We start from the raw sequence: 248,799 nt of genomic DNA on the forward strand, positions 1-248,799 counted from the left end.
CCTACCCTGTTGGCCGCTACTGATCGCACCTACCCATTACAGTCTGAAGATCGCCATCGGTGCATTGTAGCCTCATCTCCTCGGACAGCCTGGTCAACTCGGCCAGTGACGGAGACGCCACAGCCGGGGACTGGTACAGACTCTTTGCTGTGAAAAACATCATATTTTAGCTTCATTGTGTTTGCTGACAAATACTGAGATTGGCTTTTTGTACTGACTCGATTCGATTCCCCACACTGGTACACTGTGTGAAGCCTGTATCTTCCTCCGCTGTGAATAGTGCTTAAAGGCACAATATCAAACATTTTCGACAATATGTTGGCCTGTATTTTATATACTGGGGGCACAGGCGCTCACGTTATCCTTCTTTTGATGCATTAAAATACTTATTATCATTTGTCTGATAATTGAAACTTCGAGGCTAACGGCTTCCAAGCAGAGAGCGCCTACCATATATGAAACGTAAACAATTGCTCTGTATATTGAAACCTGTAGCACGTGGTGTTGTCACTGTTTGCCGAACTGATACAACCACATATTTTGTGGAGGCTATTCGTGAAGATCTTTCCAAAGGACATAACTGCTTGAAATAATGTTCAGACAACAGAGTGAGTGAGTGAGTTAATATTTAACGTCACATCGGCAATATCTCAGCCATATCCTGACGAGAACATTTAACATTTACACCATCCCTTCAGCTGCTGGCGATTGTAGGAAAAGTTAGCCAAAACTAAAACAAAAATAATTCTACGTTTAAAAAGTATGGAAAGTTCACATAGACCTGGACTTACGTACCCTCTCAGGAGGACAATAATTTTACAATACTTCAACCCCCTTTGAGGGTACAGCTACCAACAATTCAAGTTACTAATCCAAACTACCAATCATTAAAACACATATATTTATAGAACATATTATACAAAATTCAACCAAAAAATCAATTTCTTGTAAATAAAACAATAATTAAATGAGAATTAAGATCCTTAATTGTTATAACTGTAAAATACCTATCCCTTGTGATGGAGAATTCAACACAGTCAAGCAAAATATGCTTGACCGTGACTCTCTCATCACAAGGGATACAAAACGGAGGATCCTCACCTTTCAATAGGTATGCATGATTATATCGTGTATGGCCAATACGACATCGTCGTAAAATAACCTCTTCAAATCTGGACTGACAACCCAAGTAGGTGTAACCAATATACGGTTTTATTTCATGTAATTTTTTATACCTACCTGGGTGTCCCACTCCTTCTACATCAGATCACGGATGTAAGTTCTAATGCTAGCTTTGTAATCAAGGTATGGAATAAGAAGTCGTATCACAGATTTGTTGAGTGCTGCCTTGGCAGCAAGATCGGCCATTGTGTTACCAGAAATGCCTACGTGGCTGGATAATCAACAGAGGATGATGTCGCATTGGCCAGTAGCAAGATTATTATACAATTTAATGATTTCAATTAAAAGTTGATGTTTAAATGATAAATGTCCAATCGCCTGAAGACAAGAAAGAGAGTCCGAATAGATTATGTATTGTTTACGTTTAGGGAGCCGTTAGTATGGCGTTTGCTTCAGCTGTAAAAATAGAAATGATATCTGGCAATCTAGAAGATATTGTTCTGGATCCAATGGCAGTGACTCAAGCTACTGCGCCACCGTCCTTGGATCCATCTGTAAAGAAGGATTTATAATTGCTATATTTATGTTCTAATTGATTATATTCTTGTTTATATTGTAGCGCCATGCTTGCCATAAAAGGTGACTATGCTTGTCGTAAGAGGCGACTAACGGGATCGGGTGGTCAGACTAGCTGACTTGGTTGACACATGTCATCGGTTCCCCATTGCGCAGATCGATGCTCATGTTATTGATCACTGGATTGTCTGGTCCAGACTCGATTATTTACAGACCGTCGCCATATAGCTGGAATATTGCTAAGTGCGACGTAAAACTAAACTCACTCACTCACTTATATTGTAGCAAATTAGTTTCTAATATTTTTAAATGAAGTTAATGTTAGGTCGACTTGTGGCCTTACCAACTGCCAAGGAGGAGAAGAAAGAAGACGGGAGGGAGCTATGTTTTCCAGCTCAGTGTCGGCCGAAGAAAGAAAGGGTTTAATTCTGTGTCCTAGAGATGGAACAAGAGAAGACTACTTCTCGTGCAAATCCTCATAAAGTGGGTTGAACACACAGTTATATGCAGTGCTAGATTCATTACAGTATAATTTAGCAATTTATTGTAAGGATAATTTTATACGACTTTGTGTAAGAGATGGTTCATCGGCCTCAACGTAAAGACTGTCAATAGGTGAAGTTCGGAAAGACCCAAGACAAAGTCTTAAACCTTGGTGGTGGGCAGAATCCAGTAGTTTAAGGTTGCTTTCGCAGGCTCCACCATATACGATGGAGCCATAATCAAGTTTTGAACGGACCAGTGATCGATATAGGTATAAGAGGGTCGCTTGATCCCCTCCCCACTTTGAGTTAGAAACAACTTTCAACAATTCAACAAGTCAAGCGCCTTCAGGCATTTAGTTTTAAGGGACTTAATATGAGGCAGAAATGTTAAGTTGGAGTCAAAGATTAGGCCCAAGAACTTGGTCTGTTTTACAACTTTGATGGGAGTGCCATCTAGAGATAGTTCTGGGTCCTTATGTGGCTTATATTTTCTACAAAAATGTATACAATTAGTTTTAGGTTTAAAGCCGTTTTCGAGACACCATTTATTTGCAGTTGCCGTTCAATAGTATGCATATTTTTCCCACGACAAGAAATATTAAAATCATCCACAAATAACGATCCATCAATTGAATCGTTTAAAACTTTTGATAACCTATTTATCTTTATACTAAAAAGTGTGACAGACAAAATACTGCCTTGTGGAACACCCTGATCCTGATTGTAATGATCGGACAGGGTAGAACCCATGCGGACTTGAAATTGTCTGTTATTTAAAAAGTTGGCTTTGAATTCAGGCAAACAACTTCGCAAACCGAAATCATGTAAATCTCTCAAAATGCCATATTTCCAGGTTCTGTCATACACTTTTTCAAGATAAAAAAGACAGACACAGCGTGTTGTATATTAATCAGAGAGTTTTTTACAAATGATTCCAAACGCACTAAATGATCGACAGTACTTCCGTTTTTTACGGAAACCACATTGTATATCTGTTTCCAAGTACCAAACAAGTCGATTATTTATCATGCGTTCCATGGTTTTGCAAACACAGCTAGTTAGTGAAACAGGTCGATAATTGGACGGATCCGTATGATCACGTCCAGGTTTAGGTATTAGTACTCCCATGAGGGAGGCAAGTTACCCGATGTCCAAATATCATCAAAAATATTTAAAAGAGTTTAAAGACAGGATTCTGGTAAGTGCTTCAGGAGTTGATAATGCATGTTAGACCCTGTAGCAGTATCATGAGCTTGATCAAGAGCAGTATGGAGTTCATGAATAGAAAAGAGTTCATTATAATCTTTCCCATTATCTGAGTTAAAATTAATAGTTTTCTTTACTTGTTGTTTTTTATATAGTTGGAATGTAGACACGTAATTAGAAGAGGAAGAGTGTTTAGCCACAGTTTATTTGCAATATCTGATTCCTCGGTAAGTACTTGCTCTCCATGTTTGAGATGCTGGATGCTAGGTTTAGTACCTTCACCTTTAATTTTCTGGACCAAGTTCCATACCTTGGACATGGGTGTCCGGGAATTTATTTTAGATACATAATTGTTCCAAGGCTGGCGTTTATTCTGATTAAAAGTACGCCGTGCTTTAGTATTTAAAATTTTGAATTTATTTAAATTATGCACCACAGGATGGCGACGGAAATGATGTTCTGCATTTTTCCTTGTCTTCCCAGTCTGTTTGCATTCTTCAGTGAAGAATGGTTTTCTTATGTGTGGAACTGCATAAGACTGTGGGATACACTCGTCAGCAATGTCATTGAGTACATCTGAAAAACATTTAATAGCATCAGGAACAGTAATAAAACGTTCTGGATTAAGTTTGCCAATACAGAGATATTCATATAGAGTCCAGTTGGCTTTTTTAAAATTCCATCGTGATGATGGAGGTACAACAGATGGGTTCACAGGCTTTAGTATTGTAGGGAAATGGTCGCTCCCACACAGGTCATCGTGAACCAACCATTCAAATTCATTTAAAAAATTAGAGACAGTAACTGATAAATCAAGAGCGAATATGTTCCTATGCCAGGATGTAAATATCTATGTGACCTGTCATTGTTAATACAGAGATCATTATTTGAAAGAAAATCCTCACGTGGTTTACCTTTGGTGTTCGTAGTAGTACCACCCCAGAGTGAGTTGTGGCCATTTAAATCGCCCATGATTATACAGGGTTTAGGAAGTTCACTGTAAAGAGCTTGTAGATCAGTTAACTGGGCAGTGGATGAAGGTGGAATATACAATGAACAAAGCGTAAATGCAACTTGTAATGTAAGTCGCACAGCTACGGCTTGGAGATTTGTTTTAAGCGCTATTGAATTATGTATAACATTTTGCCGTACCAAGATTGACGATCCTCCACTTGCCCTATCACCTGGAGGTGAAAAATAATGATACGCATTGAAATGATGGATGTAAAAAATATCTGTGTGTTCTAAATATGTTTCCTGTAGACAGATTGCTGACGGTGTAAAATCCTGGATTAAAAGCTGCAATTCATTAACATTAGTCCTTAGTCCTCTGCAATTCCACTGAATAATATTATTCTGATAATCTATCTTTTGGGGGATTTATTGGGGACCCCGCACTTTTTTGGTGGGCGACAAGCCGTGTGCCCTAGAGCAGACTTTTTCAGACGCGTCCATGGTTTCGAGTGATCCATATTTGTTGAATATTTGGATTTCATTCTCTGTACCCTTTGGAGTTTTGCCGCTTAGCTTTTTCAAAGAAGCTGGCTTTTTAGTTTTTGTTTTACTGGGTTGAGACCTTGTTGATGACTGAGAAGATATGTCATGATCAGGGGATGTTGCTGACTGAATTTGAGATGTACCAGGAAGTGCTTCTGCAGTTTGAGTAGATGTGGCAGGTGACAGAGGTTGAGGGGAATCTGTGTTCACCCAAGTCAAGTTTGTCTTGCAGATAATTTCATTATTGTGGATGCTGCTTCTGGGTTTGGTCCGACAACGGAAGCATATCTTTCTGTTTGTACTGAGCTCTGGACCATTTTTTTTTGCATCTGCAAAACTGATGTTTTGTGTAAACTTTATTCTGTCAATAACCATTTGTTGTTTCCAGATAGGACGTTCTTTAGAGAAAGATGGGTGATCCCCTGCGCAGTTTGTGCACTTTTTAACATGGCTGTCACAATCTTCTGTTGTGTGTGTTTCTTCACTACAATGAGCACACACAGCAGACAATGTGCACGTATTTACACCATGACGGAATTTTTGACACTTGAAGCGCCTCCGCGGATTCGGAATGTATGTATCAAAATTGAGATTACAGCACCCTGCCTTAAGTGACTTTGGAGCAGTAGATGAAGAGAAGGAAAACAGATAAGTGTTGGTTTTTATGGTTGTGTTGTTTTTTACGGGTTGAGAAGCGTTTCTCATATAGCACACCCTGATCTCTCATCTCGGAAACGATATCTAGGTCAGACATGTCTGCCAGCAATCGATCGCGATCTCGCACCTTTCCCTTACTGGTGTTAAGTGTTTTGTGGGCCGTGACGGTAACCGGAGTCCCAACAAAAGTGTCAATATTGAAAAGGCTGGTTGACTGTTGCTTTCTGGCGTACTCAATCAACAGCAACAGCGCACCAGAACGTAATCTTCTAACGTTCTTTACTTCGCCAGCAATGCCTTTGATACCCTTAGACACAGTAAACGGGTTCAACTTCAAAGGTGTGTTATCTTTAGTCTCAATGACAAGTAAACGTGGCCAGTAATCAATTTGTTTGGACGGTCTAAGGTCGTCAACGGGATCATTTTCGAGAGGACGTTTGCTTTTCTTAGTGGGGGTTTCATAAGCCATGGTCAGTTATTTAGATTTCATTTTCCGAGCTCCCCACCCACCACGGAGTATCACAAGACAAATTGAATGCTAAAAACAAGTGGGTCTCCAACTTGCAGCAGCAAGGATACTCAGATGATATACTCCAGCAGAAGAATTATAACTAATTAGTCCACCAGACTGGCCCATGAGCAACCGCCTTCTGGGCATAAGACTCCAGGCAAAGCTCAGAACAACGTATTGCAAAATCAGAAAAGGTTTTGATGAACAGTAGAGTCAAGACCGAAATTAAAACAAGTGAAAATCAAATTTGTGCAATGAAATAGATACAATTCATGCACAGGGCTTGGCATGACCAGCCGATTGGTTGAACCGGGCCCATTCAACCACCCGTCTAGGTGAATTCAGGGCCAAAGTGGTGTATTGAGCAACAGGAATACGGTTGTAGGCCCCTATTGCCCTCAACCACCAGGATCCCTTCCTCCACCGACACAGGGCCGCAACCAACGGCAAACGGGTTGGTGGACCAAATATCCCCCTGGGTCCACAACGGGGATGTTAGCGAGTTTTTGGCGTTACCCAGCACCCACCACGAGGAGGTGGCTCGGCACGGGTGCCTGACAGCAGAGAATTCAAATTTAATGCAACGTTGCAGTAATTCAGTCGAACTTCTTAATTTAATACTCTAATCTAAATAACTAAAAATATTTCAATAAATTATATGGAAGCTTTCCTGAGGGCTGATAGTTCATATTATTTATAGATATGCATTATGTATTTCAGAGCAATGTTGTGTGACATTGTGCCTTTAAAATTAAAGTCACTGTCACTGGTACGTTTGATACTGCATACGTACATGACTAAATCCCTGTTTCAAGTCATACTAGTCAGCCACGTTCGTTATGCTCACGTTACATTGGTGAATGCGTAGCAAATATTGTTCAGCCTTGGATAGGAATGCAGATTCATGGCTCAAATCAAATGTAATTGGGGTTGGGAGACATATTAAACGGCAAATATTATTTAACGTTACTATGGAAATATCCCGGTAGAAGCTGCTTTGAAGTTAAGGGCACAAAAAGAATTCATAACTGGTTGTTGAGGGCTGGTAAACACCACTTTTAGTGGGTCAGTGTCTGGTAAAAGGTCAGTACTGTTATCTGACCTCATGACATTTGGTCAAACAGTCACGTTGTGTACCTAGAGATTCTACTCAATGCCCACTCACGAACTGCATATTTAGGAAGGTGAGACCAGTGGTCTGTGCTTTAAGTGTATGGAAATCATGGCTTGAAAGCTAATTGTCGGATAGGCATAGGCATAAAGGAGATGCGAAGTAATGGTCAGTCTTCCTAAGTGACGAGCGTTGGGGTAGCCTAGTGTTAATGCGTCCGCTCGTCACGCCGAAGAACAGGTTCGAATCCCCACATGGGTAGAACGTGTGCAGCCCATGTCGTGAATCCCCCGCCGATATATTGCTGGACAATTACTAAAAGCGGCGTAGAACTATACTCACTCAGTACAAATGTACACTAAGCAGCCTGTGTCTGTGCTCGTTGTTAAACATTGCATGTGTCTGGCTGTTTGAATACTGCTGACCAGCTGTAAATAATGGAGTCTAGACCGGACAATCTAGTGACTGACATCACTATCTGCCCAGCTGGAATCCATGCTACTGAACACGACGGTCCTGTCCCTCACACAAGTAGCACGAGTAGTCGAAGACAAATTGTAATCCAGAACATCTCAGTAAGCAGGCGGTATACCAGACGCTTCTGCTCTTTACGTGACATATATTACGAATATTTGATAAAATGCAATCAAAATACGACTGTTTGTTGAAGGCACGTTAGTTAATGAGTATGTAAGGAGACCATTGTATCGAGCACCTTATAAGACTTAGTAGTGGATGCCAGTTAATAAACATTTACCAGTAATATTATAATTTAGCCAACGGCATGGACATACTAGCTCTATGATTAACTTCTTAATGCATTCACTCGGAAAACGACAGAAACCATGTATATATCCTTTGTCAATCGTGAAGCCGATTATAAGCCAAATTATATGTGGGATAACTGAACACAATAAATATACATACGCTCAGAAAACCTGCATGGTGCGTTGAGAGTATGAGGTGCAACACTTGATATGAACTACATTGAACTGCATAAGGAACTTGTCTACAGTCTTTACATACGCTACATATCAAACTTTGACACAAACGTGTCTGTTATGGCTGCATGGTTGGTTTAATGTCGGTTAACAAAATTCACCAGCAGATTCTGAATTTCCAACCAACCGTAAGTAGCTGAGACACACAAATAAATGACTTCATTTCCCTGGAATATTTTTTATAAGTGGAATACATGAACACACATAACATCCTATCCTCAGGGGAACCGGGGGATGGCCCAGTGGTAGAAGCGTTCGTTCGTCACGCTGAAGGTCCGGGTTTTATTCAACACATGTGTGGAGATCACGTTGGTGACAGTGATATTGTTGCAATATTGCTAATATTGCTATAAAATTATCTCACTCTGACATATCCTCGGGTAACTGTTGTATTGTACGTACTCACACTTGACGGGGCATAGCCAAGCCACCTATCGTCAAAACATGGGTCATATCTCCTGTTAGCATAGCGAGGCTGTGAACAAACGGAGAGTGTTCCTGATCGCTTAAGACGAGCAAATAATTAGAAAGTCTGATCAGCCCGAGTGAAAGAAACTACTCAGAATGTTAGGGATATCTGATATGGTTCCATATGCAAAGAATTCCTTATCCATCCAACCGTTTATCAAGTTAGCCTTCTATGCAAACAATCCCTGATGAATTCAATAACATGTCAACAACACTATGTCCATATGACCCTGTATACATTCAACCCGCGCGATGCATACAGACCCTTACCGATATGGACAGAAAAGGTACAGATATCTTCCCTTTGAACTGTAAATGTTTTAATTTCATGTCTGAGCATAAATAGCGATTTGACTGACCGACATGACATTGTATGTTGTTAAGTTGCAAGAAGTAAAGTCACTGAGTGAGTAATACTGAACAAGATATTAAACATATCATGCATATGATGTAATTTTCACGTGCAATTTCTGGACTGTTAACTGATTTAAATAACATACTGTATATATACTGTATATTACACCAATACGTAAACTAAACAAAACTGTTGTTTTGCATATATTCAGATATGTTTAAACATATGTATAAAGTTTAGTTCAGAACAGTATATAGAGATGTTTTTTTAACAAAGAAAACTCTTCTTTCAAAAGATGAAATGAACTAGTCAAACGCAGCAGGAGAAAATAATAGTTTATAAGAATTGAACATTACATATAAAATGAAGTCATCCCACCTCCAGAAAGCAGGGAATTGCTTCTGAGAGCATCTAAGTTATACAAAGTCCCGGAAGTGTGTGTGTGTGTGTGTGTGGGGGGGGGGTGTAACATAAACAGTGTCTTGTAGTACCTACCTTCCGCCATAGTACTGACAGCGCGTTGAACGAAAGGACTGCGGTCCTGCTGAACGAAATACAATGCTTGATAGCATTTGTTTATTCAGGAGGGATAGGGCAAGTGTAGGTAAGTACTTGAGAGGTATAGTCGAGTACTTTGGAAGACGTTATTTCATGTCGCCGTGGTTGAGGAACCTCAAGTTACACTTTGATTTACTTTACTATTACGGTATAATGCCATTCCACGTAAATTATGTGTTTTGGTTTTCTAGAATTTATTGGTCTAAAGGAACATTGTGAGGCAGAAGCGCCACAACATAGAGAAAAATCGAGTTGGTAGCATGTTTTGATATCGATTGTACTCAGCGTTTCATTATGTATTTTATGTTTATTAGTTTTCGGGTTAGATTGCACTTCTTCCGTCCGCTTTTCAGGCAAATGGATTATAGTGGAGAGTGTTCACTCTGAATCTTCATACAAAAATCTATATAAGACACAGTTGAGGTTCTGTTTTGCGACATTCTGGGTAATCTTCAGGTTATCTTAGAGTTTCACTTCCTTTTCTCAGGATTCTTTTGGTCTAATGTGAGTGTGATTGGTTAAAAACAAACATTGTAGTGTAAATTAAAACATGTTGACTAACATGGGAAGATTCTAAGGCTGCATAAAAAATTAATGTTTCTCGGGCACATCATTTTCAATGGTGACGAGGGCGGTAGGCCTTTTTTAAATTTTTTTGATAGAGGGAGGGAGGAACTAATTTTTAGTTTTGTCTCTCAGAAGTTCAACACGTGTTAATGAGTTATAGATTCAGTCACACTCGTTCTTGCAGACGAGTGGACAAATGGACGATTCGGACGCGGCCAAGCCAAAATTAAATTTTAAATGGCAATAAAATATTGTTTCGCGCACAAATGAAATCGACGCGCCGATGCCCGAGAAACATTTCACTTTTTTATTTAGCCTAATTAAAATCTGAAACACTTGCAAAAACGGACCCCAGCTGTCCTGGGTAGGAAGATGTTTGGAGATGTATCAGTTCATACAAACAGATGGCATTGACAAGCTTGGAGATGAACTGCCTTCCTTTGTAACAAATCTTCTTGATGCACCAAACCATTTGTAACCAGCAACTCTGCATCTTCAGAGGCCTCAGGGAACTTCATTGGGAACCCCTCTCTCCAGTTTGTACATGCATCGATGGTTAGAAAGATATCCCTATAGTCATTCTTAGTATTTTGCATTGGCACTAAGACGTCAACATGGAGATGCGGAAAGGTTGCCCAGTTAGCACTGGTACTCCGACTGCTGTTCTTTCATTTTGAAGTGGATTGTACATTCGGCAAATATCACAGGTTTTGATGTACTAGTCTCTCTCTTGGTACATCTTTCTCTAGTAGTATTGTGTGTCTTGTGGGGGTCTCTTCCAAAATGACGAACTCTGACTTATTAGTCATAGTATGCACCTAGCAGGTCTTTTCAGCCCTTATGTGAAACTGATAACTCTGTTACCCACTTCCAGCCTGAAGATCCTTACGCCCAGTACTGACATGAACAAATCGACTTCGACGGGTCCAAAGGTGTAATAACGTTCGACTTCCGAATCTACTAAGTCGGCGACGTGTACAGTTTAGTGACAAACCCACTTCAGCGCCATGACGGACAAGAACGTCTCTCGTCCAAATCGGTGTGAACCTTTTATCCAGAATTGTGTCACAGAAATCTTTATACGGATTAAGGGCAATTGTATTGTTATTTGATACAGAAATCTTAAATATTCACATCATTGACTGCCAGAGGGTGTTGTTCCACCAAGTTAATGCCAGGTCCCACTCAGCTCATGCCGATATCGTATGTTCAGAATGAGACGTTACAGTGCTGTTACAGCTTTCCGAATTGCCCGACCTCAGACTCATCGAGTGTTTGTGTGATGACGTCTGTCGTTTATGAACGTCGACCGGTGCCTCAGACGTTAGATCAGTTGTCACAAGCACTGCAAAAGGAACAGACCAGAATTCCACAAGTTCAAAATGAAAGACTTAAGTCCATGCCGAGAGTGTTAAGAGCAGGTTTAGACAACAGATATTGACGACACCCATCATGCTAACTGCAAAAAGTGACTGCAACTAATCCAGAATTACATGGGTTATAGCACTTTAGCGCAGAATATATTCTTGAAAATACACCCTTGCTTTTCGCTTTTGGGAGAGTAACGTTGACCATCTTTTCTGAAAATATGCATTTACACGGTTTCCTTATGGGTTAATATATGCATCCTTGTCTTCTTGCCATAAAAGTAATCTAAACATTCACCTCCAAAGACTTTGGATGAATGGTGCACGACAGCACAATACACTGTTGAAACATTTATGGCAAGCATGGGTTGCTGAAGGCCTATTCTACCCCGGGAACTTGACGGGTCTGATCTATAAATGATACTGTGCATGCTTTTAAACAATTCATAACTATACACACGTATAAATATTACGCTCTTCACCAAGACCATTTGCTCACCGGCAAGACATCAGCATACGTTTATGAATCACTATCACATATTAAAAGATGGACTTATCCTGCCCAAACTTGGTTATGATCTGTAAAGAATGACACATCATCTCTGTTTCCACTGATCTGATTATATCAGAATACTCTGGTTATCAGATATGATCAGTTTACAAGCTATTGTGTTATTTGTTGTGAAGCATAACTTCCACCCCGAGACCTATGACCTCGGGACCTAGAACTGGGGTTGTCAGAAGTGGAACCAGTCACGTAGTGATTTAACCTCAGCAGCAAGTTGTTTCACAACACCAAGTTCAGCAGTGTCTGAAGTAACAGCTTTAGCAGTTTGCATTACTTTAGAACTATCGGTGCTAACTATCGTGAAAGAGCGTCCTTCGTCAATAGGTTGCATCTCAAATTGTAAAAAGATTTCACGGAATCATACTTATGACCAGAAGCATCTTTCAGAGGTTGCGATATACTTTCCAAAAATACCGAGCATAGTGATTCTTTGATTCTTGATTTTCATGCAGTGCATGAGTCACGAGGGCTCGAGCATACAGCTCTTCCCCATTCTCGGACAGACTCTCCCTCCCTCTGTTTTGCGCTATAAAATGCACCAAACAAAGAGGTTTGAGACTTTCCCCTGAGATGCCAGATAATCTGTCATCCAGTGTATAAAAACTTCAGGATTATCAGCCTTTGGCTTAATACCCATTTCCCTTATGGTTTTTACTAGAACTTTAACATCTTCCTCTTCCACTGATGCCATATTTCTAGACCACACACAAGACCCTAGACAAAATACTGTCACAGGGAAAACCAAAAATACTAACCCCCATAAAGTTACCTCCAAATCAAATCAGTACCTAACTCTAACTGTTACTATAAGTGATAACCTACATCTTGAATGTCTACATACTAGAGTTACTAGCAAGTGGTGGTATCCAGAGTAATATACAGTTCAAATCAAGCACACCCATGGGTGTCTGGAATATTGTCTGAACTGAATGACAAGTTTCAGATGTCAAAAAGTAAAATATAACAAAATCAACGGCACAGACATCAATACATACAGCCCCAAACTGCAATACATCATACTGTCAGCAAATCACATACAGCTTATCACACATACATGTATAAAGGTCAATACACGACTACATGCCTGAAACAGTCAGGAGCAATACATTGCTCAGAGGCATTACATCACGGTAGCCAAGGAACTCACTGTCTTTCTCCCAAACAATATATTCAGAAACAACTGAATTAAAGGGAGTATATATGACAAAGTGAAATGTTTTTCTCATGGTCAATCTCACAGTCTCTGGAGGGAGGTTCCATGGTGACGCGAGGTGGTGGTCCAAGGTGGTTGACAGTGCAAACAGCTCACTACAGTTCCTCACTGGGGGCTCTGAATTTGTAACGGAGATGGCTCGACAACACAAAACCAAGCTCCGTTGAGGCTGTAGTTCGGATTTACCGTAGGTTTGACTTTATGATACAAATCTGAAACAACGTATATGAATATATAAATCTCCATCAAAATTACCTAATGTATAACATACAATTCATTGCACATTGTTCAGATAAAAATTGCTGTACTACCACTGAACATATGAAAAGAACTGAAAATAAATGGACATCAGAAAATTAATGCTTCAGTTACATAATGAGAGTCTTAAAAGTGCAATTATGGAACAATTTTGGCATATACCAAACACAGTGAAATATCAGCTTGTCTTACCATCTATGGGACAACTTGCATCAAACTGACCACATGTTTTGAGGCATCAAAATTATACACCATCCAAGGACCTAAAGCATGTATGCCGTAATTAACATGGACATGTTAATTCTCACCAATAAAGAAAACGTACAATGTTGTACAATATTGACAACAATATGCCTCCAACAAATACATAATTTCAGCTACATTATAAATACTAAAGGAACCTTTCAACAATTGAACATATTTTTGTAGTTTATTCCTGTTATATAAAATCAAATACAACTAACCTGAAATCATCCAAAGTCAAAATCTTCCCATGACTTTCAAACCATCTTGCCCAGTTGGTAGAAAGACAGCAAGTGAACAAATGCTACTAAATTCAACATCCAATGAAGATGCTTCACATCACATCTTCAGCCAGTGGAAACCAAGGACACGGCAGCAGGCCTGTCCTCACTAAAACATGGCTAATTTGCATGGGAACTACTTTCAACCCATGACCTAGTGGTGACTTTGAACACATCATGCACTTATGAAAATGTAAACCTTTTCAGCGACAATTGTGTTATGTGTTATAAATTGATTCCAAACAGATAAATAAGACAAGACATGTTAAAATAGTTTATTTTTCCAGAACACTTTAAAAACTGTGTATTTTGTACTTGTTACACTTGTAGTTATAGTCTTTCATGTTAAATGCTCTCATGGACATTTGGATTCGTAAAAATGAAAGCGCATTTCATCTGAACATGTGAAACACTGGGCGTTAACACTGGTATTGAAATGAAATAATAATGATGATTAAAAAAACAAAAACAAAAAAACCCACATTGATATCGTCAGGTTTATGCTTGCACGTAAGGTGTTCAGACACGTAGATGGGCATCAATTGCCACCCCCCACTTGCTGCTCCGTTCGTTTAGGAAAAAAAATACACAGAGGGGTTAGCTCAACATGGTGGAAAATGTTTGATACGAACAAGGTTATGTTTATCACTTAGAGGAGAGATCAGTACAGATGATAGGTGAGATTCTGTATATACTGAACACTAAGTGAATTCTGATATCAATTATATCAACACGAATTGATAAAGCTACAAATATCCGTGGCTTGCCGAGGACACTTTTTAATTTATTTTCAAAGTGTGGTGATATTTTTGTTATCAGAAGACACGATCACAATTCTATTTATCATCCAAAATCACTCTTCATTAGTTTTCAATGAAAACCATTAGACTTTCAGTGCAGTGAAGCCATATCATTGTGGCGTCATCAAGTTTATGACACCATCGCATTATCAGGGCATTGTACAAAATCTACTCTTTTAGGAGATATCGTTTGATGTCAAAAAGCGATATTTCCTGTAGATCACCAACCTAGTCTCAGTATTATTCTTTACACTTGCCTACTGAGTCTGACAAACCGTAATTGGAGGTCGCGTCAGGGAACCTTTGAGATTTGAAACTTCCAAATCGGTAAAGTAGACATTCGCACATACCTTTTGAACTTTTACCTCGAATATGTTTGTACCCGAACGATTCCGAATGTCATTTTCTGTACGATCCCTTTGTCAGAAGCCCTAAGCGTATATTCGTTTGTTGAGTGATCAGTGTCAATGACTGGGGAATTTGTAAGTCCCGCCAAACCCTAAACCCGTTGAATGATTGGTTAAATCCGCTTGGTCGTCTTGCCTTTGATTGGACAGTCATAGTTTACCTGACGCAACGTCCTACTAAGGTTTGTTAGACACATTGGAGGACTGTAACGAATAATACTGAGACTAACTTTACTTAGACTGTGTAGATCACGGTTTGGGATTGGAAAGACGACTGCTCCACTCAAGGAATGTTGAACACAGGGTGTCATATTCAACACAGACGAGGCTGTTCAATGGGAGGGTATTTGTGTATAACGCAAAGGAATAGATCAACACAGAGAATAATATTCAGTACAGAGGTTTGTTTGGCACTAGGGGTTGTTCAGCACAGGGACTGGTCACCACTGAAGGGACACATCGTATTCATCATTTTCATTGCAAAAACTGAACCAGAAAGATTTATTGTCTTTTAATAATCATTTGCATATGTGTTAGGGTGTACGATCAACCATACATAAAATTGCATTACACAATCGTTTATTGTGTGGTCATAGGTGCAAATGAATTACACACAATAAAACTTCATCAAATAATCTCCGCTGGCAGGTCTCTCCTTTGAATGACTCAAAACGTTTTGTGAAAACAAATACAATTCAGGACAAAAGAATAGCATTTTCATGGGTACATATGTACGGAGTGGTCTTATTTATTCATATCCCTTATTTTCTCGTATGATCTCGCCACTTGGAGGACTGTTGTCTCGTCAAAATGGCGTCCAACTATCTGCATGCCAACCGGAAGTCCTTCACTGAAGCCGGCGTTGATTGAGAGAGCTGGGTGGCCGGTGCTATTGAATGAAGCTGTGTTTGGAACCATATAACTTCTCGTCTCTAAAAGGACACAGAAGAGGACACGGCACTTAGCGCACCTTCATGTATAGTCATCAGTTTGGAATATGACAGACAAAGAGTACTTGTCAGTACCTTGCCCATTGCTGTAGAATCATTGGGTAATAAGATCGATGACAAAATGAAAAATGATCATCAAACATCTTTATGGGTAGCTAATAGTCAGAATGCCCAATGTTCTTGTTATGTCAGTCAATATTCTTCACAAAGAATTAATGTATATTCGTGAGAATTATTGTATTTTGTGCACAGAAAGGTTTTCATGGAGATCCTACCTTCACCCGCCTTGGGCAGCTTGGGCGCCTTGTGGGGTAAAGTCGGCATGACAAGGACGTCGTATTGTTCCAGAACCTGGTCATATGCCTTGGTGAGGGCCATGGTCATGTTCTGTCCTATGGCATAGAACTTGTTCTGGTAGTGTCTATTCAGGTACTCGGCTTTGAGACAGAACCTCTTCACATGTCGGGCGATGTCGTGTGGCCGGGTATAGAGGCCCCGATTTGTAGCTTCTTGCATTGACAAGGGGTAGTAGCCCTTCCAGAACTGCCCGGTACCTGAAGATTTAATATACACAGGCATTTTCACATGTATAGTCCATCTGAATACGCTCAGATTTGTTAATGAAACTGCTGAATCTTACTCTCGACTCTCTTGTTAATATGCAAGGGGATTTTACTTGGGCTGCCGCGTAATTCCTTTGAAAAATACCTCATCATAGAATATTACTGATTAATGATATGTTACCAAGATTCAACGGACACGGGTATATCATCGTGTGAAAGTACTTTTATGGAGACTCAGTAATGTTTACGTGGTGTCAGTGTCACAGCCAAAGACAATCAAACGGATAGGATAAAGTTTACATGATACTGCAACCCATGTAATGATTTTCCCTTTGTTTGTTTAACCGCGGTTGACGCTGTCCATAGCAGAATTCATGCAACAGCGGAAAGTGGCTTCACCAAACTATATATGCTCTTCACTTGCAACCAAACGTTCAACATATTATGTTACGGGCTTCCTGTTACCAAATGATTGTTTAGAAATGAATATCAATACTGTAATCAAGAATGAAAACATTTATACTCTGAGGATTCGAACACACTTTCTTACCATTCCCCCGGATCAGGCAGTTGTGAACTCCCTGCATTAATACTGAATGCCAGATCACTGGGCCTGTCGGAAGAATCAATAACAAGAAGTAAGTACAAAGGATTTAACAGGCGGAAAACTGCATCACATATAGCCACTATGTTCAGGATGGGCCACGTGCCGTATCAGCCCCAAGGCACATGTTACATGGCCCGTGCATGATTCGGCAGTACTCATCTTAAATATGGCAAAGTAGATCAGTCAATATGCTCGTGGACGATCAGGCATGTACATAAAAATGCCAAAAATGCAGAATGACTCAAGGGAATATATTCAATATTTTCAGCAAACGAGCCAAGGTTTTTGGGCGTGACAATGTCAGAGGTGATTATGTTGACTGTTCTATACCGCACAATGGAACGGAGATGAGTTATATGCAGCTCAACGGTACGGTGATGAGTTCTATACCGTTTGACGGTTGTTATTAATGTTTTCAACGAATCCCTAACAGTGACAATTGTATTGTACCATCCAGATGTATGGGCAGCGATACTTCCTCCACCTCCGCTCCTGCCTCCTTCAGTCTATCCACTTCTCTTCTCACTATCTCCACCACGTCTGGCTCCGTACACACATCAAAGCCTTCCTTCAACACCCCGATCTTCTTACCCGAGATGCCAGCATCAATCTGAATAACACAAATGGATAAGAATGGTTAGCATACAGGTGTATAAGGCTGGAAAAAGGAAATGAATGGACTTGCTGGTGTAAGGGTCAGGGATACCCAAAATGGGTTTCAAACATTGTACCCATGAGGGGAATCAAAGCGACAAACGCCTTAACTACCAGGAACCCATCTCGAGATGACAGTGAAAACAATCCGTCAGCCACTGAAAACATTCGGTTACTCTATTCACCTTCACTCACCAGTTTGGAATATTCAGGCACCACAGTTTTGGCATACTGTCTGGGATCCCGACCCTGGTCATACCCGGCGAGTACCTGGAAAGGACAACCTTGCTTTACATTTGTGAACAAACGTGAGTGAGTGACTTAGTATTTAAATCGAATGTGTGTATATTATAAACAAATGAGTCAAAGGGGAGTTACACAAATATCCCAATTACAATGAACACTAATGTGGGAAGTTAAAACTAATAGCACTATTTGGACAATGCAGTATAAACACAGGCCACAGCTCGCCAACAACTGAAAGTAGATCACAATACCAGGGAACATGGGGGCTTGCAGTGCCTTTGCTACCTGCATGGACCCTAGCTGGATTAACACCATCCCTTCAGCCGCTGGTGATTGTAGTAGATTTAAGACTAAATTTGAAATTTAAATTAAAATTTAAACTACTACATATAAAGATTTGGTACGTCACAATTTCACTTGTCGTGAGCCTTCTGTACCCTCTTCGGGACTTGTGCACTTAACATATTGTGCTAAGAGTCTTCTTTCAACGAGATACAGATTAATGTATTTGCATGCATTTGAAAACCAGTCTAATCTGCTTGATTATAAGGAAACAGCTACAACAATATAGTATCTCAAGATCACCAGATGCTGAAGGTAAGAGTTACGCTAAGGCGCTTGAAACTAAGAACTTCAGGTTTAGCATTACATGCTTATAAAATGTACATTAAATATGTTAATCAAATGGATAATTAGAATTACACATTATTCGGAAATACGTTGACCAGGGTCATCTTGCTAGCATCTACCAGTTTGTATATGACCCCTATCCTTATCTACCTACCTCTAGCAACAGAGCGCAATCGGCTACAGTTTTCGTCATGGGACCAAGGTGATCCAGAGTTGTCTCCATTGACATAGCTCCGGTATAGGGGACCAGACCAAATGTGGGCTTCAATCCAACAATGCCACACCAGCCGGATGGGATCCGTATGGACCCTCCTTGGTCTCCGCCAAGCGCCATGTCGACCTCACCTGATGCAACCTGTAACATGCATATGTGCTTGTCTCGTTTAAGGGATATCTGTCTTACCATCTTACTGTATACTGTCTTCACTGCCTCTCGTCACAACTAGCTTGATACAGACAGTAATTGTTTGTTTGTCGTTGGCGACGGTCTATTAATACTCGAGTCTGTGCCAGACCATCCAGTGATTGACATCACGAGCTTCGACCCCCGCAATTGGAATACAACTGACGTGTCCAAAAAAGTCAGCAAGTCTGACTACACGATCCCGTTTGTCGTTTTCACGACAAGCATGATTTGATAAACACAAATTCTAACCCTGTATTCAAGCAATGCCACATTATTTTCCATTTGTGTGCACAAAAATACATTATACGATTGTCAGGAGTTACTATGAATCTCATGCATATCTATGAATTACTGTCAAAGAGAGATAATGGGAGGTGTGTGGCAGTATCCTAACCCAATGAATGCGCTATTTTTCAACACACACAAAAGCCGGTCAACTGAAGAGACAGTCATGCAAACATATCGTGCAAAATAGGGATTGTTATTATTTGTGTCGCTTCTTTATCAGTTTCGGAGATTTCTTCCACATGTCAAACAGTGAACATTTTTCAAACCCCCACACGACACGTACCAGTGCCCCGCTGCCTGAACTCGAACCCCCTGTAGTCCTAGTCTCGTCAAGTGGGTTCCTCACAGGTCCAGCGTCACAGGAGAAACTCAATCCACTCAAACAGAGGTGTTCACAGTTAGCTTTTCCTAAGATTCTGCCACCTGAAATATAATCCTATGACATAACAAATTGCTACTTTCAAACATTATATTACTGACTGGAAACAGTAGATCTGGTTTCGAATGGCTTTGAATTACCGAACTGTGTTTGTGGCTGGTGGATTAATGGACAACAAATGTATTTGATGCCTTGAACTTCAGAGGTTACCGATACTTTTAATAGCTCATAATTACCTGCATCTAGGATTCTAGTGACTACAGTTGCGTCGAACTCGGGAGTGTATCCTTCCAGGATTTTACTTCCGTTCATCATCGGAACCCCGGCTACGGCAATGTTGTCCTTGATGGCGAATGTTTTGCCTGCTAGTTTCCCCGTGTCGGCGCCTTTGATGTCACAACGCCAATACCTGAAAATCAAAAATGACACTTTTTGTTATCACACTTGTTTAGTTTAGACGGGTTTTAATGTTAGGTACACCGTTAGTATATGGTCAAAACAGCTCTCGCACAAGACAAGTAAACCCAGGATAAATATATATATATATATATTACCAAGCATTATATGGATTGTTCTCTTGCACGGGTCTGTATCCCGGGGTTCGAGGATAACTGACCGGAAGTGATGGTTGCGCAAGCTGTGAGAGTCGCAGGAGACCACTGGCAATGTCTTTCATCTCATCTAGAATTGAAATTTGATAGCGTAAGAACACATTTACTTTGACTACATGTTAATGTAATGCGAATGCCCAAATTATTTAATATACCCATGTGTTTCTGTGAAATATATGATTTTGAAGTTTGACAAACACATAGGAAATAATTAAGCGAACATAATTATTTCTTCAAATCTAGAACAGTGATAGCGTTACAGTCATGTGGGGTAAAGCGCAGTGTTTGAACTAAGGACGAATTCCAAGACTGTAAGCGGTCAAAAGATTCAGACAGAGCATAACATGTCTAAATCAGATGCTCCTTTGTTTAAACTTTCAGTTAAAATACATTCAAATATTGAACAGAAATACAATTCAGATAATTTATAATCCTTCATTATTTATGGTTTAAGATCAGTTTTGAGTTAAATTAGAGTTTATCAGAAGCGACCAGTCCATTACGCTATCATGGAGATGATATACATGGTTGAGCCCATATCATCGGGCCCCAGGGTGCGGGTTAGAAACACGTGTTAGAGCCCATCCTGCCCCAAGATGTGGTAACAGGGCTTTCAGTTGGTAATGTGGTGTTATGGATTTGGATTGTCATTCCCTGAATTTGATATACATCTCTGAAATGCATCATTATTGTATTCTTTCATATCATTGTATTGTGCGAAATAGCCACCGGCCCGTTTGCCCGTGGCTAGTAAAAACCAGTCGGGTCAGTAAATGGCCAGTGAATCGCTAGTGAATTTTCATGAGGTCATTTTGTAAATATACTTCCAATCACCAGTGTACGTACAGTCATTATTGTAAACTGTTCTAAACTAAAGTTTGCAAAATATTCCATAAAGTACTTTCCGTACTGTTTATACATAAACTGATGTACAGTAAAAGAAGTTCGTAACGTTGAAAAGATTTCAACACGAATTCAGTTAATGATAAAACTCAGCGAATACCTTCTTTACACCCAAAACGCAGTTGTTCACAAGCATAATATTTGCACATGCACCTCAGCAATGGATACCTGATCCTCGTGCAGTTCATCTGCATAAAGTTTGCAGTTGGTTCCCCCGAGAAATCAATCTTGGATGCAATAAAGATATGCATGTATGAATGTGTGTGTGTGTGTGTGTGTGTGTGTGTGTGTGTGTGTGTGTGTGTGTGTGTGCGCGCGCGTGTGTGTGTGTGTAGTGAGTGTATTAAGTGAGCCGTATCTTTTGATACGATGAATACTTCTCTCTCCGATTTGTTAAGTTATAATACACTTGTAAATTATGCAAGATTATGGCTTTATACAAATGTTCATCATATTAGTAGCTTAATGATGAAACTCGTGCCTCTATTTAAATTTCGGACCAGTGAATTATTGTATGGACTTGCAAAATTCCCGCATAGCTAACCCGACTGTCGAACAAAATCCGAAAACTATTTCACACATTGTATCATGGTAGTGATAACATCTAGCTGTATTCATGCCGTGTTGACCGTAACCGGCATTACGCTACTGATAACCCACGTGTATCATAATGTGTCGACCATACTGGCTTTTGCGGTACTGATAACCCATGAATTACAATGGGTAGACCATACTGGCTTTTACGGTACGGGTATTACACAATCCCACGCCATATATAAACTTTATTGTTATGACTAAATCCCCTCACCTATAATTCCAGGCCCGATGTTGGTTGACTTCGTTCACAAGGTAGAGGAAACACACCCTGCACCAATCATGTGTTGACCTCACCTTCATTATGAGAGTGACTACACTATAGGTATAATGTTGATCCTACCCATCCTATTGCTGATCGCACCTACCCTTTACAGTCTGAAGATCTTCATCGGTGCATTGTAGCCTCATCTCCTCGGACAGCCTGGTCAGCTCGGCCAGGGAGGGACATGCCACAACTGGGGAGTGGTACAGACTCTTTGCTGTGAACACATATTTTAGCTTCATTGTGTTTGCTGACCTACACTGATGAGTTAAATTTAAGGATTTTGATCCCACTAACTATCAGACCCATACAGATCCGGGTTAGAACCGATATTCAGCAGCCCATGCTTGTCGTATAAGGCGACTAATGAGGTCGGGTGGTTAGGCTGACAAATGTCATCGTATCCCAGTTGCGTAGATTGATGCTCACGCTGTTGATCACTGGATAGTCTGGTCCAGACTCGATTATTTACAGACCGCTGCTATAAAGCTGGAATATTTGATTGTGGCGTAAAACTAAACTAAAATAGCTACGCATGTGTTAATCGAGCATGTGGGTCAACGTGAGTTTTTTTGGGTTTTTTTTTTAATTTTTTTTTCTTCAAAAGAAGAAATTTATGAATCAATTTGTATGAAGTGTGTTGTACCCTCGTACATCTGGCTGTACCTTTGGGTTGAAATAGTGCAAAATAATACCTCATTCTAGGTATATTTATTATTTGATATTTTAGATTAGGCCAAATTTGCTGATAATCGCCAAAGCTAGAGTGATTATTTAAATCCTTCTGGTGTTCATTAGGGTGGCAAAGCTACAGTCCCCATGGTGTGGATGATCTACCGTCAGTTGGCGTTCTATAGTCTGTTTTCATATTCTGTATTGTCCGAATAGTCATATTATTTTAACGTTACAGGCTAGTGTTGATGCTAATGTAACATTCTGTTTATTATTTTGTCATTTGACGACAGGTTTTGTAACATACATGCATTTATTCCTTCCACAATATCGCTGAAATTTTGCAGACGTGTTAACTCACTCACTCACTCACTCACTCACTTACCAGGGTCCCTAGTAACGTGATCCACCTGTAGTTACTGGCGATCTGTAGCCCATGTTAGGCATGGAGGTATATTTGTAAGGTTACACGGAAGCTTTAAACGACACTTGTGACTATCCAGTTATTTCACAGTCCATAAGTGACAATATTCCTTGTTTATTAACTGCATGCATTCATTACGTATGCAAAACGTTTGTCGTCACGATATGCATGGCTGAAATACTGCCGATGTAACTCTAAACTCACGCACTCACTCATTATAACCCTTACGGTAAATAATTCATTTCAGTGATTTTATCAAAACAGACAAGACTATGTGTCACGCTCAACAACCTCGGCTCTCCTTCCGGTGTGTCTCATTATCTGCCCTACTTTTACTGATGTCGAATACTATTTTTTATGTATTTCTAACACTGTTTCTAAACGACACAAGTATCTGCGTTTTTCCATTCATTTCGTGAATTTGAGGCTAAAGGGATAATCTGATAGTCTACAGAATGAGTATATGAAAAGTAATGCAGCTTTTAGTTTCTTTGTTTGTTGTTCAACGTCGCACAGTACTTTTCCTCTTACATAATGGCGTCTGTAAATAATACAATTTGGACATGACGATCCAATGATTGACATCATGAACGTCAATCTACCTAACTGGGTTACGACGTCATGTATCAACTACGTCGGCGAGCCGGCACGACCACGCCGATCCCGTTAGTCCTCTCTCACGACTAACACTGGTTACTAAGCACCACTGTTTACGAAGATGATTGAGTTGCAGGTATATGATTGGTACTGGTCTCTCGGCTGATTCCCGCAGACTAATAGGATCGGGTGGTCCGCCTCACTGACTTGGTTGACACATGAAATCGTATACTAAAGGTGTAGATCATGGCTCATGATCATGATTGAATTTTCTCGTCCAGAATCGATTACTTAAATGTCGCCGCCATATGGTTGGAATATTGCTAAATGCGGCGTTAAACCAAACTCACTAACTGTGCTGATTTCAGATAAAACATAACGTACACTCGAATATACAACTGTTTGGTGATTATGCTTTACTTTATAAGCATATGGAAAGACTATTTTCACGAACACACAGTATCATCACATGACATTCAGTGACCCATATATTTATTGTTTGCATCTATTTCTTTTCTTACAGCTAAAATAATTGGTTTCTGAGGTCAGTTCAGACTGGGTATTCTGCACTGACGTTTTATATTTGATATAGGTAAAACAATAGGTCTCCTATACACATTCATCATTATTACTACGACATACTCGGCACTAGTAATATAGAAACCGGCTCCCTCGGTTTCATATATAATGCATGGACTGTAAATGAAATATATGGGATAATTGTGCATAAAAAGAAATAATCTCAGAAAAATGTATCTTGATGCCTTGAAAATAACTGATTGATCCACAATGAATGGTAAGAGTTAATTTGTGTACAGCTTCTGCTATCTTCACAAGACATACTGATGTGGACTGATAGACGCATTCACCAACATATTTTTAGTGAGTTTAGTCAAGGTTGGGGACACCAGATATGGGTTTCACACATTGTATTCATGTAAGGCATCAAACCCGGGTCTTCGGCGTGACGAATTAAGCCATAACCGTCTACCCACCCCAACATATATTTAATCCATAAATAATCTACAAATCGCTAATACATACTAAGAGATGAGTTCACGGTACAGGATTGTACATACATCATGACCTCAGATGACCTTAGGCCGGGGCCCATTTAACGAGGTAACATACCTATCGTTAACAATGGGACAGTTATGGCCTGATGGCATAGTAGGGCTGTGGACAATGTCAGTGCGTCACCTAAAGTGGGCAAATGTTGACAAAATATTGCCAAAGAGGACAGGGTAAGAAACCCAACATTCCCCCCATCCCCTACTAACCACCCCTACCCCCATCCCGAATGTTGTGGAAATCACTGATGCCATAGCATGAACATACCCTTAATTTCACATCAGTACTACCCCGTGCCCACAGAACCCCTTGACTAGACTTGCACTTGTCCCTGAGCTTAAAATTAATTATTTGAATGATAATTTCTCAAACAATAATAAACATGAGACCGGGGTACTGTCCGCTTAGTAGTCTTAGAATTACTATACACCCCTATGCTTGGCATTTGGTATAACCTCTGAGCGAGGCTACTCCTTGCCATGCACTACCGCTTTTCCAAACACCAGACACCACCACCTCCCTCCCCTAGCTTCCTACATACTACACACCGCTATGTGTAAACTATAATATTGAGCTCCCATTTCGCCCTACATAAAACTGTCATAACATATAGCCCTCAATTCTAAATGCTACATCACTCAGTTAATACACGAGTCCAAACATGTATGAAATGCATATAACATAAACAATGTTTTCATATTCATGCATAGTATACATGTACCTACCTTCCGCCATAGCGTAGATAAGCGCTTTGACCTGCAGGGTGAAGGCCAGGGGCCGGCTGCGCAGAATCCAGTAGGCGTGAAGTAAGTAGTATGGTTATCGGGATCTGCTGCGCTACGCTTTGACACAGACCCCGGTAAGGTCTGAACAATGGCAGCCATCACTACTGGACATTTAATTATAGAAACATCAGACAACGGGTAGCTAGAATTTTTTTGATAGCATTGTCATCGATACCATACGTCACCAGAACACTGACATGTGCGCTGACATTTCGTGTCAGCTAACTATTATCACGGAATTGTACACAGACAGCATGGATCTGAACGACCACATTGATTAAAATAGCTTTCATCTTTCTTTTAGCAATCACCGTTTATGGTTCAGTATTTGTACCCCTTGGTGAGGCAGAACACAGCTGCTTGATGTACACCCTGAGTTTCCTTAATAGCATTTAGTCCCCATTCAGTGCCCTGTGTTTAATTCAAACTTTGACACTGGGATAGACTGAGTGAGTCAACAATATTCCAGCTATATGGCGGCCCTCTGTAAATAATTGAGTTTGGACCAGACAATCCAGTGATCAAAAGCATGATCTGAGCAACTGGGAACCGATGACATGTGTCAACCACGTCAGACCACCCGATCCCGTTAGTCGTCTCATCCAACAAGCATAGTCGCCTTTTATGGCAAGCATGGGTTGCTGAAGGCCTATTCTACCCCGGACCTTCACGGGTCAATAAACTGTGGAAAACCCCTGTTTAATGATAATGGTATCAGTATAGTTTGGGAGGTTTAGTGATGAGATTCAGTATAATAATTTTGGTTTGGTTTTGTTGGGTTTTATTGAAAATCAGTTAATTTGTTTGCTGAGGCGGTATATCTGTTTGATATGTACATCGTTTAGATTCATTACTTAAATTAACAATAGGAATATATGCACCAAGTATTGCTAGGTTACCAGAGTAGCAATTAGGATGCATCTTGAGAAACGATGACAGCTTCTGCATATGCTAATGTGTTGATATCTACATGGACAATACTTTTTCTCGGTTCACAGATCCGTGTTTACAGTCTTCACCATGCCTGTGGCTTTGACCCCAAAGTCCACCGAGGCAACAACCCTGAACATGTCCAGGGCGTCACGGAAATTGGCGTCTTTAAACCTTTTTGACAGACAGACAGACAGACAGACAGACAGACCGACAGACAGACAGACAGATTTATTAAATAGAGAAGCCATGGGCCCATGATACGCACACTTCTGTTGATATAAGTATTCTACTATGTATACTTATATCATGATATATCTACCAAGCAGACAGAGGTATGAAAATAGATTAATAGTGGTGGGTCAGTGTCTCCATACTTAATATAAATACATGTACGGGAATTTACCATGCAGGCTAGAGGCATTACTGTGAACCAGTAGTAATGCAAAAGGTAAGTGGTTATGAATTTATAGTGATGGCTCTTAGTATGCGTGATTAATATCAACACTTACAAATTCTATGCAGCATAGAAATGTTCCAGTATCTCAGTAATAACTGGAAGACTAAGTGCTTATGGAGTAATGGTGCTGGCTCCCAATGACCATACTTTACATAAATACAGATGCATATTATGCCAGGTAGAGGCATGGCTGTGTACCAGTGGTAACTGTACTCGCTAAGTGCTTATGGAGTAATGGTGCTGGCTCCCAATGACCATACTTTACATAAATACAGATGCATATTATGCCAGGTAGAGGCATGGCTGTGTACCAGTGGTAACTGTACTCGCTAAGTGCTTATGGAGTAATGGTGCTGGCTCCCAATGACCATACTTTACATAAATACAGATGCATATTATGCCAGGTAGAGGCATGGCTGTGTACCAGTGGTAACTGTACTCGCTAAGTGCTTATGGAGTAATGGTGCTGGCTCCCAATGACCATACTTTACATAAATACAGATGCATATTATGCCAGGTAGAGGCATGGCTGTGTACCAGTGGTAACTGTACTCGCTAAGTGCTTATGGAGTAATGGTGCTGGCTCCCAATGACCATACTTTACATAAATACAGATGCATATTATGCCAGGTAGAGGCATGGCTGTGTACCAGTGGTAACTGTACTCGCTAAGTGCTTATGGAGTAATGGTGCTGGCTCCCAATGACCATACTTTACATAAATACAGATGCATATTATGCCAGGTAGAGGCATGGCTGTGTACCAGTGGTAACTGTACTCGCTAAGTGCTTATGGAGTAATGGTGCTGGCTCCCAATGACCATACTTTACATAAATACAGATGCATATTATGCCAGGTAGAGGCATGGCTGTGTTCCAGTGGTAACTGTACTCGCTAAGTGCTTATGGATTACTGTTGTTGGCTCTAAAATTCCATACTTTATAGAAATATAAACATACACTATGCAAGGTAGAAACGTTGCGTGATGTCAGTAAATTCACCCTATCTTGCGACACATAGTGAGACTTAACATAATGTATAAGCGGGCATATATGTTTCTTTCAAAGATTATCATAAATTTCACAGACAAACAGTACACGTAGCTCATCTTCATATTCGCTTACATTTACAAAATAAACAAACCCATACTTCAGTTCTTAGGTTCTTAAACTTCTTTGGAATAGGTCCATACATAACTCAACATTCACCCTGCTACCAAACCCGTAAGCTACTGAAATTTATTGTGTTACCGTATTTTCTGTCACTTTTGACAGCAACGTGATTGACAAGATTCATGAAAGCATGACAAATATGCCGACCACGCTCTTGAAATGTCTCGCTTCTCGTTGTGTTTACGACCGGTTTGTAGGATATTATAAGAGGTGACTAACAGAATCGGGTGGCCAGCTTCGCTGACTTGGTTGACACATGTCATGATGTTGATCACTGATTTGTCTGGTCCAGACTCGAGTATTTACAGGCCGCCGAGGAGATCTGGGATGGAATCCCCACAAGGGTAAAATGTGTAAATCGATTTCTAGTGTCTTTTTCTAATGACACTACTCCCCATCAACACTCCTGCACTATAAGATGGCTAAAAGCGGCGTAAATCCATACTTAGTCGCTAATAATCGTAATCCATGCCTAGAACAACACCAGGTATAGACAGCTTCGGTTGTACTTATTGTGAACGTTTTCAACCTTCATGATGCATTCTGATTACTGAACTAGTGACTGTGGCATAGACCAGTGGTTCAAGTGTCCACTCGTAACGCCGAAGACCCGAGTTCGACTCCCCACATGGTTACATTATGTGATGCCTATTTCTGGTGTTCCCCGCGGTGATGTTGCTGGAATATTGCTGAAAATCGCGTAAATCTAACTGACTCACTACTCAGCTAGGTTTGTTGTCATCGTGAGGAACACAACGCCCTAGTTTTTAATGCGTTTCACCTTCCTTTCTGCCTGACTAAGCTACTCCCAGGACATGACATGAATCAATCGAAAATAGATAGTCGCATGTCAGTGTGAACTTTACACAGGGTTTGCGGAAAGTAGAATTCCCCGAGAATTGACCTCGGCTGAGACATGACATCACATTACATAAACGGATAGCCATTGAATTATTCTATAATTAACTACTGCTCAATGATATAAATACGCATTTGCTCATCAGACATTCGAAAACACGAATTTAAAGACATATCCATATGTAGATATATCATGCACAACTTTAGCAAATACAGCGGGTTAGATTGTCCGGTATTGTACATACACTTTCTATTAGATTTGGACCGTAAGCACAGATCTAACACAACTGAATTGAATTTAAAACAAAGATTAGATGGATGTTTTCATGTTTCTGCACCATTCCTTGGTAAAATCGTTTCGTTTGGTAACATTTGCCCACTTGTTACGTTATATCATAAACTTCAGATTTACATTTGGTTACCACAGCCAGGGTAACTAAGGACTTTTTTTCTATATTTGTTTTGGATACGGTTTTCAACAACAGAGAAGCTCAGGGAGAACGGCAGCTTTTGAAGACATCCTACATTTGGTTGTGTTGCTGGACGGGTGAGTGAAACATGCCTTTTCTTCTTTATGCCAAATCATTTTCAGTTGGTGCAATCATTAAGTTTTACAAGTCGAAATTATCTTCAACCAAGCCCATTTTCCTTGACATGGAACGCATTGCTAACTCACTAAACTTAATTTCAATTTACTGCCATGAATGCGTTTGGACATTTCTTATTTTCTGCAAACCATTCATATGTTCATTAATCTAGTTTCGGCAGATAAAGGGGGATCCTGGTTATTCTAGACCGCCCATGTCCCCTTTTTGTACAGAACAAATCTAAAATAGAAAGTATCTTCCCCCTAAGAAAGTTTATCAGACACTTTTGGTGACAAGACTTTCAGGTAGTGATATCTAAACGTCAGTGATGGAGAAGTATTCTCAGTTACCTGCCGTATCTTCTCTTCAGCGATGTTAAAGTAAAACAAAGTAGGGAAAATATGAGCAGTTGAAAATAACAGATTACTCAAGGTGTTCATGAAACGTTGATGTGCTGTTTTTCCTGTTTGTGTGGTTGATATTTAATATCGCACCCACGTATATGACGGCGGTCTGTAAGAAACTGAGTTTGACCATTGTATGCCTTAGTCGGTTCTTGCGACGTGCATGGTTTAGGTAAGATCAATTCTGAATATGATAAAATTATGATATAGACAGAGATCCACGAAGAAGGAACAAACTGACCTAGATTTGAAAGAATGTGTAACGGTCAGAGTACCTTTTGAATCACATCTTTGCACACATATTCTTAAAGATTGTATATTTCATGTTTACGCTTTCTTATTAAAGTACAGGTTCTGGTACTTTTCTTGGGTTGTGTCTCATCCGGAATGAATTCGAGTCCTAATTGGCTGTACACAAAGTCAACCATCCAGCCCACTCAGCCTCCGCGGCGTCCTCAAAATATTGAAGTCGAAAAACTAGTAGTCCAGATCAAGGACTTGTCGTGCCCTGAAAAGTGAAAATAGGCACGATCTTGAAAACCAGATTTTATGTATTTACCAAACATGGCCCATAGACTGATCTAGTGATATACTGGGACCTTTCGTTATTTATGGATTTTTAAAAAACGATACTTGAGTTTCCACAGCAACAACCCTGAATTAAGTTCTTAATGGCAGTTGTTCAGTCAACTTTTTTCAAACTGTTTCTCACTCTGAGGGAGAAATCATTGTGAATACACACAAATGTACATATTCATGCATTGTGTTGTGTCGTTTCAGTGATCTTGAGGCTCCAACTGAACACAATGAGCGTATGCGGTTCCCAGCTTGCTAGAGGTAAGATATATTTGTGTTTGTGCAGTCATGCAGAAATCAGGTCGTATCCCAACTGCGTAGGTAGATGTCGATATTCAAATTTGTTCACACTGAAATATCATTTACGTGCCTTTCAACAGCACCTCAGTTATGTAATTCCATATTATGTCTTGTTTGTTGTTATAATGCCGTACTCAACAATGTTCAAGCTATATGGCGGTGGTCTGCAAACAATCGAGTCTGGACCAGACAATCCCTTGATAAGAAAAACCCCATCAACATCGATCTACACAGTTGGTGTACGATCACATGTGTCATCCGAGCCACCGCGCCTGACCATAAGATCCTGTTAATTTCTCATTTAATCATTGCCTTTTTCAAAGAAATTGAAATCACTGATAACTTTGTATTTAGTATTGTAATTAATAAATATATTTTAATTACCATTAATAAATATATATGTTAGTAGCAATACTTTCAAAGGAGTTGAAATGATCGTCCCTCTGAGCGGATATATAAGTCTAATTTCATTCAAAGTATTTTTCATTACGTATATGAATTGCTGAATATGTGTCCTTTTAATGATTGGCTTAATTGGACTAGAATTGTCAATGATTCTACGTAAATCCATCTACGGTACAAGTAGGTAGCAAAGGTATTGTAAGTCCCCATGATCGCTAGTATGGTGATCTACCATTCGTTGTTGGCGATCTATAGACTGTTTTTATATTGTATCGTCCCAAATAGTCAAATAATGTTTAATCTAAATGCAAATTTTAAGATTTCAGTCTGTAATATTCAAGTTTTTTAGCTCCCCTTTTTGTTGTGGGGAGCTGTAGGGGTCATCAATTTGTACACATGTACTAGGGTACAGCAATTTTGTACATGAATATCTTTTGAAATTATGCTTAGAAATTCGGTCATTCATATTGTACATGCTTATCCATAAAAGTCGTCATCATCACATCCCCTCCCCAAGCCATAAATGTTTTAAATCATGAATGGTCCCTTATTTTAGTGACATACTGTGTAATTTTTATCTTCCTTCTTCAGAGAGGAACGAGTTCCACAGCAAACAACTTCAAGATAAAGATGACTATATATCGGAACTGAAGGAAAAGACGAGAGCACTTGAAGATGAGAAACAGAAAATATACGAGGAGAAAGAAACCTTGGAACGGAACGAGATAAGAAAGGATGTGGAACTGGAGAAAAAGAATGAAGAACTCAAGCATCTTCGGAGCGAAAACGACACCCTAAAAGCTGAGATCAAGAAATCTCCGACCCTTTTAGAATCCGTTGGAAATATAGCCCAAAAGGCGGGAGAATATGCTGGGCATTATATGGGATTCAAACAATAGACTTGCAAGAGCTTCGCCAAATTCGCGCTGAGCTAGCTTTTCGACAAGATTTTGTAGGTATACATCTTCATGAGCTCAGAACCGTTGAGTAGACTGAAAGTTCTATCTTACTGTGATATTTCACTCCAAAGAATATAGTCCGTTAAGTGTAAACTCATTGTCATTAACACTTTCAGTCTTCACATCTCTGTAACATTATTTTGAAACTATCTGTAGGTGTACGAGACATCACAGTTACCAGTATCGTTTGCCTTCAGTATCTGATCATTTGAATTTACCGCATTATATATGACAGTTACGTTGCATCTTTGCTATTTTTGGACGTTTCATGTATTTTCATGCTCCCTGCGCCAATGGCAAGTTGTGAGCAATGTGTGCTAGCATATCGCGAAATCTATCATTACAATAACATCACCTTGAAATAAAAGATTATACTGATTATCAACGTTTGAAAGATGACCTATTATCAAGAAAACTGCAAGTGATATGTAACAATGTTGTTGACGATATCAACCGGAAATAGGAACGCTTCTGTGTGAACTACATTAAGGATGAGCAAAGTGATAAGAGCATCTGTGTTTTCATGGTCGTTCCTATAAGACGACCCCTTTTGTTTATCATAAAGTGAAACTGTATCACATTTGTCATTCTCGCTTCCTGGGATAAATTATACATTAACTGTGTTGTACATTTCAAAGCCTGCAAACAGATGAACTCTCGAACACTGTTTCACTGAAAGACATAGGAAGTGTATTGTGTGTGTATCATTTTGAAATATGATGCAGCCCCAGGTATGAGTTATGTTTGTTTTATCAGACGCTGTTTGACCAGGGTCACAGCATACCTGTCCTCTATACTAAAACAAGGACCAAGAAACACATATCATCATCGACAGAAGTCAGGATTGCACCTTTCATGTACCATCGTTTGATCACAGAGATACTCCACCCTACAGTAAACCTCCTTGTTGTTCCAGCATCATCATGCTGACCTTTGCCACTACTGGTTGCTAGTTATCTTTGTTAGTCTACATACACGCAAGTGTCAGCTGTAATATTTTTTTCCTAGTAATGGACAAGTGTTGCAAAACACCTGCTTTGCTTCTATACTTTATTTCTCCCATGACGAAATAAAAAAAGGGTTTACATACCATGTAACATCTCTATTCATTCACCCTCGCTATGTGTGGCCTATGGTAAAATATGGTGGAATCGGTTGGGGGTGAACACAACAGTTTGTTTTATACCGGGAGTATAGCAGAAAATTGACGGCCATTTTGTTTTTATGACGTCACATATCTGTCACCTTCGCGTGTGTGTAACATATGTGTGACCTAATCGATTTTGATTGTTGAATCCTTAAGTCCCATCCCATTTCCATCTGACGTTGGAGTTGACCTTTGGTCAGTGACAGTAATATCTGCTAGTTTGCTTAATCACACTGTTGTGTGATCAAATGTATGTTCATGTCTAGGTGTGACAGCAAAATATGTGACACAATATCAGAGGGCCATTCAGACATAATGTTTTCAATTTCTGTTCAGTTATATATTTATTATGAGTTTGCCAACTCGAGTGTTCACATAATCTTTTAGTGAATTGTGTAGACTTAATATGAGACTATGCATATGAGATGAGTTTCAGAAGGCGAGACAGTGTAAAAATACGCTCGTGATTTGGTACACAAGGAACAACACGGCACAAGTGGTCACCTTCAGTTAGTAGGGAGAGCATTGTCTAACCGGAAAGACAGGAAATAGTAACCAGTTGAGACAGATGGTCACTGAATGTCTCAAGTAGAGAGTCAAGTGATTGTACACGTACCTGGACCGTGGACTTTTGTCATATTACTGAAAATATACTTACACTTGCTCTTCTGTAAAACCTTCCAATTAAAATTTTTAATTGATGTGAAACTGAATAAAAACTATATTTCCATGAACACACCTTGTGACACTTATTTAACATCACGTGACACATAGGTTACTGACCCCTTTTTGGTGGCTATAATTTCGCGAAATAACGTTTGTACTCACTGTCTGACTAACTGTCCGAATTTTGTTTTATGCAGCTTTTAGCAATATTCCAGAAATATCACTGCTAGAAACACCCGAAATGGGCTTCACATACCGCACCCATGTGTGGAATCGAACCCGCGTACGTTTGAACTGAATAAAACCAAATGCAGATGTCTAGTATAATACATACAATACCGTACATCATTCAATTTGTTTGACATACTAAACTATAAATGATAATGACACGTTACATTCACATTATACGCAAAATCAACGACAACTTTTTGTAATTGTATATTCCCTTTCAATGAGCTGTCGAATGAAGTCGTTTCCTGGTTGTTTTAAGCCACCTTTAGCAACATTCCAGCAATATCATGGCGGTGAACACCAGTAATGGGCTTCACACATTGTACCCGTTATGAGAAACCGATCCCGGATCTTCGGCGACAAGTGAACACTGAAAACACCAGACTTCGCCTTATGTGAGTATTGGAGGTTTATACGTGGATCGGCTTCTCATCTCAGTTATGAAACAGTTCTCAGTCAAGTATGCACTCATAACGAGTGGTATGTTCTAAAATTAACAAAGTCATTACAAATTATTATGTGGCACTGTGGCTGTGTTCATAGCAATAGTGAGTGAGTTTAGTTTTACGCTGCACGTAAAACGTAATACAGCTCCGAAGAATATGCCACACATGGAAATTGAAAGGAATTGGCTTAAGCACAGTCCCTAGGGTACAGACTGACACAAAATGCTGCCTTTCTCGTGCCTTGAGGTGTAATGTAAGATGGGTAATCCCCCTCAGCCCAGTTATCAAGTTATACCATCAAAACACTGTCAGTGCGCAGGTGAAAAATAGAAGGATTATTCGTTATTCAAGCTCACATTCAGTTACATTCAAACGACCTAGAAACTAATGAATGTTACTCTGAAGGGTTCATCATCTGCAAATATAGATAGAAAAGCCATTTGTTGCATTAGAATGCACTATATTGCTAAATATGTGTTTTAACTCTGTCATTCGTAATGGTTGTAGGTAATAATGTAGTGTGAGGCATATGTGGGTTAACTTTATGTGAAATGTGTTACAAAACAAGATTCTATTTTCATTATCAGAGGGTGGTGAAGTAGCCTAGTGGGTAAAATGTCGGCTCGCCACGCTGACGACCCGGTTCGAGGAATCAGACGACCGGGACTCCTAACCAACAACACTGCATTCATGTATTGGCCCACATTCATACAATAATTAAGTCAACACCAAGTTCTACACTCACATCCTCCTCTTTATTATAAGGCGACTGTGACTGGGCAGGAAGGGGTAAGCTTTTGCAAATGTGAAATAGCAATGATCGCAATGCTAACCTTCTAACAACTATGAAACCCGCACCACTTTGCTTGTACTGATGGTGTCTTTTAAAACTAACTTGCTACGAGTTAGTTTCTGTAAATTGTATTGTTAATTAAGTAATAATTATTATTGGGTCACAACGTTTCGAGTTGTGAATGATAATTATTATGGGTCACATTTCGTATCGTAGATGTTCAATGCTATTACTATTTTATCGTCAGGCCTTTAAGGTATTTCTGTAGAGGTTCTTCCCTTTGATGTTTTGAAATAAAGACGATTTCAGGAACTGATGGCTGAATATATATACAAGGCCTGTTGTATTGTCGACACGGATACACAGATTACTGTAGTATATATATCTGCCTATCCGTCAACGCGTGATCTATATAACCGCTGCCTGACCGCTTGCTGTGTTACATTCTGCATAACTGTTTCTCACTTTCACATCAAGACTTCAGTGAGGTGACATTATATTGTGACCCATTACTTTTCATTTGACACATTTGTATTGTACACGAAACCTCAATCGTGAATCTCTGTATCTTGCTTTCTGTTAATGCAAAATTATTGAAAATTTAAAACTTCTCAGTGTTATGTATTTTGGCGGTTCTGTGGGGATTTCTTACACCTTTTGTCACGGCAATTTTTAAACATAACAAACGCAATATGTAAAAGCTTAGCACCAAAATATAACGCAATGTGTGAATAATTAACGCCAAATGTAACAACTGTCTTTAACGTAATATGTAAATACCTAATGCAAAATTAACACAATATGAAAAAGATTTATTCCTGTGTTGGTGGATTGTTCTCTATTCACATATATTTCTATTTACCTACATTCTTAAAACAACACTTCATGGTCTGTTGACCACAGATTACGCAATGATAATCCCCCATGATACTACAAATCATGTAAATTTATTGGACATGGAAACCAAACTAACATGTATCTCTTGGAAATGAAAATTTGAATAAAGTTGTATATCTGCTCCTTAAAAAAGTAGGGGATAATGAAATTTCTATTTGGATAGGAAGTGTAAACGTTGACAAACATTTCAAAGACATCTTATGAACGCACCACCATTTCCACCCCTAAACACAACACAAACACAACATGCACAACGCAGTAGCCCCATACACGTGCACGGGGTCCCATTCTTGATTCTAACGTTTGGTCAAGAAAGTCGAGAAATCAGTTAAAACTTTAATTTTGACACTCATCTTGCATCACACATTTGTTAGTTGTTTTTCCTCTACTCGTTTGTTTTAAAATGAAAATCGTATACATGTAAATTACATGCCGTACACCAATCACCTTTCAAAAGTGACTACATTCCAAATACCTATGGTTGTAAGGAAGTGCAGATGGTGATGCACTCACACAAAACATTCAATAATATCATATCAACATTGATTGACTCCGATAAATCTCCTAAATTTTCTTAATCGTAAATTAAAAAATCCCCTACTTTTTTTTAAGAGTATATTTTGACATGTTACGCCACTAATAAAAATTATCACTACTAAAAGAAGAGTGTTCATTCGCCCATGCTTTACATCTTAATAAATAACGGAATTCATATTGGATATACTTACCTTCTTACTCCCCTAAATACTGTCAGTGATTAGCATTATAGCCATGGACAGACGGTTTCATTATAAGAGTAGGGGTGTATTTCTTCATCCTAATTAGTCAGCTTTGTCTTTGTTGGCGAATGGAGACGTAGGCGAATAGAGATGCAGGCCATTAGAGACTAAACCATTGACTGAATCATTGTTTTAGAAACATTATTTTATTTTTTTAATACCCAAAGTATTGAAATATTTCTGTCAAAATTAACTTAATTTATATCTGATATTTTTGGTCATTTAACATCAGACTAGAGGCGATGAGTGTGGTATATGCATGTATGGAGATATTTCACATCAAACATTTTATACTTCATAGTATTTTTACATAAATGGCCATATCGGTTGTATTCATTATGTCCTATTCAAGGGTTTTTTTGGCCTTTTGTATCCCACGACGCGCATGTAACGCAGAGTTCGATATATAATAATAGAATTATCTTCCGTCTGTCAGTCTGTCCGTTCAAACAACTGGTTTGCGCGATATCTCAATGAGTGGTTTGTGAGTTTAGTTTCACGCCGAACTCAGCAATATTCCAGCTATATGGCGACAGTCTGTAAATAATCGAGTCTGGACCAGACAATCCAGTGATCAACAGGTTTGGGAACCGTTGATTTCCAAAGCAGATGCTCAAAAATTATTTTAAAATACTTCTCAACCTGAAAGTTTGTATAAACTTTCTGCGATACTCGTGAGGGAACTTAAATATGAATATTCGGTCTAAATATGAAAACATATGACCCCAAACCAAGAATGCCTGGTTAAAATATTCACCGACATGTGAAATATGAGTTTATATATCATGTTAAAGATTAAATTTGATAGGTTATATATAAATATAATTGTTCTGAAACTCGTAGGGATATATTAAAACTATTTATATGTTGCTTAAAATGTGGGAAAACGCACGTACTATCTCAAGAACAAGGTCACTAGGTCGTCAGAAATACACTCAGTTGGACACTTAAGAGCCGTCACTAAACAAAAGCACGTGCGTGTATTGGAATATGTCGATCAAAAACTTCACTTCACTTCACACGTTATTGTTAACAACATTCTTTGTTCTTTAATATGACGATACACATTTTTCGTTATGTTTTGAATAACCACATAATGCAATAAACGATTCAAGTACCGGGGATTATTTTTATCAGAGCACCACTATCATTACGCTCGTTGTGATTGGTTTGTCGTATTTTCGCACAAAACAAGCATTGAGCGGCGGAAGGGTCTTCTTGGAGGTTACGGAAAGAGACGAGTGGTGACGAATGTAGATGTGTATACTCTTTCCGTTTTCATCTAATCTCTCAGGACATTTTTGTATTATCAATAACCATGGCTACCATCTACATTTAGCTCTTCATTCCGATTTCGCATGGATACATTGTTAAACTGATTTCATGAATGCATAGTGCCAATTAGAAAGTGGTACGATGTAACAGATGTTATATTTAGCAATACACTTTTCAAAGCCTTACCCCCAGTCAAAGTCTTCCACCATAGGCAGCCGCGGTAGCTAAATCCGAGAGTGTGGGTTCGAATCCGGGATGGTACTCAACTCAAAAAAGGTACTAGAATATGCACATTACTCAAAGATACTCTCTCCCGCCGCCCCGTTCCCCAATTGATTTTAGTTTCGTTAGTTTCGAATTATCTGTAGAACTTATTGGTGACCTGTTTGCGGTTTCAGTGATACTTACACAGCTGGTGTATATATTCCTCTTGCATTTGATAGCGACAACTGTTAACAGCTGTCATATCTTCGATTATTGTCTTATTAAAATACGAATTGTAATCGCAACCTCCCAAAATTAAACCCAAATATAACCTTTTTAAAGGCGGTGTTGCATGCAGAGGCAACTGCTGCACGACACTGTTTGCTTGATGTTCCACACCGGGACATGAGTCACATTAACCTACTCAGACAATTACCTACTTTTCAGCAGATATGAATTTCCTCTTGTGAAAGTTAAAACAGACACCTTAAAGAACTCCGGTTACACTGAATTCCAAGTCCTTGTTTCATAAGAAAATGGTATTTACTAACGAATTTTAATTTTAAACTTTATTAACATCATGTTTCTATATTTTATGTCAAGGAGTAGGCAGCATACCTAACTAAGAAATCACAGACTGCTCCTGTTTGAAGAGGTCGTAAAATGATTCACAATGCACTGGTTACACCTGTTTTCGCGCTTATTCAGCTGAGTTCTGCAACGCACAATATGATTGATATAATTTCAGTACCGTACCAGAGCGCCAGTCCTTTCTAGCAGCAGAGCCTTGCGGTTTGAGATTTCCACGATTTCCAGTTTTCCATTTGCCAGAGCTCGCTGTACGACGCGTTTGCAAGGATTGGAAGGAGCGTAATGTTGCAAGATACACGCGCTTAAACGTATCAATTTTTGTGCATACAGTTAAAAATCTAACAATATTCCAACAATATCACAACGGGGGACACCAAAAATGGACTTCATACATTGTACCCACTTAGGCAATCGAACCCGAGTCTTAACCGTGACAGACAAACGCTTTAAGCAACAGGCTACCACATCGCCCCTCTTACATTTTAGTTGGATGGGCTCTTATTTTATCAATAAACATGCCTTCTTTCCCGCTGTGACGTCACTTGGGTGGGAGACATGGAAAGCAATGATCCCTTCCGTATTCTATTGTTTTGTTGTTGCTGTTGATGATGATGATGATGATGATGTATTCTTTCTTTAGTCTGACCTCTCTTATCCTAAAGTGTCAACCTTCTTTCGGCGTTAAGTAAATATGTTATACAGTGAGTGAGCGAGTGAGAAAGTATGGTTTTACTCCTCTTTTAGAAACATTCCATCACTGTCATGTCGGGGGGACACTGACACTGGGCTTCACACATTGTAACCATGTGGGACATCGAACCCGAGTTTTCAGCGAATCGAACTGATGCTTTAACCATTAGACTATAATATATAGAATCTCAAACAGAAAGCGTTGAAATGTTATGGGCCTGTAATTAAACAGGCACAGAGGTTTTGGTTTAATGTACCAACTTATTGAAATACACCTAGTGTTTTTTCCCTAACTACGATATTCTTCCCATGCATAATCCGAAACTAAACAACACGTTTATGCAGACGAAGGCAGGTGGATATCTCACAAGAGAAAATAATATATGCTGTAATCACTTTGTTTCTCTTTCAAACAAGTCTTTTCTCTTTCTCGTTTGTTTTAACACCTACTTTTCTGCTTGATTTCAATGCGACACATGGTATTGGTGACAAATGTGGCCTCGTTGAGAATGCAATGCACAAGAGGATGGTGAGAACTGGGTGACAAAAGCACTAGTACAGGTATCACCATGTTCAAGACCTTGGGGCTAGGTCTTCCGAAGGAACAACAGAAACAGCAGATAATTTCACCTTCAGTGCATGCGCCTTTTGATTTTGGAACTGTAGCACAGATCAATGCATTTGCCACACATTGTTAGCAAGATACCGCTTATGTGCTACCCACATCTACAGTTCGTGGATGATGGATGCAAAATAATTTCAATGAGTGATTCCAGAACAGTGGAGACGGAGGTGGAGTAGTTAGAAGCAGGTTGAAGTGACTTTCGTGTTCAAATGCCCCTAACCTGGCAAGACTAGACAAACCGATGTGCATGCTGCCCTGCCACTGCTCACCTGTCATCTCAAATGGTGGTAAAGTCGTGTGAACTGTTTTGCTATGTATCATACACACCGGAACGTGCAATCTAGATCACAAGTCACCATGATGAAACGTGTGGGACAAGCTTTTTCCAGCAGCAACAGACATGTATGGTACCCCTAACGTTCCTCGACCAGTCCACAGTAAGCTTCAGTGTCTTCAGAGAAACTTTGATAATGGTTCGACTCTTTTCCCCAAAGGAACTGACATTGCAGTGTGCAATGGTCGTGAAGAAATGACATATTCATGCAATAAATTGTGCATATGCACAAACTTATTCTCAAGGGACATGGTCAGATTGGAAGAACAAAAATGATTTTCAGGGTGAATGGACTACAGTGTGTGCTACTATGTTACTAGACACCAAGCTGGATTGCTGCAGCATCACTTCAGGGACAGCGGCAATACACCCAAGGAAGATACACAGTGGCAACATATCTTTCTAAACCTGTGGTGCTCTGGTAATGGATTATTTGTAAAATCAAACTCTAGTAACTATTCATAAATGATCGTCAACCGATGGTTGTAGTTTAAAAGGCATCAGAAATATCCGAGTAATTCAACGTTTAAACTTTTTCACCCCGAAGGAACTGGTATCCATAGGCCCAATGGCATACCTGTTTCTATGGCAGCAGCGGTATCCCTGTTCAAACAAAGAACGGATTCTGACAGGTATGTTCATCAGAACAATAACTAAAGTTGAAATGTTACGTTCAGATTATGAATTATGCAACTGAGAGAAGCAAATGGGTTTAGTTAGGATTTGGATTTGTGATTTCTTTGTAAACTGAGATATTGTTACATAATTATGTACTGCATCAGCTGTTCAGTATTTTGTTGGGGTTTTATTTGTGTGTTTGTTTGTTTTGAATTTGTCAGCTGCATGGCATTATTTAAAGCCAATGTTAATCAACAAATCTAGAAACATTAGAAATGTGTGTTTGCACACCAGCTCAGCATATGAAAGGATCCACATTGCCATTAATCAGTATGATTACAAGAATTGCTCTGATCTGAGTGCAGTTTGTGGTGCAGACAGAAGGTTCAGATTCTTGTTCCTGATTGGAACAGGCAGGGGTGGCAATTTTCCACTGATCCGCTGATTTTGGCTGATTTATTTCAAACCGATCAATTCTGTTGATAGTCTAAATCAATTGAGGGACGATGACAAAATATTTAGTTTTCAGCTGAAATGGATTTTGCTCGGCCATCTATGAGTTGGGCTCCAAACCACATTCTTGAAAGTAAACAATATTACAGGTTGGCCTAAGCTTTTATGAAGTATTGATCCTGTTTGTTCATCTTTTTGGCAGAGGGTTCTAGATGAATCCAAGTATCTGCTGGGGAGATGGCGGTCCAGATGCCGAAAAAGAACTCATCACGGTTGAGTAGGAAACATTCATAAAGGCTTTAAGACATGTACATGTACATGTTTGCGTTTACGGTGTATTTGCATAACTAATCAGAAGATACCGTTTCCTTAAAACACATCTAACTAGTGCTATATTATTGAATGATTTTGGATTAAAGAATATTGTAAAGAATTTGAAACAAACACTTTCAGAGAAATAACTGTTATCAATTTCCAGAAATATCATATATCAGTACTAAACCACAGTTATATGTATTTTTTTAAGGCAAAATCTTAGGATTGGTACTCGGATTTGATTCGAATAGTCATTATCGATAATTTCAGGAATCCTAGTTTCAATGAACCAGGACGGCAGTCCGATCATCCATAGAGGAAATGTGGTGGGCATATCAGCATCTGGTGCTTGTGGAAAGGAGGGTGAAAGTGTTAGATCTTATTACTGGTTAAACGAGGAGAAATTCCTCTCACGCAGTCAATTTGGACTGACCGACAAGGACATTCAATCATCAACTTAAAAGCTTAGGTTGTGGATATTTTCTGTTTGAATTAACATATATATCTGGATATTGGATATGAAATTTTAGTCATGGACACGTTAACTTTCCCTGGTGAAAATTCTTCACATGCCTGTTGAAGTTCACTTTGTAGCTGAAACTCGAGCTTCACACGTCGCAAAGAGACCTGTCCTGCTTATGGGCTGCTGATTGGTGATATCTTGTATTGGAAATTGGTATTGCACACACTGCAGATAAACTGGCTCTGGTAGTGTCTGACTTGAATATGTGCCGAGAGATCATTATTATGGAAATACTTCCGTTTACATTGGCCACACTTCTGTTGAATGACACTTACTAAGAGCATAAATCCTGGGCCCCGTTTCACAAAACTCTCGTAAGCCTAAGATCTCGTAACTTTTCTCGTAGCATTCGCATCTCTTATGCTACAGTATAGGAGGCACAATGGCTACAAGAAAACTTACGAGATCTTAGGCTTACGAGAGTTTTGTGAAACGGGGCCCTGTATACTAATCATAATCTATAACTTTTAGCGATGATCATTCAGAAAAATTGCTTAATCACATATTCCACAAGGGTAGCTGATTGTTTGTATTGAGCGATATGCTTTTATTGAGCGATATTAACATTCTGTTTTGTTAACATGTTGAGGCACTGTTTGTAATGTGTGCAGCTTAGGACAATAGATATGGTTCATGTAAAGCAGTTGTCTTTGAGTCTTCATAGAGATTGGATGATGTGTGCTGTCATCATTCAGACGTCATCTAGCCGTGAACCTTTCTCAGCATGTAACCTGAATACCAGACATGCAACCTGAAAAAGGTCCTTGATACCGATCCCTCTTCACACTGCCCACATGTGTATGGGGGAACACTATATATGGACCATGTAGAGCTGTGGTCGCGCAAACCAGAGATGGAATTGTAGCATTTGCCAAAGTTCTCACATACAAACTTGGACGAGCTACCTAGAGAAAGAAAGCCAGCCTACGACCAGGTACCATTAAGGTAAAAGCAAATAGAGACCCAGTGAGTTCAGTTAGTTTTATGCCGTACTCCAGTAGTATTCCAGTTATATTGCGGCTGTCTTTACATATTCGAGTCTGGACCAGACAATCCCCTAACCGGCATGAGCACCGATCTACGCACTTGGAATACGGTGACATGTGTCAACCAAGTTAGTCAGCCCTGCCGTTAGTTAAGTAGATACTTTGCTGAAGTGTCTTGGTGAGATCAACAAACACATACAGGTGAACCTTCTGTCAGATCACATTCCAACATTCCAGTGGGTTACTGATTCCAGTGACATGCCAAACACACGGACAACTTGTAACCTATGAATTTATCCAGGCTAATGGACCATTATGGACCATATTGTATCTGTCATTGGTTGACTTTTTATGTTCAAAGCAAATAGACTGTGCTTCGAGACACAAACACACACCTGTACGCGAGATAAATCTCATAAGTTCTAATAACGTCATTTGTCCGAATGACGTCACTGGCAGCAGAGATTGTCCTATTGCAAAGGACTTGAGCCATGGTGTACTTATTATGGAAACAGAACGTTTGGATCATTTGCAAAATATGAAACGATATAATGTAGACAGTAAAATAATAGTTGTAATACATGTACAGTCTTGGCTATGAAACTATAAGATAAATACTTTTTTTTCCATTTTGAACCATTGTAAGACAGAAATGAGTACTTGACTTGTCCTTTAGAGAGAATGGTAATTCAGAGACAGACAACATCTTGAGATTCCGAATGCACGATATGGAATGTCTGCTTTTTCTTGTAACAGTTTTAGGATAAAGTGGTCCATTAATCGAGCAAATTGCATGTCCTGACCCCAGAGATACAGTTCCTGTTAACAATACTGTTTCTTTCTATCTCCACGGTGTACATCAGTCCAGTGTATCGAGGTCTTTTCACAGGACCGTCTCTGCAATGATGACTGTATGCTTCACAATAGGTACCAACACCAAGCAAGCATGACGACTCGGCGTACGTGTGGATTAAGGGGTTCCACGCCATCAACGTAAAAGCCGGGATGCAAACCTTGGCACAAACACAATCAATATTCAAATCAATATATAACAATTAACATCATAAAATTACCATAAGCACATTATAGGAGGTTTTTTCCGCATGTGAGGAGATAGAAATCGGTGTTATACTTACCTTACGACAATCTATTGCACAGCTGATCAGCGTCTACCTTTGTCGGAATCCTTCAGTGGAATTTCAGAAGCTCGAAGAGGCAGTCGGAGGAGAAAGGTTTCAGCGTACAGTGATTTTAATAAATAAGATAACAAGTATCATTTCTTGTCACTGTGACCTATAGTCCTATTTTATATTGTACTGTTAAAGATAGAAATGTTGTTTCATAGTTATATGCTACTTGTAAGTATAAATCGGTGACTAGTTATTGTACTGTTCTTTACAGACAGGCGAGTATATAAGTTTGTAAGTATAAATCGGTGACTAGTTATTGTACTGTTCTTTACAGACAGGCGAGTATATAAGTTTGTAAGTATAAATCGGTGACTAGTTATTGTACTGTTCTTTACAGACAGGCGAGTATATAAGTTTGTAAGTATAAATCGGTGACTAGTTATTGTACTGTTCTTTACAGACAGGCGAGTATATAAGTTTGTAAGTATAAATCGGTGACTAGTTATTGTACTGTTCTTTACAGACAGGCGAGTATATAAGTTTGTAAGTATAAATCGGTGACTAGTTATTGTACTGTTCTTTACAGACAGGCGAGTATATAAGTTTGTAAGTATTTCAGTTACACATAAACAAATGTACAGCTTTTATAGTCACGGCATGGCTGAAATACTGCCGAGGTGACTTTAAATTTGAACTCGTTCACGCTTATCACTATAACATGACTATGTGTTTCTCTTGAAAAGAACAAAAAGTTAATACCTTGTAAGCGCTGATGTAACCATCAGTCTTTGTCTCGAAAGACTATACACAGGTATATACTCTAACAAGATTGTTCCTTCACATCTGTATGTCGGTGTGAAAACAATGAACGATCTGTTTGAAAATTTTGTTAATGCTCAGGTTTTTATTGTATTTCTAAAGATAATAGAATCATTCGAACAGTGATCAATATGTTTGAATGTTTCATGACTCTTCGTCAAAAGGAGTTAAAGTACCGTAAAAGTATCGTCAATATCGAAAACATTCAAAGTGTGTTTCATGTGACCACGTTTTTAATCGAAAAATATGTATTCATTTAATGCCTGGCTAAATTTGACATCTGACGACCCAGATTAAATTTCAGTTGTTGGCGATCTACATTTTCTTTGCTATATGCTGTATTGTTGCGCATAGAAATAACGTTTTATGTAAATCTGCGATAATATAAATATTTTAGGGGCTATTGTCGACAGATATTTAAATGGTCTAAGTCTGTTTTAGTAATACATGTATACAACTTTGATCGTCACGACATCGCAGATATGGCTTTAGGTTTTTACTCCCTCACTGATCTGAAGGAGTACCACACGACGTTTCCGCAGCTATTATCATGGTTACAATTAGTCTAAAAACGTAGAATTATATCTAAAAATATGGTGTCCATTTCCGGGACTAGTGTTCCTATTTCGACTTTTTCACACGGTAGCTTTTCAGGTGATGTTGAGAGACGCCATCGACTCACCCGCCACTGAACCATCGCCTGGTATCAGGAGCTTTTCAGACCCGTGAAGATCCGGGTTAGAATATTGACGTTCTGTGATGCATGCTTGTCGTAAGAGGCGACTAACGGGATGACACATGTCATCGTTTCCCAATTGCGCAGATCTGTTTTGATGCTGTTGATCTCTGGACTGTCTGGTTCAGACTCTAGTATTTACAGATCGCCGCAGTGTAGATTCAATATTGCTGGTTGCGGCGTAAAACGAAACTCACTCATGAGCATTTCATTGTATTTCACAAACATATGCTTACAATTATGATATTGTCGGCATACAATATTTTGAGAGTGATGATACTTATAGTTATAGCGATAATAGCACCCTGCCAAAGCATTATTCCAGTCAAACTATATATACTGATGAATGCATTCAGGCATAAATTGACGCACTGAATGGCAAATGCACACTTGGAACAGCTGTGAAGACCACAGGAAAGAACTAGCGACCAGTCAGTGACCGAACCATTCGGAGAAGTGTTCAAGTCAGGAACCTGTTTTATGGACGTCCAGCCATATTCACCCAACGTCACCGCCTGGAACGTTTCCTGTGGACACAACATCCGCAAAAGTGGCGTGGGATACAATGGAGAGGGGTTATATATTGATGTAAGTCGGTACTGCCGTATCTTTTAAAATATATTAGTTTCAGCTACCCCATTGATGCTTAAATGTCATTTGCAAAAATTCTACATTTCTTTTGCAGTTATACTGAAATATTTTATTAATAGGAATATTTATTTCAAACGTGTTACTGAAGACCTGCCCTTTTGTAAGCCTTCGGTCGTCTTGGAATCAAAACATCGGATCAACGATGTCATAGTGGTAAGCGCCAACACTGCTGAGTGAGTGAGTGAGGAAAGGATGTTCTACTTCAGCTTTAAACGGTAGCTTCATACCGGACGGACATCCAGGACGTTGGAGAACACGAATAATCAACCAGTTCACAGTTTGTACCGAACCAGTTGTTATCCATTGCTCCTTTAAAACATACGGTACTATGGGCCTACATACCCGGAAATGTCTGATAATACGTTTATCATATCTAGGGTAGATATTACTCGCACCTGAAGACACATACGTTTGAAAACAAAACAAACAAACAAAAAAACACACACAAAAAAAACAAACAAAAGGCCCCCCCCAAAAAAAACAAAACAAAAAAAACAACAACAAAAAAAACACACCAACAAACAAACAAAGTGCCTGATACATAAATGAATACATGTAATACCAATATTAATGTGACGTGTTAATGACCAGATACAAATATCCTGATTCTGACCGAACTAAAACCAAATATACTCCACTTTAAGATTTAGTTATTGTATCACTATTGTATAAAACGGCAATAGAGTTGGAAACTGTACAACCGACTCTTCTTTTTCTTCAGAACGCGAAAAGGGTTTTTCCGCTTTAATTAAAGGGTACATTTGTTACTATTGAAGCCCATTCACTCACTCACCGTCCAGTACTCAATGGTGAATGAAAGTCTGCGAACAGTGAGCGTTTCCCATCATATATCACTTAAGGCCTAACCGGTCCTTCGCTGAATCATCATGCTTTTATAGTCAGCATGTAAGTGAATGAGTGAATTTGGATTTGTGCCGCTTATAGCAATATTCTAGCAACATCATAGTGGGGGACATCAGAATATGGCTTTACACATTGTAACCCATGTGGAAAATCAAACCCGGGTTTTTAGCGTGACGAGCGAACGGTTTAACCACTAGGCTACCCAACCTCCCGACCAGTATTTAAGTTTAACCCACCACTCTAATTGGAGGTTGATTGGAGTGAGTTCTCCGTCCTTACGGGAAGGAAAGGGGATATGTCTGTATCGGTTTATCGGTTCAAAATACAAATCATATGGTATTACAAGGTGTAATCTGTCACGATCGGTCTACGCATTTGCGACACAATGACCAGGTGGGCGAGCCTACTGCGACAACACTGTTCACCTGTACCATGAACTCGATACCTCGTGAACTGGTTCAGTACCTGCAACACCTGTACAAAGTTTCATCTCGTTGACACCAGGACAGGTAGAAAGGCTGTGCTGTACGTTCAGGTACTCAGTCTGGGTAAACACAGAAGACAAATTGCTTTCTTTGCCGAAAGGGTCGCGGTTACACATGGAGACGAGGAAACTTTGATAACAGGTCAGGGTGACATTCCATCCGGGCAATAAGTGAGGAGATATGTGAAACATTCACAATGGATGACTGAACTATGTTTCACTGGGGGAAACATCTAAATAACTGAACCGGAATAGATTTCCCATTTCTCACAGGAAGAACTGAAATATATATTTGGATAATGCATGATGCTTTTGAAATTGGTAAAAATGCTGACAAAGTGACCACGTTCAATTAATGCAAAACTGCCAAGGGACAAACTGATAGCATCATTCGAAATACTGGCACCGTTTCAACTGGTCATGCATTATATAATATATCTTTAATGATTCGGCCAATTAAAGTTACATAATTTTGTTGATATAGTACCGCTGAAGTTCACAGGAACACCTTTATCGTCACTTTAATCTGTACAAGTGATTATCTGTGATGCTAGATTTAGAATAGGTATATTCAGCCATCTAACCCACACAGCCACAACGACTTCCACCAACCTGAGTGGGTGATATGACTGTCTTTGGGCACTGGCGATTAGGTGTCTGACTCTAAAAGTGCGGGTTCTGCAAGTCTCAATGGTATCACCCCACACAATTACTGATTAGCCCAAAACCATTGTCTCCTGAGGCGCAGCTATCATTATAAGAAAAAAAACCTGGCTTATACGGAGTGCTAAAAAGTGCTAATACTTTGCTAAAAAGGTTGGACATGCCCCCATCACTATCTAAATATAAAGCTTTGCGTCCTATCTGACTTGCACGAAAAGATGGCTTGCTACGCGCCTGCTGTTTAATGTTCACGGCATCATTTTCGTCTTCGCTATACTGTTCAAAGTGCAAAGTTACCCAAAGTCATCCTAAAATATAATGTTATCACAACTGGTTCTACACAACTGCTCGACAACAACGACGTCTTAAAGCCAGACAGGTTCAATCTGTGTTGGCGATTATAAACCGAAAGCCTACATGGTCTCTCTAATACCTGATGCACATCTCTAATATGAGAGGCCCTTTGACCAGGGTTTCGTATTAATAACCAAGTTGTTCTGACGACAAGGTCAAGGGGTCTCCGTAGGTCGACCGGATCGAGGTCTTCAAGATGTACAGCAACCCACTGACACGTTTCAATATTTTTTTCTAAATATTTCCCAGACATGCTAACGTTTACATGTCTCAGACCTGTGGTGATCCGGGCTAGAAGTGGGCACAGTTTTACGAAGCTCTCTTAGCACTAAGACAGTCGTAAGTGCCATACATCAACATTACTCTTGACTATCTTCGGTCTAAGAGAGCTTCCAAAATCTAGGCCCTGGTCTTCAGCACCACATGCTTGTCGTAAAAGGCGACAAACGGGCGTCACGTGTGCCTATTTGGTTGACACATATCATCGTACAGTGTAGATTATGTACAAACGACCGCGACTTAACTGGAATATTGCTGGATGCGACGATATACACCAAACAAACGGAACATCACAAAAAGCTTCCACGAAACCGGAGTGGTTGCAGCACAGTTATAGAAATGGAATAATTATCTTCTAAATCCATAATTATACAATCCTACAGCTTGGTTCTAAGTATTATCACCACCAAAATGGAACATCCTCTACCTATTTGTAATAGTATATACAAATAAGTACAAAATATGTCGCAAATGTAACAATAGATAATAAATGAGAAAAATGGCATAACACATTTCCTCGAACGCCTGGTGTAATTAGGAAATAGGAATTGATAAACATATGTTCATTATTAACTGAATTTAAATTATATAATCTCGTCAATTAACAACACATTGCCTTCAGTATAAACTCCGGAATAGTGAAGCATGTAGTCTAAACAAGAATATTATGACTGATGAGTGGGTGAGTGAGTTTGGTTTTACGCCGTTTTACAATATTATAGCAATATTCCAGCAATATCATGGCAGGGGACACCTGAAATGGGCCTCACGCATAGTAGCCCATGTGGGAAATCCAACACAGGCCTTTAACCAATAGGCTACCTCACCGCCCCTTATAACTGACAGGGATCTTTGATTATTTGATGGTCTGCAGAAAGCATGTAATAACAGCTTTGGTCACGGGTTACGGGCTGGTTCTCCATGATACTGAAGTCGTAATTTCCACTGGACCGTACAAACATATACTTACACCTCTGTGTCTGTGTGTGTTTGAAGGGGTAGGGATGGGGATGTGTTCGTCCACATGTTGTCATCCTCCCCTACTGCACTAACATCAAAATGCCTGTCAAAGAAGATAACCTCATACGTTATTAATACATGTTGGAGTGATGACACGCCACATTATTTCCCCATTTCAAGCACCTCCCTTTTGGGCATAGAAATAACTACACATACTAATAAGATAGGTGTTATATACGACTTGCTCGGCAGTATTGTTATTTTCTTCACAACAGTAAATTCCAACAATTATATACGACAGTAAGTTTGCCGGAATGTGTGCTGAGACACAAATCAGTCCTATAATGACAGGTAAAAACGTGTGAGATTTATGTTCGAGCTAGTGTTATTCATCTAGTTGTTAAAATATCTTTAGATGATATCGTAGAAGCGTACGGCTAGTCTTCAAAGTGGGTACATGCTTAAGCGAACGAGATTAAACTCAAATTGGGGCATTATTTCATTTATTGGTTTCCGTTTAGAAAGGTGCGGAGGCTTAGATACTGGTAGCTTAGATACTGGTGGAGGCCGTGGAGTGAGTGAGTGGGTACAATATGCGAACTATATGGCAGCTGTCTTTAAATAATCGAGTTTGGACCAGACAATCCAGTGATCAACAGCCTAAGCATCGATTTGCGCAAATGGGTGCCGATGACATGTGTCAACCAAGCCAAAAGGTCTGACCACCCGATCCCGTTATAATCGCCTCCCAAGACAAGCATATAGTCGCCTTTTGTGGCAATCATGGGTTGCTGAAGAGCTATTCTACCCCTGATCTTCACGGGTTGGAGGTCTTGGAACACCGTTTCTCTCTTTGGTAAAATTCACGAGAACTGATACGGTACAGGCAATGCAATTATCATAATTAATCAAGCAGACAGTTCATCATCGCGTGAGGGCCTTTAACGATTACAGTAGGCCATAATCAGAGTGAACACTACATTCGAAAATATTGTCGTGCATGCGCCTTCCACGCCTAAAGAACATAACCCTTAAATGATCAGTGTTCCCCATAAGAGATTAAAATGGGTAATCATTATTCAATTTCAATCACAGATCTTACGACAGTCAACACTGGAATAATACAAAAAGATATAATAGTTCAATGAATGAACGAAAGTGGTGTTTTACTTTACCTTTTGTAGCCCATTAAATTCTTGAATGAGCGTCTGGAGACGTAAATCTACTCTACCAACAGCCGATTGCTGTTAGGACCCAGTCGCGAAGAGTCCCATTTTTTGACTGTGTTTATTGTTAGTGGGAAAACCCATGTGGCCGCCTGACCTATTCCTGTATACCAGAAACGCTACCACGGGCGAAGACTCTTGAACTGTGTACACAACACATGAACTCCGCACCGCGATGACCTAGTTCAGCAGCTGGGACACACGGGCAGAGGGTTTGTTTCTATTATCACAGGATCTTATTCAGTGTACGATGTAGGTCGGGTCAGTCACTGGTTTTACACCTACCCGCTGATTCACGGTAATACTACAGTTTATAGTATTATTGTAGACTAATGCTTAGTCTCTGAATGTTGTGTAATTTTGAAACAAACAATTCCTTATCAATTGCAGCAGTGATATGGGAAAATCTGAGGAAATCTAGATTTGTTTCACGTGGGGCTTTAGCATTGCAGAAAATGCATGGCGGAAGGAAACTAATATATATAGTTCCGTGACTGCGAGAAAGACTAAAGGAATCGTCATGCCTTTTGTAATGACGGGTTCTAATGGTGTAAATGATGCTGGAACTTGGGGTATTATTTTAACAAGTTACACTTATGAGTTTGATATCGGTGAGTTTCCTGTCAAGTGTTTATCTGTTTATGTCTTGTTTAAATCGTACTCAGCAATATTCCAACGATATGGCGGTGGTCGATAAATAATTGAGCCTGGACCAGACAATCCAATGATCAGCAGCATGAGCATCGAGTAACGTTGTTGCGAGTCGATGAGAAAACCTTGTATAGTCGCTATTTGATAGTATTTCATAAACGCATGCTTATAATGAATATAGTCGATCACAGAGATTTCTTGTGGATGTCAAAAGGGCTTTGTGTCCCATCACATCTCATCTCATCACACAACACCACATCACATAACAACATGCTCTGCCCTTGGCAGCGATTTGTAGTCATCCTGGAAAAGGTTTTGCCTCTAATAATGACTAGACTAACGACCAGTGTCTTAAATTTTACAGAAAAAGTTCAATGAAAATGAGCCCAGAGATTTTCTTTATTTTCAGAAGCGGAGGAAATCTAGACTTGCCACATTTTCTAGACTTGCGTGGGTTTTCTTGGGTACAGTCGCTTCAGGATCTGTATGTCAGACTAGTCGATCAGGAAAAGGTTTTAACTTTAACAGATTCATAGAAACGATATGTAACATATGTAGATGTTTCTCTGAAAGATACATAATTCAACAGAGCAAACATTTAAATTCTTTTGGAACGTGATGGAATCAGCAATGGTGCGTACCCTCTGGGTCCGCCTATGTATTCTACGATTAAACACGTAGTAAGATGAATGTGAGAGTGAGTGAGTTTTAGTTGTACGCCGCACTCATGTGTCAACCAAGTCAGCGAGCCTGACCACCCGATCCGGTTAGTCGCCTCTTACGACAAGCAGAGTCGCCTTTTATGGCAGGCATGAGTTGCTGAAGGCCTATTCTACCCTGGACCTTCACGGACCTAGTAAGATGAAACATACTTTGAATGTGTTTGGGACTTAAATATCTTCACAGGTCGACAACGATGTTACAGTGATTTTACTCTGTTTGAGGATACAGTCACTCGGTTATCAACTTAATCTACCTTTTTTAAAATTCCAGTGATATATATTTATTTAGAAAACAGTATTCTATACCTTTTAATATGAACCAATAAAGTGAATACTCATGCTCACTCGCTATGTTTGTGTATCTACATGTCTATATATACACAACTCACAACTAGGCCCTGAAATGAACAGATTTTATAGAAAAAGTTCATTGTAAATAAATACCAAAGTGTGACCAAAAAGGAGCCATGAGATTTTTTTCATTTTCCGAGACCCTGAAGTTGTTGAAATTTGGACTTGCCACATTTTATATGATATTTTTGCTTCAGGGTCTACATGACAGACTGAAAATATCATATATGTTATATATACACACACTTATATATACAGACATCCACAGAACAATGAAAAAACATGGATTTCCGTGACTTTGTGGATGTCAAACATATGTACTCCTACACACAACTGAATTCCACCCCTTTGTAAAAGCTAGTCCCTTTGTTGGGTTGAGTCCTATCCAGGATTCGACCCACACGCTCAGTGTCAGGCACTTATTCGCCAGCACACTATGTCAGCCGTCTAACCCTCAAAGCCGCTTGGGCTTTGAATGGAGGATGGGACTCAACAAAAATAATATAATTTGTAATTAACTCAGAAAGTGTTACATTTGACCCTTTTCCAATGGCATGTGTCTCTTATTGCGAATTATATTGCAATGTTGATAAAAAATACCAATACAAGGAAGTAATGTACTTTAAGATACGTGTACGTTAAATGACAATTTAGACGTTGAAGTTGATTAGCAAATCCACTCAATCACATTGTTCTATTGTTATAATTGCTGATTCCGTCATAAAAGTCGTCCTCCTGGATATTTTAAATGAGATAAAGATTCGACCCGGAGGAGACGTCCCACAGCTCGAAGGCCAGATTATTTATCCGGTATTTAGACATTCAGAAAATACCTGTGATCCGTACTCAAATCTACGTTAAGGCATGTATCACAGAATCATTCTATGTGATTTCTGTGTGTTTATTTACTGTTCACAAACACCGGATCTCTTAAGGCAACGGATCAAACATAAGCGATGAGCAATACGTACCCTAGTAGTAGTAGTAGTAGTAGTAGTAGTAGTAGTAGTAGTAGTAGTAGTAGTAGTAGTAGTAGTAGTAGTAGTAGTAGTAGTGTGGATATTCGAAACCTTCTTAGACGAGCAGGTATAAGTTAGCTGATCACGTGCAAAGATAAGATAGCAAACATTATTTGCAGAGGTGTAACAAACAAAATAAGATCTGTACCTCATTCGGTTCATAGCCCTTCCAAAACTTATTCACCGGGGCGTGATCTGAACACCTTCGTTCTGGGATGTGTCTGATGCAAACGCTCCAGCGGTTGACCTGACGGGGAGGAACTATGTACACAACAGTCTGTCCCAGCTTAAGACTGACGGACCTGTTACTGGGACGTGGGAGAATAACTAGGACAAGTCAAACGGTGAATGGGACCCATGTGTAGACGGTACGTCACAGCATAGTTTATCAGCGGGTCAATAGCTGTTTAGTGGCTGTGCGTATATAAGGCTCGACAGAGCCTGGAGTGAGTTAGACAACTTCGGTTCGTTGACTTGGAAACATGGACGCGCTGCAACTTGTATCCCGTCTCAATCGTGAGACTGTTCTACAGGCTCTGGGAACATCCATAGCTCTATACGTGACGTATCGACTGGTCAAGCTCGTGGTCTGGTATCGGCGCTTCTTCAGCTTCTTCAACAACTGCCAGGGCGTCAAGGAGTTTAACTGGAGGTCTGGAAACCTGCATGTGGTGAGTCAGTTTACTGCTTGTGGTGTCACTTTAGTGCATGATTAATAACTTTACTGCAAATGGTGAGTCACTTTACTGCATGCGGTGTCACTTTACTGCATCATTAGTAATTTTACCGCATGCAGTGAGTCTTTATTACTGCATGGGTTAATCACTTCCTGCATGGGGCGAGTCACTTAAATGTACTGCATGTGGTGGGTCCCTTTACTGCGTGTGTTGAGTCGCTTTACTGCAAGTGGAAAGTCACTTTAATGCATGGGTTACTTTACTGCATGTGGTGAGTCACTTTACAGCGCTTGTCAGTGCTGTTCTGTGTCGACAGTGATGGTGTATAAGTACCGTTGTATTACTGGAGGCCCTATCCCGATGTTTTCCATTGCAATTGGTCCTACAACGTCGGTTGTATTTCAGTCACTAGTCACGATGCAAATATATAGGAAGGCTGGTTTGTGTGATGTTTAACTCGGCACTCAACAATATTCCAGCTACATGGTGGCGGTTTGTAGATAATCGATTCTGGACCAGACAATCCTGTGATCAACAGCATGAGAATCAATCTAGTAATCTGGGATATGTTTGAAATACAAGGACATAAACTAACCGTGACAAGCCCCTTCGTCATCCGTACTGAAGACATGTATACAAAAATGAGTACACAATTCATTTACATATGGATGAATCTGTAGACGATAGTGCTAGTTATATATGTAGTTCCACTGAAACTGATTGGTGAATGTAGTGGTGGTGAAAGTTCATACTGAACGCATGATTGCTAACTCTGAAATTGCATGCGTGAGACTGGAGTATATATATGTAGTTCCACTGAAACTGATTGGTGAATGTAGTGGTGGTGAAAGTTCATACTGAACGCATGATTGCTAACTCTGAAATTGCAGGCGTGAGACTGGAGTATATATATGTAGTTCCACTGAAACTGATTGGTGAATGTAGTGGTGGTGAAAGTTCATACTGAACGCATGATTGCTAACTCTGAAATTGCATGCGTGAGACTGGAGTACCTAATGGCAATTACACCCCAGCTTGCATTTAGTGATCTTACATTTAAGTGCCTAAGTGCCTAATGTCCTTTGAGCTTTTACAGGTTATCTATGGCGAGTTGGTTATTAATAGCAATTATTCTATCATGGCAACGTGAAATACTCGAATTTCTTTGGAGAATCAGTATAATTAGACATGAATGCGTGTAATTTCATGACCGCATCACGGCGCACGTATGCAACACTGCAGCACTACGCCAGCTTGACCTCCACAATGGTTAATATCTACACAACAGAAGTGATGGAAAAGCTAAAAATACATTTATTGAAACTCGGAATATACAATTGCATGGTTTTACCTCCACAGTTATTATGGATTCTCACTATCATATTTCCTTCTATTAAAATGTATTGAAACGCAAATTCAATGTACAGCCTGAAAGAAATGCATACCTGTTTATACAAATTTTACATCAAATCTCTAATAACATTTTCCTACCTGGTAAACGATATATTTGTTTCCGTTTAGTTTTGAATGGATTACACAACATGAGATATCCTATAAGGTTGAAACACCCCCTTCGACACTTTTGTGTGGAAATACGCAAAATAACACCCAGGCGAAACAACATTCATACTCCATCATGTCCCGTTGCATCGTTCAAAATAGATTCAAAACTGAACCACCAGAATTCTGCTTTCTGTCGGCTTCCCCGCAAGGCTGTCACTGTGCGTTTGGCTTCAAATGAAATTATCTCCTCTATAACAGACGGTCAAAAGTTGGAATATATTGTTTCTACCTAAAAAGTATTTAAGGCTCCGATTTGAAATGTTCGGTAGTCCAGTTATTTCTGCAGAAATTGAAACAGCTTGGATATCTTGCCACGTGTTTCTTATTTTTAATAGACTCAAAAATATTTTAGTTATATGGTCTGTTAATAATCGAGTCTGGACCAGACAATCCAGTGATCAACATCATGACCATCGATCTATGAAACTGGGATACGATGGCACACGTTAGTTATGTCAACAATCCTGACCACCCGATCCTGTTAGTCATCTATCTACTTAAGACAAGCATGGGTTATATATAACCCGTATCTTCAAGGGTTTTGGTGCGAAGATATTTGAATGAATTACAAGTTGAAAGTTTGAACTATATATGTTGTACATATACAACACTGGCGCTCGTGTCATTGCGAGGATTAAAGATTTTTTTTTAAATGTAAATTTTGAGATGACCCCCGACTTGAAACCCTTCACAGTACTGTGAAGCGTTTCAAGTAGGGGGTCATCTCACAATTTTCATATTTAAAAGAAAATCTTTAATCCTCGGATTGACACGAACGCCTGTGATATGTTGGTGAGCTACAGTACTGTGGTTTGCATAGTTTGAAATTTGGTGTGAACTATGATTTCATAGTGATTCATACACACATGCTCTGTCATCACACGTCATGGTGGCAATCACTGCATTGTCAGGACTCGATTTGTTTGCATCCCACATCGAACAGTAATAATACTGCTGAAACAGATATCACACTCATGATATAGTCACAAATGGACGATAGACAATACATTTAGCAGACATTTCTGATGGATGTACAAAAGGTTTTGTCCCGTCTATTTTCATAAAGGTCTTCTTGTTGTCATAGTTCATCTCCCTACTGACTTCTAGTTACATGTTCATCGGTTCCCAATTGCGTAGATTGATGCTCAAGTTGTTGATCACTGGACTGTCTGGTCCAGATTCGATTATTTACAGACCGCCCCCATATAACTGGATTATTGCTGAGTGCGGTGTAAAACTAATCTCACTCACTCACTCACTCACTCTTGTTACATGTTAGATTGGTATACTCGCGATATTACAGACATTTTACTGATACCCGAACAGATCTTATAATAAATTATCCGAAATATACCACTCTTATCAATGATTAAACAGTAGTACATTTCCTACATTTCTGACAACTCGCCATGGTGAACAACATGGTGAACAGGATGTGGTCCTTGAAACGAGTCTCCTAGATAATGCTTAGTCTTCGAATATATATCATTTTGATTGTAACAAATAAATTCATTTAAATTGAAAAGGAGCCCCAGGTAGACCAGTGATAGTGAACCTGGGGGAATCTAGACTTCATTTTGAACTTTAGCATTGCAGAGAGCTAGGCAGTAAGGAAGATAATGTGGTTCAGGGACTTATGAGACAGACTACGGGGCGTTGTGTGGAACCTTATGAATGTTGACAAAACGATATCTTCGCTTGACTAGACTAACAATTGGTCTCCGAACTGAATATATATTGCAGAAAATAAGTTCATATTAAAAAATATAATACAATGAAAAGGAGCCCTGAGACTTTCTTCATTATCAGCCTGAAGCTGTTATAATTTCTAGACTATTTCACATTTTCTAGACTTGCGTGGGCTTTCTTCGACATATTTGCTTCAGGGTCTGTATGACAGGGTAGGTCCTTGACAAGAGTCTCTTTAACCAGGTACATGGATGTGTTTCAGCTCCCCCAGGATTTTGAGAAACGTGCTGAAGTGGAGCGTGATTGGATGAAGAGATTCCCCAAGTACTACCGGCTGTGGGTAGGGCCTCTCAATGCAGTCATCAGGGTCTACCACCCAGACACCATCAGACCGATCATCAAATCCACAGGTGAGCAGTGTGTGTGGAGTTTAGTTTTATGGCGCCGGTCTGTAGACAATCGAGTCTAGACCAGACAATCCAATGAGCAACAGCATGAGCAAAGATCTACGAAAACTGGGATACGATGACAATCAAGTCAGCGAGCCCAACCACCCGATCCTGTTAGTCGCCTCTTACGACAAACATGGTTTACTGAAGATCAATTTTAACGCGGATCTTCACTGGCTTCACATTAGAAGTTTAGAATGTTTCAACATGTGCACACCGACTTCATTGTCAGTCAAGTAGGTTTGACTCTTTCTTTACAATTTTACAGAGCCAAAGCCAAGGGGATTTGGGGCCCAATATGAATCATTAGTGCCCTGGCTCGGAGAGGGCCTCCTGATCGCAGGTGGACAACGCTGGTACCGAGCTCGTCGACTACTGACCCCCGCCTTCCACTTCGACATCCTTAAACCCTACGTCGAAGTCTCCAACAACGCCATCGACACTATGATGGTAAGAATCTTACATGCAGACAACCCTGATACCAAGATACATGCAGGGTTGAAATTGTTTATCTAAGACAAACTCTATCTCAGATTTACTTATCATGTATTCGAATTCATGGTGGGTTCCTAAACTGTGGCATTACAGGTATATCCTCAATCTCGATGTCATAATAGGGGCGGTGGGGTAGCCTAGTGGTTAAAGCGTTCGCTCGTCACGCCGAAGACCCGAATTCGATTCCCCACGTGGGTACAATGTGTAAGGCCCATTTTCTGGTGTCCCCCGCCGTGATATAGCTGGAATATTGCTAAAAGCGGCGTAAAACCAAACTCCCTCCCCTCCTCCCTCGATGTCATAATGGACATACTTTTTCCGTAACATGTTGTGCTGGACTATGTTCCATGTTGTCTGATCAATTTTCAAGGCCTTATAAAGTCGGTAATTGTGACAGGTTGCTCGAAGCGTTGTGTAAAACGCCATTTGGATGAACAGACTGGTTTTGTAGATGTATACAACACCGAGAAACTTCATCAGTTCGACATACCCTCACACTTATGGGTCGTGAATTGTCATTAACGCTTACCGAGTGCCTATCGCCCTGTAAACCTTCACCTATCAACTTGTGTTCACAGGCTAAGATTGACAATCATATCAAGGAAGGCACCAGCTTTGAGTTGTTCAACATGGTCAGTCTGTGTACATTTGACATCCTGTTGCGATGTGCCATGTCGGTCAAGGAGAACATACAGCAACAGGGGTGAGTACGGGGAATTTGATATATGTCAACAGGGGTGAGTACGGGGAATTTGATCTATGACAACAGGGGTGAGTACGGGGAATTTGATATATGACAACAGGGGTGAGTACGGCGAATTTGATATATGACAAAAGGGGTGACTACAGGGAATTTGATATATGACAACAGGGATGGGAACGAGGAATTTGATACTTGACAACAACGATGAGGACGGGGAATTTGATATCTGACAACAACGATGAGGACGGGGAATTTGATATCTGACAACATGGATGAGTACGGGGACATTTATATATGCCAACGTGTGAGTACTGGGTATTTGATATATGACAACAGTATACATTTTAATTTGCCAATCACCAAGCATGAAAATGGGTAATTAGACCAGTAGGAACAGGGATGAGTACAGAAAAAGAGATCGACTACAGCACAGATGCGAGAGGGAGTAACAGGGCTATATACGGCGGGAAAGAGGGACGAGAACAATGGCGAACACGGGAAATTATACAGTTAGCCACACGGTTTCTGTTACACCAAGTTAACAGACAATGGTCACTTCTACGCATATCAACATGCATAGTCAATATTGTTAAAACGAATGACGTATCGATTGTTATGTATACTTTTTTTCTTTCAGGCAAACACACCCGTATGTGAACGCAGTGAATGACTTGCTCACCCTGGCTACAGTCCGAAACTTGTAAGTCCACGGGCATTCTGGGACTGCAGAGTTCGATCAGTGATGACTACCATTACATCAGTGTATTATCAATATGATGCGTGAGTGTGTTGGTGTTTTTCCCCCGCCTTTGCAATATATCAGCAATATGATGGGAGACGCCAGATATGGGTTTCACACGTTTCATCCATGTTGGGAACAGAAGCACGTGAGACGAGCAAACGCTTGAACCACTTGACCACCCAAACGCCTGTGTAATATGGGAAAGCGAGATGGTGCGTGCGTGCTTGTGTTTGTTTTGTTGTTGTTAATGTTGTATGTTGTTTGGGTTTTTTTATTATAGTTTTTTAGGGTTGTTTGGGGGGGGGGGGGGGGGTTGTTTTGTTTTTTTGTTTGTTTGTTTTTTGTTTTTTTTGGGTTTTGGGGGGTTTTTTTTGGGGGGGGGGTACTGAGCTGAGATATCAAGTGGAATTTTAACAAGGTTAATCCTTTGACTTTCGCAGGGGCGCTAAACACAGTGATGACAGAATATAATTAAATGCAATGGGTTTCTTGAATTAATTAAATATTAATTATTATAAGGTTTGATTAAAGACTTGTGTTTTTCAGCAACCCATTATACTTCTTTGACTTCATCTTTTACAACACGTCCAAAGGAAAGAAGTTTAAGGAGCGTTGTGACTTTGTACATCGCTGGGCTGAAGGCATCATCGACAAGAGGCGACAGGAACTGGTCAGTGTTTAAACTTAAACAAACTCTACAACCCAGTTCAAAGTAAGGCAGAGAATATGTCCCATGACTTTCCGTAAAGAGAGACTGAGTGAGTATGGTTTTACGCCGCTTTTAGCAATATTGCAGCAATATCACGGCGACCACGGATAACTGAACCCGGGTCTTCGGTATGACGATCGAACATTTAAACAACTAGCCAGCCAGCCACCAAAATATTTTTAAAAAGTGGGGATACGTGATTGTGTCTGTATTGTTTAGCTATTGAGACTTCACTCATACAATAATACTTCAACTCAAAATCAAATGTACGAAGAGCGAAAATCAAAGGAAAAGAATACACATGCAGTTGGCGAATTAGCCGTAGTACATTTTCAGAAAATACGTTATTTCAATAATGTACCCACAAAAAACCATGAGAAAATATCTCGAACATGAACATATCACATTCTTGAATACAAGTATGACATTTTGGTTTTAATACTTGGAACTCACTTTGCGAGTATCTTGCGATAGGTCAGATAGGTTGCATTTTAATACTGAGAACATATTTACAGTGATGTTTGTTTTGTTTTCTATACTTTGAGACATAGCACTAGTGTATGTAACGTGTTTTGCCCTGAGTTATGATCGTATTGTGTCTGTACAGGAGAAAGATGGTCCACCCAAGGCACGCTACTTGGATTTCCTAGACGTCCTGCTCAGTGCCAAAGATGCTGACGGCAAGGGTCTCACCCCGCTAGAGATCAGGAATGAAGTCGACACGTTTCTGTTTGAAGGTATACCGGCTAAACCTTTTGAGCTGTGGTACATGTAGTTGACAGTGAATTAGAATATTGGCCTTCGGTAGCGCATACTTGTGGCTAGCGGGATCGAGTGGTCAGGCTCTCTGACTTGGTTGACACATGTCATCGGTTCTGAATTGCATAGTTCGATGCTCATGTTGTTGATCACTGGATTGTCTGGTCCAGACTTGATTATTTACAACGCTGCCATTTAGCTGGAATATCGCTGAGCGCGACGTAAAGCTAAACTCACTCGCTCACACTATAGGAGAACTTATATTTCAAGTAGATGTTTTGCGTTACCTGTTTGTAAAGGTCATGACACAACGGCCAGTGGAATATCATGGACGCTGTTTACCTTGGCCTCCAAACCCGAGTTCCAGACCAGGGTTCAAGAGGAAGTGGACTCACTGCTGGAAGGAAGAAAGTCCAAGCACATCACCTGGTAGGGCGCATCTGTTCGGGTACACATTGTATGGCGCATCACCTGTTCAGGTGCATATTTAAGGCTTATCACCGAGTTGGTAGGGCCTGTTAATTGGTGGGTCTAATTACATGTAAGTGTACATCACATGGTCTGGTAGTGTACATCACATGGTAGAGCACATCACATGATAGAGCACATCACATGATAGAGCACATCACATGGTGGAGCACATCACATGGTCCGGTAGTGTTCATTACACGGTGGAGCACATCACATGGTGGAGCACATCACATGGTAGAGCACATCACATGGTCCGGTAGTGTACATCACACAAAGAGCACATCACATGACAGAGCACGTCACATGGTCCGGTAGTGTTCATTACACGTAGAACACATCACATGGTAGAGCACATCACATGGTAGAGCACATCACATGATAGAGCACATCACATGGTAGAGCACATCACATGATAGAGCACATCACGTGATAGAGCACATCATGATAGAGCACATCACATGGTGGAGCACATCACATGGTAGAACACATCACATGGTAGCGCACATCACATGATAGAGCACATCAGATGGTAGAGCACATCGCATGGTAGAGCACATCACATGGTGGAGCACATCGCATGGTAGAGCACATCACATGGTCCGGTAATGTTCACAACACGGTAGAGCCCATCACATGATAGAGCACATCACATGGTCCGGTTGTGTTCATCACACGATAGAGCACATCACATGGTCCGGTTGTGTTCATTACATCACTTTGTGGGGCAAGTCATGCAGTAGTGAGTCAGGAATCAACAGTCAGGAACCAATAAATTACAACTAAATGAACCATTTGCCTGTGCACATGGCGAGGTACCAATATAGAAAACAGTCAATGTAGAATTACTGCCCTAGAGTGAGGAGATATGTATAAAAAATATCACAAAAAACGAACTTTGTTTCTTTCATATAATATGACACTTCTCAGGTTTAAATACTTCAAAACTGTTTTTTTCATTTCAACAATTTAATATGCTTAAATTTAATCATAATCATATTCCCTATAGGGTATTATTTAAATATTGTACGTATTTGTCAATATTTTGAACAAATCAGTAGTTCGTGGTACTCATCTGAAGAGAAGATAGGGTAGAATATGAGAAATTACCTGGTAGAATATGAGAAATTACCTGGTAGAATATGAGAAATTACCTGGTACACAGCGTCGCCAGATTGTTGTCTGTAAATTGTTTCAAGTCACACGAAGTAATATTCCAGCTATATGACAGGTAAGCTCAATGTTCAATGCAATGGGTGTGTTTGTGTCGTTTCAGATATGTATCAATGCAAAGAGTATTTTGGAACTGTAGTATAAAGCTAACCTCCGTTTGCCTCAGAGCGTTGCGAGACAGGCAATCCACATCACACTACAGTACATTATGAGCCTGTACAAGTTAATATATTTGATTTCGAGGTTGGAGAGGTTTGACTATTGGAAGGTAACTAAGCATGTGCATGTTTTAGGGATGACATCCACAAGATGGAATATCTGGCACGGGTTCTGAAGGAAGGGATGAGGTTTCACTCGCCTGTCCCGTTCGTCAGTCGGAGGCTAGAACACCCCATGGAGCTGGACGGGAAGGTCTTTCCAGTGGGAACAATGGTCGCACTGGGCATATGGAATGTTCATCACAACCCCGACTTGTGGGAGAAGCCGGATGTGTTTGATCCAGACCGATTTCTGCCTGAGAACATCCAGAAGCAGGACACTTACTCATACATCCCTTTCTCTGCTGGCCCACGGTAATTACTACATTATGTCCAGCCAGTCTGTATACATCCTCGATATCACCAGGGTATACGTTCCGATAACCCTCCATTATACCCTGGAGGCATCAACGGCTCGATAATTTTACTATCTCCCTTGGCTGGCTCACATTCTCACAGTACCCAGTCAGCTAACTAGTCCTGACAACCTAGCTTGCTAGTGTCAGCAGGAATATTGCTGAGTGAAGCGTAAGACAACAAAATAGCGCAATTTGTAGCGTTGGTATCAAACTATCTCTCTAAAGGAATAATACTACGTACTTCACTACCAGCCAGAGTGTCAGAGTTATGTTTCACGCCACATCCAGCAGTATTCCAGCTACATGGCGGTGGTCTGTAAATAATCGAGTCTGGACCAGACAATCCAGTGATCAACAGCAAGAGCATCGATTTTGGAAAACGATAGCCTATGTCAACCATCACATGTGCTACTTATCACAAACATTGGTTGCTGAACCTGACGTTTGGTCAGCAAAATATTCAACACTTCTAGATTGTTCTCTTTTGTAAGCTTTATTTAGATTAAATCTAAAAAACAGATCAAAAACATCTGTTTGGGACGCAAAATGTACAACGTTTCCAACATTATAGAGTTCATGTGGTTGCAAATTGATTTTTTGGTCTGAGCCTTGATTGAATGTTCTCTGATGTCCAGGGCCGTGATATTTCTGGAATAATGACTAAAGTGGCATAAACATATATTCACTCACTCACTTCACTGAACCTTCCAGTTGCCTTCCACATACCATTACTCCGTTGGAATTAAGTGCTGGAATGGGTGTCGGTAATATGGACAATTATTTCCATTTCATACACAAGAAAGTCTTCCCTTCTTTTTATCCATAATCTATGTATCCTTCATGAGAGCATGAGAGAGTGATTTTGTTCATATGAATGTTCTTTTTCAGAAACTGCATCGGGCAACATTTCGCCCAAAACGAGGAGAAGGTCATGGTGGGAAGAATTCTCCAAAGGTAGTAATTTGTTACATGTAATTTCAGTCTCTGAAATTAAATTCAGTCTCGGAAATTAAAAAACAAACAAAACAAACAAATCTACAAACTGCATACAATTTACAAATTCAAAATATCTTTTTTGTTATTACAAGTTTTAGCAAGATGGGGTAAGTTTGTAATAAATACGATATAGAAGTCATTGTGGAGAAATTCATCGACTTGACCCTCAGTTTTAGTTTTCATTACTAATACAACAAAATTCATGAATGTTTTGCTTTTCAGATACAAGTTAGAAGTGGATACAAGCTACAAGGTTGGGCGAAGGTTTGCTGGCGTGATGAAGTCCACTGAAGGTCTATGGGTGTACGCCAAGCACAGAAACTGAACATTCCAGCTGGACATTCTGGTCTCATGAATACTAAGATGGCTGACGCTGATGTACACAGATGTCTTCCACTTGATTGTTTAGCATTGATCATATTAGACTACACTCTGTTTTGTACCCAGAAAAACCGCGATTGTATTATTGCTTGACACAGTCAGGAGGATCTAGCAAATGCCACAACAATTCCATATGTAATGCTGTGCCTCGCAGAATGAAGTATTGAGGTTGATGTGGTCTTGCAAAAATCCGTGTATTTGGTAGATATAAACGTACATTTTATCCATTAGACTACCATGTGTCCACTTACGGGACACTGTTCCTACATTCCCAGGTGAACTGACACATGTAGTTTGCACATGTAATGTGAGATGGTCACAGTCATGCCACAACTAGCTTGCATGTTCACGTCTACTTAGATAAACTTATTGTCAAAGAGACAACACTTTAAACTATTCACTTTTCAAAACCAGATTCACCTGTAGACAATTGATCTTATATGTACACAGGAAACTGCCTTTGTTAATTATTAACATTAGAAATGTAGGACTTTCAAAGCACATTTCGATTTAATTCCAATAAATAGTTTCACGGAAAAATCGATAACCGAGATTTAGTTCGTGTACTCTAGGTCTTATGGAAGGTGAATATCGCTTCTTCTTATATACTGTACATATACTAATCTAAACGTTTCATATATCAAAACCACAGATCTATGTAAATCCGAAACCTTTCATGATTTGCATTGGAATCCTTGCTATGTAACAGTAGAGGCAAGATATCTTCTTTATCATGTTATGATACACTGTAGTGTTTTGGTATGTTCTTAAACAGTTGTCACTAGAAAGTGACTACTTGTATATCAATGTGTACCGAATAATCGCATCATAATATTAATTTGTTGTGTTCATTGTAATTCCTGCATTCTGACTACCTAAAGTGGCCAGGGCTTACTTGCATGTTTGTCTTTCGCTAGCCTGAACGCAAATGAAACATGTTTTCTATTCTTGTGCCTACTAGTTCTCAGGAAACCGGGGCTCGAAGTTGACTCTATACGTTTTTAATGAACACGTTTTTTAATGTATAAGCGCTTTCTGAATGTGTTAAATGTCTATAAATTCACATTTTCTTATTAATAAATTTTGTACAAATGTTCATGAGTTGTTAGATCCATGACTATCGACATGCTTTTGTGTAAATGAAAGCGGATTATCATGTCTGGTGATGTCCTTGAGTAGGTTCATGACTTCCTTGATGACAAGTTGGAAAGTACAATACAAAATTTATGGATAACAACTGCTTTTGTTTCGTGAGTAAGACTCCCAGAAAGTTACTCATGAGGTTTGTCAATATGACCCATGATTGTTCATGATCGTGGACCAACTCGTATTGGACGTGGTTGTGTATCCTCTGGAATGGATTGCGAGTAATTCTGCTCATGCTATTGACCACTGGTTATCTATCCAGGTATGGATGAAGATAATAAAATAGGCGTCCGACAGCTATGACTGAGGCCATTATGTCTCAGTGTCATTCAGTTGTTTGTTTCGTGAGAGTGCAATAAAGCGAACCATAGGCGGTATCGTCAATTAGATGCTTGATTGGCGTTTAGTAGTTGGTAGGTACAATGAAAACGAATAGTATCGATTTACAACTTAATTAATATTTACAACACGATGTTTCAGAGCTACGTCTTGTCCCCTAGCTAACCTCACATCCTGAATCATTTAACAAACATGTTATTCAAGAGTTAAGTCCTTGATACGGACTCGCATGAGATGTCAGGAAATTGTCGTATACAAGGACTGTAACCATGGAGATCCGGTTTTCTGTAACCCCTTTTAACAGCAGCAAGAAGTTTATCGAACAAGTTGTTTCTCACACTACGAACGCCACCAGCAAGTTAATTATACAGCTTGACTTGATATTTGATTCTTTGGAACAAAACTGGAGAAAATCAAAAGGATAGTTGGGAAAGAAACAGAAGATTTCCAAAGTGAATTTGATGTGAGTTGAAAGTATCACACAGTAGATTTAGCCGTTTCCTTCAGAAGCAAGAACAATCAAACACTAAAGTATCATCTGCGATACTAGAAGTACATCGTCAAAGATCAAACAACGCCGGGTCGATTTGAGACTAAACAAAATAATACACAATTATCCTGGAACCTGGAGCTAATGGTAGGCCGTCGGACAAGTTCCATCATGAGGAAACAAAGGAGAGAGCGTTTAATAATCCTGTAACATTCGAGGAAGTTGCATGGTCTGTAAACTCAACGAAAAGAAGCAAGTCCCCGTGCATTTCAACAGCTTCAACCAATACAATAATGCCTTGCGCGTGGCTTTTATATAGAGAGAATAACGGACATAGTTTCAAAGGGATCAAGAATCTTCAATATTCAGTTATACGAACACTTCCTAATTCATCATTTCTGTGCATATCCCATACTTCAGCCCCATACACACATACACACAGAGGGACTCCGCATCCACAATCTAAGTAATATCTGGATCAGCAATTACGTCCATTAACGCCTGTCTAAAATTGATTTTAATTTTTTATTGCAGACATGGCCGCGCGTGTCGGTCTAGGTATCCTATTTGCCAGTGACAACAAAGTATTCCTCCCATGCACGTCAGAGATTCACAGCCCACAAGAACATTCATTAGTACATAGACCATCACTCGGTACCTTATCTGCAGACACTTTGCCAGTCGTATCCTCAATATCGGTCTTGTAATTGTCATATACGGATGGAATTCTTCCAGAAAATAGCTTCCTGGTCAGTGATTTTAGGTGGGTTTCAGTCATTCTGAACCTTTAGGGGTAAATCTATATGATTTGATTCAAAGGCTATTTGTAAAATGCCCAGTCTGTTCTTCTATGATCTGGATGCCTCATAAGTGGATGACCTGCTTGTTATCGAGCGAAAATTTTAACTTTATTTGTGATTCTTTGACTTTATAGTTTGATCTCATTAATTACTGACAGTAATGCTGAATTTGTCTGGTGATGGTGACACATTCAGACAGTTTTTGTAGCATAGCGTGCCACGGTTTGTCCCCCTGGTGCATCGACTTGGAAATAAAGCAAGCGGATTCCCAGATCCATACTCGAATATTTACAGACAGCTGACATTTATCTGCAATGTTGATGAGTGGGTAGTTAAACAACCAACAAACCAAATCTGTATTTACTCCCCGAGGTACACCCACGTCATCAAATGGCTATATTGCAGATGGATGAAGACAGAATTATTCAAATGGTTTACTCTCCGAACCACCATATGTGCCACTCGCGCTGTCTGTACCAATGAGCATGTCTGTGCTGGTCATGTTATGTCAAGAACTGCCTGTATTTTCTTGTAGCTATTCATCTCCAGGCCCTGAAAAAGTAACCTTGTCCTGATGTCCTAAATTGCGTGTTCAAATTCGACGCTTGCATTTGGAAAGAGGGATATTCCAAGATTTCAATTGCAAGGGAGTTTAACTGACAATCTCTTTTTACTTCTACTGGCTGTTTCCAGATTTATTGTAGACAGGTAGGTACACACTACAAAACATGATCACCGTTTCATTTAGTATCATATGTTTACTAGGTTTCGAGTTCATCATCATCATCATCACCACCATCATCATCATGGACACAGTTATATAGCGCCACTTCCAGTCCAAAAGTACTGCTCAGTAGCCTCGAGCAAGAGAGGTTAGGCGCTGTATGTTTTCTTGGAAAGGTATGTCTTGAGTTTTGATTTGAAAATCATCAGGTTGTTTACTTTCCTTAACCCCAGTGGGAGCTGATTCCAAAGAGTGTCCAGCTACCTGAAATGATCGATTACGAAAGCTGGTGCTGGACTTAAAGCGTGGGACAATAAGAGGACCAAGATTTTCAGAGACTTCGTTGAGGCTGATATCTGGTGATCAGGTCAGATAGCTACTTTGGGGCTACGTTATTGAGACACTTGAAAACAAGAGTATATATTGCATTCTGTCTGATATGGGAATCAGTGTAATCTCTGCAGAAGAGGAGGTGTGTGAGAATATTTCTGTGATCTGGATACAAGTCTAGCAGCAAAATTATGTCCGCATTGCTGCTTTCCAATAGAGGAATGAGGCAGGCCATAGAGAAGACAGCTGCAGTAATCCATCCAAGATGAAATATACGGATGGACCAACGAACGGGTTGTCCACAGCAATTCATCAGTACGTTGTTATTTTTTTGTTTTGTTTGTTTTTTACCAAACCCGACTTTTTTCCACCAGAAACTATATCGAAGCACCCATAAAAGAACGCTTTCCGTGATTATTTACAGTACCATCACCTGACAAGTTGAAGATATTCTGTGCCAGATGCTTCAACCACACTGTCGCTATCATTCACACAGACCATGGGAACCAGACTGACCCGAGCGGGGTTGAGGTTACACGACACCAAATATTTTCCCATAGACTTCTACAGTAACCTTATATTTTTAAACAAATATCCAGGCAATCTACAGCCATTGCATGTACATAGGCGTACACTCTGGCCTTTAAACTACAATAAAATACATATTCTGTCCAACTTGTCCGGCGATTTTTCCCAGCACAGGAAGCGGAACACATCAACCAACCATTCCGCACCAAATGTCACTTGAAAGTACTGGTGTTCACATAAGTTATGGTGATAAAAAATGGCAGCACTAAATACTTAAAATTTTGGTTAGTTTTAATTACAGGATGGATGCGCTTTTAAAACACATAAACATTTTATACTATTTCATCCAATCACATCTGTCACAAGCCTCCGTTCTTTTGAGTTGTTTTATACGGTCCTCGCTTGGGGAGCATGTGGTTCTGATTTAGTGTAGTAGAACCTTGATATCGATGCCATATAAACTGCCTTACCATTATTGTTATCCTGATTTTTCAAAGATTCCGATATGTTTTAGAGTGTTACAGAGGTAACTATTGCTCCTTGTTATTGGTCATTATCCCTCTCACGCAGCCCAGAGAGCGAATATGAGAGCTCCCAAAACTGCAGCCTTTTGCATTACCCAGAGTGTGGTAAGGACAGTGCTCTCTACTCTCTTGGTCTCTCAAGAAGCGCTGCCTAGTTGAACCCACCAAAACCTTTCCGGGGTATATAAGAGCTCCTAAAACTGAAGCCTTTTGCCATACCCAGGGTGTCAGAAGGGCTGTACTCCCTGATCTGCGCCACGGATCAGGAGGCACCAAACCAAAAGCACTCAGAACAATGGGACGTCGAGTCATTTTCAAAGCAAGGTTCGGATATTCAATATGTCTTTTCGAATCTTGCCTCATATGTAAATTTTACAGTTTCAAGTAGAGGGCATCATGTATAGCATCAATAGCCCCACAATGAGATAGCCAAGTGTAAACGCTGTCGTATATCGATATTATATATCACAATTATAGTAGGACATTTGTAGAAGGAACTTCATTACATGACGGATATGATGGACATAGTGACCATACACAGGTTTTCAGAGCGATTTGTGTGACCATTGTCGCTTCAGATAAACAGAGTAGTTCACAACAGCATAGCATCCTTCGCTTAAAAGTTCTTAATAGCATAACATTTTCTTTCGGACTTGTGAGTTCTCCTGCCCAGCTTACTTTTCAGCTTACGCTATCATGTAATTTCCAGGACAGTGCCATGCATGGTAGGTATTTTACGCTGCTGTGTGCGAGTGTTCACAGATAAGTAAAACATATCCACGTCTCTCAGTTATTAGATCGACCATGTCGAGAATATAAAGAATTAGGAATCTTTGCTTTTCAGTTATTTCTCGATCTCTTCAAACGGGCACAGGTTCTGTTTAATTCGGCTCTGTTCAGTGTTCAGTAATTGTCGTGCTACTCTTTGATAGTCTGGCTTTCTTCAGTACGTTTGTCGCCACCTTTTTAATGCAGTATCTTAATGTCTCACTTCCCGAACTGAATATATTCTGATATTTGGAGGACAGGTATGTCAATGATAACTTCGTCATCTTCACTTGTCTGATTCGTGGAGTGATTTCCAGAATATGTGAAAGTTGTAGAAACGTTCCATTGCTTATGATCAGCATAACATGCCAATTTAATACTTATCGACGATTAATCTCGTCACAAATAAACAGAAAAATAACGGTGTTCTTTGACCTACAATTAACAATTCTCGTTCAAGGCCAGGGGCCCATTTCACAAAACTCTCGTAAGCTTAAGATCTCGTAACTTTTCTCGTAGCACTTGCACCTGCCATACTGTAACATAGGAGGTGCAAGTGCTACGAGGAAAGTTACGAGATCCTAGGCTTACGAGAGTTTTGTGAAACAGGGCCCAGATGACTTGCTATCTCTCCATACCGTGATATTGTTGCAATAGTGTCAAGAGCGGCGTAAAACTAAACTCACACCAACTGTCGTTGTTAACCTGGGCCGCGTTTCACAAAACTCTCGTAAGCCTAAGATCTCGTAACTTTTCTCGTAGCATCCGTAGCTCCTGTGTTTCAGTATAGGAGGCACAATGGCTACGAGAAAACTTACGAGACCTTAGGCTTACGAGAGTTTTGTGAAACGGGCCCTGCTCAAGATTCTGATTTGTATATCGTAGTGTGTATCCCTTGTAACATTTTTACAACGCATTCTGTACATCATAGACCCAACGGTACGTCTTTAAATATACATGGCAATAGTCTATGGCTGATAGACCTAACAGTAAGATTGTCACGTGTTTTTCTCTCTGTCAAAGCCCGTCTGAAGTACTACTGGACTTTGGCTTGTTCGCAAGTACTAGAGATGACATTTTTAACCTCTGGTTCGAGCATGTACACGTGAAAATCCGGGGTTAGAACTGGTCTTCAGCGACCATGCCTATCGTAAGAGGCGACTAACGGGATCGGGTAGACTTTCCTCGTATACCAGTTGCGAAGATCGGTGCTGATGCTGCTTATTACAGGACTGTCTGGTCCAGACTCGATTCTTTACATTGTGGCCGTCGCCATATAGCTGGAATATTTACTGAATGCGGCGCAAAACTTAATTCACTCTCTCACTCGCTGTTTCTCAGTGTCTGCAAATATTCGATATATCGCACCATATGGACAGTTTCCAATCTGCTGGAACTTTGTTTTGGTCGCTACTATTTCAGTATAACCCGTTTCCTGATGTTACTTTCAACACTGAACATAGAGCATCAGGTGAGCGGACTTCCAGCTTAACTCCAGAGCGTTCCCTGCAAGCAGTATAATCCTGCTTGCGGTGGTCCCTACCCAGACACACTACTAATGTAGATGTGAGCACACACATATGAACAGTTTTTAACAACAATGGACAGGTAGAGAAACAATAACACTTTCTTCTACAGTTGATGCGATGACAGACACACCCAACGGGGTGGCCAATAAAGGCCATAGATGTCATTTACAGTCAATTAATGGAAGTGACAAAGAGGAACAGGGTGGCGCTGACAAGACAATGTACACTGTAGTAGTGATAAAGATTAAGAATGCAGATTAAATAATAAGTCTCATATGGCTTAGTTACATAGATTGGATATTTTTAGAAATATTTGGACGCTGGCTGTCCTAAGTTGGACACTGTAACAACTGTTTCATTACGCTGACCATCTTCCCGTAAACCATTTCCAAATACAGCAAATATCTCGTTCGTCAGACGTACTAATGTGAAAATAGCAGTGTATTTTATAGAGAATTTAAAGTTCATTTGAGTCTCTTTACATCAATTTCGTTAAACTGGTTTACAATCAAAATATTGAAATGATTAAAGATATATACCCACTTGACTTTTATACTTGTTAGCATGATGTGACATACGTATGTACTGTTACAACCAAACATATCTGCTACATGTCAGGCAGCTGGACGTGAAGACAAAACAGACGTGTAACGGCTTGTAACTAATAGCTATAACTAGGTACAGGCCGTTCGTTTTCAAAACATTGTTCAAATGTATGATCGTACTGTAATCCAGTTTTTAAAAAACAGTTTGTTTATCTGAGCCCAAAATCCGCAGATGAGTGCGGAAGTCCCTTTTAGTTCAGCATGTGTGTAGATCTATCACATCTGTTTGTCAGCTGAACATGACCTGATACTGACGTTAATCCCCAGAGAATTGAAATAGTGGATACCTTATATAAATATCTCATCGCTGAGTTAGTAAGTGAGTGAGCGAATGAGCGACTGAGTGAGCGGAGCGAGTAAGTGTTTCAGCCCTACCGATAAATACTTGCCAATGAATGAAAGACAGTAAAATCACAAGACAGAATTTCTTATAAAACTAGTACTCTATACAGCAATACAATATGAAAAACGGGCTACAGATCGCCAGCAACTGAAGGTAGATCACCATACAAGAGACCATACTGAGTTAGAGAGTGGGACCTGCCATTCAAGTTGTCTGTCCGCTCACCTCCAGCTAATCTCCAGGCACTTTGACCATGTTCTTCTGATGAAACAGTTTTGTCGGCAACATTATTTGTCTGTCCATATGTTTCTTGTACATCTCCCACCCGTGAAGGTCCCGGGGTAGAATAGGCCTTCAGCAACCCATGCTTGCCATAAAAGGCGATTATGCTTGTCGTAAGAGGCGACTAACGGGATCGGGTGGTCAGGTTCAGCCAGTGAGCATAATGGACTGCTAGTTCTTGAATGTGTCGAAAGTAAACAGGAAAATGCATTTTACGCCGCATTTAGTGAAAATACACATTGTAGTCCGGGTGGGTGAAATGAGAACAACGGATGATTTAATAACTCGAAATCGGGATTAGTGCGCAAAACATAGGTCAGACACATGGGCACGGAAAAACATTGTTTCAGAAACCTTCATGTAATATTTTGCTGTTTTCACGCTTCACATCGAGCGGTGACAAACGACTGATGACAGCGTTTGACTCAGTGGGGTCATCTCAACTGGCTGTGCAGGGTTACACCTGAATGTGTGCTCGTGCGTTTCAACCACCTCTCGGTCACCTCTCGGTGTGAAAATAGCACTTCCTGTTGTGTACAGAGGTTTGAGGACCATGTGTTTTATAAATATGTTTTGTGCACTGATGCCAATTTCGAGATATTTAATCATTCATCGTTCTCATTTGACCCCAAACGGACCATAGCATTAAACTCTAACACACGATAACACACTGTATCCTCTCACAGGCATTTTATTTTGAACCCGTGTCCCGACGACTGGCAGGTCGCAGGGTCAAAAACTGGGACACCCCGAAACGCTTAGGACCAGATAACACCACAGTGACTCTGCATGACTGATATGTAAATAAGCGAGTGACCCTCTCACACGACACAGGGTTTGTTAGCTGGGTAGCGACAGTGAGAAAACGTTGTGAACATGGACAGACTTGAGCTGATATCTCGTTTCAATCGAAAAACTGTTCTCAAGTCTGTAGGAACATCTGTTCTCCTGTACGCGATATACCGCGTCATCAAGTTCCTGGTCTGGTATCGTCGTTTCTTCAAGTTCTTCAACAACTGTCAGGGCGTCAAGGACTTCTCCTGGAAGACTGGCAACCTGCATTTGGTGAGTTGTGCTTAGTGGTATGGGTATGGGTATGCCTCATTTGGCGAGTTTTGCTAAATGGCGATGTTTTGGTGTTCTTCGTTTGGTGACTTGTGATTGTTTATGTGATTATGTTTGTATGTGCTTCATTTGATTAGGTGTACTTGACGATGGTGTTTGTATGTTTCATTTTGTGAGGTTTGCTTGACGATGGTGTTTGTATGTTTCATTTTGTGAGGTTTGCTTGACGATGGTGTTTGTATGTTTCATTTTGTGAGGTTTGCTTGACGATGGTGTTTGTATGTTTCATTTTGTGAGGTTTGCTTGACGATGGTGTTTGTATGTTTCATTTTGTGAGGTTTGCTTGACGATGGTGTTTGTATGTTTCATTTTGTGAGGTTTGCTTGACGATGGTGTTTGTATGTTTCATTTTGTGAGGTTTGCTTGACGATGGTGCTTGTATGTTTCATTTTGTGAGGTTTGCATGACGATGGTGCTTGTATGTTTCATTTTGTGAGGTTTGCGTGACGATCGTGCACATAGGGGCTTCATTTGCTGACTAAGGTTCCATGATGTTTTTGTAAGTGCTTTATTTAGCGCGTTTTGGTTATTGATGATGTTTGTGTTTCATTCGGTGAGGTTTGCTTGATTTGTTGACAACACACAGCAATATTCCAGCTATATGGTGTGTAAATCATCTGGATCAGATAATCCAGTGATCAGCAAATTGGGCAACGATCTACACACCTTGGATACGATGACATGTGTCAGTCAGGTCAGCGAGTCTTACCTCCCGATCTCTTAGTCGCCTTTGAAGACAGGCATGTTTTTCTGGAGATGAGTTCTAAACGGGATTTCCATGGGTCTCGTTATTCTAGTACCCCCAGGACTTCGAGAAGCGAGCCCTCGTAGACAAAGAATGGATGAGAAAGTACCCCAAATACCACAGGATCTGGAGAGGACCATTCCTGCCCATAATCAGCGTCTTCCACCCTGACACTATAAGACCTATCATTAAAACTTCAGGTGGGTGGAGCTATTGATTCTGACAGGCTATTTCGTATTTTCCCTTAACAATGTAAGCGAATAAGTAAGATTTAACCTTTGGACAGTATTTCATAACATTCTCATTAGCTGTGTTTAGAAAGGTCGATGCTAGTCTCACACCTTGTGAGTGAGTGAGTGAGTTTTACACCGCTTTTCGCAATGTTTCAGTAATATCACGGCGGGGAACACTGGAAATGGGGTTCACACATTGCACCCATATCGTGTGTGGAACTGAACCCGAGTTTTCGGCCTGACGAGCGATCGCCTTTGGCACTTTACATAGGTATGAAGTGTCGAGACAAACATGATCAGGACGAAGCGGGATTTGAACTCACGACCTGTTTATGGGTTGCCTAGAAGATGTAGCTCTGTACAGCGAATTCCGATTCCGGAATACAGTGGTATTTGTCTCCATCTGAAGTCTTAGTGAAAACATTACCAAAATATTTATCAGCAGATTTCAAGCGATTTGTCAGCAGAAATGTGGTACCGGAAGTAAGCCGGGCCCCATCGCGCATATCGCAAGCTGGCGCGCCCAAAGGGAGCAGGGAACCAGCTTAGTACCGGAAATTGCTCCTCGGCGAAACTAAGACCCTAGTTTATCCCCGGAGTGAATTTTATTTTACAGAACCGAAGCCTAGAGGTCTTTTAGGCCCGTACGAAAATCTGGTGCCCTGGCTCGGGGAGGGTCTTCTGATTTCTGGAGGACAACGCTGGTACCGATCACGCCGTCTACTCACCCCCGCCTTCCACTTCGACATCCTCAAACCCTACGTCGAAGTATCCAACAACGCCATTGACACCATGATGGTATTTGTCTTGTGCCTTACACATGCTTGGATTATCTTACACTATTAACTGAGAACATTCTGTTGCACAAGTACTATAACGCAATGATCTGGAAAGAATCTGAACGCTTGTATTTTTTGTCAAAGTGTTGAGAAGAACACAAACCTCAAGTGTCTTCCCATTGAATGGATCCAATTGGCCTGAAAAGTGAAACTGAAAACTGTGTCTGAGTATTGATAAAATGCAAATGATGAAGCCGAGGAAGATGAAGAGAAATGCTTGTGAACATTTCTCTTTATCCAGGACAAGATCGACAAACACGTGGAGGAAGGCACCAGCTTTGAGTTGTTCAACATGGTCAGTCTGTGTACATTTGACATCCTGTTGAGATGCGCCATGTCGGTCAAGGAGAACATTCAGCTACAGGGGTGAGTATGGGAATTGTTTTCACCCTCCTGCTCATGAACTTTTGCCGGGTATGTTGCTGTTTGTTTGTACATCGCTTGTTAATGTTTCAGGTTTGCTGGCTTTATATTTTTTTTTTCTGTTTTATTTTTATTGTGTTGTTGTTGTTGTTGTTGCGAGTTGCTGGGAGTTTATGTGTTTATTAACTTTGACTTCTTTGTGGAAAATGATTGTGCGTGCACGCGCGTGCGTGGAGAAAGGGGAGACGTGAAGGGGTGGGTTTCGTTTGCTGGGTGTGGTTATATTTACTCAGTGAAAGCATAGAAACATACACTGGCTATATATATGATATTTTGTATTGCAGGGATACACATCCATATCTCCACGCAGTCAATGAATTACTGTCGCTGGGTGTAGACAGGAGCTTGTGAGTATATCACTTTTGTGCTGATAAGTAAACACGAATTTCACTTACTTTCAGGTGCACTGTTTCCTCGTTATATTTTGGAAGTCATTCACAGTTCACATTCCAATATCAAATGGAATTTCCCATTAATAATCTGCTTGCATCATGTGATACTGAATGATATATAAGAGATGGCATTTCATCAAACGTAGCGAGAGAAAACAAATGATGAATGAAGGAGCTGAGAATGGTGTGAAGAGGTTTGTGTACCCATTTGAACCCTGGTCTCCGGCGTGACGAAGGAACGTTTACCCACTGGGCTACCCCACCGCCCTGGATAATAGAACTTGGATTTTCCTTGGCGTTGGCGTTGCATGTGAGAAAAGAATTAGTTTGGATCCAAGCGAATATGAATTTGTTCGTTCGTTGTAAGACAAAGTTTATTCCAGAATATTCTACAGATTCTTGTATTTAAATTTGTGAAACCAACATCGTCTGAAACGAAAATGATTAAACGTCTGTATTCAGCAAACCGTGGCACCTGTTTGACATCGTCTTTTACAACACGGCTGCCGGGAAGAAGTTCAAGAAGTACTGTGACTTTGTACATCGCTGGGCGGAGGACATCATCGACAAAAGGCGACAGGCCTTGGTCAGTGTTTTGACTTGAACAATTTGTACAAAACAATTTGTGGAATTTCCTATAATGAATTTTTACGTTTTGTTCCCAAAATTATATTGCTCAAGTATATTTGTTGGTTTGTTGTTTAATGCCGCACTCACCAATATTACAGACATATGTAATTAATTCTGGTCCAAACAACCCAGTGATCAACAGAACGAGCATTGGTCTACGTATATGAGATACGGTGACGTGTGAAATCAGCGAGCCTGACCGACCAATCCCGCTAGTCGCCTCTTGTGACAAACGTGTTTTATTGATGATCAAGATTAACCCGGATCTTCACGGGATACGCATGTCTGTAACATATTGTGTGTAACATTGTAACACTATCATATGTGTGCGCAACATTTTACCTTGTGCAGGAGAGAGATGGTCCCCCCAAGGCACGCTACCTTGACTTCCTAGACGTCTTGCTCAGTGCCAAAGATGCCGACGGCAAGGGTCTCACCCCGCTAGAGATCAGGAATGAAGTCGACACGTTTCTGTTCGAAGGTATGAAACATCACATTTAGTGTACAGAGTGAAATCCAAACCAAGAACGCTACTTTCAGTCAGACAATATTCGAAAGAAGGCATGTGTTAAAACATTGGTCGTTTCCTTGGAGTCGGAAATGTGAAAATCATGCTGACCGGTCCAAGACAAAATACGAAGATTGACTTTCTAGATACTGAAGGACCCGAGTCTCCCGCATTAACCAGACAATATGTGGTAAGACTCAAACCTTGTGCAAGCTGTTAATAGTAACCCACATCAGATCACTATTTAGATCCCTATTTCTAAAATGGGCGGTCGGGTACCCTAGAGGTTAAAGCGTCCATTACTCCGACAACACGGTTCGATTACCAACAGAGGAACAATATATGATGCCCATTTCTGGTGTCCCCGCAGAGACGAAATACTGCTAGAATGTTGCTAAAAGCAGCGTAAGTCCTTGCTCGTTCACCCACCCACTCATTCACTCCTACAACGTCGTCATTCCCTACCCACACACCTCGCAGAAGTAGTCAGAAAATAGCATAGGTTCTGTAGATGTCAATGTGTGCAGATACATCGAGTCACGTTCAGTATTATGGGGACCCGCCGTGTTCCAGTTCCAGAACGACTGTGTGCATGATGTTCATGTTGTATGTGTTGGTCATTTTATTACTGTTAAAACATGCCCCACTCCCACCTGAATTCATTCTCACGGAGTCAAAGGTTCAAAGGTTGTGCAATGCTCTGCTTGACGTTACTGTTGATATGGAGATCACGTTTGGCATGGCCCTTGCAGGTCACGACACAACGACCAGCGGGATATCATGGACGCTGTTCACCTTGGCCTCCAAACCCGAGTTCCAGACCAGGATTCAGGAGGAACTGGACACACTACTAGAAGGGAGAGAGTCCAAACACATCACCTGGTAAGATACATCATGTTGGGTACATTACCTGGTTTGGTACACCATCACTTTGCGCACATCACCCGGTAGGGTGCATCACCTGGAAGATCATTTGGCAAGTGATAGAGCACATCACCATGTAGAGCACATTACCTTGTTAGGTGCATCACCTGGAGTAAATAGCTAGGTTCGTCATCACTTTGGAGTATAAAACTACCCGGTAGGGCACGTAAGCTGGAAGGGTAAATCACATAGTAGTGCACATCATCTGGTTAGGTGAATCACCCACTAGACCACAACAACTGGTAGGGTAAATCACTCACTAAACCACAACAACAGGTAGGGTAAATCACCCGGTAGGGCACATCAGCTGGTAGGGCAAATCACCAACTCAACAAAACTGGATTTCCCAAAGTCTAACAACAATTCACAGGTTTCATTATTTTGTTACAAGGGACGACATCCCCAAACTGGAGTATCTGACCCGGTGTCTGAAGGAGGGCATGAGGTTCCACTCACCCGTTCCGGCAATTCTCCGCAAATTAGAAAATCCCTTGGAAATTGATGGCAAGGTGTTCCCAGTTGGAACCCTTATCGGCATTAACATATGGAAGGTTCATCACAACCCGGAAGTGTGGGAAGACCCGGAAGTGTTTGACCCTGACCGCTTTCTGCCCGAGAACATCCAGAAAAAGGACAGCTACTCGTACATCCCCTTCTCTGCTGGCCCAAGGTAAGCCTGCACAGCAATATCACAAAACGGTGACAGCACAACAGTCTCTGAAGGTTTGGGTTGGTCGATGATACGTCTTGTTATTGTATGGAGCTGTTCTCTTAGAGGGTTTGACCCGAGAAGCACCCGGGGTAGAATAGGCATTAAGCAACCCAAGCTTGCCATAAAAGGCGGGTATGCTTGTCGTAAGAGGCGACTAACGGGATCGTCTGGTCAGGCTCGCTGACTTGGTTGAAACATGTCATCGGTTCCGAATTGTGCAGATCGATGCCCATGTTGGTCGTCACTGGATTGTCTGGTCCAGACTCTATTATTTACAGACCACCACCATATATCTGGAATATGATTGCGACGTAAAGCTAAACTCACTCACACACTCACTCTCAGAAGGTTTAGGATAACTCTATCTGCTGCAGTCTATGAGGAGGATTAGTTTTAGTTTGGTTAGTTGTTTTACGCCGCACTCAACGATATTCCACCTGTATGGTGGCGATCATGAGTATCGATCTACGCAGTCGGGACACGATAACGTGTCAACCACGTCAGCGAGCCCGACCACCCGACCCCTTTAGTCGCCTCTTATTCCTAGCAGGGGTTACTAGAAACCAGTTCGGATCTTCACGGGTTAATAATAAGAGCTATTTACATGATTTCAGAGTTCAAATTTTATTAGTAATTTGATTTGTAATAGATCCCACATTTAAATTATTCTTAATTTTGATATTTTCTTTCCAGGAACTGTATTGGACAACACTTCGCCCTAAATGAAGAAAAGGTCATGCTTGGAAGAATTCTAGAAAGGTTTGTTCACGTTTATTAACGAGAAAATGTTTTACGACGAAACGAGACAAATATGATTTAAAAGTGCCGACTGCTAATGCAAATAAAAACTGAAATAAATATTTGGGTTTTTTTCAAATTTCAGATACACCTTAGAAGTAGATAAAAGCCATAAAGTCGCACGAAGGACTGCCGCTGTGATGAAGTCAAAGGAAGGACTGTGGGTGTACGCTAGACACAGGCATTGAACGGTCTAGAGGAACACATTGACATTCAATTTCCAGTTTAACATATTAACGATGAACATTACAGAGGAACATACTGATACTGCAGATTTCCAGAGGTATATATTAACTTTGAACACAGATCATATACAAACGTACTTATTGACGTTGGACATCATTTAAAGAGGAACACACTGATACTGAACTTTTAAAGAAAAACATACTGTGACTGAACATTTACAGAGACGCATATTAACACTGAACATTTACAGAGAAATATATTGACGCTGAACATTTGAAGAGGAACATATTGACACTGAACACTTTCAGAGGAACACACTGATACTGAAGATTTACAGAAGAACATACTATGACTGAACATTTACAGAGGTGGATATTAACATTTAACATTTACAGAGAAATATATTGACGCTGAACATTTGAAGAGGAACATATTGACACTGTACACTTCCAGAGGATATATTGACACTGAACATATACTGAGATACTTAGTGACACTGAACATTTACAAAGGAGCCTATTAGTGCCGAACATTTCCTGAAGAACATATTGACATTGATCAGGAACATTTACTGAGATGCGTATTGACACTGAAATTTACAGAGGAATACATTGATGCTGATCATTACAGAGGAACATATTGACACTGAACGTTTCCATTGGAACATACTGGCTCTGAACATTCCTGCAGATTATGTACTATTAGGCACAGACCATTCCAGAGAAACATACTGGCAGAGAATATTCCAGCAGAGTATATAGAGGTTGAACAAATTAGGATTCTGAGATGGATGAAAGAAAATATATGGAAGTGTTTCTTATTATCAGTGATCTGCATGCACGGTATGATCAGCAACAGCTTGATAAGGCCGACCGGTCCTGTGATGATGAACCTGCTTGTGACATGATTGTTCTTGTAATGCTTTATTCCAGTAAACCTGCGCTTTCTTTACGTTATTACTCAATGTGTATTGGTCCTCCTTAAAATCGCGTGTTTGGATTGTGAATATTTCACCATCAGATTACACAGTTGTCTTTGTATGTTTTGTCTGAAAGCAAAGTTTCTTGGATTCCCAAAAATGAGGTAAATGTGCTCGTGGAATCATCGTTATACCTGAAAATGAGGATGATTCTTGTGGTAAAGCGTTAAAGATTCAAACATATATAACATCAGTGCAAATAAATACACAGTCTTGACTGTGCTCGCATATAGATTCTGTTGGGTGTATAGGGTAAACCAGCTGAGAAGATTATATGAATAGACCAATAAAAATCAGTGGTGACAACAGGTGTTTGTGATAAGGGTTCTTAGATGCTGCTCTTTCGGTAGCACCCACCATTCCAAAAATTCAAACAACAATGTAAGTATTTAAAGCCGGCGTCACACAGCAGTACTCCTGTCTTGCGATGGCGGCATTCAAACAAACCAGACAATCAGGTGATCGATGAACTAAAACATCATGTTCGACAACTGTGTAGAAATCCAGAGGTTCCGCTGTTTACATTAAACGAACACGCTTTGGAAATAGATTAAGTTTGCCATGTTTGGCATCTAGTCTTCCTCACGTAGATCAGTGAGTATTGTTTTACGCCGCACTCTATGGCTGCAGACTAATCGAGTAGGGTAGGGACCCCAGGACCCTATGTTACACGTGATATTTATTGGATAATATTTGTATGATCAAATTGCTACATGTCGGTCAAGCAGCCAAAGCGGCGATTAAAGCCCAAGAAGTTAACTTAAACATACCCTTGCCTAGAAACGAAATTAAAGGCAGTAGTAGATATAAATTTCATTCTACAGCACAGACAATAGAAACTATGTCAAAACAATGGTAAAACAATGCGGTAATTAGCTAAAACAATAGCCCATGACCCACATCCCTCATCCCTCATCCCTCATTTCGTGCTCCAATTAGCAAAGACAATGAAACCAGTGACCATAAATCCCTCATCCCTCATTTATCCCTCATCCCTCATCCCTCATTTGTCCCACATTTCATCCCAAAAATAGCTACACGTGACAGTCATTATCTAAACATATCAATTTCATTAAGCCTAGCGATACATAATATCACCATGATGAAAAGAAGTTAATGATGTTTAAGGAGAAATTATCAATGGATGTTTCACGCTATAGTTGATGGTTTTTTGTTACAAAACGATTGGAATGCTGTCTATTCAAATAAGTTGTTTATACAGAACAGTCACGACAGGGTGGCATGGCCGGTTGATACCCAGTGCACGGTGTACTCTATATATAGAATCAACAAACCAGGGGTAGCATGACTGGATGATGAAACTTAAACCTTTGAATAGTGCCATGTCATGATTAGTCATCCCTTTCACATTCTTTTTTTTAAAAAAAACACACGTTCCACTACGTCTATAAATCTACCAATGAGCGATGGTGATTATTGTGTGTTGTCCAATGACATAGTTTGAATTCGCCAATAGATGTGCGCATGCTCGCATCTATCACTGCTTACAGCAATGTTATTCCAACTGAGTACAAGCAACAGACAAGGTGTGCCTTTGCTGAACAGACATCATGGGAACAAGAGTTACAGATCGGTTCGTATTCTTTTATACAAAATCTTCACCATTTAGCCAGCACTATCCTGTTAGGATTGAAGTTGATGGTAAAATCTTCAACTGTGCTGAGCAGTATTATATGTACATGAAGGCAATGACGTTTGGCGATGTGGTTACAGCTCAACACATTTTAAGAGCCTCTTCTGCTGTTATGCAGAAGAGATTAGGAAGATGTGTGAAAAACTTTATTCAACACAAATGGGATGTTGTGAGTTACCATGTTGTGAAGAAAGTTACACTGGCTAAGTTTACTCAGTCTTCCACTCTTCGACATGCATTAATGAACACCTCCACAAAAATATTAGCTGAAGCCAGTCCATATGATAGGCGGTGGGGTGTTGGACTCTCTCTTCACGATCCCAAGCTATTAAATCCATCTAACTGGAAGGGACAAAACTGGTTGGGGAAAGCTTTGATGGAGGTCAGACAAGAGCTTATGGACAAAGTTGTTGAGAGTGAAAAGTGTTAAATTCTTGTTTACAGTCAACTGAATGGTAAAGCAGCTTTCTATTCCTGGAAGCAAGTTCTACAATCATCACACACCTTGCACGAAACAGTTGTCATGCAATCTAACGAATGGTATCAAGATCGCAGTGAATGTGTCAAGGATGCTAAGAGAAAGTTTCAAGATGATTCTAGGTCAACGAAAAGAATCATCATCAAGAAGACAAGAAAACTGTTCTTGTGTGTCGACGAAGTTGATAGTGGAAATCACATAAAGCATGCGGAAAATCTTCTCACTTTGTGTTACACTTTGGAACTGGCTAAGATTCTTAGACGGTTATCCTGTGATTTGTGTTTTGGATGTATGTTTGAACCTGAGGGAGAACTGGAGCACACGTGTAAGCACATGCTAGAACAGGATCACGTTGATGGTCTTTTCATGACGGCCATGAGTGAAATAAATGATGAACACGTGATTGATAAATGGTTGGAAGTATTTAGTGATGACACATCTCTGAATTACGTGAACATACCGCTGCAAAGACTTTCGGGACACTCATTTTAAAACATCAGAGTGGCTTCATGATCTGAAGCAACGTGTGGTTAAGATGCTGTTGTTAGAAAATCGCTTTCAATAATTGTGAATGTATACATGAATGAATTCTATTAATTAAAGCATATGTTCCTTCCTATTCGTACCTTCATGTTATATATTGCCTGTTACAACTGGTTTCATTCAGTACGTGTGTGAGTTCACAAAAGATGAACAGGGTATTGTTAGAGAGGCACGAAAAAGCATTAGCAAAGTATTATTATGACCCTCACAATCCAGGAGCCTACTATGGTCCGTCCAAACTCCGACGGGTATTGAAGACAACGCCTCAACCTGATGTTAAGCTCAGGAAGGTGAAATGGTTTGTCAACAACCAAGATCCTTACAGTTTACACAAACCAGTCAAGCATAGATTTAAAAGGATGAAAGTCAGAGTGAATTCCATGGACGAAATGTGGGATGTGGACCTTGCTGATCTTTCACGCTACAGCAAAGAAAATGAGGGTATCCGGTATTTGCTTGTCGTGATTGACATACTGAGTAGGTTTACTTTTGTCCTTCCTTTGGAAAATAAAAGGCCAGAGTCCGTGTTGAAAGCCTTTAAAAAAATACTTCAAGAAAGAAAACCAAGAAAAGTACGCGTAGATGGCGGTAGTGAGTTTAAGGGAGTGTTCAAATCTTTTTTGGAAAAACAAAATATTACCATTACTATTGCACGCAACGAAAACATTAAAAGTAATTATGTGGAACGCTTCAACAGAACACTGAAGTCGTTGATCACACGTTACATGACACGTAAGAACACCAAGCATTATCTCAGTGTTCTACCTGATTTGGTGTACAACTACAATAACACCCCACATTCGTCTTTACCCCTTCTATCACCTGCTCAAGTCAATAAAAGCAATGAATTGAAAGTTTGGCAACACTTGTATGTCAAACCCTTGCTGAAGTCAAAGGAAAAAAAAGGTCAAGTGATAAAGAAATACAGATATAAAGTTGGTGATCTTGTTCGCATCCCATACCTGAGGAAACCGTTCAGCAAAGAACTTGATCTGAAGTGGACGGAAGAACTTTTCAAAGTAACAGAACGTTTCAAGAAACAAGACATACCTCTGTACAGAATTAAAGATTTTCATGGTGAACTTATTAAAGGGAGTTTTTACACTGCCGAACTGCAAAAGGTTAACAAAGGAGACGATATTGAGTGGCAAGTGGAAAAGATCTTAAAGAAGAAACGCATGAGAGGAAAAACGTATGTTTTGGTTCGTTGGTTAGGTTGGCCTAGTTCTTTTGATTCATATGTGGAAGAAAGTCAACTGAAAAACCTATGATGGAGAAATATGTGTTTCTCAAGAGTTCTGACACAAAAAATTCTTATTTCAAGGATAACAGCCCTTATCATTTTCGCATTAAGCTCAATCAAAGACTGCTGTTTGATGGATTTTGGGTCGTGTCTTTATCCGAGTTAAACTTTGGAAAGATAGACCTCACTCATGTGAACGATCCTTATGTAGATATACTGTGTAACCTGTGCGATAGTTCACTGGTGGGTAATACCCAGTTACCACTGTTAAGACGCATTGATCTGAGGAATGGACCCAACTTTTCCTTTGCTAATGAATACAATATCCATGTGATGGTCAAAGAGTCACCTGACATTGAAATCTGTATAAAAGCGAGCAGTGGAACACCACTGTCATTCTTGAAAGAGCAGACTTATGCAACACTTCACTTGAGACGTTATCCCTTTGCTGACTGAACATGGATTCCCTCCCTCTGTATATCCCAGATTATAGCAAATGGCAGAATTACTTCAAGAAACACATGACAAGTACTTCTCGTGTTGTGAATGGAAAAGCTCCCCCTAAAGTTATTCCATCTCACCGATCTGTTTCTCAACCGGAAGAACCTAAAATCGAACTGCAGATGACTTCAGAACAACAAAGTGTTGTGGAGAGAGCGGATGCTAAAGAAAAGCGTCATAGGTCTTTAAAAAGAGCTGCAGGTGAACAGATTGCCACAACCAAGAAGATACGTCAGACACGTAACATCGCCTCCAAGACAGCTAAAGTGCTCAAGTGTACTCCTGTGAAAGAAAACGACATCTTCAGTTGAGCATCATGTCTTTATTGAATAGCAAAACTTTTGAAGAGTTGGTACCGGATTCGCTCAACCTATTTACCTTACCTCCATATCAGACCAGTATCCAGCAACACTATTTTGTAGATGTACGCCCACTCAGTCAAATTAATGACTCTTCTCCACTGGAATTTCACATATCCAATTCGGGTAGTGATTACATTGATTTGAAGCGAACAAAACTGCATGTAAAACTCAAAGTCACCCATGCGGATGGATCGGTATTGGATGCAGACGAACACGTGGCACCTGTCAATTTGCTTTTGCAGGCACTGTTTTCTCAAATTTCAGTGTATATGCAGAACCAGTTGGTGTCTTCGACCAACAATCATTATGCTTACAAGAGCATGATGAAGACCTTGCTAAACTATGGAGCTGATGCGAAAAGCTCTCAAATGACATCGCAGCTGTTTTACAAAGATGAGGGTGAAGATAATGATGCCATTGAAACAACTGATTGTGTCACTGGAACCAATTACGGTTTGACTGCACGTGGTACCTACATCAAGAAGAGCAATGAACTGACCATGTCTGGACCTTTGTATGAAGATGTGTTTAGCATGAAAAGACATTTAATCAATGGAGTAGATTTGACTTTGAAATTGTACAGATCATCACCTACTTTCTGTTTGATGAGCGGTAAAGCCAACCAAGAGTATACCATTGAGCTACTCGATGCTTATCTTCAAGTATGCAAACTCAAAGTCAACCCGGCGCTGATTCTAGCTCACAACACCCTGTTCGAAAATAACTCCAATGCACTCTACCCTTTCACCAAGTCTGAGGTCAAGGTCAACAGCATCCCTGTTTCTCAACTGACGCATACCATTGATAATGTGTCCAACCCCATTGCTAATCGTTACATCATCGCCTTTGTGGAAAGCAAGAGTCTGAATGGGTCATATGACAAGAATCCTTTCAACTTTCAATCCAGCATGCTCAAAACTGTCAGTCTCTATGTGAATGGTGTCAGTGTACCTGGGCGTCCAACTCGAGCTGATGATGTGAACAGCTACGTAAACATGTTTGATGGCATGGGGTTTTGGAGAGAAAATCGAGGAAATTTCATATCCAGGGGAGAATTTTTGTTAGGAAATGCACTGTTTGTCTTTGAACTGGAAGAGTTGTGTGGAGAATCCGAGTACCTCAATCTGGTGAAGACTGGAAATGTGCGGCTGGAAATCGAGTTCAAAGCTGCACTAACCAAAACGCTGAGCTGCATCATTCTCAGTGAAAGAAACTCCATCATCGAAATCGATCAAGCGCGAAACGTCTTCATCAAGTAAACACAGAGATGAACGCTTCACGGTTGATGTGCGCCCTTCAGTGTGATTCAACCTTACAGACTCACGTCTTGGGGGTGTATACCAGAGATACGCTTCCTATAATCGCACCTTTCATGCAAAGACAAGGTGTAGGATTTATTGTGAATACTGAGTCCAGTCAGAACAGTGGTCGCCACTGTGTTGCTATGTACTTTAAAAACAATACAGCAGAATTCTTCGATAGTTTAGCAGATCCTGTTGATGTTACTTTATATCGCTATTTAAAGACTTATGCTGGTTCTTACTTACGCAGTAATCACCGGTTACAATCTGTGAATTCAAATGTGTGTGGGTTCTATTGTTTGTACTATGTATTATGTAAATTTAAAGCATGCCAGAGTCTAAACCATATACTTCATCAGTTTGATGTACACAACTTCATGTGGAATGACGCCTTTGTATCTGAATATGTTTGTAATTATTTCAAATACTGCTCTGCTTCTTGTCTAGATTGTAACTGATGTTATATCTATGTATGAAAAAAAAATATCAATAAAATTAGTGTAGATGAGATTAGGTTTGTGTTGTGTATAAATACCACGGTATCAAGCCTAGTATTGCAGTTCTGTGCTAAAGAGCGATCTGAATACATCATGGGAGAATGTGTGTTACCATTTCAAACTCCTACTACTATATCGGTTGTGGGAGGATCTTCAAGTGGGAAAACCTTTTGGGTTGCACAGCTCTTAAAACAAGCTAGCTGCATGTTCGATCCACCACCCAACCTGATTGTGTATTGCTATGCCGTGTGGCAGGATGCCTACAGCGAACTTGAGAGGACAATTCCCAACATTCGATTTAAAGATGCACTACCTACAGAAGAGGAGTTAAAATCATATTCTTCGGAATCCGATAAACGGTGTGTACTGGTAGTAGATGACTTCATGCAAGACATTTGTAAGAACCCTCTGTTTTTACATCTTTATACCACACTATCTCATCATCTGGGAATTACTGTCATTAACATTCAACAGTCAGCCTTTCCTAAAGGCGAATGTAACAGAACCATGTCTCTAAACACCCATTACTTTGTTCTGTTGTCTAACCCGCGTTCAGCACATGAATACAGAATTTTGGCATCGCAAATATTTCCAGGTCAAATTAAATATTTTATGGAATCCTTCCAAGATGCAGTTGGGAGAAAACAATATGGGTATCTTGTTTTGGATGCTTCACCCCATGCTGATGAACGCTATGGACGTTTACGCACAAACATATTTCCTGATGATGAAGTATGTACAGTCTACTTACAACAGTCCCAGAAGTAGGACTGAAATGATATATTCGTCTCTCTACAAGTGTTTTCATCATTTCACACTCACCGCTGAAGTTGAACAGAACCATGGATGTGTGCGGACGGTTCAATGATGTGCTCACAGACTGTGTTGAAACAGAGCGTTACACTGAGGAGTATGGCTATAAGTTTAGTGACAGATTGAAGTCGTTCAACAACTGGCCTGTTCAAATGAAACAGTCGCCAAAAGCCATGGCTGAAGCAGGATTTATTTACACAGGACAGTCTGATAAAGTCTACTGCTTCAAATGTAGGCTTCGTGTACATCAATGGATACCCGATGATGATCCCATGACTGAACACTTCAGACTGTCTCCACACTGTAACTATATACACATGGTGTCTGAACCCATGGATACCAAGAAAGGTTAGACGTGAGCAACTTTGAGTAAATATTAATCACCGTAGTTTTTCAAACTGACAACCTTCCATATAACAGCCAATTCACGTCACTTCAGCCATAGTACAGTCAGCCCTCCCTCAGAATGTATGCAGTGAAAGAAAGGAATTGTCTGATCAACATTATCGAAAAACACAGAAAGGATGATGCAACATTGAAAGAAACAGCTTCTCGAATGTTGTTTACAGTGTCAGTGTGGGGAGACGATTACGCTGCTTTACAAACAGAACATCACTATGACTCATGGACTGAAGTCATTAAAGACTTCTTGTGGAATAACAGACTGTGTCCCAACATATTAGATGAAGACATATGGATAGATGGAAGGGTAGACTACGAATGTTTCTGTAGTGAAAACGAGCGAGTGGTTGCTAATAATATTTTTCGAAAGGCTATGTCTTTACAAGATTATGAAGACTCAAAACACAGTACCACTGTGTCTGTTAAGGGTGAAGATTTGTTGGAAAGTTGGCAAAGAGATCCTCCTCATGATTGTAGTCAGTGCAAAGCAGATGACAACAAAGAAGATGCGATTTTGGGTTTCTAGATAAATAACACTAACCAAAGATGTGTGTCTTCATTTGAGAGTGGAACAGCTACCCTACAGCATCAACATGAGTGGTCTGCTCCAAAAACATTCAGCTTTTCTTATGATGTTAGAACAAGCTAGTGTCAGGCAAAGAAAGGCTTTGTTAATACATGCCTCACGTGAACAGCTTATGTCAGTGATTACTCTTATATTTAACATTTTGAGAGGAATCATACCCTTACCACACAGTGATAAAATGCGTCTCTCACGCTACAAGAAGTGCATTCGATCTTTAGCCAGCAAGACAGTTAGTAGTCGCGAGAAACGTGAGCTGATTCTGACACATCATTCGGTTCTACCCATTTGCATAAAATCCTTTCAAGTATACCTCTCATCGATTCACAATGAGCAAGCCTATGGTTCTTCTGACAAGAGAGACCTACCAGAGGTTGATGAACAATCAAGAAGAACAGATTCTTCCTCAGACAGCGAATCAGATACTGAATCAGAATCCTCTGACGAGACAAGATCTGAAGATGATGAATCATAATAAGGGTTCTAGTGATGAAACGGTTGCATCTGTCATGGAACATAACATGGACTTTATGCTTCGTGTCCCCGAGCAGATCATTCGAGTGGTTTCGTCTACAAAGACCATTGGGAAGTTAATGAGCTTGTGGATATTTGTGAAAGAAAATATTCTGAATGGTCAAATAGGACTAACAGAAGATCTAAGACTTGTGTTACCTAATGGTGAGGTATTACATGGTTCAAATATAGTGGACTTGCTCCGCTTTCTTATCATGAAAGCAGGTGCTGAGAGTCACCGACCCGTTGGATATAGAGAGTTTTATAAACTTTTGAGACATTTACACGTTCCTAAACATCTCATGAAAAGCAGGCAAAAGAAAGACAAAAAGAAGAAGACTGTAAATACTTTATATCTAAAACGCAAAGCTTCTCATGGTGTGCCTGGTGTGGCAAACGTAAGGAAAACAATAGAACCATTTTAATGTACATCCATTCTTCTATACATATTATGTACAAGGAAATAAAAAAATGGATTACTAAATGACTAGTTGGTCTTGTTGTTTATGGTAAACGCATGTTGAGTTTGGTCAGCATCAGCAGTTTCTCTTTTCCTGTGTTGGAAAGCAAACCAGCGTTCAAACTGTTAATGTTTTCATAACAGACAGTGTATCTATCATGGAAGTCTAGTCTGAGTTGTGTACGTTGATGACGTGCACTTTCCAACATGTTTTGATGAGATATTCCACTCAGAGCTTCTTCAAAATAGCGTTCCACCTTTTCATCACTATTCATCATCACACACTGGTGATGGATTTGAGATGGATGATCAATTTCACATCCATAGCAATTGTCTTCACACAATTTGTTGATTTTTGTCTGGAGTTCATTCAGGTAGAGCGTTTCAAGAATAGACTCGAACATTTGACGATGGTGTCTCAAGTCAACGAGCACGCTCAAGAGATCGCCTTGTGATGTTAATTTCACGCACTTCCACAGGATATACAGTGTTAGCAGCGATCACACCCTGTTCCATGAGCCGCTGCAGAACCCTCTGTGCTGCTTGATAAGCAGCCATTCGTGTTCTTCTTAAGGTTTGTCCTTCGCGCAGCATTTCACCATTGGTCCCGATCAGCCTGTACACATATCTCTGAACATTCATTTTGAAGCTGAAAATAAATTAATGATTTGATAAATAGCTAGCTAAAAGGAGAAATATATATATATATATATATATATATATATATATATATATATATATATATATATATATATATATATATATATAATTAGATAAATTATATATAATGAATGAGTAAAGGAAGCAATATATGGTGAATGAGTAAAGGTCTCCACACATGTCAAATGCGTAAAGGAAGCACATACCTGTTGAGCACTGTTTTCTTGTGGAAAGATGTCTTCACATACATAGTGAATGTATACAATTTTTTAGATTGGTGAATATCCATATGGAACGCTGTGAACAGCATCATCTAACAGATACCTCTTGTCGTCAACTGGTGTCAATGCCACTTTGTTTTGTCTCAGTGTACAAAGTGTTATTGTATGATCGAATCAAGTGAAAGGAACAACTGAACCTCTTCTGTTCAAATAATGATTGTTTATACATATCATGTCTGAGAAATTTCTTGATGACAGATTTCTTAATGCCTTTAGCTGTCTTTTTTTCGATGACGTTTTTAGATTTTTGCATCAGAAAAGAGTACATTTTGCTTTTTAGTCCTACAAACTCTAATATGATGCTCCCGCCTGCTTCATCCTTCATTTTACCAGTTACCTTGCGATTTTCATTCGAGTATAACCCTTTTGGATCATCAGGTGCATAGTTGGAAGTGTCAAACAAATGTTGATTGTATTTCATGAACACATAAGGATCCAAAAGGGGATCATGTGAAGGCGCATGTACATGCATAAACAAACTGTCCGTGTCGGTCATCAAAAGGTCAAGTCTTTCTGGCCCATACTGCCTTTGCATGACATCATAATAGAAAGTGTAAATTTCATATTTGGCTAAATCCAAGATGGTGAAGCCAACAGCAATGGGTTGATCTAAATGTACAGATAATTTCTCCAACTCTACTGCCGTCACGTCTTCTGAAAAAATTTTGACCTGTTTCAAGTTACTTTTAGCTGCACATTTTCGAAGTTTAGATCTCTGTGTTACCAACTGAACTGTTTTATGCTTTCGTTTATTCATGCAGAACCGTCCAAACACACAGTTGTTCATGAGTTTATAACGATCTTTATCACAGTCATCCATTGCATTTTTGCGGTTACTCAAATTAAGATCAATGTAAGGTTTCAACCATGCTCCTTGTCTAAATTTTAACACTCTGTGTATTTTTGTACATATCAATCCATGTCTCAGGTACAGCTGTAACGTTTTGAAGTGAACCACGTAATGGGAACGATCTTTTAGAGTTGTGAAGAGTTTTTTACCGGATGATTTCTTTGAACCTTTACGCAACGATTTTTTGAGTAGGTTGAAATGAGTTAACAGTTTCTGGTGTGCAGGTGAAAACTCATCATAGAGAATGTCATCATGTGTAGGAGCCATGGGAAAAGCAGAATGAGCTTTGTGTAAGTGTTTGGGATACAACAAATCGACTTCAAGGATGTAACCTGTATCTCCTTCTGTATCGACAGTTGCCCAGTCAATGCTGTCATACTCTTCAGAACTGATGAAGCGATAGTTTCCAATGGGGAGCGGTTGTAGCATGACTGTTGCATACAGAGAGTTAACATCAAAGTAGAGAAGAAAGGAGGTGTCTTTCAGTGGATCAAAACCCGATAGGTGATAATTGTTAGCAACTGCATATTTCTTGCTAATCATAGACACCCCGCCACGAATGGAATTTTCAATGAAATTGTAAGTGTCGACATCAGTGAACAGATCAAGTTTGGCATCTGTGATTTTCATAGCAGCATCCAGACAAAAACCTGGCATGGAGTAATAATGACAAATGTCAAGACCATAGTCTGTCAAACACCCAGTTCTGAAGGTCTCTATGATGTCGGTTAATAGCAGCACATCAACACTCACATACAGCCGGACAAAATCGCTCATGGTTTCACAGTCAAACTCCTTCCATAATTCATGAACAAATGTATAGTCTTCCTGACTAATATTTTCATCAGACAAAGAACTGAAGAAGGATGCTTGAGAAGGTAAACAAGTCTCATTCAGTTTTCCCCAGCCATCCATGTATTCATAAGGAAAGGGAAGTTTCCTTGTTAACATGTTTCCATGATGGGGGAAGTGTTCTTTCAAATAGACAAATGAATCCACGCCTTTGTTCAGTTGGTTTTGTGTCAGTGCATCTAAGGAACTTTGCAGAAATTTGTAACTATCCAAAAAGACCAAATTGTTATCTACTGTAAACGATAGAAACTGTTCTGAGTTGTGAGGGATGACTGTAATGTCTCTGTCACCAAAGTGTTGTGCTACTTCCAGTATCAAGTGAGAATCATAACGTTCAGAGTTATGAAGCATGACAACCACTTTCTTGCGTAACTGAAAATTCAGGTTACATCGATTATGCAAAACTTGTCGAAAACGTCCTGTCAGGTGATCGTGGTCTAACACTCGATCAGTACCTAACAGTTCACTACACAAACCACAATGAGTAGCATTGGCGATGGTTATCTTATCTTGGACAGTGAGCTGCATGGGTTTGATAGAATCCAACAATGTCTGGATGCTGTCATATTCCCTTAAAATACTTTCAATAAAATGCTCAGCTGCCTGTTCTCCTACATAGGTTTGTACAGGTTTCGAATACCGTTCCTCCGTGCACACCACTTTGTAAGCATAAGCACAAGGTACATGTTTATTCAGTCGTGAACTACCCGGGCTGCTTTCTGGAATGAGCAAGGACTCAAAATCAGCCACGATAACAAACTTGGCTCTTTCTGTTTTGCTTTGAGAACGTAATCTAAACTGATACACCGCATCCTCTGGACTAGGCATAACGACTCTTTGTGCTTTGTCATAACAGTAGTCTTTATGCTTATCCAGACATTGTTGTGATGTATAACACCAAAGACATTTGCGACAGATGAACTGAGTGCGGTTATTACGTTGCTTGTTTCTGACTAACCCACTTAAACTGGTAATGAGACAGTAATGTGTATTTGGTTTAACGTCTACGTCCATGCGTTCATGTTCTTCTAGCCCTAGGATGCCTTCAAAATCATCCGACTCACTTTCTTGTGAAAGCAACAACAAATCAATCTTCCTGTTTTCATCTGCATCCAGCCTATTACTGATGTACATGGGATACAAAGTATTATCTTCAAACCCATACACGTTGATACTCAACTCATTGGCTTCTTCAAATCGAGGAATTTGTTTTAAAGTCATGGGAAAGGTGAATCCTTCTAAATTCAAACGGTTTAAATAAGGACGATAATTTCCCTCGCGTTCTTTGTTATGAGAAGCCGGAAACAGTTTTGCTAAAATGCTGTAAGCAAAACAAAGATTATCGCCATTTTTTATGTTGATAATACTTTTGGATTTCTTGACAAGAGTTTGTGGTAGTGGAATATAACTACCACCTTTGAAAGGTTCAAACTTTACCACAGTGAGTTTCAAAAGTACGACGGCGGAGATATTCAAACCAGAATGAACCCCCTCATAATCATCCAGCGTCTGAAGCATCTTGTGTACGGCTTCAAGATACTGTTCATTTAAGTCACTACCCTCTGTAGCTATAGTCATGACACTTCTGAAATAAGCCTCATGGTAACTTGTGCTCTCATCTTCCCGACTAGGTTTGGCCATTCTAATATGGAGACACAACCCCCATTTTACGGCTTTTTTCTCACGAATTTCATCCTCAATTGTATCAATAACCTGACTTTGTTCACTAATCATGAAATTCAGTGGGTCCGTGCTATTCCGTCCGTCAAAGTCATAGTCTCTAACATCTCCCTGTAGGGAGTGGCTTGAACATGGACGTGAGGCGATATTGGTGGCGGGAGGGGCGTTAGGTGGGGGAGGAGGAGGGACAGATAGCGTAGCCGTTTTAGCCCTTTGTCTACGTTTACCTCTGCCACCACCCGACATGTCATGGTCAGTTTTATGTGTGTGCATTCTTAATGCTTTAGAGGTTGGGAAAGATTGATGATACGTTTGACAAATATGTTCATCAGGAGCAGATGTTTTACAGTTACATGAATGTCGTTGATAACCGAATTTGCTGTTAAACCTTTCAAAGCAATGTGGACATTGATGACAATAAACATTTTCGGAACAACTTTTGACATGACGTTTTAAATTGTCTTCCCGATTAAACGATCGATGGCAATGGTTGCAGGTAAACAATATGCCCACTCGTTCACAATGTCTCTGATGTCTTAACAAATGACATTTCTGTTTGAAACAATGTCTGCAAATTTCACATTGGAAGACAGGACATGTAGTTTGCTCAGACATTTTGTTATTTGTTGTTATTCACCTACTATAAAATTTGAATACGATTCACTATTGCATGCTTTTTTTCTGCGCCAACTTCTTTGTTTATCTGAAATAATTAAAGTTATGATAAAACGTTTCGAACAATGTTTTAAAAAATGATGCACAAAAAAGGCCAAAGACTAAGTATTCTGATTGTTACTCACTTCTCTGTTGCTTGTACGTTCGCTTGAAGAAGTCGAGTCTTGACTGTCTCTAGTCTTTGACGGACTGTTGAAGTGTGTTTCCGGTCGTGCATAACCTTACCCTTTTTATACCGTGTAAGTGCGCTATGTTGCTTGCTATTTCTCATGTCTTGTATCGGAAGAGGGATGCGACTGGGGTCGCCACGTTTTGAAAAAGTGTCACGATTACTTCGCTTCTGTTTTTCAACAGTACAACGTGGTTGCTCGGTACATGCAGGGACGTTGATACAACGTGTTTTGGAAATGATAGAGGGGTGTGTCGCTCATATATACTGCTCACCATCACCCATGATGTTGTCTTGACTGATATTCTTGTATATGCGCGGATTCACATGGACACTCACGCGCGCGCGCGCACACACACACACACACACACACACACACACACACACAAGCCATCGAACCACATGCGCGCACACAGAGTGAGAAGTCGACACTGCTAGACTATGGGTGAAAGTCCAACAAAGAATAAGAACAAGACTTTTCAAAGTAATTATTCGTTTTATTAAATTAATAATTCCTTTTCATTCCTGACGACCAAACCTCACCCCGCGTTCAGTGTGGTACGTGTCTTATTACAAGGACGTTGTTTGCTGGTGTTGTGGGGAAAGCGTAGGGGACCCGTGCCTGACACTGTGTCACTGCATCAAGAGGATCCCTTGATACCTTCTGACAGCAACAGGAAATGTAGACTAACGCTTAGTTTCTGAATACATATCATTTTGATAGTAACACACAAACACATTCAAATTCAAAAGGAGCATCAGGGAGACCAGAGATTATATGGCTTGAGCGCTGCAGCTAGGGCTATGGTGTTTGGGAAATAATATGGTTCGGGGGGGCTGTGAGACAGACTACAAGGGATATTATCATCTCGGATGGTACGGATCAAGACAGCCACATCGATTGCGAATACACTCAGCACAATCATACATTCAGCACAATCAGCGACAACGTGGTTGTGCAGACTCGTACCACTTCTGAAATAATAAAATTTGTAAGAAGAACTCATGTGTGTAACGGTTTTTAACAGAATTAATGTTAAGTAACTTTACGGTAGGAGTACTACATCATTACATGAGAAGGGGCGTGATTAGACGAGTGGTAGTGACGTCGCACTGTATATCAGTGTGTTCTAAATCGGATTTGCAAATAATTTGAAAAAAAACCCTTCTTGCTATAATTAGACTTTACACACACAATTATATGAACTGTTTAAGACAAAAAATGTGACTTACTCAAGACAGTAATCTATATAAATTTATTAGACACCGCATTGTGAGAAGCTGGTTTTGGTGAACATATGAGTAAATTCATTCATAACTAACGAAGCCGGATGAACGTTTCAGATCACTATCACCAGCTCGCCGCTTTAACCGGAATGAACCCGGTTGTCGAGCGAACAATATGATTAAAGTCAGTCCATAGCTACAGGTGTAACCTAACCTATCACCCGTCGTCTACCTTCACCGCTTTTCATTCAAGACGATATGCTTACTAGAATGAACTCGCCTCACGCATATATTCAAGACTAACTAAACAAACTCAGTGAGCGGGTAAGCACGTGTTCCCGTTGGTGAGAAACATTGTGCAAGCACCGCCATTCATGTGTCCATTTAGATTGCCTCGCAGAATATCTACCACCCATCATGATACTAACAGCGCAGTGATAATAACGTATTTTAAAACTTGTACTTCTCACGTCTTAGTAATAATTTATCCAACACTATGATGTAGGTAAGAACACTTTTTGTGAATTTCTGGTTCTCATAAAATTCGTAGTCGCCTACAATAGGATACAAGGTCATTATCAGTACACCTATCAACATGTATCATTTTGTGAATACCGTCTTTAATCAAGGCGATCGCACGAACAGAATTATAAACCACTTATCAATCAGATAAAGTAATCACATGATAGTTAATACGTGATTGTGGTAACATAGATGATGATCAAAGTTACAAAGTACCTGCGCGTTAGGTTCTGCAACTTTTCAACAGAACACTAATCACATGGTTTAACATGTAATGTTTGCATCAAAATCTCTCCCACTTTGCTAGTGAATTCACTCTCACGTTTGTGTAAAGTCGAGGTACGTTCTAACGATTCTATCTAACGATCTATCACTTGTTACATCATGATTATCATAACGAATTTCATTAAGAGTGGAAACATTGAGGATACACATCACATTACAGACATTTTAGATTCGGTAAAGTGTTACAAAGTAATTGAATCAGAAGCGTTAGTACTCTTTATAATTTTAAGTTCGTACTCTGTTCTTTGAGCATTAAATGAAACGCGAACAGGCATTACGTGAAATATTCCAACTAAAGCTGTTGCGAGCGGTGGTGCGTTTTAAGACGTAAACGAATTAGCAGACTCTTAAATGTGGAAAACGAGCTGTCTGCTGCTAACAATTTCTTTTCATCACTAATTCTACTGAATTTGAAAACATAGCAGGGAGGGTCTTGCACATCTCAGTTAAATAAACAGTAATTTAAAGCAAACCCATCTTGACCTACAGATCAAACCATCTTGACCTACAAATCAAACCTACTTGTCAGCACTTTTTTACACAATGGGCAATGGCGGAAAAAGTGGTGCATGGGCACGACACAGCGTTTCTCTTGCTGCTGATTAAGTTTCATTACAACGCATGAAATGGGATCGCGATGGGTTAGGGTTTGTATGTGACTTGATTAAAAAACGCTAGATCATAAAGACACTGTCGAGACGTCGCCAAGATAACCAGTCACATGACACCTTTCATGGATGTTCTATATTACAGAGTACACCGTGCACTGGGTATCAACCGGTCATTCCACCCTGTCGTGACTGTTCTGTATAAACAACTTATTTGAATAGACGTGAAACATCCATTGATAATTTCTCCTTAAACGTCATTAACTTCTTTTCATCATGGTGATATTATGTATCACTAGGCTTAATGAAATTGATATGTTTAGATAATGACTGTCACGTGTAGCTATTTTTGGGATGAAATGTGGGCCAAATGAGGGATGAGGGATGAGGGATGAGGGATGAGGGATAAATGAGGGATGGGGGATTTACGGTCACTGGTTTCATTGTCTTTGCTAATTGGAGCACGAAATGAGGGATGAGGGATGAGGGATGTGGGTCATGGGCTATTGTTTTAGCTAATTACCGCATTGTTTTAGCATTGTTTTGACATAGTTTCTATTGTCTGTGCTGTAGAATGAAATTTATATCTACTAAAGGCCTATTCAAACAAAAGAATAAATTCCAAATTTTAAACTAAAACATTCACTCCAAAATTCACTCAAAGAGATACCATAAATCTAAAAATATTGACAGGGCGATAACCAATTGCAAACAGGTCACACAAAGTTAAATTCCGATCCACATACAATATAAAAAAACACCAAAGAGGCAAATGGACACATTGCAACTGAACCGTATCGCCCGACCGCGTCCTATTGGGCCGATTGTAATGACTGGTGCTCCAGAGTTCCTACTAGGCTGAAAATATTACCAACAATACAGAATGGTGCTCCAGAATTCCTACAAGGCTGAAAATATTACCAACAATACAGAATGGTTGGACTGAAAATATTACCAACAATACAGAATGGTGCTCCAGAGATCCTACTAGGCTGAAAATATTACCAACAATACAGAATGGTGCTCCAGAGTTCCTACTAGGCTGAAAATATTACCAACAATACAGAATGGTGCTCCAGAGATCCTACTAGGCTGAAAATATTACCGACAATACAGAATGGTGCTCCAGAGATCCTACTAGGCTGAAAATATTACCAACAATACAGAATGGTGCTCCAGAGTTCCTACTAGGCTGAAAATATTACCAACAATACAGAATGGTGCTCCAGAGTTCCTACTAGGTTGAAAATATTACCAACAATACAGAGTGGTGCTCCAGAGTTCCTACTAGGCTGAAAATATTACCAACAATGAAGAATGGTGCTACCAGGCGATCATCATCGCCATAGTCACCGCAGGCTAAAGAGTAAATGTGTTTGTCGTGTTTTAAGGGGAAGAGCTTAGGAATAGCGTAAAGGCTAATACGTTCCCTCGTCATCTGTAGTTGACGTCACGATATTGCAGGTACATTGTTAAAAGCGGCGTAAAACCATACTCAGTCAATTTGGCCTGTACACCGAACCCTTACTCACTACTCAAAAGAAGTTAGAAAACATCCTAGCTCTCCAGATAAGTAAAGTTAATGTTTACATTTTCAAATTAAAGTAAGAGGTATCTAATCTGCAGTCGGGCTGTATATATATTTCACCATGCTCGTTTCCACCTTGACGAGAGGAACACTTTCAAAGACACGTAATCACACACGGTACAAAGGTCTGCTATCTCGAAAAGGGGGTCGCAGTTAGATATAAATGTCGCAACTATTATTGTTGATCAAGATTAAAATATCCATAGACTTAACTAGCTCAAAACAACTATCAAAAACACATGTGTTTTTTCAGATCTGTTTCAGATACCCCTGCAAACACGTTTCAATTTCGTCGCAACCCGTACGGCTTATTTACATAGCTTTGGCTCAGTGAAAACCTCTCTTGAAAATCAGTATGTAATAGTGAACTGTAAACCTTTCTAAACAGTGATATAATGCAAGGCGAAATTATATCTCGTAAAAACACTGTGAAAAAGATGATTTTAGACGTTTTCAATTTTGTATTTATGTACAAGTTTATTTGAAATGTCGCCTCACCAGTGACACGCAATACGACTGACTATCTCCCAGCCCCCAACTTCAGTCCAGACGAATTAGTGTGACAGCCCCGGCTGGCAAATGTTGTTCACGGGGACAGAGAGGTTTACTAACAGCGACAGCTCAGAGTTTCTGTGGTGTCAAACATTCACGCGGGTGGTGGGGTAGCTTATTGGTCAAAGTGTTCGCCCGCCACGACCTGGGTTCGATTCCTGACAGGGGTATAAGCCCATTCTGTTGTCCCCTGACGTGATATTGTTCTAAAAGCGGCGTAAAACTCAACTCCCTCACTCAACCTTAACGACTGCTGGTGGCATAGAACCTATTGCGTCAACAACCACGAAGTAAAACACCCGTTTCCAGGTGCAGACCATGGACCTGGGGCTGTACCGTGTCCCTTTTATACCTCACGATTTTCCTGAATCATTGTCACCAGACGAGATAATCATCACGGAGTTAGGCAATGATTTGCACTAAATATATAGAGCGTTCGTTCACTTGGAGCGGCATAGACTTTGACCATTACATACATCAGCTGAGGACCTCGTTTCAGCAAGGTAACGCGAATGTCTTGTGTCTGTGCGTGTGTGACTGTACAGAGCAAACCCCCGAGATAACATGTGCCAATTCCCAACAGCTAGACAACGGGGACAAGGTGCATCGACCTGGAGTCGACCAGTTCCATACCCTTACATTGACTATCGCAGATGGATGTTTGAATATTATTTTGAGGTGGAATTGTACTCAGGCGAGTCGTTCTCGAGGAGTGATCGGGTTTAACTCCACTTTCAGCAATATTCCACCAAGATCAGAGCTTGGGACACCGGAAATGAGCTTCACACATTGCACTCATGTGAGAAATCCAGGTCTTGAGCGTGTCGAGCGAACGCTTTAACCACTACCCCACCACGACAATTATCCATGGTGGTAGTTTCAAGTCCATTGAGTTCATACAGTAGGTCTTCGAACGCTTGAATTACAACACCCCTCTTCTCGAGGAGCATATCATATATCCCCCAGGTTGCTGGGTAACATCCTGGGAGATCTCTTGTAAACATAAACAGATTAGCGACATCACCCTTTTTCAAAGTTCCTGGATATATCTTCGCAATATCACTCGAGTATTTTCAAGCAATGAGACATCGCTGGTGCATTGCTAGCTGATGTGTAAATCACCATTTACCCACATGTTCAGATGTTTTCAGTTGTTTACATTCAAACTAAAAACCAACTTGCTGTTTGCCGCAAGTTTCTACCCAGCGTCACTTCGATAAGACGGGCAGATGGTGGAGTCCATTTTGGAATATACAGATTTTAGAGATTTTACGTTCGCGTCACATGGACGATATATTCCAGCAACCATAAGTCCTCTATTAGCTGTTACCCGTGAAAGTCCCGGGGTAGAACAGGCCTTCAGCAACCCATGCTTGCCATAAAAGGCGACTATGCATGTCGTAAGAGGCGATTAACCGGATCGGGTGGTCAGGCTCCCTGACTTGGTTGACACCTCATGGGTTCCCAGTAGCGCAGAATGATGCTCATGTTGTTGGTCACTGGATCGTCTGGTCCAGACTCGATTATCTACAGACCGCCGCCATATAGCTGTAATATTGCTGAGTGCAGCGGGAAACTAAACTCACTCACTCTATTAGCTGTTTGAATCTCTCACTCTATTAGCTGTTTGAATCTGTCGTGGATCAGCACTGGTAGGTGCAAGCAAGCCCAGCAACAAGGACCTGTTAGTGGGAACATCAGCTTTGTGAAACTGTCAGCATTATTCAAGGCGTAACAGTCTGTGTGGAATGTCAGTGTGATGCTTGCTGTAGACTACAGGCTGTTCTATCACGTCTTGCTGAAAGATTCTGAAGACATATGTGCTGAGTGAGTGACTTTTAGCAACGGTCAGCAATCTCATGGCGGGGACACCGGAAATGGGCTTCCCACATTGTACCCAAGTGGGCATCGAACCCCAAGGCCTTATGTGTACCATGACATAATGTACCGGAATCCTATTCAAACAAATGCTGAACAGTTTGTTTCCAGAAACAATTGCCTTCAACTTATGATCTGGCACCTCCATGTCCTATGTTGAAACTCTGAGGATTGGGCATGCCTGACCCATAAGAAATATGTAAACAAAACATGCATGCATGAACACACACATAGTTCCACAATCAAATACATAAATACATGCATTTAAACGCTGGTGTTTCAGTTTGAGAAATTTCAATGCATTTGACTACTCTGTGACAAACAACAAGAAGTTTGATATAATTTATTACAAAAATGTATTTACTAAAATGAGGATCTAATGATGGAATGAAGTTAAGCTTGAAGGTTGCTCTTGGCAGTATAGGCTAGCCACCAAACCAGCACAGCCACCAGGGCTGCCACCATCTCGGTCTGGATCAAGGTACCTTTCCACACTCCCTGAAAAAAACAAATAAAACAATATTCAGCCAAGCAGGTTGCAAGAGTTGTATCATCCCCAAGGAGTTGAGATTGAAAATATGATGTGCCATTGAGATGGACATCCAATGATCGATGGATGAACAAAGTGCCTTTAAGCAGCTGAACTGGACAAGGGAGCTATACAAATATTAGCATGATAATAATAATAATAGTTGGTATTTAAAAATGTATGTTATAACTGATTACTTATTGGGTTTTTTTGGTTAGACTTAAGATTTTGGTATATATTATTCTCTGTCACATGGATGTATTCATTATCCTTATGTATGTATCATAATTATGATATTGGCAGTTACCTGATGATTGATTGTTGTTGAGACGAGGGGCTTGACACTATCCGCACTCTCACCACTCCTCTGGGCCTGGGGAAAGATTACCATCACAGGTACATCACTACTGCATTTCAAACCAAATAGTCATCACCACACAAATATGAAATCTGATGATTGGGAAAGACACATTTATGCTCTAGTGCATAACATTTTTCAACCATTAGCTAATGTACAACTGAGTAGTACAAGTAACCCTAAAGAAAACATCTGCCAGAGTGTAGGCCTGCTTCGCTGTGTATAAGTTTTAACACTGCCTCAAGCTGAAAATGGGTCATCGGTGGGACTGGGATAAGTCATTTGATTATTAACCTTCTAGCGCCTTACGGTCAGAATGTGTTGTTCTGTCCATTACGTTTTATGCCCATAAATTGTAAACAACGAGGAGTTCAGAGCTATGTAATTGTAATACAATTAGAAAGGAGATAACAACCAAGTGGGTTCTACTGCTACCAAATAATGCTAAAAATCACAAAGCCAATTTGTCCATACACTAAATCATAAAATATGTGTATCTGGGAACAGAAAAGAGAGAAAAGGTTTGCAAGTGCTAGCACGACAAAGACATCAACATGATCAACTTACACTGAACCAAAACAAGTCAAGGTAGAAACAGCTGAAGCCTTACCTTCCTAAGTAGAGAATATCCTTCTTCATCAAAGATGCGGATCTCATAAGACCCTGAAGGCAGGTTTTTGTGTTCATCACTAACACTGATCTGTAAATACACAAACACAATATATCAGTGAGCAGTAAGAACAGTGCTAGTTTAATGCTGGCGGAAAGCTTGAGGTGATGCGGGCTGCCATGAGTCTCACATTATCACACTGCCAGGTTTTGGCTATTGAATAAGTGATGTGTTCCTCCTATCCACTTTTTGAGACTGGTTAATTGACTTTTGCATGTGAAATAGACATGCTTATTCAGTTGTTTATTCATTACTCAAATGGGACACGATGCCTCTTACCCCATTCATTGCTTCTTGTTGGGAGGTCTACATCCCTAATAACAATAGGAATCTTTTATTTTTTCGATCAAACTACCTGGTATTTGTTTCCTTCCTTGGTTCTTGTGGCAGGAACTATCCGACCAGCTACTTCACCGTAAAGATTTAAATTCTGAAACACAAGCAATGGAAGGGTATGAATGACTACACATTGTTGTTGGATGACAACACATGTAATTTACGCATAAGCCAGTTCAGCAGCATCTCATTATCTGACCATGTGCTTTACATATTTTTCAACCATTGAGTGCAGAACTGGTCATAATGAGATCTGATGTGTTCCAGGCATTTTGTTTTAAAGTCATTCATTACTGTACTAAATTTGTAGAATAAGTATCATGAATGAGTATGAGAGAGTGTTCTCATCATGTAAAGACATTTATTAGGACATACTGAAAATAAAGAATTAAAATAAGAATACGGGGTAAAGTTTTTGGTTGTACGGTTACCGCCTTGTTATGATGTTCAATCTATCTATCCTGTTTTAACTAGTTTTCATTCATACAAAAGACAAAAGAGATATCTTGGTATGCTCTCTTAGGCACTGTCATTTTCAAATTTTGCAGAAAGGTTTATGAATAATTACCTTCAAACCATTTTTACAAGTGAGTGTAAACTGCGTGATAAATATTGTCTCTGTAGAAACTGTAATTTCTGGTGTTGTGTAACTTTCTGCTGCAACAGTTGGGCCAAGGCACTTGTCACCTGCAGTAAAACACAATTATATTAACACAATAGGCATGATACAAATGTCTAAGAAAGCGACATTAATGTTTGAAACACATAAGAATTGATCAATAAAATGAAAGCATAATCATGATAAACATCGTATTTGCAAGATTTGTGCTATCAACTGAATAGTAACCCTACAGTGGTGCTGGAAGTGAATTAAAATACATATTGATATCACGGTTGGAATATATAATGTTAGCGGTAATGCACACTAGACATATTCATGTGTCAACTGTATATAGTATCACTTTTATCAGCTGTTGGAATCCACTCTCCTGTCGTCCCTGACTAAACATAGCAGCTGCAAACATATTATATTATGTTACAATATGTGGTAACCAATCAAGCCACAGAACGAATTTGACTTTCGCAATTTGACTGTGGTGGTAGCACTGGAAACAGTATGACCATTGGTGATCACACGCACAGAAAACTGGTGATCCTTAGAAAATTTCTGACAAGCGGGCTTGGCCTATCAATCCCAGAACATGCCACGTTTGCAATCAAAGATCGGTGAACGAATATCCTGAATCGGCGAATCCAAGCGTTCGAAATGTCCATTTGTTTAAAAGTAAATGTTTTGAAACAGTATTTATAACATAGTTATGTTAAAACAACTCACCAGATGCGATGACTGGTAGCATAACAAGAGCGATAACAACAAGCATCTTGCCGGTGGTCGCCATTTTGTGAAAAGGAAGTGTGACGTGGTGGCGCTGTGACAGGGGGAACTAACTCTAAGCTCATCATGTACTCGCTTTTATTCTTTTCCTCTGCCCTGAAGCGAAGATCGTTTATGGGTCTATAATCTCTGGACAGCATGGCACTCAATCTATTGGATCATTACTATTTATTACATTTCAATGAATAGAAACGTCACGTAAAGTTACATAAGTGTTTTTAATCTTTTCAAACGCATACCCCATGGCAAGTGGAGTGTATTGGTATTTCCTAAACAGTGGTGGCAACCAGAGAAGAATCCACATTTTTTACTATCATTAATTCACAAGACAGCATCTATCTAGACTGTGATATTTCTGATGGATACATCTATATGGCAAAACGAAAGTGTTTCCTAAATTCGCCGTAAATATATTTTCATAATAATACGATTTGAGGGTGATGGTTTAAGGTTGACATAAAGATTTTTATTATATTTTTAAGAGTGAAATACTGTAAATACGGATGAAAATAGAAATGATATTTTCACTGAGTAGAATAACATGTTATTTCACTGAGTACAATATCACTTTTGCAGACTTACTCGATGTCTCGATCATTTACAAACAATGATGACAATATAATAAATAGAATATTTTGTTAATGTTGTCAATTAACATGTATATTTCATCTCGTGGTGTGACAAAGCTGATATGTTCACTGCGCCACTAGTGAACATATCAGCTTTGTCACACCACGAGATGAAATATAATGTTGTTTGACAACATTAACAAAATATCCTCTATATATAATTGCATGTAGAGCTAAATGTTAACTCGGGTGTGTTGGTGTTAGTTTGAGCGCCGGTGCGTGTGTGTGCGTGCGCGTATGTTAACATGTCTGGATACGCTGCATAGTACAGAGACCACCATTTCGCGCGTATATGAGTAGTGTGATATAAAGACACTTTAACAAATGTACCTGATACAGCACGAACATGCAGTTAGGGTCGATTTCCACAGTTTCAGGAGAAAGTCTCTCAACTCCTTTTCAATTTATTTTACTTAATTAACATAATTTAGAAACCTTCGCTTTGCTGTTAAATACATTCATTTCAGATAATAAACGTTCATCCAGTAGCCTGGGTTGGAACTAGCGGCGGTGCACCAGTTAGGACACACTCGCTATGTACTACACCGCGAGCGCGTTTACAGAAAGAAAAGTGTTGGGTAATGACGCGTTTATTTTTAAGTAAAATGGTCACACGATGACGGGGTGCACACAGAGAAACTTCTGATAAGAAATGTATTTAAATAATCGGTTTACATACACACAAGCAGCTAAAATCATGATCGATATCTAATATCATTACTGTGACTCTACAAAACTGTCAGGAGACACAACTCCCCGACACATCAAAACTGGTATTTCTGACATGTTTCACCATAAATCGCTTTCGCTCGTTAGTTACTAAATCATAATTCGTTTAATGAAAATGGTATTTCAGGGAAGGTCGTTTAGTATACTCGAATAATTAAACCAGCTTTACATTTCTTGTCCAGGTTTTGTTGCAATGAATATTATAGTGCGTCTGGTTTGGCCTTGTTTATTTGCAAACAGCCTCCATGTATTCAGCTGACTTCGGCGTGAAACAACAGCATCAATCGATGAAACTAAACGAACTGCACAAGGATCGCAAGAAGCATTCAAGGGGCACAACTCTTAGTGGCTTAAACGAATTTTTGACTCTTTATGCCCGCCTCTCGGTATTTAATCCCGGTTGCGCAACATTTGTGGCTTTTTGCGGAATGAATTCTAAATGGACGCCTCTTTCGTTATGGAAATAATATTAGCTAGTCTCTGAAATGAACATATTTTACAGAAAAGGAAAGTTTATAAATTAAAAATTGAAATAATAGTATAAAGGAGCTGACAGACTTTCTTCATTTTCAGCGTAAAGTTGTGGAAATATAGACTTGCCACATTTTATAGAGTTGCGTGGGGTTTCTTGGATATATTCGCTTCAGGGTCTGTATGACAGATTGGCCTCCTTGACATCGAGTTGTCCAAGGCTCCCAAACTGAGCTGACGCATTGATAGTCTTAACATACTGTCCAAAGCGACGTAAAATTCAACACAATCATATCCCACTATCACCTTCAGATACAGTTGTTTTGAATCGGTCTCTTCATATTATCTTCAAATGTAACAGTATCTTTCATACCAAGCGCTCACAATTAACGTTTTATTGCCTACTGCATCGATGATTGCTGTCTTAATTTACCTTTAATCTTTGGAAATGTTTCATTCATGCACTCCAATGAGCCACATTGTAATGGCGTGATGGCATGTAACATAATCTGGAATGAATATAAATTTACTGGTGGTACTTATTTATTGATGAGTCCGTGCTACGAATCTGACCTTTTCTAACCTCAGTGTATGTAAGGAAACATCAACGACACTACCTCCCTCAACCCACCAACCCACCCACCCATCCCCACACACCCCTACATCCCCTCAAAAAGAGGATTTTCATTCTGTATTTACACTGTTTATAACTAAGATAGACATACACTCGCAAGTGTTCACGAGATTTTTTTAGTTTTTAGTTTTGTGTTTAATTAATTAAATTAAACGCACCCAACCACATCTACTCTACCTGAAATTAGCATCGGGAAATTGGGATTTAGATGAGAGAAATTATTTCGTTATCATGACCGGTTCGTTCACCCTCATTCCTACAGTTGTTGGTGAGTTGTGTCTACTATCACAAACTCGACATCTTCAAAACACTGATTTAAGATTAAATGAACCCGAAAACATCAAAATATTGTCGGAGATTTCGACAGTACCACCAAAATGAATTAAAATAATCTCAGATATAAATACATGTTTCGAAACCAGATTTAAGCGATAGTAAACACAAAACATTTAAAAGCACCTTTTTGTCAATAACAAACTCCGACATCTTAAGCTTGCACAGACTGTTTATTTCAACAACCCTTAATTATTGGGTGCAGAAAGTGGGCGCGTCTCTCTACTACGATAACGACATCAACATCGTCCCGTCGTGCATGTTCCCTATCACCTCGATAACACAATCTTGTGTCACCTGTCAACCCACTTACAACACAAGGGCGTGACACAACCCCACCCACTTGACACTGTTTGCGCACTGTGTCGGTACTTGGCGCGTTTGCCAAGGCTCCGTCAGGCAGGCGAGTCTTAAATAGGGTTTTATTTTGTTTGCCACGAGAGGGTCAAGAGGAAGATCCATATGTTATAAGCAAAGCTACACAACAGAGCATTACCTAGACTATCACCCGGTCTGTGTGAAAATATATAATTGGAAAGTACAAGTAGCTATATTTAATTTTAAAGGAGCACTAGTGAGACGGAAGCAACAAGACTGTGGACATGTAGACTTACTTTGATAAGAGCTGACATGATAGCAGGGCGTGCGGGAACGAAAACAGTATTGTTTAGGGACTGAGAGACAGGCAAAGATTTACCGGGAACATACTTAAAGTGAGTGAGTGAGTTTAGTTTTACGCCGCACTCAGCAATATTCCAGCCATATGGCGGCGGTCTGTAAATAATCGAGTCTGGACTGGACAATCCAGTGATCAACAACATAACATCGATCTGCGCAATTGGGAACCGATGACATGTGTCAACCATGTCAGCGAGACTGACCACCCGATCCTGTTAGTCGCTTCTTACGACAAGCATAGTCGTCTTTTATGGCAAGAATGGGTTGCCGAAGGCCTATTCTACCCCGGCACCCTCACGGGTCACATACTTAAAGCAACGTAGTGATATGACAATAAATTCCTGCACAGCTGTTTTATCGTCAACCACATGTTTGTTTGTTTATTGTTTAGCGCCTCACGCAGCAGTAGTTGAGCTATAGCGTCCTGCAAAAAGTATTCGGGCACTTGACGCCATTTCCACAGACTTACATGTTAGTTCCATGTGGCATAAATAAATTGTTTTGAAGTGAGTTGAGGATGGATCTTTAATAATCTGACAGTCAAATTTGAAATCATCTCAGTTCTGCGCAAATAATTTCAGTTCAATTCTCCGACCACTATTAAACAAATGACATCGCATTTATCAACTTACTCATGGTTCCAAAATGCACAAAAACATAGTCCTGTGTCTTGTCACTGTGAATGGCTCACAGGATGACCCGGTGATGTGGTTGCTGATGACGTCACCATCAACTTCCGGTTGTGTAGGTGAATAACCCTCTGGCAGCGATCGTCCTGGGGTATTGTGACTCTTGGACGTTCACTTCTAGGTTGATCCCATGTCTGGCCTGACATGCGCATTGAAACGGTTAAACAGCCGAATTATGGTTTGTCTTGTGCAAACCAATCTCCTGGCAATATGACTGTTGGAGGTAACCATTTGTGACAATCCTGTGACCCGTTCTCTTTGCGCCGACGTCAGTATTGGCATTTTTTCGTGAGACTTTGTCAAGGGATTGTTCAGTCATCACGACAAAATAGTTTTATACCTTCTGAACGAAAAGTGCTCGTCCATGGGACAATTATTACAATTTGACGGATATTCGTGCTAAACACGTAAAATTGATTTTGGAACCGTTGCATTTTGGCAAATGAAACATGATGGTTGCGTTCTATGCAATCAGTGTTCTTCAATACGCTAGCTGAAACGCAAACGTTTGATTGCAGCAACCATTACACCTGTGTACATGTTTTGCTTGTCAGTTTTGTATCTGTATTTGATATTAATTTCCTAACTTAGCTCCCAGCTGTGGCATGGAAACGTTACTTTCTGCTTGTGACACCGCTTAGAAACAAATTAAAGTTTCCCCAAAACGTCAACGTACCAATAACAGCATCAAAATACACAGCATTCGAAAACCAGTACAATATGATGCCTGGTGGCGAAGTGAGGGTGAGTGAGGGGAACCTTCCCCCAGCAAAACAGGTACGAGGATATCACCGTGTAACACCGGGAGTTACATAGTAGATGGGACAACCCTATCGATCTCTCCGGTAGAGATAAAACTCTGTCTGGTGATGACGACGAAGATGAAAACGACGATGGTGATGACAATGAGCACGTACATGACTAACTGATTGAGTGAGTATGGGTTTAGTCGGCTTTCACTAATATTCCAGCAGTGTCACGACAGGGGGAACCAGAAATCAACTTCTGCATTTTCTTCATGTGGGTAATCGAGTCTTTGGCGTGACGAGTTACGTTCGGTTTAACCACCTCGCTAAGACACAAACATACACACACACACGCACGCACGCATGCGCTCGCACATGCTCGCACACGCACACACGCACGCACGCACAACCCTGTACCCCTCCCTACATTGCACAACACAACCTCATTCCAATATTTTGAGAATAAATGGCATGCATGAATGGACAATCGCCTGGCTATTCTGTGCCACGTGCTTGGGCTAGCGATGCTACATTGTCAACCGAAGAGCTATCCAATACGTACACGTGTTTATGTTATTTTAATATAAGACCATAGATGGAGTGATATGCAGAAATTCGATAGCTAATCGGTATGCTTTCTGAAACACTGATTCGGACAGTTAAACGATGTCCTCAGCAGTATCTGCTTGCAGCTAATTAATAATAGATCTTCTTGCAGTCGTTTGTGTGCTCCGGCAGTCAAACCCGGATATATCGACAAATGGTGCAAACTTAGCTGGTCCATCAAGGTGAAAGCAGTACAACTGGATCGTTAACGTGAGAATACCATTAGATACTTCCTTTCAAGGTAGAGGCAGTTTCCACTAGCCTTGGATCATCATGTGATTGAATGCGCATGCGCAAGACGTTATCTTATTCATGAATACTTCCGGCTTAGTAAGGATACAAAAGCACTAAGGCAGTAGTTGTGGTCACAATCTCACACAGATCATACCTCTATCCCGTCGCATCCCATTAGCGGTTGCATGTTTTGACCGACAGTGATAACAATTCAAGACAATAATGATAACGACAACAGGATAAGTCAGAATTAGCCAATCAGGATGTAGGCGTTTCTGACTCTCAGACCGGTCAGGCAAGCAGCGTATTTTTATTACCCAGAAATCTTCAAAACAAATATACCCGGAACAGAAAAAACAGTGGTTGATATCAGGAGCATCGATCCGGGTATCTGACACCAGCAGTTGGCGACTTTCACTGAAGCCGGTTATGACAAACGTCAGTTCAATGACTTATATTTGAGGGATGCCTTTCTTTCACACTACGTAGACCTAAATGAAAGTGAACGTCCTCAAAACAAGATTGTCCGATTTATTAAGTCCGAGCAATGGGGGTTTATGTGTGATGTGAATTACGAACAGTATACAGAGTTTTCTTGTATAAGACAGGGCGAATGAATACTGTTTTACGACGCTTTTAGCAATATTCCAGCAATGTCACGGCGGGGGACACCAGAAATGGGCTTCACACATTGTACCCTCTGGGGAAGCGAACCGTATGTGGCGTGACAAGCTAACGCTTTAACCGCCAGGCTTCCCCACCTCCCTTACAGAGACCCGGGAAAGCAATAATGTACAAATGTGTAACCTTAGCATCCAGAGACCCGTGAAGGTCCCGGGGTAAAATAGGCCTTCAGCAACCCATTCTTGCCATAAAAGACGACTATGCTTGTCGTAAGAGGCGACTAACGGGATCGGGTGGTCAGTCTCGCTGACTTGGTTGACACATGTCATCGGTTCCCATTTGCGCAGATCGATGCTCATGCTTTTGACTACTGGATTGTCTGGTCCAGACTCGACTATTCACAGACCGCCGCCATATGGCTGGAATATTGCTGAGTGTGGCGTAAAACTAAACTCACTCACTCACCAGTGTTCCGGACAACTTTAGATATGTGAATAGTTACTGTAAAATGCTCTTGTGCCCACTTATATACAACTTCGCTCAGCAGGGCGACGAAATTGACAATTGACAAAAACACCTACATGTTCTTCGTATCATTAAGATTTTGTCAACTTTTCGATGAAGTACTGGACGGAAAGAACGATATATCAAACGTTAACAATGGTATTTCTTGTGCGTTATCCACGATGGATGATAGTGCAGTGTTTATGTATATTCTCTTATGAAATTACTTCGGAATAGATAAGTGGTCTTGTAAAATACATGAATAAATATATTTGAAACCGTCTCAAATCAGAAAAAAATACCCTCATTCACTAAAGCGATTGTTGTGTTGTTACTGTCAATGAAACAGGGTGTTGAACTAATAATTGCGCCAAACTCTCCTGAGTATGAACATATCTAATTACTTTCATGCATTCCAAAGTCTATTTTTGTAAATTAAAGAAATGTTTTAAGATAGGGAAAAGGTTGTTTAGTACCTCGTCATTTGATCGTAAAATGATTTCAAAATGCACGTCGTTGGCTGGTTACACTGTAAACTATGTTTCCTGCTAGTTGACAATTCGTGTAAAACGCTTGGGGTTTGGGTTTTTTCTCAGCTGTCTTGATGTTCTTCTTTAAAAGACACGTCAGCAAATCTGGCTGCGATGCAAGGATTAATTCAGACCATGTGCCTTGACCCTTAGACATAATGATTAGGAAACCATCTCGTTCTGTTTCCATGGAAATGAATAAAGTCCCTCAGGCTTTAATCATTTAATCCGTAATGTGGTATCGATGTATTGCGTGTCTGAGCCTAGCATGACCGAGCTATTGTCCCTGGTGAATGTATTTTTCACTCTGCCACGAGTGCTAAAATACCATAAACCAATCTGTTGTCTGCCTCAGTGCCTCCAGATGAAATAACCATACGACTAGGTCGACCGGAGCGTTGGTGCTCGTTGACTCTTGAAACAGTAAACCTGGTTGGTCAATTGATCTGTAAACGTCGCCAAAGGCGTGTTTGGCCACCCGGTACCATCCACATTAAGAGTGTTGATTTGTAGAAATAGTTAACCCGGTTTTTGCGTCGTTGATCTGGTACACTAATCTGGTAAATGTCCTAATTAAAATCCGTTACCGAGTTACGAGCCATTCCGAAGCTTGTTTTTCAGCTACTTGACGGAGAACAAAACGGTATTGTGTCTGCGTCAGACAACCAAGTGATTGAAATTATGAGCATCTAAGTCACCAAACATTCAGTCCACTTGCAGATTGGTCTCATCTTTAGATGAGCACAGGTTGAAGGACACATGGGGGCATATGTAATGTATACAATAGGTTCCAAATTGTGATCGTCCACAATTAGTGGTTTCTGCATTAGCAAGGTGCTACTCCATGTACTCAAGGACTGGTGACCGATCTCAGACTTTTCATGATTGGATTGTGTATCAAATGTACAATTTAAACATAGACAGGTCCCCGTAATTTGAATGATTATGATCATTACTGCTCGGATAGCTTTAACTCGAATATTTCAGAACATTGACATTAATCACCTCTATGATAGATCGGAGAACGGAAGGTCGGTGGTTCGGACCCCGGACCAAAAGACGTTAAACGATGGTACGTGTCTTGCCTTTCCTTGACCTCTCAGTGGAGTAAGCATGTGACATAAAATCTCTCTCTCTCTCTCTCTCTCTCTCTCACACACACACACACACACACACACACACACACACACACACACACACACACACACACACACATACACATACACATACATAGTGCATAGTACACCATAGTACATAGCAGTTGTAACAAAAGAACCAGACAGATTACAGCATGTTTTGGCTGACAAGTGACCTTTCACATTCATATCTTTTAAGCCTTTACCAACTAACTATTTTAGTATATCCGAAATTACCCGTGTATGTAATTTATCAAGTAAGTGATTAAAGCGTTCGCTCGTTACACCGAAGACCCGGTTTCGACACCTCCTATAAGTACAATTCAGATGTCCTCCGACGAGATATTGCTTGAATATTGCGAAAAGCAGCGTAAAAGTATACTCACTCACTCATTCAGCTTAAATAATTAAAAAATGAATATTTATATTGTGTAATTATGACAACAGCTAATGTGTACATATTCACATTGTACTTCAATCCAGCTTTGTTCTGTAAGCCACCACTCCACACTATCAACATCGTCCTATCAGCTACCCTCAACCTTTCAGAGTATACGTGACATAAAGAGCACACTTATCATCCATGTAAGTCACCGCAGTTTAGATGACCTTTAAATGTTATTTGCTGCTCACCAAATCAGAATCGTAAAGTAGAGTTCATATTTGCAGTACAGGCGATGACATAGCACTCTATTTTTAATCCCAATCAATAATATTCATCAACCAATGCTGAAATAAATTCATTAAGTTGCGGGGGACCCCTTGTATGAAGTAGAACGTGACATTTGTCTTCAGTTGTGTCTAACACTCCCCGCTTATAACAGGCTCGTACGACCGACAGAGGCCGGTTAGGGACGGAAGTGAAGAATTTATACTAACTGCACCTCGAGAGGAAACGGCCGATCACGGCTGATCCCACACTGCTTGGTTTAGGATGATAATCCCTGTCCGTTTTAGTCCCGTGTTTAGGTTTTCTATCTCCCTATCCAATATTTACTGACGTCTGGACATGTATACCTACGTACCTCGCTATACCACGTCAACAGCCTGAGAACAGAAATAAATGAAGTAGGGAGAAAGAAATAGTATGTCACGTGTTGTCGATAATCGATAACAAATCAATAATTGATAACTCAGGTGAGTCCAGGTAACAATTGCTTGAATTTCCAACAGGCGTGGAAAGTGGGACAGGATCGATTTTACCTATTTTTATCCCTAATCAGCGACAGCGAGTGACAGGCGAGCGATTACATCTGTGGCAAGCGGTTATAACGAGGACATTTAGTCAAGCGGGCACGGGATATCCCGAGCAGACAAGGGGATACCTTCATCACGGCACAGGCGACTGGACACGGGATTTACCTGTCTGACTTTCCTGAGCGTTACCGTCTCATACAGGTAGGTAACTGTACCTAGTAGTCATGTAACAAGTCTGACTGTTACTGTCGTGCGTGGTGTAACGGGTCGCCATGAGTGGATGGGTCAAGCTTAGGGTACCGGAATTCGCGTGCTTGTCATTGATTAACAGGTGTTAACAGGTGTCAGGAAAATGTGTCCTTGTATTGCGCCGCTGTGACGTATGTCAGCGTGTCTAATATACCTCGCCATGGATGTTATAACTAGCATAACAATTGGCCCGTCATGCTTGGTATGTTCTGTATATAAATGCTGACGTTTCACTGTAGTTACAGAAGACCGTGGGACTGGGTGTCTGTTTTGTTCTCCTCATTGTAATGAATTGTATCCCCACGATCTGTTTTAAACGTTTGTACATAACTTCCTGCGAGTTATGACCCATTTATGTAATGGTGAATAATGATCAATAATCGTCAACGTCACGCTTATTCGGAACACAGTTGTGTACAGTCTTACGGTTAGGCCTATAAGTAAACATTACGTTATCCGCATTCGCGGGACATCGAAAGGTAATTTGCAAATTGGAACGACTTTACACGACTGAAATGTTGAATGAATGTATACTAGTATTTACTTGTTGAGACCACTTTCGTCCGTTGACGACTTAATTGTGAAGCGCATTTTGCATGTCCGAACTAAGAATATATCTTTATTTGGGTATTTAAATCTAGACTGAAATTTGATCATTGGAGCACTGGAGCACCTGTGTTTTATGTTTTGTTTGTTTGTGTTTGTTTTTTATTGTTGTTTTTGTTTGGTTGGTTTAGGTTTTTGTTGTTGTGTTTTGGCTTTGTTTGTTGTCTTTGTTTTTTTGGGTTTTTTGTTTGTTTTTTTTGTTTGTTTGTTGTTTTTTTATTGTTGAGTGTTTTGCGATTTTTTTGCGAGGAGGTGGTGCCAACATCATCCTAACTAACTCATCGTTATGGGATTTTCTCCCCTCCCTTTGCTGTGCAGACTTAAAACCCTTAACGGCAGCAGGCTTTTGTGATCGTGGGTAGCAGTTCCAGACTGACATTGATCATTATATTTACTCACACCCTCTTTCTCAGCGCCACCCCATAGTCACTGATTCCACCGCATACACTACCCATTTAAAATCAGGTCCATTTCTTATATTGTTTGGGACACGCTCCGCTCTCACCCCAGGCCGACAGCATGCAGCGCTCCTACATAATTAATATATCTGTGATCCAAATAGCAGTGTTTATTACCGGCACACTGTCTTTAATGTATAATTCATGCATAGAAATATTTCCCCACACACCATCTCAGTCCTATATAACTCACACAGGACTGGTATCTAGCGGTTCCGCATGGCGACCCTTCAACATCACTGTACGTAAAGACTACTTATGATCAAGGTAAGCTGTCAGAAACTACATATCCTATTCGTTTTAAGGAACCTTGTGAACGTACACAGAATATCCAATGTTAGCCACCCTATTGTTATTTTCTCTTAGCGGATATAATAACACTCGTGATTAGCAGAGTCGGTGTTTTTGTAACCTTTCTCGTTACAGTTGACAAGTAGCGTGGTGTTATGTCCTAATGCATTCCGGCTTTACGCCACTCGTTCGTTCATTCGTCTATTCATTCAGGTCCTTTTTAAAGTGTTACAATCTTTGAGTATAAGTCAACTACTACCTTTCATGATTTTCCAGTGTTTATACCTCAGACAGGTGGCTCCAGTCCACCTCACATTATATTAGGGGTAGCGGAGGGGTACCTGGCGGTCAAAGCATCTGCTCGTCACGCTGAAGAAGGAGCCCGACTCCTCAAGTGGGTACAATGCGTGAAGCCCATTTCGCGTGTACCCCGCCATTACATTGTTGGAATACTGCTAAACGGCATAAAACCATACTCACTCACACTCCATTTTCAGCTTCAATATAAAACCGTTTCCACCTGCCTCAACTACCCCGATATTCCGCATGTCTCATAAACGTATTTATTTTCACCACCTTTTAACCATGGCTCAACACAAACGTTTACTTCGTTCGATATGACATTGCACACCAGGCAATTCATTTTCACTTGCCAGTCTGCAGATCTCTGTCTGGGAACGGCTGCATATCAGGATGTTGTTTAAACAAATGAACGCATGGAAATGCCGTCCTCTTTCAATAACGGTTGACCTATGCCTGCCCTTTGGCGAGTAATATTTCTCTGCAGATTATCCGCCCACAAAATGCGCCATTACCACATATTACAGCTGTAAAACTTTGCAATAATAGACATTCATATTGAATGAACCGTATTTCTATAACTATTATGTTATTATATCATAATCATCAAGACTGACATAACTATTGCTTTTTGAAATCATTATTACTCTATCTAATGCAATACATTTCACTTACCCGGGGTAGAATAATGGCCTTCACTAACCCATGCTTGTCAAAAGAGGCGACTTCCGGACCTGAGCATCCAGGCTGGCTGACCTGGTTGACATGTCATCGGCTCCAAATGACCCAGATCGATGCTCATGTTGTTTCTCAGTGGATGGTTTGGCCCAGACTCGATTATAGCTGGAATATTGCTAAAAATAATAATTAAAAGACTAAACTCACTCACTAAGTAAATTTCGTTTACAACTGGTTTTGCTTATAGTCAGAACCTCTAACGGGATCGCTGGTCAGCCTAACTGAATTGGTTCACGCATGTCATCGTATCCCAGTACCGTAGACCGATGCTCATGATGTCAATCACTGAATTGCCTGGGTGATATTCGACTATACACGGACCGACTTCATAAAGCTGGAAAATTGAGTCCGGCGGTAATCAACACTGAAACACACGATTTACCAGATATGTATAAACAATATGTATATTTACATTTTTAATAGTGAAATCGCTCTGTCAGTTAAATCGGATATTGGATATCGGATATCGGATATGTCGTGTGACATTAAACTAGTACTGTTAACTTACTCTCTTAACCAGAGTAGTTAAGTTATTGTCACCCAATGTTAAAGGTCATGGTTGATGGTCATTGTTGTCAGAGCGACTACACTGTAAATGACAAGCGGGGTGCAACGGGTTTACGTTCAAGAATCTTGTACTGATATAGCGATGGGGTTTTTTTTCTCATATTTTACTCAGTTCAAGAGTATACATATAGCTGTGTAGTCTTTATATACAGTACTTTGAATCCAACCCTTTAATTCAATGGCAAATGCATAAATGTCAAATTTTCAAATACATTTTCAACAAAGAGATATACTGAGACTGGAATTATTGATCACTGAATCATACCCACCAGTGGTCTCCATTTTTGCTCGAATTTATGTTCTTTATTGCTCTTTGTTGCAACATATCTTTCCCTTTTCATTATCTCTTTGAGGGATTTCTTGAATGTTCAAAATGCAGGAATTCTATATTTTATGCCCATATAATATATGTATTTCTTTGCTAGGAGAATTATATGATTTATAACATAATCGGAGTATTGGGAATCGAAAAAGATTGTGGACTTACTTTAGACAAAACTTGGTATTTTGTCTTTCAAAATAGCTTCAAATTGAAACTAGAAGTTGTTTGTATGCTGACAGTAATAATAATACATGCTCTGTATCTTCTCTTTCTTCCGTACAAAATGTACTAACAGAGATATGTTCATGCACGTGCCCGCGTGTGGGATTATCTCCGTGTGCTAACTTACTTGTTCCGAGTCAATCAGTCCTTGTTTTTTGTTTTACGCCTTTAGTGACGACAACAATTTATCTTCTATCTTCTACACCCCCTACCCCCGTTTTCTTTTGTTCTGAATGCCTGTTACATGTCCTGAATGCTTGTGCCACCCCCGAGGATCACATGCTATAAAAGAGCCAGGCTGAAGTGTACAGGACAGATATTTACATATTTTACATAACTCTACTTAGCATGATGACATCATGGCCCAGGGTAGATTATAAGCTACTAATAGCAGCATTCATCGTCAGCTAAAGTCTTGGTAGCAACAATCGATATCTTAATGAATGCAGAACCACTTTAGAACACATCTAGCAGTAAGAAGGCTCCGATTCCTTGTTCTTGTCAGGGAATTCATTTCGTTACTTATAGTGCTGAGATCTGTGACAGTAATTCGTTATAATATATACTGTAACCAACCTCTATAATAAACACTCTTAAAAAGAAATGTGTGAGTGAGTATTATGGTTTTACGTCGGTTTTAGCAATATGCCAGGAATATCACAGCGAGGCACACCACAGATGACCCTCACAGATTATACCCATGTGGGGAAACGAACCTGGGTCTTCAGAGTGACGATGGCAAGCGAACGCCTAAACCACTGAGCTACCCCGCTACCCGTATATGTAACGGATTGACCTGTGGTCTCTAGAGAGATTATACTGGTTGATAAAACAAACTGTGTGTTTGTCCAAGCTATTTGCTGTATATTTTAGCAGTGCGTATGACGAACTAGGGTACCCGTTATAAAGAACTGAAATTGATTATCACTTTGAGTCATCTGCGTTCATTGTAATGTGTATGTTTTTTGTTGTATTTGTGACAACAGATATTGTGTGAATTTAACAAACGCTTGCAAAAAGAACAACAATGTTTATCTGCAGATCATCAATTAGATCGCCTCGTGTTGTTTCGTAATCGGATATCACTGTTTTTCGGCGAGTCCTGAGAAAACGTGGGTTACATGACATCTTCAACATATGTCATGGTGTCCTAGGGCACAGTGATCTCAGGTGAAGTTAATTTAGTGTGTTATGTATTCTTAATGTTTCTTTATACCACTTGATAACTTGATATATATTTATGAACTCTTTACATTGTTTGCAGTGTATTATCCAACATTCATTTCTGCCAAACCAGATCTTTAGGTTTTTTACTTTATGAAATTGGGTTTAGCAATAACCGTCCATCCTTTTCGGTGTGGCGGACGGGCGTGATTGCGCTTGTGATATTGACAATGTACATAGCAACGACAAATGAAGAACACCTGTCACAATACATTAGCAACATGATCCATGAAGTTGTCTGTTTCAACCAATAATAGCGTTAAGTGGGCCAGGCATTATGACAGATAAAGGGTGTCCGTCATGTAAATATCAAAGCTCCTCAACATGGATATGTATGTCATTAAGAGGTAGAACTTAGCGGCCCCGGGTACTATGACTCACGATCTGATCACATATATTAATGTTTTTGTGTGAGGTATTTTATGCACTCGTGCTGTATCAAACTGAATGTCCTTAGAACCGAATATGATATTAGACTAGAAGTGAGTTTAAGTGACTTGAAATATTGTTTTGTATTTTTACGAAAATGGAACAACGTTACATTTTTATATCGGTTCAGAAGTTGTGAAATATTCCCCGCAAAATAGGGAACACACGATTCTTGCGCACTATCACAGTTGATAGGTGCATGTTTGTTGTTGTTGTCAGTTGTAAAGTGGGTATGGAAGTTTGATATTTGTTGTTGTTGTCAGTTGTAAAGTGGGTATGGAAGTTTGATATTTGTTGTTGTTGTCAGTTGTAAAGTGGGTATGGAAGTTTGATGTTTGTTGTTGTTGTCAGTTGTAAAGTGGGTATGGAAGTTTGATATTTGTTGTTGTTGTCAGTTGTAAAGTGGGTATGGAAGTTTGATATTTGTTGTTGTTGTCAGTTGTAAAGTGGGTATGGAAGTTTGATATTTGTTGTTGTTGTCAGTTGTAAAGTGGGTATGGAAGTTTGATATTTGTTGTTGTTGTCAGTTGTAAAGTGGGTATGGAAGTTTGATATTTGTTGTTGTTGTCAGTTGTAAAGTGGGTATGGAAGTTTGATATTTGTTGTTGTTGTCAGTTGTAAAGTGGGTATGGAAGTTTGATATTTGTTGTTGTTGTCAGTTGTAAAGTGGGTATGGAAGTTTGATATGGCGTTGCTTAGAACACTCAGCATTTCAATCCGAAAGTATTGTTGGTTTAAAGACCCTGGTATACTTGATCGTTGAAGTGACCCGTAAAACCATACTGACTCACAATCTTGGGCTGCATCGAACTCACCATGAGTCGAATATGTACACATGACGATTATTTTGAATCAACCACAAGTACAACTTAGCATTCGATGACTATTTGTTATATTCAGTGAAACAACAACTAAATATATTTCTTGGCTTGCTTTGACCTTGTTAACATCGTTAATGTATCACCTAAATGACCAGTAGCCACATGGATGTCAAATGAAATATAGGAGACTGTTCACTGTTATATTGCCTGGCATGGCTTTATTACATGTTGCATATATCACCAGAAATACTACCTTGTAAATTGTACTTTTTCAGTTATTTTTGTGGGTCCTCTAGTAAATATTGTGTTAGATTTTATTAATAATTCTAGTATATATCAATTTATAAATATTATTTTGGGATGGGGGAACGGGAGGACCTCTTACCATATCACCGAATGTGTGAGTGAATCGTAACAGCCCTACTATTTCCTGATAAATGTCTAATACACTGAAATGTAACTACTGATAAAAAAGAAGGTCCCAACTTACATTCATTTAAACATAGATTTCATCCCAAACGCGTGTGCTTACAGAGAGTGTCCTCGCGGCAAACTGCACGTGCAAAACATGCTCTACTCATACATCATGTCACTAGCTGATATACGTGTCAACAACAGGTGTCAGTGAACAGCTGGCTGTTTTAATGTAACCTATCTGTATTAGATAACAGCATCCTCAATACAGAACTACTGGCCGAGATATGAAGGTATGTCATTTAATAAGACTCAGTCTAATCATCATGCTGTGGTGTGGCTTTTTAAATATAAGTAAATAGTTTTTCAACGCTTTTATCAACATTCAGTATATCACGACCATGACTGCGGGGACACCACAAACTGGCTTCACAAATTATATTCAAGTGGAGAATCGAGCCCTGGTCTTCGGCGTGGCGCTTTAACCACTAAGCTACCCCACCGGCCAACTATGTTATAGCATATAATACCCATCAAATGTTTACACTCACTAGTGTTTAATGCAGCTACTTACGTCAGCCACCTGTTCTAAACTAGATTTAGCAAATTATTCCATAATGGACAAGGTAATGTTTACACATGAACTGATGCGTTGTTAAACAAATTCATAACGTTGAAATCATTATTGTCATGAGTTCAATATATGATAAAAATAAGTGAATTCTAAACAAAAATTTACTTTAAAACGCAGCTGTTCTCATGGACGATATTTGCACGTGGTTATCGGCAATTTGATGCATGATCTTTGTGCAATTTATCTGCATAGGGCTTGCAGTTGGTTCCCACAAGTTAGTGCGAAATTCATCTTCGATGTAATCAATTATATGTACATAACATAATGCGAGTGCCTTAAGTTGGTCTAACCTTTGATGGTACTAGTATAAATGTCAATGCACAATAAGGTTACTCCGTGATCCCCGCTTACTGAAGCGCTGCTGTTTGGTCGAAAGCATCTGTTGACATACCGATCATTTTATTTAAATATTTGCCGTGACAGAGACACAATGTATGTAGTCAAACAGACATATACTCAGGGCCTCGACCCACAAATCAACCTTAGAGTTACGACTGTTACAATTAGGGAAGTTGAAACAATTGTGATACAAAGATTGCTTTGTTTGACGAGGTCCGTTTGACGAGGTGCAAGTGTTTGTAATGAATAAATCACATTGGCTATTAGTGTTTCATAGCAATACTGTAATTACGACATTTATTGTGTGAACATTTAAATACAGGACAGTTCTCTGATGAAAGTAAATATGTTTTAATGGGGACAGTTCTTTTCTCCGTGTTGATGCAGCATGTGTGGAGATACTATATAATAGTAGCAGCGACAAGTTATGGCCAATAAAATACACGGACAAGTAGTCAGTCTCACACTCCCTGAACCACATACTATTCCCTCCCTCCAGCCCTCCCTGCACTGCCGAAGCCCTAAACGAAGCATGTCTAGATTTCCTCATGTTCTGAATCTCCTTCTCACTGGGGCTCCTGTACACTTGAATTTCAATTTGTTTCTATTAAACAGGAACAGAGCGTCAGTCTACTCGACCCAAATCAGTTTATAATATAAATACTGTAGCAAGTCTAGATATTCCCAAGGTCTGAATCTCCTCTCTCCCCGGGCTCCTATTCAGTGTAAAGGGGGCTTTAAGTTTCTGTCGGATTCACAAATGTTCAAAGACGAAGCCTTATAATAACCAGAGGCCATATAATCCATTATAACGTCTCCGTTCAAAGATGTCTGAACATTTCTTTGTAAATGACCCAGTGTAACCGAGACTTCATTTACAGTATATTCAAAACAGCTTCTTGGGAACACTATGTAACTATGTTCAAGTTAACGTAATGATGGGGATAGTTCCTTGCTGTTTTGATACAATCCTGAATGTCCTATATAAAGTGACTCTTTTCTGTATACATGGGGCTATTTGTTTCGATCAGAGTTTTAAATCAGAAACTAAGCTTTATTGTAAAGGACGGGATATTTCTCTGCAAATGGCTAAGCATCCTCTGAGTGCCCAGGCAAAGACAATGAAAGGTTTTTCCCAACATCGGAAAGAAACCGCTAGCAGTTTCCCAGGCAGCGTCAAGTGACATGTTTCTACTGGTCATATACGCCGTGGCTGTCGACATGAACGACTACACTGTCCTCTGACAGCTGTCCCTAATCAAGACAAAGTAACCATTTGTCTTCAGTTTACAGTGTGTGTTAGTCCAGACTTTGCCAGCGTCCGCGTGTCCAGTCTGTACAATACACTGGTCAGCTGATGTCGGCAAACATCTCCATCGATGTCCGGTCACTCCTTCGGAGGTCAGGTTTGTTTGTTTCTCCCCTTTCTATCTCCTCCCGCGGATTCTCCATCCTCGACACATGTCGCTGTCCATGCTGGAGTATTTACATTGGTTAGCCACGAGTATCATCACCTCGCATGTGAAGCATTAAATCTCAGCAGAATCAATACTAGATGTGTCATAAACGATTACGACTGACGCTCGTTTCTGCCCTGTGGCTCGATTTGAAGTAGTAATCTGTCAAGCTACTTTACGAACGATAGCAGTATTTATCTTCTTTCATCGGTTTCTGGCACGGCTAAGGGACGTAACTCTACATATCAGAGAATCTGGATGAACCTTTGATGCGCCTGATAGAAAAGGTTTAGGTAGTCCAGTGGTTAAGGCGTTGTTTTAAAGTTGTTACTCCGAATATCCGTGTTCCTTTCTATCTGTTAACTTAACTCTTTTAAACACTGTATATGTACTAACCTTTTAGATCACACTTACGTCTGTTATGACACTTTTGACTTTATGTAATTACGTCAGCAAAAACACAGGCATAGTACATGTATGTGAACACATGCATTTTAATACTATGTTAAAACACCGGAAAATATAACCGACTGAATTAAAACGATGGGTAACACGTACGTAAAAGTTAACGCTGAAAATTGAAAGTTTTATTTAGCAAAGGTTACATGAAGGAAATTAAGTATATTTCGCATTAATTTTGTCATTAAGTAGTTACATCACCTCACGTTTCGTTGTTCGAGGGGCGGTGGGGTAGCCTAGTAGTTAAATCGTTGACTCGTCACGCCGAAGACCCGGTTTGATTCCCCACTTGGGGAAGCCCATGTCTGCTCACTCACTCACTCACTCACTCACTTGTAAAGAAATAAGGAAATTAAGGGCGTTTACGTTATGGGGAAAACGTTAATCATACTGACTCATAACAGCAGATGTTTAAAGTATGGGTTGATCTTAAACAGAACACTAAAGGGTCTGTTCACACGATGTGAACACTGAGGTGGATAGCCCAGAAACATTTGTGTGCCTCTTTGCACCACGTCCATTTTGTCGAGTCACGTTCTTAATATCAGCATCCCATGTTTGTCGTCAGAGACCAACGGGATCGGGCCGTCAGGCTCGCTGAGTTGGTTGACACAATGTCATCGTATCCCAACTGCGTAGATCGAAACACATGCTGCTGATCACTGGATTGTGTGGTCCAGACTCGATTGTGCAATGATTGCACGACACATAGCTTTGATATTGCTCTGTGTGGGTTAAACAACGCACTAATCCTAATATCAGTTGGTAATTAAATGTGGGATTTCAAGGACAGAAGGACCCCATTGTGCTTTACGGGGACTCTCATATGGGCCGAGTGGTCACAATGGTCGACACGTGGCATTAGAGTAATGATAAGCGACCATTGCGTGTCACGTACTCCAATCCTCAAAGCAACTTGGGCTTAGGCTGTGATATCAAAGTTGTGTCAATAAATTCAGGAATGTTGTGTTGCCATCAGTCAGTTATAATCCAGCCGTACATATGATTTCGGTAAATAGTCGAATCTGGATCAGACAAACCAGTGACTGACACCATGAGCAAAGCTCGGTGTGCCGGTGTCAGTCGTATTACTTAATTAAGAATGGCAGTGATATGGCTGTGACAGGGTTTTTTTCACAACATGCCATGGTAGCTTTAATTCATCGAAAGTTAGGGAGTTGGCTTTTACTCTGCTTTTAGCAATATTCGCAGAAATGGTCCCCAGAAATGGGTTTCACGCTTCGTACCCACGTGAGGAATAGAACCCGGACCTTCGGCGTGATGAGCAAACGCTTTAACCACGGCGCTTAACCACCTCCCCTATACCATCGAAAGATGTTTTCATTTGCAATACTTTAAGTCAAACAACATGCGTGTAGTGTTGGCATGTGGTCTCTTGTGTTGAAGTTCAAAACGCATCCGGTTTTTTAGGAGATTTTAAGATGTGTACTTCTATTGTCAATATTCCGTGTATTTTTGTAAGATAATCATATTGATACAATGTTAAATTCTCTTTCACATCGGGTGAAACGTGTTTGACATATCGATCAGGTTGTCCTTTAACAATCCATATCTGACAATCCAAATGTGATCATAATCAGTACAGTTCAAGCTTCATATAACGGTTTACGAATTAAAGGATCTTCATTTAAGAATCTACAAACGGATCTAGAATCTACAAATTCGAAAAAAAAACACGAAGCTGTCACCCATAAAGTTGTGTCACGATTCATTATTCACTCACCGACGTCTAGAATACCGATCAAGCATTAAAACAATTTATATTCCGACTATTGTTCAGAGATGAAGTATATGATCGACCGTTGACACGACAATGCTGTTAAAATATTGGTGGAAATGTATTGGTTGTTGACTTATGTTTGATCAAATAAACAATTGAAACCTGTAAGTAACACCTGCGTTGTCAGACATTTTCGCAACATTGTTGATATATACACGTGTTGATTGCAGTGGTCAAAAGGTCAGGAAAGTACTCGGTATTAACGTTAATACCTGAAGCTTTGAGTGACAGCTGTCCGCGTTAAGTGTCGTTACAGCAATGTCAAAGTCTGAATAGATGAAGAATTTGCTTAATATATCGGGTTTGACATACTATGAACGCTGTGAACCTATCCTCTTCTCTCAAATACATGCCGGTGATTTCGCAAGAAAAAACGTCAGCCTTGCCAAGCTCCCATTCATAAATATCAGCTGTTATTCTGCGTCACTGTGAGCATGCGCATTGATCACGTGTTGACAGGTGCGCGACAGATGTGACGTCATCAATGTGGAAAGAAGAACGTTTGGCCAGTTTGATTGACGGCTGTCATATCAATACACTTGAAAATCGGGCTATCGGTTATGTTATGGCGTGGCCATTGTGTCCACTCAGGGACGGATACAGCCTTTTTATAAGGGAGTCTGGATCCGCCTTAGCCACGATGATCTATTTCACCTATCCTGTCTCCCTTTCCCCCGTGACACCCATATTACAGACCCGTTTAATCCGGACAAATCCCAGTTTCCGGACAGTAACGTTTGTTGACGTCCGCATGTGCTGAAAGAGTCAACACTACGTAACCATGGTCGACTAGTCTGGGATTTTGTAAATCTGGACGGTTTTAACGCTTTCAGCAAGTAACGCTCCCGTGAAGATCCTATTTAAATTTGGAAATGCCAGCACGGGATCTATATATCGCTGTCTTTATGCACAAAGAAATTTCCTGGTGATGGTAGATTGGGAGTAGAGTGACAGGCCTTTAGGCAGAGTAACCTCCCTTTTACAGGCCGGACCCGAATAAACTGATATTACTCTGAACCATAATTCTATATTCCTGACCTAAGATTGCTTATCCAGACTGAATTTTTAAAAAAAAAATGAATCGAGGTTTACCGGGCTTTCACTTTAATCGCCAAACTGTTCAAAACATTATGAAAACTCCCGCACTGTCTCGTTGGGCGTGCTTTACCCCTAAACTCCCCATTCACGACAGGTCAATGCAACAACGACTCCAATAAATAAAGAAATGGACTGAATAAATTCTTTCTAAACGTAACCAGCGCCTTTTACAACCCACCAGCATCGTAAACACAGTGTCCCTCCGTATGAGTGTGTCGTGGAGTCGAGGCAACATCAATGTGTTTAGTGTTTCAAATATGACAACATTGACAGTCAATTACTCTGACATTGGAGGTACATTACTTCACGTTTGAACCGCCTCGGAAGTGCACGGTCATCGATTTCTAGCCAATAGTCCCATATTAATGGAGGTCTTAATGAAATGAAAATCCGTGATCTTTGAAAAGAGGTTATTTGTTGGGGGCAACACTTCGGTGTCCAATTGTGAAGGAAACCAAACCAAGGCATGATGGGATTGTTTTTCGAGAATGGTTAGGGGATAGAGAGGACCTCGGTCAGTGCGATTTAAACATCAGCAGGGGCGGATGGTGCTATTAGCGGTCTACGTACAGAAAACCAGTATGAAGAGTAGGGGAATCCACTGCTTCGCTACGTATGTACTTAATGACACAAATATGTTTTGTTATGCTATTTGTCGTGTGTATGCATACCGGCGTTTCAGAGTTTTCAGCTCATCTGGGTCGTTGCTGGAGATATGCTAGTTCTTGTTCATAATTTAGGATGGAGTCATGGTACCCCTAGAATCTCGCATTATACGAGTGTTAGGCGTTTACGTAAATATAACATCGTATCCTTAGAGATGATAACTGTTCATGTCGAAATTTGTTGTTATAGCTTTTTTCGTCGTCGTCGTTGTTGTTAACGTTAACATTATCGTCGTCGTTATTTTCAGCATTATCATTATCATCATTATCGTTGTTATTGTTAATGCTATCATTGTCGTCGTCGTTGTTGTAAGCAGTAACATTATCATAATTAGCACCGTCTTTATTGTTAACGTTATCATAATCATCTTCATCATCATCATCATCGTTGTCGTTGGTATTGTTAATGTTAATATTATAGTCCTCGTCGTCGTTATTGTTAACGTTATCATTGTGATAATTATCGTCGTTATTGCTAAAGTTATCAATATCATCATCGTTATCATCATCGTCATCATCATTATCGTCGTCGGCATTGTTTATGTCATGAGTATCATCGATATCGTTGCCATGCTACTTCCAGGAATACGTACCTCGGCAATGCACGTGTTTCGAGAGTCCTCTTGATGCCCCTTCCCTGGAGTTGAGTGTCCCCCTTCTAAGATGGGAGGGGCATTTTCGTGCACTGGAGAAGGGGGACAGGTAGGGGAGGCCAGCAACAAACCTTACTTCCAAGTGGTGGGACCAGAGAAGACGCCAGGTATGTCATTTTTCACAATATGGACAAGTCTGAGAGGCCACGAACTGCATATTTTCTCTGATCATTGTCACGTTTAGATAATCAGTTCTTGGTGGAATAGAGTATATCTATCCGTGTTGGTTCCATATATGCAATAGGATATGTATGTTTCGAGAGGCGTTTCTTCCGGTACTAAGCTTGTTCCTGGCTCCCTTTGAGATGCTTACTTCCAGTATCAATTTTCCTGTGACAAGCGTATTTTCAAAAATCATTTCTGGTTCAACAATGCACGACCGTCAAATATGACTTTACTAGACTATCCCTAATAGATGGTTATTTTTAGATTCTTTTTAGATCGGAAATATGTTATTTCTGCAAGGATTGTCGGTTTCTTACTGTCAAGCGACAACCATAAGATCATTCGAAAAGGTGTGAAACGTTGTTTCTCACCGGAAGTACTAATGTCTCACGAAGTGACGTGACCTAGTCACGGGCCCTATAACCCGTGTTGTAAAAACTCGTAAATATTGGTTTCTGTCTTTCTTCGAGAAACTGATGGAAACAGCATAAGGGCATGTATGGTATCTGACAAAGATAAAGCTGAACGACACCACATACCAAATGCCCATGATGTCAACCACAGGATTGTCTGGCCCAGACTCAAATTCGGAATGACTAAAAGTGCGACGGAATAAAGCGAACAAACAAAAACTGCACCTGCTATAAATACTACTGTTAAGGGTTCACTCATCTAAGGTGATTCCCAGTGCAGAGTTGCGTCCCTTGGTCCCACCAGGAACTTATGACCTTAGATTCGAATCCGTGTTTCCCACAGTTATGATTCTTGTTAGAAAAGAGATCATGGCCATGACGCCTTTTTTACATCACAACATGCTGAAATATCACCACACACACACTACAACTTGAATGGAGCTGTAGCAGAGACGCAGGCCCAAACATGAATCACCATGTGTCACATTATACTGACGAGAGGCGTCTATTTCATCACACAGAAGCCAAGAGCCACGTCTTTGGTGTCGCCAGAATGTCGTTAAAAGTGTTTGAAATAACCTAGCCAGACGAGGTTTTGATTTCCTGCAGTCCCGTTGTATTGTTATCGTCAAATGACTCACGTTTTCGTGGTGTTGTGTGTTGACCTATATGGGCGTGAAAGAGGTTTAATGAGTTCTGGTCGGGTGTTGCATGCATTGAAATGATCTATATTAATTATATACACTACCCTGAAAGAGCAGTAGTGTTTTATAACCTGAACGTGCATTCCGTTAAAATGTGCTGATAGCCTTCCACATGTCAAGCCTCGTGCGGTACCCGTCATATCCCACCTCTTTCTACTGGGATTCCAGATCAGGGAAAGTCTCCAGAGGCCGTTTAAGGACTGCCACTTAAATGTCGAAAGGACGCTTGTATTGACGTTATCGTTCAGATTTTTGTTGTTCGAGTTCAGGTTTGTCTGGTCCAGTCTCGATTCTTTACACTTCGCAGTGATACTGACTTAACGTTTGGCGTATAATGACCTGCTCACCCATCTTCACGCAAAGACATATTTCACTTACTCAACCTCCACATCACCTATTCAGCTTCACTCACTCACTCACTCACTCACTCACTCACTCACTCACTCACTCACTCACTCATTCATTCATTCATTCATTCACTACTCTACCAATCTACTTATTCACCTGTATCCTCCAACACTCTCACCGATGACAGAATACCAAAGAGCATTAGCTTCAGTCGTCATATTTCACTTACTCAACCTCCAGATCACCTACTCAGCTTCACTCTCACTCACTCACTCACTCACTCACTCACTCACTCACTCACTCACTCACTCACTCACTCACTCACTCGCTCGCTCACTCATTCATTCACTACTCTGCCAATCTACTTATTCACCTGTATCCTCCAACACTCTCACCGATGACAGAATACCAAAGAGCATTAGCTTCAGTCGTCAAGATTAATGTTCAGGTTGAATTTATCTTTTATGTATCATTATCATCGACATACGCAGCGACCTTCATAATGGTGCTACTTCCTATCAGTTGAACAGACATGCACCTGTCAGGGGTTGTGAACAGTGTGCTATCTCGTCTCTCAGATCCTTGCGTATGCTTGAGAAGGTTCTATTATCTATCGTTGAGCTCCACTGACGGAGCAGACAGGTGATGGGCGGATCTCCGCCGGTCCCATCTGCCGCACGGCCCCCATCTGTGGAACAAGTAGTGGCAGGGACACAGCGGAATGTATGGGGAAATCATGTAACGTACATCCCTGTGTCGACTCTGCTGTGTCCTGTTTGCATCCAGTTCCTGTCACTGTCTACATCTATTAGACAGAAGGCGCCTGCCACTGTATATTAGACAGAAGGTGTCTGACACTGTCCATCAGAATCAGATGTTTGTCACTGTCAGTTAGACAGAAGGTGCTTGTCACATTCCATAAGGTAGCAGGTGCCTGTCGCTGTCCATTAGACAGCATGTGTCTGTTACTACTCATTACAATGCAGGCGCCTGCCACTGTCCTTTAGACAGAACTTGCCTGTCACTGACCATTACACAGAAGGTGCATGTGACTGTCCATTAGAAAGAAGGCACCTGTCACTGTCCATTAGACAGAAGATGTCTGACACTGGTATCAGACCGGCAGAAGGTGCCTTTCACATGCCATAACATTGCAGCTGCGTGTCACTGTCCATTAGAAAGAAGGCGCTTGCCATTGTCCATTAGACAAATGGTGCCTGTCACTGTCCATCAGACCGGCAGAGGGTGCCTGTCACATTCCATTGGACAGAAGGTGCCTGTCATTGTCAAGTAGGCAGAAGGTGCTTGTCACTATCCATTAGACAGAAGTTGCCTGTCACTGTTCAAGTGAATACAGCGTGGGATGGAAACTAAAACTAGCCCTATCGTGTCCATCAGACCGGCAGAATGTGCCTGTCACATTCCACTGGACAGAAGCTGCCAGTCATTGTCAGTAAGCCAGAATGTGCTTGTCACTGTCCATTAGACAGAAGCTGCCTATCACTGTCAATTAGACAGAAGGTGCTTGCCACTGCCAATTAGACGGAAGGTGCTTGTCACTGTTAATTAGACGGAAGGTGCTTATCACTGTCAATTAGACGGAAGGTGCTTGTCACTGTCAATTAGACGGAAGGTGCTAATCACTGTCCATTTGACAGAAGCTGCCAGTCACTGTCAATTAGACAGAAGCTGCCTATCACTGTCAATTAGACAGAAGGTGCTTGCCACTGCCAATTAGACGGAAGGTGCTTGTCACTGTTAATTAGACGGAAGGTGCTTATCACTGTCAATTAGACGGAAGTTGCTTGTCACTGTCAATTAGACGGAAGGTGCTAATCACTGTCCATTTGACAGAAGCTGCCAGTCACTGTCAATTAGACGGAAGGTGCTTATCACTGTCAACTAGACGGAAGGTGCTTGTCACTGTCAATTAGACGGAAGGTGCTTATCACTGTCAGTTAGACGGAAGATGCTTGTCACCGTCCATTAGACGGAAGGCACCTGTCACTTTCAAATACACAGAAGGTGCTTATCACTGCCCATTAGACAGAAGCCGCATGTCACTGTCAATTAGGCGGACGGTGCTTATCACTGTCAGTTAGACAGAAGGTGCTTGTCACTGTCAATTAGGCGGACGGTGTTTGTCACTGTCCGTTGGAAAGAAGTTGCTTGTCACTGTTCAAGTGAATACAGCGTGGGATGGAGACTAAAACTAGCCCTAATATTCTTTCGTTTTTTATAGCTGTACGATTGTTGTTTCATGCTCGGCACTGATGTCGGAACATTAGAATATCTGCTGACCACAACATACTAATTCACTGACTGTCTTCTTGCAAAGCAAGATGCTCCGAGATAGGGACATTTTCTTCAACTTGCACTGAAATACAAGCACGTCATGTATTCACGGTATGCGGATTGCTTCACGAGGAAGTCGGGAATTTACATGCGAGAACATGCCTGAAGTGATATCAATGTACTGAAGGCAAAGAAAGTGATGTATAGTAATTCATTCCTCTAAAAAGGCAAGTCTAGATAAAGCAACAGTGAGGACGTCAGGATGTTAAAGGGATATTTATATTTTTCTGAAGTCACCGTCTAAACTATCAGTTATCACCCGCCTTAAAGCGAGTGAGTGAGTTTAGTTTTACCACCCAGCAACATTCAAGATATTTGGCGGCGGTCTATAAATAATCGAGTCTGGACTAGACAATCCAGTGATCAACAGCATGACCATCGATCTACACAACTGGGAACCGACGATATGTGTCAACCAACTCAGCGAGTGTGACCACCAGATCCCGTTAGTCGCATCTTATGACAAGCAGGGGTTGCTGAAGACCAATACTAGTATTCTAACCCGAATCATCATGGGTCTATTGCATTTAAGACATTACAAGGCTAGCCTATTCTGAACCAACCTAACACTTCCCCATCCAGACACCCCCGTTGAGAGAGGGGAGGGAGGGGTAAGACAGTTTAACGGGGACGTTGACGTGTACACGGTGCTCGTAAATAACCAAAACAACTTCCTCTACGTTGGATGAGCTTTTAAGTAAGGAATAAACCTCCTTCTTAAACACCAGCCATAACACGACTGTATTTTTTATGACAGAGAAGTGAGACATTCGCCAGTCCCTGTCGTGTAAACAAATGATAAGTGCTCCTATCTTAACGAAATACCTGCAACCTCACCTGGACACCTCAACCACGTGTCGCACTGTTATGCTGAGTGTGGACGACAAGCGCCTAGCATGATCTTAATGATTTCTCGCTCTGAATCCCGCCAAAAATCAGCTGCTTGTCAACCGTGTTGCTCCAGATAGCGCGGAGTTCCTTCTCGCATTCCCTGTATAGAATTAACCCATTAAAAAGGAGCCAGACCTCCCTTACCCCGCCCCCTGCGCGAGCTCTGACTCACTGCCTGTCACACTCGCGCTGAAACGAGATCTGTTGATGGCCGGAGTTTCCGAACTGTTGATATGGTCTTGAATTAGGGAAATTTCCCTTGGAATTTAATTCCGGATCGGTCGTGGATATACTGTGATGTTGCTGTGCGGAGGACGTAAGCGCTGTGGTGAGTTGACACTGTCACCCTTCTCACGTTATGTAGGGCGTGGACTCTTTTTAATGTGTGTGGAGTTTCCGATGTCCATTTCAGTGTGTATACATCCATGACCAATGACAGTGAATACAATATCTAGCATGGAAAGCGTGTTCTGTGTGTTTCGATGTCGTGCTTCAGGTGACAGTCGTGTATCACTGAACTGAAACAACAGAGATTCTGACAACACCTGCTGTTCATTTCCGCTGTCCCACAAAATAGCTTTATAAAATATACACCTTTCACATGTGTGAACAAGCAAGACTCAGATTTATTGATCGAGCAATACACACACACACACACACACACACACACACACACACACACACACACTTCCTGTTAATTAACTGAAAGTTTAATAATTAAAAATGAAAATATTATTTTTCAGTTGTATACAGTTGTATAACAGTTGTGATTGTATCACAATGGAATGCCAAAGCCGTTGTAGATTTCACTCACATGAACCACGTGCATCGCCAGCGTTGTAGATTTCTGTTCATTGCAGCCAGTGTCAGTTATATCCTGTTACCAAGGTCGACATCAGATCGTATTTCCAACACATGTTGCCTAACTTAAAATGAAACTTAAACACACCCAATGCGTTATTGGGATAACAAACACGAATTTCCTTTTGCTGTTTATATTACCCTTTACATATGCCCAAGCATGCAAAGCTTTTTATGTCATAATTAATCTACCGTACACAAATGCAAACCAAACGGGTTTTGTTGAAAAAACTAAAACATACTCTAAATAGTTTCTGGTCTTGTTTGATAGCAAGGGCATTTTGTCAACTCGTAAAGATTTTGTTTCGCTCCGGGACACTCAATGTAGACTTCTACGCATGAGTCTGTTGCTCCTTAACAATCAACCGTGGTAGTAGTGACCGTTGTTTACATATAGACTTTGGGATTAATGCCTTGTACAGCACAGGGGCTATCTAAACCATATGTTATTTGGCTTTGAACAATAGCAGCTGGAGAGCTACTTTGTTTGATATAGACTTTTATAAATCTCGAGGGACCATGTCAAAAGCAACCGTTAACAAAATGCGTTTGACGTCCCTCGTAGAGACTTCACATCTGTTTTGGAAATAGTATCAACCTTGCCTCAGACCCTTCCCACGAAGGCACTGTTAACGTATACAGAGTGTTTAGAGTTAATCATATATCTTTCATAAACAAAACTATTTTGAGATGGCCCCTTAATGACATGCGTGTTTGTAGCCTGTTTTGGTGGGGAACGCTATGGTGTTGGATGTGTGTGCAGTGTATGGACGAGGGACAAGGGGTAGAGTATTATTCACGGTTGGCTGGGTAGGTAGAAGGCAAGTGGAATGCAATCTCAGGTAACACCTGGCTGCTGAGAGAGTGAGGCAATATCCATCATTCCCTGCAACAACAAGCTCGTGGTCCCCGTGTCTTGTAATCCCCACAAGGAATTTTTACCATCGTAACTGAACACACCATTTCTCGTTTCTCCCTCTGTGATATTACTGTTTGAATATTACCGAAAGCGGCGCGAAACCATACTCACACATTATACACTTGCGATTGTGTAGAACGGTCTCATGTACAGTCCAAGGATTAGTGCAGCAGTTCCTATTTGTGACAAACAAATGACGCCTCGACTTGTTGGGAAATAGGTAGTACATATTCAGCCCATGGAATCTGTTTTCTGCACTTCTCGGCGTTCTGAGCCAAACCATCAATGCTTGTTAAAATATAAATGATTCTGACAACCACAGAAACTATTGTATATTGTTATAGTTCTGTAGGTTATCGGAAACCTTGCATATTATTATAGTTCTGTAGGTTATCGGAAACTATTGCATACTATTATAGTCCCGTAGAAATAGTGAAACATATTTCATATTATTATAGTTAGAATAGAATGTAGCTAGAATAGCGAAACTATTGCACATTACTATAATCCAGGAGAATATCGGAGACTATTGCAAATTATTATAGTCCAGAAGAATAGCGGAAACTATAATTGCATGTCATTATTGTGCAATAGAATATCGAAATTGTTGCATATTATTATAGTTCAGTACAACGTTAAAAACCATTGCATAACATTACAGTTCAGGAGAATATTGGAAACTTATTTCACCTAATGAATACTGTCCCTTGTATTATCTGCTGTCATTGTCCTTTTGCTTCAAGAGCGGACGAAAACGGAAACTGGGGCGTTGCTGGCGTCGTAGTAGCTTAACTGTTTTAGATATTGTTCATGGTATAATAGACTGGTATATCTGACCCAGCCATGCCTGTTTCAAGAGTTTATAAAATTTCTGCTACTGCGGCCTAAAACAGCATCATCACGTTTTTGGTATGATTGATTAACATCAGATTTCGCCCCGTTACTATATTGTTTCTATGCCAACTTCTAATTTTCACCCATTTTAGCTCCAGCCCCCACTGTCACGTGTTAACCTCACAAATCTAATTCGTTCTCGCAAGGTATGAATTACTGAGGCCAATTGGCCGTTATCTGGATGACATCATTAGGCAGCAGGATGGAGTGCATTGTTGGGGTCATCCGGCATCGCCAGATTATTACAGACACCAACAGAATTAATCAAAGCGAGGTGAATAATGTATTCCTGGTGTGCTCACACGTAATACAGACCGGGGGCCCTTGAATCATTGATCGTCACCCCCACGCCCCTCCCATCCATCTCCCCCCACCCCACCCTGCTTCACCCCCAGATCAGCGTGGCGTCATTTGTCCAGGCCACATGGACACTGGTCATGTGTAGTGGCATTTAGGAGTGCAATCTCCACTGGACACTTTTGCCTCTGTGCATTCTCTAACCTAAACTAACAACTAGTCTAGAAGAAGAAAACCCAAATGCAATGATAACATTACATACCAGCATACCAGCATACCAGCATACCAACATACCAACAACAGACATCAAATTAATATTTCCCCGGTCACAGTTCATAATATAAAAAATATGTTATATTTCATATAATGAAAAGGAACCCTGAGACTTTTGAAAATGTGGAAATCTAGACTTGTCACATATTGGAATTTGTATGGGCTTTTTTGGATGTATTTTTTCAGGGCCTGTATCTGTAACCATATGTCCTTCTGTGTGAGGTAATGGCCAATGGGGTGAGTGTTACTCATGTGATAGCTCGCGATTGGGTGCAAACAACACATATTATCGATACTTCAGTGCCATGATAAATGATTTATTACAACCTCACAAACATCTTTCAATGACCGTTTTTGACTTTTCGACATACATGTATATTACCCCATATGGAAATCTCTGTTATGCGACTGAACAGTTACAACAACCCTTCAATGTGTAAATTATTAACGATTAAATTCACATAAATCACATAACCATATAACTACACATTGATTTTATGCGTCTTCGAGTTGACCTGTCCTATTTTCATTGGAACACAATATAATCATATGAGTGCATAAATCATATCAACGAATCTTCCAGTGACAGACTTTTATTGGGTTCAAACACCGACCCTATTGTGAGAACAGGCTGACAAGCTATTTAACCTCGGCCTTAGGGCCATAACGATACCGTATTAAGAGAGCCGCAGCTGTCAACGAAGGGAAAATATTTGTTCGGCATTTTCTGTTTGCATTCACCGGTTATCTTAATCAATGTCTGATGTCCTCTAACGGTCAAGAGCAGACCATCAATACTGAGACCGTCATCCACTGATGAGGCTGCAGGGTCGGGGTTGGGGGCGGGGCAGTGGCAGGGTTTCATCTCAGGCTGACTGGCTTGTTTGGATCTCTGGGGGAAAAACACTTGTCGCTTGACTTGTCGTCGGTGACAGATGAGGGTGAACCATTTAATGATATTGGTATATTAATCGTGGTTGAGAGGTTCTACCACAAGGGACAAGATTTCAGATTTGGTATTATGACATTTTATGGATATCTTGAATGTAATTAGACATGGCATGAAATAGATACAAATCTAAGACTTTCTTTATTGACCATTTCATGATTATATCCATCGCAATTACTCGTAAAGAGATATACAAGCATTGATAGCTTGACCATAATGGTATCCACAAGCACATTTGAGAGTAGCTTTACCCTGCCCTTAGCATTTTATGTTCCAGACACATCACTGCGGGGCACATACGAATGTGGCTCACAGTCCCTGAACTACATTACTTTCTCACGACAGCCTAGCTATCTCTGCAGTGCTTTAGCCCTAAATGAAGCAAGTCTAGATTTCGCCGGGTTCTAAATCTGTAGTCTCCCCGAGCTCTTTTTTCAATGTAAATGGGTTTGTTTGCTACTGTCCACATTATATTTATTCAGAGACTACGCGTTAGTCTACAAGGGACACTGTAGAAGTGGGTTTCACACTTTTTACCCATTTAACTGGAAGCCGGGCTTTCTGTGTAACGAGAAAACACTTGAACCACTCAGCTACCCAACGGTTCCATAGTGGTGGTGGTGGTAGTGGTGGTGGTGGTGATGATGATGATGATGATGATGATGATGATCTGGTGTTAATGATCTCACAATAAACCTGTACAGATCACAAATCTCAGTACAGATCAAATGTATAATGTTGGTAAGTAGCTTCTAGTCTTTCTGTCGTCACCCTCTCAGATCTCACTGCTGCAGAGACCTAACGTGTCGCCATTCAGTAAAGTGGTGCTTACAGAACCAAACAATCAGAAGCAAATGATTCCCGGGGGTCTGCTGACTATATCAAAGCCTCAGATAAAGCCTAACAGACACGCTAGCGTCGGGAAGATGGGCTGAACGGAGTTCGAATATTTTCCACAAAAAGGCAATGCCATTGTTTGCCATGTTTTCATTTTTAACCCATGTTGAGCATTGTATCAGCTATAATTAGTAATAATTACACATACGTCTCACGTGATTGCCTCTGTTTTCGGTGACGGGGGTAGCAAGTAGTTAAAGCCACTACATCAGAACGAACATCGGGTTCGATGTGTGAAGCCAGTGTCGGCTGACTTACTGACCGAGACGAAAAAGTATAAATATTGATATCATCAATAGATTTGACGGATACCTCACTACCATGATAGATGATTTTTTACACTCTGTATGTTAGCGAACCTGACCACACGATCCCCTTAGTCGCCTCTTAGCACAAGTACAGTCGCTTTTTATGGCAAGAACGGGTTATGTAAAGGCCTGTTTTACCCCGGACCTTCTCGGGTCAGTAGTAGTAGTAGTAGCAGCAGCAGTAGCAGTAGTAGTAGTAGTAGCGATGGTGGTAGTAGACGTGGTCGTGGCTGTTGTCGTAGAAGGGGGATGTTGTGGTTAGTTGTATTGATGATGGGGGAAAGGTAACATGGCCCAGGAAAGTCCGGTAGATCGGGGTTCGATCAAATCTCACCAAAACGTCCTGTGTCTTTCACAACCCTCATTGTCCTGTTAATAGAATTACATCACCCCTCTGTCCACTGCACGGGACATTCAAGAACCAAGAAATATGCTCTTCACTTGTCGTCGCCCATGGGCATTACTCGAGATCAAATCAAAGGGAAGACAACTCTTGCCCTCTAGCCTGTTTTACACAGCCGAATCCTTTGAGCTTTTGACGTGGTTACCAAATTCCTTTTGAAGCTACTCTGATTCCCACTTAAAAGGGTCCATCTATTGTCTGGGGATGTTTACCTGTCTCACATGCCTGTGACATTCCGATGTATTTGGTTTCGGAAGTGATCGCGTAATTGAGGAAGTAGTATTATTAGCGCGCTATTGTTTCAGCATGTGGAATAACGGTCAACAGTGGATAAACGGTCATTTGAGGAGGGGGGAAATAATAGGCAAATGGCTCCACTTTGAGGCTTGTTGATGTAGGTCAAGGATGCAGGTGGAGGAGAATGGGATGAATTGTTCACAACATTAGCAGATCATTCGGTTCCATCAAAGAGTGAAAGAGACACATTTGGGATGAATTACATCTCTAGTTTGACAGCACGACCTGATCTCTTCCACGGCCTAATGACAGACACGCGTCAGGATGTTAAATGAGTATTTAACAAAAGCCATTTCCGATATCTGTGTTCGGTTGTCCTTCGGTAGGAAATGTGAAACCCTTATTTCGCATGGAGCATGCTATTTACATGTTCACATAATTACATGTCATTGGCATATTTGGGTCACGAGTTCATCGCATTCTATTGGGATGATAACCAGATACTGACCCAATGCTGTAGGGATTCGAAGGCAATGTCTTAACCCAGTGGCAATGTCCCAAATCTGTGGCAATGACCTAACCCAATGGCAATGTCCTAAGCCAATAGCAGTGTACTAACCCTGTCCAGAGCTATGTGGCGCAGAGTTTATTTAAAGGTCACGGAACAGAGTAGGAGGGTTGAAGAGGATGTTCCATCGTTGGACAGAAATAAGTCTGTCTTTCAAGCGATGTAACCCATATATCTAATACAGCCCCTGCATGTCTATAACATGGTACACGTGTATACTAGTATTTCTGCAGCGTTTAGAACAGATAACACAATATCTGGGTTCATGTTTATTAGAGGATCGGTGTGGTCACCTACCGTGTTTAAATCGTTCGCTTGTCATGCCGAAGACCAGGGTTCGATTCCCCTCATGGATACAATGTATGAAGCCCATTTTTGGCGTCCCCTCAATGATATTGCTGGAATATTGCTGAAAGCGACATACTAATAAACTCACTCACCTATTTTAATTATAAATTTTAATAATTGTATTTGAGCGATTTTGAGCGATTTTTTCTCTAAAATTGTCTGTATTTTCATCTCTTCCAAGACCGGTCTGTTTATCTAATAAGCAGCCTTTGATTGTTACGTAACAAAGAAAACGGTAACTTTTTGCTGGGAAGTTTTCTGTGTGCGCCGCATTGTAGAATTCCTTAAATTTAATTCACATGCATTCTGCTGTTAAACAGCATTTGAATCTACTCTGAAAACCATCGGTTCAGATTTATATTATAAATGACTGTTTCTAAGCGTGTGTTTAATGATATGTGTTTGTATTTATCATTAATATTTATACCTAGATACAGATATAAATTTCCTCATATCTGATTCCTGCTTCCTTCTTCCAACTAGCAATGCTTGAAACAAAGCGTTTATCAAGCGCGCATTGAACGCGCCAGGGGAGGTGGAGTAGCCTAGTGGTTAAAGCGTTCGCCCATCACGCCGAAGATGACGGTTCGATTCCCCAAATGGGTAGAAAACGTGAACCCATATGTGGTGTCCCCCGCCGGATATTGCTGGATTTTTACTAAAGGCGGCTTAAAAGTAAACTCACTCTTCATGCAAATGTGTCTTGCAGCAATAGCTAGCACGCCTTCTTACGACCTGTTTTAAGTGGGTTGTGTCCCCTAAGCTGTGTAATGGTAACTAATCATACTAATCAAACGATGTCAGTTGGTATAGGGCAAACATGTTGTTAAATGCCAAGAGTTGTGTCCAAACAATCTCCATTTGGGCCTTAGTATTAGTTCCAGTGTACTAGTATTAAATTTCTCGGACTGATCATTGCAAAGTGAGTGAGTGTGTAAGATGAGTAAGTGAGTGCGGTTTAGCACCCCTTGGAGCAGGTTTCCAGTTTAAGTTGGTATCGAAACCACGGTCAAAGGTGTCTGACGTACCCAAGGGACGCAACCCTACAAGACAATTTGCTTGGAGTTAAATGGACAGCAGTACCTTCGAATCTAAACTAACAGGTCAATTGGAATAACTGTTCCAGGATATATAATTTATAGCATTACGTGACCAATGCCCATTACAGTGCAGCCGACACCCGTTACACTACCCTGGCTACCCACCCGCACCCATCCCCCTCTACCCGACCTCCTCCATGCCGTGTCACCATATTGCCGAGAAACACTCGTTCACCTGATTCAGAACGCGTTGATTATATCTGCAACGCATGCACGACCATCAGGAATTGGCCATGAAAGCTGATCTCTGTGCCTGATACGCCTTCACCAGTGATTTATCTCACTGATATGCACATTTCATCCTTGTTTTATGGCTCTTATATCCATCAGTGTACATTTATATGTCTTGTGATGGTATATGTCACGTGCCGAGATATGGCCAAGCACGTTCATTGCTCATTCCCGAATATGTTCGAGACAGGCATACGCTGCAATGCCCTGACATATAGGAATATTGGAAAATTACAGAAAAATCAGAATAAATATATTCTATTGTGTCAGTCGCAATCAACGGGTCATGCACTCATGTTATTGCGTGACATTTCAGTGCGTTGTCATACTTACTCGCATGATGCTTGATATAAATAAGTGGCGCCTATTTCAATCAATATCTCATATGACAGTTCCTGATTTAATCATTGTTAATGGCGGCTGTACAGTGTCGAGATAATGTTTTGGCTTAGAATTCCACAGTGAGGGTGTGTTTGTTAATAATAATTCGTCTTTTAAGGCATGTTATTTCTAATCAGAGTAAATGGATTGAACTCAGTGGCCATCCTGTGGATTTTAAGTAACATGTGATTTTTATTAGAGGAGATAAAAACGGCATCTCGATTGAAACAGGACACTGCCGTTTCTCATGTAGTATATTAACCAGTGATGTGTTCCGAGATAAGAAATGTTCACAACAGTCACAACACAATTGTGATGGTGGGTTCGATTCTACACACGGGTATAGTGTATGAAGTCCATCTCTCGTGTCCTCCGCCCTGGTATTAACAATTAAAACTGAGGGTAGTTTGAACATTGTCAGGCAGTGTTGGTTTATAGTCTGTCTTGAGCAAATCTAATTCAAATAGTAGTGTAACGACGCTTGAAGATCCGGGTTGGAGTTAGTCTTCAGCAACCCATGTTTGTAAGAGGCGACTGAGGAGATCGGGGGGTAAGGCTCATTGACTTGGTTGACTCGTGTCATCTTATCTCAGTTGTTTAGATCAATGCTCATACTGTTGATCACTGGATCGTCTGGTCAAAAATCGATTATCATTGCTGGAATAATGCTGAGGGCGGTTCAAACAACAAACAAACTTAGTTACACATTTATTTGCCACAATTTGGGGATGTCTCCTTCTCAGAGTGAGTGGTCGAGCGAGTATAATTTTACGCCGCCTTAGCAATATTCCATGAATGTGACAAGGACAGGTCTTCAAACACTGTAACGGTGTAGGAATCGAAATTGTAACCTGCATGCGGCAAGTGAACACTTTACCCTCCAAACTATTCTATCCACTGTAGTTTCTGGTGATTCCCCACTCAAAGATCTCAGGCCCATTTCCCAAATGTCTAACAGCGGCGTAAAACTAAAAGGGTTTTCAGGAATGGTAAACTTGTTCGCAGCGACATAGTCAACCAATCAGCTCTCAGTTATCCATCCTTTCTGGTACCCGATAATATCCGGGTGCAGAACTAATCTTCAGCAACCCGTCCTTGTCTTAAGAAGCGACTAGAGGGATCGGATGGTCAGGATCCCCCACTTGGTTGACACATATCATGGTGTCCCAACTGCATAAATCAATGCTCATGCTGTCGATCACTGGATTATCTGGTACAGATTCGATTAATTACAGACCGCTGCCATATAGCCGGTATATTGCTAGGTGCGGCGTAAAACTAAGCTTACTCACTCAGCCTATCCTTTCTGGATACGATTGTTTGATCAGCCAGTCCTCATCTGACAATATTACGTAGAAATGCCATACATACCGAAGAGCCATTGTAGCCATCTGATTCCCATTATGTACAACTCTGGGCGCGTCAGGTTCGGAGACTGTCACAAAACCAGGGAATCGTCATTAGTTGTACTTAGTAACGACAAACGCGTGCTCGGTAATACACGTAAAAGCAGTCAAGCGGCAGCATTCACAACTAATCAAGTCTGTGAGGCAAGTCATGTCTAGTGTAGTACAACACATGGTCTAAGTGTTCCCAGTTTGTGTTTTCTCTAGCTTCAAGCATTGTGTGGTCCATTCAGTTCAAACTCATCATTACAAGGGACACAAACACGCTGTAAGGAGCTCTCGGCAAAATCTCGAGACATCTCCAAGGCTTTGAATGGGGTGAAGGCCTCTAGGTTTTTTTCATCGTGTTGTGTGGGAAAATAAACCTTGACAGGATAAAATATCCTCCTGGAAACACTTTTTACGCAGAATCACGACCAAATCATGCTTAGATATACTCTTCCAACTTCAAGTACGCAGCAGATTTTGCTTAGACAACATTAAGCTTTGTTGTGAATGTGGGCCCTTTTTGGTTGCATTGTGTGTTTGGAAGTTTTAAATAGTAGTTTTATTAGCAAACTGACATCTCTTCATCAGATATTTCGATGTTGATGAGTCACACTATGCATTGTATTCGTTTAGAATGTATGCCGTTCTCCTCACAGTAGAAGGGCGAGTGATTGAGTTTAGTTTTTCCTCGCAGTCAGGTAATATTCCACCAATGTGGAATGTCTGTAAACGATCGAGTCTAGACCAGACAGTTCAGTGATTAATAGCATGAACATCTACCTACAGAATTAGGATACGACATGTGCCAACCAAGTCAGCAAGCCTTACCACCCGATCCCGTTAGTGGCCTCGTACAACAAGCATGGTCGTACAACAAGCAACTGAAGACCAATTCTATGTAGGACGAGGTTGTCTCATATGCAAAGGATACCTGTGAAGGTCCCGGGGTAGAATAGGTCATCTGCAACCCATGCTTGCCATAAAAGGCGACTATGCTTGTCGTAAGAGGCGACTAACGGGATCGGGTGGTCAGGCTCGCTGACTTGGTTGACACATGGCATCGGTTCCCAATTGCGCAGATCTATGCTCATGTTGTTGATCACTTCATCGTCTGGTCCAGATTCGATTATTTACAGACTGCCACCATATAGCTAAAATATTGCTGAGTGCTAAACTCACTCACTCACCATATGCAAAGGACCGTATACTGCTTGAAGAATGTGACTTGCATTGATACCAGTCCACTGACTTGGGTAATAATGATGCAGCAAGGTTCATGCCCTTGTTTGTCGCAGCACTGGCAAAGAGTCCCTAAACTAAGAGGTCTTAAGCAAGGCTACAATACTTTGGCAAGTCTAGATGTCTTCAGTTTGTCTGCTTGGCTTCCCCAGCCTGATTTCCCGAGAAAAATTATTTTCTTCGATAGACATCTTACTCAATACCACATAGAGGCCAAGATGCACTAACTAGCCTAATCTGCTGTCATGGAAACGGATTTTGTGCTAATTACCTGGAATAACACCATTTCAGAAGCTGTGGTGCTGAAAGGGTCATTCGTAGAACCCGGATGTTAATTGACCTCTGACCACGAATCACAATGAATGCATTCTGACAATGAAGGTTCTCTTGCAGCTTAATGCATTCGAAGAGTACGAGGTGCCCTATAATGACACTTGTTCACGTTGAACGGAAATTGCGATAATTCATTTCTCAACTGACTGAGTTCCAGATTAGAGCTTTCTATCCGTGTCGTGACAAAAGAGAAAATTATGATTCCGTGAAACGACACGCAAATTGTTAATATCTCGGCCCGTTGTCATGGTGTTCAGTGGCGCATTTGTGGGCTCTTGTCGTGAAAATAATATGCATGATTCCCAAAAGTTCTCGTCTAAAAGAACATGTTAGGTAAATATTGGTTGTGTACTTATTTTGTACGCGAGATGATTGGATGTATGCATGTAATACTGTTCAAATGGGCTCATAGCATAATGGGAATTGAATAGTTTACATTACTGATTCATGCTACCGTAGTCATTTATCGTAGTGGATGGGTTAAATTGTTTTAGTTACATTCAAACCAAAGGCAAGTGGAGGAGAAGTTAAGAAAACTGATACAGTCTTCAGTTACCTATTGATTATGGCCGTTCCACATTGTCAAGGGAAATGTGAGCTCAAGCGAAAACCAGAATGGGAATCAAACCCGGGACTTTGCCAATGATGTGCAGATCCAGCGCATGATCTAATAGACTATCAAACCACCCCCTTATCACCTCTCAATGTTGAATGAAAAGTAATACGAATATTTGGAGAAAAGAGAAAGAAATATTGTTCAAATAACACTGATGTTGGATGAATCAGTATTTTCCATATTTATGATAAAACGTCACGAAGAGACGAACTTTTGCGTACAAATCCCGTACAAGATTATACAAAAGGCGACTGCATTATCGCCATCCAGAATTAGGCTAGCTCAGAGTGGCGTTCTCCAAGGGATGATACTATGTCCCTCTTCATTAGTGTAAACACTGTCATTAACTGATATCCGCCTAATGAAAAAGGACCAGCGCTGGTTTAATGTTGGCAATAATAATCAATATGATCATAAAGTCTGATATTGATGTCTGATTGCAGCCTTGACTGTTGTTTGGATTCTGTGTGATAACAGCTGATGGTATATCGGCGGGCATTCATTGAACTGGTGGACATTAAACATTGGCATCTACTTTAATTTGTGAGATGCGCTATGAATAATACATAGACAGTACTGTGTTGAAGAGACTGGCAGATTTACAGCTGTGATGAGCATCTGGCGCTCGGATTTTGTCCACACAAGTAGTAATCACAAGCCTACTGTGTAGAGAGGGACGATACGGCCGCGTTAGTCTGTCTCGTACTCCTCACCGCCTCCAACTGCTACTTTTGGTTTATACTCTAAGTGCTGCCGTTACTAATGCACACTATGACAGCTTCTAGGTATATAAGACAAAAGCCGGGACGGTGGAGTAGCCTAGTGGTTAAAGCGTTGCCTCGTCACGCCGAAACCCGGGTTATATTCTCCCTGTGGGTACAGTATGTGGAGCCCATTTCTGGTGTTCCCCGTCGTGATATATCTCGAATATTGGTACAAGCGGAGTAAAACTAAATTCCGACGTGATATTGCTGGTATAGTGCTAAAAGCGTCGTAAAACTAAACTCACTCACTCACTACTATCCTTTTGGCGCACGGGGAACAAAATGCACTATAACTGGTTGTCCATGAACTCAGTAAACATCCAGGTACGCACAATACCGATTGGTCACTTTACCCGTAAAGTGACCAAGACCTTCTACTTTACCAGCATAAACTACGGCTCACTATTTCGAGGCTGCTAGTGAATGCATCACCTATATGTCATTGCGACCTATATGGATGCGGCTCCCGGCAGGTTGCTGGTATACAGTCAGTATTTACCCCCAAGCCAGCAACTGTGTGAATCTCATCAACGCTGGTCGATTGTTTTTGTTTGTTCAGAGATTATTGAACACGGGATTTAGTTTGATGTGAGATTTAGGAATTTGGCTACAATAAAACTGGAAAGTTCTCGAGGGAATTGATGACAGGAAAAGAAAGACATTGTGTGTCAATATTGACTAAGCGATCCGACACTGCCCCTTAATTCATTCAAAGTATCGAAGGGAAACAATGCATTAGATGACAGAGAGCGATAAAAGGCCGTAAATATATGCAGTGATACTGTTTTTGTACAACATAGCCGTTGTGTAGCGAGTCGATTTTTCAGACTCAGTTCATTTAGTACACTGTTTGTTTTTGTCCCCAGCAACGCGTTTTGCGTTTATTTGAATCCCAGACAGACCCTGGAAGATTCAGGTTGGAACTGGTCTTCCTTAAAACATGCTTGTAAGAGGCGCGTGATCGGAGGGTTAACACGTTATCGTATCCCAATTGCCTAGTCGATGATCATGCTGTTGATCACTGGATTGTTTGGTTCAGACTCGATTATTTACAGACCGCCACCATATAGCTGGAAAATTGTTGAGTGAGGTGTATAGCTAAACTCACTCATTCACTCACTCATAATCAAATTACATCACTAATATCACCTTGCACGTCAGCGGGAAAGCGGTACATTTAAAAATGAAGACTGTTTAGGAACTGGGAATCGAGAGAATTACTTTGGATGTTTACAAGAATCTCACCCTGGTATATTTTGAAATCAAGTATGTTATCGGTTCTCGATAATTCGGTTACATTCGTTATAAAACGTTCAAGGCAAACTAACTATTGTCGAAACAAATCCGGATGAACATGTTCTGTTGTCTCGACCTACGGATGATTCGATCTGTTTAGAAAGGATATATATAGATGATACATGTTTTGATTTCGAATGTCGCCAATCTTTTTCTTTATGCACTGTTCTCACGAAAGAGGTCTTCCCACTTTCTCTCGATATATTGCATATAGGATATGTTCTCATTTAAATTTAATTCCTGTGTAACCATTTCCCTGCTCGCTGTTTATGTCAGCTGTCATGCACACTGTGTTTACACTGTTGCTAGACAGTCACGTGACACAGGCAGTCTTAGCGTCCCAACTCTGACATTTGCACTTCCTGCCAGCCGTCTGTGATATAAACACATACATACTGTTTCATGTATTGTATCCGTGTTCAGGGCCCTGTTAAATTTTTGCCAGCCCTAATCATGGATTTCTATGGCCTGGAATTCAGATGGTGTTCATTGCATCGTGTGACAGAGCTGGGGTTTCATGCAGACTTAGGTATGGTGGGGGTAGTCTAGTGGTTAAAGCGTTCGCTCGTCACGCCCAAGAACCGGGCTTGGTTCCTCACACAGGCACAATGATGTGAAGCCAGTTCCAACCACTTCACTCATTCATTCCGCCTCAGGGCATATATGCCATAAACATTACAGTTATTTTCATTACACATCTAGGTTAGCGGCCCTTGTTACGTTGGGGATCCGCTGTTCGATACTGGCTGGTCGGGCGGTCGAATCAAATCGTCGACCAGATTATGCCTCCTGGAAGTCAGTTCCTTTCCGTAAAGCGGAGCTTAAAATTTTGAACGAGGCTGGAGTTGAGATTGGGGTTTGAGTTTCGCATGGATTCATCTTTGAATTTTAACCTCAGTAAAGGGTTAATTCAGTGATCACGAAGACCCGATGTACTGTCCAGTCAATCTGGTTCATATCCTTGGGGTCTGTATACATGAGTTGATACTTTAATGTGTGCTCGAGTGTGAGTGTTGATGAAACTGGAGAGTTTCTGCTGTGCAGCCTCGAGATTCGACACCCTGATTCCTTTATCATGGTCAGGTCCTCAGACCATCCCCAACGTTCTGAACGGTTTTGGGTGTTTCTGGTGTCGTTATCCTTCAAGTATGGATCCGCCGTTATCATGTCAACTGTTTTATAAATCAATAAAAGACATGGCAGTTGAAGGACGTCCTGATCTGGGTTCATTTTCGAGTTTCCCTCATTCATTCTTGACCTTAGTTGCCTAGGCTAACATTTAGTCTCTGAAATGGGCATATTAATATAATGAAGAGGAGCATAGAGACTTCTGTATTTTCGTGGAAATCTAGACTTGAGATATATGCTAGACTTGCATGAGCTTTCTTGGGTGTATTTGTGTCCATCTCATATGCACGTCATCCTCGACGTCTTGACTGCATGGACGACCGTTGATGCTGACCTGGAGATAGCTAATAACACCAGCCAGATGTGTCTGTCTTCATCAGGAGATAATAGCTTGTCTCTGTACCTGATTCAAAACCTGCAGATGTATATTATCTTTGCACCTAATTCAAAAACATCCCGAAAGCATAGAAAATGATGCACTATATACAATACTAATTGTTATTGGTTTACTGTGAATCCTTTGAAGTTATCATCAGATGTTTTTATCCACCCTAAATCTATAAATTAGCGCCCCCTTAGACTAACACTTAGTCTTTAAATATATTATGTATTTCAGTAGAAACACACAGAACCTTTTAGATTGAAAAGGAACCTCAGGGAGACCAGAGATTCAGAACCTGAGGACATACGGACTTGCTTCAGCAATGCAGAAAATGGCTGAACAGAAAGGAACATAATACGGTTTTGGAGAATGAGACACACGACTACCTCCCTTTGGGTAGATGTCAATAACGTTTACTTTTCTCAACCCGTGAAGGTCCGGGTTATAATATTGGCCTTCAGTAACCCATACTTGTCGTAAGAGGCGACTAACAGGATCGGGTGGTCAGGATCGTTGACACATGTCACCGGTTCCTAATTGCGCAGATCGATGCTCGTGCTGTTAATCACTGGATTGTCTGGTCCATACTTGATTACTTACAGATCGCTGATTATATGCCGCCGTTCCCTCAGAGATGAAATCACTCATACTGTCACGTTACAGGACACATATCGCTGGATTGCGTGACGTTACCCGTATACACAGCGTCCGAGACGGGAAGCAAGCCACCGTCATACTTGCAGTAACTGCCCTGACCAGTCACTGTAGCCTTGCTCCAAAGTTTTACACAATGCTGAGCCCATGCATGTATTGTCAGCTTGTCCATTAAAGAGACAAGTCTAGATGAGGAACCGAGCCTGTTATTCGTATTTTTAAAGAGATTATCAATTACACTATTTTTATTATGTGTGCAAGTTTAGAGTCACTGTTATACCCGACCTTGCTGATTGTAGCGGATGTGCGTTTGTTTTGTCGCGTGACCTCCATTGCTGGGCTGTTTTCAGTAATAGGTCTTCAAGCCATGTAAAACCCTGCAGTCATACATTGTCATTGTATGTTTTTCCGTGTCACGTGGTTTGTTTGCTGAAGGTTTAAAAGAAAGTGGTGTTCTCGTTTAGCATGCACATTCTGTGCGAGTACAAAGTCAGTTGTTGTAACACATGTTACGAAAACGCTGATGCTGATATGCATGCCCAGATTCCGTGGCATACTTGTGTACGGTGGCACACTTGCAAGGCCAGCAGAACATGGACGACATCTCGACCCACGGTTATCTTATGTATAATGTGTATATGCCATATTTATCATATAATGGAGAGTGTATCGATGCAATAAACCCATCTAATAAACTTGGTATCCAAATCTAATAAATATGCAAATTAGGTAAAAAACGAGAACGACTTTCACTAAACTCCATACAAAGTCATGCGAATCCCACAACGTAAACATTGAATGGTGACGTCGTCGGGAGTTTCCGAGGGGTTTTTCCATTGTGTGAGCAAGTTTGTAAACAAACATGGCTGCCCCAAGTTCAATATTGGCGATTCAGTCAGAGTTGACGATAGAGGTGCTGGAGTTATTACTACAGTGATTAATCTTGGAAAAGATGAACCTGAATACTTTGTTCAAACAGAAGGTACAGAATATGAAACTCGGATGAAATCATAAACTCAACATGTTCTGAACATGGCCGTTTGTTTTTGAATGTTGATTTCCTCTGTTTATATGAACTTGTCAAACACACTACTGTTTGTCTGTGAACCAAGAACTTATTTCTTACTTATTACAATCTTTCTCTTGAAAGTTATCTTTAGTCATTCTAGGTTCATATTCAGGTTTGGACTATATGTGAGACTGGTCACAACCATATGCTGCCGTTGCAAAAGGTTCACATAATACACTTTTTATCCCTAATAATGTGATGTTAATTATACGAAAACAGACTCGGTCAATAATCTCTATTTATATATTTATATCTATTTATACATATCGGGGTTCATGTTTTTTTCATACGATGCCCAAGGGAATAATATCACTTTGTCATGGTAACGTGACGTCATGAACAATGCCATGACGTCACGGTTCTGTGACCTTGTGTTCGATACTCGTCGACGGCGGATGGCCAGCCCAGGTTTGAAAGTAGATTTGGATTTATTTTCCTCAATTTAAAGACTTCGGTAATAAACAGATTATTTTATTCGTGTCCATAACATACTATCTTACGACACTCGTGCCTAAATAGCGGTAAATACCCACATTTAGTCATTCGTGTCGTAAACATTGCATGACATGGACACTCTTATAATATCCTCTATACCTCCACTTACGCCCGTCTCTGTTCTCTGAATTATGGCAGTAAACAATGTCACATTAATAAGACTACAATCTTAACTTACAAAATGTGATATTGTTGGAATATTGCTAAAGGCGACGGTAAACTAAACTCACTCACTCTCGTCCCCTCCCCACTATCTAAGTGTTGTTCGATCTGTAAAATGTCACGTGTTTTGTTCAATTGTGCACCTGACATGCAATATACATTACAATGTATATCAGACCCCAAGGAGACAGTGCACCACGTGCATCGAGTGATATACAGCTGTAACCAGATCACATAACGGTTCTCAGGGACAGATGTCACGATGGAGCAATTTACTCGGTCAGGGTGACCTGAGTTTTTGTGTCAGTATGCAACACGAGTCTGCAATGAGTCTGCATTGCCATACATTCATGCAACTGCTCTTTATCTGTTTTTTTTCCTACAAAATAATTCATGTTTTAATTCTTTAATGTTTTAATTAATTCTTGAATTAAATTGAATGGGAAAATATTGAACTGAATATGTAAATTGAATTAGAAAATATTGCTTACGGATCACTGATCAATGAGGCTTGACACAATAAAACATTGATTGAAGTTGAAATGGAATTATCATGACCGAACCGGTGATACTGATATGATTACATTTATAAATTAAATTTATATTTTAAGGTCGGTTATTTTCACTGAATGAGGGTGAAGTTGTTTGGGTAGTGTGGGATAGTTCGGAGACAGTCGTGACTGAAGATTGTCCACGGATGGGGACAAGAGAGTTGGCTGGACAGTTGCATGCAATGGTTATGTTTGTAGTGGTCACCTACATTCTATGTTGACGGTAAGAGGCGACTGGATGGATCGGATGGTCAGACTCGTTGACCTTTCAGTCTCGGGTCGTTCCCCGACGACGTTGATTGATTGTTGCACATGGTATCATTCACTGGATTGTCTGATGCAGAAGCGTTACCCTTGATGATTCGGATTGGAATTGGTACTCAACAACACATGCTTGTCAGGCTCGCTCACATGGTTGGCACATGTCATCGGTTCCCAAGTTTGTAGATTGATGCTCATGCTACTGATCACTGGGCTGTCTGGTCCAGACCCAAGTATGTACATGCCATATAGCTGGAATGTTGCAGAGTGCGTCGTTGTTGAACGACGGGAAGTCAGGGAAGTGACAAATACACATGTCACTGCTTAGAAGCAAAGTCATCTTAGACATCCAGACACGTTTCGCTCTGACGAGGCAATCTTGAATACATGTAGCTAGAATACTGAAATCTGTAATTGTTACTAAAGACAGTGTTTCATCTATATGGTATGTGATAGATATTTTCATACACTGTTCAACTGATAATGTGTTGCATAATACATTCCACAGGATCTCGTGTCATTGCGAGGATTAAAGATCTTTTTACCCCCCTCGTCTCTCCGTCCGTCCTCAGACCGTAATCATTTTGCATAACTCAGAAACCGTTCAATATTTTTAGACCAAACTTGATAGATATAATAATCTCAACCTATAGTTGTGCCTTTTGCTATTTACAGAGTTTGGGCATATTTATTTAATAATATTTATTTTTTGTTTGTTTGTTTGTTTTTCCATGGAATATTTTGGTGTTCCATGGTGGTGTGGGCTTCGTTTCCGGAAAAAAAACGTTCAATATTTTTTTTCTGCAAAACTTGGTAGATATGTGTGGCAGACCCCAAAGTGGCGCCTTTTGCTATTTACAGGTTTTTGTGATTTCTTAGTTTCTCGGTTTTCATGGAAACGATTCAGAGTTTGTCTAAAGAGTGGGAGGTGTGTTTCATTTCCGGAGCACATCTCAAAAAGTTCCTAATATCAGTCAGCAAAACTTGGTAGATATATGTGGCAGACCCCAAAGTGGTGCCTTTTGCTATTTACAGGTTTTGTGATTTATAATTTTCTTGGTTTCCATGGAATCGTTTCGGACGTGGTCTCAAATTGGAGGGCCGGACTTCGTTTCCGACGCACAACTTGAAAACTATTCAGTGTCAACTTGGCAGATATTTGAGGAAGACAAAGTAGTGCCTTTGCTATTTACAATGTTTGCGCATTTGTATTTTTCCTTGTTTCCATGGAAACAATTCTGACTTAGTCTCAAAATGGAGGGATAGGTTTCGTTTCCAGAGCACAACCCGAAACTAATTCATCTTTCAACAGATCTTGGCAGATATATGAGACAGATCTTTAAGTGGTGCCTTTGGCTGTTTACAAATATATGGCATTTATATTTTTCATGACTTCAATGGAAAGATTCAAACTTAATCTAAGAAAACATCAAGTAACTGTCAGATGATTTGTCCTTCCAAATATGTGGGGCCCGGGGCATATGTGATCTGCCGATGACTCTTGTTTAAAAATACAAATATTTGAGATTACCCACGACTTGAAACGCTTCACAGTACAGTATATCTAGACATATGGTACTGTGAAGTGTTTCAAGTCGGGGGGTCATCTCAATTTTTTTTATATATATTCTTTAAAAATCTTTAATCCTCACAATGACGCGAGAGCTTGTGATACATTTCAGTACTGGATCCACGTTGCGTAAGATGAAGTTATAGAAGCGCCCTACAATCACCGAGCTGCTTGGCCAGAGGGCGCTTTCCCGTAAGGGAGTTCTCTTTTACCTCAGAATGATACAACAGATGAAGAAATATATCATTAATAAGAGCAAGATCACGTTAACAGAACAAAGTGGCAGATAAAACTACGTTAAGCATACTAAATGAGGAACAGGGATTTACGATTTGAAGTGAAAACAAATTGTACTATTCATGCAATTAAGTCACCAAATCCGGGTTAGATTTGACCACCAGTAACCCATGCTTGTCGTAAGGGGCGACTAACAGGGTTGGGTGGTCAGCCTCGCTGACTTGGTTCACACATGTCATTGTATCTCGATTGCATAGATCGATGCTCATGCTGTTGACCACTGGTCCAGAGATATAGTGCGTTCTTCCATATCATCTTCGTTATCATCATTTAAACATTGAATCCGACATCTGTACATTCCAAATACCGACATCATTTCTGATCGCAGTGGCACTAACAATCCGTGAGTGAGTGAGTTTAGTTTTACGCCACACTCAGCAATATTCAAGCTATCAAATCGACATCCTCTGCCCATATTAGACTAAAAAAGCAAACGGGTAAACCATATGCGTATCGATACATTGTAACACATGTTATATTTGGGATTACACTTCTCTGCAAAGTACTGATTCTAATACACGGTGGTGTTGAGGTCCATTCGGGATTCAAACTAGCTCTCTCCGATTGAGGCAAATGTCTCCAGCACACAAATTTAACGATCTAACCCACTCAAAAAAAAAAAAAAAAAAAGGACCTGTATCAGCTATCTTATCATCACAGGAACCGATATATCGGCGTATCGTACTTCCTGAACCGTGTCATTTTCCCTTCTGTTCAGCCCTTCTGTTCAGTCCTAACGGAGTGAGTGAGGTTGTCGTTTAGTTCAGCTATGCTTCAGGTATATGGCGTGGTCTGTAAATAATGGAGTCTAGAGCAGACAATCCAGTGATCAACAGCATGAGCATCGATCGGCTCAGTTGGAAACCTATGACATGTGTCAAACACGTCAACGGTCCTAACCAGTAGATCCCAATGGTCGTCTCTTACAACAAGCATAGTGGCATTTATGGCAAGCAGGGGTTGCTGGTTATGTTTAAGAAATGTTTGTTTAAGAAATATTCTCAGCAAAACAGTTATATACGCTGGGGTCACCGATGTGAGTATATGCTCACAACCTGATACTTCCGCTCGTCTATTGCTGGCCCAAGTTGCGACCCCTCGTATTTCCAGCCATGATGAAGGCGCAAAAATAACAACCGCTCACAGCGCTAAAACGTTCTTTTTCCCTTTGCTTCATTCAGACCATACTTTAATGTTTCTTTTATATTTACTCACGACATTTCCAGTATCGAGACGACGGATGTTCAACCCCAGTTGTAGGAAGTCGAACATATGCCCAGCACGTGTCACCCACTGAACCACCTAGCGGTTCGCCCACTTCTGGCCGTACAATCATACTCTCGTTCTCACGACTCGAATCGAGAGTGCTACTTATGCTCGTCATGCGATACGAGAAACTTACTATTACCAATTACTGACTGTTTAAGATGGAGCTTTAGTATAATTGGATGTTTGGTAGGAAATCTTATACCACGAATGGTCATCGCTGAAAGCTTAAGATTTCGTCTCTTACGACCTAATCTCCAGCGTTGAACATCACTAAAATATGGTGTTGTAATATTCCATACAGTGTATTAATACGCATTGCTCCTGTCTATAATGGACGCCGGAAATAACCCACCATTGTTATTGTAATGTAGTCTTCTGTTGTGGTTGGATACGGGACTTTTGTATGCTATGAATTAATGTGCATTTTGTATACGAATATCGTGCAGGTGCATTCACGTTGTTGAAGTTGAAGGCGTTGCTGCCCTGTGTTGAAGTTGAAGGCGTTGTTGCCCTGTGTTGAAGTTGAAGACGCTGTTGGTGTCACCAGGTACGGGAACGTTACCTGAGACCGTTCAATCTCCCCTGTAGTACCACCGGACGCAGTGGCCGACTTCGCTTCAAGTCTTGTGCTCAAACGGTGTTCTTTTCACTACTTGACCTGTCAGTCACTGCACATTCACATAGCGTATAACGTCATGTAGGGCGTGTCTATTTCATGCTTGTGTCATGTGTATATCGGTACATGTGCTTTCACATTGAAGAAGACTCTGAACATCAACGCTCACCTGTCGGATAGTGTATAACCTGTAAACAAGGAATCTGAATAATACGGACACATTATTTGGGCTGATTTTCTAACCGGATCTCGTTGACTCGTGCCATGTGTATTTTTCCTTCTTGCAAACAAAGTCTATCCATAATGCGGATCTAGCAAGACCTGGAGGTCAGATCTACCGCACCTATTCTCCACACGAGCTCCCACCTGTATACAACAAACCCTCATTTTACCGATACTCCTGTAATGGAAAAACGACATTCGAAATCTCGACTGTCGCGCAGTTTTTCCTTTCTACGTAGATCCAAGCATGAAGGTAAGTGTGCATATATCACTTAAATACATTAGTATACATTGGAAGCTGTCTAAACCGGCACTCAGTGGGAATAAAGAAACAATCCGGTTTGGAAAATGTGTAGTCAATTTATTTTCAACACTGCATTATAAAGTTGCAATCGAACTAGGGATTTCTGTGTGAATATCAGCTATGGTTCGGTTCTGTTTAAAGAGGTTTCAATTTCCCTGTGTGTTGAGATACGCTGTGTCATTGAGCACACATATTAATCATTCCTCCAGCTCGTTCTCACCTGCGTAAGTGTTGCGTCAACAAATGCATCGTCCGCCATAACTATCGTATATAATGCATGATATCTGACATGTTGTCACAACTCACAGCTGAACTCACTGCGGAAAATGATCAACAGTCTGACGTCAAAGAAAATTTAGCTCTTGGAAAATATTTACAGAATTTGTGTCACGATGCAAAGAAAGAGATAAATACGTGAAAAGGTTTTGAATCACCAGTTTAAGCACTGCAGGGATGCTGAATCGATTCCAGAGGCGGCATATAACTCAGTTGATGTAGCGCTCGTCTCATCTCGTGTGTTCAAGTGAACACTTGTATGCATGGCAACTAGGAATAGCGATATCGTCTTTGAACCATTACTTTTGTGCCCATTAGACTTTATTGCGTAAGTGTGGGTGCTCGATTGAAATATGGTTAAAAATAAAGTTAAAAATAATTAAAAACGTAAATCTGCAAATTAGAAAAAGTAATGAAACTTGAAACCCGGAACTATGCTCTTTTAAGAGTTGAGGCAATCTAGACTTGCCAAGACGTATCAAAGAATATTTTCTCATGTCTGTGTGTGCGCTTGCGCGCGTGCGTGCGTGCGTGCGTGCGTGCGCGTTTACTTGTATGTGTGCACACGCGTTAGCTGTATTTTGAAATATCAATTTGGGTGATGTGGTATCGGAAGATGTATAATGTTTTGTAGACAGTAGATTTGTAAACTGTGATCATGATGCTATATCATCAGTGTGGTGTTACATCCACAGTAACTTGTGCATTTGGAATTATGATATCGTATGGACAGACTGACGTTTTTCGCCAGTTGTGTCCACAGCATAATGTTATATCGGCAGCATGCTGTTATGTGGACACTGATGTTATATTGACAGCATGATGTTATGTGGACACCGATGTTATATCGGCAGCATGATGTTATATCGGCAGCAAGATGTTATATGGACATTGTGATGTTATATCGTTATTATGGTGGTGTGTCCATACCAGCAACATTTATCGTCCGTGTTGTGGTTTATCGATAATATGATGTTATATCGTTATCATGGTGGTATGTTCATACCAGCAACATTTATCGTCCGTGTCGAGGTTTATCGATAATATGATGTTATATCGTTATTATGGTGGTATGTTCATACCAGCAACATTTATCGTCTGTGTGGAGGTTTATCGATAATATGATGTTATATCGTTATTATGGTGGTATGTTCATACCAGCAACATTTATCGTCCGTGTCGAGGTTTATCGATAATATGATGTTATATCGTTATCATGGTGGTATGTTCATACCAGCAACATTTATCGTCCGTGTCGAGGTTTATCGATAATATGATGTTATATCGTTATTATGGTGGTATGTTCATACCAGCAACATTTATCGTCTGTGTGGAGGTTTATCGATAATATGATGTTATATCGGCATCATTATCATATATCGATAACATATGTCATATCGTTAGTATGGTGTCATATCGACAATAAGGTGTTATGTCGACAGGAGCAACGTATGTCTACCGTGTGGTTTTATATCGACAGCATACGGATATATCTCAATAGCATAATGATATATTGACACCATATGTCATATCGTCAGTATGGTGTTAAATCGGAAGTGTGATGTTATAGAAAAGACCCTTAGTTTGACTTGAACAACAGATAACTCGAAATTCGTCCCGAAGAACGAAAGGAGGTGCGTTTCAGGGTGCGTCTCACATACGAGCACCCAGATGCAACCTTTAAGGAAATCAAACACTAGTAGATATTTATATACCTTATAAAGCTGTATGTAAAGCCTATACCCAGAGGCGGAAAGCAAAGTAACACGTACACTTTTTATAAAAGCCAATTACAGGAATGAAAAAAAAAACCATATATACCATGTGTCGGTCCGGATAAAAACTGCGGATAAAGTTTATTAAGGTAAATGCATGTCCGTAAAATCCGGAACCTGTTCTGACTCGTTTGTACCAAACTCCCCATTACGCCACGAACAGCCGGAAACAATTATGGCTTAATGCACGTAGACGGTCACATCGGTTTTCGACACACAGCGAACAGATGCCGTGTTCTAGCGATGAAATACAAAGACTCTAATATTCCTATCACGGTGATTATCTCAATTTGTCTGTAATAGTAAATACGAAGGTAATTGTTAATGTGACATACAAGTTTCCCGGGTAGGGCGTCAGTATATGCCTGTCCAAACGTCAAACGTTGTATTATGTGTTAAGAATTGTGTTTGATATTCTTGAATGTTAAGTCGGTATCTGAGTTTGGACTTGCTATCTGATCGGAATCCCGAAAATGTTTTAGTTAATCACATTCAACGTTACAATCAAACGTGCTCCATCTAGCGTTATTTGGTAAATGGCATGAAAGGCATCTGCTGAGAGCTTGCGCTGTCTTGCATGATTACGCACCATGTGTTATGCTGTGGAATTTCGGCCCAGCTGTGATTTTCTGAACGTTTTCTTTCTTTTGGTCTTCTTGTTATCTTCCCTCGACATTTTGTAGCTGTCAGTGGATTGAAATGTGGCTTTTGTCTTTAAACCGGAAATAGAAAGAATTAACGGTGTTCTTGTCTTACCATCAACATATGCTTGGGATGATAGGTCAGTCTCTTGACCCCCACTTTCATCCAGAACCCCATCGGTGATTTCAGCTGTTGGAGAACGTTGTCTGATAATCACGACTGTATTTCTCTCCGGAAATGTAGAACGGGTTGCTCTTTTGTATTCTTTATCTGTGTACTCTAAATGTAGATTTTGCACCTGAGACCGGAGGATGCAGTCGTCCTAGATCTACATATTATCTATGAGCAACGTGACTGTTTCCGGGTTTATCTTACGTCCGGGTTTATTTGATGTACCATCAGCCTGGGTTCCATTTCAGTTTAACTTTATTTTTAAAACTAAATGTGAGTGTAGTCCCAGCTTTGTATCTTAAGATATCAGTATAGTCATCAAAGTATATGGGCACACGCACGTGCGTGCATGTTCATCTTGTAGATACAGCGAGTGTGAATTGACGTCTTCACGCAGAACCTTCTTGCAGAGTTGTTTCCACTAGTCATTCCAGGATCCGCTAACTATACTGCCTTGCTGATCAGCACTATACAAGGTTCGTGATCAGCGTAAAAGAAAGTCATGCCGTTATAGTGACGCCGCCTGTGTAATAACTGTTCAAAACAGCATCACTTTCAACTCACTCACTCACTCTGTACTCGCTCATATGTACTCATATGTATCCATATGTATTCGCATTGTTTCGTTGAGTTCGGTTATCTGCTTCGATATGTGAGCTGTCGATGCCTAACCTTTGTCTGTGTGTGACTTATGTCGATGTATGACATGTGTCGATATTTGGCCAGTACCATTATGTGACATGCGTTGATATACACCCATGAAGTGTATCGATATGTAGCTTTTATCGAGATATGTCTTTCACGGCTGATCACACAAACTTGAGTTTATGGAACAAACATGGTCAGGTGTTTATACTAACCAACTAACCATGATATTCCTTGTCAATGTAACGTTACAAGGTGAAGGACGGGAGAGCACGGGCCGTCTCCAGAGGCGGATCCAGAGTTAGGAGTATTTCAGAGTTGAGGACTTTTCCTCTAACCTTTGAACTTCATAATTTATGTGTACCCGTCATTTTTGAATTTATGTGTACCCGTCATTTTTGAAAATCCTGGATCCGCCTCTGTTTTCTGTAATGTCTAGAAAACCTTCGTGTTTATGTTGTCAGAAAATATTAATAAAATTAGAGAATTATTTATGTCCTTGGTTTGAGAACCCGAATGCGTGGATGAACGATATCTCTTTGCATCGCACGTGTTAAGAATGTGTAATTACGTCGACCGTATGACAGGTTGTTAGTTATCTCCCTTGAACTACGGCCTTGGTCCTCGTCCATAGCTTGCCCAGTGGTCAGTGACACATGACCAGGCGCCAGGACGACTACCTTGTCTGTGATTCATATCACAGCCCTATAATCTCACACTAGTCACGGTATCTCGCAGACACGTGATGATACACATTAACGAGATAACAATGCATATCAAGATAGCGGACGCCATTTAAAGATGGCGGTTTCGACGCGACCGCTGTTTATCCTTCTGCGTGTTGGTGTAATGTTTGGCAACTGAACTATAATTACAGCGTGACAATAGATCGGCCTACAGCTGATATATGTCCGGTGAATCACACGGGATTAGATTACAAAACACGTATACTTTAACAAGCTGTTGAGTTTTAGTCATGGACGTAGCATGTTAACTTGGCAAACACAGAAAACAACTAGAAAAACATTTAATGTGTCAACATGAAAACATGAATAACTAGACATGTTTCCGCTTAGGAATATATGTAAACATTGCTCTGTGGAAATATTGATGACATTTACAAATAACTGCTGATCATGGTGTATTTTTTTGTGTGTGAATCTCGTTATGGTGTCTACTAAGACATGGCAGACCCGGATTCGATTCCTCGCGTATTTGCGTGCGCGCGTCTGTGCGTGTGCCTGCGCGATTCACGTCAAGCCCACCTTTTGTGTAATCGACATAACTGCAGAGTAGCTTAAAGTTCGCTCACTCACTCACGCATCCGAAAATATGTATATGAAGTAAGAATTTTGGCGTGAAATCTGGCTGCTAACCCTTTCCCAGCATTAGAATTTTGGTTTGTAGTGTAAGTTGTTGAGTGGACGTGCGACCTTGGCCCTGCTTACAATTGGCCCAACGTTTTACATAGTGTACACTTTCTATCAGTTTTACTCAGTTTCCATTTGTGGGCAAATGCTGGCATTGAAAGCATCAGAATTTCTAGGCCTAGCATTTCCTACTAGTTATTGAGGACTTCACATGGAATTTCCACAGGCCCTCAGCACAGTTTGGCTGTAGAGCAAGCGGGCAAGCTTGAATTTCCAATTTACTGTTGTCAAATAACCATTCACACACTGACAAAATGTGTATTTAATAACTTGCATAAATGGCTAGACGTACACATGCCGTAAGAGATCCTAACACAGATCAAATCTCAGGAATAAACATCAATAGCTTCCACTGCAGGCGACTTCATACGACATCAGCAGCCTGTCAGTTGAAAGAAACCCCGTCACGTCCGAGGGCCATCGATGTCTTCAAGCACTTCTTCTATCGTCTTTTGTTGGTTAACCTGTTACAATAACGCTAGTTATGAAAGACTGGGTCCCCTCCAACAACCAGTCGATGGCCATGCAGTCAAAAACAACTGGTTAATGATGGTCTAGACTCAAGCTGTTTATGTTACATCGGTAGCGCCCCCGACCTGTGACTTCACACCAATTTCCTACATAAATAAACGCAACATGAGCCGTACATTTATTGCTCTCAGTTTGAAAGAATGTTTGTTTTCTTTGATTTAGCCCATATTACTAGCTTTTGTTAACCCGGGCATCGGGTAAGAATGTGTTGGTTTATTTCACATTTTGGTCTAGTCGTGAGTCTGAGCCATTTGTGGTCCGCAACAACAAGGGGCAGGCTGAGACATATTAAAAGGAAAGATATGTTAAATATAACGTTTATCGTTGGCATTCACGTGGACACTATTATCACCTTAAGAAATACAATCTGTATTGACGTGATATTCTGCACGAGTGAGTGAGTGAGTGAGTTTAGTTTTACGCCGCACTCAGCAATATTCCAGCTATATGGCGGCGGTCTGTAAATAATCGAGTCTGGACCAGACAATCCAGTGATCAACAACATGAGCATCGATCTGCGCAACTGGGAACCGATGACATGCGTCAACCAAGTCAGCGAGCCTGACCACCCGATCCCGTTAGTCGCCTCTTACGACAAGCTGAGTCGCCTTTTATGGCAAGCATGGGTTGCTGAAGGCCTATTCTACCCCGGGACCTTCACGGGTCTTCTGCACGAACACACTCCACGGAAAAGTGTACATCACATGGGCGTGAATGAAGACAATGGTATATCATAAATATATCTGTATACATAACAGATAACTGCCAGTCAAGATGTAGTCCTCGTTCTGCTATCAGTAGGCTGACAAGGACATGCATATTAGGAATGAAAATGGTGATATTAATTTTCCTTATTGAATATACCGTTATAACCCCCAATGCAGGGACAAACATATTTGAATGACATGATCGTTATATAGCGGCTGTTGTGATTTTCTCGAACCAGACACCTAGTTCGGTTTGTACAAAGGTGGTGCTTTAAGCAACTCTCCTTAAAGCAACATTCACTCTTTTCTATCACTACTGACCTTTCTATCGTGACGGTTTTTTCCCGAAACATCAATATCCGGAATTGTCCATAAATTATACACACATATTTTTCCATAAATCGTGTCCGTCAGTTACTCAGTCGATTCATGACTTGACGTAGTAATTCAGAATTAAACAGCAATATACAAAAACAAGGCCACACATACAAACTCTCCCACACGGGCTATACTGGTGAAGTTCATAAATGGTTGTGAAGACATAAAGTCAACCGAACCTTTGTCTACAGGTAATGTTACGGCAGACCAGCTGTGCCACGTCGATCACGACAATAGAAGTCGCTTGAAACAAAATATGGCGACATAAATACCACATATATCAGCGAGCGGGACTGTCAAAGTGTGGCGTGTTTGACCAATACGTGACGTGGTGTTTGTTTGTGGTGTTTGTTTGAAGATATGGAATGCCGATGTTGTGTGTCACACGTGTTGATGGTTAACAGACACGGTCTTTATGGAGTAGGTGGCGTCGGTCATTTTTAATGTTCATTAGGCGGAGGATTTGTTGGATTTCAGGTACCTTCAGGTAAGGTAATGTAACATAATATTCTTTATGAGCGAATGTATAGAGAATGTGTATGTGTGCGCGCACATATATTAAATATATACTTTCTAACAGTAAGAGCTAGTGAGTGAGTATGGTTTTACGTCACTTTTGTCAGTATTCCAACGACACCTATCCGAGGATGGGTGTTAGTGAGTTTGATTTTACGCCAGGAATACCATGGCGAGGAACTACAGAAATGGGCTTGACACTTCATCCCTATATATGTGGTAGAATCGAACCCGGGTCTTTCTGCAGGAAAGTTGTACGTACAAATCTAGGTACCTGACGGTTATTTTGTCATTCTGATGTCATGAGCTGATGTTGACATGAGATGTCTGGCGAAACACAAACTTGTCAGTGACCAATCGCTGTCTCCTTCATGCAGCCAGTATGTTGTGTTCTAGTCATCACCGCGCCGGAGTGTGGAAAGCGTACAGAGGCGATGACGTCAGCATTTCCAGCTATGACGTCACGTCACCTGGCTGTCCAATCCAGCAGTAGAGTCAGCTTTGAGAGGGATAAAAGCAGAATGAGGAGACGGACGGCCAAGACAGGAGCGTGTCTGTGACCTCAAACTCGTTTACCCCAGGTGTATTGACGAACAGTATCGAAGAGTTAGAAGCTAAGGCCACCCCCTTCGAAACCCCTACTCTGTCACTCTCGGGGCGGTAGAGTGGCGTAGTTGTTAAAGCGTTCGCTCCACATCCCGCCTCTTACACTCCCACCCCACCCACTTTCATCCAGTATTGCCAATTTGTCCCCGCCCCAACAACATCGACGTCTCTTCCCCGCCGATGCAACAAGCCCCTCACCTCGACACATGAGTCATGGGTTAAACAACCTGCTTGGTCATCACTGATACAACACGGATCCCTGTAACAGCATGCGTCTGTGTTTGTGCAGTGAGGCATCAGCGAGATTCACCCAGTCTGCCCTAAGCATGGCTTATTACAAACTAACCCCCTGCCGCACGCGCCAGGCACGCGCCGAAGACAACCACACGTTTCTTCTGCATGCTTTTGGTCAAGAAATCTACATTATTAACCGCAAGCAGTTTTATTCTCTCTTTTTTTTTGGCTTGAGTAAACATTTAGTGAAGCTGTTTGCTGATAAAATTTGGAAACTGATTTCTATCGATATTTTATTGTGCGACATTGTTTGATGTTTGATGCTAAATTTAAAGTAACTTTATTCCATCATAACTTGAAAACAATGCATTTAGTTGTCCGCAGTTCGAGACAAGCGGAGCAGGTATTGTATATAGACGTCACGACACGAGCACATGCACAGTACATAAGATCAAAGACTTCAAGTATGCGACGTACGATAGCTCAACTATCTGGAGACTATTTGGCCTAAACAATTAAATCATAAAAAGTAAAATCATATTTTTCGAAACCTGTCAAGAGGTATTATTCCTGTTATTTTTCAGTCTATCAAAGTATCAGTCAGAACAGTAGACGCAACTATATATTTATTATTGCATGGTATATTTTAAAACAGTTGACACCGATTATCGTAGATGAAATCACTGGAAGATGTTTCGTTAAAGAAAGGAAACCACGTTGACAGGGTACAAAAGTCTTTTTGACAACGACACGTGTTTTCTATGAAAAACACATTCACAAAAATATGTTTTAGCGCGCTGAAAACAACCCAGGCACGGTACATTGTATTCCAAACCACTGATACCTTGACGGTATTTCTGTGAGCACGTGCTGCTCATGGGAAGCACGGTGGAAGGAAGGAATTGAGCGTGTGATGTAATTTAAATGTTGCGCACACACACGAACTCCCCGGGGACAAGATAGCTAACGTGTAGCAGATGGTGGGCCTCCTTCATCCCAAGCCAGTATCACAGTGCTGATTGACGTTACACATGGCCGATAACACCATCATCTTTTGCCTCATTACGCCATGGCAACCCTCGTCTCTGTGAGACCGATTTAAGACATTAATGCGTGTGAGGAGCATATGTTGCCATTTTTTATTTGAATGCATTTGTTGCTTTTGTCGAATTCGATTTGAAATTGAGACGCTGAAATCTTCCCAAAATATGTATGATGCAAAATGCAGATGGTCGGATGTCAAAAGCGTTCTAAATCAAAGACTTAGTCCTTCTTCATTTCCAGCTTATGAAAGACAGGTATACCTAGAAGTTAAAGATGGGGTTTATTTTATTTTTTTTTGTACAGTTGTTAATCGGTATGATATTGCAAGATACGGCCTTTTAATTGTGAGTGTGCCATAATGTCTTTTTATGCTCAATACAAGGCGGGCCGGTGGTGTAGCCAAGTGCTTGTCACGCTGAATACCCGAGTTTGATTCCCCACATGGGTACAATGTGTGAAGCTCATTTTTAGCGTCTCTCACCGTGATAAAACTGGAATATTGCTGAAAGTGGCGTTAAATCATACTCACTCTCTCATATACAAGGCAATATATCACGTCAAATTTGACGTGTTCAACCCACACAACCCGGACAACCCGCTCAGTTATTTAGTTTAGTTAACAAAAAATACAGTTAGAGATGTTAACCTGAATAAAATATTTTGTGATGCATTTGGGTTTTTTTTAAAACGAATGAATGTAAGACTAAATGTGTTGGAAATGACGCTGCAGTTTTGTAAACCAGTGATGTATCTGGGCCCTCAATCCCTCAACAAAAGAATGATAGCTAGGTGTTTAGCGAAATTCAGCATGTCTCATTCACCAGCAATGCGCATCAACGTTGATTCAGTTAATCACTGAAGTCATGTGGTACTCAAAAGTGATTGAAGCGTCCTTATAAGCCCGTCAGGGTGCATTCTGGTAACTCCCAGAGCGAGATTCGTTCATACAATGACACACTTGCAAGCGTCTGTGTAAGGAATAGCCTTGATTTCACCCAAAGAAACTTAACATCGTGTCACATGTATATCTAACAAAATTAAATTATTCGAACCAACAAAACTGACACATAATTAACACAAAATAATAGATATTAACGTGTTTAAATCTAATGTAACCAATTTCAATATAATATTACCTGTCACTGATTTGGCCTCATTGTCTTTTATACGCGCCCCTACTGTGTATTCTACATCACATCATACATCACTTCGATATCACCCCGACCTGTCAATTCCCACGTGCACAATCCCACTGTGGATGTAATGGCAGCTTTACAGCGGTTATTAAATATGCTCTTTCTCTTCTCCCAGTTGGATAATTAAACTTTCCTGCTCTGACTCGAACCATACTGAAATAAACTAATCTCTAAAGCCAAAGGAAATGCAGGATTTCGAAACTGGAAAATTATTTGATAAAGATCGGATCCTTTTCCACAATTGATCGATGTCACGTGACCGTGTGTAGAATCTTTTTTTCCAGCCACTCGATGGAGACATACCATGCAATGAGCAATACGTTGACGTGTTAATGGTGCGGCTGTGCATGGCACTATAATGAGGCCTGATAGAGACTATTAAATTTCAAAAGCATTCTAATGGTTTTTCGCTTATCTGAAAATAATTTAATAATTACACGATCTCTCAACAATCAGAGTGATATTTATGAAAAAAGCGTACGGCATAAATCATTTAAATGGTCGTTGTATTCCCGTAATTTATTTCATTGTTGTGCATGATAATGTTAAGACATTTCTGGTTTTAGCAATAAACAAAGCTGCGCAGAAAGCAGTGACATGTCAATTATCTCACGTTGTACTGCGTCATTTTTTAACTAATGATATTTTTTCAAGACCATTGTTTATTGTTCTCAATCATTCATAAGCCAGCTTCTCAAGGGAGAGTTCCATTAAGCTAAGTGAGGCTCATTGCATCGAGACTGTCAAACATGTGTTCGACAGAGGGCCGTCCTGAATTTTCTCTGTAGACGAATGCTGTATAACGAGACCCTTATGCCTATTCATCATGATCACCAAATGTAAACATAAAACCATAACAATTATATTCCTTTTTGTCCTCGTTTAAAAGTGCACTTTGACTGAAAGTAATGATTGTATGGGGCGTGATGAGGTGTGATATTCACCAGTGGGGTCAGAATGCCACGCCTACACGGAAACTGAATGTCAGCCATTCCGCCGTTGTCTCCTCAGATGGCTAGCCCAAAAAGCATTAATTCGATAGAAAAAGTGTAATATTTTTTCCCCTATCCAACAATTGGTTTGCATTGTCAATTGAGTCTCTTGACTTTAGTAGCTCCTAGAGATTTGGTTACGCATAATTTGGACATCGCAACGTCCACTTTCCGGATCATTTCGCCGAGTCGCAAGTCACTCGGCTTTGTTCCTCGAGTGACTCACTGCTGAAAACTTCTACCAGCTCAATTCGATCCTTATTCATATTTATGACATTACATAATAACATTTCTCACAAACAGTGCTGGACAACTTTGATTAATGCTTCTGAGGTGTATTTTCATAATGAAGAATTAATGCCCTCCCTTATTGCAGCACGGTTTTGTCTCATGTTCTTTGACAATGTGTGTTCATTTGGATCACGTGTGTATGTAATCATGTGGTGACATCATAAATGTCTCAATGGTAATTAATTGTTTGATTATTTAATGTTTGACCAGAAATTACCGTGATTCATCAGTGCAAACTGTCCCAGTTCGAACCATGGGAATGATTCATCAGTGGCAAGTACAGACTATACAGCGATTTATGACACTACCGGGTACCCGTTAAATGTTGATGTATATCAGAAAGTTATTTTAGAGAATATCCTGTTATTGAGGCTTATTGTTAATCTACAACGACCAGGGACCAAGATGAGTGGAGTGAATGCATTATTACCATTGACCACACTCTATCGGTCAGGGACAGCGCTCGGTCAGGACCTTTTCCGTGGTCTTGCGGACAAGGGTCTGTCCGGAGATTGTCGGGTCGTTGCCTAGAGACACGTCACATCAAAATACGTTGAAATATAGTTAGTGTGTGAAATTTTGTGATATGAGCAATATTCCAGCAATATCACGGCGGGTGACACGTAAGTCTGTCTTACCGTCCCTGAACCACATTATTCCAGTTTGTGCGACCCTTTTCTGCAATGCTGTGAAGGAAGTCTTGATTTCATCAGGTTCACGCGGAATCTCCATTCCACCGAGGCTCATTTTCAAGTTGAAAGTAAACATTTGTTTCCATTAAAATGTATAATTTATATTCAGAGCTCAGCAGTGGTCATGAAATGAGCTTTACTTATACTGTATCCATTTGGGGAATCGAAGCCAGGTCTTCATCGTGACGCGACCGCCTTAACTACTCGATTGCCCCACTCACCCACCCCTGAAATATTTGCGTTTCACTGATGAATCTTGCTGCAAACAATGAAACCCCATGTTCATTTACTCACTGACTATGTCAATTACCAGTAGTCGGGGTGACGAGAAATGACGTTTACTGTCGCGTTAAAGCCTATTGCACTTATATCGCGATTTGCATTTTTCGATTATAAAATCATTTGAACTAAGACATATTCTCTGAGAGATCTGTGCAAATGCAGGCAGGTTGGTCACGCTGACCTTGGTGTTGATACCACCATATTGGATGGGTTGGTCACTCTGACCTATTGGTATAGATAGCAATTTATTGGATGTCAAAAGCACTTAGAGATGCAGACATTAATACCCCTCCATCTTCTATTAGCTGCTGCTGCGGCTCCTGCTGCTGCTTCCAGGTCGGCAGCACTTGACTGTAATGCACACGACCAGTTCCTGTAATATCTGTATCGACTGATAACCTGAAAAAAGAATAATTCAAAATGGGAAGGAAACAGCGTTTCGGAAGAAATTGTAATTTCCATTTAAACCATAGCGTGAGACGTGGCAGTAAATGCGCCTCCAATAATAAATATTCCATTTTACAGAATCGCTTTACCAGTCCTCAGTGTAATTGCAATCTGAAGTGGCATTTTTAAAACTTTTGCCATTTTTATGATTACTCCGATCATTCCGTCATCCTAAATGATGGTCATTTCCTGGTCCATATGCCTCTGTGAAATGCCCCGACAAAGTATTCCAGTTTTCTGTGTCACTGACCGTGTCCGGATCAGTCTTGTCAACAAGCTCTGCCATGTTGTACCATAAGATGCTTTCAGCAGCTCACGTGGTTTTATTGCTTCAATAAAACGGTACTCCCATGAGGCATCTAAGTACAATAAGTACACGTGAAGCTTTGTCACTAAGACCCTCCTGACATTTGATGGGTTCCGTTAGTAAAGAGAAGCCGCATTATGACATATATTTCCATTTTACGTTCTGTCATGAACTCCCAAGCGTGATACTTATATTAATGCTAATTCTGGCATTTTCCTTAGTTGCTGTTATGCGTGAAGCCCATTTAAGGTGTCCCTTGTCGTCATATTGCCGGAAAAGGTCCAAAAGCGGCATAAAACCGAAGTCACTCACTCATTCACTGAGCTGCCACGTTAAGCTCAACCAACCATAAAATGACACTTATCGGCTCAATCTCTAATTCCTTCTCTGGTTGCCCTACAAGGTCAATTGGCATTAATTTTTTATTATGTTTGGAATATAAACAGCGTATATATTTTTGTTGATGTATATCTAAACCCCAACCGACACAGCTGACAAACACATGTTAAATACCGACAAAAAGTCATTTGAAAATCTCAGCGGCATGTTTGGCACTGATAAGGAACGGACTGAATATAAATATAAAAACATTTGTTGATGTAGGTAACGCTTGTTCTTAAAACTCGACAAGAAACCCAGCTTTCGAGGCAGTAATGTGATGATATCACGGAGCGCCCCGTCACGGGCAGGGAGCGAAGTCCTTGTGTCAACTTCTGAAAGATTTTATCATTCCTGGAACCAGAAAATGTCGAAACAAGTATTTTCACCCAGAAAAACGAAGTGTGAAGTGTTATTTCCCCCAACATTTTGGACGTTCTCCGTTGTTCGAATCAACAAATTAAATATCATCTGTCTTCAGGTCGTTCGTTTTTCATCCATTTTTGATAACGACACATACCATTTGTAGAGTTGCGGGGTTGCCGGAAACAAGTCCACAAAGAAAAGAAGTACCAGACTTCAAGGAGGATGCATGTCGTTACAACAAATCAATATGTCCAAGCATCAAACAGCATGCATGGATCTGTAAATGGCGGGGTTTACTCCGGGATTTCGTGGCAATGATTCCGAAGACAGACCCTACACGTGGCATTGTTTAATTTCATATCATGTCAATATTGATCTACAGCATGGTGATTATTTTGTGATTGAATAGGCGTGTCAGAATCTAATGATCGCGGGATAAGATCGAGGCACCATAGTTATGATTGCTGGTCTGGATCGTTGTGCGATCGATCAAATTGTTCAACGTCTAAAATATGCAACACAACTGGCTTTCCTGTCATGTACAATGCCACACCTGGATGTAAATTTAAATTTGGTACAAAAGTCCTTTGGGGATATTCTTTTTTTTTTCTTGAAATAGAATTTAGTTTTTTGAAATTTCAACGTATTATTTTCACAATTCAAGATGCCAAGTTCAAATTTTGTCATACATATCAATTGGAAACCTTAAGGTAATTCCAACTTCTTATCTTCAGGTATAAGCTTAATATCTTGAACTTAAAAAAAACAAAAGACAAAAAAAAAAAAACCATAAAAAACGAATGGCGCCAAAGGTCAGTGGGGCGATTTGGTATCCTTTTGGTTAAGACGTTCGCTCAGGTGCGATTCCAAAAGCATGGGTACATGGTGTGATACTTCTGTGTACCCCATCTTGATATTGCTGGAATATTGCTAAGAAGCGTGTAAAACTGCTCCTATGAAGAACGTGATCATGAACCTCAAAACCCCGACCTGGTTTGACGCTGACATGGCGACCATCTTGACTTTCAACCGATTTCTCCTTCCCGAAGTCAAAACAAACTTCAGCAAAACGATGATTCAAGATAAAAGATATTTGGCTGTGTCTAGACCGCGACGTTTATTTGTCTAGAAAATGTCAGAAGTTAAATGATATCTATACATTCTTCATTCTTTTCGATATTTATCTCACGTGGCGCACTTTGTGTCAGTATCAACATGCACGCATGTCAACCCATCTAAAGCCTCGTTATCGTGACAAGCTTATATATTGTCGATGCTGACTTTACCCACGTAGCGGGCGTAGGCTTAGTGTGGAGTTGCTCTTTTTAGCGATGTCAGAAATGGCAGCGATTTCCTCTTATTTTCCTTTCGACGTTTCGGTAATTATCAAGTTTGATTTAGGTACTACCCAGTAGAACGTCTCTTTGAAAGATATAAAAGACATTCATGAGTCAGTTTTGTCTCCTCTTTAGGTTGCCAGCTTATATTGTATTGTAGCTTATACTGAAACGCCGAAGATCCGGACTCGATTCCCTGCATGGGTGCTTACTCGTGTCTTACGCCAAGTAATGCTTAAATTTTGCTAGACTGTAACAATGACTCTCAAGTGCATTATTTCCCTTTACCTTTATGCAATGCTAAGGTCTTGAATCTCTCATCTCACCATGTCTGCTTTTCATTTTAAATGGAATTTTGCTTCTTTCAGCCTCAAGTATAAACCCTCCCAGCACCAGCCACCCACCCACTCCTTCAAAATTCCTGGATCCGCCCACCTACGCACTCACACTCCAGGGTGTTCTCAGTGTTTTACTATCATGTCAGTCACGGCACTACTTAGCCCTAGTTTTATTCTCAGCTATCTGGGAAGTATTTCCAACTAACTGTGTTTGTACTGCATATGGGCAGTTTAGAACTATCCGATTTCGTTATTTTCTAATACTTTTTTTGTTCTAAACTGGCATGGTTGGTGGGCATTGTGACAACACAGACCCACCCTCCAGTTGTTGGTCTCCACGACTAGCTGCAGAACTGCTTAAGTGGTGTCAAGCAGCAGTCACTCACGCGAAGTGTAGGTATTATTTGACTTCCGATGAGAAATATTCATTAAGCAAAGTTTCTATCGTTTACCCATCGCATTGTATCACCAAATAGTAAAAAAAAAACTGCAATAAAAGAATTGGCTTGACATATATATTCATTCTGGAATCGAACCCAGACCCTTTACTTGATGCGTGAACACCTTATAAACTGTCCTATTCTTCATCCACGCTGATGGAAAGCATTCTGTTTGTAAAACAAATCACGCACAGTGTGTCATTTGAAAAACCAATCGCAGTACCCGTTGTGTCAATACCGTCCTAATGCAAATGAGAACACAACGATCCATTACTTCAAAGTGACCATTCAGGCTTACAGAACTCGTCGATGCGAACAAGCAAAACTGATCATTATAATCACATACCGTTCAACCGCCGTACATATCGTACATACCGTTGTTGGAGCACATGCACATGCATGTCATGCACTGTGAGCTGCGCATGCGCACTATTGATTACCTGTCCAGTTGTGGCAACGTGTTCAGCAAACATGAACAGCTACATCAGGATCAGTGATCCACAACCATGGCACTAGCATCTCTCTGCTCATTGGTGAAGTATATTGCTTCTGTGGGTAGCGAGGCGGAATTCATCACCAGGATCACTATGTAATGTTTCTGAATATAATTCAGCTGGTCAATAGGGACGATGAACATGTATCTGTGCATATTATGTTAAACATGAATTGTGTGCATCATAATGCGATTTGTCATAGGAATCCATGTTTTTGACGAATATGTGGAGGATTAGGTCTATCTTTGGTGCTTGCTCATCATGAGGGTAACCATAGGCGGTAGAATTCTTTTCCAGCTAACCAAAAACATCTTTGACCGTGAAATTATTACTGTAAACATACCGAGAAGTAATTTGACATTTTCACTCAGAAGCTCAATGTCTTAATTTATTAATTAGTAAAATGAAGCAGATTGTATCCACGGCCAACATGTCTCCCGCCATCTCGTTTTTTCACTTTAACAACACGCTAAACGAATATACACGCACAAGCCTTTGAGCGCTCCTCAATCAATATTTCATCATTAGCTTCAAACAGCTTGTTCCACAAAATGCCTTCTCTGAGGAATGGTGGCGGCACCTCTAGCCTTGCGGGACATCATTTACTCAGGAGATAAGTGAGTCTGGGTTCGAATCCCGTGTTGCGCGAGCAGGAAATATACAGATACAGAAGGGATGTAATTTAGAGGGGTTGGTGCGCGGGGAATCATGTGTTGGTTGCGGAGATTGGGATTTGGGGGCTTATGGACGCGCGAGTCTGTGTCCCATGTAGACAGAAGTTCAATAGGACCGGTTTTGTAAATACGCCAGGCGTGTTGAAATGCTCTGTCTGTCTTTGATTCTATATTATGGCTCATTTGGATTCTATATCACGGTTCATTTGGATTAATCTGGCGTAAACAATTAGTTATAGAGAGTATCCCGTGTGTCGTGCACGTGCACGTGCACGTGTGCACGATGTAAAGATGCGGCCCTGTCTGTCTACATACAATCTTCTACCCTGTATTTCTGTGTTTCTGTGATCAGATGGGAAGGACAGGAGGTGGGGTTCGTATGACAATGTTCGAGTGACAATGTTCCTGTGACAATGTTCCTGTGACTATGTCCGAATGACAATGTTAGAACGTATGGTGATTGCATGTGTGGTTGTGATAATGCTGTCTTTACCACCATTGCTAGGGTGTGTGGCCTGGCGGTAGAGTAGGCTAGTGGATAAAGTGTTCGCTTGTCACGCCGAAGACCCGAGTTCGTTTCTCCGTATGGGTACAATGTATTGCCTTATATCGCTAAAATATTGCTCAGTAAAGCCAACACTCACTCGCTAAGGTGTTTATCATACTGATTGTGAAGAAACCACATTCTGATGATGATGATGATGATGATGATGATGATGACGTGATAGCAAATCTGTTCACTTCTCAGACAAAACTGACCACCATATATCTCAAATATTGTCGAGTGCGACGCTAAAGTAATGCTAGTAAATAATGGATTGTGTTATCTGTGCACATTAAGTCATGTAGGGCTTGACGGCGACGACGAGCCATAAACTGGACAAATCCCTTTGGGCACGAAACAATGAAATCAATGGCCTCGGACACCATCCTGCTTATTAGCAGTGACCAAGAATCTGTGATGCCGTATGTAAGAGCTAGTCAATATTGTCTATATTGTAGCATCAACTATAGACCGGACAGTAATCGATGCTTTCTGACCGGTCACTGGAACAATGACTCTTGCCTGAACCTTGATTCCAGAAGTATTCCCATGGGCCCGGCTAATGTCATACCGAGGCGTTCTCTGCTGGCCATCTGTATGGAAAGAGTCTCGTGTTTGCTGTAATTGCCAAAGCCGTTGGATATCGCTGTCAATTATTGCTGAGAATAATTATTTTCGGTATTCTTGACCCGACTTATGTTTCTTGCAGCCAACAATTAAACGTGGTGTGTTGCATTTGAAGACTCATGCGATACAGTGCGGAGAATTGGATTACGTGAATTAGATGTTTAGTATGCTTGCTGCTGGAAAGGGTTGGGATGATTGGACTCAAGCCTCCCTGCAACCCAGTCCGATAATAACTCGCACCCACAATTTCTCTGTATTCCAACCCTTTTATGTATCTCCACCCCTTACCATACTCAAACCCCTACTCGATCCTAATTTGCACTCCCCTACCCAACTCCATCACACCCAACCACCATATTCCCTACCCCCTCCCTCCTAACCGCTCACACTCTCTCCTACTTCACGCCCCAGTCCCAGCCCCAGCCCCAGCCCCAGCCCCAGCCCCAGCCCCAGCCCCAGCCCCAGCCCCAGCCCCAGCCCCGGCCCCGGCACCCAGCACCCAGCCCCAGCCTCAACTCCACACCACCGCATCCCTAGCCCTCCGAACCGCTTACCTTACTCCCATCCTCATCACCACCCTGACCCCCATCTCAGCCCCATCCACACCCTTTCCGCACCCCAAGCGCAACTATTGTCACATATCGTCACACCACCTTCCTTTCCACACGTCCACTCTGAGCTCCACCTTCACAGCGTGTATACCTAAAGGCAGAGAATGGTGCTCAACACTTCTGTGTGGTATTCACATATGCGTTATGAACACGATTCAGACATCTTGTCTGTTTGGTGTACATGTCTTGCCTTCTTATCTCACAATTGGAATTTCACTATCTCCGCTTCCTTCCACGAATACCAGAAGACTTTTTGCCCCATCCTATTTCCACAGCCGCTTCTACAACAGAACAGATAGCACCAGTGGGCGTTCCGTATTGTCATTATTCACGCCAACAACTGGCATATCCCACGGTATTATATTTCCCAGAAGGCATCTGTACTCGTACTTCCTCATTGGCAATGCATGTTATAAAGTAGCAATTCCACTCCATCACGCCGTACTAATTCAGTTGACAGTAAGAATCACCAAATTTATGACAACCTTCACTACTCCACCACTCATAATTGTTGGTTTTATGCAACGTGTATACAATATAAATAACAAATACCTCCGCATATTTGTTTTCTTGAAGACGCACATCCACACTGCACAGGCTTTCTGAAATTCATCTGAAAACCTATACTTGCCACTACCAGAGACGATATACACACTTTCTCTTCTAGTATTCCCTCCATGCGAAGGAAAGGTACCCTATTCCTTTACCCGTACCCAATCACCCTCATTTCCTACTTCCATTGCCTGCGCTCATGCACCCCTAAATATCCCTTCCATAACCCCCGACTACAGGCAACCCGTGGATGGTCCACCGGGCCCCTCTATATATACCGGCCTGTCCCGACTACAACCAACCTGTGGATGGTCCACCCTGCCCCTCTATATATACCGGTCCTTGTCCCGAATTTGGCCAACCTGTGGATGGCCCACTCTGCATCGCCATATATACCGGTGCCTGTCCCCACTTCAAGCAACCTATGGATGGTCCACCCCACCCCTCCAACTATACCCTTGCCTATCCCGACTACAGCCAACCTATGGAAGGTCCACCCATCCTCTCCACATCTACTGGCCCCTGTCCTGACTACAACAAACCTGTGGATAGTCCACCCCGCACCTCAAATATACCGGTCCCTTTCCCGACTGCTAACAGCCTGTGAATTGTCCGCCCCGCCCTCCAACTATACCCGTCCCTATCCCGACTAGAACCAACCTATGGATGGTCCACCCAGCCCCTCCACATCTACCGGCCCCTGTCCCCACTTCAAGCAACCTATGGATGGTCCACCCCACCCCTCCAACTATACCCTTGCCTATCCCGACCACAGCCAACCTATGGAAGGTCCACCCAGCCTCTCCACATCTACTGGCCCCTGTCCTGACTACAACAAACCTGTGGATAGTCCACCCCGCACCTCAAATATACCGGTCCCTTTCCCGACTGCTAACAGCCTGTGAATTGTCCGCCCCGCCCTCCAACTATACCCGTCCCTATCCCGACTAGAACCAACCTATGGATGGTCCACCCCGCCCCTCCACATCTACCGGCCCCTGTCCCGACTACAAGCAACCTGTGGATGGTCGAGCAACATGAGTCACAGCATTAGGACAATGGCAGCAGGCAGCGGAAGGTAGCGGCTGATCTACATAATCAACAGTGCGCTTGCAGCGCCATCGTCTTCCTCGCTACCACTACCACGATCAATGGATGAAGGCGGTCGGCATCTGTGAGCCACTGCCGGCTAGCCCACCATCAGGCAGGCGAAGACATGAGTGCTTGTTCTATATTATATAACGTGGAGCGGTTCCTCTGTGCCAAGCCGTTCTGGGATAGAGATCCAACACATTGTTTCGAAGCACACGGCACGGATGATTTAGGTATTTCTTTGTCTTTTACTTCAGTTCTATCGGAATCCGTACATCTGGTAACGGTTCATACCGAGTGACCGGATTCGGGTGCAAACCACTTTTTTATCCTATTGATCATTTCGTGTTTAAACGTGGCTGTACGTATTGTTTGTTTCCTATGTTAAACACCGCAAGTTGGCACTGAATCGTGAACAAACTGACCAACGGTCAGAGATATGTTCAACATGGCGGACGTGGTATCTATAGATGGGGAAGCTTATACCACTTGACCATCGGTCACCAATGACGTGGGTCTTGTTCCAGAATCCTGGATGTGGGCGTCTTGTCATATATTACTGTAATGTACAATATTATTAATGTACACATCTTCACTAGAGAAAGGGGTATACGATCGCACGGTTGTACAGAAACGTGTCTATTGCATGTGGAATCTTGTACATTGCTTTGACTGTCTTGTTGATAGGCCATACATCATCAGCAGTTTCCCGAACGTTGAACGTATGTTTCCATGAATATGCCATTAGGTAAAACGATCTTAGTATTCTGTATGCTTTTTCGCGACCCTGTGTCATCTACTGATTGGTATTCCCGTTTCCTTTCTTGCTCTAGTCCCACGTGACTAGGTATTTCGAAATTAAATTTACGTATCGCTTGAATGTTCCAATTGAAATTCCATGGTTCTCGTGTAATTGTTAAACGTGTGATGCTGCAGAGTAAGTTAATAAATGCTAAATCGATACAAATCAAACTCGTTTTTACCCTGGGTGAATTGTCATGTATCGATCACGTATGTTCTCAAGCCACGTGGTTGAACAACACCGTGGTTGTCAATCATTTGCGGCAATGCCAGTTACGTGTGGTCGATTGTCTTCACTGTTAGTGATTCTCTTGGGACGCATTACTCCCAAACCACCGTCCTTCGTCTCTGACCATGGCATCGAAGGCGAAATATAGTCCTTGCGGATGAATATTTCATTTTGTATATCTCGGAATCGGCATAGCAACAATCAGTGAATCCAAGGTCACATGATAATGTGATTAGCATTCCAACCCCTTTAGGGCCTCTAAGGAGGAATATTTCTAAAATAATGCATGCTCATTCAGTAATTTCAATTTCAAGGCTATCATGCTACAGTCTATTGATCATATGAGAACCAATTCAAAGAAACGGAAACTTAAACGCTTATTAGACCTAACATTTAATCTCCTTCACGGGAGCTGTTAACGTCATTTCATCATAGGATTTAATTACGTTTGGAGGATGATTATCATATAATCACATTAATAGAAGAAAGATTCATAACTAAAGTGTTTAGATTCAGCATCAAAGGAAAAGAATCATTTTATCAAAGAAAATTGAATAAATTAATTGAGTGACATTAAATAAGCCATCAAGGCTTATTGTAATATTAATTTGGTATCATTTCCCAAACCGATGTGGTAATATTATTGTGAATGTATTGTTTAAACTATTTCATTTCCCCTTCCCTAAAACAGTGATGCATCATCAGTCAAAATGGAATTGATGTTATAACATCACGTGCACTCATGCAGGTTGAAAAGCCTACTGCAAACTTTTTATTTGTATTCTTGTTTGAATCATTTCTATCGATTGTACTTGAAATTCCAATTGCATTATGGCATATGGAGTGAGATGTAATTGAAAATATCGAACACAGCAGCGGGCATGTAATATTAACATCTTGTGTACACCCAGAGTCCATGTGTTTTATGGCAGACACGACTTATATGTTGCATTGGTGGATTAGGATTAAAAGCTAGCTCTGGTTGACAAGAATTGGAATTTAATCTATTGTAAGTTGGTAATGCCACGCTTCATTAGTTATTGCAATTACTGGCATCCCAAACCTAAATCTCATGCGAAAATGTTAACATGAATTGAAGTCACGTGCCACATTTTAACCCCGTTATTTCCCACGATCTGTATCCAGGAAACAGTGAAAAAGATGTAAACAATTTGTAAGATATCAGATTTAACATCGAGCATCAACAACGAGGAGCTGTTATCGCTGCGTGTTGGATAACGCGTTGATGTTTCGTCATGCCGAGGTCGTCCCTGTGAGAATGAAATTCACATGATGTCCACATACGATATTGTCAGTGGAAACGTTTTCAGCAATAACCACAGTTTTTAATGCAGTCGGCTTCTAAATTGACTCAGATTACAAACCTTCTCGATTCCATGCCTCTGCCGGGACATCGATCCCTTAAAGCATTTATATTAATTATTTAGTCCTCCATAGTTTCCCCAGACAAAAGCACGCAACAGTTATGCGCACGCGTTGTTGACATTGCATTAAGGAACAATGTTATCCGCCATATTATGTCATTTCAGCACCTCCACGCATGGTTGGTGTTAGGAATATTTTGAAACGTTTTAAAAAGTACGTGCCCTGAAAAGGGTCACTGAATGGAGTGTGAATAGTTTGAATAATTGATCGTCTTCTATTTCGGCCTGCACGTGCATGCTCTGAGATGGAGTTGTCAGCCCGAGACGTTGTGTCTGCACTTGAATGATCGTCCTGTTGATCAAAACTCTTCAGTGAATGAAACAAATGACAGTGTAACACAGCGTCTTTTGAAATTGAGTCAGTATGAATTTTTTTTCTATGACAATATCTAATTTTGTTTTACGAATATTTTCAAAGAATCTCCTAAATTGTTGTACGAATGAGTCTAGTTTACACCGCATTTAGCAATATCATGGTGGAGACACCATACGAGCATTTTAAACATCGTACCTACGTGGGAAACAAGCCCTTCAACTTGACGCCCCTATTAAGATCAAATGAAATATAATATAATTCTATATTAGCCACAATACATTCATAAGACATTCTTAATTGTTTTAGATGATATGTGTCGACAAAACGGTTCACCCGCCACACGGTGTTGGCTTGTGAGTTCGGGTTCGAACCCCTGTTTCTGTAGAGGCGGCTAACGGGACCGGGTGGCCAGACTCTCTGACTTGATGAACACTTGTGATCGTATTTCAATTGCGTAGACCGATGGGACCCCCAGGAGAGGGGGTGGGGGTGGGTGCGGATGGGGGTGGGGTAGCCTTGTGATAAAAGTATTCACTCGTCACTTCAAAGAAGCAGGTTCAATACCCTCATGGGAACAATGTATTAAGCCCATTTCTAGTGCCCTTCGCTATTTTGGAATATTGCTAAACGCGGTCAAAGACCAAACTAACTCACTCTAATAATTGGTAAAAGCATCAAGTTTCTGTATGCGGCGTTTATGTAAAACGTTTCATAATAACTGGTGATTATTCATAGCCTGAAATATCGACCGTATAGATACCATATTCATGCACACTTTCCAAATATTTCTTACTCCTATTACCGTCATATCATAGCCACAGATTCTCTCGTCAAATGATGCACTTATGTTACAGAAATATTACTGAAGTAATGTATCGCCAAGACACCTCTCAGCATTCGCATTTTTATTGGCACCAAGCACTCGCAGCTTTCTGGAAACAGAACGCGAGGGAATTGCGAACGGTGACGTTAATGGGAATCAGAGGCATAAACAGTGATAACTCGAGCTTGGATCGAATAATTCTATACGTATACAGTCATAATAGAAATGATGGAAAGTCGGTATGTTGGAGACACACTAAGTCTTTCTGCCTCGTCTCTGTTCGTCTTTTATCCACACAAATGCTGATTGATAAAGCGCAGCGATGTATCGCCAAAGTCCCGTTACTGCTCGAAATTCAATCAATGCCAGTCCAAACTCAATAAGCTCTTGGAATGTGCTAGACAACAGCAAGAGAGAACTTCAAGCTGACTGCGCCACTGGTCCCAAATATAGAGTCAACCTTTATGTTGGTGCCAATACTGGTGAGATGGTCTATGGGGGTCTTTGATAACCCCTCCAGGATAGATCTGGATCTCCACAGAGAGAGATGAGCAATTACTGAAGAACTAGAGACGCATTTAAGGTATTTCTATAAACAATCCCATAATGCTCTCCGATGGTGCCAGTATTGATAAGCTAACTTGGTGACATCCTAGAACTCAGTTCAGTTTAATGGTTCCTTTCTTTCCATTTAGTACTCTAGATTCCGAATTTATAGTATTCTTTGAAAATTGGAAGAAATGTAGAAAATATGCCCGAAATTCACAATGTATTGGTAAGCGTGAATGAATAGTATCGCAGGACAACATGAAAGAAAACTGAACAATAAATCCTGCAAAATGTTCATTTAGTCTCCTCTAACTTAAAGGGGCACATTTAAAACCGTGGAAATCTAAAGAAATTGTGATTGGTGCTCCCGTCTGATGACTTCGTTGACCTCCCTTAACACAATACCCCTTTTGTGTGTCAATATAATATAATAACGTCTTTTGTGTGTACGTATCAAGAGTAACTTCAGTTTCCTATAGATCCCTGTAGAGTCATGCACTGTAAACTAAGGAAAACGGCGCAAATCTCTCCAGTATGCTGTCACGGCCCATGTTTGGCCAAGACAGGGTTTTAATATGCATGTGTGTGGCAAGACTAAACAGCTGAAGATGTGAAAATGTGAAAGCGGCTTGGTACGCATAAATGAGTGACTTTAATTTTACACTCAGCAATATTCCAGGTATAGGGCGGCGGTCTGAAAATAATGGAGTCTGGACCAGACAATTCAGTTATCAACAAAATGAGCATCGATCTTCTCAATTGGGAACCGATGACATGTGTCAGCCAAGTCAGTAAGCCTGACCACCCGATCCCGTTAGTCGCCTCTCATGACAAGCATAGTTGCCTTTTATGGCAAGCATGGGTTGCTGAAGGCCTATTCTACCCCGGGACCTTCACGGGTTGGTACGCATAAGTTGGTTGTAGAATTAGGGTAGTTGTTTTAGGGTTTTTTTGGATAAAAATGAAATCTGATGTGAATTCATTTGTATGTAACTTTGTGTGAACATTTAGAAAATTGTAACAAGTTTTATATTCCACATATCGCCTTTAGTGATTGCTTTACAACAGATCGATGCCCATGCATTTGCGTATTGGTTGTTGTATGAGGCGCCCATGCTGTTGACTGGCAACGTGATATACCAGAATATTGTGCCGGGCATAAAACAACATTCATTTGCTTCATCAGTTTGGTTTTCTTGAGCAGAGATAGTGAGTACTGTGTGTCCCAGAGTAACAATGGGAATAATTTGGAAGTGAATATATGACATAAACTTACTTTCATTATATGACGATACCCGTGAAGATCCGGGTTAGAAGTTGTTTTCAACCCATGCATGTGGTAAAAGGCGACTAATGGGATCGGGTGGCCAGGTTCGGCCTTGTTGACACATGCCATCGGTTCCCAATTGCACAGATCGATACTTTTACTGTTGATGACTGGATCGTCTGTTCCAGACCCGATTAATGACAGACCGCCGACATACAGCGCGGCGTTAAAGAACAACTAACCAATACCTGACGAATGAACGGGCGTACAGGAAATAACTTTTCAGTGGTATTTGCTTGGGACCCAGTCGCCTCAGCTGCAGCATTTAGATCTGTAGTGTTGCGTCCTTTGGACTCGATGCAAACCTTGGCAGTGGGTTTAATTCCCAGTTCGGCTCAACTATGGTTGGTTTGGGTGTGTAAGAGACCGTTAGTGTCTCAGTTACCTGTTCGAGTGCATGTGCTTGAACTGAAATGCTAGTTCTAGTTAACGATGTCTCACTGCCATGATCGTCGTCATATCGGTGAATGCACGAAGTTATCGACACAGCAATAGATATGAGGCAGGTCAGACCTCCTCCATATAGTTGGAATGTTGTTGCCATCGGCGGTAACCTACAAAGAGAAAAATACTTTAATTACAAGACAAGAATATGGACAAAGTAACCAGTTTGAGTTAACAATAAATGTAAGCAGATGCCTGAGTTCCAGGAAAAGGCACTCTGTAGGTCTTTGGTATGTTCATGGTGGCCCGGTGTGCTGCATGACGTCAGCAAGCAATCAATACAAAGATTCAGTGCACACCTGATCGTTTATCGGAAAATGCAGTCCAACCAGGAACCCGGTCTGAAGAGCGATTGTAGCGCTGAGGTGGTAGTAGCTTGTCTCACAGTCCATCAGCCACGTCATGTTCTCTTCCTGCAATGTCAAAGCTCAAATGAAGCAAGTCCAGATTTCCCCAGGTACCTCCTTTACAGTGGGTTTTTTTCCAACTGAAAATGTAATACAGCTAACTATTTCAGTTTCTTCAATAATGTAAAGGCCTCACTGAAGCAAGTGTACATTAGTATTTCCTCAGGTTCAGAATTTCCATTGTCAGTACGGCTCCTTTTCATTTTAATTTTAAGCAATATTTTTATATTCTTCACAAATTGAATTATATATAGTCAGTTAATAAGTGACCGTTCGTAATTTATGGTTCGGGTGGGCTGAAGGATTGGTTGGTGTTGGTGATTTTAAGGGTGTCATTTTGTTCTGTGGAGGTATGGTGGTCATCCAGCTTGTCCACGGACACTAGGGAGGGTCATTTTTCATATGATCTAGGGAGGGGGGGGGGGGGGGGGCAGATAAAATTTTAGGGGGGCAGTTCAGATTGTACATGTTTCTCCATAAAAATCGCCATCATCACCCTACCTATTTATCAGGAACGGTCCTAGGAGGTTAATGTGAGGTGGTTGTATCTCCCATGCTTTGACATTGACTTTGACAGTCTTAGCTCATCTTGTGTTTGAAGAACGGGGCCCAGTGATGTATATCCACGGGGTTCAAAGGCGCTTCCTCGGATCTCAGACCTACAGTCAGTAATTGTGACTTTGATGGGATAGAGCTTCAACTCGCTTGTCAGAACGTTGGTGACAGCAACCTAAGAAGCCGGTTTCATCCCTGACCCTTCACGGAGCACATCAAGCTATTGCCTGTCAAAATATTGATTTCTTGATCGCGATGCTCAAGGCCCGTGGAATGAGTTGGTCCATTTATAGACACATGGTGTTTGGTTTCTGTGTAACAGGAGTAGGCGTTGACGTTCTCCATATCGTTGTACACGATGGTGTACGATCGTTGTACATACTTTGTATAGTTATTGAATGTTTCAAGGACCCTACCCTCACCAAAGCAAGCACAAAGTGTCAAATTTAACAAACCGCGTCAAAGCGACAATTTGATATCAAGGATTCCATATTCAGAAGAGTGGTGAGATATGGTTTATTGCTATCCGGTTAATAAATGTGAAATGAGAAATGTATGAAAATACAGCTGCTTCACGTCATTACTAGGTAGACCAGTGATGGACATTGAGAGCATCTGTTCAATGTTGACTTCTGTCCATAATGAGTCATAAAAACCAAATAGAAATTAAAACGATATATAGGAGATGAGGTGAATGAGTTTAGTTTTACGCCGCCTTTAGCAATATTCCAGCAATATCACGGCGAGGGAGACCAGAATAGGACTTCACACATTGCACCCATGTGAGAAATCAAACACGGGTCTTTAGCATGAGGAGGGCGGTGGGGTAGCGTAGTGGTTAAGGCGTTCGATTGTCACGACGAAGACCCGGGTTCGATTCCCCACATGGGTGCAATGTGTGGAGCCCATTTTCTGGTGTCCCCCGCAGTGATATTGCTGGAATATTGCTAAAAGCGGCGTAAAACTTAGCTCACTCACTCACTTTAGCGTGATGAGCGAACCGTTTAGGCACTAGGCGGAGATAAGGGATTAATGTCGCGCGTCAAATACATTACACTGACACGCGACCAGTCCTTGTTTTATTACCTTAATGTCGAGCTACAGACACGGTAACACCAAGTTCTGTAATTCATCTTGTTTGCTATGGTGCGACTGGGATCGAACCCCGACCGATCGCTGTTTAGATAGACACTTCATGTACTACTGACTACTGATCGTGTCTACAATAACGAAGAGATGAAAGAACAAAGTGGACTTCGGTTCGTAGACCGTACGCGTGGTTTAGACAAAGTACACTCCGAAGAGACCAATCCTTGTTTTATTCCTTTGATGCACAAGGCAGGGTAAAATCAGTTACCATCTTCCACCACCACCGACCTTCGCTCACCAGAAAAACGCGATAGATATAAACAGTGGACTACCATACCTAGCTGTGGACATGAAACCATACAGGCAGTCCAAGAGAGATCATGTCTCAGTTTGAAGATCATGAAATAGCAGGTGAGACACCAACTGCGCTGGACATACGTTTAGTCTCTGAATATATACTCAACACAAAAAGTTAAGGACCGCCCCAATAATCAATATTGAAGTATTATTTGGATCATGATGTGGACTATGTAATACTGTAATATTTATAATTAGGATAGTCTTTGACTTCATTGTTGTTGAGTATTTATAATTTTGATAGTAATGAATAAACGCATTTAAATTGAAAAAGAGCGTCAGTCAGATGAGAAAGTCTGGACGTGCTTCACATGGATATTTGTATTGCAGCGAGGTTTATAGCCGGTCTGACAGTCCATGAACCACATTATTTTCCCTACAGCCTAGCCCTCCCTGCAGTGCTATGGCTCTATATAAAGCAAGTCTACATTTCCGTAGAATCTCTGGTCTCCCTGTGGATCCTTTTCGGTTTATATGGGTTAGTTTGTTACTATCAAAACTACATATATATTCAGAGATTAAACATGTGTCTAGGAGGTTTATTCCATGGGGACAATACTATGGTTCAGGGACTGTGAGATAACAAATAAATATGTTATTCGCACTACGTGAGCGATAGGATAACTAGCGGGACGTTACATTAAAAAAATATTGCTATGATGTTTGAAGCCCGTTTTTGTTCCAACCGCTGTGACGTTGCTGAATAAGATTATTCGAAAACCACATTCCCTCACGGCCAGCATCCAGGAACCAGTACGAGTTAATATATTTAATTAAACATATCCCTTTCAAACTGAATAACCGGGATATGTTTTACTCGTGACCTTGACATTGTGGAATGATTCATAATAAACACAGGAAGGTCAAGTTTAAAAAACACTGGTTCAGTGTAATGTGTCATGTTATGTCAAATGTGAAAACCTTCGACTTCAGATGGGATTTCACTGCCCCAAACAACGGATGATCTAATTCAGTTGTCCGAGCTGTCTCCCAGTCTATTAACCTAATCCAGGGCCAACGATCGCACGAAGTAATTGAGTCCTTATTCTCTGTTTAGTTGTTTAACCTCTCGAGCTCGACGTGACCAGTCAGATTAGAATATGGCGCAGTTAGCCCCATCCAGCTGAAGTAATTACACAAAACAAATGGTCTCTGTTTGTGTGTACGCTAGTAACACCAGGGAGGGAAACGTTTGTACATTTCAGTTTGAGGACTGGTGTGGTGGACGCTATCTTGATGACATTCTCTATTCTGACTTTTACACTTTGAACGGGAAATAAGGCGGTGGATAAGAAATTAACAGTATTTCATTTTAGGCTGACCCGCTAGCAATGAGTTCTATCAGCCAGTTCGTGTTAAATATATGTTAATTAATCTCACATCTCACCTTGAATAAGTCTTTTACATCAGAAGTGTAACGATGGAGAGGAACTAAGCTGTTTAAGCCTTTTTCTTAGTTCGTACTATCAACCTCTTCGTGTTTTACTCTCATGTTAATTTTAGCCTACATTTAAACCTTAAATCTGACGTGTTTAGTTGGTGAGGAATTATTATCTTGAGGACTTTTCCTCATCAACTTCTACAGTCGGTTGATATGAAATGATCAATATTTCACGTAGCCCCACTGGCAAAAATTTCCTACTATCAGCCAGTTTGTGTTGCGAATGACTTGTTAATTTTTGGTTAACACTTTAATCTTCAGATTGAAATTTGTCAGTACATACTCAAGCCTGTTACACCCAAATGATTAAAGTCTGAGATCTGCAGTTTTGCGTGATTTCCTCCCACTTTTAAGTAGACCTGCCGCGTATGCACGTAAACACTGTTCAAAGCACGGATACTGACTATGCGTCTCAGCCTAGATTCATCTTCCTGTTTGATTTTCGATCCACATTCTTTTTCACAGCATGTGATTATGTGAGGGAACTAGGAAGTGGAATCTAGCTTGACCTGCTTGGTATTTATTGATGTCAGTATGTCGTTCTAAACAGCCTAGTGAAATCAATGGCTCGTCAAGCCACTGACCCAGGCATGGATACGATAGTATTATTGAGTGAGTGAGTGAGTATTGGTTTATGGCGCGTTCAGAATTTCACGACAGATACTACCAGCATCCGGAGAATAGGACCCGGGTCTTCATCGTGATGATGATGATGATGATGATGATGATGATGAATAGGACCCGGGTCTTCTTCATCGTCATCATCATCATCATCATCATCATCATCTTTCACTACACCAGTACAAACGAGCTCCAGAAATAATGCAAAGTTCATTATCTTAGTTCATTCTGGGCGTGAAATATACTGTGCTGTAAAGGTCAACTAACAGTAAACACTGGCTATACTGTACAGCCCGATCCTCCCATGCGTCCAGCTGCAACTGAATGTAACCACCATCGTACAGCCTGTTCACTTGCGGGCGGTGTTTATGAATGTTACGTAGCACGAGCAATATTTCCGCCTGGCCTTCTCCGATATGACACAAGCCACATACCGAGAATGTCACTTTTCTAAAACCGGAACGCTCGTCTGTCACGTGACCAGACGTCGCGCTCTGTCAACTGTCCAGCCCTAGTTTAGCGTATACCTACTATACATACCTACATGCGTGGCTTCCACGTGGAACACCATAACTTAGTCTGGCATTGACAGTCAGATAGTGAACGATAGGATAGAGGATAGTGCAGTCTCACAAGACAGATTACCTGGTCGTGAAGGGGTAAGTAGGCTTCATGATGGGGGTGAGGGTGGTGGGGGGATGTTTTATTGAGGATATATATCTCACCAATGTCTGTATTTAAGCGCTGTGAATATTCAGCAAAGCGAAACGTTAAAACGTATATGATAAACTTGTATGGACGCAAACAGGTTGTGGTTTGCTAGTCGGTAAGTCTCTCATGTACGATGTAAATACAAGGTGTGCATGTAATTCTAGTTTCAAAATTCCATACTGCACGGGATGTTGCTGAGGCATCCTTTTTGTATGGTGGGTTTTGTTGTTATTCCATGTTATAAGGATCATGAATTCATATCGAGACGTTTTAGTTTACCATTTCATCGATGGTTGTAGAAAGGCGCTGATTCGGTTTACTGTTAAAGCATGGATTTTAGACTCTCAGAACTATGATGTGATGGGGTACTGGGGGATATATCTCTTTCTCGCCCCAACACGTAAATATTTAGACGTTTTTAATGAACGGCAGTTTAACGTGTTTCAAACTCTATTACGTAGTGGGTGAGTGTCTGAGGAGGACACCAGAAATGTGCTTCACTCATTGTACCCGAAACCCGGGTATCCCACTGCCCATTGGTAAGAATTGATCTTCAGCAACCCATTCTTGTCGTAAGAGGCGACTAACGGGATCGGGTGGTCAAAGTCGCAGACCTGAGTAACACATGTCACTATATCGCAGTTTTGTAGATCGATGCTCATTCTGTCATGAAACTGGGATGTTGCTGGGTAAGGGGACCACATGCATACCGTGACATGACGGGTATACCACGTGCATGAATAGAGTCTTCTCTGGGAAACAGAGACCGAGTCTTTCATGTTGCAAAATAAATTCGGTTCCTCGCCGAAACTTCGACACACCGGTGTTTCGAATTACACGAAATAAGATCTGCAATGTGCTTGTGTGAAAATTATGCGACGCTGACGTCAGGCAAGGGCATCAACAAACTGTTATCATCAACAAACTGTTATCATCAACAAACTGTTATCAACTCACTGGTTAAATCACAAATTAGAATTTTATTTAGGATGGTTACGAGGAAATAAGATAACTGGTTTAGGAAGTTTCCTTCCGAATTCATTTCCTACTGTGTGTGCTCATGTACCATACCTTCTTTAGCCTCCCCTAGGTGTTATCCAACTATTAGTATTCATTACTGTTACGAACTTTGTTACATATTAACATTCTGGCGAAGAAGGAAACTAATTACTGCGTTGCATTTTCAACCTGGAACAAGTTTTAAAGGATCCGGCCAGAACGGTGTTATTATCATAGTAAATCGTCGTTTCACATGAACGAGCGTTGTATTTTCTGCAACAATTTGCCTGGTTTTCGTTCGGCTGACGCGTGGTATTTCCAGACAAATCGACTGCAGTTATCAAAAGTATCTAATTCTGACGAAAAACACATCTTGTGCACGTAACTATGCGTGATCCTGATTAACCGGGTTCAGCTAGGCCAATGTACATTCTTATTTCATTCGTGCTTTGATCGGATATTTTCACCCTTAGAAATCCATGTTGTACGGGACAATATCGGTCCTTATATCACTCACTCACCCACTTATCTACCCACTCACTCATCTACCCACTTACTCACTCATTCACTCATCTACTCACTCACTCACTCACTCATCTACCCACTCACTCACTCATCTACCCACTCACTCACACACCCAATCATTCGAATCTACATAAAGACCATGTCCTATAGCCACTTACGTACACTATCTGTGTACATACGAGGAGCGAGTCTGTCAGTGCAGACTTGGTGTGCGTCTATTTACATACCAAGGCCGTAAACACTGACTATATTACCAGTGGAATGTGCTAAGTGCTGTTGTGTGGGTTGCCTAAATGTCACTGGAACATATAGGATGGTAGACACTGGAGGACCAATCACAGTATCTTCTTGTTCCATAAACAATCTTGATCTCTTTGGTTGGACATATTCACGACAAACGTACAAAGTTGTATTTCGACCCACTTCCACTTTTTGAAGAAAACTAAATATCCAAACATCTCCAATTCTTTATTAAAGGACCCGTCCTATTTTCCCTGGTTAATATGCACCCCTACATAAACTTGCCGTCCCGAGGTTTCCATCATTTACTAAAATGAATGTCCGTAAGGGTCAATCCCTTACTCATATTACTTTCCCTAAGGTTCCATCCCTAACTGATATTAATTTCCCTAAGGCTCCATGCCTAACCAATATTACTTTCCCTAAGGCTCCATGCCTAACCAATATTACTTTCCCTAAGGCTCCGTGCCTTACTCAAATTACCTTCTCTAAGGCTCCATCCCTAACTAAAATGTCTTCCCTAAGGCTCCATCCCTAGCTAAGATTACCTTCTCTTAGGCTCCACCCCTTACTCATATTACTTTCCCTAAGGTTCCATCCCTAACTAATATTACTTTCCCTAAGGTTCCATCCCTAACTAATATTACTTTCCCTAAGGCTCCGTGCCTTACTCAAACTACCTTCTCTAAGGCTCCATTCCGAACTAAAATATCTTCCATAAGACCCCATCCCTAGCTAAGATTACCTTCTCCAAGGCTCCATCCATTACTCATATTACTTTCCCTAAGGTTCCATCCCTTACTAAAATTACTTTCCCTAAGGTTCCATCCCTAACTGATATTACTTTCCCTAAGGCTCCATGCCTAGCCAATATTACTTTCCCTAAGGCTCCGTGCCTTACTCAAATTACCTTCTCTAAGGCTCCATTCCGAACTAAAATATCTTCGCTAAGGCTCCATCCCTAGCTAAGATTACCTTCTCTAAGGCTCCATCCCTTACTCATATTACTTTCCCTAAGGCTCCATCCCTAACTAATATTACCTTTCCTAAGGCTCCATGCCTAACTAATATTACTTTCCCTAAGGCTCCGTCCCTAACTAATGTTATCTTCCCTAAGGCTCCATCACTAACAAAAATTACTTTCCCTAATGCTCCATCCCTAACTAAAATTACTTTTCCTAAGGCTCATCCCTAACTAATATTACCTTCCCAAGGTTCTTCCCTAACTAATATTACCTTCCCTAAAAAAATTGCGTACCTTCCCTCAGATTCCATCCCTAACTAAAATTACCATCCTTAAGGTAACATTCCTAACTAAAATTACCTTCCCTAGGGTTTCATCCTTTACTAGAATTACCCTCCCTGTTTCCCTAGGGTTCCATCCCTGACTAACATTTGCATCCCGAAGGTCCATCTCTGACTAACACGACCGTCTCTAAGACACCATCCCGAACTAAAATGACCGTCTCCAAGGCCGCCGCTAAGGCCCAATCCCTAAGCAATATGACCATCCTTTAGGTTCCACCAATAACATATATGACCATCGCTAAGGGTCCATTCCTAGCTATTACCTCCGTCCCTAAATATAATGGCCGCCCCTAAGGTTCCATCCGAGACTGTCCCCTATTTTCCTACCTCTATCTAAACTTTCCGTCGCTAATGGCATCCAAGCGACATCAAAACCATAGGAGATGCAACATTCCCATGACAATGTCCCCATCTGCCAAGGGCGATCTCCTTAAATTATACAATCCACGCCTAATTTGCAACATATTGTCACCCAGCTACAGATCTGTCGTTTTATGCAATGTGAAAATCAGCTCTCTTCAAGACGAATCACAAAAAAGCGTAAGAAACTGATAGAGGAGTCACAATCAATATATTGGCGCCCTTGTTTTTATTTTTAAAGAGATCCGTCCGCCTCTCAAGTTAAGAGGCGAGCTTCATTCCAACAAAAATCTGTTGATGGATCCTGTCATCCTGCAGTGTGTCTTGCAGGTCATCTTGCAGGTCATCCCGTAGGTCATCGTGCCCCAGTCAATCCATGCTGATTGCGCTATTATGAATTCATCACACACGCTACATGGCATTCAACGTCATCATATGTCCAAGTTTGAATCAGCATCAATTAGGGCCCCATTTCCCTGGCTGTAAGCCTTTAATAATACAACAGTCTAATTTTACCCTGTAATTCACATGTCGAACGTTTCCAGCGGTTGCTCACAGTCTCAGTTGAGTCATACTGTTCATTAAACCATGACAAGGCAGAGTGTTATTTCGTGCATACATATTCCTTTATCGTAGATGTTTGGATCTGGGACGTGTTGCTCGGGGAGACATCAGGTAATTCAGTTCCAGGAGACGAGGAGATTGGTGAGGAGGGTGTCCATGACGACCACCTGGGTGTCAGAACACAGTGGAGGTCAATTTTCAGTACTGGCCCGATCTACGATCTACGTTACAATCACCTTAGAGTAAAGTTTAGTCTCCGAAAATATGTGATATTGATAACAACAATTTATTCTATTTAAGCTTTAAAGGAGTGCCATTGAACTCTAAGATGCACAACCATTTGTTCATTGTGGCTTTTGCATTACAGAAAGGACTGAAACAGTGAGAGTGAATGCGTGAGTGAGTTAAGATTCGAAGTCTCATCTGCAATATGTCAGCCATATCGTGACTAAAACTACTAAATTCATCATACACAAGTATGCTATGTAAAAACCCCGAAGGACAGTAAATTACTTGATTATCACAGAATGAGTTGAAACTAGCCAGCATATATCTTTAAAAGTAGAACAGTATTTTGGACAACGCAGTGTACAAATGGGCTGTCGATCGCCAACAAGTGAAGATAGATCACCATAAGGGACTGAAATAACGTAATGTGCAGTTGAGTGGCTGTGAGACGGACCAGAACACAGGGCCACATCACAGCTTGTTATTGTGAGACGTCTCAGTGCTTGGCTGCTTTCTGTAGCGACACTGTTGAAGTGGGTGGTTATTGTTGTCATGGATGTCATCCCTTGTTATGTCTCGATGTTGTCGTAACGTTATCTTGGGGTGGACGTCCTCTGACGACGTCGTGATTCATGTGTTGTCTTCCAATTATTATCTCCCTGTTGGTTATGTGGGGTTGGTTTACATTACATGTTGTTCAAATAGATAGCGACCTGTATTGAATCATCTGTTCAGTCATCTTGTACTGAGACACAAGTCTTGGTCTATAGTATCTTTAATGGTTGTAAGGTTGTAAGGTGCGTTGTAACGTTTGTTCTTAACTGACACTAACAGGTGCCAAAAACGGCCTAAACCATGCCCACTCACACTTAGTATGTTCACACTATCTACCACTCCCATGTCATATAATTATGGTGTAATCGTCCTGGAACGAATTTCAGTTTTCTGGGATAATCATTGACTATTTTCTATTTCAGATTCCGAGTCAGAATCGCAGCGCCCTCACACGCCACCTTGGAAGTTCTGGCGGAAATTGTCTACCCGCCATGTTGACCGAAAACCACGTGACCGGAAGGATATCATCAAAGTGGAATGGAGTACGTCCGCGAATGGCGATGGCGACCCCTTTGATGACTGTTTGACTCCACTGAACAGTACTCTACCTGATGTGGTGGAGAAAACGGGATTGTGTCGAAGCAATAGCCTGAAACCGCCCCCTAAACCCCCAAGACTGTTTCTGTTTCGTTCAGCAAGTATAAACAACCCACGTAGCTCACTAGACGGCGGTTCGGCAAGGAATTCAGTGGTCATGGCTCAGCCAAAGAGCACGTCATCGGAATTTGATGGCAAGAGCAAGAAGAATATATGTGTCAAACAGGAGAACGGTAAGATTAAACCTGTGATTGTGCCTGCTGATGACACGGAAAACAATAACGTTAGGGATGATGGTGAGAAACTGGACGTTCTTACATCACTAGGCAACAACTCCCCAACGCTGCAAAATTCTAGTCATAACAAAATGAAGATAGTCACATCTGATTTGACACCAAAGAAGCCAGTCAGATCAAGGAGGAAATCTAGTGAGAAACACCAAGACGTGTCTCGACAGAAACTGATAATGCAGAGCATTCTGGACTTGTTTTGTCAGAGGTTGGATCCATTCCCACTGCTGAAGGAGCTTCACGAGGCTTCCGTGCTCAGTGACAATGATGTCTTGGCCTATAAAGGCCACCCTGACCGGAGGCTGATCTGTGAAAGTCTCGCCAATGCTGTGGGTGAGGGATCTTATTCCCAGTTCGTGTGTTTCTGTGATGTCTTGAGGAAGTCTGGTAACTACGTGGATATTGTTCAGCTTCTGGACGTGATGAAGGAGGTTGACCAGCTAGTCCACGATATTCCCTGTGTCGCCGATGACGATAATCCGATTCTGGCGGATGAGAAAACGATATGTTTCGAGATCGGTTACTATAATCCGGAAACGTTTGTTCTTAAGCCTGTCGTTGAACTGGAACGGGCCCGCAATGACCATGGATTAAGCAAGAGATCATCCAGGATCTCTACTACATCTTGGGACACTTCGAGTGAAATGAGTAACGGAATTACCGATCAGTGTGATCTCATGATGAATGTGTGTGTCACTGGGTATAGCTTAACCGGAAACAGAGCTAAAGCCCTTGCTCGTGTCGTAGAAAAATACACTTGCATCTTAGAGCTTCGTATAGGGAAAACCCAACTCTCTGGAGAAGACATTACAGTGTTGTCGAAGGCCCTCGGTTGTAATAAGGGCATCACATCTCTGGATGTTCGGCTAAATAACATAGATGCTGTAGGGGCATCAGCTTTGGCGGATACTTTGAAGGTTAACACATGTCTCCGACAGTTAAATCTGTCTTCGACTGGTGTAGAGCTCAGTGGGTGTCAGGTAATTGCCGGTGCCCTTATGAACAACAAGACTCTGGTAGAGATCGATATGAGCTTCCTCGATATTGGTGACAAGAGCTGTGAGTATTTCAGAGACATGCTGAAGGCCAACTCGACGTTACAGAAGCTGAGACTAAGAAGCAACAACATTTCCTGGCCTGGTTGTTGCACGTTAATGGACGGACTCAGTAGGAACAGGTGTCTTACTGAACTCGACCTCAGCCGCAACTATGTAGGAGACGCGGGGGTGGAGATCCTCAGTCGATATATCCCCGAGAGCATGGTCACAGACATCAGTCTTGAGAACTGCGGGATCACATCAGATGGGTGTGGGGCTTTGGCTGAACTTCTTGCCATCAGTAAGAAGCTGAGGAGCATCGACCTGAGCGTCAACTTCATTTCTGACACAGGACTGATGAAGCTTGCTCCTTGTTTGGAAAGGAGTTCCACTCTCCAGCAGGTGGGACTCAATATGTGTGGCATCACCAACGATGGCTTCTCCAAACTACTGGACGTTCTGGAGAAAAATACCTCCATCTCTCTCCTGAAGCTGTGCTACAACAGACTGGGTAGGGAACACAACAACCCAGCTGCAACATCAGACAACCTTAGGTACAGACTGAGGATAGTCACTTCATCGAAACCTAAACTGAAGATCCTCCTCTGGGGAAACTCTTTTGAGGATTCCTGATCGGCTCCTCCTTCATGCTGGCCCACAGAACATTATTTCGTGATAATCTTTCGTGAATCTGATAGGAATTTCTTGTAATAAGACTATTAACCCCACGGATATTCACGTTTGAAACTGTAACAATTCAATACCTTTGACGATCCTGTGAGAATTCTTGTTTTCGTTCAACGCTTCCATTTCAAGGTTCTCGATGAGGACGTCTTCAACGTTCCACGTCAACGAAATCCAGGGTTTTATACTCATACGTTCACAAAGACTGTACATAGTGATGAGGATGTGTCTGTTGATATTGTCCTGCAGAATGTGACACTGCTCCTATAGTGTAAGAAGGATGTACCACAGTGTGTGGATTATTCATTCGTCGATTCCGAGAGGTTGTGGATATTTCGTCAGTGTGTGGACCAACTTGTTTACATTCTCAACATTTGCACATAGGGCTGTGTACGTGTCATGTAATGACGTCTCTTCTGTTGTTCCCGTCGTCGTATAATCGTCCTCGTGTTACTGATCTGACCTACAGGATCGGATGTAAACACGGAAATGATAACATTGTCTTGCGGAGTGACGAGTTGTACAAAAATTGTGAATTAACCTGGATGTTGTAGGTGCATTTCATAAGACAACGGACACATATTTCCTGACAATATCTGTAAACTTTAAATGAAATTGTATCAGTATTGTACTATTGTATTCAGGTCTGTCATTTGCTTTGTGATATACACATGACACACTCTCAAAAGGCAGGTCAGAACTACCAGAAGACGTGTTTATGTTAACGCTTTTTGACATACCTTCTAGTGCATGTAGACATTATCAAACATATATGCAATTCATTGTCGTCTTGGATAGTCAGTAACCATGAAGACCGGGTACGATGCCCAGTCTATGATCCCTCCGTTGTGGTATGGCTAGGATAGTGCTAAAGGCACGGGGTCAAGTGAGGTGGGCATGTGACCTTGTTTGGTCGCACCTTTGTAGGAGCGAGCTTGACGTGACATTGCCCTGGACAGTAGAATTCAGTCAGTAGCTAATCTGCTAGGTGGATCTCTTGTTATCGACTCAGAGGTCAGAATATATGCTAAGAATACAACTACGTTGGAGTGTTGTGACGTATGTGGGTGAGGTTGGCAACGGAAATCGCTGTGCCCATTGTCCCGTATACGCTCATATCATGATTCACCGTTTGTCTGCAGAAATGCTAAGCATCTAAGACTAGTCTGTCGCACAGTCCATGAACCGCATTATTTCCCCTAGGAACAGCCTCCCTTCAGCGCTAAAGCTCTGAATGAAGCAAGTATGGATTCTTTCAGTTTCAGGTTCCGAAACACCATTCTCACCGTAACTTTTCAATTTGAATGGGATTAATGTTAACTATAAAATATTCAAATGATTACCGTAGGACCTGTATTGCTGTGGGTTTTCGTTCGAAGAATACACGTAATGATATGGTTGAAATACTGTTCAAAGCGGTGTTATAGCAAACTCACTCGCTTTCACGCTCGTATTTCAAAGGAAAACATTCCTACTATAAGCATGTGATTCTCTTCACGATATAACATCATTTGGCATTCCCAGTGTATGTGAGTGTGTGGTCGTCGAGCTGCAGATGGCTATGGATATGTCGAGATCGGATCAATAATCCCAAATTCTTATTCTAAAGGTAACAAACCACTCCAATTGTTTGTTATCAAGAAGGCGCAGAAATACAGATTCCAGTTTCACTCCAGTCTCATTTTGACTTATTACAGATTGTTTTTCAAATATTTCACATGATATGTAACTGTATTTTAGACATCAGTTCAATGCATTCATCATTTCATTTGATGTGATTTGACGACAATCATAAACAGACCCTGAGACCAAGTATGACTTTGTTCACTACCGTATTCCCTCAATTAAACGCTATATTCTGATTAAAACGCCGAACCTCGAATGATGTCTTCAGTTGTCATTGCGATTAAATGATAACGCTAAAGAGCGTCTGAAATAAACTCCAGGGTGTTAAATGAGGAAGATGCAGTATTTCGTACAAATACACGTGCGATAAGTGATCTCGTCACACCCAGGCGATGTACATTAGGTTAACATCAAATCTAATACATTCCGAAAAGAATGGTCTTATTGTTGCCTGTTTTTATGACGTAAGTACGACGATATCAGAACCAAAGTTTCTATTTTGTCTGCACAATTACCATACCTTATTACAATAACAAATCACTGGATTTCAGAAAATGTTAAGTTACAGCGTCTTCATATGAAACAGAAAATGTTCATTGACGGAATATTCCACCTCTCCTGCTCGTTGGTCAGAGATTTACCGGAATTTGTTTGTTGGAATAGTACTCGTATGAGACTGCCCATGCAAGATTACCACAGTTTCATTTCTGAAAATGAAGAAGTCTCTGGTCTCCTTTTTGTTATATACTGCACAAAATGAGATACGGATACAGGTATTTTTATTACTGGTATTTTATCAGTGTGCCAATGAATAAATAAACCATTATTCATAATTTCTAAATTTACATAAATCCGTAACAATGTTTGTCAAGTATATTTTATTTAAGAATGCACTTTTCACTGAAATAAGTTCAATCCAGAGACTTGATGTTAGTTTAAGGGTAAGTCTGTTTGCGCTCTTCTGACAAGCGTTTCCATGGTGATCGTGACATTTCCAACCGAACTGGCTTCCTGTGTAAATACTGTACTAACAAGATGTTAATTAAATCGCCAAACGCTTAAAGTAACGCCTTTGTAGAATAACAATTGAATGTCTCACACCTGTATTGCATCACCTCGGAAATTAAGAAAACCTGTATACAGAGATCATACAGATACAATCTGCAAGGAAACCATATCTGTAACGTTGAAGATTTTTGTTTTATGTTCAAGAAATCTCGGTACTGTCACCTTTTACTGTTTTGATGTTCTCTGCGCTATGAAAATCTTGACATCTGATATGACGTTATAAACTGATTGACTCACGGCGCACAAAGAAGCAATAAACATTTACGAACCATTCCCGATACCCTAAGTCGTAGTTGTTATGCACGCTTTGAACGATATTTTCCACTTGCAGCCTCCCATTCAGGTTGAATGACATGTTGCCAAGCCCTCTGTAAATATTACTGCTCCAGTGCGTATGAGGTACATTCCGTCTTGCCTAGTCAGAATCTGGAAAGTGCACCAGAAACAGACACTCTAGATACGACAATCAATACTTGATAAGCTATATTACAGGGCTATCATAAATGTGGATGTCAAGAAAGATGGTGTTCCGTGACGCCACCGACACCGACACCTTGCTTTGGTTCACACTGCACATTTCCACAAACCATGAACCTCCATGATATAAAAGACACTGGCCTTCTCTTGAGCACGGTATTTCGTTATATGATAAAAACCTTTAAACGATATCTCGAGATAACAGAGGTTGACATTGTAGTTGACCCGAATAGATGCACTGCTTGTGTTTTATGCCATCTTGTGTCATCGTGACATGTAAGTCTAACAATCGGCCTCCTGGAATCAGGCTGTTAAACATTGATAAGGATATTCTGTGTCTCCCTGAAGTGTTGCTGAAGTGTTGTCTTTCGGAAAATATGCAATAGTGTTCTGGAAATAGTAAGTCGACCTTGACTCGATAGTGTTATGGATATTACCCATTTTCAGCATCATTACATTTTGAAATTACGATAAGTGAGGGCAAAGTGACCAATTTATTTAAGTCGCCGCAGTCGACTGTGTAGAGTTGCCTCCCGTATACGCACCAGGAACCTGTACTCGTAGTTCGAATCTTAGTGTGTCATCACTATAAGTGCAGTCGTTGGTTAAACGAACGTGGTTAACTCATGAAACGTTCATCGCTTTGGCCTTGACACCCAATACACATTAGAATAATATAATATAACGGTTTCAGACCTGACCAGACAAGTAAAATAAATAGCTACACATACACACACGTTCCTCACGTGTGTACAATGTATGAAGCCCATTCCCAGTGTCCAGTTCAATGATATTGCTGGATTATTGCTAAGAGCGGCGTAAAACTGAACTCACTCTCTAATCGTCCTCTTTGTTTAGTAACAATATATCAGTATCCCTATCAGTGTTGAGCTATATACAGAGTGAGCTACATCAAAGACACAGACTGTATGAGAGATAGTATCACTCGTGTTATATCCGGTGTTCACGATATCCAGTACATGATGTTTAACCCAGGATCCTATACCCAGTTACTCAGTTTAACCTGTTTAAGTCATTTCTAGTCACACCTTTCCTTCAACAATCATAGTACTGGCCTGGTCAGAGAACAGAATAAGGGACAAAGCATTGTCTTCTTGGTAGGGTCCTGGCATATTGATAAATTATTGTTCCAGAAAATACTGAAAAGCATAGTTTGTGAAAATTGTTCAAACCATGTTTCCAGTATTTGATGCTCATGTATTCTATAGAACATGTGATTATTTTAAAATATATAGCGACCCCTGCACAATCACTGAAGAATGCGTGGTAAAGAGGGATAAAATGATCGGTCCCTTGGCTTAGTTGCTATTTACTATACCAAGTAATGCAATTTCAGACATTCTGTAGTCGTCATTATAGTAATCGTCAGTCGACAATATAAAGCTGTACTGTGTAAATATTCAGCATTACGAATGTAGTATTATTGCATGGTACATTGAAATGATATGTCAACATTTCTCAATTATTTAACTCATAACATGAAATCCTTCTCGTGATCATCGACTGAGAAACAAATCCGGTTGTCTAAGCTTAGTTCTGTTAAACTGAAGTGTTAAATCTAGTGTTCTGTTAAATCTAGTATTCTGTTAAATCTAGTGCTATGGTCTTGAAAACTGTCATTTGTACACGGTAGTACGTAGTGATATATAGCTGATGACGAATTTCGACTTATATAATATATATACAGTTCCACATTATTGTGATACAACCCGATTTGTTATGCCTATGTTAATTGTTGTATCTAAGTTGTACTGATGCTTGTATGTTGATGTCGGCTACTGACATCACAACTAGGATTTATATTTCGTATTTTTATTCTGCTCTACGAATGGTTCTGTACATGTATACATGTATTGTCCGGCAGATTGTCCGGGGTTCGAACCCAGACTCTCCTATGCAGATGCATGCATAATGGTACTTTGCTACCTCCACTTCCCTGTTTCCGATGCATGCTCCTTTGATCTACCGAAGTCATCTGGGAAGACTTTTCACATTTAATGTATGTGTACACAAGTCCAATAAATTGACGTTCAACTCATTATGTGTTGTGTTAATCAGACATAACGGATGCGCCCTCGCTACGTGCTCCGAGTCAGTGTGGTGTTAGGAACGGCTTTAGAAACGGCATTTGTTGTAAATGTATATTCAGATCTACATAAAGCAGAGATACTTGTTGGTGTAAACAGTATCCATCGGGTTTGAATCAACGCTTGCACAATCATACAGAAGTTGAATTTTCAACCAGGTAGAAACAGTTTTTTTTAATTTAGTAAAGGGGAAATCTGTAGGACCATTTATCCCTGAAGAAATCTAATGGCAGTGCCTGACAGTGGGGTGTACCGGAGAGAAATCAGTATATAGAATAACTGTCAGTATACAGGACAAGGGTCAGTTAACAGTGCCGGAGAATCTCTCCATGACCGTGGTGCTCACCAAGTGCTGACGGATGTCTTCATGACCGTGATGCTTAACAAGTGGTGCTTAACAAGTGCTCGGACATTTCTCTATGGCCATGGTGCTTAACAAGTGCAGAGACATCACTCCATGACCGTGGTGCTTAATAAATACTGAGCAATGTATCCTTGTTTGAACATATTCTTTTACAAATGCTCCAGAATGTCTCATTGTGTCTGCATATTGTTTAACCAGTGCAGGGGGATTTCTCCGTGCTGGTGCTGATGAAAAACTATCGAACTGTCTTCTTGACTATGCCTAAGGCCATTGGTGCTTTTTCCAAGACAGAAGTATGGCTCCACTACAAACTACTCCCTTCTCCCAATGTGTGTACGCATACAGGACTTGGGTGTCTCTTGACTAATCAGTGATGTGTAATGTAGAATAATGTCTCCAAGTATAAAATAATATCTTTTTCTGTCCAACGACATTGATACATCGTTACTCGGGGCACAGTATTAAGAAAAATTTAAAGCCTTCAAAAAGAGAAACCAAATGGAAACAAAAGTGTTTGTAACCGATCACAAAGTTTAATGAGTGATTTATCTTCTCTGCTAATCCTTACACTGACAGAGGCTCTGGAACTGTTTTACCATCGCATCAATTTTCTCGTAATTTTATTGATCACTGATACCATAACGAGGAGCTAGCTGGTATCGCGCCCGCAGTCCAACAGAATCACTCATCAATTGAGGAATAATTCTAGTGTTACTGGCTATTACATCCCTCCAAAGTCAGGGGGAAATTGGCCACTGACGACGAGCAAACACGTTGTTAAGTGCTCCACTTGATGTTGATAGCGTCTTCCCATAATATTCCCATGTCTGGACGAACACGGTTGATAGCAGGTGAATGGTTCAAGGATTGACAGCGTCAAGTATCATTTACATGCAACCGTTGATGTAAAATAAATGACACTTCAATTACGTTGGCTGGATGTTTTGTCTACTCACCGCACTGTAAGCCCAAACTGCTAACAAATATTATACTACAGGAGCTGATGATATGCTCACACAGTTGCTGTGACTGAGACTGACGAATGTTTATTTGACACCTTGTAGATGTTTACACCAGACAATACACATTCTCGTATAGTGCCCATGTAAGATATGGTTACATTTCCTAACGTGATGCAGCTACCTTGCTTAAACGACAGGGTGCCGTTACGTCTTGTCGTAACTCTATACGTTATCATAGGCTGTCGCTACGAAGGCTTTGTGGGCCCTGAGCGTTAACCACACAGTGACTACATACACAGAGAGAGAGCGAGAGCGAGAGAGAGACAGAGAGACACACAGAGAGAAACACAGAGGGAGACAGAGAGAGACAGAGAGACACAGAGAGACAGAGAAACACACAGAGAGACAGAATGAGAGACAGACACACAAAGAGAGAGAGACAGAGGGAGAGAGACAGAGAAAGAGAGAGAGGCATATTGAACACATAGAACGCATACAACACGGTACAAGGAATCAGTCATCATAGAACACATACACACTCATACACTGCACACACATTGCACAATACAAACACAATACCCTAACACTACACAATACCCTAATACACTGCACAATACAAAATACAGACACCCCAATGCGTCATACAGTCTGTCTCAGTCCCTGAACCACATTACTTACCCGAATGCCTAGACCTCTCTGCAATGCTGAAGTCTGAAATGAATCAAGTCTAGATTTCCTCAGGTTCACAATCTCTGGTCTCCCCCAGTTACTCGTTTTTAATTTAAACAGATTTATTTGTTATTATCAAAATTATATATTAGTCTAATTCTTAACAATACCGAGACACAATACACACAATAGCCACTACAGAGGAAAGACCCCAAGCAGAAACTGCACTGTCCACACGGGCAAGATCAAAAAGAAGTTTATTGTACAAAAGGTGGCCCATTCCAAGATAATATTTTAAATATATGTGTAATTATATAATTTATATAATTATAATATACTGTACGATGCTGAAAGACACACGTTCTTTAAACAGTTCATTTCTTTAGGCTGATGCATGTATATACAACGGTTGATGTAATATATGAGATTCGTTCGCACACGCACACGCACACGCACACGCACACGCACACACAAGAATAGCACAGAATAGCAGAACACAACTCGACATGACAGAACTGTTCCATAAGACATAGAATTCTGTATATGTGTGAGTCTTTTACGCTCTCCTAACAATCTAACAATTTCTGAAACTTCCATCTTAATGTAAACTATGCTGCATAGATTATGTATATCAGAAACTACCCAGTCGCCATGTGATGCTGAGCGATGTTTGAGATGTGACCATTGTACACTTACATAGATCACTGGAGTCGTTGAACACTCGTCGCTTCCAGATAGCTATTGTCACCGGCAGTTATAATTGGCACACCTCGCATCTCAAAATATCAACTTGTATTTTCCTAAATTGTCTCCGTACAAAGTTCTACAAATGTCTGATCTGATAAAAGTATAAAACAATAGACGTTGGTAAATTAACCCTCGGTGAACATGGCACGTTGTAACCGTTCAGCCACCTAACTAGTCTGTTACACAGTCCCTGGACCTCATTATCTTCCTTACTTCCAAGCCCTCTCTGCAGTGCCAAAGCTCTCAAATGAAGCAAGTCTAGATTTCCTCAGGTTCAGGAGTCTCTGGTCGCCCCGGGCTTCCTTTTCAATTTAAATGGTTTTGTTTGTTACTATCAAAATTATGTATATTCAGAGACTAAGGGTTGGTCTACTGCACCCCTACACGTGTACCTCATCATCCAGATATTCCGGCCTGTGATGTGATGGATGGACATATGTTGTGCCGATGGTGATATGAAGACCCTTGAGTGTTGGACGTCCGCTCCTCTGGTCACTTGAAAATAATCGATGTGACAGGCAATTTGACTGGTCGGTGACTGCCCACCTGCTGACCAACTTGACCTGTCCGCAGCGGTCACTAAGTGCCTGAATGACTCGTTTATGGCCCTTAATTCACCGGAGCTGATTGTGACGGACAGTTCATTGGGGTCGTGTTCCAGGAGGCATCATCGGAGAATGAACTTCAAGTGTTTCATGGGGCAGTTTAGGTGGAATATTGGTATTGAACTAAAGACGTTTTGTACAAATTAAAGCAGAGCAGCACCGTCTATGTGCATGGCATCGCTTAGTGCTCTCACAGGGTGTATCTGTTCTCGAAATATTCTTGATACTTAATTTGTTAGGATTAGGAAATGTGAAATAGAGTAAAGGTAATATATTTTGGAAGATTCACACCCCACATCATCATCACCACCACCACCTCTCCCAAAAAATGTATATTTAAAGAAATCTGCACGACCTCTTGTTTTGAATTAACAAAGTAGTGATACAAATATGTTAGATCATGGGAAAGGTTCATGGCTATACTGATGTAGACTATATGGCGGCCTCACGATCTTTATTTAATAAGGAGGGTATAAGTGACAATCACGCCAAAATTCATGTTTGCAACACAAAGTGCACAATTCAGTGAAACACTGCACTTATACGGTGGACTATAATGAATGTTTCAGTGTCGAACAAGTTTTTCATGTGAATCGAGTCAGGCCGTGCTAATCTCCTTATTCTAAACTCCCACTACTCTGACTGTCTCGACGATATCGTTTGCCTCGACTGTTTCTCTAAGTTTGGAATAATTTGAGGATGTTTAAACAGCTTCATCGTTTAGCTAAAACACGACTTGCGTTGTTACAGACGTCAACGAGAATTGGATACGTCACGATTCCTTGAGTTCAGGTTGCTTTTCCCGTTCAGAAATGATCTTTAGGAACTTTGTCGTAAGAAGCGACTAACCAAATCGGGTGGTCAGCTTGGTGTACGTGGTCAGTGGATGTCATCGTATCCTCAGGTCAATCACAGCTGCGTGGAAATTTGAGTGTGGCGTTAAAAAACGAATACACAAGCAAACACGTTTTCTCCGCAAGTGACTATGCTAAGCATTTACTAAAATTTGCTCTCCCTTTTCCAAATAGAAAGACATGTGTCACGGAATGTTGAGAGAGATAATATATTGCCAAATGGGTATCTCGCGTGGCTGATCACTTATAGACATATCGATTTTCTTGAGATACTGCTCGAAATAACCCTCCTTCAGTACAAATTACTGTTATTATGAACCACAACGCTGTAGTTTATAGCACGCACCAGAACACCAAATTCAGCTTCCGGTTCACGTGCCATAAAACCAGTTCTACTTGCAGGAAGCGACTCTAGAACACGCCCGTGCCTCATCAGTCACAGCCAAGATATCTGGCGGGTCAGTGATCGACGTTGACCTTGGTGCTACCATTTCCTGGACAATGTCCGTGGGAGGAATGTCAACAAGGTGCCGTCTGTCACTGAGTCAGCAGACGACAATACAGATGGCGCCACAACTCCATCAAACAAAGAGGTGGATAGAAAGCCGCTGTGTCGTCTGTCCGTTGCTTTGCAGCAGGCGACAAGTGTCAAGTTGCAATCCATGGCCTTAACGGAATGATGTGAAAACATTTATTGACAGGACTAAAGTACCAAAACGTGCCTTCCGGAGAATACTTTGATCATTATGTCAAGACCGCTGCGAAAGTATTGATTAAAATACTAAGGACAGTGTGCGGTAATACTGACAATGAGGTGACTCATCATGTTACAGAGTAATTGCATTGCTAAATTATTTCCGGGTGAATTGGACAGGGACTTTCGGCTTCAGAAACTTGACACGAATTATGCAAATATGACTAATTCTGATGTATGGACACAAACACCAGTTGGAATCACATAATTCACGTAACGAGGGCGTTTACGTTTGCTTTGTCAGTTAGATAATGTTTTGAGTTGTCGTCAACAACATTCGGCCTTATCGATTCAGACTGTAACTTACCAACCCGTCTTTGATAGTATCAGGGATAATCTGTATATAGTCTCCCTGATATTATTAAAACGAGACTATATGGGGAATATACCCGCTTGACAAAGGTACAACTACCAACCCTATCTCAACACAAGAACTGAATGTTTATTACACATACTCAGAATGATTACAAATTTACTATTACAGTGCATATTTGTCATATATGTTTCTAACAATCACAAATTACTCTTAAGAAATGAAATCTGTATATGTGCAAGTCTATCTTGTTCCTGACCCCACTTGTGACGCGTAGCAGTGGTCCATTAACATGCTCCTTCACGGCAACCTTAAACTAATTAACCAAAGATTACGTTAGTGAGCTGTGTCGGCACCGGTCTTTCTTCTCGGGTACCTCCCTTGGTCAAGTGCGGCTAAGCATTCCCACCCCAGCGGGTGCGTGGTTTACCACCAGCTAAGTCGTAATCAAAAAATCTGTTTTTGTTGAATAAGATCGAGATTACCATCATACCGTGTCCTTTCTGTTGTCTTAAATGCCATGGTCAAGCGTTGATAGATATTTTGTTACCAGCTGGGGCAAGTTGACCGTGGAGACAACATAATGGAAATCAAGTATTGTTAGGTAATTACTTACTTACCACCTACCTCGTGATGTAAACTTGTCAGCATAGGGTACATGACCCATCTGGAAACTTCAACTTTAGGGAAAGCTGATAATGACAAACGAGAAGAGCTGTAGTTTTAAAATCTTGGCGTTATCCATCTCAGTCACAAATGCTTGAAAAAACCAAGGAACTCACAGCTCTCGCCACTCCCGTTTCAAGGTAAGAAACATTATTCTCGTAATTCATTTTTATGTCCAAATTGTTATGTCTTTGCACTTATCGTCTAGAAAATATTAGAAAAAGTTTGAAACATTCCTACGATATTGAAACACTTTTGCTAGTTCCAGGTAACCGATTAATTCTTAGGCACTATACGGTGATGTCAACATTGAGTTATGGACTCCTTTGTGTTATCATCACCTATATGACATCAAGTGTTATGTCTTTCATGAACAAACAGATGTTTCTTTTGTTTTTCGACACCCATGTGTACATTCCCAGTCTTTGTATAGTTTTATTCCCTTTTGCTAGGTAGATCTGTATATATGTACAAGCTATATTCTCGTTCAGTAGCCTAAATTCCAGTAGCATGGCCACAAACTCTGCTCGTACAATTATTTCGAGCAATGATGACTGTAAATGTAGGTCGGTTATTCCACAGTTTACGATAGTTCATTGATCAAATAATATTCGAGAAGATTTACCTAAGATACGCGCTCACAGAACAGGTTACAACAGCCAACATTTGTATTTTGATGTTTCATCAGCATGACAAGTATTTGAATATTTGAAATGTGAAACATTCCGTTCCCGAGGCAGCTGTATACTGTTCAGAACATTTCAAACGCAAATCACTTTGACGTAATAATTCGAAAAAGGTCTTCTTTTCATATTACCCGACAAAATACATCCATAACTCGCATCGTTTAAGTATGCAATTACAGTTTTCATTCCGGTCTTATTTATCTCCGTAATTTTAATAAGTACGCATAGTCAATGACAACAGCGCCGTCCTATGATATTAATATATAGTCATTTAATAAGGTTATCGTGCTGTACAACATTACAGTATTGCATATATTCTGGGTGGGTGCTTGACTCCACATATATGAACGTTGTCAGTAGCAACATAGTCGTCAAAACACATTACCGTAGTCACCCAAATAATCCATGTTGAAACAAAGTATGTGTACTGTAACTGAAACTAAATCTTCTGTCCCTGTAATTACGCACTTTTATACCACTTGCCTATTTACCGAAATTTTAAATACTAAAACTAAATGCTAACATTACAGTTAGAAGACATGCCATGATAGTCACAAATTCTTACAGTAGTTAACGAACAATGCACAACATGACGTAATTGAATTATAATTCGCCCCTCTACGCACGTGTCCTATGCAACTAGCATTATTCCACGAGGCTGTATAATTTATCTGTAGCGTAGTAACCCAACGAAACACTCATTTTAATTTGTATTATGTTCCTGTAAACAGTTACCGTCCTCACTCTGTTAAACCCCACAATGCCTTAAATATCTCATGTAGATTGAAATTCTAATAGGACATCATTGATTATTGTTGTTTGTCATTATTATGTTTGAATTCATCTATTTTGAATATTGTGTTAGACACTTGCTTGAATACACCGAAGGACCTCACAACCCTCTCCTTTCTTATTTGAAGGTTCGCTCCCAATAGCAAGATCAGACATCTAATCACATCACATTCCCATGCCAGTTCGTCTGAGAACACCCAGCAGCATCCCACAGAAATGGCCCAAGTACAATGGACAGCAGTATGCTGAAAGTTGGTGGGCAGATCTTGCCAGCTTTGACATCCACCATGGACATTCCGACTACAGATCCTGTAGAATTCTGCCCCTCTGCTTTGATGGAGCTGCAAACGTGTGGTTTCAGAGCCAACCTGAAACTACAGAACTTCAGTGACATGCAGTCACTAAACTTATCTACCTTGATGCCATGGTGTTAGGAGGAATGCCGTGGAAGGCCATGGGCAATGATTTTACAAAATATTTGTGTTTCCGTTTTCGTCTGTCAGCAGGTGGGTTTCTGTAAGTGTGGTACTCACTCATCATTTCAGAACTAATGTTAGAATTCTGGCTTCCTCTAGGCATTTTTCAGGCAACTAGGCAACCCATTCAGTTTGGTAAACATGGTTGATGTGTCCTCGGAAAATACTTGAGTGCTTCTTGGGAACCTCCAGCAAGAGAGGGGATCAACGACAAGGGGGAGATTCTTGTAACCTTCTCTAGTCTTAGGTAGTGGACCAAGGATGTCAACATGGACACGAGATAATGTGTCTTCGACAGGCATAGGCACCATTGATACTGGCTTGGCATTTGACCTTCTATAGGCCTCATGCTGCCTGGCCTTGAATGAGTATGTTGATGAGAGGGGACATCTGAGCGTGTAGTCCTCTTGTTGCTTGAAATAGAATGTGCAATGGGCGAGCGGAGGCAGTCGAAGGCGTAGACCTCTTGCTACCTGCATTGAAATTGGTAGAACGGTAATTGGAGACAGAAGGAGGAGACCTCATGTTGCCTTAGCTTGGTGACCTGTTAAACCGCAGGAACTGTATATTGTGTTTCCGCGAGGGCAGTTGTGAGGCAAACGAAAAAATCTCAACACATCCACGGTATTTCCCCTAAAGTACTGTAGTGTGGATCCTGGTAACCGTTGCTGACGCTAGGCTGGTAGGGGAAAGGTGGTGGGTGTTTGCTCATCTGTGTTGTATGACAGAAGAGTGGGAGTAGAGGGTGGTACTGTTGTAGCGCTGGGTGGTACTGCTGTCGTGGTAACTGGTACTGCTACAGTGACCGTAGGTATTCAGGTGATGTGGAGAGTGTGGTTGTTATTATGTTGGTGATATTCCCGTGCCTCTTGCTGCAGTCGGCACGTTGAAGAAATTGCGACTGTGCAGCACAAGCCTTGTTTGTTGTGATCAGCGTGGCCACGAAGTTAGTTAATTGTTCAGCTTGTTAGACCAAACCAGCCTCTGCTGTAGTGGGGCATGAGACTGTGCCTGGTGACGAACCTCTTCCAGGATTGCTGGTTGCTGGTGTACACCCACTGTATAATCTGTGTGAGAAGACCATTGGTTGCAATAGCTACTATCACAGATTGAGGCAAGGTTGAATGTAACGTGGATGATCTCTGGTGATGAAATCTTCTACCTTTTCGTGCTCCTGTGCCATATGTAGAAGACCTATGTCAAAGACCAAGGGACGTAGGAAACGTTGATGGATGGCTGTCTTCAGTGACTGTCTTAACGATCAATGTATCATCACGAGGTTATGTAATTTATCAGCACCATAGTAATACATGTAAATACTGTTTTATTTGTATCATACACACACGCGCGCACACACACACACGCACGCACACACTCACACACGCACACACATATATATATATATATATATATATATATTGTAACAGGATATCACTGTCTATTAATGTATGTCATTATTCTTTATGAATTGATGTAGTTTGATTATTTTAAGAAAGACACTTGCTTGAATAAATCCAAGAAGCTCACACCCCTCTCTTTTCTTGATTGAAGCCTCGCTCCCCACCAATCTAGGCTTGACAGTACCTTAGCACACCTAACGCGAAAGACTGTCTTAGCACGCTACAATCATTTACAGAAGTACAGATATATTAGAAACAACATTGAATTACAGAATCACAGAAGGTCCATTAGTCACAATAAATATCAAGGTGCATAGCCAAATACTGCAGATCTCTGAATAGAGCATTCCCCACACACCCTGATACACTAGCCAATGTGCAATGGAACAAGCTATAGATAAGGCCATCATACATATTCAAAACAGCGTGGTATGGTTGAGTCAGAATTGAAGTGATATATTTACATAAACAGAAGTACCTGTGAATATCTGAGAAACACGCTAAAAATATGACACATTCCACATAGGCCTGAGCGTCGTACCTAGGGTTCTTTCATATGGTTAAGATAACTAGATTTAACTTAACACATACTAGTGAGTGAGTTTAGTTTTGTGCCGCACTCAGCATTATTCCTACATGTCGGCGGACAACAGCATCGACAGCATGATCGACAGCATCATCAACAGCATGAGCACCGATCTGCGCAACTGGAAACCGATGACATATCAGCCAAGTCAGGGGGCCTGACCACCCGATACCAATAGTCGCATCTTGGTTATTGGAGGTCAATATTCTAACCCGAACATTCACTGGTAGGGCATAATAGCACATAATGTTGGTTGTTGTGTTGGCAGGTCACACACACGAACACTCAGAGTAAAACTGGAGTTGTGTCATCGTTCGGCCTATCTACACCTGTCTGCCTCTTTGCCAACGTTGACCTATATTCAAGACCCTGAAAGATTTTGCAGAACTGTTTCTCACTGAAAACAAAGACTTTGGCGAGTTGATGTTATATTTGTGACCCTTTACTTTAGACTTGTCTCAGTTGCATTGAACTGGACACCAGTTTTGTGAATCATTGTATCTTGGTCAATATACAATATTGAATACTTTTAGACTTGTCTGTGTTATATTTTGCTGGTTCATAGAGAATATTAACCGTGACAGTATTACAGGGACCACGGTAGTTTGAACTGTGAAACAAATGCACGTGCCGTACGTGATGAGCATTAACTTGGACTAACCCTACTTATTCTCGGTGTTTCGTTTGATATGTGTGTGATTTGACCAACATGGCATATTAACATTCACGCATTGCACCAATTCCAACTGCCAATGATATGAAATGTAATAAAATATTTGTGAAACTATGGCCAGCTTCTCCAAGTTAATAGAAGCATGAACACCGATGGGTTTGTTATTTCACAGCTATCAGCCACTGTCTGGGTCTCATTTCGGTCGGCAGGTGGAAACATGGTACTGGAGCGTTGTTTTACATTGAAATTTCAATTATCGATATGAGGATTTATTTAAATATTACACTTAAAAGATGTCACGCGTGGACGGAGGAGGGAGTATATAATTAGGGGAAGATACATAAGGGAAGTTGTTATACACAGGGGGAAGATGTTATTCACAGAGGAAATGTGTGAGGCGGATTGGGAAGATGTTATAAGGGAAGTTGTTATACATAGAGGGAAGATGTTATTCACAGAGGAAATGTGTGAGGCGGATTGGGAAGATGTTATAAGGGAAGTTGTTATACATAGAGGGAAGATGTTATTCACAGAGGAAATGTGTTAGGCGGGTGGGGAAGATGTTCCAGTTGATGTGAAGATGCCATGCATGGATGGTATCAGTTTATACATGAAGGGAAAATGGTATATATGGATGGAAGATTTTGCACATCGAGGGAACGTTATGTAATGATATGCATAATTTCTATAGCGCCCTATAGCATATAGAAACTGAAACTCTCGGAGGAGTTTTACAGAAAGAGGTGGGTTTTACGCCCTTCGTAAAACGTACTTAAGAAGTTGATTTTCTCAGGATAAATGGTAGATCGTTCTGTTGCTGCATTCGTATTTGAAGCATCCTTCACCATATATTACAGTTCGTGTTTGGGCAGAGAGATCAGAGATGCAGATTGAGATTAAAGTGATCGAGCTGGATCATAAACAATGATGAGGTCCTTGGGATGTGTTGGAGCAGTGTACTGGCACGCAGTAATCTAACTGGAATCCTGCCCAAGTGGGATATAAACCTAACATCCTCGCTCACTCAAGATCCTGGGCCTAGATTTACGAAGCTTTCTTAGCGCTAAGATAGTCGTAAGTGCCACACATTAGCAATAACTCAGACCATTGTAGCGCTAAGAGAGCTTAGACAATCTAGGCCCTTCTTTATAAGAGGGTAGCCTTGGTGCTGCATAGTTTTGAAACTGAACCTACACGTTTCTGTTTATAACTGGCACAGATGTTTCATTAATTCACACATGGTGAAGATTCTATAATCCTTTTCCCAAACCAACAAATTTATTCCTTAATTCAGTTCAAGCAGGGCACGATTGATTTTCAATATCCCAAGCGCTATTGCTGAATCTGTAAGTCGGTGTGCGGAGCATTGGAGAGAAAGAATAAAGTACCTTTATGTTCATTTTGTGGAGGCAAATTGACTGCATCAGTTAAAGCTGCCACTGTCTGAGAATTATTTGCCTTCTCCCGCCACTGAGGGACAGATGAAGTGGCAGCGACATTGATTGTGTTGTAATGTAGAAAGGGGATGTATCTGGTACTGTCATGACCATTGGGACATTGGGGCCATTTTCATTTGGAACTCGGCTGTCTGCATTGTTGTTCATTGAGTGCTTGCGTTAGTCAGACCTCTTCTGTCTCACAGCCCTTGAATCGCATCGTTTTCCCCTCTGCCTAGTCAGAAAGTGGAAGTTTATCCATTGGCTATTGAAAATTAAGTGTGCACCCCCTCCCCCATGAAACAAGCCTAGATTAACTTAGGTTCAAGTTCTGCTTCTCCCATCTCAGTGGTGCTCCTTTTTCATTTTAAAAAGAATTGCTGGTTTTAATCATATGTATACTAACTCAAAAAAGAAACTTCACAAAATGTAATATAAAATAATGAATAATTTTTCTCTGATGATACATCTATGTATCCGAAATGGGATCCCTATCTTTCGATTCTAGAAAAACGTTAGCAAAACCCACTCAAAGCCATCCATTCAAAGTGCAAATGACGTTAGTACCATATCAGGTTTTGCACGTGCAGTCGATCGCGTGATCTTCGCATCGAAGTTTTCTTCATTTGCACTTGTTCGCATTGGCCTTAAGAATTAAAACAAACACACTTAAACCACAGTACTAACGGTACTTTACATGCCACGATTGTCAAATGTGCAACGTGAACGTGCTGTTGGCATGTTGCAAGCGTGAAGATCAGTTATTGACGCAAGAGCAATGGGATGCAGCCGTCGTACTGTATGACTTGCGATGTCGTCTACAACTAACTGGCACCACTTCTGATCGCTCAAGGTCGGGTCGTCCACGTGTGACGTCACGAGCAGATCACCGTCAAATCGTCCTACGTCACCTACGTGACAGATTTCAGCCGCCTACACAAACCATGGCAACTGTCGTTGCGGACTGCCAATCTTCTCGACGTCCATATCGTGGGCCAATACTGACGCCGTTTCATCAACGTCAGCGTCTGCTGTGGGCCCAACGTCACCTCCGATGGACCAAGAGAGAGACTGGAATCGAGTTGTCTTAGCGATGAATCCAGCTTTACCCTCAGATTCGCGGACGGCAGGCATAGAGTCTGGAGACGACGTCATGAACGGTATGCCCAATGTTGTGTACAGCGTTCTTAATACCTGACTGAATGACTTCAGTTGACCAGTGAGGAACTAACTTCCTAAGGAGTAATTATTTCTTAGTCATCGTCTGTGGGCATTTTAAAAGAACACGATGTTATTTGCACTTGCATGATTGGTAACTATAACAACACGTCATTACACGAAAGAATTTGGCTGAGAATTTGTATTGAATGTTTTCAGGATAGCTCAGCAGAGAGATCTCGTCTGCAGCGCCCTGCGCAAAATAAATACCTGGGTTCGATTCCTATCTGCTACAACGCAGGTACTAGTGTATTCTACAAATTCGCTATATCAAAAACGAGGGCACCAGTGAACAACGTATTTATCTTACCGAACACCTCAATGTTAATTTTGAACTGTTTGAAGTATGAGTATGGGATCGTACATTTCAGCCAACCTGTGTGAATCAAACGATTCGAAACTTGCGCCGCTGTTTTACCCTAGGTATTGTCATTGTAAAGTCGTTGCGATGTAATTCCCCCTCTTAATATTCACAGGGACTACATTTGAACGGTTTGTCAAAATTAATTTATTGGAATGCGAGGCAATTTTTGAGGACGACACAAGAAAAACAGATTTAGAGTGATTTCCCTTCCATCGATTTGCATTCGTAAACATCGATAATTTCCGTGCATCATGCATGATGCAATGTTATTCGAGATAACTACCACGAAATACCGAATGAATGTACACGGGGTTCATTGAAAATAATAGAAGAGCGCTCAGCCAATCACACAGCAACATTTATGTGTGGGGTAAGATAAATACGATTGATACACTCCGAGTTATAGCCTACGAACAAGCATAACGGGGCAGTGGGGTAGCCCAGTGGTTAAGGCGTTCGCTTGTCACGCCGAGACACAGGTTCGATTCCCCACATGGGGGCCTTTCCTGGTGGCCCCGGTAATATATTCGAAGGCGACGTTAAACTCAACCCCCTCAACAAATAAAACTGCACTCTCATGTCCCACTACTCCACACTGCCATCAAGGACCACGTGAAATGTTCCTTCACCGCGACAAACAGTCTCCAGCAGTTATACGGCAGATCAGATCCGAGTCGTCCCAGCAAGACTTTAATCAGACCGTGGTCTCCGATGTTCTCCGATGTTGCAACGTCTCTAATCTCTGGTGTTGATGTCCAAAGCAGAGCAAGCAGAAGATCGATCCGCTCTTGGAACTAAAATTGGATAATAAAGTTATCCCCAAATCTGTGTCTGGCGTGTGATTGCTGTACGCCACACACGGATGAGGGAAGGGAGGGAATCAGCTGGTGCTAGGTTTATGAGAAACATCCACTGGTATTATATACTGGCCTAATCTCTTGTGTCTTTTGATGTCGAATAAGTCAACGTGACTGTATCACTAGCAATCATAAGTATATGGCACTGGCGATATTTGTTTTGGTAAGACTCCCCATTATTCATAAATTACATGAATAATCTTTATATTTAACTAAAAATCAAATTTTTGTTTGAGAAAATGTTGAAAATGCGCGGGCTCACTTCAACGAGATAATGATATTATAGGAGGTTCTTTATTCCGATTAAATGAGTTTAGTTTTACGCCAGACCAGCAATATGGCGGCGGCCTGTAAATAATCGAGTCTGGACCAGACAATCTAGTGATCAACATCATGAACATCGACTTGGGTTGTTGGGATATGATGAAGTATTCTTCATCAACGAATGCTTGGTTGATGCTTGCTATGGTAGACAGATGCTCATGGTGTCAATCACTGGGTTGTCTTGAATCCTATCACGCGTCCTATATCTTTTAGCTGGAATAATGGTGGATTAAGTGTTAAACAACAAACAATTTTTTTCTGGGATCCATCATCTTTACACTACTTGGATGAGCTTGGTAGTGAAAGAGTTCGTTCGTTTAGTTTCACGTGGACTGGAATCATAACACCACACCAGGATACTGATATGGCCTATGTATGGTCAGTCACCTTCTCACGTCCGACATCGGTTGCCATTCAATCCAAAACATGAGTCTCAGCAACCAATTCAGACAATGACCTACTGTTCAGCATTCTCTTCCCACAGAGGTTACTTCTGTTCTAATGCGTCTCTTCCATGGTGCGAGTGCTCAGAATTCGTAACTGGTTGCAATCAGATAATGTTGTGCAATCAGCGGCGTTGATTCAAAAGTGATCGTTCGCAAGGTCTCAATGATTTCCGTGTGTTTCGGGAAAACCTAGAACCTCTTACTCTGCACTGTGCGCAAACGTTTTTGTTTTTGTTTTTGTTTTGTTTTGGGTTTTTTCTAGACAGAACTCAGGCATTCAATGGCGGATCAACGATGTCTCCATTGCCCACGTTGACAACATTAAATGTCGTCTGTGTCACATCAACACAAGTCAGAGGAGGAATATTTGTGGCCCCATATTTGCTTGTATTAGACAGTTTTGATCTTAGTAGATGTGACACGTGTTTTGATTGGATAGAAAGAAGGAAGATAATTCCTGAAACGATTTTTGTTAACCTCTGGGGGGATTCTACGAGGACCGGGGAATATGGCCGTGTTAGAACAGAAGTTCGTAGGAAGAAGATATGACAAGTGACCTCTATGGGAAAAGAATGACCATCCAGCCGATCTGTATTTTCTCATGTGAAAGTGAAAAGAGACTCTACACACAATAATAGTTTCACCAAATTCCATTGGAAAATGCTATTTACAAATGAATTGTAATTCTAATCTTTAAAAATCGTACATTCTAGATATATTTATGAAGTGGCTTAGGAAGCATGTCGTTGACTTACTGATTAATATTTATAAATCTATTTGAATGAGATGGTTTCAAAATACTGGACTGGTTATTGTACTAGGATGCGTTATAGGATGTTTTGACTTGACATTGTCTTCCCGGGCAAATGGAACAGAATTTAAATCTCATCGAGGATCCTCAAAGGATGTTGTTGCTGATTTAGTGAAACCTACGAATCGTGTTATATGCATAACAAGGGATAATCGAAGGCATATCCGATCACAGGTTCCTGGCTCGCCCATGGTCGGTAACTCCACACTCAGAGTATGGCAACAGAGACTGTTCTAACCAATGAAAAGGTGACATCGAAAAGAAGACTGCTTTATAAATAAACTCTTTTTATCCCTCAATGGCCAACGTAAAATGCTCAGGGTGATTACATAACTGCTCATGGGTGATTGATTGACACTGAGTTTTTTCTACAAAAACGTAATGCCAAGAAATGTTTATAGTACTTTTTCAATATTACCAGTAATCAGCATATTTTGAGACACTAATCATGAATAAATATTCCAGTATATGTAAGGGAACGATTATCGGGCCACCACATCATTCCGTGGCGGTTATTGTACGCCCGCTTCAGACAACCGTCGACAAAGCCCGATTAACTTCAGGCATTGGCGCCTTACTACTTTTTTTTGTACATACCCTGAAACAAATGTCGCCAAGAAAACCCAAGCAAATCTATCTGGCAATCTAGCTTTCCACAGTGTCACTGTACTAGCCTTGCACAGACTGTGTACTGCTCGCTGAGCCCATGGATGTATAGTAATTCTATCCTTCGAAGAAGCATGTCCAAATAAACCGATAAGAACCCCAATCTGTTAAATATTAGTTCTTTTTAGAAATTGTTGTTCAAACTGTTAATTTTACCTGTACATGTCTAGGTCTGTGCCAGTCGGCTGAATTCACAAACCTGCACAGCGCTTGTGATTATCAGTTGATCTTAAGCTGTCATTGGTGTTTCATATAAATCTGTTTTGAGTCTCCTCTCCCACACCCCCAGACCAAAAACGAGTTTACTTGACTCAGTATGTGTAAATCTAAAACCTGTCTACAATATGTCAACTGAAACTTTTGATTAAACAGCATGGCTCTGCCTTACTGTCTGTTATAAATACTGTTCTGTTTTTCTGAAAATGAAGAAAGTCGCCAGGCGCCTTTTCATAATATTTTGTGATTTTATTTTGGGGTTTTTTTTCTGTAAAACATGTTTATTTCTGAACCTACATGTTAGTCTAACGCCGAACGAATATCACAGTTCAGCAAATAGATAACCATGTTTCGTTTAACGCGATAACGACATTTCGGTGCAGCATTATTCGAGGATAATTGTAGTAACAGTACAGTACACGCTGTGCGTCTGACGCTTCAGAAACAGCATATACCTTTTTGACGAATATAAACTGGTGAAACGACAAACTGCGTTGTGTTTTCAGTGAGTGATTGAATTTAGTTTGAAACTGCCCTCAGCAACGTTCCACATACATGGCGGCGGTTTGTAAATATTCGAGTCTGGACCAGACAATCGACCCATCAACAACATGAGCATCTATCTACGCAGTGGGGATACGATGGCGTGTGTCAACCAAGTCGGCGATCGAGACAATCCGATATTCAACTGTGATTCTGATTGGACATTTTCTATCACAATAACCATCTCTGATTGACAGATGATTTGATGAACGCATGACCGTGGAAGGTTACGTTTAAAACTCGCATCTCTTTTTGCTACACTAACACGTAACATTTGCATCCAGTAGACTGATTCTAAAGCAACAGTTGGTGTAATGAAGATTGTAAACATGGTGATTTCCCTACCAACACTTATCTGCAGTGTCATCAAAATTAATGTACATGCACGAGCATTTGCAAGAACATTTTGGGACAGCATGCGAGAAATTAACACGTTTAAAGAATTAGGAAAAAAATGTGTGAGTATAGTTTAACGCCGCACTCAGCAATATTCCTTGAAACAAAAGATGCTACTAACGGGATCGTGTGGTCAGACTTTCTGACTTGGTTGACTCATGTCGTCGGTTCCCATTTGTGCAGAACGATGCTCATGATGTTGATCACTGGACTGTCTGGCCCAGATTCGATTATTTACAGACCCCCGCCATATAGATGGAATATTGCTAAGTGCAGCGTAAACCTAAACTCATTCACTCAGCAATATTCCAGTTATGTGGCCGAGTCCCGTGTAAAGAGAAAGGTAAATAAGCGTCCTGCCGCGCTTCCACATTACAAGAACGATCATAACGTGAATTTAAACCTAATTAGTCTCTCTTCTCTTCGCCTAATACCCCGTGAGGAGTTACAGGCCTTGGGATAGCCTGGAACCTGTGAAGCCTTTGTATAATGTTTTAATTTTAGTCGGCAACTGATACGGGCTCGGGAGCTGGTTTCATGTTATCAAAGGCTAAAGCATCTCGCATCTGTACGAATGAGCTGGAATGCCTTGAAAATCGAACTGAATTCTAAAACGTCTTACTGCACGCTGAAAAAAACTTTATTCGAACTGCCTTCTAAGTATACTTACTGCATTCTAAATATTCTTGCGTTATTCTAGCTATTCTGAACCTATTCGAGCCACTTCAAATTCTGTCAGAATGTCTAGAATGCGCCCCGAATGAGTCGGGATGTATTTCGATTGCTGCTGGACGTCAGGTAGAATATGTCGTAAATGGAATTGGAATACAGCTCGAGTGTAGCTCGGACACACCTGGAATACAGCTCGAGTGTAGTTCGGACATACCTGTAATACAGCTCGGGTGTAGTTCGGACACACCTGGAGTACAGCTCGGGTGTAGTTCGGACACACCTGGAATACAGCTCGAGTGTAGTTCGGACACACCTGGAATACAGCTCGAGTGTAGCTCGGACACACCTGTTATACAGCTCGAGTGTAGCTCGGACACACCTGGAATACAGCTCGAGTGTAGTTCGGACATACCTGTAATACAGCTCGGGTGTAGCTCGGACACACCTGGACTACAGTTCGGGTGTTGCTCGGACACACCTGGAATACAGCTCGAGTGTAGCTCGGACACACCTGGAATACAGCTCAAGTGTAGCCCGGACACACCTGTTATACAGTTCGGGTGTAGCTCGGACACACCTGGACTACAGCTCGAATGTAGTTCGGACACACCTGGACTACAGCTCGAGTGTAGTTCGGACACACCTGGACTACAGCTCGAGCGTAGCTCGAACACACCTGGAATACAGTTCGGGTGTACCTCGGACACACCTGTTATACAGCTCGGGTGTAGTTCGGACACACCTGGACTACAGCTCGGGTGTAGCTCGGACACACCTGGAATACAGCTCGAGTGTAGTTCGGACACACCTGGAATACAGTTCGGGTGTACCTCGGACACAAGTGGAATACAGCTCGAGTGTAGTTCGGACACACCTGGACTACAGCTCGAGCGTAGCTCGGACACACCTGGAATACAGTTCGGGTGTACCTCGGACACACCTGTTATACAGCTCGGGTGTAGTTCGGACACACCTGGACTACAGCTCGGGTGTAGCTCGGACACACCTGGAATACAGCTCGAGTGTAGTTCGGACACACCTGGGCTACAGTTCGGGTGTACCTCGGACACAAGTGGAATACAGCTCGAGTGTAGTTCGGACACACCTGGACTACAGCTCGGGTGTAGCTCGGACACACCAGGAATACAGCTCGAGTGTAGTTCGGACACACCTGGACTACAGCTCGAGTGTAGCTCGGACACACCTGGAATACAGCTCGGGTGTACCTCGGACACACCTGTTATATAGCTCGGGTGTAGTTCGGACACACCTGGACTACAGCTCGAGTGTAGCCCGGACACACCTGGACTACAGCTCGGGTGTAGCCCGGACACACCTGGGCTACAGCTCGGGTGCACCTCGGACACACCTGTTATACAGCTCGAGTGTAGTTCGGACACACCTGGAATACAGCTCGAGTGTAGCCCGGACACACCTGGATTACAGCTCGGGTGTAGTTCGGACACACCTGGAATACAGCTCGAGTGTAGCTCGGACACACCTGGACTACAGCTCGGGTGTACCTCGGACACACCTGGAATACAGTTTGGGTGTAGCTCGGACACACCAGGAATACAGCTCGAGTTTGGCTCGTACACACCTGGACTACAGCTCGAGTGTGGCTCGGACACACCTGGAATACAGCTCGAGTGTGGCTCGGACACACCTGGACTACAGCTCGAGCGTAGCTCGAACACACCTGGAATACAGTCAGAGCGCCCGGAATACTCTTCAACTGACCCCTGACATCATCATAAACACCGTAGAATCACATAGAAGCATGGCCACCTGCATGTCCCTGAAACGTCAGACAGCATTTAGGAGTCACATTCCTACAAAACTTGATGAACATTTATTTTGACATTTTCTTCCGAATGAGGCTCGAAGTTTGGAATAATTTCTTTATCGTTCATTGTCCTTGATTCTTGTCAATTCGAAATAAGTGTGAAGGAGCCTTAAACCAAGCATTGTTCTGGGTCCTTTTTTAGAAAAGAGTGTATTAAGTAAGATAAATGCAACCACGTGAGTGTCTTCTTGTTTAACAGTTTATTCACTTGGCAGTATTGCACCCTCATGACGTTCATTATCGATCTGCGAAGTTTGAATACGGTGACAAGTGTCAACCAAGTCTCACCGATCCTGTTAGTTGTCTCTCACGACAGGCATTTCCGACCCGGATCTTCACGGGTTGGAAACATATAGCGAAACATCTGTACTAAAATATGGTGTCACGCAATACACACCTGTTCAATTTGAAAGATAACGTTTACACGTGGTATTTGAAGCCGGATGCAAACACGGGTAACGTTGTAAAGGTGATTCATTTATCATTCTGTCACCGCCCCCTGTCATGTCATCAATGTATCTATTCCATCAGGTAAAGTTGCATCAACAGGCTTCATATCTCTGGAGACGTACGAAGGTTTTCCAATACAGAAGACCATTAGGACCACTTCTCTCTTTTTCGTTCTTTTTCTGTTTGATTAGAAGATGCAAAGTTGAATGAATTTTTTAAGGTGTTAATTTGAAACTTCAAGATGAAATTTAAAGAAGCTGAGTTGAAATTTCAAAATGCATGTTAAGTTGAAATTTCAAGAAAACGTCTTAGCTTGAAATTTCAAGAAAACTTCGTAACTTGAAATATCAAGGGATTTTCAACTTGATATCTTGAATTTTAGCTTAGTGTCTTAAAGTATCACGAGACGTAGGGCAGGCTAGAGGTTAAAGCGTTCGCTTGTCTCGCCGAAAACCCGGGGTCTGTTTCCCACATGGGTACAATGTGTTAGTTGCTAATTTCTAATGTGACATAAGACACCAGAAATGGGGTTGTCACAGATTCTACCCACTGTGGGGAATCGAACTCAGGTTTTCGATTAGACGAGCGAACGCTTTAATAACAAGGCTACCCCATCGCCACAAAAGCGCTAATGAACCAACAAGAATTTCCACAGTTTCTGAATCCCCCATCAAACTGGGGCTACTTTTCAATTTACTCAGAGGTATATGCCTCTTTTACATGCACACATTTAATAACAGGAGTTTGTTTGCTTATGTACGTGAATTTACCTATGGTAAGTAAAAGTGGCCATATTAAACGTCATATGTTTAATTGTTACGATAATTTACTCACGTAAGTATTTATCATCTTGCAGTAAATTTACACTAAAAAGTATATTTATTCCTGGAGTATCTTTACTCAAGGCCAATACTGACCTTGTAAATGACTCTATGATACAAGTACTTTGCAATGTTCATTGACAACAATCAAAACGTTGCTAAACGAAATGACCCTCATTATCTGCTTGATTATGTTTCTCGAATCCATATTACAAATGTGATATGACACATAATATTTATAAATATACGGCATGAGCAATTTTAATCCTAAAGCTTTAGCGTTGTAGCGCTCGCTCATCTGCCGCCATTACGATGATATTGGACGTGACCGCCCACTGCCCTGTATTTATAATATTCTATATATTTGTCACCATATACATGTATGCTAAATCAGCTGTGTGCTGGCAGTGGGAATATCAGTGTCAATCGATTTCTACCTTTATACCATATGCTAACATCACACATACCTGTCTGTGTGGCGTGTGACAAGTGTTTTTATACACGCTGAACATCAAATGTGGTGCAATATCAGTAAATGAATTCCATTTTCTACACACTTTATCGGATACAGAAACATCTCTGACATCATATTGACTGGAATTGTTACAAAGTTGACCGTTGATCTCTGATTAAAGTTTTGAACTGTGACCACTCTGGTATGCAAAATGCATGAAATGTTAGTATGCCATCTTATTGTCTGTTGATGACACTGAGTGAAACATTGGCGCCGGTCAATTCCCGTCGTCCTGACAGCCCTTCCACACTGCATGCCCCTCTTAATTATTAGAAGATGATTAGTGGTTTATGTGCCATGGTGTCGGTCAGCCTATTTTAAGATCATACGAATACCTGTTAACTGCATTGTAGCCGAGTACCAGCCAAGTTCAGAAGTAAGTTGTGATCGTTTGTTACACAGACGATATAACCTGTTATTTTCATAACCCTTACCTGCAAACATGCGTGTCATACAGATTTATGTAAACGAAAGGGAAGAGCTAAAATGGACTAAATACACATCCTAGTGAGTGAATTTAGGTTTTAGCATTATTCCAACATTATCACGACGGGGACATGAGAAATGGGCTTCACGCACTGTAACTGTGTCAGCAATCGGACCCGGATTTTTTCTGCGACAAGAGCGAACGCTTGAATCAGTGTTGTTCAGCCGACCGCTTCTCGCTCTCAAAGAGAATTGTTCTTCATGGTAAATACCATGTTCTTCGTGGTAAGTACCATGTTCTTCGTGGTAAATAGCATGTTTATCGGTAAAATATTTTGAGAAATCGATTAAATCGTACATATTTACTTACTTTTGTCAATTGTTTACGGTCTAAAATGTTATTCATGGTGATTGTAAATAAATCTAAACCCCATAACCATGCCAAACAATTTTCCCCCATTTACCCATTCCTGCATACAATCAGTTATCTCCAGCACTTTATCTCACATATAAAACTGTTACACTCCATATACTGCAAATACTCTCATACAGAGCCAAATAATTACTAAACACTTACATCTAACCAGTATTCCACAATTACCTCAAATGATTACCTCACAGACATACTCAAACAACTACCTCACATAAATAGCCAAACAATTACCTCACATGTACAGCCAAACAGTTACCTCGCAGATACCGCCAAACAGTTACAAAGACAGCCAAACAATTACCTTCAATGCGCATCCAAACAATTACCTTACTTACACACTCAAACAATTACCTTACCTACACACTCAAACAATTACCTTCAATGCACTGCCAAACAATTACCTTACACACACACTCAAACAATTACCTTACATACACAGCCAAGCAATTACCTCATACAAACTAAACACGGAGGGAAAAAGATAGGTTAAGAAAATAGTACATACGGTTTGGTAAACCGGCACAACCAATGTGTTTTTGAGATCGTTTTAATCCCTGGCTACTTAATGACACTTTAATTATTTCTTCTGATCCTGACAAATGCACATATTCGAATTAAAACGTCGGTACCCGTGCGTAAAGCTGTTTTTAAAATGTCAACATTAAGATAGCTGTCTCCTTGTGTTTATTCCGCCCCACACCCCACACCCCACACCCCACACCCTACACCCTACACCCCACACCCGAGGCTTCTCCCCTTCTGTACATACTAACCAGGAAGCATGCGTGGTGGATCCGGGATTCAGTACATCGACAAAGCACGAAGACTTGTCTCTCCAACTGAGCTCGTCCGGAACAAAGTGTTTGTCATATGACTAGAACAGGTCTGATTGTTTTCTGCACGCAGTTCAGCTATAAAAAAGCACTAAATCGAAGCTCTCGACCTGTCTGTTGGAGAAGGCTGACGTGTACTTACATACAGGTATGATTTTCTGGATTCTAACCCTTATCTATTACATTACATAACTTTTATTTATTGTTAGTGAATGCGAAACAGCTGAAGGATCATATATCTGCATACTCAGCTGTAATTTCTCGTGTTATAGAGTATTGCTGATCTGTATGAAAGATTGTTTTACACATTCTCGAGATAGGGTATTCCTGGCCTGTGTGAAAACGCAAAGCGAGAATGCATAATTCTCTTCTTGTTCAGCAGATAGCTTTAAGTCGTAAGATTAACGAAAACGCTCGTAACGAACTGACAGATAAAGCGAACTCGTGGATACATTCCATTCCAACAAGGGTACAACGTGTAAAGCCCGTGTATGGTGTCTCCCGCAGTGATATTGCCTATCTACACTCACTCACTCATTCACTTTAGTTGCGTTTTAGACTGATCAGTATACATGGAGATGATGACTACAGTACTTGCTTTATACCTACGGTTTTGGTTATATTTGGGAAACCCACAGTGTAGATTTCCCTGTTTCTTTTCTATCAGACTTTGAATCTAGACTAAAAGCCATGTACGAACAAAATTGGCGCTCTGCTCTTGAAAATAGCCCTAAGATGCGTTTCTATTCTCAATTCAAAACTGCCTTCATTGCTGAACCTTATTTACTATCACCATTGAGACGTTTAGAATAGCTTTGACGCGTTTCCGTTGTCGTTCTCACTCCTTAAACATTGAAACGGGAAGGTATCGTAATATCCCAAAAAATCAAAGGGTTTTCAAAGTCTGTAATGATGGTAATGTCGAAGCTGAATTTCATTTTCGTCTTGTATGCAACGCTTACAGTCATCTTAGAAAACAGTTTATACCACATAAGTATTTCACAAGCACTACAATTCATTAGTTTACCCTCCTGTTGTCCAATACTAATGCTGAAATCATGAAATGTGTTCCACTGATTGTACAAGGTGCGAGCCAATATCGTAACTCTATGGACCAATTATATATGTACCATGAGCCAATACCAATGTTGAAATTATGAGCCAATATCGTAACTCTATGGACCAATCATATATGTACCATGAGCCAATACCAATGTTGAAATTATGAGCCAATATCGTAACTGTATGGACCAATTTTATATGTACCATGAGCCAATACCAATGTTGAAATTATGAAATGTGCGGCAATGTTTGTACTACATGCAAGCAAATATTGAAACTGTGGCCTATGATGTATGTACCATGACCTATACTAATGTTTGAATTGTGAAATGTGCTGCAATGATTGTACTATCTGCGAGAAAATACTGAGACTGTGTTCATAAATGATATATGTCTACTAATGATGCAATTATGAAACGTATCTCACGGAGCACACACCAGGCGACCAAATTGAAATTGTGTGGGGAACTCTGTATGTTTGTATTTACATAATGAAACATGATAACAAACTGTGGACAGTTACCAAGCACCATGGGCCGATGGCCTACATGTAGCTTTTTGCAAATAAAATAAATCAAGACTACAGTACAACGACGATGTACGTATCTTCCAAAGTAAAGCTTGGAAAATCATAGGACATGAGCTTAGTGTGAAGTGTGCATAGTGGTCATCCGCAATTCATGAAACATGTCTTACTTCAATGTTGTGCGATATTCCATCATTGACTGCGTGTTTTTCAATAACAGCCGAAGTTGTCGAAGTTATGATGAAGATCACGTTGCTGGTGTTCCTTGTGGCCGTCGTCGTTCCCAGCTACGGATGGGTAGGTCTTATCTTCTCCCAGTAAATTAACTTCTCTTTCAGTAAGGGCACCCATAATGTTACAGGTGAATGCCTTTCAGTAATGGAGACTTTCACTGAGAATGGTCGAAATTCACTCGCGTTTATGAAAAATCTTTACATAATCCTGTCAGGAGAGAATAACTTAAATGCGCAGTAGGAACCTTATCGTCAGTCGAGTTAAGGCAGTAGAATTAAGACATAGCAACGTAAGGTCAACAACAACTTTTTCGTCAGTTTGTCAGTAGAAGGATTATCTGTGATGAGTGGAATAGCTGTAAAACAGAGACGACACACAGTCATCCTGTGACTGCGGTGCAATAAACCCCTTGTCGGTTTTCTTTATGGAATATATTTTAGGTTTTATTTTACTCCCCAATAGAAGTCCGTGCACGTTCATCTTTCATACTTTCGAGTACCTTTGGTTTAAACATATCTATTTCTGCTACATTGTACAGAACTGGATCTGCAAACAAGCAATCAGCTTTTACTAATGCCTCTCCAGAAAGAAATCAAACACTATGCGATTTACATTTCATAGTAGTGAGTGAGTCAGCGATATTCCAGCTATATGGCGGCGGTCTGTAAATAATGGAGTCTGGACCAGACAATCCAGAGTTTTGGTTGTATGGATGTTCATATTCATGTAGGTTGTATGCTTATTGCATTATATCATGTACCTTTGAAATACTACTATGAGACCCATGAAGGTCCCGGGGTAGAATAGGCCTTCAGCAACCCATGCTTGCCATAAAAGGCGACTATGCTTGTGGTAAGAGGCGGGATCGGGTGGTCAGGCTCGCTGACTTGGTAGACACATGTCATCGGTTCCCAAATTTCGCAGATCGATGCTCATGTTGTTGATCACTGAGTGTGGCGTAAAACTAAACTCACTCACTCAGCAGTCCCTAACAAATATATACATGTATATCGAACTGTGGATCAAAACGTATGTTGCGTTCGCTTATCGTGAAAAATAAGAACTGTGTGATTAAATTTGACTATGACTAGTTATTATTTCAATACCACTAATTTCAGTTTGCAAGAACGTACCCTACTGTCTTGTAAATGATTGCAAACATTTGGTTCATTGAACATGGGAAGGAAATGACTTTGCAACCACGTAACTCAGAATTGCTTTGAAATTTTGTAAATTCGCTCTGGAAAGATTTTTTAAATTTATTGAATCTTACTTTAACCATCAGCATTTGGAAATCAACTTTTTATATCCAAAAGTTATAATTTTTGTCAAATTATATCATTTTTTACACTGCAAGAGTAAAGTCTGCAGAACCTGATATAGTTTGTTAGTTATAAAAATATGGCATACACGGGTGATAAAAGACGCATTGTCTTTAGTTGGACATTGTGATTCAAGAAATTCAATTCATTTTCGAAGTTGAGAACACCCTGTCACCAGTATAGTATTATATCAACACATCTTCTTCTAAATTATAACACCAGTCTTAGAATTGTCTTCTCTTGTTGTAAGAAGCGACTAACGGTATCGGGAGGTTGGTTGATATATCACGTTAGTCCCCGGATGCGTATATCGATGCTCATTATGTTGATCACTAGCTAGTCACTCGGTTATCTACAGACCGACGCCATAACGTCGGAATATTGTTGAATATTAACAAACAAACGGAATCATTATGTGATAATATATAATTTGACTTACAACATCCTGACCTAAAATATGATTCCGATTCGAGTCCCATCACAAAGGGACATTTTGACAAGGTTGAACCTCGTAACGACCCGGCTTGTCCATTTGTCTGTAGTTTATAAGAAGACCAAGATCCCGGCGGGGCATTGGGAGCAAGATCAAGCGGGTAGCTGACAGCTACATCAATAGTACTCGGTGGTCGTATGCATCACCCCACACCACAGGCAGGAACACCAACAAGTGCAACATCTTTGTAGCTGATGTCATTGAAAAGGCTGGAGGTAGCGTGCCCCATCGATGGTAAGATATACATTATATATCGGCGACCCACGCATGCACGCACGCACGCACGCACACACACACACATACATACATACATACATACATACATACATACATATAAGGGTGCGTGAGTTGATAGCATAATGATTTTAAACCTTTAGCATACATGTATATGTTACAGTCAATACAATTTAGATTTTTTGCAACTCGTCCAGAGCTTGTGTTTCAGCGGCCTCGGTGGTTGAAGGCTCATCAAGGAAATAATGCTGCTCACGGCCGTCTATAAATTTACTAAACGCCTGAAAAACTAGTCGATATATTTTTGCAGATTGACTCAAAATTAGCTTGAGTAGTGTTAGAGAGTATGAAGCAGCCTTTTAGAGAAATACCTACGACACCTTTACTCACAATATTTCAACAATATTTCAACAATATTTCAAAATGTTGAAAAGCCTTGGGTGGCATTAATTGCTCACATTTTGTTTGCACAAGCGAGGCTTGCACATGCGAGGCGCCAGCTGTTGTTTTTCATGGCACCTGCTCTTGCATTTGACTCCAGCTTTTAAGCACCTGCATTTGCTGGTTGCATGCTGCTTGACACTCTCAGAACAATTCAGAACAATTGCATTTGTTGAAACCCTCGCTACCCACCTCTTTGTATACCTGCCTTTTACGCCGCAGTCAGCAATATTCCAGCTATATGGCGGTGGTCTGTAAATAATCGAGTCTGGACCAGACAATCCAGTGATCAACAACATGAGCATCGATCTGCGCATTTGGGAACCGATGACATGTGTCAACTAAGTCAGCGAGCCTGACCACCCGATCCCTTTAGTCGCCTCTTACGACAAGCATAGTCGCCTTTTATGGCAAGCGTGGGTTGCTGTTAGTTATAAGGGCTATAAGTTATGAAGGGCTATTCTACACCGGGACCTTCACGGGCCTTTTCAGAGCCATACAGAAGTATTGGACTCATATATATCTTCATATAGATATTTTAAAGAATGTGGTAAGGGATATTTCACCTAAAGACCTCATATTTTTACGAAAACCGAATATAATTTCCAAGGCTAGTACCGACGCTTAAACAATCAAACAATCAACTTTCCTGTAAATGCAGAGTGTGTTTGGCATTGGTTTGAATAGTCCCGCACCGATTTGTCAAAATAAGTCAAGTGTTGTAATGTTTCATTGAAGAATTATATCTGTACCATCACTTTGGCAACCTGTTCCCACACGAAAGTTGATATTTTATCCGAAATACTAAATAAGTCGGTGTTGGAACCACCTCACTAACTCAGGAAATACGAATATACTCATTATCACTTTTATAGGGGGTACATACGTCCCAAGGCCGTAATTGATTTTACAGTGTCTCATTTCCAAACACCACTACATTCTCTAAACAAGCTATCAAATTTCAGGTGGGGAGTCGCCGGTCCCATTGGAGCAAGAGAATGGGGAAACCCTAGGTCCAGCTACCTGACAGGTGATCGTTGCTGGACGAACCACCGGACTGGCCTTGATGGTGACGTCATTGCCGGTGGAGGACACGTTGGCATAGTAACGGGAAGGAGACTGACAACCAGTGCAGCCAAATACAGCGTGGTGAAGAACGACTGGGGCTACCGCCCTGGACAGAGTGTCACGTTCTGGAGATACACCTGTTGACGTCATATTGGTTTCTTCTCTTGTGACTGAAATATCAATATGGATACTTCAAATGATATGAGAGTGATTATATCGGTTTTATTCTAAAGAATAAACCCTATAGGTCTCATTAATGACCAGCAATAATGTGTTCGTCATGTTTTCACAAGTCCACACTGTACATCGGCGACACATGTTACAATGAGCTGAACCATACAGCTTAAATATATTTTGTGGGGGAGGTTGGGTGGCCCAGTGGGTAAAGTGTTCGCTCCTCACGCCAAGGACATGGTTCCTCACAAGGGTACTGTGTGTGAAGCCACTTTCTAGTGTCCCTTGCCGTGATACTGAATATAGCTAAAAGGGGATTGAAATTAAACAGACTCTCTATGATTAAGAACATCATGAACGTGAGCCATGAAGAAGTTTATGAGAGAAAATTTTTCTTCCTATGAAGTGCAATTGACAAATTTAAACACATTTTACAAAAATTGATGTTATATCTAGCGCACGTTCGTAATCATCGGCACGACTTCGATGTTCAGATGTAAACAACCTCCAGGAGCATGACTTGTGACATTCAAGTCAGCATACCTCACATATACAGCCCGTAACATATGCAGCCAGCAATTACTTCCCATTTACAGCCTGTTCTGAAGACATGTTGGGCTTTCACTTCAGACTCCTCGCTGCAACACAGTGCATACTGGTCGTATTGCATGAATACACCTGGAGATGGGTATCCGTGCCCCTGAAAATGCGAAGTACATGTATATAAGACAGTGGTCAACGATTCACCGACCCATTGGAAGCCATTTCTAGCTGTTCGTTAATTCGTTCCCCATTCGTTCTCTTCTGTTTTAGGCATGAGACTAGGACAGATCTCGTTGTTAGATTTGTAGGTTCATAGACCGTAGGGGAGTTTATGTAATAGAAGCTGTACAGTTTCAAGGTCAGACAATTGCAATTACAATGTAGTGGGATTTAAGGGGTTTCATTTGTAAGTTAATATTCATTACTTTAAGAGAATCACTTTCATTTCCTTGAAAATCAGTCCTAGTTTTCTCACTGATAATAGTTGTCACGTTTAGGTCCTAGTTTAGGTCAAAGATAAGTTTCAAAATATTAAAATTGTGTTACTTATTAGACAGTTCTGTACATGTTTATTTCCACTTTGCAACACAGCCAACAATTTTCTCCCCTATACAGCAAGTAGTTACCTCCCACATGTCTGCAATTATCTCCGATAAAAAGTCAGCAGTTAACTCCCATATACAACCAGCATATAACTCCCATATACAGCCAGCATATAACTCCCATATACAATCAGCATATAACTCCCATATACAGCCAGCATATAACTCCCATATACAGCCAGCATATAACTCCTATATACAGCCAGAAGTTAACTCCCATATAGAACCGGCATATAACTCCCATATACAACCAGCATATAGGTCCCATATACAGCCAGCATATAACTCCCATATACAGCCAGCATATAACTCCCATATACAACCAGCATATAACTCCCACATACAGTCAGCATATACCTATCATATACAGCCAGCATATAACTCCCATATACAATCAGCATATAACTCCGGATCCCATGCACAGATTGCAGTTAACTACCATCTACATCTAGCAATTATCTCCCATATAAAGCCAGCGATTATCTAAGATATAAAATCAGCAATTACTTCATATATACATCTAGTAATTAATCCCATATACAGCCGGCTCTTATCTCCATCCACAGCCTGCAGTTAACTCCCATATAAAGTTAGCAATTACCTCATACCCATACACAGTCATTGATTACTTCCTAATTACTTCCAACAGAGACAGCGTAAGTCAACTCACCCTGCAGTGTTTCAGGCCTCTAACACAGCTCACTTAAACATGTTAAAGAAGTTGTTGTTTGATGTCGAACGAAAAAACTTCCAGTTCTGTGGCCAGCGTCAACGGGCACATAAACAGCCTGGGGGAAATAGACCTTTGTAATAGCTGATAACTTTCTAAACAGAATACCAACTTGTGTGCATTTGTATTTGACGTTGTGATATTTTTTGTTTTTAAATAATAATATAATCAAATTATGTGTATTTGAAACAAACTTTCTGTGGACATTTGACTTAAATTGGTAATGGATGCAAACCTGAAATCGTCACCATGTAACTTTCATGTCAAAACGTTGATTACAGCACGGTCTCGTTTCCTGTGTACTGGGTTCCGTCCTATTGCGATAACCAGTGCAGGATTTTAGACTATGTGATTTGATGCGTCTGAGCACTTGTATATTGCAACACTACTCTCCTTCTAATCCTTGAAAACACGTCGTACCACGTGTACTGTCGTACAGCGAGGTCTGACAAACGGAAACCTGGAAATCATGGAAATCTCAAAACGAGGCTATGCCGTTAGGAAAATTTTGTGGTCTGATACGGAACTGTTATTGCATCAATCTCATTGTGCGTTACAGAACACGTTGAATAAGTTGAATAAACACATAACGGGTTTAACTGGTGAGCCAGATGCATTGTGAATCATTTTACGACCTCATCAATCAGGCGGCAGTCTGTGATTCCATAGTTAATGTGTGCTGCCTGAACCTCAACATAAACTATAGAATTACTGTGTTATTAAAGTTTGAAATTACTCTTCATTTGTACATACCATTTTCTTATGAAACAAGGAACTGGAATTCAGTTTAACCAGAGTTATTCGTAGTGTCTATTTTCACTTTCACTCGAGAAAATTCGGATCGTGCTGAAAAGTAGGTCATTGTCTGAATAGGTGATGTTTCGGTACGGGGGCAACTCCACATTCCGTGTGGACAGCGGTTCCACACTTGTGAGTACATTGAGGAGTACTCGGATTCACTAACGAACGATGTGGCAAGTATATTACCGAACCAGTGAAATTCATGTTCTATGAGTGTCAACGTTGAAACACTCCATTCACCTGTTAGCGATTATTTAGTTGCCTGTTAAATATAGTATTGAAATCTATACCATTACAAACATACGAGATTTCAAAAGTATTGAAATCCATACCCTAAATTCACCGAATTTGCGGTTGTTGCACCTGTTAGAAAACACATCAGTCTGAAACTTTGGGTCAGTACTATTCGTTATATTGCTTTATTTTGGCGATTTGGTAAGCTGTGTTCTGATTTGTCAATTTAAAAGGTTAGCTGACGAGGGTCGGGGGGTTCGAAACGCGAGCGCACACACAAAAAAACAAACAAAAAAAACCCCACCCCCTTTTGAAAATGACTTATGATCACTTTGAAGGGGTGACAGCCCCTCCTTTCAAATCTCCTGGATCCGCCTATGGTGTGTGAGTGTGTGAGTTACCATTTGTTGTCACAACATCAATGTTCCATATATTGTGACGATAACAATTAATTTTATACACAGTATTAAATGGGAAATTGTAAAAACCTGTCAATGAAGAGCAGTAAAATAACTAGATTATCACAGATTTGAAATTAAAACTAGTAATGAGATTTAATACAGCTGAACTATAGATGACAATACAAGGTAAAACAGGCTTTGTATTGCCTTCTGGTTAAAGAGTTCACCCATCAACGCGAGGAACCGAGTTTGATTCTCCTTATATATGGCCAAAAAGTATGGAGATACTGCTTCGTGTATTGTATCCAAACAGGGTTACCACAGCAACACGATATTATTGGTTCTAAATCACTGTTAGTGCTATTAATCGCCGATTAAACAAATTCGGGTATGTAAGCGAAGTGTGCTATATATGCGACGACGGTCTGCAAATAAGCTAGATAATCGGTAATCCAGGAATGTTTTTGTGTGGAAGTGAATGTATCCCGTTTTTTATCAGCAAAGAAAAAACAATTATGGTAATTGCAACACGGTAATAATGTTTCGGATCAAATCTTTCTTTCGTAATCTGAGCATTAATTTCAGCTGCCACAGGTATTTAGGACCTTCACCCGTCGGTCAGTAAATATAAGTACATATATGGAATGAACAAACGTAACATGAATCAATACTAAACTATACTTAGCTTTACTCAGTATGTATTTACGTTTTTGCCAAATGTATGTATTATGCCCCTTACCGAATTACCGAAAGAAACTGTCTGTCTGTCTGCATGTCTGTCTGAGTGTTATAGGCCAATCATGGAAGCTCGGTCCATAAGCAGAAAGACTGACCAGTTCTATTCAATGTACAACGTATTCGCAAAACAATGACCAAGTCTTGACTATCGCCGTTAGGGTGTGACTCCTGGTTTCAGGTTGCGTGGGGGCGACCGTATTGAAAACATGTTATATAACCTCGACGTATTCAACAACCATTAAGTATACAATACCATTAAGGTCTTCAACGACGATGTTCGTCATAAAGAATTCAGTAGGCCTTTTGTTTGAAAGTACTGCAAATTTACTTAGCTTATGCGTTTTTAGAATATTTGCACTCGAAATACTTGAACGTTCAGGGAACTAATGGTGTACTCTTACTGTGTTCATTGTAATACTCCATCACATTAATGTCTTTTTATCTGGAGAATCGGGAGCTGAGTTGATTCTCGGCATGTGGAAATGCAGGCTGTCAGAAACACACATTCACGTTGTCGACGGAAGACCGGGGAATCTCCATTAGATCGATCATGGCTAGGTAACCAGTATAGTATTGGTAGTGCGTGATGGCTACTTGAATGCTTTGAGTGTTTGATGAGGGTCGTTAGTCAGTGGATGGTTGAAGTGGGAGTAAAGGTGTAACCCCTATTCCACCAATACCATGGCGACCACACCAACAATGGACTTCAAACATTGTACCCACAATGGTACATTGCATGGGGAATCGAACCCGGGTCTGCAGCATTACGAGCGGACGCTTTAACTACTCACTCACTCATTCTTGAATCATATTAAATGTGTCAGTTACAGAGATTCATACCCTTTCTAATGTACAGAACTATCATTACCTTTACCATGTTTCATACAAGTGCTGCAAGTGACTGATCCTACAACGCCGTGTCATCGACATGAAGACTGTTAGCATGCCACATTCGAGTACCATTAGTAGGTTTCTTTCTCGACTGTTTGACTGATCTTTATTCAATGAAATTGTAAGTCTACGGCCCATCTTAACACAGGTCAGTCACCATATAATGTGAGAGAGTGAGTGAGTTGAACCCTGCACTCAGCAACATTCAAGCTATGGCGGCTGTCTGTAAATAGTACAGACCAGACAATCCAGTGACCAACAGCATGAGCATCGATCTACGCAAATGGGATACGATGACATGTGTCAAGTCAGAGAGCAAGACCACCAGATCCAGTTCGTCGTCTCATAATATTAACTTGGTGGAAATGCACAATATTTTATAAAGATTCTATTACAGAATATTTTATTGAAATATTGAAATGCTACACGTTCCACATCTTCAGTCTGCCAAGGGTCACAATGATAACGAATGTCCAAGACCAGTATCTTGTAAGTGTCAACAGATAGAGATAGGCTAATCCAATTTATCGTGAACTTCACTCATGGTCCCACCGATACCGAATGTCCAAGACCAATATCTTGTATGTGTCAGCAGATGCATCGTGTCTTTCGCTTGTCAACGCCGTTGTCGTCAAATACGTTATGAAAATCTTTATGTAATTCTGACAGATAGAGTAACTTAACTGCGCAGTAGGTACGTTATCGGTAGTCGAATTAGGCAATAGGATTTAGATACAACAACTTATCAGCAATATTATCAGTAAACCCGATTAGCTATGACAACTGGGAAAGGGTATAAAACAGGGACGACCACAGTCACAAATCATCCTGTGACTGTGGCATAATTAACTCCTTGATTATTTACTCAGGTTCTCTTGTTGTGTGTCGGTTGGTATAGTTACACCTCCTAGCTGCTAAGCGAGCTGATTCCCCAAACTCGCGAGTTAATAATACGACAAGCATTGGTTGGTGAAGATCAGTTGCAACACAGATCTTCTCAGGTTCGACATGTAATGCATATTACAATATAGGACCTCACTTACACGAAAGGTCAACGCACACGTCGACGCTGAAGATGCAATGTGGGCTGTTGTTGGCATTTCGGCCATGTAACTACTTGAACAACTTTTTCATGCCCTACAAGTAACAATGGGCGATGTTCTGGTGACGTATGCTTTGCCATAGTATCGAAAAAAACTAACTACCGTTCTTGGAAATGTCTACACAAAATATATTGACTAAGGCCCAGCAGTGACGACTACCACTGTGTGGGCCTTACATGGTCAGTGTCTAAGCGTACCAGACTATGTCTGAATGGGCACATGATGTAAAGTTTCAAGGAATACTTTGTTCTGCAAACTGAATCTTTATCACTTGCACATTTCTTTAACGCTTAAAATCGTCCGAGCCTTTTTGTCCTGAAATCGTTCGAGCCTTTCGTCATTTCAAGAACCTATCCTATATTTATGTTAATTGGTCTCAATGTACCGTTCGCTGATTACACGTGGTGCCCCATGTTCATTTCACTAACATAAACTCCACAATGAATGCAGCTGTATTCATTAACAAACATTATTTATGTCCTGATTACATGTTGACTGGATGCAGAAATACGAACAATGAGTTAGGGTACTCCACGCCTTGCATGTAATTATGGTGGCCGAGAAAGGCCATCGCTTTCTCGCGACCGTATTTTAAGACGAGAAAGTGACAGCTATCATAAGTAACAGTTTCATATGGAGTCAGAGAGTGAGTGAATGAGTTTAGTTTTTAGCAATATTCCCGCAATATCACTGCGGGGGACACCAGAAATGGGCTTCACACTTTTTACCCATGTGGGGAATCACTTTCTACCCGTGTGGGGAATCGAACCCGGGTCTTCGGCGTGACAAGCGAACTCTTTAATCTCTAGGCTACCCACCACCCTAGAATCCTAGAAAGTACATTGTAAAATATACGATGCTCAGTAATACGACATATTTCGATTAGTGGCGCCCATGTGAAGCCTTTAAATTAATCTTCTGGCGCACAGAAATGATTACAATACGCCTTTTCAAACTTAAGTGGTTTTTCATTTTTCTCCATTGGTCTTAGAACCTAAGCAGCCACGAGAATTGACTACATTTTCTAGAAAATAAAACAAATGCTCCAACGTTGCTTGAAAATATATTTCATGTGTCTTTAATGTCTCCAATGACAGACTGTGAAATATACTGAAATATCGTTCAAAGCTGTATTAAAATTGCTCAGTTGTTCAAATATTTCGTTTTGCAACATAAAATATATTATTCAGTGAGTGAGTGAGTGAGTTTAATTTCACGCAACTTTCAGCAATATGCCAGCCATATCACCTCTGGGTACACTTTCACAATCGCCTTCACACATTTTAACCCAAGTGGGCAATCGAACCCGGGTCTTCGGCGAGACGAGAGAACGCTTTGACCACTGGGCCACCCACTTCTTCTGGATAACGTCACAAATGGGCAAATGTGTGGCTGTGCGATGGTCGCGCTTTGGATAACGTCGGCGTAGTATGTATGTTTTTATTGAGTCGACAACGCAATGTTGTCCCTTTTAGAATTCCATAGTTCCAGCCACGGGGAGAACGTTGAAAGACACACGGACACTGATTATTTGTCGTGATGCGTTCCTTCACTGATCTGCCCAATCATTTTACTCGGCGACGTTGCTGCTAGTATACGGACTGTAACGAGAACGTGTTTCGAGAAGACTGAGTATACTTAGCTTTCAAAAACAGGCAGCGGTCGCTATTATGACTTGAACAATGTAGTGTCTTTCCAAGAGGTGAGAGGACCTCGCCGATCTTGTTTAATGGATAATTCGTGCTTCGATGAGCATTGTGTAATGCCTTGAAGACGTGTGAGGTGGATCAGAACAGCACGATCAATGTTCTCAGCGGCTGTTGGATCTACTGTGGGTCTACTGTGACAGATTACTTTCTGCTCCAAGCGACGCAAGCAGCGTGGACACGGGCTGTTGGGATGTTCCTTTTCTTAATTACAGACCATCAAACTAATCATACGAACAAACTACTCATGATGTAAGACCTACTGGTATATGGACGGTACCGAGAACAGGTTTAACGGAAACTATCATTTCAATAGAGGAAGCTATTTTAGACGTTGGGGATGTAACATCTTTAAAAGAAGTTCTTTAATCCAATTCTGTTGGCATCACCGACCTCGTTTAATGGATACAGTTCTACGATGGACATTTATCTACAAATCACCACTATGAAAACCCTGTTGACAACAATACTACTCTTGGACCTGATGGTAGAGAGTGGACAAGTCACGGGATCGTGTAGTCGACAGGTTAACACCCCCGGGATCCTGACTGGTAGCAGACTCGTGGGGTCAGTCTATCTCGTGCTTCAGACCCCTACCCTACAGGACTGTGTCAAGTCATGTTTGCAGCAGTCTCGTTGCGTCAGCTTCAACTACAAGGCAGGACAGTGCGAACTCAACTACGACAACGCGACAACGGCTCCTTCTGGAATTGTGGAAGCGCCTGGTTGGAACCATGCCAACGGGTTGCATTTTTCATCGGTAAGTAAGAAGAGCGATAAATATGAGACACGCGCTTAGTACGTATTGTAATACGTATAACCTGTCTCTCCTCTTCAAGACAGGCCAAGCAAGTGTAAGTGGAGCTTTACGCCATCTATAACAATATTCCAGAATATCACCATAGGGACAACAGAAATCGACTTCACACTTTGTACCCTTGTGGGGAATCGAACCCGGGTCATAGACGTAACGAGCGAACGATTTAACCACTAGGCTACCCCCACCGCCGCCATTAGCATGAATAAGGACACCAGCCCAATCTATTACTACATGTAATGTCTCTAAGTATCACGCAGATCTTCGTTCGTTCACACTTTGCCAAACGAGACGCGTTTATCGGTGTACCATGTAATACGGGAGAATTTACTGTTATCCGAACAAAATCGGATAATACTTATCATTGTATGTTTTTCAAATCGACTAAATGTTGGTATCGGATAGGAATTTTGATATCCTGCATTTCTGTATAATTATAGAGCCGTTGGCAGATTCATTATCGCGCGTACGAAATTCACGCGCAACCCTCACCTTTCAGAAATTTTAAGAAACATACTGGGCATCTTAAGTGCCAAACCCTGGAATGTGGACGAATGTATAATGCGTAGTTCATAATACATAAACTTCCCTCTGTATACGAAACTTCATTGGCCTTCGTGAACAGGAAGTCAGATATTACAAGGCCCTTAATTAAATTTATATACCCTCACCGTGTCCTGTTGACCTTCGTGTACATATAGTCGGGCATTGCAAGGTCCTTAATCTTTTACACATACCGTCTCTCAGTACCGTTGACAATATCAATAACGGTACTGAAAGCTGTAGATGTTGATCTTCGTTACAGCGACTTGCCGGTGCTTGTGGTTCTAGACCGTGTGGCATGAACGACGTATGTAGAGATAAGGGCAGCAGCTACGAATGTAAACCAGGTGATGTACAACATCTATGACTCTCTACCACTAACATGTTCACGTTCATCACCTGTATGACATTCTATTACTAGAGTGCTCATATTCTACATATATGACATTCTATTGCTAACGTGTCCATTTTCATCACCGGAATGACATTGTATCACTAACCTCTTCACATTCAATACCTGTATGACATTCTACCGCTAACCTCTCCCTGTTCATCACCTGTATGACATTCTTTCACTCACCTCTCCACATTAATCACCACCTATCACCAACATCAGATGCCTCATTGGCATTTAGAAGTTGGAAGGGACCATGACAACGAATGACATGGATTTACAACGTCTTTAATATTCGTTTCTGGGATCCTTCTTGCCCTTTCCTTCGGTGGATAACATATGATTACGAGCCAAATACATAGTATGTACAGGAAGCCAGTGAGACAGTATGACAAATTGTATTACAGTCGCAGAGAGTTCAGAGAGACTGCGTGGTATGTTTATGCAACGAAAAGGATCGGATATACGTGATAGGATTGGCTGGAAGTCACATATGGAAACAATGATAGGAAAACACATATATATAAACATACCTTAAAGCCTGTACATTGATTAAGGGGAACATGGAAATACCCGTATTTTGATAATAAGCTAATTATGAGAAGGCTACTAATTTATTTCTTATGATCTTATTACTGTTTCTGTTTGACTTTTTCAGAAGAGTTATGCTACACGGATTCGAAGCCCTATCTCGGAACCCTGAACATTACCAACACTGGCCGGACGTGTCAGAGGTGGGACACAGACTTTCCTCACGTAAGGTATTTTTGGCCCCGAGGAATGTCAGCCTGGGACCCCGCCCTATCTGACGAGAGCAACTACTGCAGAATGCCGGAACACCCAGTACCGTGGTGTTATACTGTGGATCCCAACGTTCGTTGGGAGAACTGTAACGTTCCTTCATGTTGAGTGAGTGAGTGAGTGAGTGAGTGAGTGAGTGAGTGAGTGAGTAAGCGAGTCTGGTTTCGCGCCACGTTTAGTTGCATATCAACATTATAAAAAACAACCCTCCAGAAATATGCGTCGCACTTTGCAGCCAAGAGAGCGATCAAACCAGAGGTTTTGGTGAAAGGACCCGAGCAGATGCACCGATAAGACATTTAATCGGGTGACACATTCTTAATTTTTATGCAATATTTTCACCTAATGGATATGACATGACGCCATATTTGTGTATCCAGTAACAGATTAGCGGTGTGTGGTCCTATGCATAGAGCACGAAGTTAGTCAGCTCGGAGAGTCCTGGGATGAGTGACCGTGTTTGGTAGCTTGACTGCCAAGAGTTTCCAGGACTACGGTCCTGGTCCACAACAAAGCACATGTACATGTGGCCTCACCTTAGACAAGTGAGTTTGTTCAAAATCGCCTTTGTTCACCCAGCGGAAAATGGGTACCCGGTTGGATATAGTCACGTGACTATAATCTTCTAAAGCCTGAGAAGCAGCTTGAGTTATCCGGGGTAGTAGTAATTAGATCTGATTACAGCGTCCACAGAGCAATAAAGTAATGCCAGAAATGCTTGGAAAATGTTTTTTGTGCAATAATTTAATAATGGTTGATATTTTTAGATTCAAAACATGATTCATACATCCTCGACCTAATATGGCTTGAGAGTAATCACCATGCATCATTCCCTGATCAAACTAAGCATCGTAGCCTTGTTTTGCAGCTGACTGTTAATACCCAACTAGGCAGGCTTGTACATGTATCATATATGTGCTTTTATCTTGTGTCAAATTCATCATATTGGTATTGAGAGCCAAGAAGCATTTTTCAAGCATTTCCGGCATTACAATTTTAGGCGCTGTATAAATGCATAATCATTCATTGTTTTTATTAGATTGATGATAGTGCAAAGAGACGTAGGGGTGGGGATTTAAAGTGATGAGGTTTCAAATTCATATTGATGAGTAGTATTTTCAACAAAGCCCATGCAAGTCTAGAATATGTGGTGAGTCTGGATTTCCACAGTTTCAGGAAAATGAAGAACATCTCAAGGCTCCTCTTCAATATATTTTATCATTTTTTAAGCAGAATTTCCTCTGTGAAATATTTTCATTTCAGAGACCGGAGCTAGTCTAATTCATGAGCTGATGCCTTGTATTTGAACCATCTGGCCTTGATATGCATGTAGAATACAGTATAATTTATTCAACCATCAAATACATCACCCAGAAAGCTGTGCGAGAATCTGCGCAAAAATATCTCAATAGTTCTTGCAAAAAGAAAGATTTGTTCCAAATATATGTCTGCAAGCGAAGTTCTCGGGAACAATCTACCTGTCTGAAAACCTCGTACCCCTCCTAAAGTCGCCAGTCGTTACGGTTTCAAGAACGAAGCGCCACTGGAGATGCATATAAATATCTTCGAAAATGTCACATACCTGTCATGTGTTAGTGACCTAACATTTGGTACACATCAGATCATATATTATAATGGCTGTCACAGTATTGCTGTGTCGTGATTTCTAGTTTCAACAACCCATGCTTGCCGTAAGAGACGACTAACGGGATCGTCTGGTCAGGCTCGCTGACTTGGTTGACACATGTCATCGGTTCCCAATTGTGCAGATCGATGCTCATGTTGTTGGTCACTGGATTGTCTGGTCCCGACTCGATTATTTACAGACCGCCGCCATATAGCTGGAATATTGCTGAATGCGGCGTAAAACTAAACTCACTCACTCAATTCTTGTTTCAAACCCAAACCTATGTTTCAGTGTACTGATTATTTATTGTCTTGTTTTGTCCGGATGTTAGAACTGGCCTTCAGCAGCCAACCCATGGTTGTTGTAAGAGGCAACTAAAGGGATTGGGAGGTTTTAACGCCGCACTCATCAATAGTTTATATCGGCGGTCTCTAAATATTCGAGTCTGAATCCAGACAATCCAGTGGTCAACTGCATGAACGTTAATCTACGCAATTGGTTTACCATTACATTTGTCAACCAAGTCAGCGAGCCTGACGACCCGGTCCCGTCAGTCGCCTCTTACAATAAGTATGCCGTTTGAATGCTGAGGACCAACAAATACCAGCTTTATTTTCTGATGTGGTTGAAAGATGACCAGTAGAACGAGTGTTTTGTGGTCTAATCATTGGAACTGCATTTCAGTGTTCTCCAGCAGGGCACGATGAAAGGTTGGTGCATTATGCACGGTCAGCTGTTTTGTTTTCGTGATCTATAAATATCCTCATTGTTTATTGGCGACGTGTTGTTTGTTGGTATTGTTTGCACATAACATTGAATTTCCTTCACGAAACAAATATTCTGTCTTTCACTATTTCAATATATGCACAAACTAGCTTTGAAATAGGTAGTCATTACTATAACGTTGAACATTTATAGCTGACAATGGGTGTGGACGGTGTTTGTCATCAACGATTGAGCAAAGTCATTCAGATTTCGCTCAACACTTCCTAGGATTAATCTTTATTTTGCAAGTACACTTATGTCTTACAATTCCAAATCATTGCCAGATCAGCGTTTGCTGTTTGCTCTTTGGAATCAAAATCTGTTGCCTGTTTGCCGTTCTACCGGTAAATAAATTTATCTAGGGTTTATACGGTAGTCAAAGCCGACCACCGTGGATGCAGGCGTTGCACGAGAAGTTGTGCTTGTTCTGCCACGTGATGGGTTACAAGGTGGGATGAAGAAATTGTCTCGTCACTCGAGGTCTACGCGTTGATGAGGCGAGTAGCTTTGTCTTGGTTTCTGTCCTATTGTCCCTCATGGATCAACAAGATTCTACTACTTCGGACGTCTCTCAGGAGTCGAGACAGTCCTGTTCAGAACCTTTTGAGTCCTTTCGCCTGTTTAAAGACTATATGGACAAGCCGAGGACATTGGAGAGAGACATCGTTGATGAGTCCGAGGAAAGATCACTCAGTGTTTTCAAAAAGGTGAGGAAATTTGATACACCCAGCATCAAATACAAAGGGAACGAAATTCAATTTAAGTTCAACACTGACATTTTTGATAGACTAGATCCGGTCAAACGACATTGAAACAGGAGGGATTTTTCCGAATGTCTGGAGTTTATAGAGAGAATCCAATGTTCGATTAAGAAGAGGAATACGTTTATCAGGTTAGCAGACCGTTCTGTCGTGATGGGGATTGATATCAGAGTTAAAAGGGGATAATATTGCTTCTAATTCAGAGGTGGAGAGACGGTTTGAAAGGACAGAGACCAAGGCACTTCGCAAGCGTCACCGACGTGAATTTGGAAGGCCTCGAGCCAGAGGTGCTCAGCCTCCCAATCAGCCTTTTCGTCAGCACTCCGGGCGCCCTTACCCAGCCTCCAGGTCATGTTTCTCTGCGGGGAGGTCGGCATTGGCGAGCCACGTGTCCTACAGGGGTATATCTCTTCTGAATGTGTCAGGAAAAATATTTACATCAATACTGCAGAAGCGCCTGCGAGCATGGAAAGAATTGAATGATATTCTCATAGAAGCACAAGCTGATTTCAGACCCGGGTACGCTATTACAAATCCGTTTGATTCCATTTGAGACCGGTGAATTGCTCACTAACACAAAATCTAATAATTGCAACAAAATCAAATTTTGCACAGCCACATGAAATCGACAGACCAACTCTGATGATGTGTCTCATAATCTGGGACACCCGAATAAAAGAGTTGTGTAAGAAACGATCATCATTTTCTTGTCAACTTTCGCTATTTTGTACGAGGGGGGGCTCTTACTGGTAGAACAGCCAGGTGAGCAAGGTGCACGTGTGAAATTGACACATGTGATTTGCTCTGCAAACCAGACATTCTTGATTGCAGTACCTGAAAATTTGGTTTTGTTGCAATTATTAGATTTTAGTTAGTGAGCAATTCATCGGTCTCAAATGGAATCAAACGGACTGACATATTTACCTTCCACACTTTATGTTGTAAGTATTTATCAAAGCCCAAAGGACGATTCTTTTGTGCCTTTATTGACTTCAAAAAGGTGTTTGATTCTGTGGACAGAACCAATCTTTCATATTTATTACGTAAGTCTGGTTGCCATGGTAAATTATATAATCTTCTTCATAGTATGTATTCATGTGTAAAATCTTGTGTGAAAGTTGGAAATTGTTACAGAACTGATATATTTTCTACTAGTTCTGGCATGCGCCAAAGCTGTATTTTAAGCCCAATTTTTTTCGTCTTTTTTATAAATGAACTTGTAAATCTTGTATCACAGGAAATTTGTGATATTTCGATGTTATTATTTGCTGATGATGTAAACATGTTTTCCTATTCTGTAGTTTACAGCTGCAACATAATGTATTAAATCAATTTTGTACAACCTACGGTTTGAGTGTTGATATTGAGAAAACTAATATTATTGTATTTAGAAATGGAGGTGTACTAAAAACAAGATGAAGTTTGGTATTATGGTGATACAAAGCTTAAATGTGTTTCATGTTATAAATATTTGAGGTTGATATTCTCTTCCAGGCTGAACTGGTCAACAGCCTGTAATCGTTTGGCGGCTCAAGCATCTAAGGTACACAATCTGTTTACCAGCTTTTTACAAAATAATCCCTTCATTTCTTTCAAAACTGCTACCATATTTGATTGTAAAATTTTACCTATCCTTTTCTATGGGTCTGAAGTTTGGGGAACAAAATATTTTCACCGTTTAGAAACGGTACAGGCTTCATTTCTTAAACATTTCCTAATTCTGGAAAAATTTGCTTCCATTAAGGCTAGTTTGGATGAAACCTTTCGTTGTAATACATCTGTATTAAGTAGAATAAGAGTAATAAAATTTTGGCTTAAATTATTGAAAATGGAATCGTTTAGATACCCAAGGCAAGGCTATCTTTTCTTAAATATGCAAGTTGAAAATGGTAAGCTAAATTGGACATCAGAAGTTAGCCTTTTACTTTTTGCAACTGGTTTCCTTTATGTGTGGATAGCGTAGGACTTTTCTATGTATACACCTGGAAATTAATCAAGCAACACCCCAATTTTTTCTATTGGAGCAACTTTGAAGTGTTCTGACAATCAAAATATGCCGGGTTGATATAGTTTGACACTTTTTTATTCAACAGACGATCTCTGACAAA

The 248,799-nt window shown here is 40.8% G+C and overlaps 8 protein-coding genes across 12 annotated transcripts; 6 read left to right on the forward strand and 2 right to left on the reverse strand.

Moving 5' to 3' along the window:
- Nucleotides 1-14,305: 14,305 nt before the first annotated feature.
- LOC137296072 (amidase-like) lies at nucleotides 14,306-25,891 on the reverse strand. The gene is made up of 11 exons (XM_067827732.1): nucleotides 25,837-25,891; nucleotides 22,451-22,564; nucleotides 20,529-20,655; nucleotides 20,211-20,383; nucleotides 19,879-20,018; nucleotides 19,056-19,256; nucleotides 18,221-18,295; nucleotides 17,822-17,981; nucleotides 17,315-17,377; nucleotides 16,477-16,755; nucleotides 14,306-16,183 (listed from the first exon to the last, which is right to left on the reverse strand). The coding sequence occupies exons 1-11, from the start codon at nucleotides 25,844-25,846 to the stop codon at nucleotides 15,996-15,998; spliced, it is 1,530 nt and encodes a 509-aa protein (XP_067683833.1). The 5' UTR covers nucleotides 25,847-25,891; the 3' UTR covers nucleotides 14,306-15,995.
- A 29,231-nt stretch (nucleotides 25,892-55,122) lies between these two features.
- LOC137296154 (ultra-long-chain fatty acid omega-hydroxylase-like) lies at nucleotides 55,123-67,542 on the forward strand. The gene is made up of 11 exons (XM_067827856.1): nucleotides 55,123-55,697; nucleotides 59,218-59,365; nucleotides 59,673-59,854; nucleotides 60,478-60,602; nucleotides 61,240-61,302; nucleotides 61,891-62,014; nucleotides 62,661-62,790; nucleotides 63,112-63,241; nucleotides 64,747-65,025; nucleotides 65,958-66,023; nucleotides 66,288-67,542. Exons 1-11 carry the CDS (start codon nucleotides 55,509-55,511, stop codon nucleotides 66,388-66,390), a joined length of 1,539 nt encoding a protein of 512 aa, XP_067683957.1. The 5' UTR covers nucleotides 55,123-55,508; the 3' UTR covers nucleotides 66,391-67,542.
- Nucleotides 67,543-75,259: 7,717 nt separating this feature from the next.
- Nucleotides 75,260-83,654, forward strand: LOC137295997 (ultra-long-chain fatty acid omega-hydroxylase-like). Its single transcript, XM_067827619.1, has 11 exons — nucleotides 75,260-75,919; nucleotides 76,777-76,924; nucleotides 77,574-77,755; nucleotides 78,038-78,162; nucleotides 78,504-78,566; nucleotides 79,074-79,197; nucleotides 79,593-79,722; nucleotides 80,502-80,631; nucleotides 81,065-81,343; nucleotides 82,079-82,144; nucleotides 82,269-83,654. The coding sequence occupies exons 1-11, from the start codon at nucleotides 75,731-75,733 to the stop codon at nucleotides 82,369-82,371; spliced, it is 1,539 nt and encodes a 512-aa protein (XP_067683720.1). The 5' UTR covers nucleotides 75,260-75,730; the 3' UTR covers nucleotides 82,372-83,654.
- Nucleotides 83,655-88,449: 4,795 nt separating this feature from the next.
- LOC137297198 (uncharacterized protein F54H12.2-like) lies at nucleotides 88,450-89,388 on the forward strand. Its single transcript, XM_067829211.1, has one exon. It carries the CDS (start codon nucleotides 88,450-88,452, stop codon nucleotides 89,386-89,388), a length of 939 nt encoding a protein of 312 aa, XP_067685312.1.
- A 15,481-nt stretch (nucleotides 89,389-104,869) lies between these two features.
- LOC137295799 (translocon-associated protein subunit delta-like) lies at nucleotides 104,870-107,842 on the reverse strand. Its single transcript, XM_067827352.1, has 6 exons — nucleotides 107,755-107,842; nucleotides 106,987-107,105; nucleotides 106,438-106,512; nucleotides 106,023-106,112; nucleotides 105,362-105,427; nucleotides 104,870-105,023 (listed from the first exon to the last, which is right to left on the reverse strand). The coding sequence occupies exons 1-6, from the start codon at nucleotides 107,816-107,818 to the stop codon at nucleotides 104,919-104,921; spliced, it is 519 nt and encodes a 172-aa protein (XP_067683453.1). The 5' UTR covers nucleotides 107,819-107,842; the 3' UTR covers nucleotides 104,870-104,918.
- A 9,761-nt stretch (nucleotides 107,843-117,603) lies between these two features.
- On the forward strand, nucleotides 117,604-203,812 carry LOC137295902 (NACHT, LRR and PYD domains-containing protein 14-like). 5 transcript variants are annotated; one of them, XM_067827474.1, is made up of 3 exons: nucleotides 117,604-117,755; nucleotides 131,232-131,408; nucleotides 196,397-203,812. In XM_067827474.1, exons 2-3 carry the CDS (start codon nucleotides 131,312-131,314, stop codon nucleotides 198,529-198,531), a joined length of 2,232 nt encoding a protein of 743 aa, XP_067683575.1. In that variant the 5' UTR covers nucleotides 117,604-117,755; nucleotides 131,232-131,311; the 3' UTR covers nucleotides 198,532-203,812. The 5 variants fall into 5 exon arrangements, 4 of the variants coding, with proteins under 4 accessions (XP_067683575.1, XP_067683577.1, XP_067683576.1 ...); XM_067827476.1 differs by lacking the exon at nucleotides 131,232-131,408 and having other exon boundaries at nucleotides 117,641-117,755; nucleotides 196,397-200,464; XM_067827475.1 differs by lacking the exons at nucleotides 117,604-117,755; nucleotides 131,232-131,408 and adding an exon at nucleotides 136,360-136,505 and having other exon boundaries at nucleotides 196,397-200,464.
- Nucleotides 203,813-227,490: 23,678 nt separating this feature from the next.
- On the forward strand, nucleotides 227,491-233,327 carry LOC137295818 (uncharacterized). Its single transcript, XM_067827371.1, has 4 exons — nucleotides 227,491-227,828; nucleotides 229,489-229,565; nucleotides 231,367-231,551; nucleotides 232,958-233,327. The coding sequence occupies exons 2-4, from the start codon at nucleotides 229,506-229,508 to the stop codon at nucleotides 233,202-233,204; spliced, it is 492 nt and encodes a 163-aa protein (XP_067683472.1). The 5' UTR covers nucleotides 227,491-227,828; nucleotides 229,489-229,505; the 3' UTR covers nucleotides 233,205-233,327.
- An 8,101-nt stretch (nucleotides 233,328-241,428) lies between these two features.
- LOC137297049 (plasminogen-like) lies at nucleotides 241,429-243,646 on the forward strand. Its single transcript, XM_067829003.1, has 3 exons — nucleotides 241,429-241,743; nucleotides 242,606-242,690; nucleotides 243,396-243,646. The coding sequence occupies exons 1-3, from the start codon at nucleotides 241,429-241,431 to the stop codon at nucleotides 243,644-243,646; spliced, it is 651 nt and encodes a 216-aa protein (XP_067685104.1).
- Nucleotides 243,647-248,799: the final 5,153 nt, after the last annotated feature.

Source organism: Haliotis asinina, chromosome 9 (genome assembly GCF_037392515.1).
Source record: "Haliotis asinina isolate JCU_RB_2024 chromosome 9, JCU_Hal_asi_v2, whole genome shotgun sequence".
Classification (NCBI taxonomy): Eukaryota; Metazoa; Mollusca; class Gastropoda; order Lepetellida; family Haliotidae; genus Haliotis; species Haliotis asinina.

What these genes read in the sequence shown, in the direction of transcription:
- LOC137296072 (XM_067827732.1), bottom strand. An exon ending in AGATCTTCAGACTGTAAAGG is followed by an intron (nt 20,656 to 22,450) that starts GTAGGTGCGATC and finishes TTTCAATTCTAG; the next exon opens with ATGAGATGAAAGACATTGCC. An exon ending in GTTCAGGCAGCGGGGCACTG is followed by an intron (nt 19,257 to 19,878) that starts GTACGTGTCGTG and finishes TGCATGTTACAG; the next exon opens with GTTGCATCAGGTGAGGTCGA.
- LOC137296154 (XM_067827856.1), top strand. Translation starts at nt 55,509, where the DNA reads ATGGACGCGCTGCAACTTGTATCCCGTCTCAATCGTGAGACTGTTCTA. An exon ending in CTGGCTACAGTCCGAAACTT is followed by an intron (nt 61,303 to 61,890) that starts GTAAGTCCACGG and finishes TGTGTTTTTCAG; the next exon opens with CAACCCATTATACTTCTTTG. An exon ending in CCTTTCTCTGCTGGCCCACG is followed by an intron (nt 65,026 to 65,957) that starts GTAATTACTACA and finishes GTTCTTTTTCAG; the next exon opens with AAACTGCATCGGGCAACATT.
- LOC137295997 (XM_067827619.1), top strand. Translation starts at nt 75,731, where the DNA reads ATGGACAGACTTGAGCTGATATCTCGTTTCAATCGAAAAACTGTTCTC. An exon ending in AGACTGGCAACCTGCATTTG is followed by an intron (nt 75,920 to 76,776) that starts GTGAGTTGTGCT and finishes TCGTTATTCTAG; the next exon opens with TACCCCCAGGACTTCGAGAA. An exon ending in ACAAAAGGCGACAGGCCTTG is followed by an intron (nt 79,198 to 79,592) that starts GTCAGTGTTTTG and finishes TACCTTGTGCAG; the next exon opens with GAGAGAGATGGTCCCCCCAA.
- LOC137297198 (XM_067829211.1), top strand. Translation starts at nt 88,450, where the DNA reads ATGATGAAGACCTTGCTAAACTATGGAGCTGATGCGAAAAGCTCTCAA.
- LOC137295799 (XM_067827352.1), bottom strand. Translation starts at nt 107,818, where the DNA reads ATGGCGACCACCGGCAAGATGCTTGTTGTTATCGCTCTTGTTATGCTA. An exon ending in GATATTCTCTACTTAGGAAG is followed by an intron (nt 105,428 to 106,022) that starts GTAAGGCTTCAG and finishes ATCTTTCCCCAG; the next exon opens with GCCCAGAGGAGTGGTGAGAG. An exon ending in CAACAACAATCAATCATCAG is followed by an intron (nt 105,024 to 105,361) that starts GTAACTGCCAAT and finishes TGTTTTTTTCAG; the next exon opens with GGAGTGTGGAAAGGTACCTT.
- LOC137295902 (XM_067827473.1), top strand. Translation starts at nt 180,205, where the DNA reads ATGAGTGCTTGTTCTATATTATATAACGTGGAGCGGTTCCTCTGTGCC. An exon ending in ACACGGCACGGATGATTTAG is followed by an intron (nt 180,314 to 196,396) that starts GTATTTCTTTGT and finishes TTTCTATTTCAG; the next exon opens with ATTCCGAGTCAGAATCGCAG.
- LOC137295818 (XM_067827371.1), top strand. Translation starts at nt 229,506, where the DNA reads ATGATGAAGATCACGTTGCTGGTGTTCCTTGTGGCCGTCGTCGTTCCC. An exon ending in TCGTTCCCAGCTACGGATGG is followed by an intron (nt 229,566 to 231,366) that starts GTAGGTCTTATC and finishes ATTTGTCTGTAG; the next exon opens with TTTATAAGAAGACCAAGATC. An exon ending in GGTAGCGTGCCCCATCGATG is followed by an intron (nt 231,552 to 232,957) that starts GTAAGATATACA and finishes ATCAAATTTCAG; the next exon opens with GTGGGGAGTCGCCGGTCCCA.
- LOC137297049 (XM_067829003.1), top strand. Translation starts at nt 241,429, where the DNA reads ATGAAAACCCTGTTGACAACAATACTACTCTTGGACCTGATGGTAGAG. An exon ending in ACGGGTTGCATTTTTCATCG is followed by an intron (nt 241,744 to 242,605) that starts GTAAGTAAGAAG and finishes TCTTCGTTACAG; the next exon opens with CGACTTGCCGGTGCTTGTGG. An exon ending in CAGCTACGAATGTAAACCAG is followed by an intron (nt 242,691 to 243,395) that starts GTGATGTACAAC and finishes TGACTTTTTCAG; the next exon opens with AAGAGTTATGCTACACGGAT.